At 40.3% G+C, this 288,358-nt stretch overlaps 2 protein-coding genes, 1 long non-coding RNA gene and 1 other non-coding gene across 7 annotated transcripts; 3 read left to right on the top strand and 1 right to left on the bottom strand.

The window, feature by feature from the left end:
- Positions 1-119,167: 119,167 nt before the first annotated feature.
- Positions 119,168-192,991, bottom strand: MFSD14B (major facilitator superfamily domain containing 14B). 2 transcript variants are annotated; one of them, XM_019434298.2, is made up of 12 exons: positions 192,637-192,988; positions 164,278-164,373; positions 150,345-150,407; positions 138,103-138,230; positions 136,426-136,540; positions 131,159-131,377; positions 129,465-129,578; positions 126,571-126,642; positions 125,116-125,228; positions 123,729-123,826; positions 121,610-121,752; positions 119,168-120,914 (listed from the first exon to the last, which is right to left on the bottom strand). In XM_019434298.2, exons 1-12 carry the CDS (start codon positions 192,742-192,744, stop codon positions 120,663-120,665), a joined length of 1,521 nt encoding a protein of 506 aa, XP_019289843.1. In that variant the 5' UTR covers positions 192,745-192,988; the 3' UTR covers positions 119,168-120,662. The 2 variants fall into 2 exon arrangements, with proteins under 2 accessions (XP_019289843.1, XP_019289844.1); XM_019434299.2 differs by lacking the exon at positions 150,345-150,407 and having other exon boundaries at positions 192,637-192,991.
- LOC128778731 (small nucleolar RNA SNORA64/SNORA10 family) lies at positions 154,178-154,306 on the top strand. Its single transcript, XR_008424457.1, has one exon. It is a non-coding gene; the product is annotated as a small nucleolar RNA SNORA64/SNORA10 family (small nucleolar RNA).
- LOC109257895 (uncharacterized) lies at positions 168,374-184,325 on the top strand. The gene is made up of 2 exons (XR_002076131.2): positions 168,374-170,534; positions 183,922-184,325. It is a non-coding gene; the product is annotated as an uncharacterized LOC109257895 (long non-coding RNA).
- Positions 192,992-193,108: 117 nt separating the features above from the next.
- Positions 193,109-239,292, top strand: LOC109257893 (uncharacterized). 3 transcript variants are annotated; one of them, XM_019434301.2, is made up of 5 exons: positions 193,109-193,804; positions 222,796-223,063; positions 226,441-226,535; positions 227,789-227,878; positions 238,914-239,292. In XM_019434301.2, exons 1-4 carry the CDS (start codon positions 193,784-193,786, stop codon positions 227,864-227,866), a joined length of 462 nt encoding a protein of 153 aa, XP_019289846.2. In that variant the 5' UTR covers positions 193,109-193,783; the 3' UTR covers positions 227,867-227,878; positions 238,914-239,292. The 3 variants fall into 3 exon arrangements, 2 of the variants coding, with proteins under 2 accessions (XP_019289846.2, XP_019289845.2); XR_002076130.2 differs by lacking the exon at positions 226,441-226,535; XM_019434300.2 differs by lacking the exons at positions 227,789-227,878; positions 238,914-239,292 and having other exon boundaries at positions 226,441-227,768.
- Positions 239,293-288,358: the final 49,066 nt, after the last annotated feature.

Below are 288,358 nucleotides of genomic sequence, written 5' to 3'. Positions count from 1 at the left end.
AGAGTGTGAGTGGGGGAGGAGCAGAAAGAGAGGGAGACACAGAATCTGAAGCAGGCTCCAGGCTATGAACTGAGAGCCTAGAGCCCGATGCGGGGCTCAAACTCAAAAACCGTGAGATCATGACCTGAGCTGAAGTCGGGTGCTCAAGCGACTGAGCCACCCAGGTGCCCCCAAATACATCATTTTCTTAAAATGCCATAAACTTCATACTGGGAGGATACTAAATTTGTTACAGGAAGAAGAAGTATTCCCATAGAAGCAAATTTCACAAGAAATATAATTCATTTTGTTTATTGGTTAAATTTCATGCCTGTGTCTCAAACCAGTGGGGACAAATAGGCCAGCCCAATAATTGCCTTTTTTAAAACTTTTTAAACTTTTTATGTGGAAATCATTTAAAACATAGAACAGATAGAAGTGTTTCAAGAATAGGAAGACTACAAAAATATATATAGTAACCCTTTACCCAAATTCATCTATTGTTGATCTATACATTTTGCCTCATTTGTTTTATCATTGAAATTTTAATTCTTGGAGTTTTATTAGTAATGTTGGCAAGAAACAACCAGATTGTGTCAGTAGGGTAATTTTCTATCACTAATCATCATAGAAAAAGAAACAGTACAAGTCAAGGGAAATGAGATTTGAAGGCTGCTACCTTTTCTGCCACCACTTTCAAGGCCTTTCTGATGTCCTTATTCTTTCAAGGGCAGATGATGGGGTTTAGCACGGGAATGACAACACCATACAGGACGGAGACCAGCTGGTCTTCCCCCAGTGAGTGAGGGGCCGTACGTATGTGAACATGGTGCTGCCATAGTAAGAAGGACTTTTGCCTCCCCTCTAAGGAGCGGATCCTCAAGGCCGTAGAGATAATATAGAGGTAGGAGAAGACAATACTCAGGAGAGGAGCCCACCAAATGAAGACCCCAATGGAGAACAATGCCAACTCATTGACAGAAGTGTCCCCACCAGACATCAGCCTTTCTTTTAATTAAATATGTTGAAACACATACGTGTGTGTAGACACACATAAAACCATGTAAATGTGACATGTTTTATTTATTGAATTTTGGACTTTGTCCACTCTTCTAGCAACTCCAGCCACTGCAACAGTCTGTCACCATGTGAGCAATGGTTGTCAACTTCATAGTTTTCTTTTTACTTGGTGATGTAGACCATTAATATATGTGCACACGTATGAGTGTGGGTTTTTTTTAATTTTTAAAAAATGTTTATTATTTTTGAAAGACAGTGTGAGGCGGGGAGGAGAAGAGAGACAGGGAGACACAGAATCCAAAGCAGGCTCCAGGCTCTAAGCTGTTAGCACAGAGCCTGAAGCAGGGCTCAAACTCGTGAACTGCAGCAAGATCATGACCTGAGCCAAAGTCGGATGCTCAACCGACTGAGCCACCCAGGCGCCCCATCTGTGTTTTCTTATTTAAAGAAATTGCCAGATCTCTGTGGAGTAAGACTTGCATTTCATATTTCCAACATTAGTGTATAAAACGGTTTCCCCTATACTAAAAATAGTGGTTACTTTTTAACTTGGAGAAGTTTTCTGATTGCAAAGTGATAACTACTTTTAATTTACATATTAATGTACCTCTTTAAGTGTTTCTCGGCCATATACCTTGCTCTTTTGTGAGTTGCCTTTTTATACCATTTATTTATTTATTTATTTTGGATTGTCAATTTGTAACAGCTTTTTGTATGTCAATGGTAATAACTCTTAAGAAAACTATTGCTTGACTCTTGACTTTGTATATATTTTCTCATTCACATAATTTTATTTTTTACATGTTTAAATATGTCTGTCTATTAGAAGAAGTCCAATGCGCTATCCATTGCGCAACAGAGCCGGCTATGTCTGTCTATTATAGTTTCTGAGTTTCTAGTCTTAGTTAAGCTTCACATATTAGAAGATTTTTAAGTGTCTTTTTTGGTATATGTTGTGTATCTTTAGGAAAAGTGATTATTTGTTTCTTGGGCATGGATAGCCACTTTCACAGTTGTAGACAGTGTTGCGTTTGCTAAGCAATTCCAATCCTCTTCCCTTATTGCTTACTTTGTATCCTCTTCCCTTATTGCTTACTTTGTTAGCATCTTTTGAAGCTGTTAGTTTGCCTGGTGACTGACTCAGGCCAGGAAAAGCAAAACACTGATAGGTGTGTTCGGGAAAACCTTTGCTTTCCTAAAAAGGGACAGATTTAGCTGCTGCCATTAATTTACCCACCTTCTGGCCTTGCACGTGATGCCTGGGGCAGTGGCATGGCAACCTTCTCTCAATCCTAGGGGAAAGAATCAGAGACACTGGTCGTGACAATATTTAGTCAACACTAATAGCAAGTTAACTCCAGACTTTTGCTAGGTGATAGAAATAAGCAGATTTTACATAAGCCATTCTATTCTAGGTTTCTCTTGTATCTGAAAGCGTGCCTAAATTTATTCAGGCATCAAGATGTATAAAGTAATCCATCCTTTTTCTTTTAAAGTAGAAAAATATTTTAAAACCCCAGTAGATCCCCCACATAAGTTTAAATAAGGTAAAGAGCAAATTTACATAAGATTTGTAATGAGTAAGAAGAAGCACAATTGATACTGTATCCATTAATAGGATCAAGAGAGAGAATACTACCTAGAGGAAATGAATGATTTCCTGGCAAGAGGAAATTGATCCAAATCAAAAGGGAAATGAAAAAAGTTGATAACCTTACAATAGATGCTAAATATCATTATACAGAGCAACGATTTAAAATATACCAGGACAGGGGCGCCTAGGTGGCTCAGTTGGTTGGGCGTCTGACTTCAGCTCAGGTCATGATCTCGCAGTCTGTGAGTTCGAGCCCCGCATCGGGCTCTGTGCTGACAGCTCAGAGCCTGGAGCCTGTTTCAGATTCTGTGTCTCCTCTCCCTCTGCCCCTCCACAGCTCATGCTCTGTCTCTGTCCCTCAAAAATAAAGAAACATTAAAAATTTTTTTAAAATATACCAGGACATTAGGAAAATATTTCTTAAATAGGACACATAAATAATGAACTATAAAAGAAAAAAAAAAGATAAATTTGACTTTTCAAAATTAATAACTCATCCTTTGAAAAGCACTACTAACAAAATGAAAAGGCAAGGTACAGAATGGGAGAGAATATTTGCAATAGATATCTGACAAAAGATTTGTATCCTGAAAATTTAAGGACATTTACAACCCAATTATAAGAAAGCAAATAATCTAATTAAAAAATTGCAACAAATTCAAAGGTTATTCATGAAAGAAGATGTGATGTGGCCAAGAAGGACAAGAAAGCATTTTCAACATTAGCCATTAAGGAAATACAAATTAAAATCACAATTATACCTCTATACACTCATTACAATGACTAAAATCAAAATGATTGGCAGCATCACATGTTGGAAGTTGTGCAGAAACTGGAACTCATTTGTGGCAAGTGGAAATTTGAGATGACAGAAACACTTTGAAAAATAGTTTTGAAGTTCTTTAGCAGTTAAAACATACAGCTACCATTACAACCTAGTCATTCCACTCCCCATATTTAACCCAAAAGCACCAACAACTTATGTCCCATAGAGACTTATACTTGATTGTGGATAGTTTTATTCATAATAGCCTCAAACTGAAAATAACTCACATGTCCATCATCAAGTGAATAAATATCCAAAATGTTGCATATCCATAAATGACTGCTATAGTGCTATTCAGCAGTAAGGAGCAATGACTACTGACATGTGCAACAGCACAGATAAATTGAAGTCATTTTGAGTAAAAGAAGCCATACATAAAGGTATAACATACTGAATAATTGCATTTATATGAAATTCTGGAAATGCAAACTAACAGAAAGTGACAAAAATCAGATTGGTGGTTGCCTGGGGCCGGGGGTGGAGGGAGGGATGTTCATCAAAGGGGAACAAGGAATGTTTTTAGGATAATGAAAATGTTTTGTATTTTTATTGTGTTGGTGGTTTTGCAAATGTACACAACTGTCAAATGCATTGAACACTAAATTGATGCCGTTTATTGTATGTAAATTATATCAATAAAGCTGATTTTTAAAAAACGACATGAAAAGTTGGATTCATATCTGATTTTGGTATGTTTAGAGACCAGATAATTTTATTAATTCAAATTATTCCAAATCCTAGAGATAGCATTTCCCAATATATTTTTATTTCTTTTCATTGCTTCATTGAAATTTAAAAATACGCCATCACTATAAAGCCATCATAATAAATATAATGCAAAAATAAGGAATTATTATTAACTCTTGTAGCTTATGACCATAGATGCAACACTCGTAACATTTTAGCACATAGAATGAATCTTGCAGTATATAAAATAAAAACTAGTAATGATTTTAATCCTGAAATTCAAAAGTGATGGGATATCAGTGAGAATAACCTAAGTTAAAAGAGAAAGGCAGGGCGCCTGGGTGGCTCAGTCAGTTAAACCTCTGACTTCCGCTCAGGTCATGGTCTCACAGTTCCTGAGCCCCACACAGAGCCTGCTTCCAATCCTGTCTCCCTCTCTTTCTGCCCTTCTCTGCTCTTGCTCTTTCTCAAAAATAAACATTTAAAAAAAGAGAAAGGAGCGGTACCTGGGTGGCTCAGTCGGTTAAGCCTCCAACTCTTGGTTTCAGCTCAGGTCATATCGAGGTTTCATGAGTTCAAGCCCCACATCAAGCTCTGTGTTGACAGTGCAGAGCCTGCTTGAAATTTTCTCTCTCCCTCACTACCTGTCCCTCCCCCATTCATGCTGTCTCTGTCTCTCTCATAAATAAACTTAAAAATTAAAAAATAAATACATAAGACAATAGGTTTAATATCAATATTTACTGAAAAGTATTTGATCAATTCATCATTCTTTACTAATAAAATAGACATGGTTAGAAACTACTCAAATGTAGTTATTTTGCTAATAGCAACAACAAATTATTTTAAGTAGAAATAAATAGTTGAATTAAAATCAGTAGTTAGGGTGCTCCTGGGTGGCTCAGTCAGTTAAGTGTGTCTGACTCTTGATTTTGGTTCATGTCAATGATTTCACAGTTTGGGATTTTGGGCCCTGTGTTGGGCTTCTCTGACAGAGCAGAGCCTGCTTGGGATTCTCTTTCTCCCTTTCTCTGCCCCTCCCACTCACACTCTCTCTCTCTCAAAATAAATAAACTTTTAAAAATCAGCAATTAGGTTTTTCAACTGGTGCCATTATTGTTTAACATAGTATTAGAAAATATGGCATATGAAATAAGACGAGAAAATGCAAATATTGATATCAACATTGGAAAGAAAGAATTAATAGATTTCAGTTGCAGAATTAATAGATTCTGTTAAAACAACAGCTATATCATTTAGTTCTATGAGAAAATATAGTTCATCCATTACTGATAATATATGCACTTGCTTAAAATATTTAAAACATTACAAGAGAATATGCAGTAAATGCAATCCCCACATTCCTCTGCCAATTTTAATCTTTGGAATTTAAGCAGAAAATCAGCATGGCTGGCTAATTACTCTGGATATTAGTACACATATCTGTATCACTTATTTTTAAGTGTTATTGGTATATATTCTATATATACATTGATAATGGATGTACCATTATTATTTACTCCATCACATTTTTTTCATATTAAAAAAAATGATCACCACACCCAATATGGGTCTCAAACTCAGGACCCTGAGATCAAGAGTCATGTGCTCTCCTGACTGAGCCAGCCAGGCGCCCCACCCTATCACATTTTGATGGGCATTTGTTTGTAGCTAATGTTTTTACATGTCAGAAAGTATACAGTATACTTTTTACATAGATTTTTGGGTTGGGGATATTTTAACTTTATAGAAGTTAAAGGATTGTCAAATTTTTTCTGAGTCTGAAATGAGAAAAAGGTAACTATGTACATATTTTTAACCATATTTTAAGTTTATTTATTTTGAGAGAGAGAGAGAGAATAGGCTGGGGAGGGGCAAAGAGAAAGAGAGACAGAATCCCAAGCAGGCACTGTGCTGTTAGCACAGAGCCCAGTGCAGGGCTCGAACTCACAAACTGTGAGATCATGACCTGAGCCAAGATCAAGAGTCTGACAATTAACCAATTGCGCCATCCACGCATCCCTTAACCATATTTTAATATGAACGTGGTGGGGTTCTTGCGTGTGTGTGTGTGTGTGTGTGTGTGTGTGTGTGTGTTTAGAAGCCATTTTTATTTATTTTACTGTGAACTGCCTGCATATTGTCTTTGCCTATTATCTTCTTTTTTTGTTGATTTTATATATTTTGGACAGGATTCCTTTGTTGTATGCCTTGCATGTTTCTTACTAATCTGTCATTTCTCTGTTGATTTTGCTTGTGATAATTCAGCTATACTTTTTTTTCTTTAAAATTTTTATTTTGACATAATTTCAGACTGAAAGAAAATTTGAAAGAACATCTTAAAATTCCCATGTATTCTTCACCTAGATTTCCCAAATGTTAACATTTAACTACATGTACTTCAACCCTCTCCCCACATAAACATATCACTTTTTTTTAAAGTTATTTATTTACTTACTTACTTACTTATCATTTTCTTTAATGTTTATTTATTTTTGAGAGTGAGAGACAGAGTGTGAGCAGAGGAGGAGCAGATAGAGAGACACAGAATCCGAAGCAGGCTCCGGGTTCTGAGCTGTCAGCACAGAGCCCAATGTGGGGCTCAAACTCACAAACTGTGAGATCATGACCTGAGCCCAAGTCAGATGCTTAACCAACTGAGCTACCCAGGTGCCTCTTTAAAAAAAAATTTTTTAATGTTAAAAAAATTTTTGACAGTAAATTGTAGACATGACTCCTCTTTATCCCAAATTCTTCAGTTTGTGTTTCCTTAAAAAAGGACATTCCAAATAACCACAACATAACTACCAAAGCAGGAATTAATATTGATCCAATATTATCCAATCCACAGACCTTATTCAAGTTTTGCCATTTGTTCAAATAGCATACTTTATTGCTAAAGAAAATCTTAGAGTTATCTTGTCTCCTTTTATCTACTACAACTCTTGTCTTTTTATGTGATGTAGTTTTTATGTACTTTATGACATTTTTTGAAGTGGTTATTTATTTTGAGAGAGAGAGAGAGAGAAGCAGGGAAGGGGCAGAGAGAGAGAGGGAGAGAGAATCCCAAGCAGGCTCCATGCTGTCAGCACAGAGCCCAATGTGGGACTTGATCCCACGAACCATGAGATCATGACCTGAGCTGAAACCAAGAGTCAGACCATCAACCTACTGAGTCACCCAGATGCCCCCTGAATGACATTTTTAATGAAGAGTACAGACCAGTTATTTTGTAGAATCTCTCAGACTGTTTTTGTCTGATGTTTATTCATGACTAGATTTGAGTAACTTTTTTCAAGGATGCCATAGAAATGATTCCGTATTCTAAGTTCATCATGTCAGAAGGCATAAGGTATTGATTTACTCCTCAAAGATTCATCCAGTATACTTAGCATTTACTCATGTTTCTTACCTAGCCCAATTGTTCAGTCTGATATCTGCAAGATGATAACTTTCTAATTCCTTTTTTCTTATATAAATTCCTATTTTTATTCACATTTTTTCCAGCTTTATCATGATGAAATTGACATGTAGCATTGTGTAAATTTAAGGTGTGCAATGATGATTTGATGCACATACATTGCTAAATGATTACTACTATAAGGTTAGTTAATATATCAATTATCTCACATAGCTTTTTCGTGTGGTGAGAACATTTAAGATCTAGTCTCTTAGCCAACTTTCAAGTATGTAATGCAGTATTCACTATAGTCACCATGCTCTACATTACATTGCCAGAAATTATTCATCCCCATTTCCCCCACACCCCAGCTGTTAGGAATCATCCTCTCTTGTTTCTATGAGTTTGACTTTATTAGATTCCATATATAAGTGAAATCATACATTATTTGTCTTTCTCTGTCTGGTTTATTTCACTTCAGATAATGCCCTAAATTTCCATCCATGTTGCAAATGGAAGGATTTCCTTTTTTATATGATTAGTATTTCACTGTGTGTTTGTGTGTGTGTATAACATTTTCTTTATCATTGATCTGTTAATGGACACTTAGTTTGTTTCCATGCCCTAGCTATTGTGAATAATGGTGCAGTATATGGGAGTGTAGACATCTCTTCGATATACTGGTTTTATTTCCTTTGATATATACCCAGAAGTGGAATTGCTCCGTCATATCCTAGTTATATTTTTAATTTTTTGAGGAAACTCCATACTGTTTTTTAATAGTGGCGCACCAATTTACATTCCCATCAGCTGTGCATAAGCATTTCCTTTTCTCCACATCCTTACTGACACTTGTTATCTCCCTTAAAAAAAAATAGTCATTAAAACAGATATGAGGTGGTATCTCATTGTGGTTTTGATTTGCATTTCCCTGATGATAAGTGATGTTGAGGATCTTTTCCTGTACCTATTGGACATTTGGACATCTTTGGAAAAAATGTCTTTTCAGATCCCCTCCCCATTTTTAAATCAGATTGTTTGCTTTTCTGCTACTGAGTTGCATATTTTGTCTGTAGGTTTCCATTTTGTTTTGCAACTGTTTCACTTGCTGTGCATAAGCTTTTGAGTTTAATGTAGTCCCACTTGATTATTGCTTTTGGTGTCATGTGTATATAAATTATAAATAGTTGCCAAGATCTATGTCAGGGAGTTTTTCCTCTTTTTTGGGAATTTTATGTTAGTACCTGTTACGTTTAGTCTTTAGTCCCTTTCAAGTTAATTTTTGTGAGGGGTAGCAGGGAGTGGTCCAGTTTCACTTTTCTGCATGGAGTTATCCAGTTTTCCCAGCTCTATTTGATGAAGACCGTCCTTTCCCTATTGAGTATTCTTGGCTCCATGTCAAATATTTTTAACTTAATATGCATGAGGTTGTTTCTGGGATTTTGATTCTGTTCCATTGATTTATGGTATTATGCCGATACCATAGTGTTTGATTACTATAGCTTTGTAATATAGTTTGAAATTAGGGTGTGTGATGCCTCCAGCTTTGTTTTTTTCCCTCAAGACTAATCTGGACATTTGGAGGTCTTTTGAGGTTCCATACAAATTTTGGGATCATTTTATCCAATTCTGTAAAAAATGCCATTGGAATTTTGATAGGGGTTGCATTGAATCTATAGATGGTTTGGGGCAATATGGATATCTTAACAATATTAATTATTCTGATCCTTGAACACAGGATATCTTTCCATTTATTTGTGTCCTCAGCTTCTTTCATCAATGTCTTAATAGTTTTCAGTGTACAGATATTTCACCTCCTTGGTTAAGTATATTCCTAAGTATCATATTGTTTTTGACACTATTGTAAGTGACATTCATTTCTCTATTTCTTTTGCAGATATATTGTTGTTAGTGTACAGAAATGCTACTCATTTCCATATGTTGCTTTTATTTTTTTAATTTAACCATTGCAATTGTTTATTGTAGAAATATTGAATAGTATAATAATCTCCATATATCTATCACCAATACCATTGTTAAAGTTTTTATTTACATTAAAGTTATTTACCATACAGTGTTATATTAGTTTCAAGTGTACAGTATAGTGATTCAACAATTCCTTACAACACTTGGTACTCATCACAACATGTGCACTCCTTAATCCCCATCACCCGTTTCACCCATTCCCCCCACCCACCTCCCTTCTGGCAACCTAACTATCACTGTGTTCTCTATAGTTAAGAATCTGTTTCCTGGTTTGCCTCTCTTTCTCTTTTCTGTCCCTTTGCTTGTTTGTTTTATTTCTTAGATTCCACATATGAGTGAAATCACATTGTATTTGTCTTGCTCTGAGTGACTTTCTCTAGCTCCATCCATACCATTGTAAATGGGAAGATTTCCTTCTTTTTTATGGTATTGTGTATACATACCACCTCTTCTTTATCCATTCATCAACTGATGGACACTTGAGTTGTTTCCATAATTTGGCTATTGTAGATAATGCTGCTATAAACACTGGCATGCATAAATCCCTTTGAATTAGTATTTTTGTACTCTTTGAGTAACCACCTAGTGATGCTGGATTGTATGGTACTTATATTTTTATCTTTTTGAGGAACTTCCATACTATTTTCCACAGTCGCTGCACCAGTTTGCAGTATCATCCTTGCCCACACCTGTTGTTTCTTGTGTTGTTGATTTTAGTCATTTGGATAGGTGTGATGTGACATCACATTATGGTTTTGATTTGTATTTCCCTGATGATGAGTGATGTTGAGCATTTTTTTCATGCGTCTGTTAGCCATCTTGATGTCTTCTTTGGAAAAATGTCTATTCATGTCTTCTTCCCATTTTTTAAAAATAAAATAAAATTTATTGTCAAGTTGGCTAACATACAGTTATATAGTGTGCTCTTGGTTTTGCGGGTAGATTCCTGTGATTCATCACTTACATACAACACCCAGTGCCCATCCCAACAAGTGCCCTCCTCAATGCCCATCACCCATACTCCCCTCTCCCTTGACCCCACCCCCCTGCCATCAATCCTCAGATTATTCTCTGTATTTAAGAGTCTCTTATGGTTTGCTTCCTTCCTTCTGTATTTGTAACTATTTTTTCCCCCTTCTCTTCCCCCATGGTCTTCTGTTAAATTTCTCAAGTTCCACATATGAGTGAAAACATATGATATCTGTCTTTCTCTGCCTGACTTATTTCACTTAGCATAATACCCTCCAGTTCCATCCATGTTGCTGCAAATGGCAGGATTTCATTCTTTCTCATTGCCAAGTAGTATTCCATTGTAGGTATAAACCACATCTTCTTTATCCATTCACCAGTTGGTGGACATTCAGGCTCTTTCCATAATTTGGCTATTGTTGAAAGCGCTGCTATACACATTGTGGTACATATGCCCCTATGAATCAACACTCCTGTCTCCTTTGGATGAATTCCTAGTAGTGCTATTGCTGGGTTGTAGGGTAGTTTATTTTTAATTTTTTGAGGGGCCTCCACACTGTTTTCCAGAGTGGCTGCACAAGTTTGTATTCCCACCAACAGTGCAGGAGGGTTACCATTTCTCCACATCCTTGCCAGAATCTGTTGTTTCCTGAGTTGTTAATTTAGCCACTCTGACTGGTGTGAGGTGTATCTCAGTGTGGCTTTGGTTTGTATTTCCCTGATGATGAGTGATGTTGAGCATCTTTTCATGTTTCTGCTGGCCATCTGGATGTCTTCTTTGGAAAAAATGTCTATTCATATCTTCTGCCCATTTCTTCACTGGATTATTTGTTTTTCAGGTGTTGAGTTTGGTAAGTTCTTTATAGATTTTTGATACTAACCCTTTATATGTCATTTGCAAATATCTTCTTCTATTCTGTCAGTTGCCTTTTAGTTTTGTTGATTGTTTCCTTTGCTGTGCAGAAGCTTTTTATCTTGATGAGGTCCCAATAGTTCATTTTTGCTTTTAATTCCCTTGCCTTTGGAGATGGGTCAAGCAAGAAATTGCTGCCACTGAGGTCAAAGAGGTTGTTGCCTGTTTTCTCCTCTAGGGTTTTGATGGTTTCCTGTCTCACATTTAGGTCTTTCATCCATTTTGAGTTTGTTTTTGTGTATGTGTAAGAAAGTGGCCTAGTTTCATTCTTCTACCTGTTGCTGTCCAGTTCTCCACAGCACCATTTGCTAAAGAGCCTGTATTTTTTTTTCCATTGGATACTCTTTCCTGCTTTGTCAAAGATTAGTCAGCCACACATTTGTGGGTCCATTTCTGGGTTCTCTATACTATTCCAGTGATCTATGTGTCTGTTTTTGTGCCAATACCATGCTGTCTTGATGATTACAGCTTTGTAGTAGAGGCTAAAGTCTGGGATTGTGATGCTTCCTGCTTCGGTTTTCTTTTTCAACATAACTTTGGCTATTTGGGGTCTTTTGTGTTTCCATACAAATTTTAGGATTGTTTGTTCTAGCTTTGAGAAGAATGCTGGTGTCATTTTGGTTGGGATTGCATTGAATGTGTAGATTGCTTTGGGTAGTATTGACATTTTAACAATATTTTTTCTTCCAATCCATGAGCATGGAATGTTTTTCCCTTTCTTTGTGGAATTTCCTTCATAAGTTTTCTATAGTTTTCAGCATACAGGTTTTTTACATCTTTGGTTAGGTTTATTCCTAGGTATGTTATGATTCTTGGTGCAATTGTGAATGGGATCCATTTCTTGAGTTCTTTTCCTGTTGCTTCATTATTGGTGTATAGAAATGCAACCAATTTCTGTACATTGAGTTTGTATCCTGCGACTTTGCTGAATTCATGTATCAATTATAGCAGATTTTTGGTGGAGTCTATCGGGTTTTCCACGTAGAGTATCATGTCATCTGTGAAAAGTGAAAGTCTGACTTCTTCTTTGCCACTTTTGATGCTTTCATTTCATTTTGTTGTCTGATTGCTGAGGCTAGGACTTCCAACACTATGTTAAACAACAGTGGTGAGAGTGGACATCCCTGTCGTGTTCCTGATCTCAGGGGGGAAAGCGCTCAATTTTTCCCCATTGAGGATGATATTAGCTGTGGGCTTTTCATACATGACTTTTATGATGTTTAGATATGTTCCTTCTATCCTGACTTTCTTGAGGGTTTTTATTAAGAAAGGATGCTATATTTTGTCAAATGCTTTTTCTCCATCTATTGACAGGATCTTATCCTTTCTTTTATTAATGTGATTTACATAAGAAATACTTTCCTTTTGCCCTGTTAGGGATTCTGAGCTTTGCTCAGACCTTTTCTGTGGATATGTCTACTCCACACTTCTTGTTCCCTTTTGTGGAGGAAATCTTAAAATTATATGCCTTCTATTGATCCTGCACTGTCAGGTTTGGTACTGACAGACTCCCTTTTGCTGTCCCTGCGTTGCTGCTGAGTGCCTAAGTCTGTGGTTTCTCCTAATTCTGCAGAATCAAGCTGGTTTTCTACGCGTACTCAGTAGCCCTCTTCAGAGTTTCTCTCACCACTTTTTGGGGCATGCTCAAGGAACGGACCACAATGTACTGGTGTGTGTAGGTGAGGCACTTGAATCACTGGGGGTGCCCATGAACCAGTTGAGATCCACAGGCAAGCATCTACCACAGTCGCAGGCGGGATTCCTGATGGAGCCTGCAATGCAGTTAATAGGACCCACATCCCTTTGTGCCCCTGGTTGCTATTCTACCAGCCACTCCCTGTCTCCCCGCCACACTGCATACCTCAATATTCTGGATGGGATGAGAAAAAAATGTGGGTCTGGTTTTCAGCATCCTACATAGGTGGTGAAACTGGGTACTCACATGCTCATGTTCCTGAAAGGGCGGGCCTACGCCGGCCGACTCCATCTTGTTCTGTGTTCTCCACCTTGAGTGACTATGTCCCCGACATGACCCCTTTTCTGGGAAAATCACAGAAACCTCAGACCGCGCCTCCTCCCCTTGAGTAACCTCCCGCTCACCCGTTCAAACTTCCTGATCAAAACACGCCCAGCGACCTGCGTAACAGGACTCCGACCCTTCCCCAGCCAATCGGCCGAGGCCACGACCCTTCCCCAGCCAATCGGCTGAGGCAACAGCCATTACCTCACCAACTGCCCCTAGACCCCTATAAAACCTTTGTGCTTTTGAAACTCGCTCTCTCTCCCTGGTATCTCACCGCTGCGTTGGTGCAGGTAGGGGATTGAGCTCGAGCTAGCTCGAATAAAGGTTCTTTTGCTTTTGCATCGGACTCGGCTCCCTAGTGGTCTTTGGGGATCACGAATTCTGGGCATAACAGTTCCCTCATGGGAGAAATCAGGACAGACAAAATCCATCTTGGCATCGAGCTGTGCTGCTTTGGTGGAAAGGTAATGCAGGGAAAGTGAAACTGTCCCTCTTATTCTCTTCTATGATTCCAGTCTTGGATTTTTTGTGGTTGGTGTTCCAATGGTATGCTAGTTTTTCTGCTGGATTCCTGGGCTTCCACAAATTGAACGCTGTCTTGTCCATTGGTAATTGGCTAAATTGTGTTATTTGGGAGCAAGATAGAAAAGAAAACTCTTACCATGTTAATGACATCACTACCTCTCGATGACTTTCTTGATTTTTTAAATGTTTATTTATTTATTTTGAGAGAGAGAGAGAGAGAGGGAGAGAGAGAGAATATCCCAATCAGACTGCATGCTGTCAGTGCAGAGCCTATTCAGAAGTTACTTGGGAACTCAGCCAGGTGATCAAGGTTAACATCAACAGTGATAAGTCATGTTGATGGTATGTAAAGAGTGGCACTTTACCTTGCGGTCTTCCTCCCCAAAACATAGAACACCAGTATAATCATAAGAAGAACATCAGAAAATCCTAGTTACAGGACATTCTACAAAATTCATCCCCAGTGTTCCTTCAAACTGTCACTGAGAACAAAGTCTAAGAAACTCATACCCAAGAGGAGACATAATAACTAAAAGTATTGTGGTATCCTGGAACACACAAAAAAAGAACGTTATATTAAAAAGTTAAAAAAATGAATATATAAACTTCAGTTACTAATAACACATCAGTATTAATTCATCAGTTGTGACAAGCACACCATACTAATGTAAGATGTAAGTCATAGAGGAGACTAAGTGTGGTACCCCTATAGAAAATATCTCTACTATGTTTTAAAGTTTATTTATTTATTTTGAGAGAGAAAGAGAGAGAGCACTTGTGCGCAAGCAGGGGACCAGCAAAGAGAGGGAGAGAAAGAATCTCAAGCAGGCTCTGCACTGTCAGCGAGGAGCCTGATGTGTGGCTCAAACTCATGAACTGTGAGATTGTGACCTGAGCTGATTCTGATGCTTAACTAACTGAGCCACCCAGGAGCCCTTCTCTCCTATTTTAAAATAAACTTTTGCTAAATCTAAAACTATTCCAAAATAAAGTTTATTTTTAAAATTTTTCTGAGAAAATTAACTACAAGTCTGGGGAGGTCAAAATGGCTAGATTTCCAGGGCACAGAACCAGACAGGAGGGAGCTGTGCATGTGCACACACACACACACACACACACACACTGCACAAGGCTGCACACACACACGCACTGCACAAGTAGTCCCTGTTCAGGCCAACCAGAGTGGAAAGCCTCATAATTTGTGGGGTATTGGGTAAAGTACTTAGGCAAGTTTTGCCTCACTAGAGAGGCAAATTTAGCTCTATACCAAATGATGTTTTGGCCCTAATAAACTTTATTAGAAATGTCATTTGAAAATATCCTCTTCCATTCAGTAGGTTGTCTTTTAGTTTTGTTGATTGTTTTCTTTGCTGTGCAGAAGCTCTTTATTAAAAAGATGTTTTAAAATATATTTTAGTTAGTTAACATGTAGTGCAATATTGGTTTCAGAAGTAGAATTCGGTGACTCATCACTCACATCCAACACCCGGTGCTTTATTTTTTATTTTGTTTCCCTTGCCTCGGGAGAATGTATGTATAAAGAAGTTGCAGTGGCTAATGTCAGAGAAGTTACTGCCAGTTCTTTCTTCTAGGGTTTTTATGGTTTCTGGCCTCACATTGTGGTCTTTATTCCATTTTGAGTTTATTTTTGTGTGTGGTGTAAGAAAGGGTCCAGTTTCATTGATTTGCATGTTGCTGTCCAGTTCTCCCAGCACCATTTGTTGAAGAGACTGTCTTTCCCATTGGAAAATCTTTCCTGCTTTGTTGAAGATTAATTGACCATATAGCTGTGGGTTCATTTCTGGATTTTCTCTTCTTTTCTATTGATATATTTGTCTATTTTATACTGTTTTGATTACTAAAGCTTTGTAGTATAACTTGAAACCTGGTATTGTGATGCCTCCAGCTTTTTCTATTTCTGCTGAAAAGCCTGCTCATAACCGTATTGGGAATCCCTTATATGTAAAGTTTCTTTTGAGATTTTCTTTGATTTGACTTTTGACTATTTATCACGTGTCTCTGTGTGGTTCTCTTCATTTTATCCTACTTGGAATTTATTGAGCTTCTTGGATTTGTGGATCCCTGTTGTTCCTCAAATTTGGGAAGTGTTTTATATTATTTTTTAAAATAATCTCTCTGCCCCATTCTTTCTTTCTTCTTCTGGGACTCCAATAGTAGAACATAAATTGGTCTACTTGATAGAGTCCCAAAAGTCCCTTAGGGTCTATTCATTTTTCCTTAATATTTTTCTATTCCTCCTGAGATTCAATAATTTCAAATGTCTTCAAGTTTCCTAGTTCTTCTGCCTGTTTCAGTCTGCTATTGAATTTCTCAATTCAGCTATCTGTATTTTTCAGCAACAGATATTCTTTTTGGTTGTTCCTGTTATTTTATTTATTTATGTTATTTTATTTATTTAATGGATTTATTTTTTAACTAGGCTCTGTGCCCAACATGGGGCTTGAACTCATGACCCTGAGATCAAGAGTCACAGGCTTTACCACCTAAGCCAGCAGTACCCACCCCCCATGTAATTTAAAATGTCAACTTCCCAATAAAGCTCACCCCAACTTCTCTTTGGAGTGTTAGATATTCTATCATATTCCTCCACTCATAATCTCTTGCCACAGGTATCTGTGTGTCTGCAACTTTCACAAGCAATACTTGCTGTTTTCCAAAGCTTTTTCCAGGCTGAGATTCATGCTATTCCACTTTTGCCCCATCTGAGCTCCTAATCCAAAGAAACAGACCAATCCCTCAGGCAGCCCCCAGACCGGTTAGAATGTCACAAGTAAAATCTGGTTTGCTTCCTTCATTTTGATGGAGGAAATTGGGAACTGGGATTTTGTTTCCTTTAGACCACCCTACACTGCATCACACCATAGAGGTGTTGAGACAAAAGTGAGCAAGAATGCCATGAAATTTCCTATTTTGAATGTGGCTTTTTGTTGATTGGGCATTTGCTTGATTGCTGTAGTCCATTGTTTTCCAGGGCTTCTATAAAATTATTTCAGGGGCACCTGGGTGGCTGCCTGTTGAGTATCTGACTCTTGGTTTAGGCTCAGATCATGATCTCCCAATTCGTGGGTTCAAGCTCCATGTCCGGCTCCGAGCTGACAGCATGGAGCCTGCTTGGTATTCTTTCCCTCTCTCTCTATGCCCCTTCCCCACTCGCTTACTCTCTCTCTCAAAAAAATTGTTTTTTCAAAAATTATTGATTTATTTATTTATTTATTTATTTATTTTTAATTAAAAATGTTTTGTTTATTTTTGAGAGAGAGAGAGCGCAAGTGGGGGAGAGGCACAGAGAGAGGAAGATACAGAATCTGAATAAGGTTCCAGGCTCTGAGCTGTCAGCAAAAAGCTTGATGTGGGGCTTGAACTTGTGAACTGTGAGATCATGGCCTGAGTGGAAGTCAGACGCTTAACCAACTGAGCCATCCAGGATCCCCTCAAAAATTTTTTTAAATGTTTATTCCTTTTTGAGAGAGAGAGAGACAGAGAGAGAATGAGCGGGGGAGGGGCAGAGAAAGAGGGAAACCGAGGATCTGAAACAGGCTCTGTGCAGACGGCAGACAGTCCGTTGTGGGGCTGGAACTCATGAACTGTGAGATCATGACCTGAGTTGAAGTCAGATGCTCAACCAACTGAGCCACTCAGGCACCCCTCTCTCAAAATTAATAAACTAAAAAAAAAATTATTTTAGCCCATGTACAGTTTTAAAAAATGTTTTCATGGGCAAAGAAGGCCTGGGGCTTCCTATTCTGCCATCTTGCAAATCTCCCTTCACTGTGGCCAGTATTATAGTCCCATTTATTTCAATGCTCACTAGTAGTTTGGATATGTGAACAAATTGGATATGTGAACAGAGGCTTCAGGCCTTCCTCATGGTTTCTCAGCAGGAATCAAAATGAGATGTGTTTTAATAGCACAAAATTACATTCAACCTATGTGACCTTGTACTACATCAAAATGGAAGCATTTACATGCTATATTAATGCAATTAAAAGAAATGTAAAGCGATAGTAGATTTTGTTTTGCAAACCCATGGGTTAGCAATTCTGAAACTACTTTCTGTACATTCTGTCTCCCCACAAGATGCTTATTAGTAATTGTGTAGTGGAGAAATCTGAAAGGCACTACCTTAACCAAATGATCAAAGTTGACAGTGCCTTAATGGGACAATGTGCCTCCTGATATAGGTGCATTAGAATTTTTTGTAGTATTCCTGCTAAAAATAATCTAAATTTAACACCAAGAAAACATTAGTGAAATCCAATTTGCCAATATTATGAAAATATAAAGAAATCATCAGGAAAACACTAACAATTTGTTGCCTCCCATTTAAAGTAAGCCCTGTCAGTGTGGTTTCTTTTCTTTCTCTTTTTTTTACAGCCACATTGAGCTGTACAGCAAGGGTACAGATGCACAGTGGGCAAAGGTCGTTATATAACCAGAACTGTATTTAACCAAAGCAAGAGAGCAGCCAGCAAGTTACAGGTGTACACAAGCGAGTATACAGGCTGACCATGTTAAGAAGGGAGAAGAGGGATGGCGAGGTATAGAGCTAAGATCAGTGCATCCGGCGTGGGGCTGGGGAGACTTCCAAAATCTGGGTAGGCGCTTATGAAACTACAAAACTTCCCTGGTCCCGCAGACAGGTGCCTCTCTGGAGACTGCGGCTGCCCGGGGTCAGCCAGGCTCCAAGCCCCACGCACCTCCTGCTGCCCAAGGACTACGCCTCCCGGCGGCCTCTGCTCCCGGCGCCCAGGACTACACTTCCCGGCGGCCCCCCCTTCGGAAGCGGTTTCGTCCAGACCTGCCTTCCCGCCGCTGATTGGCTGCTGCCTTCCCGCCGCTGATTGGCTGCTGCCGGCCGCCGCCCGCGCGGCGACTCTCGGAGGTGGTGTGGGTCCGCTTGTCCTGACGCCAGGTGTGGGGTGCAGGTTCCGGTTACAGTGGGTGTTGGCGGGCGGCTGACGGTGACTGTGCGCGTGTCTGGGAGCGGGAGTGGACGTACGAGGGGGCGATACGGAGAGGGGCGGGGCGCCCGGAGGTCAAGTGGGCACCGGCGGGCGTGCCTTGCTGGTGTGCCCGCCCTCCCGCTCCGTGAGCTGTGCCCGCTCTTTCCTTGCGCGGTGCTGAGGGCGGGGGCGGGGGCGGGGGAGGTCGGAACGTGCGGGAACCTGCGCGTATCTGGGCGTCTGCTGTATTAGCGGCTCTTAGTGTTCCTCGGAGTGCTTCTTCCAACTCATGGTGTTGATTTGTTACTATTGGTGATTTCCTCTACTTGCATTTTTATTGCATTCTTAGTCTTCTTCATTCGAATATACTGTACATACGATTGCACGAGTTGGTGAATTTTTGCAACCCTAATACGCCTTGGCAATCAGCACTGAGACAGGGTGAAAAAAATAAAAGGATATTGCCAGCATTCCAGTTATCATACCCCCCTGCCCCGTTACTGTCAATATCTGATAATGTGAATCCTTTGTAAAGGTTTCCTTTGAGATTGCCTTGGCTATTCACAGATCTTTGCACTTCTATAAGAATATTAGAATTGATTTGCTAATTTCATTAAAAAATTACTTTTTTAAAAATTGGGGTTGCTTTGAATCTACAAAGTTTTTTGAGAGAATTTACATCTACTCATAAGTCCTCTAAACAATGAACATGGGATATATATATCGTTCAATAATATTGTGTCTTTTTTAATCTAGAGGTCTTAAGACTATTTTGATTTGTAACCAGCTATTTGATTTATTCTTATACTGTTGAAAGTTACGTCAGTTAAAATTTTGTGTTTCTGTTTAGTTCTTGATTTATGGAAATTTATGGATTCTTTTTAAGTTGACCTTTTATCAATCTTGATAAAATCACTCAATTCTAGTAGCTTATCTATAGATTCTTTAAGATTTTTTAATGTACACAATCATGTCATTTGTGACTAATGAGTTTAATTTCTTCCTTTTTAGTACTTATGCGTTTTATTTCTTTTTTCTTGCCCTGTTGTACTGGATCAGACCTCTAGTTGAAAGGTCTTTTTCGTAATTTTAAGGGGAATGCATTCAGATTTTTAGCTTTAATTGTGATTTTTGAGGGAGCATTTTAAGATTTGCCTTATCAGGTTAATGATAGTGTTTCCTTTGATTTCTGGTTTACTCAGTTTTTATCGAAATGTTGGATTTTGTCAGAATTTCTGCAAGTATCCAGGGGATCATGTAATTTTCTCTTTTTTCTATTAATGAGGTGAGGTACACTGATTTTTAAGTAATATTATTACTATTTTAAGGCATTATTATTATTATTTAAAGTAAGTTCATGCTCAACATGGGGCTTGAACTCAGGACCTGAGTTCAAGATCAGGAGTCACATGCTCCACTGACTGAACCAGCCTGGCACCCAAAGTACATTGATTTTCAAGTGTCAGACATCTCTTACATTTTTCACATAAGCTCCACTTGGGTATGATATATAGGTATGATTTTTATATATTACTGCTACTTTATTTAAGATTTTGCAGCTTTGTTCATGGGAGAGATTGGTCTGTAGTTGCCATTTCTTCCTTGTTAGGTTTTGGTATTAAGATTACACTTACCACTTAGAAAGAATTTAAGATTGGTGTCACTTCTTTCTTAAATGTTTGGAGGAAGTCATCAGTTAAGTCATCTGGGCCTTAGTTTTCTTTGTGGGAATTTTAAAAGACTGATTTCCTTAATATGTCACCGAATATTCCTATTTTCTACTTGTGGTAGCTTTGATAAGTTGCATTTATTGAGAAACTTACACATTTCATTCAAATACATTTTTTACATGCATTAAGGTTGTTAATAATATATATGTTTTTAAGTATCTGTAGGATTATTATCCCTGCTATCATCGCTGTTTCTCTTATTTTGTTGTTGTTGGTTGGCCTGTTAGGGGCTTATAAATGTTTTTCACTCTTTGTAAAGCAGCAACATTTTGATTTTGTTGCCTTTGCTTTCTGTTTCACTGATGGCCTCCCTTGTCTTTATTATAATTAATTTTTCATTAGGTTTGGTTTGCTCTTCCTTTTCTAGTTTTCTGAGATGAACACTTAAACGCTTCGTTTTTAGCCTTCTTTTCCTTAAGAAGGCTGTAGATTTTCTTTAAGACTTCTTTAGGCTATAACTTTTTCTCTGTGCACTACTTTCAGCACATCACACAAGTTTTGATATGTCATACATCAGTATTTTTCAGTTAATTATACTAATTTGTAGTTTGATTTCTTCTTTGATGCATGGATATTCGTAAATATATTGTTCAACATTCAGGTAGTTGGGGATTTTCTGGTGGCATTTTGTTAGACTTTTAGCTTTGTTCTGTGAGGTCAGTGAGTATCATTTGAATGATTTCCTTGTTGAAAATTATGTAGCCTTTCTTTATAGCACAGGATATAGCCAATTTTGGAAAGATTTCCAGTGTATTTGAAAAGAATGTGAATTCTGTCATTTGATTGTAGAATTCTATATGTCACAATAACTTTGTTAGTTATATCAGTCAGATATTCTTTAACCAATACTGATTTTTTCCTACTTGTTATGTTAACTGTAGAGAGGGATGTGTTAAAGCTCTCACTATCTTTGCATTTTTGTCTTATTGGTTCGCTTGTCTGTTTTTGCCTTCTATATTTTGAAGTTGTGTTATTGAGTAGATAGAGGCGTAGAATTTTGATTTTCCTGTAGCCCCAGCCTGAGTCTCCTCCTTTCTCTGATGACTCTCCATTTCCCTTTCCATGTTGAAAAATTGCCTTTAACTTCATCAGTGATGCATATATTGACTTTTTTCAGGGGTTGGTAGTATTCAAGGACGTGGCGATAGACTTCACCCAGGGAGAGCGGAACTACCTGGGTGCTGCACAAAAGGACTTCTCCAGAGACGTGATGTTGGAAAACTACCACAACCTGGTCTCTGTCGGTAAGGACGTTTACTTGCAGATCATTCGGTATTTGCCTTGTGGAATTTCTGCCCCTTTCCATGTGGATTTCTGGATTGTCTGAATTCTGTTTCCTGCTACTGAGGGAATAATCTGCACTCTATGGTTTTGGGGAAGACGTCTCTGTCACACACTGTTCTTCGGGAGGCCTTCACCCTCCTTGTTATTCTTGTTGTCTTCTTCAGTGACCACAGCTGGACTTGAATTCTGCCATACCTGTAGGTTGATCCTATTTCTTTTCCTTTCTTGAAGTAGGACTTTCCAGATCTAAGCCAGATGTGATCTCCTTATTGGAGCAAGAGAAGCAGCCTTGGATGGTTACAAAGGCCATGACAGGTGGACCTTGCCCAGGTGAGTGAGAGCTCATTGACAGAGAGAGGCCTTGGCAGCCCAGGTGGCCTTGCCCGGCGGCAGTTACCACCTTTGATATTTTTATTGGGAAGTATCCTTCCAAGGACTGAGGCCTGACAAGGGAGAGAAGGCCTGAGTCATAGAAAAGTAGCTTTGTTTCTCTCCCTTCCCCATGACCAGCAATCTTTTCCTTATATGTGCAATCTAATTCTTTCCCAGCTTCCCCTTGTCATTTAAACTTGTGTAAGTATTGTCACTTCTGAACAATATTTCTTAAAAACCCCTATTTTACCTTTTTTTCAATGACTTGATCCCTTTTTGAGAAGTTTCTCCTTTTTTCAGTAATTCATGCTTTATTCATTCACTCTTATCCAAAACGTATTGATGTTTAATTTATGCAAGCCTCATTTCAGAACTTGAGGGAATTAAAGTGAGTAAATTATTATTATTTTTTTATTGATGTGTAGTTGACACACACCATTACGTTAGTTTCAGGTTGTCGCGACCGGCGCGACAAACACCGAGGTCAGGGTCCTGAGGGTAGGGGAATGCAAGAAAAAAAGAGAGAAGAGAAAGTTTGGGAACAGGAGGGTCCCCTGGGCTGATGGCCTAAGTGACGGCTTTATTGTTGCTGTACACAATCTTTTATATCCAGACTCTTATGGGTCAGGCCATTCTAAGAATAAACAGGTTTCACATAATCGCTGCCCACCAAAACATTTAGTTCTGTGTTTCTTGTGCATTTTCTAGACGGGTCACAAGGCCTTGTTGATAAGATTGCTAGCAAAACACAATTCCCATGTTTGTTTCTATCTGACTCGGGGTAGAAAAAGGGAGGTAGCATTACTGCCAACACCTGCAGACCACAGGCTTCAGGAATTAACTTTCTCGGCCTTGACAAGGCTTTCGTATGCCCTTGAAAGTGGGGGAATGGGAGGGGGAACCACCGGGTTGGCTTGAGTCAACAGGGAACGTTGCTCGACCTGGTCTCAGCCTGGCACCGGGGCCTGGCCCCCCACATGAATGGGAGGGGGAACCACCGGGTTAGCTTGAGTCAACAGGGAACATTGCCCGACCGGTCTCAGCCTGGCACCGGGGCCCGGCCCCCCACATCAGGTGTACAATGTAGTGATTTGACACATCTGTCCCTTATGCTGTGCTCACCATAAGTGCAGCTGCTGTCTGTCCCCACATTACTGTGTTCTCTATGTTGTGCCTCTCATCCTGTAACTTACTCATTCCATCACTGGAAGTCTATGCTGCCCATGTTCCCCCCTGCCCCCCAGCAACCACCAGTTCTCTACATTTATGGGTCTGGTCTGCTATGTTTCTATGTTTTGTGTCTTTATTCATTTGTTTCTTACTTTCCATGTATAAGCGATATTATATGGTATTTTTTTTTCCTTCTGACTTATTCTGCTTAGTGTAATACCATCTAGGTTCATCTATGTTGTTGCAGATGGCAAAATTTCACTCTTGGTGTGACTGAGTAATATTCCATTGTATGTTCACCACATCTTCTTTATCCGTTCCTCTATGGATGGACACTTGGGTGGGTTTCATATCTTGGCTATTGTAAATAATGATGCAGTAAACATGAAGGGTGCATGTATCTTTGCGAATTAGTGTGTTCATTTTCTTTGGGTAAATACCCAGCAGTGTAATAACTAGATTGTATGGTAGTTCTGTTTTTAATTTTTGGAGGAATCTTCATACTGTTTTCCACAGTGGCTACACCAATTTACCTTCCCGCCAACAGAGCACAAGGGCTCCTTTCTTCCACATCTTCACTAACACTGTTATTTCTTGTTTTTTTAACACAAGCCATTCTGACAGGGGTAAGGTGATATCTCATTGTGGTTTTGATTTGCATTTTCCTGGTGATTGGTGATGTTGAGCATCTTTTCATGTATCTTTTGGTCGTCTGTATGTCTTTGGAAAAATATCTATTCAGGTCCTTTGCCCATTTTTTAATTTAATTTTTAAATTTAGGTTTGCTTTTGTTTTTTTGGTATTGAGTTGTATATGTTCTTTACATTTTTTTGGATATTAACTCTTATCAGATATACCATTTGCAAATATCTTCTCCCATTCAGTAGGCTGCCTTTTCATTTTGTTGATGGTTTTCTTTGCTGTGTAAAAGCTTTTTGTTAAAAAAAAATTTTTAAAGCATTTATTCATTTTTTTGAGAGACAGAGTGTGAGTGGGGGAGGGGCAGAGAGAGAGAGAGAGAGACAGAGAGAGAGAGACAGAGGGACAGAATCCAAAGCAGGCTCCAGGCTCTGAGCTGTCAGCACAGAGCTCGACGTGGGGCTCGAACTCATGGACTGCGAGATCATGACCTGAGCCAATGTTGGATGCTTAACTGACTGAGCTACCCAGGCGCCCCAAAAGCTTTTTATTTTGGTTTCATTTTGCCTTTGTTTCCCTTGTCTTAGGAGACATAGCTAAAAAAATGTTGCTAAGGCTGATGTCAAACAGATTATACTGCCTATATTTTCTTCTAGGAATTTTATAGTTTCAGGTCTCACACTTAGATCTTTAATCCATTTGAATTTATTTTTGTATATGGTGTATCAAAGTGGTCCAATTTCATTCTTTGGATTGTAGCTGTCCAGTTTTCCCAGCACCATTTATTGAAGAGACTGTCTTTTCCTCATTGTATATTCTTACCTACTTTGTTGTAGATTAATTGACCATAAAAGTGTGGGTTTATTTTTAAGCTTCTGTTCTGTTCTATGTGTCTATTTTTGTGCTAGTACCATACTGTTTTGATTAATATCTCTTTGTAGTGTATCTTGTAATATGTGGTTCTGATACTTCCAATTTTGTTCTTCTTTTTCAGTATTCCTGTGGCTATTTGGGTTTCTTTGGGGGTTCCGTAAAATTTTTGTATTATTTGTTCTATATCTGTGAGTAATACTTTTGGTATTTTGATGGGGTTTTGGTATTTGATTGCTTTGAATCCGTAGATTGCTTTGAGTAGCATGGACATTTTAACAATATTAATTCTTCCAACCCATGAGCATGGAATGTCTTTCCATTTATTGTGATCTTTAGTTTCTTTCATCAGTGTTATTTTAGTTTTCAGAGTACAGGTACCTCACCTCTTTGGTGAAGTTTTGTTCCTAGGTATTTTATTCTTTTTGGTGTAATTGTAAATAGAATTGTTTTCTTAATTTCTGTTTCTTCTACTTCATTATTAATAGAATGTATAGAAATGCAAGCAGTTTCTGAATATTAATTTTGTACCCTGCAGCTTTACTGGATTCATTTGTTATTTCTAATAATTTCTTGATAGAGTCTTCAGGGTTTTCTATATATAGTATTATGTCATCTGCAAATAAGGACAGTTTAACTTCTTCCTTACCAATTTGGATACTTTTAATTTTTCCTTTTCTGATTGCTATGGCTAGGATTTCCAATACTATGTTGAGTAACAGTGGTGGGAGTGGACATCCTTATCTTGTTCCTCACGTTAGAAGAAAAGCTCTCAGTTTTTTTACCACTGAGTATGATGTCAGCTCTGGGTTCATCATATATTGCCTTTATGTTGAGGTATGTTCCCTCTAACCCACTTTGCTGAGAGTTATCATGAACAGATGTTGAATTTTGTCAAATACTTTTTCTGCATTTGTCAACATGGTCATATTATTTTTATTCTTTATTTTGATAACGTGGTATATCATGTTGATTGATTTGTGTTTTATTGAAATGTCTTTGCACCCCTGGATAAAATTCCACTTGATCATGGTGAATGATCCTTTTAATCTATTGTAGAATGCAATCTGCTAATATTTTTTTATTTTGTATCTAAGTTCATCAGGGATATTGGCCTGTAGTTTTCTTTTTTGTGATATCTTTGTCCAGTTTTGGTATCAGGATAATATGGCCTTGTAGAATGGAAGCTTTCCTTCCTTTTCTATTTCTTGGAATAGTTTGAGGAGAATAGGTATTAACTCTTCTTTAAATGTTTGGTAGATTTCACCTGTGGAGTCATCTGATCCTAGACTTTTGTTTGTTGAGAGGTTTTTGTGGTTTGTTTTTTACTAATTTAATTTTGTTACTAGTAATCTGTTCAGATTGTGTATTTTTTCTTGGTTCAGTTTTGGAAGATTGTATGTTTCCAGGACTTTATACATTTCTTCTAGGTTGTCCAATTTGTTGGCTTAGTAGTAGTCTCTTGTAAGTCCTTTGTATTCCTGTGGTGTTATTTTTCCTCTTTCATTTCTAATTTTATTTATTTGGGTCCTCTCTCTTTTTTTCTTGGTAGTCTAGCTAAAGGTTTATCATATTTATTTTCTTTTCAAAGCACTAACTTTTGGTTTCATTGAGCTTTTGTATTGTTATTAGTCTATTTATTTTTGCTCTGGTTTTTATTATTTCCTTCTACTAACTTGAACTTTGTTTTTCTTTTTATGGTTACTGTAAGTGTAAATTTAGATTGTTTTTCAGAGATTTTCTTGTTTATTGGTGTAGGCCTGTATAACTATAAAAGTTCCCTGTTAAAACTGCTTTCGCAAAAAGATTTTGGGCTGTTGTGTTTTCATTTTCACTTGTCTTCATGTCTTTTTTCATCTCCTCTGATTGCTTAGTTGACCCATTGGTTGTTTAGTAGCATGTTATTTAGATTCCATGTGTTTGTGTTTTTTTCCAGTGGGTTTTTTTGTTGTTGTTAATTTATTTCTAGTTTCATACCTTTATGGTTGGAAAACATGCTTGATATGATTTCAGTCTTCTTAAATTTATTTGGACTTGTTTTGTGGCCTAATGTGATCTGTTCTGGAGAATGTTCCATGTGCATTGGGATGTATACATATTTTACAGATCCTTCCCTGTTCCATTGGATCATATATAACTATCCACAGATAATATGCTTTATTGTTTTGGTGTATATACACACACACATACATACTTAGAGAGTATCAAACTGTATACAGTATATTGGTCAGTAGGCAATGTTTTCACTTAACCTTTGTCTTACTTCTATTTCCATATTGTATAAATTATTGTGACTTTATATATTTTATGTATGTATATGTATTATGAATATAATACATATGTATATGTGGGGTATCTTTATTCTTGGTAGAGTAAATCAACTCTGTTATTTTAGCAAAGTTTTCCATTTTCTTTCCCTTATAATTCTTTCTTCCTCTTTATTATATTAACAGTTATCTCTTTAAATTTTGAAAAATTTATTACAGTGAAACTTCAGTGTAGTTTGAGTAATAGTAGTACTAGTGAATATTCTTTTACCATTTTTTAATATGGGATTTTGGTACAGATCTTTATCTCAAAAAGTTTTAAAGATTTTGTGCGTGTGTGTGTGTGTGTGTGTGTGTGTGTGTGTATAGTAAAGTTTTAGTCCATCTGCAGTTTAATCCTATATTTGGCATGAAGTAGTAATTTTTCATCATTTATTTGGTTATTCTACTCTCTTCATCATCTGGAAGTTTATTCTCTAACATGGTAAGATCTCATAAAAAACTTTGTGTCTCCTTCTGGGCTTTCTTCCTTTTGATGCCTTAAATCCTGTGTCACTACTAATTTAAATTACTCAAGGAAATGTAATAAAATAGCCAGTCAGCTCTGAGGCTGCAGTTAAGATTTGTGTTCTTATATTGAAAATGGACTACTTATCTTCATTTTGTGTGCTTCTCCACCTATGTTCAGTGATTTTGGTGCAGGCATAGGATAAGCAGGAGGTTGGATTGAACCAGAGTTGGAGATCGATTCGAAAGTTATAATGATAGGTTAGGGAATCAGAGCTGAGTAAGCAAAAATGAGAACCAAAGTGTTGGATTGGGAAAAAGTATTGCTGCTTACTGAGTGGTAGTTTATATGAGAGAGGAGTTTAAATAATATTCATTTCATAGTTCTCTTAACTGCCAAACTCTTCTTCCATAGTTATAACAATTAATATAGATACTACATATATATTTTTTTAATGTTTATGTTTAAGAGAGAGAGAGACAGAGTGCAAGTTGGGGAGAGGCAGAGAGAGATGGAGACACAGAATCTGAAGCAGGCTCCAGGCTCTGAGCTGTCAGCACAGAGCCCGATGAAGGGCTCGAATTCACAAGTGGTGAGATCATGACCTGAGAAGAAGTCAGATTCTTAACTGACTGAGCAACCCAGGTGCCCCTAATAGATACTTCTTATTGAGGACTTCTATTATGCCAAGGAGCTGTAGTCTTCTTAATCCTCACAGTTCCATGAGAATAGTTATTCTTTATCAAATGAGAGTTTGGGGGCTCAGGTTAGTTAAGTAACAAACTAAGACATAAAAGTAATGGACTTGAAAGTATTTTAATAGTGTGCTGGTCATTTCCACATGGAACTCATCAGTGGTGTATCATTTTCTCTAAATCTACCCATTCTACTTTGTCACTGCTGGAACCTCACTGAATTCTTCCTTACTTCTGTCAGAGACATTATAAAACAAGCATATAGTAGTTGGGAAGTTCCTGTAAATAGACTATATAGTATTCATGGACTTCTATTTATCCTCCATTTTTGTAGACTTACTTAGCATCTTACTTTTTTTTTTTTTTTTAATTCCTCTCCCTGGACTCTTGTCCTCAATATTTGAGAATGTTTTCATCCATTTACTTCTTTAGAACATGATTTTCCCTTATCTAGTTTCTGCCATAGAAGTTTAATTTTTGATGGAAGAGGAATATATTATATGTATACTTTACTGTTATTTTTCAGATTTACAGTGCATGTGTGATACTAAGGAGTTATTTCCAAAAAAGAGCACTTTTGATAAAGAATCATTTCAGTGGTATATAATGGAAAGATTAAAAAACCACCTTGATGGATCCAATTTCAGAGGCCTATCTGAAATAAAACAGAAGTGAGAAGGAATATTTCAGATAAGAGAAATATGAAAAAATGCCTACATTCAGCTAGCACCCAGCAGCACATATTTATAAGGCTTTTCATAAGAATTCTCAAGAGCTGTATCAGAGAATTTATACTAACAAGAGACCTTATGAATGTAAGGAATGTAGGAAAACTTTTAGTTGTGGGTCACAACTTACTCGACATTAGAGAATTCATACTGGAGAGAAACCCTATGAATGTATGGAATGTGGGAAGGCCTTTGGTCATGGCCCACAACTTAATTGACATCAGAAAATTCATACTGGTGAGAAACTCTATAAATGTAGGGAATGTGGGAAGGCCTTTATTCAGCTATCATCCCTTATTCGACATCTAAGAATTCATACCGGCGAGAAGCCATATGAACGTAAGGACTGTGAGAAGGCTTTTAGTTGTGGCTCAGAACTTACTCAACATCAGAGAACTCATGCTGGTGAGAAGCCCTATGAGTGTACGGACTGCGAGAAGTCCTTCAGTCACGGTTCACACCTTGTACAACATAGGAGAATTCATACTGGAGAAAAGCCTTATAAATGTAAGGAATGTGGGGAGACTTTTAGACATATCTCACAACTTGCTCGACATCAGAAAATTCATACTGGTGAGAAAACCTATAAATGTAGGGAATGTGGGAAGGCTTTTATTCAGCTGTCACATCTTGTTTGACATCTAAGAATTCATACTGGTGAGAAACCTTATGAATGTAAGGATTGTGAAAAGACTTTTAGTTGTGGCTCAGAACATACTCAGCGTCAGAGAACTCATACTGGTGAGAAACCTTATGAGTGTAAGGACTGTGGGAAGGCCTTCAGTCATGGTTCACACCTTGTTCAACATCAGAGAATTCATAGTGGTGAAAAACCTTATAAATGTAAGGAATGTGATGAGGCCTTTATTCAGCAATCACATCTTACTCGACATGAGAGAATTCATGCTGGTGAGAAATGCTGTGTATGTGAAGAGTGTGGGAAGGCCTTCATCTGGAGCTCCAAACTTGCTCAACATCAGAGACTTCATATTGGAGAAAAAAAAAAAAAAGATTATGAATGTAAGCAGGGTCAAAAGTCTCCCTTGGTGGCTCACAGGTTTTCAACAGATTATTTATATTTAGAGTAATCCTATGAATATAAGTAATTTAGAAAAGTTTTTATTCAGAGCTCCTACTTTACTCAACATCAGAAAATGCATACTGTGAGAAATACTACGAATGTAAGAAATGTGAAAAGGCCATTAGTCTTAGCTCAAAACTTAAATATTACAGAATTTACATTGGAGAAAAAAAACATCTTATGAATGTAAGCAATGTGGGAACACCTTTAACCAGAGCTCAAACTTTTGCATCAGAGATTGTATACCAGCCAGAACAGACAAGTGAAGAATGTGGGAAGGCTGGTAGTTGTTCACCTACTGGCAAGAATTTTTTTTAAGCTTATTTATTTTTGAGAGAGAGAAAGAGAGCGAGTGGGGGAAGGGCAGAGAGAGAGAGGGAGAGAGAGAGAATCCCAAGCAGGCTCTGTACTGTCAGCACAGAGCCCAACGTGGGGCTCAATCCCATGGACCATTAGATCATGACCTGAGCCAAAACCAAGAGTTGGATGCTTAACCGAATGAGCCACCCAGGTGCCCCAAGAAAGTTTTGTGTAAGCTATGTAGGAAAGTCTTCATAGTTCAGACCTATTAAATATCACATAATTTATAATGGTGAGAAACCTAGGAATGTTAGGAATACAGAAAACCTTTCATTAGGATTCACAGCTAATTGAGTATCAGCAAGTTTATAAGTTGATATAGGGAAACTTGTGTGCAATGCATCAGTTATGTTACAATAAATTTATTAGAAGAGAATCCTATAGATATTAATCTCATTTGCTTCTTATTTATATCTAGGCATCAGAAAATTTATTTTGGGTCAATAATTGAATGTAGAAAATCCATCACAGTTTAGACTGAGAGAACAAGTCTAAATTCAAGATACAAACTTGAGAGAACTCTTCATAGAATATTTTTTTAAAGAGAGAAGCAAACCATAAAATAAAAACTATAGAGAATAAACTGAGGGTTGATGGAGGGAGGTGGGTGAGGGATGGACTAGATAGGTAATGGGTACTAAGGAGAGCACTTGTGAGGAGCACTGGGTGTTGTACATATGTAGTGATGAATCACTAAATTCTACTGAAATCAATATTATACTATATGTTAACTAGAATGTATATAAGAACTTGAAACAAAATTTTTAACCCCACATTACATATTGTAGTTCTACCACTCTTTTACTACTGGGACAATGAGTAGGTAAATTAATATCCCTGTTTCTCTTTACTTGTTTTTAAATTGGAGGGAATTAAATATTTCATCTCATATGTTGTCTGACAATCCCCAGTAAATGTTGACAGTATCACTATCACTGGTAGAATTATTATTAAAATAAATGGAGAATACTTTGTTTAATAACATATGAAAGCTTTGATCTCTTACTGCATGTAAAAAACTTATCTTCAGAATGTAATAAATATGAACAGCCCATTATTCAGATCCTTTTTGCTGTGTCTGCGAGTTCATACTGGGAAAATAATAATCTCATGATGTAGTGAATGTGTAATTAAGAGTACAGCTTTTAAACCAAATGTTTTATGAAGTAACCTCTATAACAAATCCTTAAAAGCAAAAGTTGTATAATTTTTATTTTCTGCAGTAGTTATGGATGTTGAAAATTTTGAAGCTCTTAGAAACTTAGTAACATCTGTATGCTTAATTATTTTAAAAATAAAACCAAAATAGACTCTTAAGGGGAATAACAATGAACCACTGATATATCAAGGTATAGAATGTGGTCAAAGCTGTTTTCAGTAGTTCATGCATCATATTAAAAAGTCAAGGACAGTTATTTAGCATTTTCGTACTGTATCTTAAACACTTTGAATAGGGAATTAATATTTGTTGAGTAAGTAATTATATGTTTAACTCAAGAAAAGGGAAAAAATTAAAGATAACCCTAAAATGATTAGATAGAAGGGTCTAATAAAATTAAAATAGATTAATGAAAAAGAAAGCAATAGGGGTACCTGGATGGCTAAGTCAGTTGCGTGACCAACTCTTGATTTTGGCTCAGGTCATGATCTCAGGGTTGTGGGATTGAGCCCTGTATCTGGCTCCGTGCTCAGCACTTAAGATATTCCCTCTCTCTCTCTCTCTCCCCCTCCTCTGCTTATGCATGTTCTCTCTAAAATTAAAAAAAAAAAAGTAGTTTAAAATAAGGAAAGGAAAAAAAAAGCAATAGGCAAAACCTATTTGGATTTGCTAGACTAGACTTTATGATGTCACATCAGAAAACACTGGTCATAACTCACTCCAACACTATGAGTGAGAAAGGAGCGATCATGATAGATGTCATAAAGATATTTTTTACTGTAATAATAATTTATTACAATAAATTCAAAAATCTAGAGAGAAGGCATAATTTTCTAGATAAATATGTCACTGAAATTGATTCGAGAAGATAAAATATCTGAAGACACTAATTAATGGAAGAATAAATAGTAATGGAACTTTGTTTTTAGATGTTACTAGATAATTTGACAGGTGACACCTTGAGGAAACCTAGCCACTCATTCTACAAGACTCACATCCTGCTAAAAATGCTAGAGCAATGCTTCTCAAACAGATGACCTCTATCCTCAGGGAGGGTTGACAATGTCTAACAATTTTTGGTGCTGCTGGCGTCTAGTGTGTACAGGGCAGGTTGCTGCTAACCCTACAATGCACAGGACAGCACCCCACCCCAGCGCAAAGGATTGCCAGGTTGAGCATGTCAACATTACTGCTATCAAGAAAAGCTGTGTTCTAGGATGGCACCCTAAGAACAAATGCCAGATCAGTATCATTTGCATAGCTTTCATTTCAGCTTCTCACTCTTAGTTTGTAGAAGGTTTTGGAATATTTTGAACATCATTTATTGAAAGTATTTTTTCAGTCTTTGGTATCATTTTGTGTATATTTTTCTGTGTGTACATGCACATGCATCTATATTCCATTTAACCACATACCTTTTTCTTTGTGGTTTCTTATATTCCTGTCTGTCTTAGAAGTATTCCCCACACCAAGGTTGAACAAATGAATATCCTAATAGTTTGTTGTTTTCTGTGTAGATTTTAAAAGACTTTAAGGCTAATATGTCAACCATATAGCTACTACATAGCATTAACATTTTAACAGTTTTATTTCTTAATTTTTAATATTTTTTTTGTTTTTATATTTATTTTTGAGAGAGGAGAGAGGAACAGAGAGAGAGGGAGACAGAGGATCTGAAGCGGGCTCTGTGCTGACAGCAGAGAGCCCAATGAGGGGTTTGAACTCACAAACCATGAGGTCATGACCTGAGCCGAAGTTGTACGCTTAACCGAATGAGCCACCCAGGCGCCCCTCTTATTTTTCTTTTTCTGTTCTTTACTGTCACTTTTCTAATTTCACTCCTACAACTCCTGTTAGAAATAGCCATCACCATTAATTTTACATATTTTCTTCCTGCATATGTACATACATGCCTGTAACCACTGTGCTGCATGTTCTGTGGGGTTGTTGTTTATTGTCTTTTTAAAAGTGTTTATTTATTTTGAGAGAGAGAGAGTGAGTGTGAGTGGGGAAGGGGCAGAAAGAGGGAGAGAGAATCCCAAGCAGGCTCCGCACTGTCAGCACAGAGCCTGCTTTGGGGCTCGATTCCATGAACTGTGAGATCATGACCTGAGCCAAAATCAAGAGTGGACACCCAACCACCTGAGCCACCCAGGTGCCCCTATTCACCCTTATAGCATCATAGTTCCACCATGGCATATTTAGATTTTGTATTATTTTTATTTTCTTATTCAGATTCAGCATAGTTGTGGAATCTATAGGGATTCATATCTTTCAATTCTGTAGAAAACTAAGTCACATATTCCTTTTCCTCTCTCATTTATTTTCTTTGGGAATTCCAGTTAAACATATATTGGGCCTTCTCAGTCTCTCCTCTATGGTTTTTTTCTTCATTTTTAAATCTATTCCTACCCCTTTTATGTATTCTCTATAATTTTTAAGTCTGTTTTGCAGTTTATTAATTCCTTATATAGCTAAGTCTATTTGTGGAATGTAATATTATGAGTTATTTTTATAGAAATTTTTATTTGGTTGTTTTCTAAATGTAAATGTACTTGGTCATTTTGATTCTGTCTTTCTGTTTCTCATGTTTTTAATGAACTCTTCCTTTTTAACATCATTTCACATTAAAAGAATTTTTTTTAATGCTTATTTATTTTTGAGAGAGAGAGAGAGAGAGAGAGAGAGAGAGAGAGAGGGAGACACAGAATCCAAAGCAAGCTCTAAGCTCAGAACTGTCAGCACAGAGCCCAATGTGGGGCTCAACCCCATGAACCGTGAGATCATGACCTGAACTGAAGTCGGACATCCAGCCAACTGAGCCACCCAGGCAGCCCTCATTTTATGTTCTATCTGTTGATACTTCTAATATTGGAAGTCTTCATGGTTCTGCTTCTCATGTATTTTTAGTTTTGGTTTTGTTTACTCTCACTTATGTAATCTTCTTTCCTAGTGTGGTTTTGTTTTGTTTTACCCTATATACCTTAGAATTTGCCTACAGGTTTTTTAAAAAAAATCTAAGTCGACTGTATACTCCAGAAAGGATTTACTTTTTTGTTTCCTGCCATGCCTTGAAGACATTAGCAGTAGACTCTTTTTTTTAAAATATAAAATTCTTTTTTTTTAACGTTTATTTATTTTGAGAGAGACAAAGACTGCACAAGTAAGGGAGGGGCAGAGAGACAGGGGGAGAGAGAGAATCCCAAACAGGCTCCATCCACATTGCTAGCTCAGAGCCCGATGTGGGGTTTGAACTCACAAAGCCATGAGATCATGGCTTGAGCCAAAACCAAGAGTCAGATGCTTAACTGCCTGAGCCACCCAGGTGCTCCAGCAGTGGACTAATTTTTAAGTTAGAAAACATGCCTTACAGTTTTCCAGACCTTGCAAATACTGTTAGGTTCTTAAACCTATGTGAGGGCCTGCATGTGACCACAGATACCCAGGGGAGATTTTCTTCCCTATACTTAGAACCAATGTGAAAGCAAACATTGTTTATTTCTGTCTTAATCCTGCTTCTCTCTTTCCCTAAGGATAAAACCATTTGAGTTTTTTAGTTTTATGTTTTTATTATCTACCAACTCACCATAAGTGTGCCCCAGGCCTTTTCTGTTGTCCCATACAGACAGATATGTGTCTTTTATGATAGAAACTCTAGACCCCCAGGATTGGTAGATGCCCTTTGGGGATTCCAACAGCTATTGTACACATTCATGTTATTCCCATCTTCAAAGGATTTCCCTCAATTCTTACCAGTTCATCATATCTTTTAATGGACTCTTTTATCTGTAGAAATTTTCTATGAGGATCTTTTCAGCTTACATGGTCCTTCATAATGTCAAATGAAAGCTACCCCATTCTTTATCCTATTTTGTGGGTTTTCTTCCTGTAGCACTTGTCACATGTGTGTGTGTATGTATCCCCACATGGGGGTGGAGGTTGCCCTTAATAAGAATGTAAGTTCTAAGAGAGCAGTAACATGCCATTCTTCAAATTGCTATTCCACAACTCTAGTAAAGCTCCTGTCCTGTAGCACAGTAAGCTTTGTCTAGATAGAGATAGGAGATGATGCAGAAAAGCACAATAATTGGTGAGAGAAAAGGGGCTTCACTACCAAATGCACAAATCTATTCATGTTTGCAGTGATGATCCAAAAGAGGCGATAAGTCACAATCTAAATGTTTCCTTGTCACACTTTAAGGGCTTAAAAATTTTTTTTTTAAGTTTATTTTTGAGAGAGAGACAGAGTGTGAGTGGGGAAGGAGCAGAGAGAGAGGGAGACACAGAATCTGAAGCAGGCTCCACGCTCTGAGCTGTCAGCACAGAGCTCAATGTGGGGCTCAAACCCATGAACCGCAAGATCATGACCCTAGCTGAAGTCGGACACCCAGTGACTGAGCCACCCAGGTGCCCCTAAGGACTTTTTTTAAAAATTTATTTTTGAGAGAGAAAGAGTGTGAGCTGGGGGGGGGGGGGTTGGTCCAGAGAGAGAGGGAGACACAGAATCTGAAGCAGCCTCCAGAGCCCGATACGGGGCTTGAACTCCCTAACCATGAATGAGGTCATGACCTGGGCCAAAATTGGATGCTCAACCGAGGCACCCAGGTGCCCCTCCTTGTCGTACTTTAATAAGATCCTGGTTTCTCATTTTAAAAAAGCTGCTAAATTTTTTCTTAAGAAATAAGTCAGAAGGAGCAAATTAGATAAAATGGCTTGAGTTACATACCTCCCAAAGAGCCTATTTACTATCAAAATCTCCATCTCTTGTTCTAGCCCCACTAGTACATCTTTGCCATTTCTAAACTCAACATTTTTAATGTTTTAATGGAGTTTAATCAAATTCTATAATAATTCAGTTGCCCCATTTATGATGCATGTTACTTCTTGAGTTGGTTGTCTTGGTTCACAAAAAAAATGCCTTCCATTTCTCCTTCTAATTCTTTGCCTCATGATCTTCAAGCCTCTGTCCCAGGCCACAGATATTGAAAAGTGGTCTTTTTGTTTTAGTCATCCACTGCACACCCCAACTTTGATTTCCTTTAGTTCCACAGCACAAATGAAATAATTTTCTACCAGACTCTGTGCCTATTACAGAGTCAGACTCTGATGATCTTTTTCATTTCTCTGTATCTTCTCATGTGTGAAGTAGAAGGAGGTATAGATATCCTGCCATCTCACAATCTTTTACATTTAGCAGGTGTCTCTGTAGCACCTACCATATGCACGTTTTCCTTTTGGAGATGAGAAGAGATTGGATATAGACATGAAAACAACGTCAATGATTATAAGAGAGTGCTGTTTATTATGTGTGCCCCTTTCCAAAATATTTAAAAATTGAGTTTCTTTTCCCTCTTATTTTGAGTTGGAATAGTGACGATTGTAGAATGGATTGTTTCCTCTAAAATTCATATGTCGAAGTCCTAACCCCCAGTGTGACAACATTTGGAAATAGGACCTTTAAAGAGGTGATTAATGCTAAATGAAGTAATAAGGGTTGGGACCTAATCCAGCATGACTAGTGTCCTTATAAGATGAAGAGAGAACATGAATATGCACACACAGAAAAAAGGACATGCAAAGACACAGCGAGAGAGTGGCCATTTGGAAGCAAGGAGGGAGGTGTCTAAGCCTATAGACACCTTGATCCTGAATTTTCAGCCTCCATAACCATGAGAACATAAATTTCTGTTGTTGAAGCCACCTGGTCAGTGGTATTAGTTATGGTAGCTCTGGCAGACTGATACAGTGACTTTTCAGGATATCTGTGAAAGGTAAAGGAAACAATTGATCCGGATAGTTGTCAGTTCTTTAAAAAATCTGGTAAAGCTAGGCTGTTTGTCCTCAAGTACACCTAAAGTAGGTTAACACAAAAGAAAACAATTGGAGAAAGATTTCCGAGTTTATTATACCACATCCTATTTCCTGGGGAAATTGGAAAATAAGGATGGGTGATACGAAGTGTAAAACTTGAAGCATAGGTACTTCTGGCTGAGAATATTTCTGTTTTCAGTGGAGGGCATCTTTTTTTAGGCCATGGCTTATACATGTCTGTTCTCTGGTAATGAACACACCATTGCAGGGCATGCTCTTCTGAAAGATCTGTTGTTTGGAACAAGAGTGCACAGTGCTGCACATCTACGAAAGCTTTTTCCAGGACTGGGATCATTTGTTGAACTGCACACAGTGACTTTCCTAGTATAGGAAGCAGAACTATTGAGTTTTGGCAGGACAAGTATTTTTCAAGTTTCTCTCAATTATCTAGGTTACAACATATTCTCTTTGAAGCTTTGTGTTGACATAGTGCCCCTAGTACTCCATAAACCAGGGTTGTTGATAGTTTTTGAATTTGAATTATTTTTTTATCTTCCCTGTGTGCCAGGTCAGAAGTTGATTGCTGGGAGCCCCTTTACTACTTTTATTATAGCATTTTACTGTTCCAAAACAAAGTTAAAATGAACAGTCCTCACAAGATAGTTATGCAGGGCCTAATTTAAGAATAATTACTCAAAATCAACTCAAAATGGATTAAGGAATTGAATGTAAGACCTGAAACTATAAAATTCATAGAAGAAAGCATGGGGTGTAACCTCTTGACGTCAGTATTAGCAATGAGTTTTTAGATTTGTCAGCAAATCAAATTTTGGTAACAAACCAAAATAAACAAGTGGAACATTGAACTAAAAAGGTGCTCAGCAAAGGGAACCATCAACAAAATGAGGTCAACTTGTGGAGTAAGAAAATATTTGCAAACCACATATCTGCATATCCAACAAGGGGTTAATATCAAAATATACAAGGAACTCATACAATTCAATAGCAAACCCCCCCACTGATAACCCAATTAAAAAATGGGCTAATGACCTGAATAGACATATTCCCAAAGAAGACATACAAATGGCCAACAATACATAAAAAGATGCTCAACATCACTAATAATAAAGGAAATGCAAATCAAAACACAATGAGGTATCATACCTGTAAGGTGATTACTATTAGAAAACTCAAGGGATATGGGGCGCCTGGGTGGCGCAGTGGGTTAAGCGTCCGACTTCAGCCAGGTCACAATCTCGCGGTCCGTGAGTTTGAGCGCGCGCGCGGCTCTGGGCTGATGGCTCGGAGCCTGGAGCCTGCTTCCGATTCTGTGTCTCCCTCTCTCTCTGACCCTCCCCCGTTCATGCTCTGTCTCTCTCTATCCCAAAAATAAATAAAAAACGTTGAAAAAAAAATTAAAAAAAAGAAAACTCAAGGGATAAATGCTGCCACGGATGTGGAGAAATAGCAACCCTGTGCACTGTTGGTGGGAATGTAAACTGGTGCAGCCACTATGGAAAATAGTACAGAGGTTTCTCAAAAAATTAAAAGTAGAACTACCGTATGAGCCAGCAATTTCACTATTGGGTATATATTCCAGTGGTTACAGAATCATTATCTTGAACTGATACTTGTATCCCCATGTTCATTGCAGCATTATTCACAATACCCAACGTATGGAAACCACCTGTGTTGATCAGTGGATGAACAGAACGAGAAAATGGGAAAGCCATATATGCAATGGAATATTACTCAGTCTTATAAAAGAAGGAAATCCTGTCATTTGCAGCAACATGAATAAACCTCAAGGGCATTATACTAAGTGAAATAAGCCAGACAGAGAAAGAGAAATGCTGCATGGTATCACTTACATGTAGAATCTTTAGGAAAAAGAAAAAAGCCAAACTCATAGAAAGTAGAAAAGAGATTGTCAGGGGCTGCAAGTAGAGGAAAAAGGCAGGGGAGGGTCAGAGAGGGAGACACAGAATCCAAAGTGGGCTCCAGGCTCTGAGCTGTCCGCTCAGAGCCTGACGTGGGGCTTGAATCCGTGAACTGCAAGACCATGACCTGAGCCAAAGTTGGACACTCAACTGAGCCTCCCAGTCACTCCCCCAAATTTTTTAAATTTATTTTTGAGAGGCAGGTAGGGGCATAGACACACACACACACACACACACACACACACACACACGCACACAGAATCAGAAGCAGGATCCAGGCTCTGAGCTGTCAGTATAGAGCCCAAATAGGGCTCCAACTCCTGAATTGCAAGATTGTGATCTGAGCTGAAGTTGGACATTTAACTGACTGAGCTGCCCAGGCACCCCTAAGGCTTTCATTATTTTTTAAAAAAAATTTTTTTAACGTTTATTTATTTTTGAGACAGAGAGAGACAGAGCATCAACAGGGGAGGGGCAGAGAGAGAGGGAGACACAGAATCTGAAACAGGCTCCAGGCTCTGAGCAGTCAGCACAGAGCCGGACGCGGGGCTCGAACTCACATACCGCGAGATCGTGACCTGAGCCGAAGTCGGCCGCTTAACCGACCAAGCCACCCAGGCGCCCCGACTTTCATTATTTTTGATGCTGTTAATAGATTTTTTTTTTTTTGTAATTTCCTTTTCAGATTATCTGTGTTTGTGTATAGAAATGGCAACTGATTTTTGTGTGCTGTCTTTGTATCCTGGTACAATGCTGAATTCATTAGATCTAACAACTTTGTGTGTGTGTGTGTGTGTGTGTGTGTGTGTGTAGTCTTGAGGACTTTTTTATGTATAAGAATATCTGCTCTTCCTTTCTGATTTGGATGCCTTTTATATCTTTTTCTTGTCTAATTTCTCTGGCGGGAACTACATACTATGTATTCCACTACTATGTTGAGTAGATCTAAGGAGAGTTGGCACCCTTGCCTTATTCTGATCCTTGAAGAAAAGCGTTCAGGGGGCACCTGGGTGGCACAGTTGGTTAAGCATCTGACTCTTGGTTTTGGCTCAGGTCACGATATCATGGTTTTGTGAGACTGAGTCCCATGTCGGGCTCTGTGCTGGCAGTGCAGAGCCTGCTTGGGATTTTCTCTCCCTCTCTTTCTGCCCCTCCTCCACTTGCGCTGTCTCTGTCTCTCTCAAATAATAAACTTAAAAAAATCTTAAAAAAAAAGAAAAGAAGAAAAGCTTTCATACTTTTACCCTTATTATGTTTGCTGTGGTTTTTAAAAAAAATTTTTTTTTAACGTTTATTTATTTTTGAGACAGAGAGAGACAGAGCATGAACGGGGGAGGGCCAGAGAGAGAGGGAGACACAGAATCTGAAACAGGCCCTGGGCTCTGAGCTGTCAGCACAGAGCCCGACGCGGGGCTCGAACTCACAGACTGTGAGATCATGACCCGAGCTGAAGTCGGACGCTCAACCGACTGAGCCACCCAGGCGCCCCTGCTGTGGTTTTTCATGTATGACTTCTATTATGTGGAGGTAGTTTCCTTCTATTCCTATTTTTCTGAGTGCTTTTATCATGAAGGGTATTGAATTTGTCAAATGCTTTTTCTGCAACAATGAGATCATGTGGCTTTTTTATTTTAGTATTTTATTGTTGTGAAGACTTAAAAAAATTTCCAGTATAAGTAACATACACTGTTACATTAGTTTCAGATGTACAAAATACTGATTCAGCAATTCTATACATTACTTAGTGCTCATCATGATAAGTATACTCTTAATCACCTTCGGCTATATCGCCCTTCCCCCCATCACCTCCCCTCTGGTAACCATCACTTATCTATATTTAAGAGTCCGTTTTGGGGGTGCCTAGGTGGCTCAGTTGGTTGGACGTCCGACTTTGGCTCAGGTCATGATCTCACCGTTTGTGACTTCGGGCCCCGCATTGGGCTCTGTGCTGACAGCTCAGAGCCTGGAGCCTGCTTTGGATTCTATGTCTCCCTCTCTCTCTGTACCTCCCCTGCTCACATTCTGTCTCTCTCTCTCTCTCAAAAATAAATAAACATTAAAAAAAAAGTCTGTTTTTCTGTTTGTCTATTTACTTTGTTCATTTTGTTTGTTTCTTAGGTTACACATATGAGTGAAATGTGGTATTTGTCTTTCTCTGACAGACTTATTTCGCTTAGCATTTTACCCTCTAGATCCACCCATGTTGCAAATGGCAAAATTTCATTCTTTTTTTTAATGCATAATATTCCATTGTATATATATATCACATCTTCTTTATCCATTCATCTATGGATAGACACCCGGGTTGCTTCCATAATTTGGCTATTGTAAATAATGCTGCAACAAACATAGGAGTGAATATATCTTTTTGAATTAGCACTTTCATTTTCTCTGGGTAATTCTAATTTTCAAGGAACCTCCATACTGTTTTCCACAGTAGCTGTGCCAGTTTGCGTTCCCACCAACAATGCATCAAGCGTTCCTTTTTCCCCACATCCTTGCCAACGCTTGTTGTTTCTTGTGTTTTTAATTTTAGCCATTCTGACAGAGGTGAAATGATATCTCATTGTGGTTTTGATTTGCATTTCCCTGATTACTGATGCTGATCATCTTTTCAATGTCTGTTGGCCATTTGTATGTCTTTGGAGAAATGTCTGTCCATTCTTTTGCACATTTTCCCCCCATTTTGTAATAAGCTTGTGTGTGTGTGTGTGTGTGTGTGTGTGTGTGTGTGTGTGTGTTTGGTGTTGAGTTATATAATTTCTTTATATATTTTGGATACTAACCATTTAATAGGTCATTTCAGATATCTTCTCCCATTCTGTAGGTTGCCTTTTAGTTTCATTGATTTTTTACTTTGTTGTGTGGAAGCTTTCCTTTCTTTCTTTTTTTATTTTGAGAGAGACAGAGTGCGAGCAGGGGAGGGGCAGAGAGAAGGAGAGAGAGAGAGAATCCCAGGCAGGCTTCATACTGTCTGTGGGGAGCCTGATGTGGGGCTTGAACTCATGAACTGAACCATGAGATCATGACCTGAGTCGAAATCAAGAGTCAAACATTCAACCGACTGAGCCACCCAGGCGCCCTGGAAGCTTTTCATTTTGATGTAATACCAGTGGTTTCTTTTTGCTTTTGTTTCCCGTGCTTCAGGAGACCTATCTAGAAAAATGTTGCTTCAGTCGATGTCAGAGAAATAACTGCCTGTGCTCTCCTCTAGGATTTTTATGGTTTTTGGTTTCACATTTAGGTCCTTACTCCATCTTGATTTTAATAATGTGCATGGTGTAAGAAAATGGTCCAGTTTTATTCTTTTGCGTGTAGCTGTACAGTTTTCCCAGCACCATTTATTGAAGAGACTATCTTTCTCATTGCATATTCTTGCCTCCTTTATTGAAGATTAATTGACCACATGATTGTGGGTTTATTTGTGGGCTTTCTATTGTGTTTCATTGATCTATGTACCTGTGTTTGTGCCAGTATCATACCGTTCTGTTGCCACAGCTTTGTAGCATATCTTGAAATCTGGGATTGTAGTACACCCAGTTTTGTTCTTTTTTAAAGATTGCTTTGGCTATTTGGGGTCTTTTGTGGTTCTATTCAAATTTTAGGATGTTTGTTGTAGTTTTGTGAAAAATGCTGTTGGTATTTTTTTTTTAAACATTTATTTATTATTGAGAGACAGAGAGACACAGAGCATATGCAGGGAAGGGGCAGAGAGAGGGGGAGACACAGAATCCGAAGCAGGCTCCAGGCTCTGAGCTGTCAGCACAGAGCCTGACGTGGGGCTCGAACTCACAAACTGTGAGATCATGACCTGAGCTGAAGTCGGTTGCTCAACCAACTGAGCCACCCAGGCGCCCCAGCTGATGGTATTTTGATAGGAATTGCATCGAATGTGTAGAATGCTTTGGGTGTTATAGACATTTTAACAATATTTGCATTTCCAGTCGATGAGCATGGAATTTCTTCCCATTTTTTGGTGTCATCTTCACTTTCTTTCATCAATGTTTTATGTTTTCAGAGTACAGATCTTTAATCTCCTTTGTTAAGTTTATTCCTAGGTATTTTATTATTTGGGTGCTATTGTAAGTGAGATTATTTTCTTAGTTTTTCTTTCTGCTTCATTTTTAATGTATAGAAATGCAACAGATTTTTGTATATTGATTTTGTATCCTAGGATTTTACTGAATTAATTTGTTCTAGTAGATTTTTGGTGAAGTCTTTCAGGTTTTTTATATATACTGTTATGTCACCAGCAAATAGTGACACTTTTATTTCTTCCTTATCTATTTGGATGACTTTTATTTATTTTTTATTTTTATTTTTTATCTGATTGCTGTGGCTAGGACTTCCAGTACTATATTGAATAAAGGTGGTGAGAGGCACCTGGGTGGCACACTCAGTTAAGCGTCTGACTTCAGCTCAGGCCATGATCTCTTGGTTTGTGGGCTTGAGCCCCATGTAGGGCTCTGTGCTGACAGCTCAGAGCCTGGAGCCTGTTTCAGATTCAGTGTCTCCCTCTCTCTCTGCCCACCCCGCCCCACTCTCTCTCTCTTTCTTTCTCTCTCTCTCTCAAAAATAAGTAAACATTAAAATTTTTTTTTAAAGTGGTGAGAGTGGACATCTTTGTCTCATTCCTGACCTTAGGGGAAAAGCTCTTAATGTTTTGCCATTGAGTATGCTGTTAGCTTTGGGTTTTCCATTTATGGCCTATATCATATTGAGGTATGTTCCCTCTAAACCTACCTTAATGAGAGTTTTTATCCTTTCTCTTATTTACGTGATGTATCATGGTGATTGATTCACAACTATTGAACCACATTTGTATGCCGGGAATAAATCCCACTTGATTATGGTGAATGATTTTTTAAAATGTAGCATTGGATTTGGTTTGCTAATGTTTTGTTGAGGTCTTTTGCATCTATGTTCATCAGCGATATTATCCTGTAGTTCTCTTTTTTTGTGGTGTCTTTATCTGGTTTTGGTAACAGGATAATGTTTTATTCATAGAATGAATTTAGAAGCTTTCCTTCCTCTATTGTTTCTTAGAATATTTTGATATATTTGGATTCTTTCTATTTACTTTTTGGCATGTCTATTGCTGGTTTTTGATTTGTGGTTACCATCAGGTATGTATATTACATCGTATGCATGTCCAGTCTATATAAAGTTGATGGTTGTGTAAGTTTGAACCCATTCTAAAAGCACTATATTTTTCCCCTACCCTCCCCACCTGCCCCATGTTTCAGGTATATGGTACATTCTTTACATCCTTTTATTTTGTGAATCCCTTGACTGATTTTTATAGATATACTTAATTTTACTGCTTTTGTGCTTCTTACTTTTCTTACTTCTGTTTATGGTGTTTCCTTTCCCCTCAAAGAGTCTCTTTTAATATTTCTCATAGGGCTGGTTTTGTGGTAATGAATTCCTTTAACTTTTGTTTGGGGAACTCTTTATCTCTTCTTCTATTCTGATTGATAGCCTTGCTGGATAGAGTATTCTTGGTTATAGGATTTTCTTTCAGCGCTTTGTATCATGCCCCTCTATTCTGGTCTGCAAAGTTTCTGCTGAAAATTCAGCTGATAGCCTTATGGGGTTTCCCTTATTTGTAACTGTTTTTTCTTTTCTCTTGCTACTTTTAAAATTCTCTCTTTATCACTACCTTTTGCCATTAAAAAATTTTTTTTTAATGTTTATTTTTTTTTGAGACAGAGAGAGACAGAGCATGAGTGGGGGAAGGGCAAAGATAGAGGGAGACACAGAATCCGAAGTAGGCTCCAGGCTCTGAGCTGTCAGCACAGACACATGGGGCTCCACCTCACCAACCGCAAGATCATGACCTGAGCCGAAGTCAGATGCTCAACCGACTGCACCACCCAGGCGCCCCTACTTTTTGCCATTTTAATTACTATGTGTCTTGTTATGGGCCTCCCTGTGTTGATTTTGTTGGGGGCTCTGCGACTCCAGGATCTGGATTTCTGTTTTCAGTTCTCCAGATTCGGGATGTTTTCAGCTTTTATTTCTTTAGATAGATTTTTGTACCGTTTTCTCTCTCTCTCTTCTGGGATCCCTACAATGTGAATATTATTACTCTTGAAGGTGTCAGTAAGTTCCCTAAGTCTGTCTTCACTTTTTATTACATTTTTCTTTCTTTCCTGTTCAGCTTGATTGCTTTCCATTACTCTGTCCTCCAGGTCACTAATCTGTTCTTCTGCTTCCTCTAGTCTACTATTCATTCCCTCTAGTATATTTTCAATTTCAGTTATTGAGTTCTTTATCTCTGATTTTTAAAAAATGTTTTCTGGGGCGCCTGGGTGGCTCAGTCAGTTGAGCGTCTGACTTCAGCTCAGGTCGTGATCTCACGGTTGGTGGGTTCAAGTCCCATGTCGGGCTCTGTACTGACAGCTCAGAGCCTGGAGCTGTTTCAGATTCTGTGTCTCCCTCTCTCTCTCTGCCTTCCCCCCGCCCCCCGCCCCCTCAAAAATAAATAAATATTAAGAAATTTTAAATTGTTTTCTGTCTCTTTGTTGAGGATCTCATTGAGATCTTCCATTATTTTCTCAGGTCCAGTAAGTAACTTCATGACCATTACTTTAAATTCTCTATCAGGCATATTACTTATCACCATTTTGTTTAGCTCCCCTGCTGTCAATTTGGGACATATTCCTCAATCTCCTCATTTTATGTAACTCTCTCTGTCAGGAAAGTTAGCTATGACTCCTGATCTTGAAAGTCATGGCTTTATGAAGAAGAGGTCTTGTAGTGTCCTGCAGTACAAAGTCCATTTTTCATCAGAACCTGGCGTTTCAGGGGTGTCTCCTGTGTGTATTGTGTTAATCTTACTGTTGTGGCTGAGCTATGTTTGCCTTCTGTCCAGTCATCTGAAAGGCTGTCTTCGCCTGTTGAGGGCAGGGCTTGGTCCTTGTGTTGTTAGTGGGCCAGTCTGTGGCTGACTTGGGCTTGAGTTGAGTCAGACCAGGTGTTTTCCAGAATTGCAGTAGCACAGAACTGCAGGGTGATGTCTCAGTGTTGTCCTCTGAGAAGTTTTCATCGGTGGGCAGGGCCTGCAGCCAGACCTGATGTCTGTCCCCAGCTCAGTGCTGGGTTTTCAGTCGGACTGGTGTGTGTGGTTATTATCCCTTCTCTTCACAGCAAGCAGCACTCTGGAGTGGTTCTGGCTTCTGTCAGTTCTGCTTGCACAATGCCAGACTCGTGACGTCGCTTTGGATGGACTCCTGTCAACATATATTAGAGGCGGCAGGTCTGCAGGAGAATGTGGGGCAGGGTGTACAGTGCCAGCAAGGCCCATGCAGGCTTGCTTTGGTAGAGGATCTGCAGTTACCTGCAAAAACTCCTGTTGAGGCCAGGATGGAGGTGGAGCACAGGGGCCAGAAGAGCACAGGGCAGGGCTTGTTGTTAGCAAGCTATGTGGATAGTCTTCACACTGTGCTGGTTCCTGTAGCTGTGCCCACAGGTGTCTGTCTCTGCCGGAGGGCAAGGGAGGGAAATGGTGCCCACCAGGTCTTTTATCTTAGAGAAGTCTCCTAAAGATCACTGCCCCTTCAGCACCTGCTCTTATATTAATAAACATCTCCCTCCCACCAGCCTAGGCATTTTTCATACTGATGCCCGTATATTCTGTCTCAGAGGGGCTGTTTGTTGTGCTGTCTCTTTAAGGGTGGCAACTCAGTTTCCTTTCATTCTGTGGCTCTCCTACACCTAAGCCCACTGATTTTTAAAGTTCCAGATACTAAGCCCCATAGATAATAAGAAGTCACAGTTAGGCATCTCTGGTTTCCAAAGCCAGAGGTTATGGGGATGCGTCTTCCCAGTGCAGGTCTCCCATGTCTGTGGTTTCTGGTATGGGGTCTGCTCCTCTCCATTCTCTGTGCCTGCAGTGTCCCTCGTGTGGATAGTCCCACAGGCCGCTTTGTCTCTTGACCACACCTCTGCCTTTCCTACTTTCTTCAATGTGGCTTCTTCTCCACATTTAGCGTGGAGTCTGTTCTGCCAGTCTTTGGGTCATTTTTTGGATTATTTACACTGATGTGTGTGTTATCCAGGTGTATCCATGGGACAGAGTGAGCCTACAATCCTCCTACTTCACCAGCTTGCCTGGAAGTCGAAGACTTGTGTTATTACTAAAATTTTGATCCAAAAGCATGATCTCTATATTGATTTTTACTGTCTGGAACTGATTATAGAGACAAATTTGTACACCTTTCCTCTTTTGATAGATGTGCTGATGTATGGTTTCAGACTGGCATAATTTTTTTCTTTTTCTTTAAATTCCAGTTAGCTAACATAAAGTGTCATATTAGATTCTGGTGTACAGTATAGTGATTCAACACTTCAATACAACACCCGGTGCTCATCACAAGTACACTCCTTAATCCCCATCACCTGTTTAACCCATCCCCTGCCCTCCTCCCCACTGGTAACCATGCTTGTTCTCTATAGTTAAGAGTCTGTTTCTTATTTTGCCTGTCTTTTTTCCCCTCTGCTGATTTGTTTTGTTTCTTAAATTCTGCATATGAATGAAATCATATGGTATTTTTCTTTCTCTGACTGACTTATTTCACTTAGCTTAATACTCTCTAGCTCCATCCGTGTCATTGTAAATGGCAAGATTTCATTCTTTGGTATGGCTAATATTCCATTCTGTATATATACAATGGATCTTCTTTATCTGTTCATCAATTGATGGACGCTTGGGCTGTTTCCATAATTTGGCTATTGGGGATAATGCTGCTATAAACATTGGGATGCATGTATCCCTTAGAATCGGTATTTTTGTATCCTTTGGGTAAATACCTAGTAGTGCAATTTCTGGATCATAGGGTAGTTCTGTTTTACGTTTTGAGAAAACTGCATGCTTTTTCCACAGTAGCTGCTCTGGTTTGTATTCCCACCAACAGTGTAAGAGGGTTCCCCTTTCTCCACATTCTTGCCAACACCTGTTGTTTCTTGTGTTGTTAATTTTAGCCATTCTGGCTGGGGTGAGGTGCTTTCTAATTGTTGATTTGATTTGTATGTCCCTGATGATGAGTGATGGTTTCTGTTAGCCATGTGTAATTCTTTGGAAAAATGTCTATTCATGTCTTCTGCCTATTTTTAAATTGGATTATTCTTTTTTGGGGTGTTGAATTTTATAAGATCTTTATATATTTTGGATACTAACCTTTTATCTGACATGTCATGTGCAAGTATCTTCCCCCATTCAATAGGTTGCCTTTTAGTTTTGTTGATTCTTTCCTTTGCTGTGCCAAAGTGTTTCATTTTGATGAAGTTCCAATAGTTTAATTTTGCTTTTGTTTCCCTTGCCTCAGGAGACATATCTAGAAAGAAATTGCTATAGCTGATGTTTAAGAGGTTACTACCTGTGTTTTCCTCTATTTTTTTGTGGTTTCACATCTCACATTTATGTCTTTAGCCCATTTGGAATTTATTTTTGTGTATGGTGTAAGAAAGTGGTCCAGTTTAATTTTTTTTTTTTTTTTTTGCATGTTGCTGTCCAGTTTTCCCAACACTATTTGTTGAATGGACTTTTTACCATTTTATATTCTTTCTTGCTTTGTCAAAGTTGAATTGACCATACAGTTGTGGATTTATTTCTGGGTTTTCTATTCTGTTCCATTGATGTATATGTGTTTTTGTGCCAGTACCATACTCTTTTGGTCACTACAGCTTTGTAATATGACTTGAAGTCTGGAATTATGATACCTCCAGCTTTGCTTTTCTTTTTCAAGACTGCTTGGCTATTTCAGGGTCTTTTCTGGTTCCACACACATTTTAGGATTGTTTGTTCTAGAGCTGTGAAAAATACTGTTGGTATTTTGATATGGATTGCATTAAGTGTGTACATTGCTTTGGGTAGTATAGACATTTTAACAATATTCTTCCAATCCTTTAGCATGGAATGGAATATATTACATACATTTTATGTAATGTATGAGGTCTGAATAAAGTGTTTCTACAGGTTTGGTTACGATTTTGCTTTTAGGTTTTAATTTTTCAGAATTAGTACATTTCCCATGGTGAAAATTGCTGATAAAAAGACTTCCTAATATCTCATTGATCATATAATAACTACCATAAGAAATATGTAAGATTGAACATGGTACACAACATGTTTCAGTTCCTTTCCACAAATAATAATCATGATGGCTAACACCAAATATTTATTACGCAACAGGTACTATTCTAAGCATTTTAGGTTTATTAACCCATTTGGTATTCATAATCATGGTACAAGGTAGGAGCTCTGTCACTATTTTATGATGCATTCATGTAATATCACAAAATATACTAATATATTTCTACAGAGATAAAAGATTTGGAATAATGAAGACTAAACTAATTATGTGGTTACCTTTGGAGAATGTGCAGGGATTTGGGTAGGCATGAAACAGGAATTTAGGAATCTGTCATGTTTAAACCTTTTTCACAGTACAATATATTTGTACATTTAGAAAAATTAATTTTCTAAAATAAAAAGGTAAGCATACAAAGACATATCTAGAAAAATGTTGATATAATACATTGTTCATGAGCTTGCCAAATTGAGAGCAAATTAGCAAATTTATTTGGTAAATACAATTCTATGGGGAATCCTATGTTGCCATTTAAACACAATGAAAGATTTAAACTACTGACATGAAAATTTCTTTGGCATGCGAATGGCAAGTGATAGTATAGTTATAGCATATTAATATTTCCTAAGAACAAAAGTTGGAACGATTTGATCCAATTATTTGACAGTAGTTTGTTCTGGTTGATAGAATTGTAAGTTACATTTTTTCTTATGTTTCTCTATGTTTCCAGAAGTTTTGTGGTATTACTTTTATATAAGAAAATAAAGCTCTCTTTTAAAACAAAGAGATATAAATCTTTCAGTTATTTAAAAATTTTAAATTCAGGTAATGAAGTAATGAGAGCAAGTACAGATATTTAGGACCAAAGTAATAAAAAAGAGGGTCCCTAGGCATATGACTAATATAAATAAGAATATACATATTAACAAGAGGCCATATAAACATTTGAGATAAATAATAATTACATGGTGCTGAGATAAGAATTTGAGGGAAAATAATTTAGGAACTTATATTTTGGGGTACAATTTGAAATGGTTTCAAATGTTAGATATAAATTAAAATTATAGACATTACTGTGTAGAGATAAATTCCCAGGGTTACCCTGACATATGAACTTTCTAATATTTATAGTAATAATATAAATTTTTAAATGTGGATTTTCTAATGCCAGATAAGTTGGGGCTATTGATGTTTTTCAACATTTATTGGTTCTTAGGATGTTTCCACTGCTTGAATTTTCTTCAGTTGTGTAAATTCTGATCCAAGAAAACATTTTCTACACAGTTCTTCCATTTATTGGGTTAATTAGCATTATGAATTCTCAGATGTTGAATAAAGCTTTAACTCCTAGTGAAGGCCTTCCCACAATTCTTGCAGCCATCCTGTTTCTCACGTGTGTACATTTTCTTATGTACAGTGAAGTTTGAGTGATAACTAAAGGCTTTCCCACATTCTTTACAATCATGGGGCTTCTTACCAGTGTGAAATCTCTGATGTTGAGAAGGGTTTGAGCTACAACTAAAGGTGTTTCCACAATCCTTACATTCATAAGGTTTTTCATCAGTATGAATTCTCTCATGTTGAATAAGGCTTGACCTCCTAGTAAAGGCCTTTCCACACTGTTTACATTCATAAGTTTTTTCACCAGTATGAATTATCTGATGCTGAACAAGTTTTGAGTTCTTATTAAAAGCCTTCCCACATTTATTACATTCATAGGCTTTCTCACTAACATGAGTTCTCTGATGTATGGTAAGATAGAAACTCCAAGAAAATGTCTTTCTACATTCCTCACATTCATATGTTTTCTTACCAGTATGAATTTTCTGATGTTGGGAAAGATATGAGCTAGTTCTAAAAGCCTTTCCACATTCCATAAATTCATAAGGTTTCTCACTAGTATGGATTCTTTGATGTGGAGAAAAGTATGAGATCCAACTAAAAGCCTTGCCACACTGTCTACATTCATAAGGTTTCTCACCAGTATGAATTATCTGATGTCATAAAAGATCAGAGCCAAAGCGAAAAGATTTTCTACATTTCTTACATTCATGAGATTTTTCACCAATGTATATTTTCTGATGTTTATTAAATGCTGAGCTGTAACTTAAAGGTCTTCCCACATTCCTTACATACATAATCAGGAAGGAAGCTTGCTAAATATATATTGTCCTGGGTGATCATCCAAATTGAAGGAAGGAAGGTTAATTATATTTCTATACGTATTCTATCTATATAATCTACACTATATAATTCTACACTATATAATCTAAAAGGGGAGAAATATTGTATCTCATAAGATAATGTGAGAAGTATAATAAGATGATCTTTTTGAGGTAAAAGGAGTACAGAGAGCTTGCTAAGTAATATATTGGAAATTATCTGAAAGTAGGGTAAAAGAAGATAGAAATCTTGATTGGTTATAACCTAAAGAAAAACGTCAAACAAGTCAGGTATGAATTGAGTTAGAGAAGACTTATGTGGCTGTGCTGAAATATGTTGTGGGAATCTCAATGAAAATACTATTTGGGAAGTCCATGAAACATAAACTTACTGGAGGGAATATTGCTCAGCAAAGGTTACAGTGGTGACAGACTGAGGGGTAAAGTCAGCTCTAAGTTCAGATAAATGGAAAAAGAATAGAATGGGTAACAACGTGGTCTTGTGGTAAAAAATAGAAGACTAGGTTACATTTGTACCCCGACAATGAAACACCAGCTTAAATTTTGGGACAAATCACCATATCACTCTAAGCCCTTGTGCAATGAAGGATTAACCTCTTTTAAAGAAAGGTTTGGTCACTGACCAGGTTCTGGTAGGTAACCTCTAAAGCCTTGGCATACACTCTGATAAGATTGTCTTTGTTTACTTAGAGGCCTTCTGTGGGCCACACAAGATAATCTATGCTAATAATATGATTTATGATGCAAGCCTTGGGCCATACACTGTCAACTTGGGTCTGAAGGGGCTGGAGACTGAGGGCAGCCACATGGCAATTAGCAACACCTACATGACCAAAACCGAGTAAAAACCTTGGACACAAAATCTCAGGTGAGCCTGACTGGCAATACTCCATGTGTGCTGTTATTCATTGTTGTTGGGAAATGTAAGTGCTGTCCACATGACTCCACCAAAAGAGGACAATTAGGAGCTCATTCCTGACCTCTCCTGGATCCCCTGCTATGTACCACTTCGCTGATTTAATCTTAAATTGTGATAAATGGTGAATGTGAGTACAATAACTTTTCTGAAATCTGAGTTATTCCAGTGACTCATTGAATCTGAGGTGGTCTTGGGGATCTATGACTGGCGTCAGAAGTGGTGTCAGAATGCTTTTTCAAGCATTGAGTCTAGTTCACTGAAACATGGCAAAAGCACTGTTTGGAAAAAGGAAGGACAAGAGTGTCTATAGGGGCAGGGGGTTAAACTTAGATTCCTGGGTGACCATCTAGTTACTATGGTATAAAACTGCAATTGTGCTGCAATCAGTTACTTAAGGTAAAAGTTACCAGTGGAATTTAGAAATGATAGATTCAACTCCTGAAGCGTTGGCTCACTGGATACATAAGAAAAAACAAAATAAAAATAAACAAGCTCTAGGGATGCCTGGGCAACTCAGTTGGTTAAGCATCTGACTCTTGATTTCAGCTCAGGTCATGATCTCACAGTTCATGAATTTGAGCCTCCACATTGGGCTCTGTGCTGACAGCATGGAGCCTGGTTGGGATTTTCCCTCCCTCCCTCCCTCCCTCCCTCCCTCCCTCTCTCTCTCTCTTTCTCTCTTTCTCTCTCTCTCTCCCTCCCTCTCTCCCTCCCTCCCTCCCTCTCTCTCTCTTTCTCTCTTTCTCTCCCTCCCTCCCTCCCCACTCGGGCTCTCTCTCTCCCTCAAAAATAAATAAACAATAAAAAAGAGAGAAACAAGCTAAATACACAATTCATTGGTTATTGTTATCTGCAATCTGGACTAAGCTTGTATTTCATCCATTCTGATGTACAGTCACAGGGCTGCTACCAAAGGAAAAAATTATGCTGAAATAATAGATAGCTAAGATCATTACAGTGATTTATAGGAGAGTGAGGAAAGGTAAGAATTAAGAGCCAAGGGACTCATATCAGGGTATAAATCTTTAAACAATTTTTAAGAAATAAGAATAAAGCAGAAAAATGACAGAAGCAAAACAAAGGTCTTAATGCAGCAGTATTGTAGGTGGGGTGGATTAGCAGAAGACTGTGCTGTCTCTCAACACTGAAGGACACTTAACAAATCTGCTGCATTTATCCTGTTTCAAAAGAACCTAAAAAACTGCAAGGCAAAGATAACAGTGGGAAACCTGTCTTTGAATTGCCTGGGAACATCAAACTAATCAGTATAAGAATTGACAAAAGGGCTGGGGAGCCTGGGTGGCTCAGTCAGTTGAGCATCGACTTTGGCTTAGGTCATGATCTCTCGGTCTGTGAGTTCGAGCCCCGTGTCGTGCTCTGTGCTGACAGCTCAGAGCCTGGAGCCTGCTTCAGATTCTGTGTCTCCCTCTCTCGCTGCCCCTCCCCCTCTCATGCTCTGTCTGTCTGTCTGTCTCTTTCTCAAAAATAAATAAACATTAAAAAAAATAGAATTGACAAAAGGGCCAAGGAAATGCAAAGACACATGAAAATGTCTGGGTTCAATGACCAATGGATGAAGAAGAAGCTTAGTTCTGAGACTCTGATATGGGAACCCAATGTGCCATTATTGAAAATCTTTACATTAGGTGAAGTCCTATTGGGGATATTTAGATTGAGAAAATATTAGGATGAAATAGTTGATAGAATTAATTTGAAAGTTTGGATGAAAATTTGAATGAACAAAATTTATGCTAAGTGGTTATAACTCCTCTACCTGAATGTATGACAAGAATGGACATTATATTTGTCTAGGAATACTTCCCTTACCTATTGTAAAAGAGAAGGTATATAAGGACTGTTTAGCCAATATTGAGTAGACATTCTAAATGGAAATGAACAGAAGTGCCAAAGCTGAAACAGGTTGTTAATTTGAAATAGGTAACCTGGTGGACAAAAAGAGATTACCACTTTGATGCCCTGTTAGAAGCTGGAGTGGTGGTACTAACAGATTCTTTCTAAAGCTCTGTGTGGATCATAGACTATGCCTTATTTTAAAGCCATTGAGAACCACCCAGTAGCAAGCAGTCAGGTTTTGTATGAGAACATTTCCAGATACTGTAATACAAGACACATCATTTGAGAGACTCTTACTAGCTTGCTGTACTAAAACTTACCCTATGACTAAAGAAAATAAAACTCTTGAATCCTGAAATATTCATAATGCCTTTGAGCAATTTGATTATGACATATACTGATTTTTTAAAAAGTGTTTCTTGTGCTATCAGCTCATGAAGATTGTTGGGTCTATTTTTGTAAATTGTCATTATTCAAAAAAATTTCTGCTTCTACCCTTTTTTTGGGGGGGGGCTCCAAATATTCGTATTTTAGGCTGCTTGAAGTTATCTCATGGCTAACTAATGCTCTTTTTTTTTTAATAGAATTTTTCTCTTTCATATTAGATAAGTTTCCATTTCTTTGCTTTCAGGTTCACTAATGTTTTCATCTACAGTGTCTAATCTGCCATTAACTCCATCAATTGTATTTTTCAACTAAAGTTTACAACTCTGGAAATTGAATTTGAATACCTAAAAATGTATGTCTGTTTCTACTTAAGTTTTGAACATTTGGAATATAGTATCATTTGCTTAATATTTTCTGCTAATACTAATATTGTCATTTCTGGGTTAATTTTGTTTAAAAAAATTCTCGTCATTGTGCTCCCACCCCGCCCCTGCTTCTTTCCATGTGTAGTAATCTTTGAACACTACACATTGTGTTTTACCTTGATCGCTGGATTTTGTATTCCTCTAAATATTCTTGAGCTTTGTTCTGGGATTAATTAAGTTACTTGAAAATAGTTTGATCCTTTCAGGTCTTCTTTTTATGATTTGTTAGGAGAATCCAGAGCATTACTACTGTTTTTACTGACCAGTCCCATCCCCACTATTAAAGCAAGACATTGCTGAATAGCCTAACCAATACATCATGAATTGTGAGCTCTTTCAATCTGACTGGTGGGAGCAGGTATTGTTCCTTGCCTTGTGTGAGTGCTGCACATGGTTCCCTTCAAAACTTTGAATGGTTTTTGTTTTGTTTTGCTAGCGTCCAGTAATTTCCCATGTGTGATTAGTACTCTACTGAATACTCATAGGTGACCTCTGAAGATCTTAGAATTCCCTCATTCTAGGTCTCTTTCTTCTTTAGTACTCCCCTGGACAGTTGTTGCCTTGATTACCCCTGAGTGTCAGTGATATCGCCTCAGCTCAAGGAGTCTGTCAAGCTCTATATCACTTATTTTTGTGCGGTGTACTATAATCTGTCGTAAGGCAGTAAAATGGGGGGGAATAATAGGGTTTTGCTTCCTGCCCCTCACCTCATGAATCACTGTTCTGCATTGCCTGATATGCAGGAATATTCCTGAAAAATCATCTTCCTCCCTCCCTTTTTCTTCCTTTCCTTCTTTTCTTTTCCTTTCTTTCTTCCTTCCCTCCTTTCATTTATTTTGTTTATTTTTTTACTTCCTATAATTTATTTATTTTTTATAATTTACATCCAAGTTAGTCAGCACATGGTGCAGCAATGATTTCAGGAGTAGATTCCTTAAGCCCCTTACTCATTTAGCCCTTCCCACCTCCTACAGACCCTCCAGCAACCCTCTGTTCTCTATATTTAAAAGTCTCTTATGTTTTGTCCCCCTCCCTGTTTTTATATTATTTTTGCTTCACTTCCCTTATGTTCATCTGTTTTGTCTCTTAAAGTTCTCATATGAGTGTAGTCATATGATATTTGTCTTTCTCTGACTAATTTCACTTAGCGTAATACCCTCTAGTTCATCCATGTGTTGCAAATAGCAAGATTTCATTCTTTTTGATTGCCGAGTAATACTCCATTGTATAGATATACCACATCTTCTTTATCCATTCATCCATCAATGGACATTTGGGCTCTTTCCATACTTTGGCTATTATTGATAGTGCTGCTATAAACATTGGGGTGCATGTGCCCCTTTGAAACAGCATACCTGTATCCCTTGGGTAAACACCTAGTAGTACAATTGCTGGGTCATAGGATAGTTTTATTTTTAAATTTTTGAGGAACCTTCATATTATTTCCAGGGTGTCTTTTATTTCTAATTTTTTGAGGAACCTCCATACTGTTTCCAGAGTGGCTGCATCAGTTTGTATTCCCACCAGCAGTGCAAAAGATATCCTCCTCCTCCACATCTTCGCCAACATCTATTGTTGTCTGTTGTCGCCAACATCTGTTAATGTTAGCTAGTCTGACAGGTGTGAGGTGGTATCTCATTGTGGTTTTGATTTGTATTTCCCTGATGATGAGTGGTGTTGAGCATTTTTTCATGTGTCGGTTGGCCATCTGGATGTCTTCTTTGGAGAAGTGTCTATTCATGTCTTTTGCCCATTTATTCATTGGATTATTTACTTTTTGGGTGTTGAGTTTGATAAGTTCTCTATAAATTTTGGATATTAACCCTTTATCTGATGTGTCGTTTGCAATTATCTTCTCCCATTCCGTTGATTGCCTTTTAGTTTTGTTGATTGTTTCCTTTGCTGTGCAAAGCCTTTTATTTTGTTGAGGTCCCAATAGTTCATTTTTGCTTTTGTTTCCCTTGCCTCCAGAGATGTGTTGAGTAAGGGTTGCTGCGGCCAAGATCAAAGAGGTTTTGCCTGTTTTCTCCTCGAGGATTTTGATGGCTTCCTGTCTTACATTTAGGTCTTCCATCCATTTTGAGTTTATTTTTGTGCATGGTATAAGAAAGTGGTCCAGGTTCATTCTTCTGCATGTTGCTGTCCACTTTTCCCGGCACCACTTGCTGAAGAGACTGTCCTTATTCCATTGGATATTCTTTCCTACTTTGTCAAAGATTAGTTGTCCGTACGTCTGTGGGTCCATTTCTGGGTTCTTTATTCTGTTCCATTGATCTGAGTGTCTGTTCTTGTTCCAGTACCGTACTGTCTTGATGATGACAACTTTCTAGTATAGCTTGAAGTCTGGGATTGTGATGCCTCCAGCTTTGGTTTTCTTTTTCAAGATTGCTTTGGCTATTCGGGGTCTTTTCTGGTTCCATACAAGTTTTAGGATTATTTGTTCTAGCTCTGTGAGGAATGCTGGTGTTATTTTGATAGGTATTGCATTGAATATGTAGATTGCTTTGGGTAGGATTGACATTTTAATAATATTTGTTCTTCCAATCCATGAGCATGGGATATTTTCCCACTTTTTTGTGTCTTCTTCAATTTCTTTCATAAGCTTTCTATTGTTTTCAGTGTATAGATTTTTCACCTGTTTGGTTAGGTTTATTCCTAGGTATTTTATGGTTTTTGGTGATCTCATTTCTTAACAACTGTTTAAAGGTTTCTACCCCACCAGGACTAGTTCTCCCCTTTCTCATAAAAATCACCCTTTCACAATTTTCTGTTGTCACCATAACGTTCTCTTTGGTAGCAGCCCTGAGGTAAACAGCTATAGCTTGGACCAGCAGATTTTGAGTTTGGCCCACACTTTTCTTATTTTCATTTTAACTTTTCCCATCAATAGCAGCTCTGAGACTAGAGGATGTAGCTTTGTCCTGCCACAATTTAAGGCTGACCCAGCATCAGGACCTATCTCCACATTCTTCTTTACTTTTGTTTTAACTATTACAGGCCACGATAACCAAGGGCCTGTATATTTGGCTTATTTCTTGTTACTTTGCATTTCTTTATGCATCCAGGGAGCCAACTCCTTAAGAGTTAGATCCATCATTTCTAAATTCCACTGATAATTCGTCTCCTGTAACTGACTGCAGTACAGCTGTAGTTCCATACTATAGGCAAACCTATGGTCACCCAGGAATCAAAAGTTTATCATTTTTCATCCTTTCTTTTCTCAAACAACACATTTCACTTTGTCAGGGTCATCCTAGTAATTCCAACTTCTGACACCAACTGCAGAGTTACAACACAGTCCAAAAGACTCTCTTCACTTCTGACACCATTTGTAAATTTTGTGGGGGTGGTCCTCAAAACCACCCTTAGTTTCAATAATTCACTAGCAGGACTTACAGAACCCACTCAAGGAGAGTTTTAATCTCAGGGCTTCTCTTTGTGGAATCACAAACAGCATTAACTCCTCTTGGCAGTGTTTGTGACAATATGCACATAGTGTTGCCAACCAGGGAGGCCACCAGAGCCTTGCTGTCCAGAGCGTTTATTTGGATTCTATGTTCAACTCTCCATGTGGCTAACCTGTGTACAGCTCTTCTGGAGGTCAAACTGATAATGCATGACTTAAAGTCCCCACAATAAATCACATTGTTAAATTTTTGGGTTAAACTTTTGGGCAGCTCCCAACCCAGAGACAGTCAGGTATGACACTCCAAAGTCTTAGAAATTACCTCCCCCTCTCCCCACCAGAGGCCAATGGCAAAGACACACCTGTCTCTGGGCAAGGTTAAATTCTTTATTACACCACACTATTACCCTTGCTTAAAAAAATCTTCACAGCACTTAACACCATCTGATATGTTATGTATTCAATTGTTTATTATTTATTTCCTCTAATTAAATGTATTCATAGGAACTATGAATATTTTGTTCACTGCCGTGACCTGGAATACAATAGTTACCCAGTAAATACCTGTTGAATAAAAAATGTGCTCTCCTAGGCCTCCCTTTTTTCAATCTTCTCTCCCTTGTACTGGGAATACAAGACTGTATTCCCAATGCCCTCACTGCAGGCAATTACACTCACTTCAACTCTTACTTATTTCCACTTATTTCCTCCAGTCCTGGCCTCCTCTGGGCTCTTAATGTGAAAATTCTCCTGTGGTAAATTCTACCTTGTAGAAGTTAGTTATGTACATATTCTCAGCCATTATTAAACTATGAAATCCTTAACATTTTACACATTCTTGTAAAGTCTTGCACCCAAGAGTTTGCCTTGTGCAATTTACAAGTTTATTATGTATAGGTTAAAACAATAAATTAATGAATGTGCAAACAAGTGAAACTGGTTAAACAGAAGCAAAAATAGGCAGATCATTAAGTGAAGGCCAAAATAGAAATATAATACACACACACACACACCCCACACATACACACAAACACCACATGCACATCACACGCACAATTTTGTGATAAAGAGCATCACTTATACAAGTCTAAATTACAAATAAATAAGCCAAGAAGAATTTAAATACAAAATACACACACAATTACTTTCATGGGTGAGGAAGAAGTGTTAGATGATAAAAAAGGAGGTAAATTGGATTGGGTGTGTCGAGGGAGAGGAAGAACAAAAAGAGACCCAATGCATCACTGTCTCCACAAGGCCTAAAAAAGCCATCTTCCAGACTCATGGGTGTCACTTCCTCACTACAGGTGGATCGCTACCTGATACTCCCCTTCAACATTTCCAATATTCCCTCACTTACTGAGCACTGGCTTGTGGTTGGTGCTCTGTCATCTGTCCAGGCCTCCTGCCCTTGCTCCAGTAAGATTATAGCTGGATTAGAAATGGAAAGTCCTGCTCATGAGAAAAAAAAGTTCTGGGATGTCCCAGAATTCATCCAGTCCTTTGGTCAAGAAAGAAATAGGATTATAAGAAGGACCAACCAGAGAAAAGCATATATCATGAAAAATGAATAAAATTATGTTTCCATCATAATCTATGATGTCACCTATTTCTATCTCACAAAATTCAAACTCTATGAACAGAAAGCCGAAATTCAGCTGGTTATTTGAAAGGTAATTAAATAACTCACAATGTAGGAAGCAGATTCTTAAGAGCAGATTTTGAAATTTAGAGGACAGATGTACTTACCCACAGAGACCAGGTTACTGTAGTTTTCCAACATCGTGTCTCTGTATAAGCTCTCTGCACAGAGTTCAGACACTTCCATTCCTCTTGGGAGAAATCTACAGTCACATCACTGAACACCACCACCCTCTGAAACAGACACATGGAGAGGCAGAAGGAAACAGAGGTGAGCACAGACAAGGAAGTAGTTCTGTATAAAAGGGGAGCTATTGTGTGCCATCAACCTTGGGATGGAGAATTCTAAGGAAATGTGTGATGGAAGCAAATGGTCTTCACATTCTGAAACATTCCATTTTCTCCATGAAGAGTTTCACATATAAAATGGGCATTTCTGTGATTCTGTGATGGGTATGTACAAAAGCAAACTGTGTGGAATCTCATAATTAAAAGAAATAGCATATATGCTCACACTCAACACATTTCCTGGAAGAGCAACTCTTTATTTATTTATTTATTTATTTATTTATTTATTTATTTATTTATTTAAAGTAACCTACACCTAACGTAGGGCTCGAACTCAGGACCTCAAGATCAAGAGTTGCATGCTCTACTGACTGTGCCAGCCAGGTGTCCCTGGAAGAGCAAATCTTAATAAATGTTTCTTTTCCCTTCTCTAAGCCATAGAAAGGAGGAATCCTGAGATTCCTTACAAAATGAGTTATGAACTACATTAAGAGTAACATTTTATAATACCTGATATAAAGACAAAATCCTAAAACTTTCAGTTAGAAAAAGCAGCTCCAATGACAGGTGCAGGGGTAATATGAAAACGAGCTTCCCAACAAGGAGCTTCCTAGAAGGAGGGAGACGCGGGCGGAAGCAGTTCTTCCAGCACCCTAAGAAAAACCAACACTGACCTAAATTCTATGCCCAAACATCAACCTAGTGTGTGTATGAATAAAGACACTTCTAGCTATGACTGAAAAAAAAAAAAAGCATCATTTTCAAATGCATCTGCACTTTTTTTTTTCTAAAGAAAGCTTGTAGAGTACAAGCTGGAGGTAATGAGAACGTATGTGAAAACATAGGGCTCCCTTACTCTCCCCTAAAGGGGTATTGAAGCAAAGTCCTAGTATAATATGCAAAAGTGACATCTAGATTTAAAAAAACTCACAGCAGTCAAACGTCAGTAAATCACTCCATTTTGGATCAGGGCACAAGGCTCTATAGGAAAGGTCTCAGGAGAGAAAAGATAAAACTAATTATGTGGCCATATGGGAAACATTATTGATAGGCATATGACGGCATTGTTGGACTCTTAGTAAAATGAAATGATAAATGCATGGAAGGATTTTTCACAAAACATGGCAATTAAATCCAGGAAAAACTTCTACTTCAAACACTGAATTTCATGTGTCACTTGTCATAGCAGTTTAGCATCATTATTATGTGTATACGGCTGGGTTTAAGCAATAACTTACGGGGGGAAAGAGAAGTGGGGGTGTGGCATGGGAATTCTAAAACCCATACGGAATTCAGCAGGTAATATCTAATATTAAGAAGTACCAGGCTAAGAATGTTAATTAGGAATATAAAGGTAAATATCAGAAGCACCAGGTAAAATAGCTGAGGTGCCACCCTTGGCAGGGAGACTGTGTCATGTAGCAGGGCTCTGTTTTTTTTTTTTTTTTTTTTTTTTAATGTGTATTTCTTTATTTTAAGAGAGAGTGTGTGCATTCAAGTGGGAGAGAGGCAGAGAGAGAAAAGAGAAAGAGTCCCAAGTAGGCTCCACGCTGTCAGCACAGAGCCCTACTTAGGGCTTGATCCCAGGAACTGTGAGATCATGAGCTGAAATCAAGAGTCAGACACTTAGCTGACTGAGTCAGCCAGGTGCCCTGTGTTTTTGTTTTAATAGGCTCTAGTTTAGAAAATAGAATGTGCACATAATAGAGAAAAATTTAACAAATCACAAATTCTTATACCACACTGTCATATAAATAAAAAGTTTTCCTTGTTTTGGTACTTGTTTAGTAAACACCATTTTTACTGGCTGTATAATATTACATCACATGACCAAATCTTAAAACTTTGACACCTATTGCTTTCCATCTCTAGAGTCTCAGGCAAAAAATGAAACAGAGAGTATTCCATTTTAACTATCTGTTATAAAAACTATAACTCATAAATAATTGGAGACTTCAGGAAGATGGCTGATAAAGTTGTCTTATAGCTTTATATTTTAATATATGGTTACATATAAGGAAAAGGGGGGCAGCTAGAGTGAACCTCATGGTGTTAGACTAGAATCAGAGACACCAGTAGTAACTCATGGTTTTTAATACTTAGCGAAATGAATATACAAATGTGAATATGGGTGAATGTGTGTCAATATGCATATGCATGTTTCCTACCTCTATCTGTTAAAAGGAATGACACCCAGATGCAACAATCACACCTGATATCTATATCTTGTTTTCTAAATACTATCTTTAATAAAAAGAAACGGAGTTCTTTAGAAAAATGTTGAATGCAGGGCTAGAAAAATACATGATGGACCTAGAGCATCTTGTGAGTGCCAGAAAATAAAGAAGTGGTCAAAAAATAATAGAGGCATCGAAGGTACACATGACCTAATTTGGGTAGAGCTCCCAATCAACAAAGCTGGGACAATTTGAGCAACAAAATAAATAAATATGAATATGTACTGATGTAAATAAATAAGTTAATAAACAGGGAAAATCATAAGTTGAATTTCAATGAGTAAACAGAAAAAAAATAGGGGAAAATGCCATTAGGCAAATACCACTGCAAAAATTGTTGCCGACAAGCATTGTTTGAAGCTAAAATTAGTGGGCTAACGTATGATGAGAAACAAGGTATTTGGATAGTCTCAAATTCTCTCTTCACAGTATACTTAACAATTACAAAGGGAATGGATAGTAAATTTACCATGAGGAAACCAGGCAGACAGCCAAACCTTAACCAAGTATTGCAGGTTAACATTGCTGTTGCCAGTGATTAGACAGATCATCATATCCATATCACGCACCCTCCTCCCATGAGATGCTTCTCAAATGGCACATCACTTCTGTGGTACACTTGCCAAAATGCAGAGCCTCAACCTAAGACCTGGGCCATTCTATAAGTTCTTGGAAGTTCTCTTCAAAAGTGTCAAGGTCATTAAAACAAAGACTGAGAAACCTGTCACAGATTTGAGGAGACTGAGACAGGACAACTGAATGCAATGTGTGATTGTGGATTAGATTACCAGCAAATTACATTGGCAGAAAAATTGGCGAAATTGGAGTAAGGTTTATAAATTGGGTTTTCATATTCTATCGATGTTATTTTCCGGGTTGTGATAGCATGCATCATATAACATGTGAACATTAGTGCAGCTGGGTGAAGGGTACATGGGAATTCTCATACTGTTTTTTAAAACAATCTTTTATTTATTTTTGTGTGTGAGAGAGAGACTGAGCATGAGCAGGGGAGGGGCAGAGAGAGAGAGAGGGAGACAGAGAATCTAAAGCAGGCTCCAGACTCTGGGCTGAGCACAGAGCCTGACGTGGGGACAGTGAGATCATGACCTGAGCCGAAGTCGGAGGCTTAACTGACTGAGCCACCCAGGTGCCCCCATACTATTTTTTTTTTTTTAATGGTAAGAGCCTGAGATCTGTAAGGGAGGTGAAAATCCCAATAAATGCCTTATAGGAAGCTCAGTATGGTGTATTTTGAAAAGTGAATAAATTCCTTAGTCACTATAAATATGCAGAACTCTGAAGGGTGTAAAGAGTGTCTTGGTGAGGCCTTATCTTGTGGCTTTAGCATGTACAGAGACATGTGTGACCTTCATTTATATTTTGGGTATCTGTGAGGCAAGAGATTCCCAGAATTTATTACCCCAGAGAGGACAACTATGTGTTAAGTATTGTTACTGCATTGACTGGACCAGATGGCCAGACCTTTGTCAATGGCCCAAGAGTCCATAAAAAATGTGCATTTGGGGTCCAATCGTTAGCCAAGCCATTGAATCCTAAAATGACTGCCTGAGGTTTAGCTAATTGTGCTGACACTTGGGTCCGTCTTTGATCATGAACGTTTGGGTTAAGTAACGAAAAGCCTCATCTCTCCAGCAAACTGCACACCTGTGATCACAGTGACATCCATGAAGTGCACAAACTTACTTTGCTGTGTAGTCAGGTAGTCCTAAGCAGGTCCCCAGGTAGTCAGGGGATCTAGACAAGGGGTGACGTCCTCCAGCGCCATATCTGGAAAGAACCTGAGGATGAGGAGGCCACCCCTGCTGCAGGGGGATGCCAGAGGTCCCAAGCCTGGCTCCTATTACAGTAAGGAGGCCTTGATGGTGCCACGTTCCGTAAGTGCTCTTTTCACAGTGCAACCCATTTGGGCAGAAAGGGTCGAAGACTCTCTGTGAGAGCCTCTGTTTCCCAAAGAGCCCGGATGTGAGCAGCAATTGCCACTGCAGTGATATGTGGTGTGGGGCTAAGGAGGGCAGTGTCTTGCATCACAAGCTAATGGGCAACTTACGGTCATTATGGCCGTCCAGAAACCAGAAGGCATGAGAAGACGTTGCTCAAACTCAGCAGTGGAAGACTCTCTCCAGGTACTTAATGGAAGTGCCCTTGTACTGGAATTGTAGCAGATTTTAGAGTCTTTTATTGGTTGGTGCCCCATTCAGTTGCACTGATCAGCAAGTAGCAGTGTAAATGGACTTAAGTAAAATGGGGAATATGTTGCCTCCAGAACACGAGGCGGCGTAAAAGATATTTGGCTTGTTTTAACGTTGTGGGTGCTGAAAATAAATAGCTGTGTCTTCACAGTGTCAGGGATGGAGAAGCATGTGGGTTGCCAAACAATTTTAGGAACTTAATGGAGGTAGCTGGGTCTGCTATTACGTGTAGACAATGGCCCATTCCCTTTCCCTGAGCTCCTTTGTGACTATTTGTGTGTCATGAATGTGTGTCTAATGAGTCTCCTTGGAGGATGGCTTCAATGTGATGCCGCGCTTGTGTTCCTGGAGAAAGCCGGATGCAGTTGATCCTGCCTACAAAGATTGTGCATGAAGTCAAGACTACTGAGTACACCAAGAGTAGCCTGGTTAAGGTGTATCATGTCCCTGGAGGTAAAGGCAAAGTGTACCTCAGAGGCTAATGAAACAGGCACTAAACACAACGTATTAGTCAAATGTATAACAGTGAAATATTGACCAGTTGCTGCCTGGATGGCTGCCATTTCAATTATATTGGGTTTAGGAGCCTTAGCGGATGGGTCCAGAGCTGAAGCTGAGGTATTTCACCATTTTCCTGGTTTGAGAGCAGGCCAAATTAGAAAACAGAGAAGTATGGGGGAGGGGCATTGCCCCTTCTCTAAATAGTTTTTATATAATGAGTTTTAATCCTTGACGGCCCTTTTTAACTTACAGTGGATCATTGTGATGGGTAGAATAATGCCGCCTACAGATGTCCACATCCTAATCCCTGGAAGCTGTGAATATACTATATCACAAAAGGGAGCTTTGCAGCTGTTATTAAATTAGGACTTGAGATGGAAAGATTATCCTGGATTATCTGGATGGACCCAATGTAATCAATCTCTAGGCCTTTATAAGAGAGGGAGGTAAGACAGTCAGGGAGAAGGGAGGGACCGTGAGCAGAACACTATGGACAGCCACCAGAAGACAGAAAAAGAAAGGAAAACGATGTTCTCCTGGAGCCTCCAGAGGTGATGCAGGCCTGTCATTTAGGACTTCTCGTGTCCAGAAGAGATGGTAAACTCGTATTGTTTTTAGCCACTACGTTTGCAGTAACTTGTCACAACAGTAATAGGAAACTAATACAGCTGATTAACTGTCTTAACTGGAGAGAAAAATTATGTGGATTTCCATTATTATAAATGGCAATTTAAATTTACTACTTACTGGGTTAGAACACCTATGCCCATTATGGGATATTTTAGGGTAGTGAAGCAATGACCATGAGGAATTAAAAAGGCAAACTTTTGATGGTTAAGCTGCTGTATACACCTCTTTGTCTTCTATGTTATGTTCAATAACCCCCCTAAACTTATATAAAGTACCCTGTTTTAATTCAGAGGGAGCCCCAAGTGTAATGAACCCTAGCAGTAAGGACATAAGAAATTGCCAGCTGGTGCATTTCGGCAGATGTTAAAGTTGTGAAGGTGTAAAAGTCTATTAACACTCTTCTTTTTCTTGTAGTAAATTTGGATTTCTAACTGGATCAAAATATGGACTTGTTTCAGTGTTTTGCTTCCTCTCCACATAATCCAGGTTTACTTCGTCCTTTTTTTTCCTTTTTTTTTTTTTTTTGCTACTGAATATATACTTTGGTAGGGTGGTGGTGGGGTTCTCCACTCTGCTCCTATTTCTGTTTCTTCCTTTTTAAGAGTCCCAAATACGAATTGTCAGTGTTAGGGCACTCTCCCATGGCAATGGTTGAATTAAGCCCTGGGCTTACTGAGTGTTTTTACCTATGACCCAGGATCAGGATCGTTTTTGATGACACAGGCATATGCAGCAATAGCAAACCTGCTACATAGCCACCTTCTTCTTCCACAGGAGCAATCAGCTATTTCGTTCATATGTTGCACCAGCCATCAGTCTTCCCCCTGAGTAGTCTATCCAACATAAGCCAGAGTCTGCTGGAGACTACAGCCAATGGTAGGTGACAGGGTGAGAGTCTTTCCACTGACCATCAGTCACAGTTAATGCCACAGAAGCAACATAGTTCAAGCTGAGACACACCAGGAGGTCTAGGCTGAGAGACATGTGACCCAGAGTCATTTTAAGGAGGGCCCAGTCCCTTACACAGGTTCCTAAATGCCAGCTATAACTTGTGACTTTGGTAGGTTACATATATGACAGACGTTCATAGGACTTGGCAAATGTAGCAAAGGATTGCACAAGTCAAAGTGCAAGCGAGGTAGCAGGCAGCAGTACAGCTCAAAGAGCATGTGAGCTGGCAAACAACAGTTCAGTGTGCAAGCTTGAGAGTGGGCGGCAAGCCAGAGCAGCAGAAGAAAGATCTCAGTGGTGGTGGCCACCATCTATGCATCCTGGTCAAAGCACCAGTTAATTGTTGTGCTCATTCTAGAGCAGGACAGACCCCCACCCCAGCTTTTATTTGGATGTCAAGACTGATGTTGCCACACACACATAAAGGGAGTGTGAAGAGATTGATTAGTCATATCATCAGGCTTTCTGGGGGGAACAAGGTAGGCTCCAACTAGCTCCAAAGATTGTTTGGGAGTTCAGTGATGGGTGACTGGTTCGGGCTTTTATTGTGGTTGGGGATGGGGCCAGGATGCAGGCTTTTGTGCACGGGCCAGGGTAATGTCTTTGTTATAAATACGTACTGTTATTATTCTGTTTATCCAAAATTCTAATATACAGTGACACAAAACAGGTTAGTGATTGCTTGACGGGAAGGGGAAGGTGGAACAGTAATGGGAAACAGGTATTACAAAGGGGGCCTTCAAAGCTTTTGGGAGTGATATGTTCATTACCTTGCTTGTGGTGATGAGTTCATGGATATATAGATGCGTGTACCACAATTTATTAGCAAAGACCAGAGGCTGGATAGGATACTCTGTTGGTCGGCATAATAGACACTCTGGTACATTGCGGGTGGAAATGGATGAAGGCACAGTACCCCTACAGAGGGCAATTTGGCAGTATCTAGTAAAATGACATATGCATTTACCCTTTGATCCAATAAGTCCTCTTTTCAGAGTCTGTCTCAAAGATGCGCTGGCAAAAGTAAGAAAAGATATACACAGAGCTATTCACTTTAGCACTACCTGCACGTTAACAAAATGTTGAAAACAACTCACATTTTCATGACAGAGGATTTGTTGAATGAATTATGCCAAATCCTCACCATGGAGTACTACGATACTCAAATAGAAGTGAGCTTTATATAGTGCTAAAGGTTTATTTCCTCTGTGTGTGTGTGTGTGTGTGTGTGTGTGAGAGAGAGAGAGAGAGAGAGAGAGAGAGAAAAGCAAGGTGGAGATAAGTATGTATATTACAGTACCATTTTCTAAGAAAAAGGAGAATAAGAGTATACAGACATACATGTGCACATACACACACGTTTGCTTAAATTAAAGGAAAAAATATTAGAAACACAAAATAAGTTTGTCTATGGGAGAGGGAGGAAAGTAAGTATGGGGACAGTAACAGAAACTAGATTTCTCTGTATATACCTTATTTTGTAGACTGGACTTTGGAACTTTGTAGATGTTTCAAATAATTGTAAAATTAAATTAAAATACTAAAAACAAGCCCTAAAACTGAAAAGCAAAATGAAACAAATGAACATACCCACATACTGAGTGGGAACATGCCCTAAAGATGAACAGAACTGGAAAAAATGTATACATATTTAAAATAGCAAAGCAAATAAGTAATTATGACAATGAAATAGCAACCAAATTTCAGTGTAAGAAAAAAAGAGGGATATGTAATCACAAAATTAAGTAAAGCTCCATATTCCAAACCTGAATCAGAAATGTCAGTTTGAACTCAAAGTATTTCTCCTTTAAAGAAATCTATATTGCCTAGTTTTATTCGCAAGAAAAAAAAAAAAGCCAAGAAATTATGACCAACCCCAAAGTACCAAGCACCTACACCATACAGACTGTAATCTGTAAATGCTATTTCCTGCCTAAAGAAAGTAGGGCTCCTTGAATAAATGGAAATGGTGAATTGAGGACAAGAACAGAAACTGTATAAAATAAGCCGCAAGAACATGATATACCAGAAAGTTGGGGCATACTTAAAAGCAATTGTCTTTAATTGACAAAAAGTCTTAGGAACCAATTTAATTTTTTTAATGTTTATTTATTTTTGAGAGAGAGACAGAGAATGAGTGGGGAGTGGTGGGGTGGGGGTGGGGAGGTGCAGAAGGTGCAGAGAGAGAGGGAGACACAGAATCTGCAGCAGGCTCCAGGCTCTGAGCTTTCAGCATAGAGCCTGATGCAGGGCTCGAACCCACGAGCAGTGAGATCATGACCTGAGCTGAAGTTAGACACTGAACCAACTGAGCCATCCAAGCACCCCAGAGCATCTGACTCTTGATTTTGGCTCAGGTTCTGGGATTGAGCCCCTTTTTGGGCTCTGTGCTGAGCATGGAGCCTGCTTAAGATTCTCTCTCTCTCTCTCTCTCTCTCTCTCTCTCTCTCTCTCTCTCTCTGCCCCTCTCCTCTGCTCGTGTGCTTTCTTTAAAATAACAACAAAAAAATTTAAATACTTCAGACTTTAATTAATCTTTAATTAAAGATTTAAAAATAACAAAAATATATGCACCTATCACTATGATTAAGAAATAAAACATTATAAAGAATAGTGGAAGACAAGAATACAAGGAACAGGGAATAAAACAAAGTTGACAAATTTATATTAAAATTCAGAACTTGTATTTATCTGAAGACACCATCTACAGTATTAAGAAAAGAAAGTCATACAACCCAATATTATCTGACTGACTCAAGCAGACACTTTACAAAGGATACATTTTTTCCAATAAACACACGAAAAGGTTCTCATTAGTCATCAGGGAATGTCAATTGAAACCAAAATTAGATACCACTATACATTTGCCAGAATGACAAATTAAAAAGCCCAATTATACCAAATGTTGGTAAGGATGTGAAACAACTAGAATTTTTTTTTAATGTTTATTTATTTTTGAGACAGAGAGAGACAGAGCATGAGTAGGGGAGGGGCAGAGAGGGAGACAGAATCTGAAGCAGGTTCCAGGCTCTGCACTGTCAGCACAGAGCCCGATGCGGGGCTGGAACTCACCAACTGTGAGATCATGATCTGAGCCGAAGTTGGACGCTTAACCGACTGTGTCACCCAGGCGTCCCTGAAACAACTAGAATTATATTTTCAAGCTGATGAAAATATAAATTGGTGCAACCACTTTGGAAAACAGTTGGTCACTACCTACTAAAGGTGACCATATCCATACTCTATGACCAGCAATTCCGCCACAGGCATACATTACACAAGAGAAATGCATACGTAAGTCCACCCAAAGACATCAGTGCTCACAGGAACACTCTTCATAATAATCAAAGGATCGAAACCAAATGCCTGCCAGTATCAGAATATGGTATTTACAAATAACAGAGAACAACACACAGCAATGAAAATGTATTGAGTTTCAAGTAAATGCAGCAACCCTGAGGACACTGAAACAGAATGTTAAGAGAAAGGCACTAGATACAGAAAAAGGATACAGTGTATGATTCCATTTATCCACGAAGTTTGAAAACTATGATGTCAGAACAGGTTAACTCTGAGGGACAGAGGGGTGGGAGGTGACTGGAAGTCAGCATGAGAAAGTACACTGGTAATATTCCATTTGGTTTGGGTGATGGTACCAGAGATCCAGTTTGTGAAAACTCACAAGCTACACACTCATGACGTTTGTATTTACTTCTCCTTATGTTAGTGTTCAATTAAAAAAAAAAAAAACAACAAAACTTAAAGCAAGGCATGGTGAGATGCCAGTACAACCGACAGAATAGAAATAATTATGTGGAACAAAGGAATGAAGAGCCAAGGAAAACTCTCATATATTGCTTATGGGAAGATACAAATTGACACATTTGGTTTGTAACAAAGTATTTGGCATTTTCATAAAGCTGAAACAGGCATGATCCAGTGCCCTAGCAATGTCCTTCCTAAGTCTACACAAGCATACCTCATTTTATTGCGTTCCATTTTATTACGCCTCACTGACATTGACCCTTTCTTTCTCCTCTACAAATGGAAGAATTGTGTCAACACTGCATCGAGCATCTATCAGTGCCAACAGCATCTGCTCACTGTGTGTCCCTGTGTCACATTTTGGTAATCTTTGCTCTGTTTCAAACTTTTTCATAATTATATTTGTTATGGTGATATGTGATCTTTGATGCTACCATGTAAGTTGAGGCACCACGAGCCACGCCCATATAAGACAGTGAATTTAACTGGTAAGTGTGCCAAAGCCTCACCCAGAGCAAGGCCCTGACTCTTCGATTCTGGGAAGGCTGAGGAGGTGAGGAAGCAGCAGAAGAGGTAGGAGCTAGCAGAGGTTGGTTCAGGAGATTTTGGGAAAGAAGCTGTCTCTGTAACATCCAAGTGCAAGGTGAGGCAGCACGTGCTGACACAGAAGCTGCCGGAATTATCCAGAAGATCTGACCGAGAGGACTCATGAAGGTGCTCACACTGAACAGATTTCAATTTGGATGAAACAGTCTTATATTGAAAAATGCTGTCTAGGACTTTCATCCCTAGAAAGAAGTCAATGCCTAACTTCAAAGCTTCAAAGGACAGGCTGACTTTCTCGTTAGAGGCTAAGGTAGCTGGTGACTTTCAGTTGAAGCCAATGCTCATTGACCATCCCCCCAAACCCTAGGGCCCTTAGGAATTATGCTAAATCTACCCTGCCTGTGCTCTATAAATGGAACAAAGCCTGGATGACAGCATATCTGTTACAGTGGGAGTTAGTGAATATTTTAAGCTCAAGATTCAGACATACTTAGGAAAAAAAGATTTCTTTCAAAATATAAAGACAGTGCACCTGGTCACACAAGCGCCCTCATAGAGACATACAAGATTAATATTTTCATGCCTGCTAACACAACATCCATTATGCAACCCATAGATTACCCCTAGGAGTAATTTCAACTTTCAAGACATTATTTAAGAAATTCATTTCGGGGTGCCTGGGTGGCTCAGTCGGTTGAGCGTCCAACTTCAGCTCAGGTCATGATCTCGCAGTTTGTGGGTTCGAGCCCTGCGTTGGGCTCTGTGCAGACAGCTCAGAGCCTGGAGCCTGCTTCGGATTCTGTGTCTCCCTCTCTCTCTCTGCCCTTCCCCCACTCACGCTCTGTCTCTCAAAAATGAATAAACGTTAAAAAATTTTCTTTAAAAGAAATACATTTAATAGGGGCACCTGGGTGGCTCAGTGGTTTGAGTGTCTGGCTCTTGGTCTCAGCTCAGGTCATGATCTCACGATTCATGGGTTCAAGCCCCACATCAGGCTCTCCACACTGAAAGCACGGGGCCTGGGATTCTCTCTCTCTCCCTCTCTCTCTGCCCCTCCCCTGCTTGTGATCCCTCTCTCTCAAAATAAATAAACTTAAAAAAAAAAAAAAAAGAAATACATTTCACGAAGCTATAGCTGCCATACACACTGATTGCTCTGATGGATCTGGGCAGAGTAAACTGAAAACATCCTGGGAAGGAGTCACCATCCTAGATGCCATGAAGAACATTGGGGATTCATGGGAAGAGGTCACGATTCAACATGAACAGGAGTTGGGAAGAAGCTGGTTCCGGCCCCAGGGAGGACTTTGAGGGGTTCAGGACTCCAGGGGAGGAAGTCACCGCAGATGTGTGGCAACAGGAGAACCGGAAGCAGAAGGGGGCCTGAAGACGGCAGGGAGCTGCGCCACCTAGGATAAAGCGGATGAGGATTTGCTTTCCATGGATGAAAAAGAAGTGGTTTCCTGAGATGGAACGTGCTCCTGGCAATGATGCTGTGAAGACTGTTGAAATGTAACACAGCACTGAAAATATATTACATGAACTTAGCTGACAGAGCAGCGGCAGGGTGTGAGAGGACAGACTCCAGTTTTGAAAGAAGTTCTGTGCGTAAAATGCTACCAAACTGCATCACGTGCTACAGAGAAATTGTTCATGAAAGAGTCAATTGATTTGGAAACCTTCATTGTCTTATTTTAAATCACAGCTGTTCCAACTTTCACAACCACCACCCTGATCAGTTGATTAGCCATCATCATTGAGGCAAGACCCTCCAACAACTGGAAGATTACAACTTGCTGAAAGTTCAGATAATGGTTGATGGTTTTTAATCAATCGAATATTTTAAAATTAAGGCATACACATTTTTAAAAAAGTTTACTTGAGAGAGAGAGAGAGAGCAGGGAAGGGGCAGAGAGAGAGAGAGAGAATCCTGAGCAGGCTCTGCACTGTCAGCTCAGAGCCCAATGCGGGGCTCTATCCCCATGAACCATGAAATTGTGAGCCGAAATCAAAAGTTGGATTAACCAACCGAGACACTCAGGCTCCCCTACATTGCTTTTTATAAAAGACATAATGCCATTGCACACCTAGTAGACGATAGTGTAAATGTAACTTTTATATGCACTGGAAACGACAAAATTATTAGCATCACACTCTAACCAACTGAGCTAACCCGCCACTTTGGAAACGACAAAATTAGTTTGACTCGTTTGATTGTGATGTTTGCTTTATGATAGTGGCCTGGAACCAAACCTGCAATATCTTCGAGGTATGCTTGTACCTTAGAGAAATGGGCTAATCTGCACACCAGTAGTTGTGTACAAAAATGCTCCATCCAGCAGCCTTGTCAGAGCCAAAAATTGAAAAGTACCAAAGTAACCATCAATGATATAATGAACATAAGTTAACCTATTTATATAAGGATACACTATCCAACAGTATGAAAAAATACACAATACAGACTAGTTTCATATTACAATGTTCAACAATATAACAAAAGGGCAAAAAGTCATGTAAAGTTAACAAAAAGTAAGTTATCGTTTATTGATGCATACATAGGTAAGACTACAACGAAAACACTGATTATCATAAAAGTCAGCGGTAGATAGGAAGGATGATTTTGATTGGGATGTTACTTAAGTGCTTGCAATGTTCTACGTCTTGATCAGTTATTTCCTTTTTCTTTTCCTTTTTTCCTTTTCTCCTATTTATTTAATGTTTATTTCTGAGAGAGAGACAGAGAGGGAGGGAGGGAAGGAGAGACAGGGCACTTAATGGGCCTAGATCAGGCATCAAAGGAAAAAAAAATCATTCAAAAGGCAAGGAAATCAAGGCTGAGGAAAAAGTCAATTATTACAAAAAGAAAATACAGAAGAAACACCAAGCTACCTCCTAAGTGGCTTTTAGACATGCAGCGGCCATTCCTTCCTCGTCCAGGCGCCTCTCGGAGAAGAGGGCACAACTAGGGACGCGAGAAGATTCGTGAGTCCCGACCGCCCCAGGCGAAAGCACATTCACACCCGTCCACCCCCACCCCGGTGCCAGGCACCCACCCACACACGCGAGGGGGCTCTGGGACCCTGTGGCCGACTCCGCCCAGTGCAGGTGCGGGCTGAGTGAAGGGAGCCGGGGCCGCGGGCACACGCCGCAGGCAAGCGTCCCTCACCACACAGCCTGCCTGGCAGCACGGCGCCCGCCGCGCACACGAGCGCGCACCTGGGTCCCGCCGCCGCCGCCGCCCTGCCCGGGGTTCTGGAAGCCTCTGCTCTCGGCCTCCTCTGGGCGCAGGCAGAGACGACCCACACTGCTTGGGGCACCCGACGCCCAGAGGGGCCGGATTCTGCCGCCAAACCCAGAAGAGCGCGCGGTAACGAGTTGCGCCGCACGGCAGGTGGGCAAAGTGGTGCAGCGCCGACTCAGCGGCTCAGGCCCGGAGGCTGCCACCTGCGGTTCCGCCAGCACCACGCCCACTCCGAGATGCAGCAGCCACGCCTGGCCGCAAAGTCCCGGGCGCCCCTGGAAGAAGCCGGGTCCTTCCCGGCCGCCAGGCGTGGACCGGCTGGCCACACCGCGAGCACCTGGGGAAAGTCGCGCCGGGCCGTAAAAGCGGCGGTTCCCACGAGAGAGACGCCTGGGTGACGACGCGCCGAGCCGTAAAAGCAGCGGTTCCCACGGAGACGCCTGGGTGACGACGCGCCGAGCCGTAAAAGCAGCGGTTCCCACGGAGACGCCTGGGTAACGACGCGCCGAGCCGTAAAAGCAGCGGTTCCCACGGAGACGCCTGGGTAAAGACGCGCAGCGCCGAAAAGCGGCCCGACTGAGGAGCGAAGCTTAGCTCAGGGGGCTGGAACTTGGGAAGTGTCGCGCGAAGTAAGAGCCGCTGGACCCGCAAGGTGGGTGGTCGTCCTACGGCTCAGTCTCTGGCCTGCGGTGGTCTCTTAGGAGTCCTGAGCGTTCTGGCCCCCAGTGGTCCGAGTTCGAACGGAAGCGCACCGGACTTCGGCTTTCTCGGTGTGGCCAATACTGGGTGGAAGGAGGACGTGGGATTTAGGTGGGGAAGGGGCGGTGTCTGCGGGCCCGGGAGAGGGGAACTAGCTGTGTTGTGAGCTTGGGCCCATAGGAATAAGTGTTTGGGGTGGGTTGGGGCTGAGGGAAGCTTCGGGTGTTTTAAAGTGAGTCCGTGTTGGGGTGCGGGGTGAGTAGGAATCTCCGAGGATACTGGACGGGGTGTTTGTGAGTAGGAGGGCCGTTGACCGCTGACGTTCCTCTTTGACCAGGCAAAACATCAGTGCATTTCAGATTTGGAGAGGCAAAAATCATTTAGAATAGATCAAAATAGACGTTTATTTTGATATGCACGCAAGGTCCGAATTTGTTTTTGAACAAGAAAGATTGAAAAAAAAATTTTTTTTAATATCTTTCACTGATTTTTGAGAGAGAGCGAGCGAGCGGAGCGAGCATTAGCAGGGGAGGGGCAGAGAGAGAGGGAGACACAGAATCTGAAGCAGCTGCAGGCTCTGAACTGTCAGCACAGAGTCCCGCTCCGGGCTGGAACCCAGGGAACGGCGAGATCAAGACCTGAGCGGCAGTTGATTGCTCAACGACTGAGTCCCCCAGGAATGTTCAACAGGCAGTGTATACAAAGAGCTCAGAATTGAGGAAGGCGGCAAGTTATGTAGGTCAGGTAGTGTGCTCATTTTCTGAAGAGACAACTTTGACTCAATAGAATTTAAGCTGAACATATGGGATCTGGAGGCTGGACCGGTTTTCTGTGATCACAGGCCACTTAAAAAATGTTTGTATGAAGATTTATTTAACACTTATTTCACCATCGTTTCTTTGCATGATTATAAATAATAGAATCCAGTAGGATCGCTGGGGATAAAATTATACTGATGGCATTATTAAAATAATAGTTTATGGATGTAACGGAAGTAAAGACTCCTTTTCCCATTTTACGATAGACACTAATAAGAACAGAAATAAACTCAACATGAAATAAACAAGACATGTTTTAGAAAAACTTTGAACACTAGAAAAAAGAAAACCTTAAAAGACAACATAATTGTGGATAGGAAGACTAAACATCAACTATCAGTTCACAGGACAAAAAAATAAATAAGGATTTAAAACACCAAATATAAGGTAGATTTTATGCACAAGTCTTGACTTTAACACTTTGGAAGGAAGATAATACCATCTTATCAAGCCCATGTGAAACACTCATAAAACTAATTATAGGTTTCAAAAGAAAAAACAATTTACTTAAAGTAATAAGACAGTATTTATTTTTATTTTTATTTTTATTTTTATTTATTTATTTATTTATTTATTTATTTATTTATTTATTTATTTTTTGAGAGAGAGAGAGAGAGCGTGAGTAGGGGAGGGACAGAAAGGGAGAGAGGCTCCGTGCCATCATTGCAGAGCCCAGTGCAGGTCTCAGTCTCACAAACTGCGAGATCATAACCTGGGCTGAAACCAGGATGGATGCTCAACCGACACCCAAGTGTCCTGACAATATTTTTAAAAATTATTTTATCATGTAGAAAACTAGAAATTTTCTTTTTTTTTTTTTGAGTATTTATTTTGAGAGAGAGTGCCCCATGGAAATTAATTTTTCAAATGACATACAATTCATCCAAAGAAAAACTGCAAAATGACATGGCACATTTTAAAAGAAAATAGATAAAGCACAATATGTCAGAAACTACAGGGGCCCCTGGGCGGCTCAGTCAGTTGAGCATCTGACTTTGGCTCCCGTCATGATCTCATGTTCATGGGTTCAAGCCTTACGTCCAGCTCTGTGCTGACAGCCCAGAGCCTGGAGCCTGCTTCGGATTCTCTGTCTCTCTCTCTGCCCTTCCCCTGCTTGTGCTCTGTCTCTCTCTCTCTCTCTCTCTCAAAAAAAAAAAAAAAAAAAAAGTTGAAAAAATATATAAGAAACTACGATATACACTTAAAGCAGTTAAATGAAATTTTATAGCCTTACATTCTTAAGACAGTAAGAGAATAAAATTTACAACTCAGAAGAAAAAAAATACCCAAAAAACAAAGTAAACCAAAACAAAGCAGAAGGGAATAAATCAAAGTAAATATCAAAATTGGGGCACCTGGGGGACTCAGTTGGGTAAGTGTCCAACTCTTGATTTTGGCCCAGGTCATGATCTCATGGTTTATGGGATCGAGCTCTGCATTGGGCTCAATGCTGACAGCGTGGAGCCTGCTTGGAATTCTCTCACTCCCTCTCTCTCTCTGCCCCTCTTCTAGCTTGCCTGCTCTCACTCTCTCTCAAATATTAAAAAAAAGTAAATGTCAAAATTAATAAGACTTAAAAGAGAGATGAAAACTAAGTGAATAAGTAAATAAATGAAGTGCAATAAAAAAAACCCTATAATAGTCAAGCCACTCACCATAAATCAAAAAAGTGAAAAAATGAAGAAAAATGCAAGAAGTGACCAGGAGAAATAACTGTGAAAGAGAAAATTTTAGCAGTAAATGATTTTCAAAATTCTATGCAAAATAAATAATAATAGAACAAAAATAAATATAAGATTTGATTAATAGACTCCTAGGAAAACACATTTATCAAAATTGGCAGAAGTTATGATAAAAAGCATTAAACAAATTTTATTAGAAGAAATGAAGAAATGTAACTATCTCACAAAATCAGATCAGGCATAGAAAGTTTCACAGAAGAATTCTGTCCAAAAGAGGGAAAGCTTCAAGTTATATAAATGGAACAAGTATAACATTTGGACCAAAACTTGAAGGAAAGTGTACAAGAACTGAAGACAAATCTCTGTAATGAATATTGATGTGAAAATTTAACTATTAGCAGAAACCAACAGCGTATTAAAACCTCATCAGGTTGAATTTATCTAAAAATGTTAGGATGCCTCAATATGTGGAATTCAGTTAGCACAGTTAATCACATAAATAGATCTAAGGACAAAACCATAAAATTTCTCCCTTAATTTTATTATTATTTTTTTAACATTTATTTATTGATGAGAGACAGAGACAGAGTGCGAGCAGGGGAGGGGTAGAGAGAGAGGGAGACAGAATCTAAAGCAGGCCCCAGGCTCAGAGCTGTCAGCACAGAGCCGGTCGTGGGGCTCAAACCCAGGAACCTCGGCCTGAGCGGAAGTCGGATGCTTAACCAACTGAGCCACCCAGGCACCCCTCTCCCCTAAGCTTTTAACTTGAAAAGATCTTTTACAACATCCAACACCCATTTCTAATTAAAAAAAAAATCACTAAAATAAGAATTGATGTATCTTAGACCTAAAACAGGTATCTTCCTTAATATGTAAAACACTGGAAACAGTTTCTTAAGTTCAGAAGCAAAGCAAATATGTTAACTTTGTATTGCTGGTATTAGCCAATGAAATCAATGAGAAAATAATGAGAGTTATGTAAATTTAAAATGAAGTGAAACTATTTGCAGAAGAAATCATCTAAAAAACTCAGCAGTCAATAATAAATTACCGAATATGCATCAGGATTTTAAATTAATACACAAAGTTGATAGCCTTCATTTATTTAAAAAACAGGTTATGACAATAAGGAAAACTCAACATATTTTTTTTAAAAATAAAATACTTAGAACTAAAATGTGAACAGCTATAAGAAGAAAACTTTATACTACAGAAAATCACAAAATAGACTTGGTCAAATGTCATAAAGATATAAATTCTTTCCAATTTGATATAAAACTTTAACATAATTCCCCAAACAAACAGGGTTTCATGCTGGAGATTAAAGCTGAATTCACAAGGGGGCCTAGGTGGCTCAGCCAGTTAAGTATCTGACTGGCTCAGATCATTATCTTATGGTTAGCGAGTTCCCCATCGGTTGAACTTGAGCCCCACTTCCGGTGAGCTCATGCTCCGCATTGGTGAGCCAGTGCACCTCATCGGTTGAGCTCCAGCCCCGCTTCCGGTGAGCCCTGCTTCTCTCTGTCTCTCTCCCCCTCTCTCCCCCTCTTTACCCCTCCCGCAGCCTCGTGGGATTCTTTCTTCCCCTTGCTCATTTTCATTCTCTCTCTCTCTCAAAAAAAAAAAAAAAAGGGGGGGGGGGAGGCTGAATTTACAAAAAAAATTAACAGTTAAAAAGCTGGAAATCTTGAAAACGACAGGCAGTGAAGGAGGTTTTGCTAACATAATCTAGGTCCTTTGTAATTGTAACATTGTAGAGCCAGAAGCATAAATAGACAAGGGGAATAAAGTAAAAGATCCAGAAGTGGACTGAAGTATATTTGGATAATGTGAACCAAGGATGGCATAAGATATCACTGGGGAAAAGATGGATTCTTTAATAAATGGCATTGTGACAGTAGATAACTATTTGGATAAAAGGTAGAATTGAGTCCATACTTGACAACATAAGCCAAAACAAATTCTAAATATGTTAGAAATCTAAATGGAAGAAACAAAACCACACAATTACTAGAAAAAGAGAATTCCTTAATACCTTGGGTATGAGTAAACATTTTCTAGTTATTACTCAAATTGAAAGAAATAAGAGAACTTAATAAATTTGCATTAAAAATATCTGTATGGCAAAAATAAGCATAAGACAGATAATAAATTTGGAATAATTGCAATTTATCTCACAGATAAAGGGCTAACTCACTAATATATAAAAAGCGTCTTAAAATTTTTATTTTTTAATTCAAGTCTAGTTGACACAGTGCTATATGAGTTTCAGTGTATGTTATAGTGATTCAACAATTCTGTACATTATTCAGTGCTCATCATAAATATACTCGTAATTCCCTTCGCCTGTTTCACCCATCCTCCCACCCACCTCCTCTCTGGCAACCAGCAGTTTGTTCTCTGTATTTGAGTCTTTGTCTCTGTTTTTCTTTATTTCTTAAATTCACATAGTGAAGTTAGACAGTTTTTATCTTTCTCTGACTTATTTTACTTAGCTTTATAGTCTCTGGATCCATTCATGTTGTTGCAAATGGCAAGATTTTATTCTTTTTTATGGCTGAGTAATATTCCAGTGTGTGTGTGTGTGTGTGTGTGTGTGTGTGTGTGTGTGTGTGCGCGCCAAATCGTTATCCATTCATCTATAGACACTTGGGTTGGTTCCATATTTTGGCTATTGTAAATATTGCTGCAGTAAACGTAGGGGTGCATATCTTTTAGATTAGTATTTTCATATTTTTGGGTAAATACCCAGTAGTGGGCTTACTGGATCACGGTAGTTGTATTGTTAATTTTCTGAGGAACTTCCATGCTGTTTTCCATAGTGGCTGCACCAATTTGCATTCACATCAACAGTGCATGAGGGTTCCCTCTTCTCCACACTTTGCCAACACTTGTTTCTTGTGTGATTTTAGCCATTTGGAAAAATATGCAGTGATATTGTTTTGATTTGCATTTACCTCATGATAAATGATAATGAGCATCTTTTATGTTCTGTTAGCCATCTGTATGTCTTCTTTGGAGAAATTTCTGTTCATGTGTTCTACCCTTTTTTAATTGGATTATTTGTTGTCTCTTTTGGTTTAAATTGTATAAGTTCTTTATATATTTTGTATATTAATCCCTTGTCAGGTATACTCTTTGCGAATACATTCTCCCATTCAGTGGGTTGTCTCTTAGTTTTGCTGATGGTTTCCTTTGCTGTGCAAAAACTTTATATTTTGGTGTAGTCTAAAAACTTTATTTTTTTTATTTTTATTTTTTTTAAGTTTATTTTTGAGAGAGAGAAAGAGAGAATGTGGGGTAGGGGTGAAGACAGGGAGGGAGGGAGAGAGAATCCCAAGCAAGCTCTGCACTGTTAGTGCACATTTAGGGCTCAAACTCATGAACCGCGAGATCATAACCTGAGCCAAAGTTGGATGCTTAACCAATTGAGCCACTCAGGCGCCACAGTCCAAATACTTTAATTTTGATTTTGTTTCCCTTGACAAAGGAGACATACTAGAAAAATCTTCCTGTGACTGATATCAAAGTGATTACTGCCTCTGTTATCTTCTAGGAATTTTAGGGTTTCAGGTCTTATCATTTAGGTCTCTACTCCATCTTAAGTTTAATTTTGTGTGTAGTGTAAGAAAGTGGTCCAATTTTTTTACACGCAGCTGTCTGGTTTTCCCAGCACCATTTGTTGACTGGACTGTCCATTTCCCATTGTATATTCTTGCTTCCTTTGGTTGAAGATTGACCATATAATCATGGGTTTATTTCTGGGCTCTCTGGTCTGTTCCATTGATCTGTGTGTCTGTTTTAGTGCCAGTACCATACCGTTTTGATTACTAAAGTTTGTAATATAACATCAGGTCCAGAATTGTGATGCTCTCAGGTTTGCTTTTCTTTTTCAAAATTGCTTTGACTGTTCAGCATCTTAAGTGGTTCCATACAAATTTTAGGATTGTTTGTTCTATCTCTGTGAGAAATGCTGTTGGTATTTTGATAGGATTGCATTAAATATGTAGATTGCTTTGGGTAGTATGGACATTTTAACAATATTTGTTTTTCCAGTCCATGAGCATGGAATTTCTTTCCATTTGTTTGTGTCATTTTCAATTTCCTTTATCAATGTTCTATATTTTCAGAGTACAGACAGGTCTTTCACCTCCTTGGTAAGTTTATTTCTAGGTATTTATTATATTTGGTGTAATTATAAATGGGATTATTTTTTTTCTTTCTTTCATTTTTAAGATTTTATTTTTTTAAGTAATCTCTATACCCAACGTAGGGCTTGGACTCACAGTCCTGAAATCAAGAGTGGCATGCTCCACTGACTACAGCCACGTGCCCCAATGTGATTGTTTTAGTTTCTCTTTCAGTACTTCATTATTAAATTGTATAGAAGTGCGTCATTTCTGTCTATCAGTTCTAGTAGTTTTTTGGTGGAGTCATTTGGCTTTTCTAGATATAGTATCATGTCATTTGCTTATAGTGACAGCTTGTACTTGTTCCTTACTGATTTGAATGCCTTTCATTTCTTGTCTGATTATTGTGGTTAGGACTCCCAGTACTATGTTGTAAAAGAGTTGTGAGCGCGGACATCCTTGACTGTTCCCGACCTTAGGGTAAATAAATACTCCCAGTTTTTCACCATTGTTAGTTGTGGGTTTTTAAAATATATATATGTATAAATATTGTTGAAGTATGTTTCCTCTAAACTGACTTTGTTGAGGGTTTTTATCATGAGCAGATATTTTACTTTGTCAAATGCTTTTTTTAAAATTTACTGTAATGATCATGATTTTTATTCTTTGTCTTATTGATGTGATGTATCACATTAGCTGATTTGAAAATATTTAACCATGCTTGCATTCTAGGAATAAATCCCACTTGATTGCGGTGAATGATTTTTTTTAAACGTATTGTTGGTTTGGTTTGCTAATATTTTATTGAGGATTTTTGTATCTGTAGTCAGAGATACAGGCCTGTAGTTCTCTTTTCTGTAATGTCTATGTAGTTGTGGTATCAGGGGAATGCTGGCCTCATTGAATGAATTTGAAAGCTTCCCTTCCTCTTCTGTTTTTTGGAATAGTTTGAGAAGAATAGGTATTCTTTAAATATAGAATTCCCCCATGAAGCCATCTGTTCCTGGACTTTTGTTTGTTGGCAGTTTATTGATTACCGATTTAATTTCATTGCTAGTAATCAGTCTGTTCAAATGTTCTATTTCTTCCTAACTCAGGTTTGGGAGGTTATAGGTTTCTAGGAACTTATGCATTTCTTCTGGGTTGTCTAATTTGTTGGCATATATTTTTTTTTGTAGTAGTCTCTTATAATCCTTTGTATTTCTGTGGTGTTGGTTGTTTTTCCCCTCTCTCATATCCGAGTGTATTTGAGTCTGCCTTTTTCCCCCTTTTAGTCTCACTAAACTTTTATCAATTTTACTGATCTTTTCAAAGAACATGCTCCTGGTTTCATCGATCTGTTCTATTGCTTTTTTTAGTTTCTGTTTTATTTCTGCTCTCATCATCATTATTTCTTTCCTTCTTCTGGGTTTAGGCTGTGTACTTCTTTTTCTAGTTCTTTTCGGTGTAAGGTTAGGTTGTTTATTTGAGTTTTATTTTCTTTTCGCTTTTTTATTTTATATGACTAAATCAGTATTTATTTATGTATTTAATTTTTATTTTTGGTTTTGTTTTTTTCTTTAATTTTATTTTTTACAATTTACATCCAAATTAGTTAGCATATAGTGCAACAATGATTTCAGAAGTAGATTCCTTAATGCCCCTGACCCATTTAGCCCATCCCCTCTACCACACCTCCTCCAGTAACCCTATGTTTGTTCTCCGTATTTATGAGTGTCTTATGTTTTGTCCGCTTCCATGTTTTTATATTATTTTTTTCCCTTCCCTTATGTTCATCTGTTTTGTCTCTTTTTTTATGTATGAAATATTTTTATTCTTTTTTTAAAATATGAAATTTATTTTCAAATTGGTTTCCATACAACACCCAGTGCTCATCCCAACAGGTGCCCTCCTCAATACCCTTCACCCACCCTCCCCTCCCTCCCACCCCCCATCAACCCTCAGTTTGTTCTCAGTTTTTAAGAGTCTCTTATGTTTTGGCTTCCTCCCTCTCTAACCTTTCTTTCTTTCTGTTTTTTTTTTCTTCCCCATCCCCCATGGTCTTCTGGTAAGTTTCTCAGGATCCACATAAGAGTGAAAACATGGTATCTGTCTTTCTCTGTATGACTTATTTCACTTAGCATAACACCCTCCATCCATCCACATTGCTACAAAAGCCCATATTTCGTTCTTTCTCATTACCACGTAGTATTCCATTGTATATATAAACCACAATTTCTTTATCCATTCATTAGTTGATGGACATTTAGGCTCTTTCCATAATTTGGCTATTGTTGAAAGTGCTGCTATAAACATTGGGGTACAAGTGCCCCTATGCATCAGCACTCCTGTATCCCTTGGGTAAATTCCTAGCAGTGCTATTGCTGGCTCATAGGATAGATCTATTTTTAATTCTTTGAGGAAGCTCCACACTGATTTCCAGAGCGGCTGCATCAGTTTGCATCCCCACCAACAGTGCCAGAGGGTTCCCATTTCTCCACATCCTCTCTAGCATCTATAGTCTCCTGATTTGTTCATTTTGGCCACTCTGACTGGCGTGAGGTGGTATCTGAGTGTGGTTTTGATTTGTATTTCCCTGATGAGGAGTGACGTTGAGCATCTTTTCATGTGCTTATTGGCCATCTGGATGTCTTCTTTAGAGAAGTGTCTATTCATGTTTTCTGCCCATTTCTTCACTGGATTATTTGTTTTTCGGGTGTGGACTTTGGTGAGCTCTTTATAGATTTTGGATACCAGCTTTTTGTCTGATATGTCATTTGCAAATATCTTTTCCCATTCCGTTGGTTGCCTTTTAGTTTTGTTGATTGTTTCCTTTGCAGTGCAGAAGCTTTTTATCTTCATGAGGTCCCAATAGTTCATTTTTGCTTTTAATTCCCTTGCCTTTGGAGATGTGTCAAGTAAGAAATTGCTACGGCTGAGGTCAGAGAGGTCTTTTCCTGCTTTCTCCTCTAGGGTTTTGATGGTTTCCTGTCTCACATTCAGGTCCTTTATCCATTTTGAGTTTATTTTTGTGAATGGTGTAAGAAAGTGGTCTAGTTTCATCCTTCTGCATGTTGCTGTCCAGTTCTCCCAGCACCATTTGTTAATGAAGCTGTCTTTTTTTCATTGGATATTCTTTCCTGCTTTGTCAAAGATTAGTTGGCCATACTTTTGTGGGTCTAATTCTGGGGTTTCTATTCTATTCCATTGGTCTATGTGTCCGTTTTTGTGCCAATACCATGCTGTCTTGATGATGACAGCTTTGTAGTAGAGGCTAAAGTCTGGGGGGCGCCTGGGTGGCGCAGTCGGTTAAGCATCCGACTTCAGCCAGGTCACGATCTCGCGGTCTGTGAGTTCGAGCCCCGCGTCAGGCTCTGGGCTGATGGCTCGGAGCCTGGAGCCTGTTTCTGATTCTGTGTCTCCCTCTCTCTCTGCCCCTCCCCCGTTCATGCTCTGTCTCTCTCTGTCCCAAAAATAAATAAAAAAAAATTAAAAAAAAATAATAAAGTCTGGGATTCTGATGCCTCCCGCTTTGTTCTTCTTCTTCAAAATTACTTTGCCTGTTTGGGGTCTTTTGTAGTTCCATACAAATTTTAGGATTGCTTGTTCTAGCTTCAAGAAGAATGCTGGTGCAATTTTGATTGGGATTGCATTGAATGTGTAGACAGCTTTGGGTAGTATTGACATTTTAACAATATTTGTTCTTCCAATCCATGAGCATGGGATGTTTTTCCATTTCTTTGTATCTTCTTCAATTTCCTTCATAAGCTTTCTATAGTTTTCAGCATACAGATCTTTTACATCTTTGGTTAGGTTTATTCCTAGGTATTTTATGCTTCTTGGTGCAATTGTGAATGGGATCAGTTTCTTTATTTCTCTTTCTGTTGCTTCATTATTAGTGTATAAGAATGCAACTGATTTCTGTACATTGATTTTGTATCCTGCGACTTTGCTGAATTCATGTATCAGTTCTAGCAGACTTTTGATGGAGTCTATCGGGTTTTCCATGTATAATATCATGTCATCTGCAAAAAGTGAAAGCTTGACTTCATCTTTGCCAATTTTGATGCCTTAGATTTCATTTTGTTGTCTGATTGCTGATGCTAGCACTTCCAGCACTATGTTAAACAACAGTGGTGAGAGTGGACATCCCTGTTGTGTTCCTGATCTCAGAGGGCAAGCTCTCAGTTTTTCCCCGTTGAGGATGATATTAGCTGTGGGCTTTTCATAAATGGCTTTTATGATGTTTAAGTATGTTCCTTCTATCCCGACTTTCTCGAGGGTTTTTATTAAGAAAGGATGCTGAATTTTGTCAAATGCTTTTTCTGCATCGATTGACAGCATCATATAATTCTTATCTTTTATTAATGTGATGTATCACATTGTTTGATTTGTGAATATTGAACCAGCCCTGTAGCCCAGGAATGAATCCCACTTGTTCATGGTGAATAATTCTTTTTATATGCTGTTGAATTTAATTTGCTAATATCTTATTGAGAATTTTTGTATCCATATTCATCAGGGATATTGGCCTGTAGTTCTCTTTTTTTGCTGGGTCTCTGTCTGGTTTAGGAATCAAAGTAATGCTGGCTTCATAGAGTGAGTCTGGAAGTTTTCCTTCCCTTTCTATTTTTTGGAACAGCTTGAGAAGGATAGGTATTATCTCTGCTTTAAATGTCTGGTAGAATTCCCCTGGGAAGCCATCTGGTCCTGGACTCTTCTTTGTTGAGAGATTTTTGATAACTGATTCAATTTCTTTGCTGGTTATGGGTCTGTTCAAGTTTTCTATTTCTTCCCGTTTGAGTTTTGGAAGTGTGTGGGTGCTTGGGAATTTGTCCATTTCTTCCAGGTTGTCCAGTTTGTTGGCATATAATTTTTCATAGTATTCCCTGATAATTACTTGTATCTCTGAGGGATTGGTTGTAATAATTCCATTTTCATCCATGATTTTATCTGTTTGGGTCATCTCCCTTTTCTTTTTGAGAAGCCTGGCTAGAGGTTTATCAATTTTGTTTATTTTTTCAAAAAAACAACTCTTGGTTTCATTGGTATGCTCTACAGTTTTTTTTTTTAGATTCTATATTGTTTATTTATGCTCTGATCTTTATTATTTCTCTTCTTCTGCTGGGTTTGGGGTGTCTTTGCTGTTCTGCTTCTATTTCCTTTAGGTGTGCTGTTAGATTTTGTATTTGGGATTTTTCTTGTTTCTTGAGATAGGCCTGGATTGCAATGTATTTTCCTCTCAGGACTGCCTTCGCTGCATCCCAAAGCATTTGGATTGTTGTATTTTCATTTTCATTTATTTCCATATATTTTTAAATTTCTTCTCTAATTGCCTGGTTGACCCATTCATTCTTTAGTAGGGTGTTCTTTAACTTCCATGCTTTTGGAGGTTTTCCAGACTTTTTCCTGTGGTTGATTTCAAGCTTCATAGCATTGTGATCTGAAAGTGTGCATGGTATGATCTCAATTCTTTTATACCTATGAAGGGCTGTTTTGTGACCCAGTATGTGATCTATCTTGGAGAATGTTCCATGCGCACTCGAGAAGAAAGTACATTCTGTTGCTTTGGGATGCAGAGTTATAAATATAGCTGTCAAGTCCATCTGATCCAATGTATCATTCAGGGCCCTTGTTTCTTTATTGATCCTGTGTCTAGATGATCTATACATTGTTGTAAGTGGAGTATTAAAGTCCCCTGCAATTACCACATTCTTATCAATAAGGTTGCTTATGTTTGTGATTGTTTTATATATTAGGGGGCTCCCGTATTTGATGCATAGACATTTATAACTGTTAACTCTTCCTGATGGATAGACCCTGTAATTATTATATAATGCCCTTCTTCATCTCCTGTTACAGCCTTTCGTTTAAAGTTTGTCTGATATAAGTACTCCAGCTTTGTTTTGACTTCCAGTAGCATGATAGATAGTTCTCCATCCCCTCACTTTCAATCTGAAGGTGTCCTCAGGTCTAAAATGAATCTCCTATAGAGAGCAAATAGACGGGTCTTGTTTTTTTTATCCATTCTGATACCCTATGCCTTTTGGTTGGAGCATTTAGTCCCTTTACATTCAGTGTTATTATAGAAAGACATGGGTTTAGAGTCATTGTGATGTCTGCAGGTTTCATGCTTGTAGTGATGTCTCTGGTACTTTGTGGTCCTTGCAACATTCACTCACAGAAACCCCCTTAAGATCTCTTGTAGGGCTGGTTTAGTGGTGATGCATTCCTTCAGTTTTTGTTTGTTTGGGAAGACCTTTATCTCTCTTTCTATTCTGAATGACAGACTTGCTGGATAAAGGATTCTCAGCTGCATATTTTTTTTCTGTTCATCACATTGAAGATTTCCTGCCGTTCCTTTCTGGCCTGCCAAGTTTCAGTAGATAGGTCTGTCACTAGTCTTATTGGTCTCCCTTTACTTGTTAGAGCGTGTTTATCCCTAGCTCCTTCAGAATTTTCTCTTTATCCTTGTATTTTGCTAGTTTCACTATGATATGTCGTGCAGAAGATCGATTCAAGTTATGTCTGAAGGGAGCTCTCTGTGCCAAAGGATTTCAATGCCTTTTTCCTTACCCAGATCAGGGAAGTTCTCAGCTATGATTTGTTCAAGTACACCTTCAGCCCCTTTCCCTCTGAATATGCACTGAATATGTAGATTGCTTTGGGTACTATTGACATTTTAACAATATTTGTTCATCCTTTCCAGGGACATAGAATATTTTTCTTTTTGTGTGTGTCATCTTCAATGTCTTTCATAAGCTTTCTATAGCTTTCAGCGTATAGATTTTTCACCTCTTTGGTTAGATTTATTCCTAGGTATTTTATGGTTTTTGGTGCAGTTGTAAATGGGGTTGGTTCCTTGATTTCTCTTTCTGTTGCTTCATTGTTGGTGTATAGGAATGCAACTGATTTCTTTGCGTTTTTATATCCTGCAACTTTGCTGAATTCATGAATCAGTTCTAGCAGTTTTTGGGTGGAATCTTTGGGGGTTTCCATATCATGTCATCTGCCAAGAATGAAAGTTTGACCTCCTCCTGGCCAATTTGGATGTGTTGTCTGACTGCTGAGGCTACGACTTCCAATACTATGTTGAATAACAGTGGTGAGAGTGGACATCCCTGTCTTGTTCCTGACCTTAGGGGGAAAGCTCTTAGTTTTTCCCCATTGAGGATGATATTAGCTTTGGGTCGTTCATATATGGCTTTTATGATATCAAAAAAACCATAGTGGATCATATGGATCCTTCTATCCATACTTTCTTGATGGTTTTTATCAAGAAAGGATGCTGTATTCTGTCAAATGCTTTCTCTGTATCTGAGAGGATCATATGGTTCTTGTCTGTTCTTTTATTGATGTGATGAATCACGTTAATTGTTTTGTGGATATTGAACCAGCCCTGCATCCTAGGTATAAATTCCACTTTGTCTTGGTGAAGAATTTTTTTTAATGTATTGTTGGATGTGGTTGGCTAATAATCATGTTGAGGATTTTTGCATCCATGTTCATCAGGGAAATTGGTCGATAATTTTCCTTTTTAGTGGGGTCTCTGTCTGGTTTTGGAATCAAGGTAATGCTGGCTTCATAGAACACGTTTGGAAGTTTTCCTTCCATTTCTATTTTTTGGAACAGTTTCAAGAGAATAGGTGTTAACTCTTCCTTAAATGTTTGGTAGAATTCCTCTGGAAAGCCATCTGGCTCTGGACTCTTGTTTTTTGGCAGATTTTTGATTATTAATTCGATTTCCTTACTGGCTATGGGTCTGTTCAAATTTTCTATTTCTTCCTGTTTCAGTTTTAGTAGTGTATATATTTCTAGGAGTTTGTACATTTGTTCCAGATTGCTGATTTTATTGGCATATAATTGCTCATAATATTCTCTTATTATTGCTTTTATTTCTTCTGTGTTGGTTGTGATCACTCCTCTTTCATTCTTGATTTTATTTGGGTCCTTTCCTTTTTTTTTTGTTTTTGTTTTTTTGATCAAAGTTGCTAGTGGTTTTTTAGTTTTGTTAATTCTTTCGGAGAACCAGCTTCTGGTTTAATTGATCTGTTCTGTTCTTTTTAGTTTCAATACCATTATTTTCTGCTCTAATCCTTATTATTTCCTGTCTTCTCTTTTGGGGTTTTATTTGCTGTTCTTTTTCTGGCTCTTTAAGGCGTAATGTTAGGTTGTGTATCTGAGACCTTTATTCCTTCTTTAGGAAGGCCTGGATTTTTATATACTTTCCTCTTATGACTGCCTTTGCTGCATCCCAGAGGTTTTGGGTTGTGGTGGTATCATTTTCATTGACTTCCATGTACTTCTTAATTTCCTCTTTAACTGCTTGGTTAGCCCATTCATTCCTTAGTAGGATGTTCTTCAGTCTCCAAGTATTTGTTATCTTTCCAAATTTTTTCTTGTGGTTGATTTCGAGTTTCATAGCATTGTGGTCTGAAAATATGCACGGTATGATCTCGATCTTTTTGTACTTGCTAAGGGCTGATTTGTGTCCCAGTATATGGTCTATTCTGGGGAATATTCCATGTGCACTGGAGAAGAATGTATATTCTGCTGCTTTAGGATGAAGTGTTCTGAATATATCTGTTAAGTCCATCTGGTCCAGTGTGTCATTCAAAGCCATTGCTTTTTTGATGATTTTTTGATTAGATGATCTGTCCATTGCTGTGAGTGAGGTGTTGAAATCTCCTATTATGGTATTACTATCAATGAGTTTCTTTATGTTTGTGATTAATTCATTTATATATTTGGGTGCTGCCACATTTGGTGCATAAATGTTTACAATTGTTAGGTCTTCTTGGTGGATAGACCCCTCGATTATGATATAATGCCCTTCTGCATCTCTTGATATGGTCTTCATTTTTTTTTAATTTTTTTTCAACGTTTTTTATTTATTTTTGGGACAGAGAGAGACAGAGCATGAATGGGGGAGGGTCAGAGAGAGAGGGAGACACAGAATCGGAAACAGGCTCCAGGCTCTGAGCCATCAGCCCAGAGCCTGACGCGGGGCTCGAACTCACAGACCGCGAGATCGTGACCTGGCTGAAGTCGGACGCTTAACCGACTGCGCCACCCAGGTGCCCCGATACGGTCTTCATTTTAAAGTCTAGATTGTCTGATATAAGTATGGCAACTTCGGCTTTATTTGCTGACCATTAGCATGATAGATGGTTCTCCATCCCCTCACTTTCAATCTGAAGGTGTCTTTAGGTCTAATGTGGGTCTCTTGTAAACAGCATATATATGGATCTTGTTTTCTTATCCATTCTGTTACCCTATGTCTGATTGGAGCATTGAGTCCGTTGACATTTAGAGTGAGTACTGAAAGATATGAATTTATTGCCATTATGTTGCTTGTAGAGTTGGAGTTTCTGGTGGTGTTCTCTGGTCCTTTCTAATCGTTGTTGCTTTTGGTATGTATGTATGTATGTATGTATGTATGTATGTATTTACTTATTTATTTATTTGTATTTTCATCTTTTCTTCCCTCAGAGAGTTCCCCTTAAAATTTCTTGCAGGGCTGGTTTAGTGGTCACAATCTCCTTTAACTTTTGTTTGTCTGGGAAACTTTTTATCTCTCCTTCTATTTTGAACGACAGCCTTGCTGGATAAAGAATTCTTGGCTGTATGTTTTTCGGATTCAGCACATTGAATATATCCTGCCACTCTTTTCTGGCCTGCCAGATTTCTGTGGATAGGTCTGCTGCAAACCTGATCTGTCTTCCCTTGTAGGTTAAGGACTTTTTATCCCTTGCTGCTTTCATGATTCTCTTCTTGCCTGAGTATTTTGTGAATTTGACTATGATATGCATTGTTGATGGTCAGTTTTTGTTGAATCTAATGGGAGTCCTCTGTGCTTCATGAATTTTGATGTCTGTGTCTTTCCTCAGGTTAGGAAAGTTTTCCACTATGATTTGTTCACATAACCCTTCTACCCCTATTTCTCTCTCTTCCTCTTCTGGGACCCCTATGATTCTCATGTTGTTCCTTTTTAGTGAGTCACTGATTTCTCTAATTCTTAAATCGTGCTCTTTTGCCTTAATCTCCCTCTTTTTTTTCTGCTTCATTATTCTCTGTAAGTTTGTCTTCTGTATCACTGATTCTTTGTTCTGCTTCATACATCCTTGCCACTGTGGCATGCAACCGTGATTGCAGCTCAGTTATAGCATTTTATTTCACCCTGACAGTTTTTACTTCTTTTATCTCTGCAGAAATGGATTCTAATCTATTTTCAACTCCAGCTAGTATTCTTATTATCGTGATTCTAAATTCTGGTTCAGACATCTTGCATGTATCTGTTTTGGTTAAGTCCCTGGCTGTTGTTTCTTCCTGCTCTTTCTTTTGGTGTGAATTCCTTTGTTTCGTCATTTTGAGGGGAGAAAAGCAATTAATGAGGTAGCAAAAATTAAAATAATAAAGTTAAAAAATTAAAATTACAAAATTAAAAACACAAAAATCGAATAAATGGTGCTAGATCCTAGGTGTGTTTTGGTCTGGGTGTTGAAAGTGGCTTGACAGATTAGAGAACAAAGGGAGAAAAAAAAGAAAAGGAAATTGTTTGAAAAATTGCAAAAATGAATAATACACTGAAGTAGACTAAAATGATATGATGGAAGTAAAATAGAGTTTGAAAAAATTTACACAATAGTAAAGAATATAGTAGAATAAAATAAAAATATTTTTAATAAAAATTAAAGATAAAAATGAATTTTTTCTCTTTCTGTATTCAAAGGCTAGAAAAGAAACTAAAAAGAGAAAAAAGAAAAGAAAAAGGAAATTGTTTGAAAACTTGAAAAAGTGAATACACTGTAGTAGACTAAGTTAAATTATGGAAGTAACATAGAATTTGAAAAATTTTACCCAAAAGTAAAAAACAGTAAAAAAATTAAAAATATTTTCAATAAAAGTTGAAAATAAAAATGAATTTTTTCTCTTTTTGTATTCAAGAAAAAAGAAATGAAAAAAAAGAAAATTGAATAGATGGACCTGCTAACAGACTGAAATATGACTGAAATTACTTCATTTTCCCCTAGAAGTCAGACTATGAAGCACTTTATAGTCCATAAACTAAGCAGGCAGTGAGACTTGTGTTCTTGAAGAGTGAGGTTGGCCCCCCACCCCCAGTTGGGCGGGGCTTAGTGTAACGCCTCCATTCTCCAGTAGATGGTGCTGCTAGCCTACTGGGTGGATTGTTGTGGTGCTTGTAGGTGCGTATGCGCATGCGCGGGAGCGGTGAAAATGGCATCACCCAGCTACCCAGTCTCTAGTATTGGAACTCTGTTTTCCCAAATTAGCAATCATGCACCAGTCCTTTGTCTTCAGTTTTCATCCACTCCCTGCTTTTACACTGTCCGTGACCAAGCCCCAGGTCGTACCTCTGTCCTGAGTTTTGTCTCAGATGCGGCTGTTCTCCCTGGCTCCTTACTTCTGGGGGAATGCGGCTTTGACCCATTCTGCCCCTCTGTGGAGGATCTCACCGAGCAATGGCCAAACGCACCCAGGAATGCTTGCGGGATGTGCTGCCTCTGATGCCCAGAGACTGTGGCCAGCCCGCTCCAGAAAAAGTTCACGAGATAGCGTAGCAATAGCGTTTCAGGGATTACGGAAAATCACAACACACATCTGGCACCAGGCTTCACCCTTAACGACCTCGTTCTAGCATCGGCAAATGTGGCCGTTCTCTGGGGTCTGCCGGGAACGGGTGGCCTCAACAGTGTATACCAAATGTCCTTCAGCAGTGGAACCACGTTTCCCTGTGTGGCCCAAGAACCTCTCGGACCCCACTCTGCTCCCGGGGATTCACCCTTCCCACCAGAGCACCGCCAGGTATCCAGCTGCAGAGTTGCAGTGCCCTCCCCCTTGTTTACAGTCTTAATGGAATTTAAACCCTCTCCTTTCTCCTTTCTCCTTTCTCCTTTCTCCCTTTTTAGCTTAGTCCCTGTGGCTATTTCCAATTTTTCACTTTATCTCCAGCTGCTTTTGGGGAGGGATGCTTTTTCCATAATCTCCCCCCACCCCCATCTCCGTCCTCTCTCCACATGCATAAGTGGCTCCCTGCCCTCCACGGCTTCTCTCTTCCCAAGTTCACCTCTCTGTGCCGCATACCTGCTGAATTCTGTGGTTCAGGTTGTGCAGATTGTTGTGTTAATCCTCAGATCTATTTTCTAGGTGTGCAGGACGGTTTAATGTTGGTCTGGGTGTATTTCATGGATGTTCCATGCTGGATGTTCCATGCCTTCCATGCTGTTCCTCCATCTTGGCTCCCTCTGTTTTTGCTTTTTGATGTAGGCCTGTTTTCCATAATCTTCCCTCTTAGAACAACTTTTGCTGCATCCCAGAGATGTTGGACTTGTGTTTTATTTTCATTTGTCTCCATGTGTTTTTTGTTGTCTTCTTTGATATTTTCATTGATGCATTCTTTGTTTAGTAGCTTGTTATTTAATCTCCATGTGTATTCTTTCCAGATTTTTTCCTGTGGATGATTTCTAGTTTCATAGCATTGAGGTTGGAAAAGATGCATGAGATGATTTTAGTGTTTTTGAATTTGTTGAGACATGTTTTGTGATCTGCTTTAGGGAATGTTTTATGTGCACTTGAAAAGAATGTGTATTCTGTCTTAGGATGGAATGTTCTGAATATATTTTAGATCCATCTAGTCCAATGTGTCATTCAAAGGCATTTTTTCCTTGGGGTGCCTGGATGGCTCGGTCAGTTAAGTGTCTGACTTTGGCTCAGGTCATGATCTCCTGGTCCAAGCCCCGTGCTGGGCTTTGTGGTGACAACTCAGAGCCTGGAGCCTGCTTGGATTCTGTATCTCCCTCTCTCTCTCTCTGCCCCTCCCCTGCTTTCTCTCTCAAAAATAAACATTAAAAAAAATTACCGAGGCATTCTTTCCTTGATAGTTTTCTGTTTACATGGTCTATCCATTCATGAAGTGGGGTGTTATATAATTCACTACTATTATTGTATTACTGTCAATTTTTTCCTTTATGTTTGTTAATATTTGCTTCATTTATTTGGGTGCTATCATGTTGGGTGCATAAATATTTATAATTGTTATAGCTTCTTGTTGGATTGTCCCATTTATGATTGTGTAGCATCCTTTTTTTTTGGTCTCTTGTTAGTCTTTATTCTAAAGTCTGTTTTGTTTAATATAAGTATTGCTAACCTAGCTTTCTTTTAGTTTTTGTTTGCATAATAATTGCTTTTCTATCCCTTCACTTTCAATATGTATGCATATTTAGGTCTGAAATGAGTCTCTTGTAGGCAGCATATAGACGGGTCTTTTTTTATCCGTTCTGTCACCCTAAGTCTTTGAATGGAATGTTTTGTCCACTTTACATTCAAAGTAATTATTGATAGGTATGTACTTGTTGCCATTTTGCTACTTGTTTTATGGTTGTTTTAGTAGTTTCTGTTTCTTCCTTTCTTCTCTTGCTCTTTTCTCCCAGTTTCTTGGCTTTCCTTAGTGATACATGGCTTTCTTTCTCTTAATTTTTTGGATATCTATTACCGGTTTTTGATTTGTGGATACCGTTAGATATATACGTAACATCTTATGCATGTAGCAGTCTATACTAAGTTGATGGTTGGTTGAGTTTGAACCCATTCTAAAAGCACTACATTTTTACTTCTCTTTCTCCCATGTTTCAGGTATATTGTGCCATAACTTACATCCTTTTATTTTGTGAATCCCTTAACTGATTTTTATAGGTATACTGAATTTTACTGCTTTTGTGCTTCCTACACTGCTTACTCCTGCTTATGGTGTTTCCTGTCCACTCAGTCCCTTTTAATATTTCTTGTAAGGCTACTTTGGTGGTGATGAGTTCTTCTAACTTGTTTGTCTGATAAACTCTTTATCTCTCCTATTCTAAGTGGTAGCTTTGCTGGATAGGGCATTCTTGGTTGCATGGTTTTTCTTTCAGTACTTTGAATGTATTACACCACTACCTTCTGGCCTGCAAGTTAATGCTAAGAAGTCAATTCCCGTGCATGTAACTCTTTTCTCTTGCTGCTTTTAGAATTCCGTATCACTACTTTTTGCCATTTCAATTACTATGTTTCAAGGTGACTTCGTGGGATGATTTTGTTGGGGAGTCTTTGTGCCTCTGGATCAGGATTTCTGTTCCTTCTTCAGATTTGGGAATTTTTCAGCTATTATTTCTTGAAATAAACTTTCTGCCCCTTTTCTCTCTCTTCTTCTTCTGGGATCATTGTAACATGAATGCTGTTACACTGCATGGCATTGCTGAATTCCTTAAGTCTATTTTTATTTTTTATTCTTTCTTCTCCCTTTTGTTTGGATCGATTGCTTTCCATTACGGTTTCCTCCAAGTCATTTATCCATACTTATGCTTCCTCTAGACTGCTATTTATTTTCTCTAGTGTATTTTTAATTTCAGTATTGAGTTCTTCATCTCTGATTAGTTCTTGTGTATATTTACTGTCTCTTTTTTTGAGGTTCTCCATGAGGTTCTTCACTATTTTCTCAAGTCCAGTGAGTAACTTTATGGCCATTACTTTATTTATTAGGTATATTATGTCCATTTTGTTTAGCTCTCCTGCTATGATTTTGTCCTGTTCTTTCATTTGGGACATATTTCTCCATCTCCTTACTTTGCCTAACTGTATGTTTCTGTGTATTAGGAAAGTCAGCTTCTATTTCTGCTCTTGAAAGTCATGGCCTTATGAAGAAGAGGGTACTGTAGTGCCCTGCAGATGCAGTGTCTCTTGTTCACCAGTACCTGGTACTTCAGGGGTATCGCTTGTGTGTGTTGCATGTGCCTACTGCTTTGGCTGAGCCGCTTTTGCCTTTAGATAGGTTATCTGCAATGGCTCTTTTTTCCTGTTGTGGGCAGGGTTTGGTCCCTATGTTATTGGGCTTGTCTGGGACTGCCTGGGGCTTGAACTGAGACAGACCAGGCCTTGCCAGAGATGTAGTAGCTCTGAACTTCAGGGCATTCTCCCTGTGTTGTCCCCTTAGAAGCTTTCATTGGTGGGCAGGTCCTGCCATCAGAACAGATGTCTGTCCTCAGTCCACTGCTGGGGTCACACTTGGACTGTTGTATGTGGTTATCTTTCTCTCTACCCAGGACAAGAATCACTTTGGAGTGGTGCTGGCTTGTCGAGGTTGTTTGCACACTGCTACACCTGTGGCACTGCTTTGAATGGACTCTGGTAAGGGTGTGTTGGATTGTGGGGTTCTGCAAGAGAACATGGGGGTGGGGTGCAATGCCAACAAGGTCTGTACCGGTCCGCTGTATAAGGGGAACTGCAGCCACCTGGGAAGATTCCTGCGGAGGCCAAGATGGATGGGGTGAGTCCACAGAAGGACATGGGCCTGGGCTCACTGTTAGGAAGCTAGTTGAATAGTGTTGCACTGTGCTGGTCCCCGCAGGTATCTATCTAGGCTGTGGGTTTGGGGTGGCGGGTGGATGGCATCTGTCAGCTCTTTTGCTCTTGGACATCTTCCAAAGATTCCTGCCTGATTTTTAAATTCTGGATGCTAAGCCCCACTGATGTAAGAACTGGCTAAACCAGCTCTCTCTGGTTTTCAAAGCCAAATGTTATGGGGATTCATCTTTTTTGGGCAGATTCCCCATGCCTGAAGTGCTCTGCTCCTCTCTCCTCCCATGACATCCCCCCCCCCCCCCCCTGCTGTGGACAGTCCCACAGGTCTGTTTGGCTCTAGACCGCATCTGCCCTCTTCCTACCCTATTTGATGTGGCTTCTTCTGTACATTTAGCTGTGGAGAGTCTGTTCTGCCAGTCTTTGGGTCACTTTCAGGGTTATTTAAACTGATGTGGGTGTTATCTAGTCGTATGCGTGGGACAAAGTGAACCCGGGATCCTCCTATTCCACCATCCTCCCCAGAAGTCCTGAAATGCAACTGATGTTTTTATGTTATTTTGCATTCTGCAACTTTAGTAAGTTTGTTTATTAGTTCTAATGGTGTTTTTCAGTGGATTCTTTAGGATTTTCTGTATCAAGATCACATCACCTGCAGACTGGGACAGTTTTACTTCTTGTTTTCTAATTTGGATGCCTTTTATTTTTTTCTTTTTCTTCCCTGATTTCTCTGGCTCAGACTTCCAGCATTATGTTCAATAGGAGTGGCAACAGTGAGCACTCTTATTCTGTTCCTGATCTTAAAAAAAATGTTTTCAACCTTTCACCTTAGGGTATGTTGGCTGTGGGCTTGTCATATATGGTGCTTGTTATGTTGAAGTATGTTCTTTCTTTGCCCTGTTATCTGAGAGGTTGTTTTTTTTTTTTTAAATCATGAAAGGATGTTGAATTTTGTCCAGTGTTCTTTCTGCACCTATTGAAATGATAGGATTTTTATCTTTTGTTCTAATGCAGTGTATCACATTGGTTGATTAGTGTATAATATTGGCTGAATTGCATATGTTGAACCATCCTTGTATACCAGTGATAAATCCCACTTGATCATGTAATTATACTTTTAATGTGCTCTGAATTTACTTTGCTAGTATATTGTTGGCAACTTTTGCATTTTCAGAGATATTGACCTGTAGTTTCCTAGTAGTGTCCTAATCTGGCTTTGTTCAGGATAATGCTGGCCTTGTAAAATGACTTTGGGAGTATTCTCTCCTATTTGATTTTTTGAAAGACTTTGAGGGGAGGAGTGGTGTGAATTTTTCTTTAAATATCTGGTAAAATTTATGAGGGAAGCCATTTGATTCTGGGCTTTTCTTCATTGGTAGACTTTTGATTACCAGTTCAGTCTCCAAACTAGTAATCGATCTATTCAGGTTTTCTATTTTTTTTTTTTTAATTTTTAAAAAAATTTTTTGAGAGAGATCACAAGCGGGGGAGGGGTAGAGAAAGAAGGGGACAGAGGACCCAAAGCAGGCTCTGTGCTGTCAGCAGAGAGCCTGATGTGGGGCTTGAAGTCATGAACTGTGAGATCATGACCTGAGCCAAAGTCAGACTCTCAACCAACTGAGCCACCCACGTGCACCCCCAGATTTTCTATTTCTTCCTGATTCATCTTGGTAGGTTGTATTTTTCTGAGGATTTTTCTGTTTTTGCGTGGTTGTTCAGTTTGTTGGCATACAGTTCATAGTAGCCTCTTATGATCCTTTGTACTTCCATGGTATCAGTTGTAATATCTTCTTTTTCATTTATAATTTTGTTGACTTGGGTCCTCTCTCTTTTCTGTGTCTAGTCTAGCTAAGGCTTTGTCAGTTTTATCTTTTCAAAGAACCAACTCTTAGAGTTTGGTTAATCTTTTCAATTTTTCTATTTCCTATTTCTGTTCTACTCTTTACTTCTTTCTGCTAAACTTAGGGGTTAAGTTATTCTTTTCTTTTTAGGTCTTTTGAATTATGTTAATTTTTTTTGAGATTTTTTTCCTCCTTAATATATGCGTCTATAGCTATAAACTTTCTATCTAGCACTGCTTTGCTGCACCTTTTAAGTTTTTGTATGTGTGTTTATATTTTGTGTGTCTCAAGACATTTTTTGATTTCTTTTTTGATTTCTTCTTTAATCCATTGGTTGTTCAGGAGTGTGTTGAATCAAATATCCTTCAGCTTTGTTTGCCCTAGTAGTACTTCATAGAACTTTTGTGTTGATAAGTGGAATGACTAAATATAAAAAATGCAAATGGAAGCTGTTTTCATAATCGTCAACATCATCATCTCATTATATCCATCAAAATTAAACTGTCTTTGGGTCAGCTTACTGAGAGGCATTTCAGAAAATGCTGAGAAGTAGTCAGGAGTGAGGCCCAAAGATCATCAGGAGTTGTTTTTCTTAGCAGGGACCATGTCTTAGACATCTTGTGCCTGTATTGCCTATGGTAATGCCTAATATGCACTGAACCCTCAATAATGGAGAGTCAAATGATTAACTGAATGAGTTCCTTGGTATGGACCGAGTCTCTCTAGCATTATGGATAGTTTCTTGGGAGCCTATTTATTATGATAAAAGCTTAGTAGTCTAGGGGACATTTATGTTTTTAGCGCTACTTAGTTGGTCTTGCAACCTGTTGCCTCCATGGAACATGGTTATGAAAGTCTTTGTTTCCCTGGGATTGGGAAATTAACCCCCACCCAAAGTTATTTTTGGTGTGTGAACATCATCAGCCCCATCTTCTGCTCTAACTTTTGCTCTGCATCTTTAGGTACACTGGTAGGATGTGCAAGGATTACTCTTTTCTGGGGCAGTGTAGTGGATTGACTAGGAAGCTCCATCTTTCCCTGTTTGTCTTGTTCATTATGGGGGGAATATAGTTTCTTCTTTAAATTGCTGTAGTTGAATTCATTTCCCCCACAAAATTTTGAGAGCTTCTTAGTGCTATGCCAAAACTAAGGATCACCGCAACGTTCTTAGTGCCGACCTGCATTCAACTGACAGTTGAAATATATTCGTTCACTCATTCATTTTTGAAGGAAATAGCATGAACATGTAATTGAAAGCAATTTCTTTTTAAAAAGATTATAATAAGTTAATGGTTGCAATCAGTTGAAAACTTTGCTGCTAAGGATGTTTCTTTTGTTTTTAACTAATAATGGAGAAAAACATATTCTGAACATATTCAGAAAAAAAGGTTTTTTGATTCTTCTATAATTGTAGGGCAATAGCCTTAAACAGGAGATTCATAAGCAGTTTTGGTATGTAATTATCTTTCCTAATATTACTTTTATATCCAGCAATTGGCCAGACTCAGAACTCCCCTGAGTGGACTTTTGGGAGCTCGCCATGCTGGTAGAAAAGATAAGGACAAGGAAGTTTCAAGTACTCTTTCATGACAGAAGAGGACAGTACTTTCGTCTAGAATTACTATGGTTAGAAGAGGAAGTAGGTTAGTGTACTTTCATATGAGGTAGTATCACTTTTCTCTCTTACTCCTCTCTTTATGTGTTATATACATTTAATGTGAAATCATTACTGTCATTAAACAGGAAAGAACAAAAAAACTCAGAAGTGTAGCTGTGACTTATACTGTCTTGATATTACTGCTCAAGAGTGTTTGGTACTAGGAATAAATTGTGAGATAGATTGCCGGGCGCAACATCAAGGAAGGTCAGGCAAACATAGAAAATAAAAAGAAAGGAAAGAAAAAAACTTTCAAGCACAGCAAAGCTTGGGCACCTATGTGGCTCAGTCAGCTCAGTGTCCAACTCTTGGTTTTGGCCCAGGTCATGATCTCAGTTTTGTGAGTTCGAGCCCCGCTTTGGGCTCCGTGCTGGCAACTTGGAGCCTGCGTGGGATTCTCCCTCTTTCCCTGCCCCTCCGCCACTCTCCCTGTCTCTGTCTCTCTCAAACTTAAAAACAAACAAACGAAATAAATACAAGAAATCTAGAAAGCGAGACAGGGGAACCTAGTCCAGATGCTCACTCCATCTATCTTAATCACAGAACTGAAAATGAGAAAGGAAAAACGTAAAAAGAATAAAACCCAAACTCCATTGCCCAAGATTGCCATCTCCCTGGACAAGGGATAGAACGGGAACAGAAACTATTTGAAGAGCCTGAACAGTGCTGTATATCTGAGAAGGGGCAGCACCAGGCACCTGCTCTGGGGAGCCTGGGACTCAGGGTGGGTTCTCCCCATGTGCAGCTGCCTGCTGGGGCTTCTGGCTCAGGAACACCAATGAGCTCTGTGCCTGGACCCACAATGGGACCAGGGAGCTAAAGGCAGCAGACATATTGTCTCCACTAGACAGGGACACAGACAAAAATCAGAAAATACATGAGAAAATTCAATGGTGAATACAGCGGCCGTGAATTCAGTCTAGATGGTATGAAGAAATATGTGGTAAGAGATAGAAGGCGTATGTCTCATTAGAAAAGAACCAGAAGCCCGGAGTTCCAGTTGGCAAAGGATGGTGATCTATAGCTGTTTTGTTGGACATTCAGTCAGGTACAAAGAGCATCCAAGGCTGTCCCAGAACAGAAGCTCTACCCAGTGCTCCTCTGTGTTCCTTGCCCAAACTGTTCTCTTTCCTGAGAAGGTCAGGGAAGGTGCCCAGACAACAATTTCTAGCTGCTCCTGGCTCTCAAACCAGTGCTTAGCCCCTGAGTGAGTGCACTTCCGAGTCCTTCCCAGCAGCTAGCCCCTCCAGGGCAGATCCCAAGGGAGCAGAGTGGGTGCAGAGATCAGAATGTGAGATGTACTCTGAACTTAACAGAGTGAGATTGAAAACAGACTGCCCTTCATAGGATGAATTTTCAGATAGTTTAGTTTCTGCTTTGCAGCTAAGAGAAGGAAAAAACTAACCAACTTCTGGCAGAACAGAGTGCATTTCCACAGCAAACCAGTCTTCTTCAGAATAGTACAGTCCTGTGTTTAGAAAGGCAAACATTCTGACTCTGTTTAGAAAGGCAAAAATTCTGACTCTGAAGGTCAGAATGGTAGAGGCTGTTCTGGGGACTGGATGGTGATTTTCTTTTTTTTTAATTTTTTTAATTTAAAAAAAAAATTTTTTTTAATGTTTATTTATTTTTGAGACAGAGAGAGACAAAGCATGAACGGGGGAGGGTCAGAGAGAGGGAGACACAGAATCCGAAACAGGCTCCAGGCTCCGAGCTGTCAGCACAGAGCCTGACGCGGGGCTCGAACTCACATGACCAAAGCCGAAGTCGGCCGCTCAACTGACTGAGCCACCCAGGCGCCCCTGGATGGTGATTTTCAATAGGACAGTCAGGAAAGGCATCAGGGGGACAACGTGAGAATGCCCGGAGGCAGAAGCGACTTTAGGGGTCTGGGGGTGGTCGGTGTGCAGGGGGCAACAGAATTGGGGGAGGGTATGTGGAGTCTCTGGACCAGTGTGAGGGGGCCAGAGGTGTTGGGCAATTGAGGGACAAGACGTGACAGATTTTTATCATGATCACTCTGGTTACTGTGTGGAAAATATATTGAAAAGTTGTGGAAGAACAGTTAGAAGTCATAAAGCAGCCTCAATGCTACAAAGATATACTGTAGAGCAATTGTAAAGAATTAGATCTACATGGACCACTTTTTTGCTTTTGCACCTTTGTCGGACATCATTTGGCCATTCTTACGTGGGGCTGTTTCTGGGTTCTTTGCCCTGCTATGTGTCTGTCTCTCTTCCAACACCACATGGTCTTGATTACTGTAGCTACAAAGTACTTACTAAAATCAGGTAGCACGATGCCCCCAACTTGTTCTTTTTCAAAATTATCAGAGCTACTACTACACTCTTACCATACAAATTTTAGTATCTTCTTGTGTCTATCTACAAAGATCCTTCTGGGATTTTAAGAATTACATTAAATCTGTAGATCACTTTGGGGGAATTGACATCTTTGCCATGCTGCCTCTCCGTTTAAGTAGGTCTTGTTTGAGTTCCTTCATTAGTGTTTCGTAGTCTGCATACAGATCCTTCATATATTTTGTTAGATTTACTCCTAATTTTGGGGGGAGCTATTGTAAATGAATTTTTTTAAACAAGATTTTTTTGTGTGGCTGAGTAATATTTTAGTGTGTGTGTGTGTGTGTGTGTGTGTGTGTGTGTGTGTGTGTGTGTGTGTATTGCATTACTTTGTCCGTTAATGCATTGAGAGACCCTTAGATTGTTCCTATATCTTGGAACTTGTAAATCATGCTGCAAAGAAAAGGAAGATGCATATCTTTTCAAGTTAGTGTTTTTGTTTTCTTCAATAAATACACAGAAGTGGAGTTGCTAGATTAACGTGGTAGTTCCTGTCTTTTACTTAAGAAAACGACATCTGTTTTCCATAGTGGCTGCATCAATTTATATTTCCACCAACAGTGAACAAATGTTCCCTTTTCTCTGCATTCTTACTAATGTTATTTTTATTTTTTAAAATTTATTTTGAGAGAGAGAGAGAGAGAGAGAGAGAGAAAGAAAGTGTGTGTGTGTGTGGGGGGGAGGCACAGAGAGAGGGAGAGAGAGAATCCTAAGCGGTGGGGCTCGATCTCACAAACTGTGAGATCATGACCAGAGTTGAAATCAAGATTTGGACACTTAACTGATTGAGCTACCCAGGTGCCCCTATTTTTATTTTTTAATAGCCATTCTGACAGGTGTGAGGTGATAGCTCATTGTGCATTGCATTGCATAGCATAGCAAATACATTGATTTGCATTTTCCTGATGATTAGTGACATTGAGAATCATGTGCTGTTGCCCATCTATAAGTCTTTGAAAAAATGTCTCTTCAGGTCTACCACCCTCCTCCCCCCCTTTTTTTTAAATCAGATTTTGTGTTTGTTTTCTCTTGAGTTTTATAAGTTCATAATCTATTTTGGATATTAACCCATTATCAGATATATGATATGCAAAATTTCAAAATTTTTCTCCTATTCTGGTGGTTTGCGTTTCCATTTTGTTAACGGTTTCCTTTGCTGGGAAGAAGCTTTTCAGTTAGATGTAGTTCCACTTGCTGACTTTTGCTTTTATTGCCTTTGCTTTTAGAGTGAGATCCAAAAATTTATTACCAAGACTGACATTGACATTACTGCTTTTAGGTTTGTTATGATTTCAAGTTCTACATTCAAGTCTTTAATCTATTTTGAGTTAATTTTTGTGAATGGTGTGATTCAGTTGTCCAGTTTCATTCTTCCGCATGTTGCTGTTCTTTTTTCCAGTAACGCTGATTTAACAATTCATCTTTCCCCCCAGTTGTATTTTCCTGGCTCCTCTGTCATAAATGAATTGGCTATATATGTGTGGGTTAATTTCTGGGCTCTGTTGGTTCTATATGTGTTCGTTTTTATGCCAACACCATACTGATTACTAAACTTTTACAATATTATTTGAAATAAGGGAGTGTGATACTCCAGATTTGTTGTTCTTTCTCAAGATTCCTTTGAATATTTGGGGTCTTTTGTGGTTCCATGAACGTTTTAGGATTGCTTGTTTTATATCTATGAAAAAATACAGTTGGAGTTTTAATAGGGATTGCATTGAATTTGAAGGTTGCTTTGGATAATATGCATATTTAACAGTATTAATTCTTCCAACCTATGAACATTGAATATCTTTCCATTTTTGGAGGGTTCTCTTCAATTTATTTCATCTGTCATACAGTTTTAAGTATATAGGTCTTTTACCTCCTAAATTTATTTCTAGGTATTATATTCATTTTGGTGCAATTATAAATGGAATTGTTTTCTTAATTTCTTCAATAGTTCATATTTAGGGTAGAGGGAGGGAGAGAATCCTAAACAGGCTGCATGCTCAGTGCAGAGTCTGACATGGGGCTTGGTCCCACAAACCTGGGATCATGACCTGAGCCAAAATCAAGAGTTGGACGCTCGGGGCGCCTGGGTGGTTCAGTTGGTTAAGTTGTCTGACTTGGGCTCAGGTCATGATCTCATAGTTTGTGGGTTTGAGCCCAGCATCAGGCTCTGCGCTGACAGCTCAGAGCCTAGAGCCTGCTTCCAATTCCGTGTCTCCCTCTTCCCCTCCCCCACTTTGCAGTCTGCGTCTCTCTCAAAAATAAACATTAAAAAAAAAAAGTTAGATGCTCAAACGGCAGCCACCCAGACGCCCATGGAGTCTTTCATTTATTTTGTTTAGAGTCTGTATGGTTTTCTACATGTAATATTATGTCATCTGCAAATAGTGACAGTTTTACTTCTTCCATCCCAATTTGGATGCCTATTATTTCTTTTTCTTGCCTAATTGCTCTGCCTAAGACTTTCAATACAATGTTAAATAAAAGTGGTAAGAGTGGGCATTTTATATTGTTCCTTATTTTAAAGAAAAGCTCCGACCTTTTCACTATTGAGTAGTGTGTTATTTGTGGGCTTGTCATGTTTTATTTTGCTGAGATTCATTTCCTCTATACCCACTTTTTGAAGCGTTATCATAAAAGTTGAATTTTTCAAATGTTTTCAAATTCACAGAAATTTATCCTGTGAATAAAATTAATTTTCTAATTGTTTATTGCTAGTATATAGAAATATACTTTTCTCCACTTAAATCCAAGTATCCACGAAACTTAAAAATTTTATTAAATTTTTTATTTTAATCTAATATTGGTAACATATAGGGTTATATTTGTTTCAGTTGTACAATGCAGTGATTCAGCTATTCTGTACGTTACACTGTGCTCATCATAATAAGTGTGTTCTTTAATCCTTATCACCTATTTTACCCATCCTGCCTCTGGTAACTATCAGTTCTCCATAGTTATGAGTCTGTTTCTTGATTTGTCTCTTTTTCTCCTTTGCTCATTTGTTTCTTAAATTCCACGAGTGAAATCACATGGTATTTGTCTTTCTCTGAGTTACTTACTTCACTTAGCATTATACTGTCTAGTTCCATCTATATTATGACAAATGGCAAGATATCATTCTTTTTTTGTGGCTGAATAATGCTCCACTGTATATATACACCACATGTTTAACACTTAATCTATGGATGGACACTTGGACCGCTTCTATTATTTGGCTATTGTAAATAATGCTGCAGTAAACATAGGGGTACCTGTATTGTATCCCTTTGAATTAGTGTTTTTGTGTCTCTTAGGCAAATACCCAGTAGTGCATTTATTGGATTGTATGATAATGCCATTTTTTTAAAACTTTTTGAGGAAGTTCCATACTGTTTTCCACAGTGGCTGTACAAGTTTACATTCCCACAAACAGTGCACAAAGGTTCTTTTTTCTCTACATCCTTGCCAACACTGTGGTTTGTTGTGTTTTTGATTTTAGCTATCGTGACAAGTGTGATGTGATATCTCATTGTGGTTGAGATTTGCATATTTTTGATGGTAAATGATGTTGAGTGTCTTTTCATGTGTCTGTTGGCCACCTCTATGTCTTCTTTGGAGAGATGTCTGTTCATGTCTTCTTGTTTTTTAATTGGATTGTTTTGGGTGTTGAGTTTTAGGAATCCTGTATATATTTTGGATGCTAATCCTTTATCAGGTATGTCATTTTATAGATACCATCTAACATTCAGTAGGTTGCCTTTTAGTTTTGTAGATGGTTTCCTTGCTGTGCAGCTTTTTATTTTGATGTAGTCCCAATAGTTTATTTTTGCTTTTGTTTCCATTGCCTTAGCAGACATAACTAGAAAAATGTTGCTATGGTTGATGTAAGAGAAATTACTGCCTGAGCTCTCTTCTAGGATTTTTATGGTTTCTGGTCCCACATTCAAGTCCTTGATCCATTTTATTTTTGTGTGTGGTATAAGAATGTGGTCCAGTTATATTCTTTTACATGTAGCTGCCCAGTTTCCCCAACACCATTCGTTGAAGAGAGAGTTTTTTCCTCATTGTGTATTTTTCCTGCTTTGGTGAAGATTGGTTGACTTAAAGTGGTGTTTTTTTTTCTGGACTTTCTATTCTGTTCCATTGATCTATGTGTCTGTTTTTGTGCCAGTACCATACTGTTTTGATTACTGCAGCTTTGTATTATGTCTTGAAATCTAGGATTGTGATACCTCCAGTTTTATTCTTTCTCAAGATTGCTTTGGCTATTTGGGGTCTTTTGTGCTTCCATGCAAATTTTAGGGTTGTTGTTCCACTTTTGTGAAAAATAGTTAGTATTTTGATTGGATTGAATTAAATCTGTAAATTGCTTTGGGTAGTACATTTCAACCTTGTTTGTTTTTCCAATTTGTGAGCATGTCTTTCCATTTCTTTGTGTCATCTTCAATTTCTTTCATCATTGTTTTATACTTTTCAGACTACAGATCTTTACCTCTTTGGTTAAGTTCATTCCTAGTTTGTTTCTTTTTTGGTACAATTTTAAATGGGATTATTTTAATTTCTTTTTCTCCTGCTTCATTGTTGGTGTATAGAAATGCAACAGATTTCTGTATGTTGATTTTGTATCTTGCAATCTTACTGAATCCATTGATTAATTTTAGTAGTTTTTTGGTGGTCTTTCGGGTTTCCTATATATAGTATCATGTTATTTGCAAATAGTGAACATTTTACTTCTTATCTGTTTGGATAATAGATTTCATTTCTTTTTGTTGTCTGATTATTGTGGCTAAGACTTCAGTACTATATTGAATAAAAGAGGTGAGAGTGGACATCCTTGTATTGTTCCTGACCTTAGGGGAAAAGCTCTGTTTTTCTCCATTGTATATGATGTTTGCTGTGAGTTTTTCATGTAGGACCTTTATTATGTGGAGGTATGCTTGTTGATTTTTTTTATCACGAATGGACATTGTACTTTCTCAAATGTGTTTTGTATTTATTGTAATGATATGGTTTTTATCCTTTATTTTATTGATGTGATGTATCACATTGATTGATTTACAAATATTGAACTATCCTTGCATCCTGGGAATAAATCCCACATGATTGTGGTGAATTGAGTTTTTAAATGTATTGTTGGAATTGGTTTGCTAGTATTTTGTTGAGGATTTTTACATAGTCATCAGAAATAATGACCTGTAGTTCTCTTTTTTTGCAGTGTATTTATCTGATTTTGGTACCAGGGTAATGCTGGCCTCCTAGAATAATTTTGGAAGTTTTCCTTCCTCTTTTATTTTTTGGAATAGTTTGAGAAGAATAGGTATTAACTCTTTTTTAAAGGCAGAGTTTGCCTGTGAAGTAGTCTGTAAGGCCTTTTGTTTGTTGGGAATTTCTGATTAGTGATTCAGTTTACTTGCTAGTAATTGGTCTGTTCAAATTTTCTGTTTCTTCCTGCTTCAGTTTTGGTAAGTTATATGTTTCTAGGAATTTATCCATTTCTTCTAGGTTGTCCAATTTGTTGGCACGCAATTTTTCATAATCATCTCTTAAAGTTGTTTATATGTTTGTGGTGTTAGTTGGTATTTCTCCTCTCTCATTTTTGATTTTGAGTCCTTTCTCTTTTCCAGAAGTCTGGCTAGAGGTTTATCAATTTTAGCAATTTCCAGCTCCTGGTTTCCTTGATCTGTTCCACTAGTTTGTTTTTGTTTGTTCATTTTTAGTTTCTGTATCTTTTTTTTAGAGTTTACTTACTTATTTTGAGAGAGAGTGGGAAGGGCAGAGAGAGAAGTAGAAAGAGAATACCAAGCAGACTCTGTACTGCCAATGGGGAGCCCAACCTGGGGCTCAAACTCATGAAACATGAGGTCATGGCCTGAGCCAAAAGCAAGTCAGACACTTAACTGATTGAGCCGTCCAGGTGTCTTCCCATCCCCTTTTAAAGGCTTTGCCTGTTCTTTTTCTAGCTCCTTTAGGTTTAAAGTTAGGTTGTTTGAGATTTTTCTAAGTTCTTGAGGTAGGCCTGTATCGCTGTATACTTACTTCTTAGGACCGCTTTTGCTACATCACAAAGGTTTTGGACCATCGTGTTTTCATTTTCATTTGTTTCCATGTTTATATTTTATTTTATTTTATTAATTTTTTTGATTTCCTGGTTGACCCATTCATTGTTTAGCAGCATGTTGTTTAACCTCCATGTATTTGTGGTCTTTCCAGGAACTTCTGGTCTCATAGAATTGTGGTCAGGAAAGGTGCATGGTATGACTTCAACCTTTTGTATTTGTTGAAGCTTGCTTGTGACTAATATGTGATCTATTTTGTAGAATGTCCCATATGCACTTGAAAAGAATGTGTATTCTGCTGCTTTAGGATGGAATGTTCTGAATATATCTGTTAAGTCCATGCCATCTAGTGTGTCATTCACATCCATTGTTTCCTTGTTGATTTTTTGCTTAGATGATCTGTCCATTGATGTAAGTGGAATGTTAAAGTTCCCTACTATTACTGTATTGCTATCAATTCTTTTATGTTTGTTATTAGCTGCTTTATGTAGCTGCTTTTTGGGTGCTTCCATGTTGAGCTCATGAATGTTTACAATTGTATCTTCTTGTTGGATTGTCCTCTTATGATTAATGCTCTTCTTCTCTTTTTACAGTCTTTGTTTTAAAGTCTAATTTGTCTGGGGTGCCTGGGTGGCTCAGTTGGTTAAGCCACCGACTTCGTCTCAGGTCATGATCTTGCAGTTTGTGAGTTCAAGCCCCGCGTTGGGCTCTGTGCTGACAGCTCAGAGCCTGAAGCCTGCTTCAGATTCTGTGTCTCTCCCTTTCTCTTTACCCCTCCCCTGCTAACCCTCTGTGTGTGTCTCTCTCTCAGTATTAAATAAATGTTTAAAAAAAAAATGGAGTCACTTAACTTCTTGAGGCTTCCTGTAGAAAAAGGGATGAATTCCAATTCTTTAAAAGAAAAACACAAAGTCTAATTTGTCTGATATAAGTATTCCTACTGCAGCTTTCTTTTGACATCCATTTGCATGATAAAGTTTTCTCCATCCCCTCATTTCCAATCTTCAGGTATGGTCTAAAATGAGTCTCTTGTCAAGTACAATAGAGAATAGAGATGGGTCTTTTTTTTTTTTTTAAATCCATTCTGACACCCTATGTCTTGATTAGATCATTTAGTCCATTTCCCTTCAAAGTAATTATTGATAGGGATGTATTTATTACCATTTTATTACCTGTTTGTCATTGTTTCTGGAGATTTTCTCTTCCTTTCTTGTCTCTGTCACTTTTGATCTCTCCTTTGCACTCAATCTCCTTTAATATTTCTTTCAGGGCTGGCTTAGTGGTCACAAACTCCTTCACTTTTTGTTTGGTAAACTCTTTATCTCTCCTTCTAATATGAATAACAGCCTTGCTGGATAGAGTATTATTGGCTGCATATTTTTCCCATTCAGCACCCGGTATATATCATGCCACTCCCTTCTGGCTTGCCAGATTTCTTTTTGAGAAAGCTCTAGCTAGTCTTTTGGGTTTTCCTTTTTATGTTAAGGACTTCTTTTGTTACTTTTAAGATTTTTTTCTTTGTCACTATATTTTGCAAGTTTAAGTACAAGATGTCTAGGTGTTGGCTGCTTTTGTTGATTTTGATGGGAGTTCTCTGTGCTTCCTGGATCTTCCCCAGATTAGGGAAGTTTTCAGCTATTATTTCCTCATAAATTTTGTCCCCCTTTGCTCTCTCTTCTTCTGAGACTCTTGCAATATGTATTTTATTACGTTTGAGGAGTCACTGAATTCCCTAAGTTTATTCTTGTGTTGCCTAATTCTTCTTTCTCTTTTTTCAGCTTCATTGCTTTCCATTACTTTGTCTTCTAGGTCATTAATTCATTCCTGTGCTCCATCCATTCCTGCTGCTCATTGCATCCAGTGTGTTTCTAATCCAATTTATTGCTTTCTTCATCTCCAGTTTTTTTTTTTTTTTTGTCTTTTATCTCTGTGGTAAGGGTCTCACTGATGTCTTCTTTACTCAGGCCTAGGGAGTATCCTTATGGTAGTGGGTACTTTTGGCTGCAGATTTTTCCCTTTTGCACTTTGAAACAATTATGCCACACCTCCTGGCCTACAAAGTTTCTGATGAAAAATCCTGATAGTCTTGTGGGGTTTCCCTTGTATGTAACTCTTTTCTCTTGTTTATTTAAAAAAATTATCATTATTTTCTGTTGCTTTAATTACTATATAGACATCTTGGTGTGGACCTCATGTGGTTGATTTTGTTGGGGATATCTGTTTTCTTCCTCTTCTTCCTTCTACCTCTTTCTTCTTCCTTTTTCTATCCTTGTAATGTGAATGTTACTATACTTGGTAGACTCATTGAGTTCCCTAAGTCTATTCTCAATTTGTATAACTTTTGTCTCTCACTTGCTCAGCTTTAATTACTTTCTATTAGTGTCTTCTGGGTCATTAATGTGGTCCCTGCTTTCTCTAGCCTGCCATTTATTCTATCAAGTGTGTTTTTAATTTCATTTATTGTCTTCTTTATTTCTTTAAGGGTCTCACTGAAGTCTTCCACTCTTTTCTCAAGTCCAGTGAATATCTTCATCATCATTACTTTAAATTCTCTATCAGGCATATTACTTATCCCTGTTTTGCTTAGGTCTCTTGCTGTGGTTTGTCCTGTTCTTTGATTTGGGACATACTCCTCTGTCTCATTTTGTTCCCTTCTCTGTTTTTGTGTGTTAGGAAAGTCAGCTATGTGTCCTTGAAGTAATAGCCCTATACAGAGGTCCTATAGTGCCTGGCAGTACAGTGTTCTGTGTTCCCCAGTGTTCGCTTCAGGAAATCTGGGTTGCATGTGCTCTGCTGTTATGTGCTGGTTGCTTTTTCCTTCAGTTGTTTGCAGAGAGAAGCTCTGTTTGCCTATTGTGGGTAGTGTTTGGACCCAGCTGGGGTCTGGCACATTTTAACAAGGTATGTGCTGGTCTCCTTGTGTAATGAGACTTTCCACTGCTGGACCTGAGGCATATATTGCTAGAAAAGTTGTTGGTAGGGTTTGTTCCAGTCTTCTCGAGGAAGGGACTCATAAGCACCTGGACTGAGAAGGGTAGATCTGCTGTAGAGTGAGTGGCTGGGGCTTGGTGTAAGCAAGTTAGGTAGTGAGTGTGGGTGCTGCACTGCTTCCCACCGGTGGCCATGTGTTTATGGTGGGGAACAAGCGAAGGTAATAGCGCCTGCCAGCCCCTTTGTTCCTGGAGGGTCTCCTCGCCTCTCCTGGCCATTCTCTGAGATGAGTAAATCATTCTCCCTCATGTCTGCCCCCATGCTGTATCTCTGCTGGCTGTTGATGGTGCTTTGGCTTTAAGGGTGGGGATCGAGCTTCCTAATCACATCCAGGCTCTCCCATAGCCAAGCCTGCTGATTTTTGAAGTTCCTGACTTTAAGTCCCAACTGTATGTAAGAACTCACGAAATTCGGCCCATCTCACTTTCAAAGCCAAATATCATAGGGTTCCCCGTGTAGGACTGCTGGGGTGATCGTCTGTTTTTTGCCCTTTACATCACTGTGTAAAGCTCCCTCCTGACCATAGATGGCTATAGTCTCTTTTCACCCCAAACCTACGTCTCTGCCCTTCCTACCTTATTCAGTGTGGTCTTCTCTACCTTTAGCTGTGGTGTTTGCTCTGCCAATCTTCAGATCATTTTCTGGGGTATTTATGCTGATATAAGTGTTATCTAGCTGTATCCCTGGGACAAGGTGAACTTTGGGTCCTCTGACTCCACCATCTTCCTGGCTTCCCCCATCCATGAGACTTTTTATTGTCGTTGACATAAAAATTGTGTTTATTTAAGGTGTACCACTTGATGTTCATGATATGTATCTTAATCTAACCATTATCTCATTGTTTTGAATTTTGTAAGCTTGCAAACTTTATTTTGTACAAAAATATATGATTGTGTACAATTTTAATCAAAAGAGTAGTAATAATAAAAACCCAAACCTTAAAGGATGGAGTTCTGACAGGGCAGTCGCGAGAGACAGTATTTGGTGCTCTCAAGAGCCAGAATACAGGGGTTTCGGGCCCAAGGAAGTGGAGGGATTCCTACCATCACACCTACTAACTAACCCATCTGTGCAGTTCTGAGAGCTGCTAATGGGAGGGATGTGGGTAACACTGCCACAAGGTGACACAGCTATGGTTCCACTGCACTGGAGGAAGCAGCTGTCCTTGGCCTCCTCAGGCAAATGGGTCACTGACATCAGTGGGCAAAAGGAGGGCTCTGCCTGGAACTCAGGAGATTCTCTGGGGGCACCTCTTACTACAGCTGGCCCTTGAACAACAAGGATTTGAATTGCACGGGTCCACTCTACATGGACTTCTTATGAAACAATACTGTAAATGTGTGTTCTCAAGATTTTCTTAACATTTGCTTTCCTCTAGCTTACTTTTTTGTAAGAATGCAGTATAAGATACACGTAACATACAAAATATATGTCCATGTCAAGAAGCGCCTATTAGTAGTTCAGTTTTTGGTGAGTCAAGTTATGTGTAGATTTAACTGCACAGGTGTTTGGCACCCTTGCCCCCCACATTGTTCAATTGTACTTCATGCCCAGTAGAGAAGTTAGGAGAAAACTATAGCTACCCAAAAAATGGCAGGACTGTGGAAGATCCAGATACTTTAGAAACGCAGATCTGTGTCACAGGGGAGTTTGTGGCAAGGACCAGAAGCTCACTGTCCCTTAGTTCCACCCTGCCAAAAAGGATGCTGGAGGGACGCTGCAAACTGAAGAAGAGGCGTGACTGACTCCTTCCTGTCTTCTCACTTCATTCTGGTGATGCTTCTGCATGCTGGCAGTGCAGTTCTTTCTAAGAGTGACAGCCAAACCCAGTTTGCTGGCAGAACCAGGTACACTGTGTCAGCCCCCAGCCATCACCCCACAGAACTTACTTCCAAGGCTTGCAATTCCGCCACTGGCCACCTGGCAGCCCCTCTTCAGATGTCTGAAACCCAATCACGTGGGGACCCTTTCCTAAGACTCTAGTTTAATAATTCAGATGTGTATTCTTCCCTTCTCAGCCCAGGGAAACTGCAGTTGTCACCCTCATGATACTTTGGAACAGTAGTTGTTAAACTGTGGTCCCATGATCAGCAGTCACTTTCTCCTGGGAACTTGTTAGAAGCACAGATATTTTCCAGCACCACACGAGGGTCTACTAAGTCAGTAACTCTCATGGTGTGACAAGGGCTCTCTGCTTCACAAGCCCTCCAGCTGACTCTAATGCATGCAGAAGTTTGAAAACAACTGCCTTAGAGTTCTCTGCTCACTCTTTTAGTTGCCTAGTTAATAATTCTTTCCATTAAATTGTTTGAATAACTGGTGTGGGACACCCTAATAGAGTGGCATTCTACCAAAATGTTTAAAGAACTATCAACACCAATCTTTCTTAAACCCTGTGAGAAAACAGAAGAGGGACCTTTTCCCAACTCATTCTACATGGCCAGAATTACCACATATATCACTACAAAAGACTAATATCCCTTAAGATAATAGATACAAAAATCCTAAAAACATCAAAAATAATTAGTGCACTGCATCCCACAGCATATTAAACTGATTATGCACCATGACCAAGTGGGATCTAGCTCAGTAATTAATGCAAGGGTGGATCAACATATGAAGATCAACCAGTGTGATCCATCACATTAAGAGAATGAAGAATAAAACACAGTCATCTTGATGCAGAAAAAGTATTTGACAGAACTAACATCCTTTCATAATTAAAAAAAGAAAACAAGACACCCAACAAACTAGGAATAGAGGGGAACTTCCCACAACACGACAAAGGGAATCTATGAAAAACCTCCAACTAATATCATACTTAGGAAGTATGCCTGCTTTTGACACTGCTCTTCAACACTAAAAATTCTAGCCAGAAAATTAGGCAAAAAACTAAAAGACATCTAAACTGGAAAGGAAGAAACATATCTCTGGAGATGACATGATCTAATACACAAAAAACCCTAACGAATCCACAAAAAAAGAACTCTTAGCACTAATAAATTCAACAAAGTTGTGGGATACACAATCAACACACAAAAATTAGTTGTATTTCTATACACTGGCAGTGAACAATCTAAACATAAAATTAAACAGAAAAACATCCCTTGGTCATATGGGTAGAAAGACTTAAATATTGCTAAGATGGCAATACTACCCAAGGTGATCTACAGGTTCAATGCAATCCCTATCAAAATACCAGCTGCCTTTTTTCCCCCACAGAAGTGGAAAAGCTCATTTTAAATTTTGTATGAAATCGCAGGAGTCACTGAATGGTCAACTTTAAATAATAAAGAGGGAGGATTTACACTTTTTTATTTCAGAACTTACTGTTGTAAACCTAGCTATCAAAACCATGTGGTACTTGTATAAGAACAGGCATAGAGACCAATGGGATAGAATTAAAAGTCCAGAAATATGTACTGGCACAAAAAGACACATAGATCAATGGAATAGAACAGAGAACCCAGAAATAGACCCACAAATGTATGGCCAACAAATCTTTGGCAAAGCAGAGAAGAGTATCCAATGGAAAAAAGTTTCTTTAGCAAATGGTGCTGGGAGAACTGGACAGCAACATGCAGAAGAATGAAACTGGACCACTTTCTTACACCATACACAAACAAACTCAAAACGGATGGAAGACCTAAATGTAAGACAGGAAACCATCAAAATCCTAGAGGAGAAAACAGACAACAACCTCTTTGACCTCAGCTACAACAATTTCTTACTCAACGCATCTCCAGAGGCAAGGGAAACAAAAGCAAAAATAAACTATTGGGGCCTCATCAAGATAAAAAGCTTCTGCAACAGCAAAGGAAACAATCAGCAAACTAAAAGGCAACTGATAGCATGGAGGAAGATATTTGCAAATGACATATTGGATAAAAGGTCAGTATCCAAAGTCTATAAAGAACTTATCAAACTTAACACCCAAAAAACAAATAATTCATTGAAAAAAATGGGCAGAAGACATGAATAGACACTTTTCCAAAGAAGACATCAGATGGCCAAAAGACACACAAAAAGACGCTCAACACTGCTCATCATCAGGGAAATACAAATCAAAACCACACTGAGATACCACCTCACACCAGTCAGAATGGCTAAAATTAACAACTCAGACAACAACAGATGATGGTGAGGATGCAGAGAAAGAGGAACCCTTTTGCAGTGCTGGTGGGAATGCAAACTGGTGCAGCCACTCTAGAAGGCGGTTCTTCAAAAAATTAGAAATAGAACTACCCTATGACCCAGCAATGCACTACTAATCCTCATCCAGAGGATACAGGAGTGCTGATCCAAAGGGGCACATGCACCCCAATGTTTATAGCAGCACTATCGACAATAGCCAAAGAATGAAAAGAGCCCAAATGTCCATTGACAGATGAATGGATAAAGAAAATGTGGTATATATCTAATGGAACCTTACTTGGCAATCAAAAGGAATGGAATCTTGCTATTTGCAACAACATGGATGGAACTAGAGGGTATTATGCTAAGCAAAATTAGAGAAAGACAAATATCAGATGACTTCACTCATGTGGAATTTAAGTTACAAAACAGATGAACACAAGGGAAGCAAAAATAATATAAAAACAGAAAGGGAGACAAACCATAAGAGAACAAGCACAGAACAAACTGAGGGTTATTCTCGTAAACACAGACAACAAACTGCGGGTTGCTGGTGGGGCGTTGGATGGGAGGATGGGCTAAGTGGGCGAGGGGCATTAAAGAGGACACTTGTTGTGATGATCACTGGGTGTTATATATAAGTGATGAATTACTAAATTCTATTCCTGAAATCATTACACTATGTGTTAACTAATTTGGATTTAAATAAAACAAACCAAAACCAATAACAAAATAAAATGCTATTTTCTTGAAAAAATAAAAATTCCAGAAATAGACCCCACACATCATTGTCCATCAAATTTTTGACATGTGTGCTAACACCTTTCAGTGGGGAAAGAATCTCTTCAAACAAGTGGTACTTAGATCACTGAATATTCACATGAGAAAGAATGAGACTGAAATATCTCACATAACATATAAAAATTAACTCAAAATGGGTCAAAGACTAAAACTCTTAGAAAATAAGGGTAATTTTTCATAACCTTGTATTTGGTAATGAATTCTTCGATGGGACACCAAACATAATAAGCAACAAAAGAAAACACGGAGAGGCTGGATGTCATCAAAATTAAAACTCTTCAAAGTACACCATTAAGAAAGGGAAGACAACCCACAGAATGGGAGAAAACATTTGCCAGCCATTTACCTGATAAGAACCTAGTATCCAGAATATGTAAAGAACTCTTACAACTCAACAACAGAACAACATCCCAGTTCAAAATGGGGGCATGAACTTAGACATTTCTCCAGACAAAATACACAAATGGCAAACAACTCATGAAAAGAGACTCAAATCGTTAGTCATTAGGAAAACTGCAAGTGAAAACCACATTGAGGTACCATTTTAAACCAACCATAATTATCTATAAATGATGACAAAACAGAAAACAACAAGTGCTAGACAAGGATATGGAGAAATTCGCACCTTCTACATTACTGATGGGAACGTAAAATGTGCAGCTGCTGTGAAAAAGACGGTGGTGGTTCCTCAAATAAACAGTTGCCATGTAAACCAGCAATTCCAATCCCAGGTATATTCCAAAGAAGAATTGAAAGCATGTTTACATAAGACTTGGATAAGATTGTTCATAGCAGCATTATTCATAATAAGCTAAAAGTGGAAACCCAAATGTCCATTTACATTTGACTGATAAATGAATAAAGGGAATGTGGTATGTTCATATGATGGAATGTATTTCAGCCTTTAAAAAGGAATAAAATTTGACACATGGATGAAACTTCAACATGGATGAACCGTGGAAACATGCTGTATGAAAAGAACTGGACACAAAATGTCACATATTGTAGGGTTGTGTTTATATTAAATGTCCAAAGTAGGCAAATCTCTATAAAGAGAAAGCAGATTACCAGTTGCCAGGTAATGGGGATAAGGAGAACTGGTAGTGACTGGTAAGGGATATGGTGTTTCTTTATCGGGATGATGGAAACGTTCTAGAGACAGTGCTAACAGCTGTACAACCATGTGAGTAAGTTAAAAACCACTGTATGGCACACTTTGGAATGGTTAAAATGGTGAATTTTATCTCAATTTTGACAAGCAGTGGTAAAAATGTCATGGGGGCATTTAAAAACATTGTGGCAGAATTGTGGTACATAGAATTTACCATTTTAACCATTTTCAATAGTTCAGTGGCATTGAGTACATTCACTTTTATGCAACATCTCCAGAACTTTTCTCATCCTGCAAAACTGAAACTCTACCCATCAAACAAGAAGCTCCCGCTTGCCCTTTCCTCTAATTCTGGGAACCCCTATTGCACTTTCTGTCTGAATTTGACTAGATACTTCACAGAAGTGGATAATAGTCCTTTTGTGCCTGGCTTACTTCATTTAGCAGGTCTTGAGTGTTCATCCATGTTGTGGCGTGCGTCAGAACTTCCTTTCTTAGGCTGAGTATTTCATGGTATGTGTGTGCCACAGTACTTTCATCCACGCATCCAACACTGGACGTGCATTGGCCATTGTGAACAATGCTAATAAAACAGGCATACAAATACGTTTGTGTCCCTGGGTTATTTTTTTAATAAAAAAAAGTTATGGTTTGTTTTTGAAGGGAGTCTGTTACAAATCACTTTTTTTGAAAATAAACCTATCTTTTGCATTAGCTTAAGGATTAGCAATTTAGTTGATAGCCACCGAAAAGAGAACCTGAAGACTGATGGTACTATTTGCTTTAAAGAAACACCAAAGACATAAAAGTATCCATTGCAAATTTATTATGCATTAGGAAGCTTAACTTAAAAACCAACAGCATAGTAAAAAGATATGTTATCTGTTCATAGCAGAACAGGTTTCAAAATATATTTTCTTTTAAATGTATTCAGTCAGTACACAATCCTTATAAAAAATGTATATATATTTTTCTGTCAACACCTTCATTACATTTATAAATACAAGATTTACACAGCACCCCATCAAAAAAAAATTTAAAACTCCTTACAAATATCTACATATATTTCATACCTATAAAACTTTCAGAGGAGTGCTCTGTTAAAGGTGGGTGGGCCCTAGTTAATGGTCCATTTACTGGTGCAGCAAAATACATATAAATCTGTAAATTTTTCTGTCCATAAAACATCTCGAAAAATTAGCAAGACACTTATTTCTGAAACTGAGCTTCCTAAACCACCATGTTTTAGAAAAGAATTTAATGTGCATATTCCCATGAGATTCAAAAGTCAGATAAACAGATGGAAATACTGACGAAACAAATGCACACTAACAGAGCAGTTAAGGCAGGAGTGTGATGAGTGAGAAAAACTCAGAAGACAAACACAGAAGATGCAGCAAGGAGCAGATGGTAATAATACGTTCTATGGTCCGAAGTTGGATATAAATTCTGCCGGTATCCAGTCACTAATTCTCATCCTCACTTAGTAATATTTATATTGTCAAAAACTTTCTTAGAGGCTTCCTTCAATTTCTGTGTTGCCACCAGACTAGTCGATGTGTATTTTTCTTCTGTAAAATCACCTTGGATCTGACCCAAACACTAGCAATCTGAGTTGCCAGTTCTTCATAATTTAAATTTTTAAGAAAAATTTCCTTTATCTAGTAAAGGTTATCACTGATCAATATTAATAATGTCCAGAGGTTTATATGCTGAATTTCATTCTAGCCAAGAATAGGAAGTAGAAGGAAAAGGAGAATAAGACTTGGGTTTTTGTTTGACCTTTGAACAAAGGCAAGAGATCCCTGAAACTGAGTGACTCTTGGAGTGGCCACTCACGAACACCTGTGGGCTAAGCGGGCAAGGATCAGAGAAGCAGGAAGGAAGAAAATAAGAAGGGACTTTTCACCTCAACTCCTGTCCACACCCCCTGTACCTTCCACGGAAAGGGAGATGGAAAGACCGCTATCACTCCAGAATTACTCAAGGAAAGCCAGGCTTCCTACCACAGATACGAAATCTTTCTATTTAAGTTTTGAAGTGTGGACTCCAGATGACTTTGAGAGCTGCAATACTCTTTGCAGGAAAGTACTTCAAATCTTGTTCTAATGTACAAACAAAAAGAAGAAAAGAACCAGGAGGAGGAAGGAGGCAGAAGGGTGGAGGGAGTCACTTCTCAAACCTGGCCCTGAAGGATGCCGCTAATATCTTCCCTCCAGCACCATGAAATCTCCTACGTGGTGTGGCTCCCCATGGCTCTTAGAGACGGCATCTGCAGAACCCTCCTTTGTGCCCAGTTTACAGCTCGGTGCACTGATTCCCAGACTCCTCGAAAGAAGAGAGCTCCCAGATGCTGCTGTCTTGCAGCAGTGGCTCAATGTCCTCATCACTGCCCCGCTCTGGCATGTTGGTCAGGCTGCCGCTGATGCTGTTGCTGTGTTTTTGAATTCCACTGCCTTTACTATATTCAGGGATGAATAAGGCAACCAGGAAAGACAAAAGAACTATACATGCCCCAAATAAAAACGGCGGGCCTGGGATGACAGCTCCCTGATGGGCAAGGGAAACAAATGGAGACAAAGAATTAGGTTAGTCTTCAATCCAAAATTAGTCCTAGGTGACTCCCCAAAACCACCAAAAAGTAAATCCTTTTTTCATAAGCAAATGTTGCATTAAGTATCAAGGCAGAATCTAAGAGAGCTTGGTGTCTGGAATAGGACAGAGGGCAACCAGCCACTGCTCTTTGCACTGCTTCTCAACTGCTTAGATGGCAGTTGTGGATCTCCAGTGCTACCCTATAACCTTAGGTCAGCACTCTGTTCATGAACATGAAGAGCAGTTCCATACAGAAATTAATACTGAACACTGCCTTGAAGGAAGGACTGAAGAAATATCAAATAAATAGGAAAAGCACTCTAAAGCACTCTAAAGTTTCTAGCAGGGATTTAGGTCATCTCGCTTTTTATTTGGCCTGGTTGGGCTTCACGGAAGGAAGGCATTCTGACCAGAGTGCTTGAGTAGGTCAAAACGGACTCTGAACAAGATTAAGACAGAGCTTTTGAAGAATATATTAAATCACTGAAATGATCCTTCCCCAATCCCAGGAATGCACGGAACACAGCACTTACTACTACCAAATACAATAGTAACATTATATAAACAAGAACGTTCTCCAAATTTAAGTTCAGAATTTGCTGGAATCAGACACAGTGGTTGTTATACAACTAGACTTATCACCAGTTTACCTGCAAGGCAGTATTATCAGAATTCAATTCCGGTTCCAACTCAGTCAGTTCCACATGGAACATGTAGAATATGAAGCCATACAGTGCTGGCCCCAGGCCATTACACAGTCCTCTTATTCCAGTTATGATCCCCTGGGCAACTCCTGTATCAGAACAAAGAGAAGGGAGCCGGTCTTCTCAGAAAAGCATCTCAAAATTAGGGACTTACATAAAGTAGATAAGGGACTTTTAGCCTCCTGTAGTTTCATTTGGTGCACAAATGTTTTCTTGGTTTTACTGTGTCCTTTTAATACGGTCTTACTCTCTGCCCTAAGATCTATAAGGAGAAATGACAGAGATGATTGTGAAATCTCTTTTGGGGCTGAACCGCCCCCGCCCCCGCCCTCCAATAACAGCTAGATCCTTCCTATAAATGGGGAATAACAAAATGAAAAACTTTAATATTCCTCATTTACAGGTAATTTCCACTTTTCTATGGAATGAAATTTTCCTTCTCTACTCATCTAATGGTGCTTTAAAAATCTCCCCTTTGTCTCCCAGAGTCCTGGTGTAAGTCCACAGCAGCCCCAATGCCGTGTACTCCCATGTTCCTCATGGTGACCTGTACTGAAAAATCCCAGAAGGACCAACTTCTAGATATCTCTGGCTTCTAACATGACAGATAAAATATTAGCCTGAAGCATATGAAATGGATGTTTCCTAAGTTACAAATGTTCAAAACATTAGGTTCAACTTAATACAATGTGTTCTAATAATGTTGTATGCTGACATTTAGAGAAACATCTGTACTAAAACGTATGAGCATAACAGGAGCCAAAGAAGATTCACCTTATGAAAGACCAGATGGTGCCTGTCAGACTTCAGGGCAGTGCCCATCCCCACAGGTGGCTCACATCTTCAGGAACAATTCCTCCCAAGGACACATGGACCAGTGAACTCCCACAGTCACTGTGACACATGGCATTTGTGGTGTTCAAGTGACACTTTAAATTTTTGTTTTTAATGTTTAATTTTTGAGAAAGAAACACGAGACAGAGTGTGAGCGAGGAAGGGGCAGAGACAGACACACGGAATCTGAAGTGGGCTCCAGGCTCCGAGCTGTTAGCACAGAGCCTGACACAGGGCTCAAACTTGCAAACTGTGAGATTATGACCTGAGCCGAAGTCAGACACTTAACCAACTGAGCCACCCAGGTGCCCCTCAAGTGACACCTTAAAACTGGTGAATAAGATGGTTAATTTCTGATGTGGAAAACTAGGTGCAATGAATAAACAATATTTTCCAACCTAGTTTTTTATTAAAACTTTTTAAAAGGCTCTAACACATTAAAAAAATTTTCTTTCTAAAATTCAGTACTTCCTGACAATATAGTAAGCCATTAAGAGAGAAGAAAAGGAACTGCCTGAGAGAGAAGCCAGAAGCACAAGAAGGATGAAGTAAGAGTCTAGATGTAGGGGTGCCTACATGGCTCAGTCGGTTAAGCATCCAACTCTTGACTTCAGCTCAGGTCATAATCTCATGGTTTGTGGGTTTGAGCCTTGCGTTGGGTTCTGTGCTGACAGTGTGGAGTCTGCTTGGGATTCTCTCTCTGCCCCTCCCCTGCTCATGCTTGTGTGCACTCTCTCTCAAAAATAAATAAAAAAGAGTCTAGATGCAGAGTGCTATTCTCCACATGGTTGTCTTCATTTTGTTTCTCACTGTGCATTTAACTACACATATTTATCTTTTATCCTCTCAAAGAATCACTTCCTAAATTAAGCTAATGGCCTTTGATTCCAAACTAAAGAAATTTAAGTGATTACAGTGATTATAAATAAAGAGCTCACTGCTTTGCTAACCAGTTCATCATTCATTATTCGACATACATCTGTTAAAAGGATTATATAGTCTAGGTAATTCTTACGGTAACACAAAAAAGGAGTCAAAACCGAAAAGAGAAAATGAACAGTTCTAACTGCTTAGTCCAGATTTAAAGACTGTAAGATCAACGCAGGAAGTAAAACAGAAAGGCATGGTTGCTGAGAGAGGACCACATGGCTGTCACGTGCTCCATGAGCCTCCCCTACTCCAGGTTTATCTTAGCTGAAAGAGGAAAACAGCGAGGGGACAGTGACCTCACCTTGCTGATCTGACTCTGCGTTCCGAGAGACAAGGGCACTGACTGCAGGAAATGTGATGCTGGACATGGCGGCCACCGTCCCTGCTGCCCACATCATCCTGCAATGACAAGACAGGCTGCAGTCAGGCGGCAGGCCAGCCCCAAGCAGCTTGCTGTTCAGAGTACAATCTGGCAAGATCACAAAGTGCTTTCTGTTTTCTCCTGTTGTATTTATTTTTCCCCTCTTTAAAAATGTTTATTTTATTTTACCTCTTTGGAAATCTGTACTTCCTGCTTGTTTTCCCAGTACCAACTTTAGATGTAATAAGCTTAGTGAAGTTTCAAGGATTTCTTGTTTCTATAAACACATCTTCTTCACTGATTTTCCACTTTTCTCTCTGTACTTCTCACCTTTACACTGCCCTTAAACTGCTCAGTTTGCCACCCCACAAGGAAGTGTCACGTGCCACCAGTGGAAACAACAGAGACCTGATGTTCAGGATCACCATGAAAGGAACGTAAGTGCATGTCAGTATTAGTAGGAGTGTGAGCAACACGCAGCCCTAATGGCCGAAAATCTGCCTGGCCAGACTTCCTTGGGGCTGAACATGCACATCCTTATTGAAAAGAAAAAAAAACCCTGCATTTCAACAAAATCCTTTAAACATACCACGAGTCGGACTGAATCAGCTACTGAACCAAAGTTCACAAGACTGAAATCTTAAAAAACAAGAAGAATCAACCACTGAACCAATGACCACATTTCTAGTTCCTCTAAGTTATGTCATCCATTTACATGCGAAAAATGAGGATCAATTCTAGTATTTAAAATGGAGCTAGAAACTTGGGTATGGGTATTTGGTGACCAGGCACATGTATCTTCTTGTTCTTCAGGGCTTATTTTGACCTTCCTGTTTGTGGGACTCTAATATGCTAGCAGTAATAACTACCTTAGGGCACACATGATTTTGGAGGGGATCTTAGTGTTCATCTAATTCAGATACTTTCTTACAAAGGTTAAATCGTTACCCAAAGTCACTCAGCTAATTATGGCAGTGAACCCTGTCACAACCATTTTTTCTTGTCTTCTTGTGTTGCTCTGGACTGTGTGATGTCATTAAAAATTGACAAGTGTGTATAAAAGTAGACCTAATTGGAGGGGTTGGAAGAGGAGACACACACATTGGATTAAATAAAAACTTCACCGCTGAGGTAAAGGTAATCTGAACAATCTTAGATTATCCAGATCCATCATTCCCTAAATTAGGTCTAAAGACAGATTTTGAAATGCTGAATATACCAAACTCCCAAGTAACCCTTGCTTCCTTCACCTCACACTCACCAACTCAAGTTCCTGTCAAGGGTGCTTTTGTCTGATAGTTTATGAGAATCCAAAGGAGAGGCTTACCAGGCCTGAGATCCAAAACCATACCAGGCTAACTGGAACATCTGGAAGCCCAAGCCAAGGAGGACAGTATTCTTATTCCCCAACGATCTCATCAAGATGGTAAGAAAGACTGTCTGTAAACAAAGGAGATAATCTTGAGAAACCATGTGACCACATAGATTTGATGCAGGCTCTGTGAGGGAAGCCCATTAATGATGGCCAGGGACCTCTACTGGCACATAGCCTGGTCTGAGACCTGGGGCTCAGGGCCTTCAACCTCCTTCCACAAAGCCTGTTCATCTAATCCTTTGCTAGCATTACCCAAAAGGTCATCATAGCTGGTTAATTATCATGATTGAGAAGGACATGGCTCAGACTCTTAACCACCAGCGAACAGCAACCCCCTGCTGAACATTTACAGAATATGTGGGATTTTGCTGGAGGTTAACAGTGTCACAAAGTTGGATTGATATAAATTGGATTTTAACAAAGCTATACTCTGCTGCTAAAAAACAAAACAAAACCAAACCCCACAAAAGTAGCTCAGATAGTCTGTAAAGAGAATAAAAGAGGAGTCTGGGTAATCAACTAACCAGTTACTATAAAAACAAACCAAAACCACAAGCAACTTGAAAGCTCAACATAATTTACATTCACTGATACAGTTCAGTAAGGAGAAATAAAAGGCTTTTGCCTTGATGCCTTCCTTTGAGCCCTGTCAATTCTAATGTGCAGGCAAAACAGTTCCATAGTCTTCTGGTTTCTCCCCGAGAGAATTCTCCCAGAAGAGGGCTCTGCTTGGCACTCTACTATATAAAGCAGCATGAAGCCATCTTAGGGAATTGGCTTCTAGGCAGTTCCATGTGGTATCTGAATTCACCCAGGCATGTCAGTGAGTTAAAGGTCACATGACTTGCCTTTTGTGGTCCTACATTTATAATACATAGGGAATGTTTAATGCTCTTTACTCATTATATATATTCTAATGCACTGATTTACCACATCTCTTCAGTCCTGGGGATTATAGCAGGGTTTGCAACAGTTACTGATTTTCATTTCTGTTTTCCACTTCTGCCAAATCTTCAACATTAAAATACTGAAACATTCTCCTGATTATTTTGCAGTATCTGGAGTTAGACTGTTGTTAGTGGTTATAAAGCAAATTTTTATCTGCTGAATTGACCCAGTAGAGTAACAAGTATCCTAACAAGTACTGAAAAGTTGTCTTAACTTCCTAAATCACAACCTCAACATTCTATTAAAAGTAGAATGGTTCTGTAGACTATCCATGTCTGTTTACTGGGTCTGATACTGTACCATAGATATACAAGATGTTACCATGGATGGGGAGGAGGGGGTACAGACTTATTGTGCAGGGGATCTCAACGAACATTTCTTTGCAGTTTCCTGTAAATCTAGTTACTTCAGAATTAAAATGTAAAAAAAGAAAACAAAAACGGGTAAAATGTCACTTACCTGAGCCACAATAGACAGAATTCCTACCATAGCTATGAATGCTGCAATCTTAACAGATCCAAAACCTATGACCTGTGGAAATGAAAGAAAACACTTTTGTAATAGAGACATTATAAAAATAATCCCCATCTCCAACCCACTAAGAGACAAACATAGTATCACCAAACACTAGAGAGAACATGAGGAAAATGGTTTGACTTTGGTGCTGCCAGCAGAGAATTTGCTCATTACCAAAGTTGGCGGCTCTCAACTTTGGCTGTACACTGAAATCATCGGGGCAACAGGGAAGGGGGGAGCAATGAAATGCTGTAACCCACGGGAGACCAATTAAATCAGACTCTCTGGGCCCAGCCACAGGCATGTTTAAAAAACTTCCATGGTGATTCCAGGAGCAGCCAAAGTGAGCTGGCAAGGATTTCTAAGCCTCTTAACCTCAACTGAAGCTCTGAAAGGCCACTTCAAGTTTTAAATATCAAGTTTTAAAAAAGTTAAATATTTTTGCCCTCTATTGAAACCCTATAAAAATCGGGAAAAGGACTTAAAAACTATTATACATTCCATTCATTTAATAAATGATTGTCTTGCTTCCAGTCACACAACTAGCTGATAAAAGAGCTAGAATCTCAGGTTCCCAAATCAGGGCTGCTGACGAACAACAGCCTATCACTTGCCAATCAAATGCAATTAAAAAAAAATTGGAACCTGAAAATAGAGATTTAGGGACTATTTCTCAGCCTATATTTGTAAACATAAACATATCTATACTTAAAACAGCTTTATTGAGAGAAAGCTGAAATATCCTATAATTCACCCATTAGATATGTAATGAGTTTAGTACATTCACAGAGTTGGGCAACCACCAACACAACTGCAGATGATGTCCTCACTCCTCAAAGAAACATGGTACCACATCAGGAGTCCCACTGCCCTGGCCCATCCCTCCATCCAGCCAGTGATAATACTTCTGTCTCTGGGTCTATTTATTCTGAGCATCTCACATAAATCCAATCAAACAATCTATGGTTGCAGTTTCTTTCACTTGGCACCATGTTCCACAGTTCATCCCCACTGAAGACTTAGCGCTTCACTGCTTTTTCTTGCCAAATGTTAACATCCCATTGTACGGATTTGCCACATTTGTTGATCCATTTCATGAGCTGATGAACATCTGGGTTGTTTCTACTTTTTGGCTATTATCAAAAATTTCTGTAAAGGTTTCTATGTAGATGTGTGTTGTAGGAATAGATTTGTGGGAACCCTATGCTGAACACCTTGAGAAACTGCCTATCCCATTTCACATTCCCACCAGTCATGTCAGAGTTTCCATTTCTTCACACCCTTGTCTTTTGGTTACAGCCATCTTAGCAGGTATGAAGTGGTATCTCATTTTGATTTGCATTTCCTCGATGGCTAATGTTCAGTATCTTCTCATGTGCTTATTGGTCATTTGTGTATCTTCCTTGGGCAAGTATCAATTCAGTCTTTTTTGAATTTTTTTCAGTTGGGTGGTCTTTTCATTTTTGAGTTAAAAACTTATACTGGCTATAAATTCCTTATCAGATGTACAAACACCAAATGCAGTTTGAACATGTGTGTGTGTGTGTGTGTGTGTGTGTGTGAACTGCTCTTAAAAGTGAGCACAAATACAAAATAACGTAAAATGATCCTGATTTACCATTAAGTGTTGGTGGTAGTGACGTAAGCATATGTGCAGGAAAAAAGGGTAGAAAAGAAAATATCCACAGTTGCTTATTCTGAAGGAAGATGATTTTTCACTTCCTTAAGCTTTCCCATTTTTCCTACATTGAATGTACCTTTAATTTAACGCATAATTTAATTACAAAAGCACATACGATTTTCTACATTAAATATGTTACCTCATTGGTCTTCCCTCTAAATCTCCAGCATCTGCTCACAAAAATGAATAAAACTGAAATAGAACTGTTTACAAAAACAGTTTTACTTATATACCCCCATATAAAATATTAGTCTCATACTCTCAGGAAAACTAAAAGAATGGCAAGTTTAACAAGTTTCAATTAAAAATATCTCCCGACGGGCGCCTGGGTGGCGCAGTCGGTTAAGCGTCCGACTTCAGCCAGGTCACGATCTCGCGGTCCGTGAGTTCGAGCCCCGCGTCAGGCTCTGGGCTGATGGCTCGGAGCCTGTTTCCGATTCTGTGTCTCCCTCTCTCTCTGCCCCTCCCCCGTTCATGCTCTGTCTCTCTCTGTCCCAAAAATAAATTTAAAAAAAAAAAAAAAAAAAAAAAATCTCCCGACAGAGAGGAATTTATCTTAGGAGGAGACCGGCTCTGCCACATGGAATAAACCATAGAAGGACTTCCAGTGAAATCGGTAAAAGACTGGGGCAGGATTGCCATGGAAGGCAACATGCGTCTCCGCAATCCCAGAGAAACAACAACAGTTGGAAAGGGAACTTGGTTTTAAATTGCCTTAAGCTAACCGCCTTTTTGGGGGGAACAAGGTAAAGTATACATTTTTAAAGGGAAAAAAGGTTAAGGGAGAGATTATTTAGATGACTGTTTGCAAGCCCCCTTGAAGTCCACAGCAGTGTTGAGCTATGGCCTTCTGAAGATGTCCCAGGTCAGTTCACATCAAATCAACTTGACCTCTCTTTGTGAAATTTAAATGATACATTCTGTTTATGCTCTCAAGGAAATTTTTCTCACAGTCTACATTTTATAGTATTTGAAAATATCATTGTATTAAAGGTTCCTCTGATTGCTACTTATACATCAGCACCTACACTTAAACTATAGCTAGAAGCAGGTCCACACATTTTTTCCGCTATACGGTTTTCCTCAAAATACCTTTAGACAAATCCTAATCTTTGATTTCTTCATGTTCTAAAGCTACTAGGCACCCATTACCCACCTGTCTGAGATAGAGAAAAAAACTTGAATACTGTCCAGCTTCAGGAAGGTATGAAAGAAACACGGTGATGCAAATTAGTAAGACAGTAGAATCTTTTCCAACTTTCTTCAGTGACTAGGAATAAGCAGAAAGAGAAACACATAAAAAGTAGGAGACACTGACTGAATCACTGATATTCTGGGATACTGGTTTCATTGTTTTGATCTATTTGGGTGAATTATAAAAGTTGAACAGATTAGAAAAACAAGTAAATATTAACTCTATGGCTGTAAGTCCTAATTTCATAATTTTATGTTTACAGTTTTACAGCTTAAAAAACAAAACAAAAAACAAACACTTGCTCATCTTTGTTAACCATACTAGTTCACACACCCTGTGAATAGATCCTGAAAAAATACTGCTCCAGAACCTTTTAAGAAAATCTCATCTCTTTCATTCATAATATAACCCCTTTATAAACACTTCAGGGTTTTTATTATATGTAAATTTACTATATTCTTTAAAATGTTAATATTCAATTGGCCTGTAAAACTGGAAGCCAAATAAGTATGTTCTAGTCATGGGGTCAGTGACAAGATTCTCTGACCAGTAACAGCTTTTTCAATCTTCTTACAAAAATTTGAATCTTCCTTTTTTACACAGAATTGTTGAGAAGACCAAAAGGTGAGCTGAGGACTATAAAGTGCTTCTGTCTATGGAGACCTTGCTGCACACCAGACACTAGGTGAGTTAACTTATATACTCACCAAAACTCCCACACTAGCCTGGAAAGAATACACGGTAGTAGTCGTGCTTCACAGATGAATTTCCGTGTGTAACCTGGTCACTACATGACAAGAAAGTAGGAGGCGTGACTGGCTCCCAGGTCCATACCTGGTTTCCTTCTCTAAGCACCTCTTTCTCCATGTCTGACATTAGGGCACACACAAAATGACCGGGGGCTCTAGGTCATGGAGGCTTTTTAGAAAAGAATTTCTCACGAGTTATTTTTCTTATACACATTATTTCCTCACAAGTACACTTGGGTGATTAAAATCAGCAATCAAATCTCTGGTTATTTTTTTCCACATATATTTTTCTTCAAGAACAATGTTATGTCAGACAAGGGAGGGAGAAGGGGAGAGGTAAGATTCTTTGTCTCAGTACTTTTTCTAGTTGTTAATGGGATCCTTCCAAAAAAATTAAAAATGGTAAAAGCTTTTTAAAAGTAAAGAACCCATTCAGTCCACAAAATACAAGTCCAGAGCCTCTGGTCAAAGTGGATGTACATTAACAACTGAGAAAATAGCTACTACAGTCAGGCCAAATCCATTCACCTTTTCTGAATTTAAGTGAATGAACACAACCACTTCGAATGGCCACCTTCATTTTGTTAAAAAAAAAAAAAAAAAAAAAAAAAAAGTGAAAACCACCATGCAGTAAGAAAAAAAAAAACTTCCTTCCCAAACCCTCATCAGGCATTAACTGAACATTTTTTCTTCTCTCTTCCCTCATGATACCACATGCGTGACTTAAACATAAACTCTATATAATCCTTGATTATATTATAGGATTATAATCTATAATCGTATAGACAACTACAGTCCCTTATATGCAATTTTTTTTTTCTATTTTTCCTGGAGAAAGAGAGGGATCAACAACTGATGGGATGCACTAAGCTGCAGAAATATTCAATATTTTCATGTTTTTATTACCGCAAAAGGGTCTGCTTGTTTCCAAGAAATCTTAGCTCCCCAGGAAAGCGGCCTCATTTTCTCTGGCAAAGATTCTGGAACAGCCAATAAGATGAAGCAGATGTCCAGAACAGCCACGACTGTGGCCACCAGCACAACAAGGCTGTCTCCGTAACTGGCTGAAAGGTATGCTCCAATGGCCGGGCTGCTCACCAGACTTGCTGCAAAGGTGGCTGACACCTGTGGAAAAGCACACTCTCATCCACGGTCCTGGCCACTATCACAAACACACACAGAAGGCACACTCTCACTTAGTCCCATCTGCTGCAGGTGCACACCTAATTCTGGTTCTCATGTGGAGTCCCAAAGGGACGGACCATGACTGTCCTTCCCCGGCTTTAAACAAAACAAAAGGGATGTGTTGTACATACATTTTGACAATGGAAGAGTCCTTTCATTTTAAGTACTTGTTCATAAACTATGAACTAACGAGATATCCTAGAAAGCTACAAGAATAAAAAATAATGGTATTAGAAACAAAAATTGAGAAAACCTTCCCCATAAATAAAACACACACACTTTAGGGTGCACCTGGGTGGCTCAGACTCTTGATTTTGGCTCAGGTCATGATTTCACTGCTTGTGAGGTTGGACTCCGTGCTGACAGCGTAGAGCCTGCTTGGGATTCTCTCCCTCTCTCTCTGCCCCTTCCTTGCTCGCGCACGCTTGCTCTCTCTCAAAATAAATAAAAAGTAAAATTAAAAAAACCCACCAACATACACTTTAGTCTTCTTTAATTGGGCAACAGGGATTTGGGGAGAAAAGCATGACAGAAATTTCTGCAGGGCTGATCACAAAACTTACAAATTACTCTGGGACTGTGTTGACTTCATATTCTAAAAACACTGACTGTTTGGGGTGCCTGGATGGCTCAGTCGGTTGACCGTCTGGCTTCGGCTCAAGTCATGATCTCAAGGTTTGTGAGTTCAAGCCCCGCGTCGGGCTCTGTGCTGACAGCTCGGAGCCCAGAGCCTGTTTCAGATTCTGTGTCTCCCTCTCTCTGCTCCTCCCCCACTCGTGTTCTGTCTCTCTGTCTCGGTCTCTCTCTCTCAAAAATAAACAAACATTAAAAAAATAAAATAAATAAAAACATTCACCATTTTATTATTTGGGGACCATTTCATTACCACGGAGAAGGAAAAAAACCCTGATATTCTTAGAGAAAAAGCTGTAAGAACATCAAAGCTTTTTAACTAGAGATCCCTGGGCTGTTGATTTGTGTTACTCCCAACCTGCATCCAATACCAGAGACCACAAAGCCAACTGTCACACTTGCAACCTGAATCCATGTGGAATCTCTGCACACAGCTTCCTTTACTTTGGAATGTAATCTGCATGTGCAGAAGCTTAAATGGGCAGTCTCCAAATTATAACCAGATTGAGTGCCAAAAATATAAATTGGTTATTTAAATTTCTACTAGATTTTAATAGAAACCACTGAAATCATTATCTATTATTAAAATTATGACTCCTGGTTAGCCAAAGACATTTTTCTTCACCCAATACCCTTCCAAATAAATGTAAAAATACAATATATCTGAAATTAATATTACACTAAAGACACTTAAAGCAAGTCCAATAAAAACTTTCTGGGGGAAAAAAGGAGGTGTAGAGAATTCCAATTTGGGGAACAGGAATCTTGGTTCAGTGTTTATTTAATTACCTGCTAGGTACCAGGTGACTAAGAAGACAGAGTTCCTGCCCTTCAGGTTTTTCCATATTATTTGAGAAGATCAAGGCAAACACGTAACTACATTATAAACTACAATGACATGCAAATAGCTACGGCAGCACTGCTGTGGGTTCTCGGGCTAACAACCTCTTATCTGCACAAAATGGGTCAGTAAAGTCATTTATTCATAAGTTTTTCATTATCTTAATCCTCTACCGCATTTTTGTACCTAAACCAAGAAGACACTCTACTCAATGTACAAATAAACAAACAGCAATAGAAAGGTTAAATAGCTGTCTTAAGTTCATATGATGAGCAAGAACTAGAAGTCATTTTCCAATCTCTAAAATTCATCTTTCCCACTAAAATAGAGAGTCAGATTTACATCTGCTAAATTTCAGCTGAAACTGCTTTTTATAATTCCACAGCATTCCAAGTCTAAAGAATCTAACGATAACTTGAGTTTAAAGAAGAAAACAATAATTTATTTATTTGTCAAAATGACATTTATCTACCATCATAACCGTCTTCTAGCCACATGGACATTTTCTTTTCTTTTCAAGTTTATTTTGAGAGAGAGAGAGTGAGTGAGCAGAGTAGGGGCAGAGAGAGAGGGAGGCAGAATCCCAAGCAGGTCCTGTGCTGTCAGTGCACACCCAAAAAGGGGCATGAACTCATGAACCATGAGATAGATCATGACCTGGGCCAAAATCAAGAGTTGGATGCTTAAATCAACTGAGCCACCCAGGCATCCCAAATGGACATTTTCTAAAATAAGCATTGTTCAATAACTCAAGATTTCGTCATTGCGAACAATGGACTTAAATTATTATTATTCTAGAACAACAATTTAAATGACGGCATTCTACTAAGCTCCCCTCAAAATACTTTGGAAAGGACTCAGTGCTACTTCGGATATAATGAAATTAATGCTCATTAATAAAATGGTGCATTCCAAATCATGGTAAACTTTTTTTGGAGAGAGAGAGAGTACTCACGAGCAGGCAGGGGGCAGAGAGAGAGAGTCTCCAGGCCCAGCGCAGAGCCCAACACAGGGCTTAATCTCACAACTGTGAGATCATGACCTGAGCCCAGATCATGACCTGAGCCAAAATCAAGAGCTGGATGCCGAAATCAAGCCCTGGAAATCAAGGGCACTGAGCCACCCACATGCCTCTATGTTGAACTTTTAAATTCATCTTTCTCATCCATGTGCTGCCCCCTACACTGCTCTGAGAAAGAGGTGCTCTATTTTCTGGTATTTCTACAATTTAAATATTTGTAAACTGCCATAGAGAAAACCTGAAATTAGCAAAGGCAGAAATCTTTTTTTGTTTACTTATTTTGAGGGGGGCGGCGGGGAGAGGGGAGAGACAGAGAGAGAATGCAGAGGAGGAGCAGAGAGAGAGGGAAAGAGAGAATCCCAAGCAGGCCTACACTCTCAGCACAGAGCCCAACATGGGGCTTGATCCCATGAACTGTGAGATCAAGACCTGAGATGAAATCAGGAGCCGTACATTCAACCAGCTGAGCTACCCAGGCACCCCTAACAAAGGCAGAAATCTTAATGACAATCTTTAAGCTTTCAAAACAGAGTTTAGGAAACAAGCTTAAGACTTATGAGTCTATGTATCTGAAGAGCTGAAAGCCTCCCAGTGGACTCTAATGGGAAAACAGGGTGGATGCTCTCAGACACAGAGAGGTAGCTCCACCTGTCCTTCTAACACAGCCCAATTCAGTTAGGGCCCTCAGTGCCCAGGATTCTATCCTCCCACCAATTCCTCTACTGTTCTCCACCTGTAATTTTTCCTCCCTAAATGGTACACTGAAATAGGTATTAGTGAGGTTTAGTTTCTTAAAATATGCAAAAAGTAAAACGTAAGAGAGTGCAAGTAGGGTAGGGGCGGGGAGGGGGGCGGGGACAGAGTATCTGAAGTGGGCACAGAGCTGTTAGGGCTTAAACTCATGAACTGAGAGATCATGACCTGAGCCAAAGTTGGTCACTCAACTGACTGACCCATGCAGGCGCCTCCAGGAAGTGAGATTTGAAAGGATGAGCAAGACTTGGGAAAGGAGAGAGATAATGTGGGTTTCCGGCATTCAGTCCTCCTCCAACGTGTTCAACAGCTAGATCACTCCTCTTTTATCCACCTTTTCTCAATGTAAACATTTCAAACAGAGGGAACTTGAGAGAACAAGTGGAGAATGCACCACCCCAACTACACCACTTTGCATGTGGACTGTTTTGAACTGTAGGCAATTAAGACCCAGCAGGCTCAGGGAAAGCTTTTTTGCCTTTCTTTTAATGCCTGAAAGAATTCAGACAGGGGCCTATATCAGGAAGAGAGCTATGCCAGAAATAACTTTTTATATCAGAAAGACTTATCTGCATGGCATGGCACACATTTACTTAACAAACATTTGTTCTTCCCATCTTCCTGTGAACTGTCTTCCTCCCCTCCAAAGCCCAAGACCCCTACCCTCTTTTCCTTAGCTCAGGATGGCATATAAGTCTCAACTGCGTCCCAGTCTCTCGTGTCTTTGGAGCTCTGTACAAAATTAAGTGTTTCCCTCCTATTAATCTGTGTCAGTTTAATCATTAGGCCAAAGAACCTAGAAGAAGGGGTAATTATCCCCCTGCAACAGCACGCACATACCTCAGCAAGTTCACACATTGGACACACGCCGACACATGCTCACATGACATCTTTTCCCCTGAGCCACATGAGTAGTCAAGACACTGAGCTAAAGGGCTTTAGCCTCCATCTTCTACAAGTCTTTCTTCCCTACGGAACTGCAATGCCATCATCACACTTCGGAAAATCAGAAATTATCTAACACTTACCAAGAAGAGATCTGTAGCTTTCATTAAGCACTCCACAATTACACAGTACCATATCCCAAGTAAGTGCCTGAGACATGCAAGCAGCAATAAATATAGTAACAGTGGATTAACATGGTTGAGGCACAACATCTCCCTAACTGTGAATTAGGTGCATGGGGACTTATCTCAGCACCAGTTTACTGTTTATGGTTCCTCAAGACATAAGCCAACAAGAAACAAATCAACTTTTTAAAATATTTTGCAGTCAACAACTCACATTCCTGACAAACTTCCAACCCTATACATTATTATACATTATTAGCAATTTCCATCTGGCTACTTTAAACTTCATCAATTTCCATAGCAGTGCCTGGGTGGCTCAGTGGGTTAAGCATCTGACTTCAGCTCAGGTCATGATCTCACAGTCCATGAGTTCGAGCCCCGCGTCAGGCTCTGTGCTGACAGCTTAGAGCCTGGAGCCTGCTTTGGATTCTGTGTCTCCCTCCCTCTCTGCCCTTCCCTGCTCATGATCTGTCTCCCTCTGTCTCAAAAATAAATAAAAACATTAAAAAAAATTTTTTTTTAAACTTCATAAATCTTTTTTATTTTAATTGCTGTAGATTTTATGTAAGTCAGTATTTACAATTTTTTTTTAATACTTAACACTTTAATACTTTAACACAATTTAATTATAAATACTTCTCTGGTTACAATACATAAACTATAATCTTACCCATCCATAAGCAGTACTTCGCTCGTGTTCCTGAGTGACATCAGCTACATAAGCAAATATCACAGAGAATGTGACCGAGAAGACTCCAGACACAGAAATCATCGCAAAATACCACCTATAAAAAGATTATTTTAATTACCTGGAAGAGAGGTGGCAGTGTGCATACACTTTCATAACCAGAGCTAATGATATTATGTAAAGATTATAAACAAATAAAAACAAATATATGTATGTGTATATTTAAAGATATAATGGACTACTAATAAACTGATAATCAGGATGGGGAAGAAGTAGAAACATACCAATTTTGTAATTGCTCAAAGGATGTCAGTACATGCAGGTGAAAAAATGAAAGAATAAGGGGATTAAGTAAAGATATAATCTTAAAGGTAGCCAACAGAAGAGAAATAAAAACTTAAAATTTCCTAGCTTTAGCTAAGAAAAAGAAACATACAGCATATGACTTTAAGAGAGCTACACAAAGGCAGAAATCATAACAAAAGTATTAATGTATTTAACACTAAAAATTTCAATCATATGCACAGATGCTTTTAAATAAATATTGTTAAGATACCAACAAACAAAATCTCACAGAACAAAAAGTAGGATTTATCCTAGGGCAAAGGATATTTCAAGATTAGAAAATACATTAATATAATTCATCATAGTGATAGATAATATTTTTCAACAAAAGCTACCTTAATACTTAAATGATGAAACACTGTAACATTTCCTTTATATACATGAAAATGTTAGGTCCACAATTATCACTTTTATTTAACATTCTTCATTAGTCAATGTAAGTAGCAAAAGCAACAGCATGAAAACTGGAAGGGAAGAGGCAAAATCATTTAAAGATCTAAAGAAAAATATTTTAAGGTATTGAGAGGACATTAAAAGAAAAAGCCCTCATTTATCAGAAAAGCATGACTTGTTCTTGGACATAAAGACTCAATATCAAAAAGTATTTTATAAGATTCATCATCTGGTAGAAAATAAAATGATCCACCATGGGTACCCAACATATTTACAATGGAACAAATATTGACATAAAATTATGAGATAATCAAATGACATTTACCCAAGCCAATAAATACTGCATTAAAACAACAACAACCCCTTCCATTCTAAGGTGTGTTCTTTACACCTTATGAAGAACATCTCAGCATTTTGGCCAAATACCATCCTCTGCAACTAAGAAAAACAACTAAGGTACAGCTCAGGTACAAATTCCAACCCATCTTTGGTAACTGAAGAGACTTGGTTACTTGTTAATACTCTCTATCATGAAAAATGAGATCAAATTCAAATTCCTATTATGAGTGAGAATAGGCTATTGGTCTAATAACTACAATGTACTCAAAAGTGACTCCTGTCTATTGATATAAACTGTTCATACAGTGCCCTAGAGCAGTGAGCTGACACAAACACATTTGCAGTCACAAGGGTTGAGTACAGAAATGGTACACCCCCTCCCAGGACCCGATCCTTTAATTAACCTCATGGCAACATCTTTAAATGTCTTAAAGCCCAAACTGGCTTTCAGTATTATCAGAGAGATTAAATAAAAACACGGGTACCAACTGCTTTGAAATAGTTAAGAAATGCTCTGCGGATGTATTATTCACATGTGACCCAAAACAGATAGTCATGATGGTGGAAGGTCAAGCCACTCACCACGGGCTGATCCTCATCAGTGGAATTGGGAAGCAGGTGAAGAAGACGGTGCCCAGGAGAAAGGGTTTCCTCCCCCACACATCAGACAGAGCGCCTATGAGGGGGGCACTCAGAAAAGATAGCAGGCCCTGGAGAGGAAAAACAGAAACAAAGGTCAAATGTACAATGTGATCCCCCAATTACTTGTAATTCTTATTTTCTAAATGCTTCAATTTATTTTTTTTTTGCCCCCAAACAGAATAATTTGAAGCATTAAATGCAAATTATCATTTAAAAACATTCTAGGGGCGCCTGGGTGGCTCAGTCAGTTAAGTGTCTGACTTTGGCTCAGGTCATGATCTCACGGTTTGTGGGTTCAAGCCCCACATCAGGCTCTCTGCTGTCAGCACGGCACCTGCTTCAGATCCTGTCTCCCTCTCTCTCTGCCCCTCCCTTGCTCACACTCTCTCAGAAATAAAATGAACTTAAAAATACAACAAAAACCATTCTAACAAATTTCTAAACATGCTTTAGAAAAGGAAAAAAGGGGGGAGAGTTTGTTTTTTAGGAGAAACTGAAGAAGAGGGGATAGGAAATATGTACACCTATTTTACATATCTTTACACCAAGCATACGGGAAGAGGCCAAAACTTATTTCATTTTAATAAATATGCATAGCTCTAAATCAACTGCTCCAATGAAGGTATTTTCTCACTTGCTACCTGGTCCCTGACCCTGGTCCTCCAGACAATATGTGCTCCCTTTGATGAGCTGCAAACCTTGCTCGGATCCCTTCTTTAAAACCCTGCAGCGGTTCCCCCTGTGCACAGTCTAGAAGTCAGCAGGTATACAGGGGTGAAATGAACACCTGCACTTTGCTTTTACAAAAAATTGGGAGGGGAGAAAACAGATGAGACAAGAGTAGGAAAATGTTGGTGAGTAGTGAAACTGGGTGAGTTCATAGGTGTTCATTTCATTGTCTACTTTTGTGTATTGGAAATTGCTCAGCACAGCATACCAACAGGACACTCCAAAATCTGGCTCCTAACACACATCCTATGCTTTGGCTGTATGAAGCACCTCCTAGTTTTCCCAGCATACCGTCCTCCTTTGTGCCTGTGGGCCCTTAATGTGCCTGCATACACTTCCCACAGTTGGGCTGGGTAAACTGCCAGTCGTTCTTTACAACACCGTGGGGAGAAGCACCTCCTCCTCTTAACTTCTCTTAGCTCCTCAAGCAGAATTAATCACACTGGTTTTTGTGGAGTGCAAAACAAATTCCTCCCGCCTGGTACGTTTCTAGCTCTTCCACTGCAATTTTAACACTTGTTATTTATCTTTCTTCTCTTTCAGGACGGTTTCTTCACATCTCTGTACCCTTGGTGCTTATCACAAGGCCTCATAATAAGGGCTTTCAAAGATTTGAATTAAACTTTAAGAGGAAACCAAAGTCACACTGCTGGCAAGAAAAGGAACAGGATTCCGATCTATCAGCCCTAGGTAAACCTAGAACCCACTGGCTGGGAGACACGTGCACTGAAATAAGGGGGTCGGTGAGAGGAAGACTCAACGGAAGGCAGGCAGGGTGAGGAGAAAAGCTTTTTAGCTCCTCTGAAATAAAATATTAATCCAAGGCCACGATCAAATCTTGTAATTTAATTTCTAAGTCACAATGGATTTCCATTTAGCCTGTCCTTGTGTCAAGACAGTAAACATCAAGAATTAAATGGTGTTCCTTTAAGAGCCAAGCAACTGCAGAAAGTGGGGCTTAAATTCAGGACTTGTGACTACCAGTTTCATGAACTTTAGAAAAGAAAATCTTCAAAATTCTCTAAAAATATCAAGTACCTGCATACGTGGGTAGTATAGAACTGGTCAACAAGAGGTCCTTGGGGGGCTCAGATGGTTAAGCATCTGACTCTTGATCTCGGCTCAGGAATTCAAGCCCTGCATCAGGCTCTGTGCGGACAGTGTGGAGCCTGCTTGGGATTCTCTCTTTCCCTCTCTCTTTCTGCCCCTCTGCCCATTGGTGTGCTCTCTCTCAAAAATAAACAAACATTAAAAAAAAAGGGGGGGGGATGCCTAGGTGGCCCAGTTGGTTGAGCATCCGTCAGTCAGGTCATGAACTTATGGCTTGTGTGTTTCAGCCCCGCGTTGGGCTCTGTGCTGATGGCTCAGAGCCTAGAGCCTGCATGTAAAGAAATTTAAGAGGACAAGGCAGTGAAAATCCACTACTATCACAAAACTAGTAACAAAAACTCTTTAAAGAGCTCTGGGAAAGTTTCTGGACAGTTCTGATTCCAGACTTCACACAACGCTTTAAAATATGGAATGTATGCCATTTTTAAACAAAAGACAGGAGAAGGCCAAGTATTAAAGTTATATTTAAAATAATGCATAGCTAGGGTGCCTGGGTGGCTCAGTCGGTTAAGCTTCCGACTTTGGCTCAGGTCATGATCTCAGTTTGTGCGTTCAAGCCCTGCATTGCGCTCTGTGCTGACAGCAGGGACCCTGCTTCGGATTCTCTGTCTCCCTCTCTCTCTCTCTGCCCCTCCTCCACTCATGCTGTCTCTGTCTCAAAAATAAACAAACGTTAAAAAAATTTTTTTGAATAAAATAATAATACATGGTTTTAACAGAAAAAAGGTACTGTCTTCGAGATTATGAATTTAAATGGTAATTTAATCTATCCATTAAAAATATTATTCAAATCAAATTCTTAGTAACAATAATAGATACTGAAAATAACTTTATTAAGATGCTAAAATACAATCTCATACAGTTCACCCCTGAAGAACACAAGGATTGGGGCACCAACACCCACCATCTTATGCAGTCAAAAGTCCATATCTAACTTCTGACTCCCCCAAAAGTGAGCTACTAACAGCCGACTGTTAGCCAGAAGCTTTACTGAGAACATAAACAGTTAACAATATTTTGTATGTTTTATGTATCATGTACCATATTCTTACAATAAAGCTATAGAAAAGGTTAAGAAAACCTTAAGGAAGAGAAAATATATTTACAGTACTGTACTGCATTTGTCAAAAACGAGAAAAGTGCCTGCGTACAAGGGGACCCATGCAATTCAAACCCGGGTTGTTCAAGGGCCAACTTGTACTTGCCTCTTTGGAAAACCTGAATTTCCTAAAAATCAAAGACTTTCTCCTCTCCCAGGTACTTCTTCACTACCCAGTCTGGCCTGAAATTCTATTAGTGCACATTGTCAGAGCAGCAGATTGAGGACATTTGTACCCTGATGGATTGGGCAGGTACTTCTTCAGTACTAATGATGCAGGATACAATTTGCAAATGAGAACAAAATGTTTAAAACTTAACACCAGACAGACCTGAGAGGCAGACCTCAAAGCCCTCATCTTCATCAGAAATACAACTGATTCCCACCATTCACAGTAGTTATGTTCTGTAAGGTTGCCACAGACACTGAATTACAGAATAGGCAACGACTGCTCCTCGAGGAAACAGTGTCAGGTTCCTGCAAGCGTCTGGTCACCTAGTGTCATTTACTGACCAACACACAACCGTGATTTACGTGTGTTTCTGTTTAGACACTTTAATACACATTGTTGACTTATGAACACTGAATTCTCAGTCAACAGCACTACAGCTCATGCCTGAATGAGGCTTATCTGGCAGCATTCTCTCTGTAAGGCACATCACAGACCTCTTGCACTTCAAGATAGTAGTCAGTACTACACACGGGGACATTTTAAACAGCCAAATCACCAATAAAAGGCACAAAGATGCAAAATATGTGGCACTAAGTGGACCACAAGAAAGACAGATGTACGGTTACAAGACCTGAAACAACTAGACGGAAGTTCGAACAAATGGCTGGGCACTCACACTTCTCCCCTCACCCCAGTGCATAAATGACCACAAAAGCACTGTGTTGATCTGGGGGTCACAAACTCAGCGAGTAGGTGGACTGGAAATATGAGATCCAAAAATAATGAGGGTCAGCTGATGCCATGCTTATCATAACCCAACCAGGACTAGATATAACACGATGTGCAGGCGTCCAGGCACAGATGGTGAAATTCACCAACGGTTCAGCACAGCCACGTCAGTAAGTTAGCTTCCCAGTGGACACGGGTGTTTAAGGTGGCATAATTAACTGGCCAATAATTCTGACATGACTTTAGCCTCTAAAGTGACAAAACAGCAATCAGAGTTTATTGTTCAATTAAATACAATTATCCAATAAACATTGTGAAGCATACAAAGAATGATAAATACAACTCATTTGAAGCACCCATGCATAAATTTTACACTTAATATAGCCATCACGGAAGTTTTAAGTGTACGTTTTCCTGTTGGTAAATATTTGACTAAAACAGTTTGTGTGAATATTTTTAAAACTAAAGACGGCTTTTTGTTTTCCTTTACAGTATAATTAACCTCACGAATGCATTTGAGGGAGCACTGGCACCAATGAAGAATAAAATACAAAGTCTTTTAACTACTGCTAAAAACTTTTCCGTGAAAAAGTTCACATTCTATGACAAATTTTCAGTATTCTTTAATAAGCAATGAGGAACTTGCGACATGTACTTGGTTACCCCAAAGTTAGATTCATTTTGATCTTTCATACAGTAATTCACTAATAATGACTTTTATCTTGCATTTCTTAAAAGATGAAAGACAAAAATCCTACTTCAATAGAATTGTGTTATTTATATAATTGACAAGTATTTTCACATAAAGGGACCTATGTGGCTCAGTCGGTTGAACATCCAACTCTTTATTTCGGCTCAGGTCATGATCTCATGGTTCGTGAGTTCGAGCCCCTTGTCAGGCTCTGGGCTGACAGTATGGATCCTGCTTGGGATTCTCTCCCTCCCTTCCTCCCTCTCTCAAAATAAACAAACTTAAAAGAATATTTTCACATAAAAACAATATTAAAACAAGGTCACCTTTCTGACCAAGGACCCACAGAGACCCTGCACAGTACAGAGCCTCCCTTCCCAGGGTACACGTCCATCAGTGCAAGAGGGCAAATGAGAAATGTGATATATAAAGTGCTTTTAATTCAATTAAAGTCTGGAAGAGTGAATGTGCAAAGCAGGAGAAGGATCAAAGAACAGCTGATGCCAGAGACTTCAAGGAAAGAACAATATGGGCAGGAGGGCTAGGGTGTTTTGTCTTGTTCTGAGGTAAAGGGAGAGAAGTAGGGAATATTCAATAAAAGAAACAAAAGCAGATTAAAGTGAAATAAATTGTTGTAAATAAAACATAAGTAAACAGACTTTTCCTTAATTTTAGAAGTAGTAGGGCTACTGATTCTTCAAATTCTGATTCCAAGAAAGTTCAGTATAGGTTTTAAAGTACTAACAACAGTAACAGCTAGCATCCACATTTGCCAAACTCCTCCTGGCCTTTCTCACGTCTTCCCCTGTGAGGTAGATGCTGTTAGGGCCAACAACTGGCCTGAGGCTCATAGCGGCAGAGGCAGCATTCAGCTCAGTGTGCGGTGGCTCCAGGACCGAGTCCTAACCCTAAAGCCCACAGTTCAAACCAGTTATTAAAGTAATCTGTTAATATTTCCAGGTTTCCAACCTAAAGCAAAGAACTAGTCTTACCTACTTGTGAGTACTCTTACATGTTTTCTTCAATGGATAAATTAGCAGTCTGTCATAAAAAGTCTGCACTTAAAATTGATGAGTCATCTCTCAAGTAGGTGGTTTAATAATTTTATTTATAGATAACAGAAAGGACAATCTTTATTCAAGTTCTTGTCCAAATTAAGCAAGAATTATTCTGCACACATGCACACATGTGTGTGTAGGAAAAGCTCTCTGTACTTACTAACACCAAAGAGCAGCTTGAAGAAACTTTAAAGATACCTATCTTGGTTTTTTGTTTTGTAATTCTTAAAAACATCAGCCAAAAGTTTCTGTATGTGCTTATGCTAAGCTATGACTTAATTCATGTAAATGGCAAGATGACAGTTGAGCAGCAGCTCCTGGAATACAGGAACTTGACATTTAATCCCCTGGAAGAGCATCATGGAAGAGGGTCTACATGCCTTCTCCTTCATCAGAGTTGATGGCCAAGTCTAGACTGAGAAGCAGCCCATCTGTAGGTGACCCCCTGTGGCCATGCCCTGAGCTGGCTTCTGTGACGTTAAAGCCAGACAAGATCATGACTGCCTGCTTTAAAGCCACCCTCTTCATAGTGATCACTCCAGGTGTAAACTCGGACATGTGGCCCGCTTAGTCTGGGACACTGCTAAAGATATCTAATTTTGTAGTAAATATAAAACATGCAAAAGAAAGAAGTTTCAAGAAATTTCAAGGCAGACACTGGGCCATCAGACCAACTGGTCTTAATGAAGAAAATTATTACAGTCACTCCACCTGCTCCTATTAACCAGGAGCCGTAACTAGACTTCATCTGCCAAGTGAAACCAAGGCATCTCAGCTTAGTGTTGCATTTTTGACAAAGTGTAGCTAAAACAAATGTGACAGTTAGTTTTAGGAGTCACCTTGGCTAGGCTATGATACCATTATTTAATCAAGTGCTAGTGTGGGTGTTTCTGTAAAGATATTGCGTAGCTCTGGTTAACACCTAAAACAGTGGCTCTAAAATAAAGGGTTCCCTTAATAATATATGGCGGGGGGAGGCTACTCCAATCAGCTGACAGCCTTAAGAAATCTAAAGTTTCCAGAAGAAAGAGTTCTGCCTCAGGACTGGAGCATTAACTCCTTCCTGAGTTAAGTCAGCCCTACATTATTTCAGACTTGTCAGCCCCATAGTCATGTGAATCTATTTGTTAAAATAAGTCTCTTGGGGCACCTGGGTAGCTCAGTCAGTTGAGTGTCCAACTCTTGATTTTGGCTCAGATTATGATCTCACAGTTGTGGGATCGAGCCCTGTGTCGGGGTCTATGATGAGCGTGGAGCCTGCTTGGGACACACACACACACACACACACACACACACACTCTCTCTCTCTCTCTCTCTCTCTCCCTCTCTCTCTCTGCCTCTGCCCCTCCCCCACACTCTCTCTCTGAAAAAAAATTAAAAAACTAAAATCTTTATATATATAATCTCTTAATATTAGCAAAATGAAAATAGCAAAAACTAGTATTTACACTGTAACTTGAAATCTTAAGAAATAAAGTGTTTTATTTCCTTATAAAAACTTACCAAGAGTCATTTGAACAGTGCCTGCCTTCTTCCTAAGCCAAGTAACATGTGATATGCAGTATCTTCTATGCACTGGCAAACTGCCACACAACTTTTCTAAATTCAGATCAACTTTCAACATTCTATGCTTTGTGTTTTCAATGTCACGAAATACCATCTCTGTGAGTCCCTTTAATGTGAAGCATTTTGCGGACATCACCTCCACTGGGACACCTTCATCCTGCTCATCATACCGTTCTTCTCATTTATGCTGACAAGTATATCTTTGCTAAGTCCTTTTGGCTGTGTGCCCCTGTCAGCTTATTTCTTCTAGAATTCTGCAGAGGTTCTATCCAAATACCGCTTCTACCATTATCTGTAATTATTTCTTCACTGCACTTCCATCCTTGTTGGCCAATTCCTTTTCACGGATCTGTTTCTGTAAACTGTCATGTGGGTTTATCACTGGAGACAAGGAGGCAACACAATCACACGCCTTGTTGTCTGTGCACGAACTCAGACCAGTCACTGACATTTTGAAATGCCATGAATGGACACTGATGATGATGTTCATCTGTTACTAGCGTCCTGTGGACTGAGGAGCCAGGAGCAGTTCCTACTGCAAGCAGTTACTCAAAGTTAATACACCACGATAAGGGGCTGGTATTTTTTAACTGAACTTTAGTAACTGGAATTTGTGCATACCAGGATGTGTAAAAAGAGGGGTGCCTAGATTTCATATAGTTTCTAATGTCATGGAGAAATTATTATATCATTAGTGACTGCTGATACAAGAACAAAGATAAATAGTTACAGTCTCCACGTGAGCTGGATCTTGACTATTTAAAAATGCAGAGAAAAAGACTGGAAAGAAATGTTAAGTCAATAATATTTATGAGCACCTATCATTTGCCAAGAACTGTTCTAACCTCTGGGGACAGGAGTAGACAAAAATTCATGCTTTCCAGAAGCTTCCAGTCTAAAAGAGGAAGGGTGAGAAGGACAAACAGTAACAAGATAAAGCAGAATATACAGCATGTCAGAGGTGAGATTATAATGTTTCTGGAGAAAAACAAAGCAGAGAAGGGAGACTGGAAGTGATGAGACTAGGTTACATTATTCAAGACAACAGACAGTAAAGGCTTCACTAAAAAATGACACCTGGGTGAAGAGTTAAAGGTTAGGGAGTGAGGCCAGTATCTGGGAGAAAGAATCAAGCAGAATAAACAGAACCTGCAGAGCACTCAAGCAAGCACAAGCTGAGGAAGCTATGGTCAGTGGGAGTGCAGAGAACAGAGGTGATGCCAGAGAAGAAAGTGGGGTGGGCATGGGACTGGTTAGCGATACCATAAGCTGGCTTATATTGTATCAGGACCTCTACTGAAACCAGGTAGTATTTTCATTACAGACCTACTTTGAAGGTAGAACCACAGAATCTGTTGATGGAATAGATTTGGGAAGAGAAGGAGTCAAGATGACTCCAGGGATTTTGATATGAGCAAGAATGGCATGACCAGTAATTGAAATGAGGAAGGCTTGTGAGCAGGTCAGGCTTGAGGGGAAGACCAGGAACTTAGTTTGGCATGTTAACTTAAAAAAATTTTTTTTTAATTTTTTTTCTAATTTTTGAGAGTGAGAGAGAGAGAGAGACAGTGTGAGCAGGGAAGGAGTAGAAAGAGAGAGAGACACACAGAATCTGAAGCAGGCTCCAGGCTCTGAGCTGTCAGCACAGACTGCGACATGGGGCTGGAACCCATGAACCGTGAGATCATGACCTGAGCCCAAGTTGGACGCTTAACCGACGGAGCCACTCAGGTGCCCCTCCTCTTGTATCCTTTACTGGTAGTCACCCCAAATAAAAGCCTTCTCACCCATGCATCACGATTATAAACTTACGAAGTATAAATTAACTGTAGAAAATCTACAAAGAAAGAATATAAAGAAGAAAACTAAAAATTATCCATTCACATGGTTTCAAACTTCAGGGGACTCCTTTTTAATCAGGTTTTCCCCCTGCTTATACACATGTATTTTGGTAAAAACCAAAGCAAAACCACACTGTAGCTCTATATCCTTTCTGTCTCACACATTATACGGTAGTCTTCAGAAACGTGTTCTTTATGTGCTGCTATTACATCATATGCCTGTGCTGCAAAGTACTTATTCTTCTAATTTTAAGCCATTTTAATGGTTTCCATGTTTACTATTACAAACAGCCCTTTACCTGAATCTTTGAATAACTCTATTGATTAGAACAATTTTCTAGAAATGGAACAGCCTTTGTTAAAATTAGTGAATATTGTGAGGTTACTAAAACGCTGCCTTCTAGGAAAGCTATACCAACTTAACTCTCTCATCAGTCATGTACGGGGACCCCATTTACTACAAACTGAACTAGTTATTGTCAGTTTAAACTTTTCTACCAATGCTTATGTGAAAGTATAATCTCATTCCATTTGGGATCCATTGCTTACTAGTGATAATCTTATTTTTACACTGACATCTTTTGTAAACTGGCAGCCTACATCCCTCCTTGCCCTTCTGGGATATCAGTAACTTTCCTATGGTTTTACCTGGAAGGCACTTCTATGTGGTCCTCCGTCTACTATACATGTTGCAAATAACGTTTTGTCATTTGTCTGTTCATTTTTATGATGGTGGTTTGACTTACCAAAGTTAAAATACTGATATAAATGACTCAATCTTTTCCTTTATATATTTTTTCTAAGAAAAGAAAATCTTTTCCCAAAAATAGTTAAGAAAATGGTCATCAAGATTTCCTTCTAATAGTTTTTGTTTTTACATATTTCTCTTTGCAACATTTATTATTCGGCACTCAGAGGTATTGTGCTAACAGCTTATATACCCGCTCATTTAATCTGTATGATCACCCTGTTAGAAGATCTTTTATCTTTGTCATTTCATGAATAATGAAACTGAGGTCAGAGAAGCTAAATCACAGGTACTAAGTGCAGAACACAGACTTAAAGCTGTAGCAATCTGAAGCCACATTCCTTGCACTGTACTTACACACGCATTAAGCTATCCAATTCGAGCTACTTTGATGTAGGTGCTGTCACACATCCATATCCCTGACACAATAACCAATCATTAAAGTTCCAGTAAAGGTCAATAAGGTCAAGTTCAATATTTACCTAAGTTGCCTAAGTCCTTGTCTAAGCCCCGAATCAATCCAAATACCTTTTATTTTACATATTTTTAGAATAACACTGTTAGTGTCTCTAGGTCAAAGTGCAGCATACTGCTTGGCTTCAGAGTATACATCCAGTTGATTTTACTCTGCAGAACCAGACTAAAACACATTTTAGTAGCTGGTCCACATGACAATAGATTATAGATTAACTTCCCCAAGAATCTGCTGTAAGGATAAATTTATGTTGTATATTTATCAATGCTTTCTCTCATTTAATTTTCCTTTTGATCTATGCTAATCTAAAACTGGTGCTTAAAGGCCCACTTGCCAGATTTCGCTTTTTTTTTTTTTAAAGATTTTTTTTAAGTTTACTTATTACAGAGAGAGAGAGAGAGGGAGGGAGGGAGGGAGAGAGAAAGTGAGCACAAGCAGGGGAGGGGCAGAGAGAAAGGGAGAGAATCCCAAGCAGGCTCCACACTGTCAGTGGAGAGCCCAACATGGGGCTCAAGCTCACAAACTGTGAGATCATGACCTGGGCCGAAATCAACGGTCTGACTGAACCCCCCAGGTGCCACCACATGCCAGGTTCCTGATAACACTCCTCTTCTCAATGAGGACTGAAAACTTGCTTCAACCTTTATTTAAGACGCCATTTTACTTATGCTATTATTGTAAGCATTCTCAAATTCTTTTTGAAAATAGGCAAAGAATAAACAGTATTTATTACAAATAATGCTGCTCAAAGATGTAAATTCAGCAAATTATTAGGGCATAATTTTAAGTGTGTTAGTTCACAGATCAGTACCATCTAAACTGGGAAGGAATCAGACGCTATACCTGTGCACTATACTGTGAAGTGGGAGTAGAATATAACATTACACTTTAACCTCTTATTTATAAGCTTTTCTGATAAATATCACATTAAAATTTAAATAATGAATTGAGGGTCGGGGCACCGGGGGTTTCAGTCAGTTAAGCATCTGACTTCAGCTCAGATGATCTCACAGTTCATGGGTTCGAGCCCTGCGTCGGGCTCTGTGCTGACAGCTCAGAGCCTGGAGCCTGCTTCCGATTCTGTGTCTCCCTCTCTCTGCCCCTCCCCCGCTCATGGTCTGTCTCTCAAAAATGAATAAAAATTAAAAAAAAAATTTTTTAAACAATGTATTAAGGGTGAAGTGGTTGAGAACTCAGTTGTGACTAGAACACCAGCCTTGACAAAAGACTATACAGCCAACTAAATGTTGATGCTGCCTTCTTCCTCAATATCAGAATCTGTCTCAAAAGAAGACAAGAATATTTATCCATTTTATTCTGTTGACAGGCAGGGCAATTAAAAGCTCACAAAATTAAACTCTTTATAAAGTGCTTTTACAAGTAAACCATGCAATGCCTTATGGACTTGGATTGCATTTCACTTTGACATTGATAATCCAGTTAAAAGTTTAGCTTTAGTGTCACAGACTAAGAGTCTGGAGTTTTCTCTTGTCCAACAAGAGAGCAGATGCAGAATTGAATACAAGAGAGGCTAATGTCCAAACTGGAGTTTTGTCTCTGTATTGATTGAGCTCTCAAGATCTTACACATGTGGTGAATGTGAAGAAAATAATCAAGTTGTAATCACTAACTTGTGTAAAGGGTCTGGGAGGCAAGTGGAGTTTGTGATCAAAGTACAATAGTACATTGACATCAGATGGAAAGTAATTGCCTGTAGGTGATAGAACAAATTACTTGTGATCCCATTACAATAGCTTGCTAGCTAACCTCAGGTGCCATGGGGGTGGCTTTCCGCCCTAAACTTTTTCCTAACCCATTTATGTAAGCAGAACCTATTTCCCCACACTTTAGGTCTCCAGAACAAATAGTGATTATTTCCCTACATCCCATTTAAACTTCCAGAGTTAAACTACTAAGGATTCCTGCCTTTGGTTCCTTGTGAACCACACAAAAACCATTCTTACCTTTACACCTTGAATGAGACCATTCATGAGGAATGTGTGTTGAGGAAATGTTTCATGTAGAACCTACAGAAAGCAAACATCAAGACAAATTCAAAAACAAATTAAAGGGAAAGGTTTTTGCCTCTGTTAATGTTAGGTCATGTAAAAAAGACGAACCCTGGAATAAAAACATTTGAAGTATCAGTGAAATATGGAAAATATCCTAAAAATATGAAAATGTAATAAATAATGAGGCAGAAATCTAAATAAGGCAAGAACTTACATCTCAGTGCTCAGGTGCTTTTCTTACAAAACCTTCTGTGGTAAACATAAATTGTTAACTGGCTACATCTTTCACCACCAACACTTTTAAGCATCACACACACACACACACACACACACACACACACACACACACACACAGAGCTGTTTTTCTGTACTTCTACCTAAAATTTCATTGATATAAGACTAAATTTACAGTATTCCTGGGAAGCTAAGAATAGTGAGGCACTTCTGGATGATTACAGCAGATGGGAAAAGGCTGACAACAAACCCTAAAACAGTTGAAGAACAATAATATGTGAAAGTAGAAAAAAAAGATCTTTGAAAAAGTACGCTTTCCAGAAATCAGGTCAGGGGATGGGGGGGGGGGGGGAGGAAGTTAGATCTGGAGGAGGAGGAAAAACATCCATAGTTGAACAGGTTACAAAATAAGCTCCTGGTATCTTGCTCTCAAAGCTACTGACCTCCATATCTGTGCCCAATGTAAGAATCAAAAAGCATAGTTCTGACAGAAACCATCAAAACTCTACAGAAAACAGGTAACAACCTCTTTGACCTCAGCTGCAGCAATTTCTTGCTTGACACATCTCCAAAGGCAAGGAAAAGCAAAAATGAACTACTGGGACTTCATCAAGATAAAAAGTTCTGCACTGCAAAGGAAACAATCAACAAACTAAAAGGCAACCGGCAGAATGGGAGAAGATTATTTGCAAATGACATACTGAATAAAGGGCTAGTATCCAAAATCTATAAAGAACTTACCAAACTCCACACCTGAAAAACAAATAATCCAGTGAAGAAATGAGTAGAAGACATGAATAGACACTTTTCCAAAGAAGACATCCAGATGGTCAACAGACATATGAAACGATGCTCAACGTCACTCCTCTTCAGGGAAATACAAATCAAAGCCACACTGAGATACCACCTCACACTGGTCAGAGTGGCTAAAATGAACAAATCAGGAGACTAGAGATGCTGGTGAGGAACCCTCTTGCACTGCTGCTGGGAGTGCTAACTGGTGCAGCTGCTCTGGAAAACAGTGTGGAGGTCCCTCAAAAAATTAAAAATAGAACTATCCTATGACCCAGCAAGAGCACTGCTAGGAATTTGCCCAAGGGATACAGGAGTGCTGATACACATGGGCACATGTATCCTAATGTTTATAGCAGCATTTTCAACAATAGCCAAATTATGGAAAGAGCCTAAATGTCCATCAACTGATGAACGGATAAAAGAAGATGTGATTTATATATAGAATGGAATACTACGTGGCAATGAGAAAGAATGAAAACATGCCATTTGCAGCAACATCGATGGAACTGGAGGGTATTATGTTAAGTGAAATAAGTCATACAGAGAAAGACAGATACCATATGTTTTCACTCCTATGTGGATCTTGAGAAACTTAACAGAAGACCATGGGGGAGGGGAAGGGGAAAAAATAGTTACAAACAGAGAGGGAGGGAGGCAAACCACAAGAGTCTCTTAAATACAGAGAACAAACTGCGGGTTAATGAGGGGTGGGGAAGAAGGGAAAGTAGGTGATGGGCGTTGAGGAAGGCACTTGTTGAGATGAAGACTGGGTGTTGTATGGAAGTGAATTTGACGATAAATTATATTAAAGAAACAAAGAAAGAAAATTAAAAAAAAAAAAGCATAGTTCACGGGTGCCTGGGGGGCTCAGTGGGTTAAGCCTCTGACTTTGGCTCAGGTCATGATCTCATGGTTCATGAGTTCTAGCCCCACACTGGGCTCTGTGCTGACATTGTGGAGCCTGCTTGGGATTCTCTCTCCCTTTCTCTGCCCCTTCCCTGCTTGCTCTCTCTCAAAATAAGTAAAATTTTTTAAAACGGGGAGGGCGCCTGGGTGGCTCAGTCAGTTAAGCATCTGCTCTTGGTTTCGGCTCAGGTCATGACCTCACAGTTGGTGAGTTTGAGCCCCACATCAGGCTCTGTGCTATCAGGTGGAGCCTGCTTGGGATCCTCTGCCCTCCATCTCCACCCCTCCCTTGCTCGCTCGCTCTCAAATATAACATTTTAAAAAATAAAAATAAATTTAAAAAACACAGAAAACAAAGTTCTCCGGACCGAGACTTCTACACAGGGTACCTGCAGAACCGAATGGGTGAGATTAAACAAGACAGTGCCCAAGGCCTCTTAACGGCTGCCAGGAGTAGCAGAAAGCCTTAAAATCAAATAATAAACCACTTCATCACAATAGACGGATCTCTGAACCACATTGTCAAAAACCAAGAGCTCCTATAAGCAATGCCTGCATTCAATTCTGAGGAATAGGGCTTTCCACCCGGGTTGGGTAACGATACTCCAGCTACCAGAGGAATCTAGGCCACAGTGGCAAACTGGCAAAGTGATGCCCTTTGTGATTTGTATTTGTGTTTTTCAAAGTGATGTAGTTGTCAATGTGTAAATTTCAGGAAATTTCACCATACTCCCTATGATTTTTCTAGCATGTCACAGGAAACCGAAGATTTCAAAACATGGGGCTTGAATTGGCACATCACCAATTAGCTGAGTAAGCAGACAGTGGCCACTGCGGTTGATGGAGCCTATCTTCCAAATGTAATGTTTTTATCCCACTTGACGTTTACATTACCTGCCTAGCCCCAGATGACATTTGTTTCCACAATCTCTGATCTACCCCCTCATTTGTAAATATAAGCATATAAAACATTCAACAAAAATCTGAAAACCTCTGAAAGGCACAAAAAAGAACACAAATAGGAAAAGATAATCCACTTCACTGCTAAATAACCAAATTATGGTAGGAAACAGAAGAAAGTTTTAGAGTAAGTGCAAGTGTCCTCCAAGACATTCAAGAAAATGTTACATACATTAAAAACAATGTGCTGCACAGGGACCTATGCAGACTAAGCAAAACAAGAAAAATCTTGAAGAACTGATTACAGGAGAAAGCACAGAAATCCAGAAAAAGGAAGAGCATCAGAATGGATAAATATCAAGGTAAATATGGACTGTATAAATATTACAATGTACTACAGTCCTTAAAAAATACAGAATGTAGTTGCAAAACAGTAACGCAAAAAGTAGAAGAGAAACACATCTCTCTTGAAAGATGACAGAACAGGTAGACAAAAGACACCAGTGAATACATAAAAGATAGCAAACGTAATGAACACATTTAACATACTTACCATATAGAGAACACTATTCTAGGGAATACTTGTTCTTTTCAGGCCATATGGAAAACTTATAAGACTTAGCCATATACTAGGATACAAAACAAGCACCAGCAAATTTAAAAGAACTAAAATAATTCATAATATGTTCTCTGATAATACAACAATCTAGAAAAGTCCCCAAATGTTTGGAAATTAAGACAATACACTTCCAACAATCCATGAGTCAAAGTAACAGGAAGTATTAGAAAAAGGAAGAAACTAAATGGTAATAAAGATACAACACATTAAACTCATGAGTATAAGCACATCAATGCTTAGAGACCAATTTAAAGTTTTAAATACATTAAAACTGAAAAGCAACAAAAGGCTGAAATCAATGTTCTAAGCTTCCATGTAAAGAACCTAGAAACCTCTCTCAGCTCTGCCCTATCATACTCAGTGTGTGGCTGGCGTATTTTCAGAGAGAGAGGAAGGTCCTCCTAATGCATGATAGACCGGCCCCAAGTGGCCTCTCTCGGTTCCTAGGAGTGCAACAGTTGCTATCTGCACCTGGGGTGTTGTCAGCAGAATCCACCAACCTGCTCCTGTTGTCTTCCCCTTTCTAGCCAAGGCTACTTTTGATGTCATTTCCAAGACCTACAGCTATCTCACCCTTGACCTTTGGAAAGAGACTGTGTTCACCAAGTCTCCCTATCAGGAATTCACTGACCATCTTGTAAAGTCCCACACCAGAGTCTCTGTGCAGAGGACCCAGGCTCCAGCTGTGGCCACCACATAGTTTTGTACAAAAAAATAAAGTGAATTAAAACTTGTTAAAAAAATAAGTAAAATAAAATAAAATAAAATAAAATAAAATAAAATAAAATAAAATAAAATAATCTAGAAAAAGAACAGCAAATCCAACCCAAAGAAATAATGAAATAAGGTAATAAAAGAACAGAAATCAATGAAATGAAATCTAAACATTCAATAATGAAAATCAACAAAACCAAAAGTAACTCCTTTGAAAAGATTAGAAATGATAATTCTTAAACTATTGGAACTACACCAAAATAAAAAGCTTTTGCACAGTGAAGGAAACCACAACTAATGACAAGATAATAAGGAATGTAAGAAGTAACTGCAAAAGACCTATCAGTAAGGGTATGTTAATACTCAAATTATTGAAAGAACTTACACAACTCAATACCAAAAAACAAAAAACAAAACAAAAAAAAACCCCAAATCCACAAATAATCCAATTAAAATGGGCAGAAAACCTGAAGAGACATTTTTTGCAGAGAAGACATAAAAATGGCCAATGGACACATGAACATCACTAATCATTGGGAAACGCAAATCAAAAGCACAATGAGATACCATGTCAGACCTGTAAGATGAATGGCTAGTATCAAAAAGCCAAGAAATAACAAGTGTTGGTAAGGATGAGGAGAAAAAGGAAACCTTCATGCACTGTTGGTGGGATTGTAAATTCGTGGAGCCACTATGGAAAAGGGTATGGAGGATCCTCAAAAATTAAAAATAGAATTACCATATGAACCAGTAATTCCACTCCTGGGTATTTACCTAAAGAAAACAAAAACACTAATTCAAAAAGATACATGTACCCCTATGTTGACTGAAGCATTATTTATAATAGCTAAGACATGGAAGCAATTTAAGTTTCCATTAATATATGAATGGATAAAGAAGATGTGGTATATATATATACACACAATGTAACATTACTTTGCCAGTTATAAAATAAAGAAGTCCCAGGGATGTACAATATAGGGAACTTAGCAAGACTATAACTTTGTATGATGACAGATGGTAACTATCATGGTGGTGAGCGTTTTGCAATGTATAGAATTGTCAAATCACAATGTTGTACACCTGAAACTAATATAATATTATACTGTATTTCAATTAAAAATAAAAATAAAAAAAGTCACACACACACAGGGGAATATTACTCAGCCATTAAAAAAAGGAAGGAGGGGCTCCTGGGTGGCTAAGTGGGTTGAGTGCCCAACTTCGGCTCAAGTCATGGTCTTACAGCTTGTGAGGTCAAGACCCCTCTTTGGGCTCTATGCCGACGGATCAGAGCCTGGAGCCTGCTTCGAGTTCTGTGTCTCCCTCTCTCTCTGCCCCTCCCCCACTCACACTCTGTCTCTCTCTCAAATTCAACATTAAAAAAAAAAAAAGAAAAAAAGGAAGGAAATTCTGCCATTTGAGACAACATCAATGGACCCTGAGGGCATTTTGCTAAGAGAAATAAGTGAAAGACAAATATCAATTTTTTTGTGGAAGCAAATCTCACTTTTATGTGGAAGCAAACAAAACAAACAAGTTTATAGATACAGAGAACAGACAGGTAGTTGACAGAGGCAGGGGATGAAGGGTGAAATGGATGAAGCTTCCAGTTATAAAATAAATTTATATCAAAACTGAGTGGGATTTATGCAAGGGTAGCCTAATATTCAAAAATCAATATAACTAACCACAATACCCAAATAAGGGGGGAAATCTAATTATTATCCGGTTATATGCAGAAAATTCATTTGTTAAAATTTAACACCCATTCAGGGTAACAACACTAAGCAAAATCAGAACAGAGGTGAACTTCCTTTCTCTGATAAAGACTATCTACAAAAACAAATCTACAGCAAATATCACATTTAATGGTAAATTTTAGATCACTTTCCACCAAAGAGCATCAAGGAGATAAGGACGTCCACTACTACGACTGCTTCTATTCAACACTGTACTGGATGTCACAGTAAGGCAGTAAGAAAGAAAAAAAAAAAAGGACTGGAAGGAGTTAACTGTCACTATTCACAAAATATGTGAATATGTATATAAAAATCTACAGATAAACACTTAGGATTAATGAGTGAATTTAGCAAAATCACTAGACACAAGGTGAAAACACAAAAACAAATTGTTTTATATACCAACATAATAGAAAATTAAACCTTTAAAACTATACCATTTATTTATGGTTTTTAAATTTATTTTAATGTTACTTATTTTTGAGACAGAGACAGAGCACAAGCAGGGGAGGGGCAGAGAGAGAGGGAGACACAGAATCCGAAGCAGGCTGCAGGCTCTGAGCTGTCAGCACAGAGCCTGATGCGGGCTCTGTGAGATCATGACCTGAGCTGAAGTGGGACACTCAACTGACTGAGCCAGCCAGGTGCCCCTAAAACTGTACCATTTATAAAAACCATCAAATACCTAGGAATAAATCAGGTGAAAAATCTCTGCACTAAGAGAAAATATTACTCAAATTTTAAAGACTAGATATAAAGATGATATACCATGTAGAAGACTCAATATTATAAAGATCAGTTCTCCAATTAATCCATCCTCAATGTAATCAATCAGAATTCCCATCAAGTTACTGTGTGAATATTGAATAGCTGATTATAAAATGTATATAGATATATAAAAGGCCTACAATAGCCAAGGCAATCTTGAGGAAGAAGAACCAAGCTATAGAAGTTACAAAAGATAGCAAGATATTGCTACAGAAATCAACACAGCCTGGTACTGACACAGGACAATAGAGTAAGATATATAAATAGAATATAAAACTCAGAAACAAATCCATATGTATTTGGTTGACTGGTTTATGACAAAGTTGACACAGTGGGGAAAGGGAGATTTTTTTTCAATAAATGATGCTGGTTCAACTATGCATTATTCATATGGAATCAAAAGGAATCTATACAAAGGACCCCTACAAAACACAGTGACTTATTTCTAGATGGATGGCAGATCTATGTGTGAAAAAGAAACCAATAAAACTTTGGGGAAGAAGGTTTCTTCAACAAGACTTTAAGAAAGCACTAACCTTAAGGGGAAAAATTAATAATCTGAACTGCATAAACTAAAGCCTGGCTAGCTGCAGGGTAAATCGGTAAAATTACTCTGGAAAACTTTTGGCAGTGCATATACACTGAAGTTGAATGAAACCCTCCAATTTTACTCTTAAGTATATATTACAAGAAATGTGTATACACAATCATCAAAAGACTTTTACAAGAGATATCACGACAGCAATATATGTAAGAGGCAAAGACTGGAAACCCAAATGTTCATCAACCGAACAGATTTCAGTGATCTGATAAAAGGATTCACAGGACTCAGGAGTGGTTATATTCACAGTGACAATTGCTCACTCCATTTATTTCTTTGCCTCTCAGTATTTGACACTATTGTTCACTATTTCTTTAACTGTTCTCTTTACTCAGCTGGATTTTCTTTTTACCTCTTTGTACTTTCTTCTTCTTCTTTTTTTAAAGTTTATTTATTTATTTTGAGAAAGAGAGAGCGCACAAGGAGGGGAGGGGCAGAGAGGCAGAGAGGCAGAGAGGCAGAGAGAGAGAGAGAGAGAGAGAGAGAGAGAGAGAGAGAGAGAGGACATTTTAGCAAAAGGATGCAGCTCAGAACTGCAAACTCACTGTTTTTGCCTAAAGTTCAGTAGTTGAATGAATCAATGCTTCTCGGTTTGTTGTATGTGTTTGAATTCCAGAGCACTGAAATGTTGTTTGACTGTTCTGTCCAATTTTATTAGAAGAGAATTTGCTGACCTCCTTATACCATCATGTCAAAAGTCTGACAGTAACTTTTGGAAGAAAAAAAGATAAAACCTGAACACTGCTTCAGAGACCTGTGTGACATTATTAACGTAAAAGTGTGTGATAGAAGTCCCCAAACAAAAGGACAGAGGAGGCAACAACAATACTTGAAGAAATAATGGCCAAAAAATTCCCAAGTTTGATTAAAAATATTAATTTATAGACCCTATCAGCTAAATAAACCCCAAGTAAAAGTAACACAAAGAGATCCACACTTAGACACCTTAATGCACAAATTATTAAAAGACAAAGAGAAAAATCTCTAGGCACAGAAAAGAAAAAAAAATGAAAATGAATTCACCACATACAGTAGGGACCGATAAATTATTCTGTAAAGGGACATATAGTACATAGGAAATATTTCAGGGTACATGGTCTGTGTTGCAACTCAACTCTGCCATTGCAGCACCAAAGCAGCCACATTCAATGGGCACTACTGAGGTCCAACAAATTTTTATTTATGGATACTTCTACCTGAATTTCATATCAATTTCATATTTTCTTTCAACTGTTTCCAAATGTTTACATTTTACATTTAAAAATGTAAAAATTGGGGCACCTGGGGTGGCTCCATCGATAAAACATCATCCAACTCTAGATTTCAGCTCAGTTCATCTTACAGTTGTGAGATGAGGCCCTATGTCGGGCTCTGCCCTGAGTCTGCTTAAGATTCTCCCTCTCCCCAGGGGTGCCTGGGTGGCTTAGTCGGTTGAGTGTCCGACTTCAGTTCAGGTCATGATCTCGCGGTTCATGGGTTCGAGCCCCACGTCGGGCTCTGTGCTGACAGCTTGGAGCCTGGAGCCTACTTCGGATTCTGTGTCTCCCTCTCTCTCTTTGCTCCTGCCCCACTCATGCTGTCTCTCTCTCTCAAAAATAAACATTAAAAAAAAAATTTAGATTCTCCCTCTCCTGTTCCCTGCTCATGCTCACTCTCGCTCTCAAAAAAAAAAAAAAAGGGGCGCCTGGGTGTCGCAGTCGGTTAAGCGTCCGACTTCAGCCAGGTCACGATCTCGCGGTCCGTGAGTTCGAGCCCCGCGTCAGGCTCTGGGCTGATGGCTCAGAGCCTGGAGCCTGTTTCCGATTCTGTGTCTCCCTCTCTCTCTGCCCCTCCCCCGTTCATGCTTTGTCTCTCTCTGTCCCAAAAATAAATAAAAAACGTTGAAAAAAAAAAATTTAAAAAAAAAAAAAAAAAAAAAAAAAAAAAAAAAAGTAAAAACCATCCTTAGCACACAGATCACATAAAAACAGGCAGTAAGCCAGGTTAGGCCTGTAGGCCATACTTTACAGACCCTGATGGAAGGAAAACAACAATACTTAGGAAGAGCTGACTTCCCATCAGATAAAATGGATGCCAGAGGGCAACGTAATGATATAAGCGCTAAAAAACCTATGAAAAAAAATCAGCATGTTTTATATATCAAATTTTAAGAAAGGAGACCTACCAACTGTTATACTTCCATGTCAACTCTTCTTATAATTGTACCAAAGTTGGAAATCAGCACTGCTTTTTTTTTAAGCATTCAAAAGTTTACTGATATAAACAGACTATAACATACACCCAGAGCACACAGGAGAGAAATAAACGCCAAGCAAAAGTCAGTACATCTGCTTAGTTAAGTCTCATTATATCACAACACTCAGCTGTGCAAGAGAAAAGAGAGATTTAACACATTGTGATCATATAAACACTTTTACTGAATGCCACTTATCTCATTTTAATAATTATAAGGAGCACAAGAGGGAAAATTCTGGGGTACTTGGTCAAAAAACCATTAGAAAACTATCAAAACTATAAGATGGACCTGAACCCCCAGATTCCAGGAAGCAAGACAGTCTCCATGTGACTAAAGCTAGAACTTGACTTCCTTTTACGTGGAGAGCAAAGCACCCGTGTACTATGCTCCAAATGCCCCAACAGTCCCATCCCATTCTATCTACCTCAGTTCCCAAAAGGAAATGATTAAGTGAAGGAAAAGAAGGGCTGGACTGAAGAGGAAATAAGGTGGAGACAAGACAGAATATATGGTTTGTTGAATAAATGAGCACATATTTTGACAGCAAGGACAGGAAACCAAATGTGGCAGCAAAGTGTTTAAATGGCACTCTCTGATTATTAGATCACCATATGGAGAGGATGGTGTGGGGGAATACTGTATTCTTGAATCTCTAGCTTGCAAAAGAAAATCTGCAAATTCCAAGAACAGAATTTTCCACTCACAGGGACCAGTATTAAGTGTATCTTTATTGAAATAGTGCTCTATTTAAGTATGTCTGAAGATGTTTATGTTAGTTTAATCAGATAACTTTATTTGCAATAAAATGAGATTAGGCCCTCCAAGAGGATGCACATTTTGAATAGAGGGTACAGTGTAAGTCAGGGACGTAAAGAGTCATTTTTACGTACAAACTACTGCTACTAGAAGGTTAAGCCAATGTGTGAGGTCAACTTCACAAATCTGCTTCAGTGTATTAGGGGCTGAGAACTTTCTGATGGTATTTAATAAACTACGGTTGTACTCTAGGACATGGCTACAAGTGACAGGCAACAAATCTCACATAGAAAATGACTAAGAAAGAGTAAATTGTTCTCTACTACTTCAGACAGAGGGCTCCTACTGGTGCTAAAATGCAAACAGTCAGATTGAACAAAATATTAGTATGTAGGTACTGTTCTGTATCTCCAAATCGTTCCCTCAGACGACTTCTGTTCTAGATCTCCAAATCCTTCCCTCAGATGACTTCTCGCCCAACGGAAACAGGACAGAGTGCTGTCCACTAGTTATAGAATAGAACCAACCCTAGGGGTGCCTGGGTGGCTCAGTCGGTTAAGCATCTGACTTCGGCTCAGGTCATGATCTCACAGTCTGTGAGTTTGAGCCCCGCATCGGACTCTGTGCTGACAGCTCAGAGCCTGGAGCCTGCTTCGGATTCTGTGTCTCCCTCTCTCTCTGCCCCTCCCCTGCTCAAGCTCTGTCTCTCAAAAATGGATAAATGTTGGGGCGCCTGGGTGGCGCAGTCGGTTAAGCGTCCGACTTCAGCCAGGTCACGATCTCGCGGTCCGTGAGTTCGAGCCCCGCGTCAGGCTCTGGGCTGATGGCTCGGAGCCTGGAGCCTGTTTCCGATTCTGTGTCTCCCTCTCTCTCTGCCCCTCCCCCATTCATGCTCTGTCTCTCTCTGTCCCAAAAATAAATTAAAAAAAATGTAAAAAAAAAAAAAAAAAAAAAAAAAAAAAAAATTAAAAATGGATAAATGTTAAAAAAAACACTTTTTTTAGAATGGAACCCACACATGAACCGTCATCCTAACAGTTACATCATGGTGGGTGACAGATGCAAGATGCCAAGAACTAGTTATCTGACAACAGTGAACCCAACGTAAAGATGATAAACAAACTGCTGCAATGAAATAAACCCTAATTTTGTTCCTTCCTCATCAAACAACCTAACATTATCAGTTCTCTGTCCAACCAGAAAAGGCAGAAAGTGGAGGGAAATGCCAGAGAAGAAAAAAACCTTTTTTCCCCCCAAAAGGAAGAGGGAACCAGCCCCGCAACATCAGAACAAAAACAGATGTAGCAAACTATGGTGTAAAGGCTGGGGAAGACAGGACAGTAGAGGACATTTAGCCTTACTTGACTCCAAGAGCTCAGAAAAAGAGAATGAACCCATCTACTAACTCAGCAACACTTCTATGAAGTGTGTCAGAGTGATGCTAGCAACTCTCTATTCCACACACATAAATGTTTATTTTAACCAAATCTTTGCAAGCACCAAAACTGGCTCGAAACTGGAAAGAGGCAGTAAAGCAGCATTTTAGCTGGCTTCGAAGGCTGCATTCCAAGGTCTAACAAGGACAAAGAACCACCAGGAAAATTATCTGCATTGAGCAGTAAGAAGAAAAGCACATCAGTCTTTGGGATAAATTAAAATTAACTAACTAGGGGTGCCTGGGTGGCTCAGCTGGTTAGGCGTCTGACTTCAGCTCAGGTCATGATCTCACGGTTCATGAGTTTGAGCACCACATTAGGCTGTCTGCTGTCAGCATGTCAGCACAGAGCCCACTTCGGATCCTGTCTCCCTCTCTCTCTGCCCCTCCCCTGCTCATGATCTCTCTCTCTCTCAAAAATAAATAAACATTAAAAATAATAAATAAAATAAAATAATTAATTGAAATTAAAACGGATCTTGACAATCTGTTGTAGGACCAAAAAGGTTCCCAAGGATTTGAACTGTCTGGAAGGTGGTCTTAGAATTCTTAACAAGGCCTCAAAAGTATCCCAAGTATTCTTCATTTCACTCTGAAGTCTTACTAGAGAATGATTATAGGATTAACTCTATATTGAGAAACCTGCTGAACCACTACAGATTTCTGGCTGCATCAGAAAAATACTTTTTAAAACTCTTAACAAAGAAGCTGAGGGGGACAGGCAGTCAGAGAGCTAGGACCAAAAATAACATAGTTCAGGGGCACCTGGGCAGCTCAGTCAGTTGAGCACCCAACTTCGGCTCAGGCCATGATCTCATGGCTCGTGGGTTCGAGCCTCATGTCAGGCTCTGTGCTGACAGCTCAGAGCCTGGGCCTGCTTCAGATCCTGTGTGTCTGTCTCTCTGTCTCTGCCCCTGCACACGTTCTGTCTTTCTCTGTCTCTCAAAAATGAACAAACATTGAAAAAAAAATTTTTTTTAAATAACGTAATTCCTTAAAATGAGTGGCCTGGCATGTCTATATTCACACTAAAAACAGGTCTCAAAGAAACAATCCCTTGAGGACACACATGTGTGCCTACAATGCATATATTTATTATTCAAAGAAAACATCTACTAAGCACCGTGTCAAAGGCAGCCCAATGATGAACACAGCAGGCTCATGAAACTTAAAATGGGGGACCCCCATTAACTAATAACCATTACCTTCTGTAATAAAGCATTAGGAAGGAAAAGGCAGTGCAACAAGACAGAATAAAACAAGTTTAAAAAGAGGCAATCTTTTAAGTCGACTGTTCCATCCAAGTAGTAATTTTAATTAATCAAATTTTATTTTAATGCACCAAAAGAATTAAAAATTTAAAAACCACACAGCAAAGTCCTACATAAGGCTAACAGCCACCCTCTAAAGTTAGCTATTTGCCAAACCTATTTTGGGAACAAAGTTTACCTGTATACAAAGGGATTCTTTGGTTAAGGCAAAATGTTAACTGGGAAGAGTTAACCACCAATGAGTTTTAAAGAACAATTTAAGACAAAATGAAATTTCAGGCCAATTTTAAAATATCCTTTTTTCAATTTTAAAATGTATTTATTAAAATTATTAGCGATAAAGCACCTAAAATCTACAAGCCACGTTTTCTTTAGCATCTCCCTTCCCTCTATCCACACTATACATCAAATATCCAGGTTATTGCTAAGAAACTGAATGCAGCCTCTGCAAAGAAATGGCAATAGGTAAGCTAGCTACCAAAAATGAAAATCTGCACATTCTTACAATTATCACTTGTGTTACAAGGGACTCACCAATCTATTTACTATGTTCTTAGTCAAAGGCCATTACATCCAAAGTCAGTTATAAACTTTGACAAAGTTTTGTGATAAGTTCCTCTAGTGCAGCTTAATGATCTTCCTAAATGCAGATAGTTCACTCACAGCACTTCCAAGATTCTGGTTCAGTGGGAATGTCTTGTTACTTAACAATATTTAATGAGGAGCCCAGGTGTTTTGTTGCAGGTAGTTCACAGTCTACACAGTGGAAACAACCCAGCGGAATAAGCAGTCTTAAATCATTGTCAAATCTACTCTCAAACACACAGCTAGACATACAACCCTGAGGATATGTGCTTAAGAACCTCTCTTTTGCTTTCAAAAAAACCAACTTGTTCAGCAATACTTACAGTTAACATTGGAGTTGTCAACAAGCCCCACGCAAAGAATTCTAGGAAGATGACAATAGCAGCATGGTACACACTTGGTCGGCCAAAGCCCTGTAGCTAAAAAAGGAGGAAAGTTATTATGAAAACTAGTAAACATATGTAAGAAATCCATTACCCTAATAGTATCTAACACAAAAAAAGTGCTACACAAAATAAACTTAAAACCTACCTATATTGTGTAAGATAAAACTTCATTCTGCGGTATGCCTGATTCCTTCATCTTGCCTCATCACAGAAGATGCCAAGGTTAAAAAGTTTTTACTTGTCTCATCAATGCAAATAACTGAGTTCTGGTTGAGAACCAATTGGGGCTTTAAGAGACTGAGGTTTCGGGACCTGACTATTCTGTCTCATACTAATTCCTCCGCAACGTGGCTGCTCTAACCTAGTTTCCCTAGCTATGTAATGACATGTGGGTACGTGGGTCTCTTACTCAAGAGCTTCCAGGGCGGCACAGATGATTTAAATGATTTAAATGATGGCGGGCAGAGGAAGAACAATAAGGAAAACACAGTCCATACCACAGTGTCAAAATCCAGCTTTCGGTGTCTATTGCGTTTTAAGACTGTGCCTGTTTTCCTAATTTTCTGCAGTTTGTGACTTCTGCATACAAAAATCTAAATTGTCTTCAATTTAATGTTCTTTGGCTTTGTGACATCCTCACTAGAAGATTAGGTGCCTTGCTACTGTTTGGTAGTAACTAGAAGTGATGCTTGCAAAAGACTCTATAAAATCCACACTATTCCTATGTTTATATCTTTAATTTTTTAAAAGGTAAAAGTATATCCACATGGTTTAAATGCAATCTAATCATAAGGAAATGATCAGACAAATCTAGATCGTGGGACATTATATAAGACAACATTATATAAGACAAAATGTCCATGTCAATGGGCCACCTGGGTGGCTCAGTTGGTTAAGCATCCAACTCTTGATTTCAGCTCAAGTTGTGATCTCTGGGTTCATGAGACTGAGCCCACATCGGGCATTGCACTGATAGCCCGGAAAACCTGCTTGGGATTTTCTCTCCTACCTCTTCTCTCTGCCCCTCCCCCACTGGCTCATGTGTGCATGCATGTGCGTGCACTCTCTCTCAAAAGAATCTAAAAAAAAAAAAAAAAAGTCAATGTCATAAAAGACAAAAAATAAAGGCAGGGAGATTCATACACATTGAAGGAGGTAAGAGCTGCAACAACCAAATGTGGGATCCTGGACTAGATCCTTGATGAAAAGAGAACAAAACAATAAAATGTGAATTTGGACTACATATTAGATAATAATATGGGTGGTTCTTGATGTCTGCACCTTATTATCAAATGGTTTAGCCAAACAAACAAAAAAATGGTACATACATACTTCCTAAAGCAAATGTTACAAAATGTTAACTGCTAAATTTAGACGAAGGGAATAGAATTTCAATGTTTTTGGAGTTTTGGAAATTTTCAGAGCCAAGAACAATTGTTATTAAAAATTCAAACTTAGGGGCGCCTCAGTGGCTCAGCCTCACTCTTGATTTTGGCTCAGGTCATGATCTCATGGTTCACGGGATTGAGCCCTGCATCAGGCTCTGTGTTGTCAGCGCAGAGCCTGCCACAGATCCTCTGTCACCCTCTCCCTGCCCAGCCCCCCGCTCTTGTTCCCTCTCTCAAAAATAAACATTAAAAAAAATTCACACTTGTAAATTTCTCAACTTTTTTTCAATGTCCAAAAGTAAGTACTTTTAAATGTCATTAAATAAGACATTTGCAAAAACAGAAAACATTTTACAAAGTTTAAAAGAAAAAGTATTTCCTCCTCCCCCAAAACCAAAAGGCCTTGAACATAACCATCAAAAAGCACTATTTTGCAACTGTCCTTTACGAACAGAAGAATGAATGGAAATGGAAGCAACTGTTCAGCCTCTACCTGTGGCTAAGCCTTCTGAGACTCTGTGTAAGTTATTCCTGCTGCTGGAGACAGAAACCTTGCCATTACCCTTGGCTCTACCCACACTCTCCTCCATCTAATTCCACCACCTCTAGCACAGATTACAGAGTAGCTTTCCAGCCCTGTTCCCTCACCCACTGCACAGCAGCCAGGGATCCATTCAAATGTAAATCAGATCCTGGGAACTCCTCTGCTCCAGGGCCTTCAGTCCCCCATCCCACTGGTCCAACAAGGTCTCCCACCTTTCTATCCCCTTGTTATGCTCTTGTTTTCTAGAGTATTCCAACAAACGGTAGGATTCATTTTTATCTACCTCCCATGGAATGGTAATTTAAATGCTATGAAGGATGTATCCCAAATAGCCCTCCTCTCACCCCACTACAGTAAATAGTAAGCACTCCACAACATACATGGGAGGGAAGAAGGATTTCTTCTCTGATCTTTTAAACAGCAAAACCCGGGGTGCCTAGGTGGCTCAGTCAGTTAAGCCTTCACTTCGGCTCAGGTCATGATCTTGCAGTTGGTGAGTTTGAGCCCCACATCGGGCTCCTTGTTGACAGCTCGGAGCCTGCTTCGGATGCTGTGCCCCCCCCCCCCCAAGTCCCCCCTTTCTGTCCCTCCCCAACTCGTGCTCTTTCTATCTCAAAAATAAACATTAAAAAAATAAAAATAGGGGCGCCTGTGTGGCGCAGTCGGTTAAGCGTCCGACTTCGGCCAGGTCACGATCTCGCGGTCTGTGAGTTCGAGCCCCGCGTCAGGCATCTGGGCTGATGGCTCGGAGCCTGGAGCCTGTTTCCGATTCTGTGTCTCCCTCTCTCTGCCCCTCCCCCGTTCATGCTCTGTCTCTCTCTGTCCCAAAAATAAATAAAAAAACGTTGAAAAAAAAATTTAAAAAAAATAAAAAAATAAAAAAAAAAATAAAAATAAATAATAAACAGCAAAACCCAAAATGCAGAAAAAGTTTTGAAACAGATGACCCAGTTTCTTCAACAAGGAAATGGTATGGGCAAGAAAAAAAGAAAAAGGAGGGAGAACTATGTTAGCACATAGATTGAAAGAAATTTCAGAAATATTAACCAAAAGCAGTATGTGGGGCTTTGGGTTTTGACTCAAACTAGCTGGAAAAAAGACAATTCTGAGACAATCATGGAAATTCGAAAACAGACTATTAGCTGACAATAAAGAATTATACTCCTTGTAATAATGGTATTGAAGTAAGGCATGTTTTTAAAAGATCTTTCTTTCTTAGAGATACATACTAATGTGTATGTTTGTGAAACGTGAGTATGTTTGGAATCTGTTTTAAAATTTATAGAAAAAATGTGGAACTGGTGGCAAAAATAAATTTTAGAGAAGTAAATTAGATGGTATTTCCCAATAATTTCTAATTATTTGGGTGAAAATTCTGATAGTCACCACCCAACACTACAAAGCAATTGCTTCCAGTGGGTGAGTCTGTCAACAGATAGCCCAAACATTCCTTTTGAATCATTCATTTTAATCATTAAGCATCACACATACAAGAATCTCAAAAAACTCTGAAAACAGTGGAAACTGTTTCCTAAGAAACACAGGAAGGCAACCCTGTTTCTTGTTTGCAGTTTCTGTGGTTTGGTGATTTCACAAGCAATGAAGCTCTATTTGTGGAGACCACTGGGATAGAGATCCATGTGGCTGCAATGCTGACTAAACATAAAGACAGATATACACCTTAATCTGTGTGCTGTATCTTCAGGATATTACGCTATTTTAACAACTTGCAAAAAAACAGACAACCTACCTTTTTGTTTATATATTGTATGTTTAGATGCACCGTTTAGAAATTGTTTAACAAACACCTCTTCTGAAATGCCAACACTTTCTTATTCTCACTTCTACATAAATGAATTGAACCATCATTCATCCCTTAGTCAATGCCAGTGACACATCAGAGAAAGGGAGGGTAACAGGCAGGCCTTGGTACGGCGGGAACTAAGTGTGGGCAACTGGATACAAGAAGGTGACAAAAATAAATCTGCCTTCCTTCCAATTCTTCCTAAGCTCTTGGTGGTCAGTATGCTGATGAAAAACGTATCAGAAGTTTCTTCCTTAAATCGTGTGAGCGAATCAGAAAGATTTTACCAAACTCAACTGCCTGTATCCAGTTGGGCCTGATCTAGTGCGGTCTCCCTGGATCAGTTCAATGTCTACTCTCTCGATGCCCCTTTATACATCAGTATGGAACACGGAGATGTTTAGACGACGAGCATATGGTGATGTCTTTATACACTGGTATTACCATCTTTCCCGCAAATGACTGCAATGGCCTCTTAACCCTATCTGGACTTCTCTTCCCTGCCTTTTCCAAATCTTTCTTGGTACCACACTCACGTCATCCTATTATACCTGTGGAAATAGGTATATACCTCAGCAAAAAGTGAGCCGCAAATTCCTCTCATCCCTGTACACATCATGTTTTGCAATGTGACTGTGCTGCCTCTGCCACCAAAAGGTAGTCTATTTCTTCCCTTCCCTGGGTCTGGGCTGGCTTAACGACTTGCTCTAACCAACAGATGTTAGGTGAAGTGACAACATGGACTTCTGAACCGAGGCCTCCAAGACCACATGGAACTGCCTTCTAGGCACAGGAGGATGAAAGTGTATGAAGCCCTCTCTACTGAGCCACCCAGACCAGCTGGTGAACAGCATCACCACCTGGACGACACAGGAGAAAGGCAATCTTAGTTCACTCAAACCCATCAAGCCTGCAGGTGACTACGAAGCGGGAGTCACTCCAAGCAACTCCAGTGAAGAAGGCCAAGATGACCTAATCCAAAGAATTGTCATTAATGGTTGTGGTTTTAAAGCCACTAAATTTGGGGTTAGTTTCTTATGTAGTGATCATTAACTGATTCAGCACCCCCCTTGACCTCATGATTAAGTTTTAAACTCTTAAGACTTTCTTGGGATCCCTTTTGTAGCTATCCAATCTCATCCCTCAGTCCACCCATAACTGTGAAAATCAATAAACGGAAATCCCTCTAAAATTGAGCCAGTAAGCCCTTGCTCCAGGATGCAAACCTCAGTGGGTTCCTTTTTTACGGTAGTGATGATTTGCCCAGCATACTGAAGTTAGCCTATAAGTGAATAAAAGGCATGGTCCCCAGCATTCTGTTTAAAAGACCGGTCACAGAAACCAGTAAGCAATGAATATATATATTTTCTAACTTGAGGAGTTAACGTTGTATTGCTTGAGACTCAGTCCTGTTAATTAAGCCTACTGTAATTCTCTCCTAAAGAGAGGTAACTAGAGGTTTACAGTCACTCTGGCTACAGAGAAGTTTGTAACTAGTCATCAAAACAAAACACTGCAAAACAAGTATTCCCTGGGATTTCATTCAAAATGGGACACAGAAACCAAGGAATAAATCACTACATACATATCCCTAAAAGTTAGCAACGCGCTTAAATACAAAGAAACAAAATATCAAAGTCATGAAAGCCAGTACTGAAAGAACCACATACTTGGACTTAGCATTTCTCTTCCACCTAATGTGGTCTTTTGGCATCTTTTTTTTATGGAACATACTTTTTTTTAAAGAAAGTACAACTGTTAGTTACACTGACATATGAATGGTGTAAAACCTTACAATAAGGGAATATACATGTTCTAGTCTCCATAGGTATTCACAATGTTAGAAATCTGTCATATATTTATTTACATGTATATTCACGAGTAAAAACATACTTTTACATAACTGGTAACAATATACAGGTTACCTTTTTTACCTTTATTTCTCTCCATGTCACTGCATCCAAATCCTCATTCTTTATAACAGCTACACAGTATTCTACTGCCTGAATGTACCCATCATTTTAACCATTCCACTACTGATGCTTATCTATGGGGTTCCCCCCCCCTTTTTTTTTAAGGCAGGGAGGGAGAGAGGGAGAGAGTTATCGTAAGGAGGCTCTGCACCCAGGTGCCCCGAGAGTTTCCACTTTTTTAATGTTGTTGCAATTATTTTTATTTTTAAATAACTTAAAACCTATCAAAAGGTTGCAAAACCAGCACAAAGTTCTGGTATACCCGTCACTCAACTTTTCCAAATGTTAATGTCTTCTATAACTATGGTACAATTATCCAAACCTAGAAGTTAACATTGCTATACTACTGTAGCTAATTTACATACGTTATTTGAATATCAACCTTTTTCCCACTAACGTTTTATTTTTCCTGATTTAGGATCTAATCCTGGCTTTCACACTGCAGTTCGTTCTCATGTTTCCTTGTGCTCTTCCAATCTGAGATAGTGAGTAAGGCTTTTATTTTTTACTTTTGTATTCTTGACACTGTTGAGGACTACTGCTATCCTCTTTACCAGTAATTTTGTAGAATGTCCTTCAATTTGAATTTGTTTAATGCTCTCATTAGACTCATAATAAGCATTTTTAACTTTTTATTGGGCTATAGTTCACGTCCCATTAAAATCACTGTTTTCAACTGTACAATTCAGCGTTTTTTTGTTATATTCACAAGGTTGTAAAATTATCACCACTATCTTATTCTGAAATTAGATAATTAGGTGACTTTTCATTACCCCAAAAAGAAACCCCGTATCTATTAGCAGTCATTCCCCATTCTCTCCTCACCCCATTTCCTGGCAAGGACTAATACTTTTGTCTCTACAGATTTGCCTGTTCTGGAATAAAAAATAAATGGAATTCATAAATGGAATCATAGAACATGTAGCCTATTGTGCCTTGCTTCCTCTATTTAGCATGTTTTCAGGAATCATCCATGTTCATCATTCAATTTTATGGCTGAATAATATTGCCTTATATGGACATATTGCTACCTGTTTATTCATCAGTTAACAGACACTTAGGTCGTTTCTAAGTTTGGCTATTATGAATAATGCTGATAAAAATGTTGAGGTACAATTTTTTGTATGAACATATGTTTCTAATTTCCTTCGCTATATACCTAGGGATGAAACTGTTGAGACAATATCCTTTTATATATACAACAATGTAGCATTCCGGGATAAATTCCTATGAGTGGAACTGGAGGGCCAAAGTTACACACATTTTAATTTATAATCAGTAAGAACCAAGTGTAATTAAAAAGCTGTGGGTGAACAGATTTCAATTTACTATTGCAGCTCATCAATTGATTTCTTCAACATATAAAATGTTTCTTAAAAAAAAATCAAGATGGGGCACTTGGGTGGCTCAGTCAGTAAAGTGTCCAACTTCGGCTCAGGTCATGATCTCGCAGTTTGTGAGTTCGAGCCCCGCATTGGGCTCTGTGCTGACAGCTCAGAGCCTGGAGTCTGCTTCAGATTCTGTGTCTCCCCCTCTCTCTGCCCCTCCCATGCTCATGCTCTCTCTCTCTCAATAATAAATAAACGTTAAAAAAAAAAAAACAAAACCAAGACGAACAACCCAACAAAAAACAGGCAAGAGATATTAACAGCTCATAGAAATAATATCAAACAGCCCTTCAACAACTTCATTCATGGTAAGAAAAATGCAAAAATCAAGCTATACTCAGATGTAATTCTTATCAGAATCACAGAATTTCAGAAATTTGAGAATATGAGTTTACACTGCTAATGGGGATGAGAAATAGTACAATGTCGCAATATCTAGCCAAATTACTTACATATTTATCCTCTGAAGAAACAACTTCACAAAGACAATATGGCAAAAATATGAAGTGTCACATGCACCAGGCTATGGAAGCACTATCATAACCAAAAAGCAAGGGGGTGGGGGGCGGTGGGAGACTCTGTTCATTCAGTACTGGCAAAACAGACTACTTTAAATCCACACACTAGAGTATCGTACTGTGGCAAAAATATCTCTACATACTACTTCGGAGCAATGCCTAGGATATGCTAAGTAAAACAAAATAAAACAAAAGCAAATACAGAATAATATGTAATTTACAGGCACTTTTTTTTTTTTTTTTGCCAGAGAGGAACAAAGAATATGAATACCTATCACACACATTTATTTGCTTATATTAAACAAAACACAAGATGTTAAGAAAAATAAGCATTCACGCAATTACATACAGGAAGGAGAAAAGGGAGTGAAAGCCACAGGATGAAGTTAGATTTCATACATTGTTTCATGTTTAACTTTGGAACCAGGTAATGCTTTAGCTAATTGTAAAACAAAATTAAATCCGAATTAAATACGTCATCCTACCTATATATCAAGTTGTGGTTTGGTTACTTTAAAACACAGAATTTGAATGAGCACCTTTAGAAGTTATATTCTAAGAGTAAAAAGTAATCATGCTGGTAGTGATGAACTGTTTTTACCTTCTGAAACTTTCAAATGTAAACAGTGGAATACAGTGAATAAGTCACAATGCTACGGTCAATAGGAACCAAGATTATCACCATAAAAGAAAGACACAAGTATCAAATCAGAGAAGTAAAAACCTGAAATTTGAAATTTGGTTTTAAGAAAACAACATACATTATGATACGCATTACCTTAATGAAAAAGTTAGGATTTTCTAGTTCTAGCCACTGAAGACAGAAAAAATGAGCAACCCAATAGGAATGAACACTCCCTAGGCCCAGGATTGTGGTCTTCAACTATCAGTTCCCACTAAAAGAAAACAGGACTTGTTAGACAAACAGCTGATACCAGGTTTGTGGCAAAAAATATCACTGATTCTGGAACATATCTTGCCAAAAGCAAAGATGTTACTAAAGACTACAGTCATATCAAAAGGATTCAGGCACCAACCTGAAGGAACTCCCACTGGGCAAAGACTGAGTAAAAAGAGTAATATCTATCATTGACTGAAACAGATCATATATGTTCAAATTTACAAGTCCATTCATCTTAGGAGGATGCCAGAAAACCAAGCCATCATTCTGAAAACTGGTAAATGAGGAGGGGGGAAAAAAAGGGAAGCATTCCTTCTGCTTTTTGTGTATCTTAGAATAACCAAATATTTGACTAGGAAAAGCTCTTCTTTTTTAAGAATTTTGACAATGGACAAAGGAATGATTAATTTAAAATCCTGCCACTTTCTAAGCCTCACTGAAATAGTCAACTAGATAACAAGCATTAATGCCTGTTAAAACAATTAGGTTAAAAGCTGATAAGGCATTTTATAAGGGAATGATTAAGCTGACAATACCTAAAACCTCATCATTACAACATCACAAAGAGAGTTATTTGCTGCGTGATGTGTTACACAAGAAATAAACCACATATAAAGTATTCTTCCCAAAATGAAATAAAACAAACAGAAAGCTTGGATTCAATTTAGCTGATATGTAAGGACCAGTTTATAGAAAATGCAGGTGAACTAAGCTTGGCCTTGTGTGTTTTTAACTGTTAAGGTTAGGATGATGAATACAGGGGTAGTATTCATAACAAAATATAAGGAAACTAAAAAGCTTCAAAGAGGTTGTCAAAAAAACTTTTTAAAGAGTGACTTGTATCATTACCAGTGTCTGAGAATACCTGTCTCCCCATATCCTAAGACTACAAGTAATTTTTAAATATTTGCTAATTAGAGGGGCGCCTAGGTGGCTCAGTTGGTTGAACGTCTGACTTCAGCTCAGGTCATGATCTCACACTCCATGAGTTCAAGTCCCGCGTTGGGCTCTGTGCTGACAGCTCAAAGCCTGGAGCTTAAAAAAAAATTTTTTTTTAAATATTTTCTAATTAGATATTTTAATGGTTATATCATTTTATTTTGTATTTCCCTGATTACAAGTGAAATACTACTTCTTCCCTATGGTTCTTAGAAAGTTGTATTTCTTTGTCTACAAATTGTTCATTTTGCATACTTTTCATTAGAGAAGGTAATTTTTCATATTGATGTATAGGACTTCTTTATAGAAAATACCAAATATATTTATATTATATAACATTAAATCATTCATTCTCTCTTACCTGCTGGCACCCATACCCTTAAAAACTAAAAGGCACAGACAATTCAACAGTAATAACTGGAGATTTCCATACCTATTTCTAACAAGGATAGAACAATTAGAAGATCAACAATGAAGTAAAAATTTTAGCAACACCACACTAACTAGACCTAACATTTATTGAGAACTCTACCCAACTAGAGCAGTACATTCTTCTCATGTGTACAGAGAAATACCATAAAACAAGTCTAAATAAACTCAAAAGACTGAAATAATACAAACTATGTTATCTTGACCACAATGTAATGAAACTAGAAATTAGTAACATAAAGAAATTTAGAAAATTGACAAATATGTGGATATTAACATACACCTAAATAAACCATAGGTCAAATAAGAAATCATAAGTCACAAAACTTTCATATGAACAAAAATGAAAATATATCAAAGTTTGTTGAATGCAGATGAAGCAATGCTTAGAGGGAAGTTTATGGCCGTAAATGCCCGATTATTAAAAAAAATACATATATATATCTGAAATCAGTAACTTAACTGTTCACTGTAAGGAACTAGAAAAGCAAAAAAAAAGAAAGAAATAAAGGGTTAGAGTGGAAATAAATGCAATACTGAGTAGAAGAGCAAAAAATGTCAAAAATCAATAGAAGTCAATTTATGAAACTATCAAAAAATTAACAAATCTTGGGGCATCTGGGCAGCTCAGTTGGTTAAGCTTCCAGCTTCGGCTCAGGTCATGAACTTGCGGTTTCTGAGTTCCAGCCCCGTGTTGGGCTCTATGCTGATAGCTCGGAGCCTGGAGCCTGCTTCGGATTCTGTGTCTCTGTCACTCTCTGTTCCTCCCCTACTCGTGCTCTATCTCTCTCTCAAAAATAAATAAAGATTAAAAAAAAACTTAAAAAGAAAATTAACAAATCTTTAGTGAAAAAGAGGTTATATTAGTGAAAGAGTACTACGGGCAACTATAAGCCAATGGACTGGATAAACTAGATGAAATGGACAAATTCCTAGAAATACACAATCTACCAAGACTAAGTCATGAAGAAATAGAACATCTGCACATATCCAGAACTAGTATTCAATAAGTGATCAAAAACCTTCTGCCAAAGAAAAGCCCTGGACCTCATGGCTTCATTGGTAAATTCTACCAAACATTTAAAGAAGAATTAACATCATTCACTCTGGAAGTCTTCTCAAAAATGAAGAGGAGGGAACACTTCCTAACACAGTCTATGAATGAAGCATTTACCTGTACCAAAGAAAAAGACACTACAAGAAAAGGCAACTGCAGATTAATTTTTCCTTATGCTTTTGATGCAAATATCCTTAACAAAATACAGTAAAACCTTGGATTGTAACTTGCTCTGCAAGTGTTCCACAAGACAAGCTAACACTTCTAATAAATTTTAACTTGATAAAGGAGTGATGTCTTGCAATAGAAGTATATGACACCGAACATCACATGACCACAACTGAGCCAATAGTTCTCCTGTGTGTGTGTGTGTGTGTGTGTGTGTGTGTGTGTGTGTTGTGTGTGTTTGTCTCTCTCTCTCTCTCTCTCTCTGCAGGATTGTGGGGGAATGTCTCCCATGCTCAGATGCTCATGCTCCATCTCAGGCCGTGGTGTTTGGCAGAGATCAGTGATTTTTCAGAACGCTGGAAGGTGCCCAAACTGGCACTGGTGTATTTTTTTGCCACTTCAAAGCACCTATCGATAGTTCTTTGCTTTTCCATTACAAGAGTGAGCTTAGAAATGCTTTGCTTCATTCTAGGTCAGGCTGCCTGCAGATATAGACCCTTTCCTCTGCTGCCTTATTGCCAGTTACAATAAATACATGACAAGAGTTTATTAATACTGTACTGTCATCAACATCTGTGCGAGTGTATAAAATGGCCCTCATACAGAAAAAGATTCCAATGAGCCAGTGGATAGCAGTGATTCCATTAGTGATAATGAAAGTCGTTCTACACAATAACCCTCCTCTCTTGTCTCCCTCACACCAGCTACTAAGGTCTTCAAAGGTAAGTGCAGATGAATTTATTTTTCTTTATATTTTGTACTTTATTATTCTGTATTATATTACAGCATTGTAACCATTTTTATATGAATATTTTTGGGTTGTGGAACGAATTATCTGCATTCCCATTATTTCTAATGGGGAAATTCGCTTTGATATACATGTGCTTTGAATTATAAGCATGTTTCTGGAACGAATTATGCTTACAAACCAAGGTTTTAGTGTAGTAGCAAACTAAATTCAGCAGCTTGCTAAAGGGGATCTAACACCATGGCCAAGTAAGATTTATTCCTGGACTATAAGAATGTAAGAACAGTTCACAATGAAAATCAATCAGCAGGACACACCACTTTGAAAAGAAGGAGGTTGGGGGATACACGATCATCTCCACTGATGCAGAAAAAGCACTTGACAAAATTAATAGCTTTTCATGATTAAAAAAAATCTTAAAAAGGATAGAAGGAAATTACCTCAATATAATAAATGGCACATATGAAAAATCTACACCTAACATCACAGTCAATAGTGAAAGGCTGAGAAAACTTTTCCTTTAAGATCAGGAACAAGAAAAAGATGCCTGCTTTTAACACTTTTATTTAACATAGTATTGGGAGTTCTAGCCAGAGTAATTACATAAGGAAAAAAAAAATCCAAACTGGAAAAGAAAAAGTAAAATCATTTGTTTGCAGATGCCATCATCTTACATATAGAAAACCCTAAAGGTTCCACAAAAACACTTTAGAGCTAATAAGTGAATTCAGCAAAATTGAAGGACAAAAAATTCAACGTGCAAAAATCAGTTGCATTTGTATACACTAACAATGAAAATTACAAAAACTACTCTTTTGGGATGCCTGGCTGGCTCAGTGGGTTAAGCATCTGATTCTATTTCAGCTCAGGTCATGATCTCACAATTGTGATCATGATCTCACGGTGGTGAAACTAAGCTCCACATTGGGCTCTGCACTTGGCATGGAGCCTTCTTGAGATTTTTCCTCTGCCCCTCTCCTGTTTGCATATGCTCGCCTGCTCTCTTTCTCAAAAAACAAACCCAATTCTTTTTACAACAGCATCAAAAAGAATAAGTTCTCAGGAAAAATGAACCAAGTAGGCAAAAAACTTTAACACTGAAAACTACAAAACACTGCAGATAAGAATTAAGAAGGCAAAAATAAATGGAAAGACCTTCTATGTTCAAGAATCATTCCTGATTCAACGTTGTCTAGATGTCAAAACTGCCCTAAATGATCTGTGGATTAAGTGTCATTCCTACTTAAGTGCCATGACCTTTTTTGCAAAAATAAAAAATCCATTCTAAAATTTATATGGAGGAAGGTGGGTGGGGGATGGGCTAGATAAGTAATGGGTATTAGGAGGGCATTGTTATGATGACCCCTGGGTACTGTATGTAAGTGATGAATACTGGATTCTACTCCTGAAACCAATTTTGTACTTTTTTTTTAAGCTAGAATGTAAATAAAAACTTGAAAAAAAAAATTCATATGGAATCTCAAATGACCCTGACAAGTCAAAACAGTTTAAAAAACAAAAACAAAAACAAAAACAAAAACAAAAACAAAACTGGGGCACCTGGCTGGCTCAGCTGGTTAAGTGTCTGACTATTTCAGGTCAGGTCATGATCTCTCAGTTCGTAGGATTGAGCCCCACGTCAGGCTCTGCACTGGCAGCACAGAGCCTGCTTGGGATTCTCTCCCCGCCCTCTCTCTGTGCTGCTCCCCTGCTCACTCTCTCTCTCTCTCTCTCTCTCTCTCTCAAATAAACATTAAAAAAAACCCCAAAAAACTGCAGTATTCACATTTCCTGCTTTCAAAGCACACTACAAAGCTAATCAAAACAGTATGGCACTCGGGCACCCAAATGGCTCAGTTGAGCACCCAATTCTTTTTTCTTTTTTTAAATTTTGTTTATTTATGAGAGAGAGAGAGAGAGAGAGAGAGAGAGAGATAGCGAACAAGCACAGGCAGGGAAGGGGCAGCGAGGGAGAAAGAGAATCAGAAGCAGGCTCCAGGCTCTAAGCTGTCAGCATGCAGGGCTGAACCCATGAACCACAAGATCATGACCTGAGTTGAAGTCAGATGCTCAACCAACTGAGCCACCCAGGCGCCCCAAGCATCCAACTCTTGATTTCAGCTTAGGTCATGATCCCAGGGTCGTGGGATCAAGCCCCACATCACGTTCCATGCTTAAAATTCTCTTTCCCCCTTGGCTCCTTTCCCCACTCACACTCTCTCACTCTCTAAAATATGAATGAATAAATGTTAAAAAAAAAAAAAAACCAGGGCAGTACTGGCATAAAAACAAAGACCAATGGGATATAATAATAGAGAGTTCAGAAGTAAACACTTGTATAATGGCCAAATGATTTGCAACAAGAGTGCTAAGACCATTCAGTGGAAAAAGAATAGTACCTTCGACGCAGGGTCCTGGGAACACTGGATATTCACATGCAAAATAATGAAGCTGGACCTTTTACCTCACTTCATGTACAAAAAATTAATTCAAAATGAATCAAAGCCCTAAACATAAAAGCTACCAACTATAAAACTCTTAGAAGATAACACAGGAGGAAAGCCTCATGACAATGGACCTGACAATGATTTTCTGAACATGACACCAAAAAAAAAAAAACAGGCAACAAAAGAAAAAATAGATAATCTGACTTGATCAAAAAGAAAAACTTTTGCGCGTCAAAGGGCATTATCAACAGAGTGAAGAGGCAACCCACAGAATGGAAGAAAATATTTGCAAATCACCTATCTGGTAAGGAATTATTATACACACAGAAGCATGCACGCACATACGTATAAACTCCTAAAGTTCAAGCACCAAAAAAACAAACTGATTTAAAAATCTGCAAAGGACAAAAAATTACATGAAAAGATGCTCCATATCACTTATCATTAGGGAAATGCAAAGCTAAACAATACTGAGATATTATCTTGTGCTCAATAGGATGGCTACGATTAAAAAGAAAAAAAAATTAAAAACCTGAAAACAACAAGTGTTGGCAAGGATGTAAACTTGTGCACTTTTGTGGCAATGTAAAATGGTATAGCCAATGTGAAAACACTATGGGAGTTCCTAAAAAAAATTAAAAATACAATTACCAAATATCCAGTAACTCACTTCTGGCTATATACCCAAAAGAAATGAAAGCAGGATCTCAAGGAGATATCTGTACACCCGTTATTCACAATTCCAAATATTCACAATAGCCAAAAGGTGATGGATTATTATACAGCCCTGAAAAGGGAATTCTGACAACTGCTACAACACAGCTAAATGTTGACAGCATTATGCTAAGTGAAATAAGCCAGTCGTACAAGGACAAATACTGTATGATTCTGTTATATGAGATTTAGAGAGAAAGAAAGTACAATGGTGGTTGCCAGGGACTAGGTGGGGAGAGGGAAATGATGAGTTATTTTTTTGGGTACAGAGTTCAGTTTCAATGATGAAAAGTTCTGGAGATGGACAATGGTACTGGCTGTCCAACAATGTTAATATACAAATGCCACTGAACTACATACTTAAAAATGACTAAAATGGTGAATTTTATGTTATGTGTATTTTACAATTAAAAAAAAAAAAAAAAGGAACTCAAAATAGATCACAGACCTAAAACTAAGGTCCCTTAGTTTCATCATGAGTTTGTATATACAGCACTAACCGCACCATCCATGCAAGAAAAACTTGGCACGCTGGACTCCATTAAAACTAAAAACTTGTGCTCTGTGAAAGACACTGCTGAAAGAATGAAAAGACAAGCCACAGAGTGGACGAAAGTATTTACAAACTTGTATCTGATCAGGGACTTGAATCAAGAACTCTTTCAATTCACCTATAAAATGACAAGTCACACAGTTTAAAAATGGGCAAAGGACCTGTATAAACATTTCTCTGAAGAAAATAGAGAATTGGTCAATAAACACATGAAAAGATGTTCAACATCCTTAGCCACTAGGGAAATGCATATCAAAACCATAGTGACATACCACTTCAGACCCACCAGAATGGATGTAATAAAAAAATATTAACAAGTACTGGTGAGGATTTAAATAGGAACCCTCACACACAACTGTTGGGAATATAAAATGGCACCCCACTATGGAAAATAGTTTGGCATTTCCTCAAGATGTTAAACAGAGTTACCATATAACCTAGCAATTGTACTCCAATACCCAAGACAACTGAAAATATGTGTATACAGAAACCTGTAAACAAATGTTCACAGCAACATTATTCATAGTAACCAAATGTAGGAACAACCCAGATGTCTACCAAGTGATGAATGGATAATCAAAAAGTGGTATATCCATACAATGCAATATTAATCAGCTATAAAAAGGAATAAAGTATAAATTTATGCTACAACATGGATAACTTGGAAAACTTTATGCTCAATCAGAGAAGCCAGGCACCAAAGGCAACAACATATAGTATTATTCCATTTATGTGAAATGCCCAGAATAGACATTCCACTGGAACAGAGAGCAGATTAGTGGTCACCAGGGCCAGAAGGTAGGGGAAGATAAGAATGACTGCTAATGGGTACAGGGTTTCATTCTGGGGAGATGAAAATATTCTGACAGTGGTAATGGCTGCACAACCTTGTGAATATACTAAAAATACCTGGATCGTACACTTGAATACAGTGAATTTTATGTGAATATATCTCAATAAAAATGCAATGGTAAAAAAAAAAGAGACACAAAGATGCAGAAAGAGGCTGACTCTGCCTCTTGGCTGTGTGTGCAGCCTGGAACCCTGACAAATACCTTGAGACCATGAGAGCCAGACAAGTCAATACACTGAAATCACCAAGTACCTGGGTCCTTGATTATGCTGCTTAAGTGCTAAATGAACCAATCCTGAAACTGTCTTTCCATCAGATTTCTTGCTAAACGAGTTAATAAATCTCCTAATTATAAAACGGGGTGGGGGGAGGGGCAGATCTTAACAGACACCTAACCAAAAATGATACAGAAATGGCAAATAAGTATACGAAAAGATGCTCAACATATGTCATTTAAAAATGCAAATTAAGGGGCACCTGGGTGGCTCAGTCGGTTAAGCGGCCGACTTCGGCTCGGGTCATGATCTCGTGGTCCGTGAGTTCGAGCCCCGCGTCGGGCTCTGTGCTGACAGCTCAGAGCCTGGAGCCTGTTTCAGATTCTGTGTCTCCCTCTCTCTGACCCTCCCCCGTTCATGCTCTGTCTCTCTCTGTCTCAAAAATAAACATTAAAAAAAAAAAAATAAATGAAAATGCAAATTAAAACAATGCAATTGTTGGATGATAGATCTTAAATGCATATTACTAAGTGAAAAGAAGAAAGTCTGGAAGGCTATATAGTGTATGATTCCATTTAGGTAAAACTGGAGAGGTAAACAGATCAGTGGTTGCTAGGGGTGGAGGGGTAAGGTTAAACAGGTGAAGCACAGGCAGTGAAACTCATGTTTGTTTAATACTGTAATGGTAGAAAACAGCACTATGTGTTTGTCAAAACCCACAGACTTTGAACCCTGGTATAGGTTAATTTTTTAAAAAATGTTTAGGAGGTCAGAGAATCTCAGCATGGACTGCAGAGTGTGATAAAGGTAACTGTATTAGAAATGCATGAATCAACTTCACTGAAGAGGGTGGGGGCAACAGTTAGTGATCTAAGTAACATTAGGGATGAGTAGGGTCTGTAAGACCAAAAGGCAAAAGGTACCACATTTAAGCACTGTATTAATTGATAAATATGTTCCCACAAGGGTACAGATAACCATTCTGAAATCAGTGTACTGGAATTGAACAATTAAGTAAATGGATGGCAAATGGTAGGAGTTACTTTTTTCACTGCTGGAGCGGAAGGTTATCAACAAGGGAAAAAGCTAGAATGATCCCTGTGATAACAGATTAGAGTTGGAGATAACACTATGAACTCATTTTAATTTTACATAGATACAGATGACCATATACAGAACTATTTATAGATAACATGTATACACAGGCTAATATACACATGTATATTTTCCTTGCTCTGTCACCCGAGAGAACCTAAAAGTAATGACATCCCAGCAGCCCAAGAGCAGTCAGTTATGGTGCCCTGATCTTGGTTTCAAATACAATTTTCCAACAAAAGGAGCCAGAGCTCCTTAGAGAAATGGCTGATTCTAGGACTAAGGCAGGAAAAATACAAGAGAAATCTGGCAAATCTTGTAGTACCAGAATATATTGCTAAAAATAAAAAACAAAACACCCCAATGAAACGCCAAAAACATAGGGATATGTCAAAGAGCTCCCAATGGCCAAAGCTGTGGCAATATGAGGCAACAAAACAAAACAGTACTGGATTATAGCTACTATAATAAAATATATATTTCATTATATATGAAAATATATAGCTAATAAAGTTATAAAATATATGTATTATAAAATACATATCTACAAATCTATACTAGTAAGATGACATAGTAAACAAGTGGGGGAGAAAAGACAAATCTGTGCAGAGGAATTCCAAATGCAAGAAATTCCTTCAAGTTTTGCCTTCAAGGAAGTGAGGCAAAACTCCCATTTCTTAAATGTGGGCCGCATGTACTTTCTTCTGAAGAGTACAGCATAGAAAGAGGGGAAGAAGAGTATCTTTCTAGAGAAAGGTGACAAACACTACCTCAGACAAAATGTTAATGTCAACAGTGACGTGTATCCTTGATATGTTATGAAAATGGCACTTCACTTCTGTGGGCTTTCCTCCTCTAAACCCGTAATCCCACCCTAATCATGAGGAAACATCAGATGAATCCCACTTGAGGGACATTCTGCAAAATAACCAGGACTCATGAAAATTGTGAAAGTCATCAAAAACAAGGAAAGTCTGAGAAACTATCATAGCCCAGAAGAACTTACAGAGACATGAAAACTAAATGTAATGAAATACTGAAACAGAAAAAGGGCATTTAGTAAAAACCAGGAAAATGTGAATAAGTATGGACTTTAGATGATGGTAAGGTATGGACATTGGTTCATCAGTTTTAACAAATATACCATACTAATATAAGATGCTAATAACAGAAGGAAATGGATGTGAGGTATATGAAACCTCTCTATACAACCTTTTTTCTGTAAGTCTAAACTATTCTAAAATAAAGTTTCAAAAAATTAATGGGCAAGAATACCAAAAACATCCTGAAGGTGGAAAGAATAGGGGAAATATTTGAGCAGGGGTTGGGAAACTACAGCCCACAGCCTAAATCGATCACCAGTTTTTGTAATATGTTTTACTGAAATTTAGCAATGCTCATTCATTTACATATGTCCAAGGCTGCTTTTGTGCTACACTGACAGCACTGAGTAGCTGCAACAGACTATATGGCAGAAAAGCCTAAAATATTTACCATCAGGTTCTTAACAGAAAAAGTTTGCTGACCCCAAAGTGAATAACTAGAACACAAAGGGGAGATCATAAGTATCAGTAACCCCATATAATATCTGAGAAGCTGCTGACATTCCTTGACCACCCTGAACAGAGGCAGGTGCTTCCCTACCAAATTCCTGTAGCTTCTTTTCCACATACGACTAGTCTCTCTCCTGTACTACACAACACCTCTCAAAGGCAAGGATCTCAATAGTAATTCTCTAAATGCACCCTGAACTCAGCAGATAACTGGCTTTTATGACGTTAGAAGTTGACTTCCTACACCACCAAGACATATTTGCTAACAAATTCCCAACTGTGTTCATGTTTCAGCAACCGTGTGCATAAACAGACTAGTCACCTCCTGAGACTGCAGCCTTGAGAATTCTTCAGGTCCGGAAGTTGAATCTTGACTAGTCAACCTGACCAGGATCATTCAATGACTAAAGATAGGAACGAACTACATGGACCAATTATGGCCAATGAGGTATGAGGGGAAATACGTGGAGGGTTTATGGACTTTCCTTCATTCTTCTAGGGACATATATCAAAACATTACTGTTTCCAGTTTGAGGGCACTGTTGTGTAAGCATGTGATACTTAGCATCATAGCCATCCTGAGACCACACGTGGTCAATCTTATGACCCCAAACTATTACCCTGGGAAGAGCAGAGCATAGAATGTAATGAGCCCACCATGTCTTTGGTGATATTACACTGCTAAAATAAGCACACAATCTCTGTACTACCTATCATGTGCAATAATAAACCACTTACCATCAAGTTATCATTACACCATGTACAATGTTAACCTATTAAAAATGAAATATTTTGATCTTGATTTTTATGGATAAGCTGAGGAACTAAGAACTATAACTGTAAACTGTTGGCTCTATTGTACTTCTAAGCAGAAAAATTATTTTAAAATATATTTTAATTGAAAACGAGTACTCCATAGTTGGGATGTACTGCCATAAGATTCATAGTAATCTCTGCAGTAATGCTGAAGACATATATGAGAAGTATATTTCACTCTAAGCTCTGAGTATTTTAATAACAGAAGTTTACTACTTCTTGCTTATATCCTTTGTATTTATCTGGTTAGTAAAATGCTCCATCAAAAATAAATTCTTTATCAAAAATCTTTTTAAATATAAACACAAAGATGAAGTACATAAAAAGTTTTAAAACAAATAAATGATTACACCTAAAGGCTTTGCTTTTCTTCCTCCTAATACTGAAATGCCAGTAGGAAAAACAATTTTACGGCTTCTTTAGATGAAATAACTTTTCCACAAAAATTATGAAAATTTTCTCAGCACTAAATTAAATAGTTGAATACATGCAATCACTATGGGGTTGGACAGACAAAGCATTGATTAAATATTTGTAAGATAACTGCTTTTAAGTCTTCAAACTCTATAATTTACCAACCACCACCCAACTTAAAGCAAACCAAGATGCCAAGGACTACTTTTGTAAATATTCCTATCTCTATCAACCTTATCTAAGAATGAAAATATTCAAATCCAAGTGGTTAATTCACTCAGCATGTATATGTTGAGCTCTAGTATGTCTGCTAAATGTTGGGAACAACGGTATCAATAGATACTATCCTGTACCCGTTTAATGAAATATAAATCTTTAAATGGAAATGAACACTATAAAGAACAAGGACACAGCTCAGAGACAGTCATTACAAAAGATCTAAGCTGGGGCACCTGGATGGCTCAGTCGGTTGAGTGCCTGACTTCAGCTCAGGTCATGATCTCACGGTTCGTGGATTCAAGCTCCGCGTCAGGCTTTGAGCTGACAGCTCAGAGTCTGGAGCCTGCTTCAGATTCTGTGTCTTCCTCTCTCTCTCTCTCTCTCTCTCTCTGCCCCTCCCCTGCTCACACTCTGTCAATCTCTCTCTCAAAAAATAAATAAACATTAAAAAAAAAAAGATCTAAGCTATACTGCAAAAATTATTCTACAATAGCAGGAGAAGCAGCAACAGACACCATGCCAAGACCTGATCAAAGCACATTACAGATGCTACCATTTTTCTGCACTGTAGTCTTCAAGATAAAAACTATCATCATCCCCATTTTATAGATGACAAAAGTCAGATGCAGAGAATTCATGTAACTTGCCCAAGTCATAGAGTTACTAAGTGCCTCAGCTGGTATTCCATCCAGAGAATCACGTACCTCCAGAGTGTATGCTACTAACCACTGTACTGCTTACACTACCTTTCTTAGCCTACAGTTTTTATAAACAGAATCAGCACATACATGACAGGTAGCCTGGACTGCAGCAACCTGAGTAAGAGGTGACAGGAGCCAAATGTAGGCAGTTCCTCAGGCAAAGTGCAGCCTTTTACTTACCCACCCACCTCTGTTCCCACACTAAGGAGTCTGGCTGGGCTAGTATGTGCCTGGACAAAAAAAAACCAATCTCCATCAACCCCCTCACTTGCTTTCTCAACATGACCTGAAAAGATGAGACTAGCAAGAGCACCTGACTTTTATCAATCAGGTCATCTGCCTTCAATTGGAAAAAGATAAGGGTGAAAACTACTCCCGTTGGTCCCAAACATGATCTCCAACTCACAGATCACGGTACACAGTAAACATCAGTGAGTGACTCCCAACATGGAAGCAGGAGAGAGAAAGAGGCTGTCATATACACAAACTGACTAGAACTGGGTTTCCATAAATAAACTGATACATCTATATCCTGCTGATTTTTGGCAGGAGTGCCAAATCCACTCAAAACAAAAGCACAGTTTCTTCAACAAATGGTGCTGAGACCACTGAATTTCCACATATAAAGAATGAATCTGAAACCCTACCTCACACCATATAGAGAACCCAAACCAGATAAATGATCTAAGCTAAAACCACAAAACTAGGAAGAAAACACAGAGCTAAATCTTGGATTTAATCATGGATTCTTAGACATGACTCCAAAGCAGCAACAGTAACAAGCAACAAAAGAAAAAAGTAGATATTGGGCTTTGTCAAAACCACAAACTTTTAAAATGAACCAAAACCCTAACTAAGTGTATGACATAAAACTCTCACAAAACAACATAGGGGAAAAGCTCTGTAACATTGGATTTGACGAGATCTTGAATAAGACACCAAAAGACAAAGGCAACAAAAGTAAAAACAGATTAAATTGAATGTTACCAAAATTTAAAACTTCCACACGTCAAAGGATACAATCAACAGAGTGAAAAGGCAACCTATGGAGAAGATATTTGTAATGCATGTATCTGAAAAGAAGGTAATATTCAGAATACATCAAGAACCTCTACAACTCAAAGTAACAGTCCAATTTAAAATTGAGCAAAGACTTCTGGTGGGAATTTAAAATGGTGCAACTACGATGGGAAACAGCATGGCAGTGCCTCAAAACTTAAAAATGGAATTACCCAATGATTTAATAATTCCACTTCTGGATAGATATACAAAAGATTTGAAAGCAGGGTCTTAAAGAAATATTTGTACAATCATGTTCACAGAAGCATTATTCACAATAGCCAAAACAACAGAAGCAATGAAATACTCAACAGATAAATGGAGAAACAAAATGTGGCATATACATAAAACAGAGTATTATTCCATCTTGAAGGAAATTCCAAGACATACCACACATGCCTTCAGCAATCCTGAAGACAACATGTTTCGACATGTGTCAACAACAACAACATTGAGGTCATTATGCTGAATGTCACAAAAATACAGTGTAGGATTCCACTTATATGAGGTATCTAGAGTAGTCAGACTTATAGAAACTGAAAGCAGAAAGATGGTTATTAGGGAATGAGGGACAGGGTAAATGCTATTTAATGGATATAGAGGTTTCGTTTTACAAACTGAAAAAGTTCTAGAGATTGGTTTCACAATAACGTAAATACATTTAACACTACTAAGCTGCACAATTAAAAACGGTTGAAATGGTCAATTTTATGATATATGTATTATATTGCAATGTTAAGAATTTCTTTCTTTTTTTTTTTTTTTTTCCAACTTTTTTAATTTATTTTTGGGACAGAGAGAGACAGAGCATGAACGGGGGAGGGGCAGAGAGAGAGGGAGACACAGAATCGGAAACAGGCTCCAGGCTCCGAGCCATCAGCCCAGAGCCCGACGCGGGGCTCGAACTCACGGACCGCGAGATCGTGACCTGGCTGAAGTCGGACACTTAACCGACTGCGCCACCCAGGCGCCCCAAGAATTTCTTGAAGCCACTGTGTTTCTATATATTGGCAACAATTATGAATTTGAATTTTTAAGAATTTACATATTTAATATTTACACTATTGTACAACAGCATCAAAAAATTTGAAATGGGGTATACTCTGACAAATGATGTGAAAGGCCTGTACGCTGAAAACTCCAAAACACAGGTGGGAAATTTTAAAGATCTAAAATAAATGGAGGGATACCTCTTTCATGAATGAGAAGATTCAATGTTTTCAATTCTTCCTAAACTCATTTTCAGAATCAACACAATCCCAATGAAAATATAAGCAGGGTTTGTTTGTAAAAATTGAAAATCTGATTCCAGAATTCTAAAATGCAAAGGACATAGAATAGGCAAACAATTTTAAAAGAGAACAAGTGTGGAAGCCTAACAGTACTTGTTTCAAGTATTAATATATACCTCTAATAATACAGATTAAGCAGTATTGATTTACAGATAAAACAGAATACAGAATAGACTGACATATATGAATAACTGAATTTTGACTAAAGTGCAACTTTAGTGAATAAGAAAGTCTTTTCAACAAATGATGCAACAGTTATCCATACACAAAAAGAGAACTTCCATCCATACTTTGCACCATATTAAAAAATAATTCAAAATGGTCATAAAACTAATTGTAAAATCTAAAAAGCTTCTAAAAACTGAAGGAAATCCTTGTGATATTGAGTTAGGCAAGCATTTCTTAGATATAAACCAAAACCAATCCATAAAAGAACAAATTGATAAATTTCATCAAAATTAAACATTCTGCTCTTCTAAAAATTTTTTTAATGTTAATTTTTGAGAGAGAGAGAGAGAGAGAGAGCGAGCGCGCGCAAGCAGGGGAGGGGCAGAGAGACGAGGGAGACACAGAATCCTAAGCAGGCTCCAGGCCCAAAGCTGTCAACAGAGTGGGACTATGGGCTCAAACTCACAAACCGCGAAATCATGACCTGAGCCAAAGTCGGATGCTTAACTGACTGAGCCACCCAGGCGCCCCAAACACTCTGTTCTTCTAAAAGCACAGCTTAAAAGAAAATATTTGTGGGGCGCCTGGGTGGCTCACTCGATTGGGCATCTGACTTTGGCTCAGGTCATGATCTCATGGTCCGAGAGTTTGGGCCTCGCGTCGGGCTCTGTGCTGACAGCTCGGAGCCTGGAGCCTGCTTCAGATTCTGTGTCTCCCTCTCTCTGATCCTTCCCCGTTCATGCTCTTTCTCTGTCTCAAAAATAAATAAACATTAAAAAAAGAAGTTTTTTTAAAGAAAATATTTGCAAAGCATATATCTGATAAAGGACTTACATCCTAAATCTATGAAGTACTCTCAAAAATCAATTATAAGGTAAACAACCTAACAATAAAAATAGGCAAAAGACTCGAACAGACGCTTCACCAAGAGGATATAAAGATGACAAATAAGTTTATGGAAAGATGTTGAATATCATTAGCCAGAGGGACAAGCAAATTAAAAACAAAATAAAACAATTAAAATACAGATCTATTACAAGGGCTAAAATTGACCAAGTGTTGAGGATGTAGATGAAGTGGAACTGTCATAGTGCTAGTGACAACGTAAAACTGTAAAATAACTTTAGAGAATGGTTTGGCAGTTTTCTTTAAAAGTTAAACAATACACCTACCATATGATTTAGCCACTGCACTCTAAGTATTTACTTAAAAGTATATCCCATACAAAGACTGGTACACAAACGCTCAGAGCAACTTTATTTGTACTGCCAAGCCTTAGTGATGAAGCAAATGTTCATCAACAGCTGAATGGATAAACAAATTGTGGTATGGTATGTCCATACAATGGAATACTACTCAGCAACAAAAAGGAATGCACTGATTTATACAACATGGATAAATCTCAACTCATGCTGAGTTTAAAAAAAAAAAAAAGCCAAAGCAAAAAGAGTATATGCTAGAAAATTAACAGTAATATATACTGACAGTAAGTAGATAAATGTTTGCCTGTGAAGTAGGTGGAGAGAAGATATAAAATGGGCACAAGGAAACTTCTGGGAGTGATGGATATATTCACTGTCTTGATTGTGGTAATGATTCCACAAGTGTATACACATGTCAAAATACAAACCTGTATAAACATATACAGTTGTTACTATGTCAATTATATTTCAATGAAACTATTTTTAAAAGATAAACAAATACAAAACTATTGTATTAAAAAGTCAAGCAGGGGCATCTGGGTGGTTCAGTCTGTTAAGCATCAGACTCAATTTCGGCTCAGGTCATGATCTCACAGTCAGGCTCCAGGCCCAGCTGCAGAACGTAGCATGTGGAAATGATACTAGACAGAAAGGTAAGCAGAAAGATGCATAATTTGTGGTCCCAGCATACAACATGAACATTTAAAGGTATTCACGGGGCGCCTGGGTGGCTCAGTCGGTTGAGCGGCCGACTTCGGCTCAGGTCACGATCTCACACTCCGTGAGTTCGAGCCCCGCGTCGGGCTCTGAGCTGACAGCTCAGAGCCTGTAGCTGCTTCAGATTCTGTGTCTCCCTCTCTCTGTGACCCTCCCCCGTTCATGCTCTGTCTCTCTCTGTCTCAAAAATAAATAAACGTTAAAAAAAAAATAAAAATAAAAATAAAAATTACAAAGGCATTCACTTGCTTTCCCAGCCACCACACATTCCAAACGAGCACCAGTGTCTGAACTCTGCCACCTGCCCATGCTAATCTCACTAAGTACAGTAAGTATCAAGAAAATTCACTGTCAGTATTCACTGCAGTTTATCAATACGGAGTCCATGCACCCTCAGAGACCAGGAAAGACTGGGTAGCAATCTGTCTGTGCCCAAATTAGCAGGTTAGCATCAGGGTCCCACAGGAGAAGGAACCAGGGAATAGAGTCTAGGTTTCCTTGAGTAAACTTCTTTGAGTAAACATCCTTCAAAAGTTCCAGCTCTAAGCATATAAAATTATCAACTTTTTTTTTTTAAGTTTATTTAGAGAGAGAGAGAGAGAGAGAGCAGGGGAGGGACACAGAGAGAGGGAGGGAGAATCCCAAGCAGGCTCTGCACTGTCAGCACGGAACCCCACACAGGGCTCAAACCCACGAACGTAAAAGCATGACCTGAGCCAAAATCAAGAGTCGGACACTCAACCGACTGAGCCACCCAGGCACCCCCAAATCATCAGGTTTAATTTTTAGTAAATGACTTGTCAGGAATCACGTATACATTCTGACCATTCATGCTGAAAATATTGAGGAACAGTAACAGCCAATATTTATTGAGAACTTACTAGGTACAAGGTTGCAGTAACCCTAGCAATCCTCTGAGGTAAATACTATTATTAATTCGGAGATGTTATGTAACTTGTGCAGGTAACAAAAGGTGGGGACTGGGATTCTGAGCATGCTCACTTAATCACTATGCTACAACGCTTCAACCTGCTGGGTTATTTATTTTTATCCAAAAAGCCAAGGAGAACCAATGAAAAAACTTAAGGACAGCAGTAATTATGACACTAATCAACCAAGAACTGATGGTGAGGTTAGCAAGGGTCCCGAGAGAGAAGTCAAACGCTAAGTCAAAAACGCTGAGGAACTGAACCAGAGGGATGCAGAGGAAGCCAACAACCTAAAATCTTCGCCTGGTAAAATTAGCTACACTTGGCAAAGTACTGGGTGTCCTTAAGTACAGCAACGGATGAGGGAAGCTGTTTCCCGTGTTACTAGCTTGGTGGCTGATGAGTAATTATGGTCTGTCCATGCAGACCCAGGAGGACCCGGCGGTTTGGCTCAGTTGAGGGGCAGGAATATGAGGTCTCCTTTTTAAATAATCAGAAACAAAACGAGAAAAACCAATTCTCCGGAATTTCCTCTCACCATGAAATAAACCTCCCTTTCCAGACATCTTGTCTTTGAAATGAGGAACCCTTAACGCTTTTTCAAAAATGAGAACTCACTTGAGCAAGGAGGGCCCTTCAACACTACTACTAAGCCCTCCTCTCCTTTTATGGATGAGGCACCGAGTGGCAGGGCACACCGTTCTCACAGGACCAGTACCAGAACCAGCTCTTCGGGCTCCATTCTACTTCCCCCTCCTCCCAATTCTGTTAATGCAGACTCGTATCACCAAGTAATATTCATCTAGCGTCTCCTAAAAGCAAATATAGGTATGTAAGCTAAAAATCTGTAAAGCAAAATTTGTAAAAAAGAAAAAAAAAAAAAGTCGACCGCATACATTTAACTTTCCTAAAATTTCTGGTTTTCTTTGGCAAAACGTTTCCTTGGTGTTACCCTGTAACGTTTCTGTATTTCCTGTCCTGAATAGAGCAGAAAAACCCAGGGTCTTTAAGGAAGACTGGAGCTCTATGTTTTCTACTCCCCCATAACGAACCGGAGGCGCCTCTGAGCCAGCGGGCTCTGCCGAACCCGGGCCTATGAAATCAGCGCCCCGGCGGCCACCCGAACCCGGCGGGAACCCGGCGGAAACCCGGAGGGAGAGCGGCCCGAGCGTTCCCGGCCGACAGGCCCGCACACGCCCGAGGAGGCCGGGCCGGGAACTGCACCACGGAAGTGGAACCGCCTGCCACACGTCTGGAAGTTCCCGAAAGGACTAAACCACTTCTCCTCGGGGCCCCGCGCACAGTGCTTCCCGAGACAACAAACCACCTGAAGGTTTGTCCCGCGAGGCGCAGGAGTGGCCCCGGAAAGGACGGGCTGCCCGAGAGCCGGGGCCCACGCGGCCTGTCCACGTACACCCCCCCCCCCCCACCCTCATACCCGGGCTCCGCACCCCGGCCCCGCCCAGGCTCCCTGGGCCGCACCCGCGCTCACCGAGAGGCCGCCGGCGGCCTGCGCGCCCGGGCGCTTCTCTGGCATGGCTCCCGCCGCGGGCTCCGACGCCGCCGCGTCCTCCGGCTCCGGCGGCGGCTCCGCGCTCATGCCGCGGCCATGCCCGCGCCGGCTCGGGGTGCTCCGGGACGACGACGACGCCGCGGACGCGGCGGCGGGGCCCGCGCCCTCATGGGCTCCGTGGCCCGCGGCGGCCTGCGGGTCGGGTGGCGGCGCCAGCGGCGACGCCGAGGGCTGTAAGGGCGGCTGAGGCCGGAGCCACCAAGGAGGCGAGGCCGGGAGCGCAACTGCAGAGGCCGCCGGTCGCACCCGCCGCAACGACCGCGACTCTCGCAGCGGCCAGCGGCGTCAGGGGCGGCCCCGGACGGTCACAAGGCCCCGCCCCGCGCCCCAGCTCCCGCCTGGAGCTGGGCGCCCGCGCCGGAGGCCTCCGGCAGCGCCCCGCCCACCTCAGGCCCCACCTCCACGCCTCCGAGGCCGCCGGGGCGTGCTCACGCGGCCGCCCGCCGGAAGTATGTCATCTCCCACGGCCTCGCGGCCGTGCTGTTTCCGGAAACACTGTCCAGTCTGGGGAAGTGACTTAGATGGGCGACTGTTTTGTAATTTCGGCGCTTGTGGAACGGCTCCTGGTGTCCTCTTCAGGCACAGAAATGGACACATCCTGACGCGGAAGGACACCCCTCTCCAGTCTGGAGTCCAGAACTGGGAAAGCGCTATATGTACTGTGACCAGGCAGTCTGTTCCTCTGCGAAATCCGAACAAGCTGAGGGCGAGCCCAGTCAGGCTGTGGGGTGCGGGGAAAGGACGGTGTTAGGAAACGGGAGGGCCCCTGGTCCAGTCTCGGGCCACTGATGGCTCCAGCACGGCGGGTTATGCACGGGTTACTCAGCAGCACAGAACTTAGCGTATGGAATATCTAGGGAAAGTGAACACGAATCCGGGCTTCATAAATGCTAATATCGTCATCACTGGCCACTCAGAGACCTTGTGAGCTGCACAATTTGGAGTACTGATACACGATACACTTTCTCCTGCTTAGATAGTTCAGCATTCATTCAGTGCCTCCTTGAGAGGAGACGAGTACCTTGAAACCCTGAAGGCCTCGTGTCTTCCTCCTCATTAGACCCAGATGGACTTAACCGAGAATGAAGTAAGTGCCATCAGTCCACTACTGATTTACATCTTGTGTTATTACCGTGAGAATTAATAAAAGGAAACCGGAAGGGGGAGCTCTCATGCCCTATCCCTTGGGTCAACTGTAGACCCAACAAGAAGAGACCCAATTGCAAATCCGCGGTGCTTTAGCTACTAGTTATTGTCCCAGCAGGAGGAAGAAAGGTTCTTCTCTCCCAAGCTCCAATGAAAAGCCATTATACTTCAAACTCCTCGTTTACTCAAACGAACTTTTTGTTTGTAATAGCTTTCCCAACTTTCTCTGCAAGAGAACATTCCTCTCCTTTGTTCTTGGGGCTTGTCTATGGTTTTGCCAGTAGCTTGCTTCCTTGCCCTGAATTGCAATTCGTTGATATTTCTGAATAAACCCATCTTTGCTGGTAAAGTAACTGGCAGTTTTATTTTTAAAGTTTATTTTTAAAGTTCCAAACAGTTAATGCACAATCCTAAATATTTTTGTCTGCTCTGACATACTGTATAAACTGGCTTAGGTCCCTCCCAGGCCTTGAGCTAGTATACCCTTGGTGTCTTAGCTCAGGCAGCATAACAAATACCACAGACTGGATGACTTAACAGTCACGTTCTGATGAGAGCTTTTTTCCCCCGGCTTAGAGATGGCCTCCTTACTGTGTCCTCACAAGGACAAGCTCTTTGGTTTCTCTTATAAGGTCATTGATCTCATCATGAACACCCTGCCTTCATGATCTCATCTAAAACTCACCACCTCTCAAAGACCCTATGTCCAAATACCATCACATTGGAGGTTTGGGCTTCAACATTCACATTTTTGGGAGGACACAATTCAGTCTGTAGCACTTGACCTACAGAGACTGTTCAGACTGTGCTTCCCAAAGCACATTGATGTCCAAAATTGGCTTTTCCTGAAAGAACACTGTTGTTTTCTTAATCTCAAGCAATCAACGTGATTGCCCCCTAATGCAGGGACTGTACTGCTACTCGGCCTTGATTAAAGACACTTTAGTTCACAATAGGAGACTGATCGAATTTTAGAAGTCACCAGCATTGAATTGAGACTAAGAAATTTCCCAACAATATCTTAGCCAGGTTGTCATCTAACTTCTACTTAAACATAGCCAGAGAAGAGATGTGTTAAACACACCCAGTTCACTTATGGATAGCTCTCATTATCCTTTCATTGAGCTAAAGACTGCTTGCCTCTTTCAGCCATGCTTTCCTCCTGCCTCTGCCTGCTTTGTGTATATAAAAATGTCTAATTGCAATTGCTTAAAATGTCAAAATAAACCTGTCATCTTTCCTGATTATCCTCCAAATGCATACCAATTTGTTAAAATCCCAGTTGAAATGCATTGGCAGAAATATACCACTGTAAGTAGTATTTGATGAAAGCACTGTGAGGTGGTCCCTTGATCTGGACAGTCATAAAAGTAATTTTTAAGAGGTGAATTGTGTAATTGCATTATGTTAACAGTTATACCATAGGATTTAAATAGACCCTTATCCTTACCTCTTAATTGATTCAGCACTGATCAAGGTCAAAGACCTGGGAATCCAGGGACACCTTGGTGGTTCAGTAGGTTAAGCATCCAATTTTGGCTCAGGTCATGATCTCACTGTTCCCCAGGTTGAGCCCCACGTCAGACTCTGTGCTGACAGCTCAGAGTCTGGAGCCTGTTTCAGATTACTGTGTCTCCCTCTCTCTCTGCCCCTCCCCCACTCACACTCTGTCTCTCTGTCTCTCTGTCTCTCTCTCTCTCTCTCTCTCTCTCTCAAAAATAAATATTTTTAAAAATTAAAAAAAAAAAGACCTGGGAGTCCACATAATTTAATCCAACATCCTAGGCTCTAAGAAAGTAATAGTGCTCATGGAAAGATGCGTGTTACCTTGTTTCATCCAAGAGTGGTTTAGATATCTTCAATTGTTTGAATTCATATTATTAATGAAAAGATGCTTCTCAGGATGTTAATAGGTATGCAAGAGGAAGAGTGTTCCCCTGGTAGGAAATAACTATGTGTTAAATAATTACAAAATTAAAATGTTTTCTTTTTTGTTGCCAGATTTCCTCTAGTTTTATTTATTTTTAAAACATTTTTATGTTTATTTTTTGAGAGAGAGAGAGCTGTGGAGGGGCAGAGAGAGAGAGGGAGAGAGAAATCCCAAGCAGGCTCCATGCTGTCAGCACAGAGTCTGATATGGGGCTCAAACCCACGAACTGTGAGATCATGACCTGAGCCAAAACCAAGAGTTAAATGCTTAACTGACTGAGCCACCTGGGCACCTCTCCTTTTGTTTTTTTGTTTTTTTTTCTTTTTTTCATTTTTTTAAATGTTTATTTTATTTTTGAGACAGAGAGAGGCAGAGCATGAGTGGGGGAGGGGCAGAGAGAGAGAGAGAGAGAGAGAGAGAGAGAGAGAGAACCACAGAATCTGAAGCAGGCTCCAGGCTCTGAGCTGTCAGCACAGAGCCTGATGCAGGGCTTGAACCCACAAACTATGAGATCATGAGCTGAGCCGAAGTCGGACACTCAACTGACTGAGCCACCCAGGCACCCCATATCATGATTTTTCTAATGAGAAAATATAGTAAGAAGTGTTCCTCAAACATTTTTATTCTTGAAACACTGATTAGTATATTGAAGATGTGTAGGACACAGTTTGGGAAGTGCTGCTTTTTTCTTTACTGATTTTTAAAGACGCACATGAACATGAAATATGCATACAATAGTGTAGCATAGAAAGATCGTAAAACAATAATATGTTTGATATTTTTAAAAACATTAATTTAAAAAAGAATGGGGCATCTGGCTGGCTCAGTTGGTTAAGTGTCCAACTCTTTATTTCCACTCAGGTCATGATCTCATGGTTTGTGAGTTCAAGCCCTGCACCAGGCTCTGTGCTGACAAGAGTGCAGGGATTTTCTCTCTCTCTCTCTCTCCCTCTTCCCGCCCCCTCTCCTCCTCGCTCTCTGTCGCGCCCGCTCCTCTCTCTCTCAAAATAAATAAATAAACTTAAAAAAATTAAAGTACTTCTTTAATAATGATTGGCTTTAGAACTAAGAATATTTTTCGTATAAATTTCTGATTTGGGACTATATTTTAGTATACTTTTATAATCAGAAGAAGAAAACTGACCAATTTCCCAATCTAAAAAAATATGAATTATGCACTTTTTTGTTACTTTCCTATAGCTACATAGCAAATTACTACAAATGTAGCAACTTAAGTGAGCACCAATGAATTATCTCAGTGTCTGTGGGTCAAGAATCTGGCAGACTTTAACTGGCTTTGCTGAGGGTCTCACAAGGATAAAATCAAGATGTCATCTGACCACATACTCATATGGAAGCTGAACTACATAAGGATCTGCTTCCAAGCTCTCTCAAGTTATTGCTAGAATTCATTTCCTTGTGGTCCTGTGACTATGGGTCCCATGTTCTTGCTGGCTATTAGCTCCTGCTCTCATCATGTAGAAGCTGCTCTCAGATACTTGCTAAGTGGTCCTATCCACGACAGTTTGCTCCTTCACACTTCTCTGATACTTCATCTTTTAAGGAGCTCACTTGAGTAGGTCAGGGCCATCCAGGACAGCCTTCCTTTTGATTAACTCAAAGTCAACTGATTATTAGTAGCCTAATCACAGAAGTGATATCTCATTAGATTCACTGGTCCTGCCTGGACTCAAGTGGGGGGGTTTGCACACCAGAATACAGGAATCTTGAGGACCATTTTGGAATTCTGCTTACCATACACTTCTTTAGAAAAAGAAACTTCTCTCATTTGTCTTTGTAGTCCCATGGCCTGGCTTGGTGCCCAGAACAGAGGAAATGCTCTATAAATGCTTGTAGAAGAAATTAAAACAGGATAATACTGTTTCAAACAGGGTGTATTTAGGAAAGAAGGCCCCCTAGTATGGATTGGAAGTCTTTCCTACTTAATTTTACTGGACTCATACAGTATATTGTATGTTGCTAATCATGTTTTGGAAGGCAGAATGTTCATAGGGGGCTCCTGGGTGGCTCAGTCAGTTCAGCATCAGACTCTTAATTTCAGCTCAGGTTATGATCTCACTGTTGTGAGATCGAGCCCCATGAGCATGGAGTATCCTTGGGATTCTCTCTCTCTCTCTCTCTCTCTCTCTCTCTCTCTCTCTCTCTTTCAGCTCCTCCCTTGCTCATGCTCTCTCTCTCTCTCTCTCTCTCTCTCACACATAAAAAAAACTTAAAAAAGAAACGTTCATAGGTACAAGCAGAATGGGTATCAACCCAAGGAATTATATACAAGGGTGAGGATGCAATCTCTTGTTCTTACCTGGTATGTCTATGCCAACATTTAGAACTTCAGCTGGAATTTTTAGTTGAGGTGCATGTGGATCAGATATTTAATATTTAAAAAAACCTGTGGTCTTTAATTCACAAATCTTAAGAAATAGATTAAAGGAAATGGTGACAGTAGTAGGTGAAAGACTGACTTGAGCTGGAATCTCTTCACCTCTTATTGCTTGTGCAGCCTTAAGAAAGTTACTTAACCTCCCTAATCCTCATTCTACCCATAAACAAATTTGGGGTATTAATACCTACCTTGTTGGGATTGTTGTGATGATTAATTTCAAAAACCACAGTGTTGCAACCGGTGCAACAAACACCGAGATCAGGGTCCTGAGGGTAGGGGAATGTAAGAAAAAAAAGAGAAGAGAAGCCAGTTTGGGAACAGGAGGGTCCCCTGGGCTGATGGCCCAAGTGACGGCTTTATTGTTGCTGTACACAATCTTTTATATCAAGACTCTTATGGGTCAGGTCATTCTAAGAATAAACAGGTTTCACATGATCGCTGCCAACCAAAACATTTAGTTCTGTGTACCTTGTGAAGTTTCTAAACGGGTCACAGCAAGACCTTGTTGATAGATTGCTAGCAAAACACAGTTCCCATGTTTGTTTCTATTTGACCCGGGGTAGAAAAAGGGGGGTAACATTACTGCCAACACCCACAGACCACAGGCTTCAGGAATTAGATTTCTCAGTCTTCACAAGGCTTTCGTATGCCTTTGCAAGTGGGGGAATGGGAGGGGGAACCACCGGGTTGGCTGAGTCAACAGGGAGCCGTTGCTCGACCCGGTCTCAGCCTGGCACCGGGGTCCGGCCTCCCACACCACAGTATGTAATTATACATAGACATAATTGAGATGATTTGTTGAGATGATTAATGTAAAGCTCTCAATTATTTTCTGTTTCTTTCTGGATATTCTCTTGATGCCTGTGGGAAAAGTTAAGTAACATTTGAAAATAATCACTCACACACACTTAAAGCCTTTACTTTGTTGCTTCTTTTAATGTGCTGTTGATGCTTTTTCACTTGTTGAAACAGTATTGGGTTATCACAACAAGAGCACTCCTTAATCCCCAATCTCCTATTTCTGTCATACTCCCACCGACCTCCCCCTGGTGTCCATCAGCGTGTTCTCTGTAGTCTGTATCTTGGGGATTAACAAATGTACTTGGGATGAACACCAGGTGATGTATGGAAGTGTTGAGTCACTATAAAGTAACCTGAAACTACTATTACACCATATGTTAACTAACTGGGATTTAAATAAAAACAATTAAACTCTTATATTTTAAAGGAATAAAAGAAATAGTAGGTTTTGCTATTTGTTGCATTACTTATGAGTAGGCCACATTTGCTCACATGCTTAAATCTAAGCTAAGACAAGAGGAACTTTTTTTTTTCAGTAGACTTTGTCTAATGGCACATATACAAGTCCCAAGGTTCTATAAAATTGTCCCATTCTTCAAACCTGTGGTCCTCAACCTGGGGTAATTCTGCTTCCCAGGGGGTATTTGGCAATTTCTGGAAAACTTTTTTATTGTCATTTTATTGGCTCCTGGAGAGAAGCAGTTAGTAAGAGGCCAGGGATGCTAATAAACATCCTACAATGCATAGGATAGTCCCTAACAGCAAAGAATTATGAGGTCCAAAATGTCAGTGGTGCTAAGGTTGAGAAACCCTATTTTACATAAAGGAATTTGTACAATGTAATGTAGTCGGTATATTATTTTGAAAAGAAAATACATGCATGATCTCCTAAATCATGGTGGTTTCCACAGTGGAATACCATATAGCAATGGCAAGAATGAATGAATTATAACTTCCTCAGTAGCATTTTGAACCTCACAAGATGATGTTGAACAAAAGAAGCCAGACATAAAAGAATATAGACAATATGATTCCTTTTACATAACTCAAAAATGCAAAAAAAATTAATTTGTTTTTCAAAGTCAGGGTAATCAGTATTGTAGAGGTTTCTATATGGCTGATCATGTTCTCTTTCTGGATCTGGATGCTGGGTACACAGATGTGCACATTTAGTGAAAATTAATCAATTTTATATTCATGATTTGCCTACTTTTCTGGATGAATACTTAATTTAAACAAATAGTTTTCTAAACAAAAAGCAAAATATATGCACGATGCCATGCTATTTGATTATAATGATTATATCATTTATGAGCTAAAGTATCACTTCCTGTTACCTGGGTCCCCAAACCAGAAAATTTTGTAGGACATTTCCTTAAGCTACACTCACAGTAGAGCAATGGAGGTTTTTAAAGTTTATTTTTTATTTACCATAGCATCCACTGAAATTTGCTATAACATTGATAGGATATGTAGAACACGGTGTGATTCCACTAAGACTAATCTTAAAATAAGTACAAGATAAGGATGCCATTATAATGTTGGTAGGAATGCTGACAACATTGACTGCATCTCTGGCCCTACCTCTTGTTTATGTTGGTGTAGTGATATGTATTCCAGGCCCTTTGGAGATTAATATATGCCCTGACCAGAAGGCAGGAAGGCTTGTTCTGATTGTCCCTAAATTTCTTTAGATAATTAGTAGAAATAAAATAGTTTCTTTCTCTCCTTCCCCTCTGGCACACAGATGGCACCACTTTAGATAACCAGTAGAAAGAGATAACCTTGTTTATTCCCCTTTCTTCCCTCTAGTACACATATGGCACCACTTTAACTAGGTCCGCAAAATCTGTGGATTAAGGTCTGGACTTGGCAGAGAATAGCTGCACAACACCTGGATTGTCATCTGCCTGATTCCCAGCCACCCCAAAATTGTTGTCACTACATTACCCTGAATAAAACTGTGTAAATGGTATGGAGTAGCTTGCTTCATTTTTTGGTCTTAAAAGTCTGGAAGATATTTTACTGTTCCTCCTTCACCTTCTAACAATTGTTGATGATCAATATTACCATGTCAGAGCAAAATATACTAATACAGTTCTTTTTCCTAAGAGGAGGAATACAAGGGTTTATTCAGTTTGACTATATATTTTTGTTGGGTTTTTCTCCATTTAAATGAATTAATCATGCTGTCTTAAAGCTGAATTTTAAGATTGAGGTAAGCTTAATATCGCATTACACTAAAATCAAAGATTTAAAATCAAAGATTTTTTTAAGTAACCCTGCTGTGGACAAGGAGTGCAGGAGAACCTCAGCATTCTTTGCCACTGAGGACTGCACCCGTCCTTGCTGTGCCGTGTTCACCTGCAGCCTTGGCTGCCAAGGACCTCTGCAGTGTTGGCTGATGCTAATCTCAGCTGACAGAGTTGCTAGGAGTCCACACTGCTGCACTCTCCCAGAGCTGGAGTTGCCAAATCCCACCTAGCTAGCACCCTCAAAACCAGCTGTAGGTGAAAGTCTTTGCCCAGTAAAGTTTTCTGTAAAGTCTGGAAGAGGGGACTTAATTCAAATGCAGTTGTCAATATAAGGCTATCAGAAACACACACACACACACACACACACACACACACACACACAGGAAATCAAGGAAAAAGAAACAACCAATGAAAGAGAATAATTTTTCAGTTAGAGTCCCCAGTGGAAATCTATGGATTTCCTGACAAAGAATTCAAAATACTGTTTTAAAGAAGTTCCGTGAGCACACAAAAAAACACAGACAACTCAACAAAATCAGGCAAACAATATATGAGTAAAGTGAGTTCCACAAAGAGATGGAACTTATAAAAGAGAACTAAGATAGAAATTCTGATGCTGAAGAATACATTTGAATGAAATGAAAAACACAGTAGCTTCAACAGCAGACTTTAGAAGAAAGAGTCTTCAAACTCAAAGATCATTTAAAAGTATCCAATCAGAGTGGGAAAATGAAAAACAGTGAAGAAAATCTGCAATATTAATGGGGAAACATCAACAAAATCAATGTATGAATAATGGCATAGCGATATATCCTAGAAGAAATAATGGCTGAAAATTTCCCAAATCTTGGGAGAGAAATAGATATCCAGATTAAGGAGGCTGAAAAGTTTCCAAACAGGATAAATACAAAGAAGAAAACACAGGGGTGACTTTGGCTCAGGTCGTGATCTCGCGGTCTGTGAATTCAAGCCCCGCATTGGGCTCTGTGCTGACAGCTCAGAGCCTGGAGCCTGCTTTGGTTCTGTGTCTCCCTCTCTCTCTGTCCCTTCACCGCTCATTCTCTGTCTCTCTATCTCTGTCAAAAATAAATAAACATTAAAAAAAATAAAAAACAAGAAAACACAGAGATACATTAGAACCAAACTTTCAAAAATCAGTGACAAAAATAGTGTTTTGAAAGCAGCAAGAGAAGAGCCAGTTATCACAATTAAAGGAACTTTTTAAATATTATCAGTGGATTTCTCAGCACAAACCTTGCAAGCTGGGAGAGTGGGAAGATATATTCAAAGTACTAAAAGAAAAAACTGCCAGCCAAGAATAACTATATCCAGCAAAATTTTCCTTTGAAAATGAAGGAGTGATAAAGACATTCCTAGACAAGCAAAAACTGAGGAAGTTTAACACCACTAGACCTGTCTTACAAGAAATGCTTAAAGGAGCCTTCAAATTAAAGTGAAAACATTTTCAGGGTGCCTGGGTACTTCAGTTGGTTGAGCAAATCTGACTTTTGATTTTGGCTCAGGTTGTGATCCCAGGGTCATGCAATTGAACCCTGTGTCAAGCTCTGTGCTGAGCGTGGAGCATGCTTAAGATTCTCTCTCTCTCTCCCTAGCCCCTCTCCCCCACTTGCAATTGCTATCTATCTCTCTCAAAAAAGAAAGAAAGAAATGAAAACATGCTCAACAGCAGCATGAAAGCTTAATTCTCACTGGTAAAGGTAAATATACAACAAATGGTTGCACTGTAATGGTTGTTTATAAATTACTTTTAACTCTGACTTAATGGTTAAGAGAAAAATTTGTTCATGGATACACAACATAAAATGAAGTAAACTGAGTACAGGAACACAATGTATGTGGGGGAGGATAAAAGTGTACAGTTTTTGTTATGCAACTGAAATTTAAAACAGGGTTATAACTACAGACTATTCTATGCAAGCCTCAAATTAACTACAAAGAAAAAACCTATAATAAATACACAAAAGATAAAGATAAAGGAATCAAAGAAAATCACTAAAATATAAATCAATAACGAAGGAAGACAGCAAGAGTGGAAGAGAGAGGCAAAAGAACTGCAAAACAAGACAAAATGGCAATAGTTAAGTCCTCATTTATCAATAATTACTTTAAATATATTCGAATTAGCATCACCAGTCAAGAGGCATAGAGTGATTGAATGGTTAAAAAAGCATGATGCAGTAGTATGTTGTCTACAAGACACTCTTTTAGATTTAGGCTGAAAGTGAAAGGATGGGAAAAGATATCTATGTAAATGGCAACCGACAGAAAGTAGGGGTGGTTATAAATTATATCATATAAAATAGACTTTAAATCAAAACCTGACTTTAAAGACAAGGTCATAATATAAGGATGAAATGGTCAATTCAGTAGTAAGATATAACAATTATAACTATGTACACACTCAACATCTGAGCACCTAAATATATAAAAACAAATTTTATATACCTGAAAGGAGAAATAGGCAGCCATAAAATAATAGGGGAGAGGCGCCTGGGTGCCTCAGTTGGTTAAGTGTCTGACTTTGGCTCAGGTCATGAACTTACAATTCATGAGTTCATGGAGCCCCTGTCGGGCTCTGTGCTGATGGCTCAGAGCCTGGAGCTTGCTTTGGATTCTTTGTCTCCCTCTCTCTCTGCCCCTTCTCTGTTCGCACTCTGTCTCTGTCTCTGTCTCTGCCTCTGTCTCTGTCTCTGTCTCTCTCTGTCTCTCTCTCTCAAAAGTGGGAATTAAATACCCCACTTACAATAATGGATAGAATATCCAGACAGAAAAATCAATAAAGAAAGAGATGACTTGAGCAACATTATGTCTAAATGGATCTAACAGAACCCAGCCACCCAGCAGCCCAAGAATACACATTTTCGGACACACAGAACATTCTTTAGGTTAGATCACAAGTTAGATCATAAAACAAATCTTAACAAATTTGAGAATATCAAAATCATTCCAATTATCTTTTCTGACCACAATGGAATGAAACTAGGAACCAAAAAATATCAAGACAATGGGAAATTTTTACAAATACATGGAAACTAAACACCATGTTCTTGAAACCACTGGGTCAAGGAGGAAATCAATAAGGAATTTTAAAAGTATCTCAAGACAAATGAAGATTAAAATACATTATACCAAAACTTATGGAGTAAAGCTAAAGCAGCACTAAGAGGGATGTTTATAACAATAAACACCTCCATTAAAAAAAGAACAAAACCTCAAATAAACAATCTAACTTACACCTTAAGAAACTAGAAAAAGAACAAACTAAGCATAAAGTTAGGAAGGAAATGATAAATATTAGGGCAGAAAAAAATAGAAAAAAATCAACGACTAAGTCAATTAACAAAAGATTAACAAAATTAACAATTTTTTAAGCTAGACAAGAAAAAGAGGAGGCTAAAATAATAAATTCAGAAATGAAAGATGATGCAATATAGTGATGGCTTATAAATAAAAAGAATATTCAACAAAACTAAAAGGCAACTGATGGAATGGAAGAAGATATTTGCAAATGACATATTTGATAAAGAGTTAGTATCAAAAATTTATAGAGAGCTTACCAAAGTCAACCCCCCCCCCAAATAATCCAGTGAAGAAATGGGCAGAATAGACACTTTTCCAAAAAGACATCAAGAGGGCAAACAGACATATGAAAAGATGCTTAACATCACTCATCATCAGGGAAATATAAATCAAAACCACAATGAGATACCACCTCACACCAGTCAGAATGGCTAAAATTAATAACTCAGGCAACAACAGATGTTGGTGAGGATGTGGAGAAAGGGAAACCCTATTGCACTGTTGGTGAGAATGCAAACTGGTCTAGCCGCCCTGGAAAACAGTATGGAGGTTCCTCAAAAAATTAAAAATAAAATTACCCTATGACCCAGCAGTGGCACTACTAGGAAGTTATCCAAAGGATAAAAAAAAAAAAAAAAAATGCTGATTCAAAGGGGCAATGCATCTCAATGTTAATAGCAGCACTATCAACAATAGCCAAATTATGAAAAGAGGCCAAATGTCCATCAACTGATGAATGGATTAAGAAGATGTGGTATATGGGGGTGCCTGGGTGGCTCAGTCAGTTAAAAGTCTGACTTTGGCTTAGGTCGTGATCTTTTGCAGTTCATGAGTTCATGAGCCCATGTTGGGCTCTGTGCTGACAGCTCAGAACCTGGAGCCTGCTTCAGATTCTGTGTCTTCCTCTCTCTCTGCTCCTTCCCTTCTCACACTGTCTCTCTCTCAAAAATAAACATTAGGGGCGCCTGGGTGGCGCAGTCGGTTAAGCGACCGACTTCAGCCAGGTCACGATCTCGCGGTCCGTGAGTTCGAGCCCCGCGTCAGGCTTTGGGCTGATGGCTCGGAGCCTGGAGCCTGTTTCCGAGTCTGTGTCTCCCTCTCCCTCTGCCCCTCCCCCGTTCATGCTCTGTCTCTCTCTGTCCCAAAAATAAATTAAAAACGTTGAAAAAAAAATTAAAAAAAAATAAATAAATAAACATTAAAAAATTTAAAAAAAGATGTGGTATATGTATACAATGGAATACTACTCAGTGCTAAAAAAAATAAAATCTTGCAATTTGCAACAATGTGGATGAAATTGGAGGGTATGATGCTAACTAAGTGAAATAAGTCAGTCAGAGAAAGACAGGTGTCATATGATTTCATTCATATGTGGAATTTGAGAAACTTAACAGATGCTCATAGGGGAGGGGAAAGAAAAATAAGATGAAAACAGAGGGAGGCAAACCACAAGAGACTCTTAAATACGGAAAACAAACTGAGGGTTGATGGGGGTGGGGGTGGGGTAATGGGCGATGGGCATTAAGGAGGGCACTTGTTGGGATGAGCGCTGGGTGTTATATGTAAGTGATGGACCACTGGGTTCTACTCCTGAAGCCAAGGTTACACTGTATGTTAACTAGCTTGAGAATTAAAAAAAAAAAAAAAACAAGTTGCCAATAGATATGACACAAAACTACAAAAAAAATCTCAAGAAAAAAAAAATCTTAACAGACTGTTATAAAAAATTATATGCCACCAAAATTGGTAAGCTAGAAGAAATAGATAGCTTCCTAGAAACATATAACCTATGAAAGCTGAATCAGAAGTAGGAAGTCTGAGCAGATCAATAATAAAAGAGGTTGAATCAGTAATCAAAAGTCTTCCAACAACAAAAAAAATCAGGACAAGGTGGCTTCATAGGTGAATTCTACCAAACATTTGAAGAATAATTAATACCATTCTTTCTTAAACTGTTTAAAAAAATGAAATAGGGAATACTTCAAATCTCATTTTATGAGAACCACACCACCTGAATACCAAACCAGACCAAAGCACCACAAGAAAACTACAGGCCAATATTTCTGATGAACACAGATGAAAATATCCTCAATAAAAATTAGCAAGCCAAATTCAAGAGCACATTAAAAGGACCATACACATGACCAGTGGAATTTATCCCTGGGACACAAGGGTGGTTCAATGTACACAATAAACACAATATACCACATAAACAAAATGAAAGAAAAAACCCACCTAATCACCTAAACAGATACAGAGAAAACATTTGACAAAACGCAATATTGTTCGTCATTAAGACTTAACAAAATAGGCATAGAAGGAACCTAACTCAACACAATAAGGTCATATATGAAAAAGCCCTCATCTAACATCATAACAAATGGGGAAAAAATGAAAACTTCCCACCTAAGATCTGGCACAAGGTAGGGATGCCCACCTAGCCACTCTCTTTAATAATAGAAGTCCTGGCCAGAGAAACTCAACAAGAAAAAGAAATAAAAGACATCTAAATGACAGACGAAGTTATCTTTGTTTGCAGATAACAGTTTAGCCTTTGCAGAGACATTAGTGAACTTGAAAACAGCAATGGAAGCTATACAAAATGAAACAGAATGAAAATAAAAACTGGAAAAGAAGTGGAGTGCCTCAGTGTGTGCCAGATTCACACACTAGCTTAATATATAATTTGAGTCCCCAGAGGAGAATGGGGAGGGGCATAGAAAGTATTTGAAGAAATAATGGCCAAAACTTTATGAATTTGATGAAATCTATAAACCCACAGACCCAAGAGGCTCCATAATCCCTAAGGACAAGAAACATGAGGAAAACTACACCAAAGCACATCAAAACCAAATTGCTTAAAACTAGTTAAAAACAGAAAATCTTAAAAGAAGCCTCCCAAAAGAGACACATCACATACAGAAGAGCAAAAATAAGAATGAGACATATTTTTCTCAGTAACAATGCAAGCTAGAGACAGTGGAGCAGCATTTTTAGAGTAATGAAAGAAGAAAAACAGCCTCAACCTAGAATTCTATCATTATTTTGTTCAGATTGTTCTATCTTTGGCCATTGGGGGCTCTTTCAGGTTTTCTCCTATGTCCTTTACAGAAATTACTTTTCTTTTTTTTAAAAGAACTTTGTTATTTTCTGACTCTACAAGATGCTTCAGATTCATCTTGTACTTTCTCAGACCATCCCTAGAATCAGCTGTTTCCAATTCCTTTTATTAGAGACCGGTACTTAGAAAACAAGTTTGGGGGCACCTGGGTGGCTCAGTCCGTTGAGCATCTGACTCTTGATTTTGGCTCACGTCATGATCTCACATCGGTAAGATCAAGCCTCATGTTGGGCTCTCAGCTGACAGCACAGAGCCTGCTTGGGATTCTCTCTCTCCCCCTCTCTCTGCCCCTCCCCTTTCTCAAAATAAATAGACTTAAACAATTAAAAAAAAAAAACCCAAGATTTGCGTGGTGAGTGTGCTTGTCGCCACTGAGGCATCAATGCATCTAGGCCCTCTCATGTATACACATATCTATGTTTTTATATCTGTCTGTTGTTTGAAAGGTTTCACCTTATTCATTCCCCTCTTATTTATGGAGAACTATCCTTACTCAATCTTCTCAATTCCTTGCATCACAGAGCTATTCTATATAGTAAATTTGGTTTAAAGTCAAATGTAATTTACCTTTTGAAAAAAGTATGTTAGGCTGCCATGCATACACAAATGGTTCAGAACCAGATTGAACAGGCAAACGTTTCATAAGAAAGGATGGAATTTTGAATGAGCCAGGTAGATGAAGAGTTCATTCTGCAATGTGTGTGAACTATGCAAAAGGCGAGGAACTTCAGGACTTTCCTGCTTGCCCTACTTCTCTCACATATTGACATGCTGAATATGTGCGGCTGCCACTTGATACAATCTCTATGCCTAAAGTGGGAATTATTGCTGATGTAGGTCAGCTCCTCCTCCTTGCCACTCCCTCATAATCAATTATCAAATGTTACTTTATAGCCTTTCTAATATCCTACCTCTCTTTCTCTACCCACACATGCAAGCAACCATCATGTCCTATTTATTCTATCTCAAGTCGTTCTCCACCTGCTTACTCACACTGCCTTAATTCATACCTTCTTATCTCTTGGTAATTTAGTGTCTTTATCTTTGGGTTTACTTCCATCTGTGCATGCACTTTTCAAACAAAATGCTGGCTCCAACAGGAAAAGATGTTCACTGCATCTCCTGCAAGAAATTAACTATCCCTGCAGCTCAGCTAATGAGAAACTCCTCACCCTGAATTCTTGCTATTCTTCAATAAACTTTCATTCAAAACAACACCTCCCAACCAACCTACCCCATATTCTCCATGAAACCACATTTCTCTGCTTTGTTTATTGGACTTGCCTTTTGTTTTACTATAGCTTGCATGTTACGATTACAATTCTCTGCTATTCCTAAATAAACCCATTTTGCTAGTAAAGTAACTGACATTTTTACTTTTAGGCTAACATAACAATAAAATTTAAAGTTCCTGGTCTCTTTCTCTGTGGCTGCTGCCTTTTACCTTGTGCACACTACTTATTTATTGTACTCATTATAATTATTTGTAATTTCTATATTTCTTTGCGTATATTCTTTGTATATATATTCTTTCTATATTTCTCACCTTTTTAAGAAAAATACTTTCTATTATCTATTGACAAATAGTTGAATTGAAATAAACTCAACTCACCCAAATAAACTGGACTAGAAGTATTTTGAGGACAAATCTGTGTCTTATTCACAATTGTATACCAGTGTCAACATACAGAAAGAATAAAAGCACATTTACTGAGAGTTAACTGAATGTCAGGCCTGTACTAACCGTTTAATACACAGTCAGTGCATCATGAGAAACCTGCAGGCATTGTCTGCATTTAAAATGCAGGAAAGGGGCGCCTGGGTGGCTAGTTAGTTAGGCAGCTGAGTCTTGCTTGGTCTTAAGCAGCTCAGGTCATGGTCCTGCGTTTCGTAGGTTTGAGCCCCACGTCAGCTCTCTGCTGATAGCATGGAGCCTGCTTGGGATTCTCTCTCTCCTTCTCTCTCTGTCCTTCCCCAGCTTGTGCACACACACTCTCTCTCCAAACAAACAAACATTTATTTAAAAAATAAAAATAAAATTCAGGAAAACAGAAGCAGAGAGATTAGTTATGGCACTCAAGGCCACACCATCAGTAAGTGGTGGTACCAGGATTCAAACATGTAGAATGACTCCAGAGTTCGTGACCACAATTTAATATTATCTTACAAATTGGATATGTCAGATTGAATAAGTAATGAGCAAAACAGCTCCATGTAATTAATATAGTTTCAATAGGCTTTGGGAAGATTGTGGCCCAGATGACCCTCCTTGACCTGGAGTGAAAGAGGAACATTCATCTCATCTGGGAGCTGTCGGGCAACAAGAAAGCTGAACCTCCACCATTGGCCTTGCATCCAGGGCTCAAAGGGCATGAGAACATCACAGTGAAAAGTATCACCACCAGAGAGAAGCCTCAGAATACAGTGGGAAGGCTAGCCTGGAATGCCAGTGTGAGCAGGTGCATCTGGTGGTAAAGTGCTCAGAGCTGTGAGATCATGGCATTTGTGTTCATGTGGTAGCACTGTGCTGCTAACAGGCTGGGAAATCTTGGGATACTCCGTTTTCACTACAATTCTTTAAGAAATTATGAAAGTATTCCACAGTTCTCTTAGTGAATCAAACTTATTAATTCTTATTTTAAATCTTTTGCAAAAAAAAAAAAGAGAAAGTAAATGCTGAATAAAGTTGTCTCTCATTTCCTGTTAGAACATTTTTGCTGTTGAATTTATGAAGTCCTTGCCCTCATACATTGACTTAGCTGCTTGAAACTGGATTACAACACCATTGTGAAGCTCAAACAATGCCCCAATTATTTTCCAATTCTCAAAAGTTCAGCCACTAAAAACAATGTCACTTTGACCAAGTTACTTCATATCCGTGAGACACAGTGTTCTCATCTATTAAATAAGGGTGATCTGTAATCTACTATTCTTTCATAATCTCAAAGACAATGATGGGGAGCATGACACCTTAAATGTTCAAAGTGGATTATTATAGTATCTTTGCCTTTAAGACATTACTTATCAGGTTATAATTTATTTGCTGTTAGTGAGCCTTTGGTCAGAGTGTAATCCCAAGTTCAGCTTTTTGTTTCCATAAAAATACAACTATATACATCTGAAACTAATACAACACTGTATGTTAATTTTACTGGAAATGAACAAGTAACATGATCTGAATTAAAACCAATGGCCAATTGTACACTATGTAGAAACCTAAGGTTTCTTATAATCCAACTTGAAAGCCATTGGCCCTATTAAAACCCATAAAATGGAGAAGATAAAACTCAGAATAAAATACAATCTAAATTGCCAAAACAGATAGATATATAATCCATTGATTAATGAATACACTTCGACCAAACAGATGTGTTGAATGATTATAGATAATAAAATATCGAATGACCAGAGAAATCTAACCCTAACCCTGATAGCATTTTATCTAATTTTCAAAGAGTGATGTAGTTTCATTGACAATGCAATCCATATAAGAAATGGAACAACCAAAAGGTATTGCCTCCCTCCTCCTCCATCCAAAAATTCTCAGTAATGGAATTTCAGAGTAAGTTGTTTGAAATAGTATGTGGAGAATAAAATTCTTCATACAAATGTTTTCATAGGAGTATAAAGCTTTTCAAGACCTAGCAATCCAGTAGTAGAGACATTAACAAAAATTCATTGTGATACTTGGTGTCATTGTATAACAGAAATAAGGTAACCATGCAGACTATATATAGTCCCATTTAATTGCCAAATATGAGCACAACCTATTAATTCAATGTCTGGCTTTCTTGTAGAAACCAAATTTTGTTTATTAAATAGCATCTCATGATATCAGTGTAACAGGAAGAGGAGAGTGATGCTCAAACCCATCTCCTGCCTCAGAGTCTCTAATTAGCTGACCAACTATGGGACATTCAGTGTTAAAACCAGGACAGCCCTGGGAGGACAGAGATGGTTGGTCTTTTACACACCTGTAGTTATTTTAAAATGTTTGGAAGATTCATACATCTTAATCTGGGGACTTTTCTGCTTGCATGTAAGGCTCTCCCAGGCAGTTCCAGTGCTGCATGGTAGAGAGGGCTGAGGAATCGGTCATGCCTCTGGGGCATCCACCTGTTCATTGGGACCATAACTCCAGGTTATCTTGCTTCATGAAAGCTGGCAGAGGCTGCTGGGCAGTTGAGACAGGGCTCTCCTGGGTGACTTTTGTCTTTGATACTCTTTGTCTTCCCTGTTGACACCCTTGGCTTCTACTCCCAGTGGGCCCCATCGTGTATTTCCTGTGACTCATGCCCACAGATACTCCCCTATAGGGACTACTTGCTCTCAGCATGCGATTAACTAGTTGACAATGATGCTGACTACTGAAGTCCAAGGGGTGTTGAGGTTTACATTGATCACCCCAGACTGCCTTCAGTGGGAATCCTGTTAGGACTCAGCAGGATCCTATTTGGTCAGAATTGTCTCTAACCCCTGATGCTTCCTCTCAGTTTTCTATCCACTGACCTACTTGGCTATAAATTCCCATTTTTCTTTGTTGTGTTATGAGTTGAACCCTTTCTCTCTCCCCAACTACAAAATCCCATTGTAGTGTTCCCTTTAAAGTTTCCTTACTATCTTTAACAAGAGTCATAAGTAATTTTTTCATTAATAACACAAACATATTCACACATGTTCAGTTTTATGCATGTATAAAACATGTATCACTATACATTCATTCTTATCATGGTCGTTTTTAAAAATTTTACAGTCTTGCTTTTTTCTCAACTCACTTGCCTTCCGCATGCTCACAGAAACCAATGTGAACAAATTGGTACGTTTTTTCTCTTCCTCCGTGTTTTGATTCCCTATTGTGAGATGGGCATTGTTCTTTTTTTTTTTTGAGACAGAAAGATGGGGGCGGAGAATACAAGTGTGAGCAGGGGAGGGACAGAAAGAAAGAGGGGGAGAGAGAATCTCAAGTAGGCTCCACACTCAGCACAGAGCCCAGCATGGAGCTTGATATCAAGACTGTGAGATCATGACCTGAGCTGAAATCAAGAGTCAGATGCTTAACTGACTGAGCCACCTACGTGCCCAAGCTGGGCATTGTTCTAATCACAAGCCAGAGTCCCATAGCAGCTTATATTCTTCTGAAAAGAGAGGGAATAAACATTTAAAGAAATGAATAAGATCATGTCAGGTACTATTAATTACCATGGAAAAGATAAGAATTTGTGAAAGTGTTTTTATTTGGTGTTTGAGATGGCATCTCTGAAAAGCAGACACTTTAATTAAGACCTGAATGACAATGAGGAAGCAGTTATGAGGTGATCTGAAAGGTGAGTGTTCAAAACAGAAGGCCCTGTGTAAGGCCCAGAAAGGGGATAAGTTTGGGGTGGCTGAGAGAGGGACAAAGGACAGTGTGGCTAGAGCACTATAAGTGAGAGAAGCAGAGAGGAAGATGAAGCCAAGAGATGTGGCCTCTATGGGGCCATGTCAACTTCTCTCCAGATGTGGTAGAGTCCATCAGAGGTTTCAAGAATGACACAGTCAGTGATTTGCCTTGTGCAATGATCTCTTCCATTCTAGTGTAGCACATAGGATGTATGGGCCAGAGTGGAGACAAGGAGACTGTCAGGAGGCTGTGGTCAGGGCCTAGGTGAGAAGTGACAGTGGGAATGGTGAATGGCTGAATTCTAAAGTGTTTCAGAAGGAAAACTAAAAACTGAAGTGATGGATGGACTGTGAGGCCAAGTCTGATCGAAGCAGACAACGTGAGCAGAGTATGTGGACGTACACTAGATGGGGCTGCTGGGATCCTCTGGTGTGACAAAGGGGAGCAGGACAGGAGGGACAGTGTGGAGGTCAGAGCTTGCTGTAAGGAAGCAAGTGCCACGTCATATGATGCCCTAGTGAAGTTGTTATGCCTTAGGGAATGAACACTGGGCAGGCAACATGGCCCCAACCCATTCTTGTGAGTGTCCACATACATCAGTATGCAAAGATCATGACTTTCATCTTTCTCCTATGTGCAAAATAGGGCTAATCATGTGGGGTCTTGGTGAGCACTTAGCACCTACAGAGTGCATTCTATCACATTTCGGCCTTTGCGGTGTGTGGCCAGTAAGGCATTTAGAAGTCCATTCCCACAGCTGCTACTTTTCCAATATTAAAAGTGAAACTTGGTGGAGTATACAAGATCCAGAAGGGGACCCAGGAAACTCTTTAGGCTGTATTTTTCTGATTCCTTTAAATTTTTTTGTGAAGGCATTTTTTACAAATAATTGACAAGCTACTATCTGAAAATAGAAGGATGAAAACCAAAACAAAACAACTTGAATGAGTTGTAATGAAGGAATTGCAATGATGCTCCCCACTCTGGGTTTAGTGATGGTTGGGGTCTTTCAGCTTTCTTTTTACTGTATTCTAGTGACGTGAACTTGCAGGTTCAATGAGGTCTCCTAATTTGCACCTGGGATCAAGCTTCTCTATGGCTCAGTCATTCAGATACATATTTTTTTGGTCACCTACTATGTGCCTAATAATGGTCTTGGCATTAGGAAGTCTGCTGTGAACAAAGCCAACATACTGTCAACATACAGCCATGGTCCATTGGTTTTCCAAGCTGTGCTCTGATGTCATCATCAACAACCCTGGAAAACCAGAAAGTTCATGTGCTTGGTGCTAGGGCAGACTGCCACCAGCCAGAACCAACCACAGTTTCTACCAAGCCCCAGGCTCCCCAGGAAACTACTAGTGTGGTACTTTTCATATGATCTCCCCTGCAGCTTTTGGGATTTCAAAGGCAAGGGTTGTGAGCCAGATTTTGAGATGCTGGTCTGACCTTTGTGTGAATTCCTCTCCCTGAATGTTGTGGTAGAATGGCTGCCCAGATAGAGATTTGTCACTCTTCTCAGAGTTGGCAGGTGCTGTGCCTGGAGGCACGCCCTGTGTTCTGGGTCATGAGCCTTTCCAGAATTCCACTGTACAGGCCAACATCTGCTCTGTGTGCGTGTGTGCGTGTGTGTGTGTGTGTGCTTCTCAGTATAGACCAGGTGTCCCCAAGTTCTCCAGATTTCCATTTAACAAGAGGTTATCAGCCCAGCTGAGTGAATGCTGGGAGTCTAGACTTTTATTGGGCTTCTGAGTGAGTGCTTGCCCCACAGGTTTTCCTGAAGGCTATGATCTCAACTTTTGTTCCATTTTCTGCATATCACCTCTTCTCCAGGCCAAAGCTGTTTGCAGTTCTTTATCTTGGTTTTCCAAGCAGCTTGGTTTTCCAAGACAAGATATTGGTTGCAACAATTAAGAAAGCATTAGTATAGATTTGGGAAATAACACTAGGTACTTATGATAAGAAAAGCACAAAATAAAGCCTCAGTTTCAGATAAGGATGACAATGGTCAATGCCTGCTCAGTAATGAAGGCTGGCTGGCTGAGTGACCTCTTCTCAGCTCCTAGCCTACACACCTACACTATGCCAAAGGTCTTTTTCTATTTTCATTTCTTTTTTAAAAAAGGTTTATTTAATTTTGAGAGAGAGAGAGAGAACACAAACAGGGGAGGGGCAGAGAGAGAGGGAGATGGGATACGAAGTGGGTGCTGCACTGACAGCAGTGAGCTGGATATGGGGCTCAACTCAGGAATCACAAGGTCATGACCTGAGCCAAAGTTGGACACTCAACCGACTAAGCCAACCAGGCACCCTTTCTTTTTTTTTCTTGATCTGCACACTTGTCTCCAGGCCTTTGCTCACCATAAAGGAGGCCTTCCTGCACTTTTTTTTTAAGTTGAGGTGCAATTTATGTAACACAAAATTAGCCATTAAAATTTTTTTAATGTTTATTTTTGAGAGAGAGAGAGAGAGAGAGAGAGAGAGAGAGAGAGAGAGAGAGAAACAGAGTGGGAGTAGGGGAGGGACAGAGAGAGAGGGAGACACAGAATCTGAAACAGGCTCCAGGCTCTGAGCTGCCAGCACAGAGCCCAACGCGGGGCTCAAACCCATGAACCGTGATCATGACCTGAGCCAAAGTCAGATGCTTAACTGACTGAGCCACCCAGGCACCCCAAAATTAACTATTTTAAAGTATGTAGTACATTCACAAGGTTGTGCAACCATCACCTTCACCTAGTTCCACATCATTTTTATTCCACCAAAGGAGACTGGGCCCCCAGCAAGCAATCACTCCCAGCAATCACTCCCCAGTGACTCCTCACCCCCCGCCTCCCGCCAGCCGCTGATGATCAGCATTCTTTTTTCCATTTCTATGAATCTGACTACTTTAGGAATCTCACAAGGTGGAATTATGTAGTATTGTATGTGTGTGTGTATGAATGGCTTATTTCACTTAGTACAAATGTCTTCACGTTTTATTCATGCTGTAACATACCACAGAATTTTCTTCGTTTTTAAAACTAAATAACATTTTATTGTATTTATATGCCACATTTGTTTATTTGTGCATCATGTGATGGGTGTTTGGGCTCTTTCTACCTTTTGAATGTCATTAATAGTGCTGCCATGGACATTTCTGTACAAGGTTTTCTTGAACTCCATTTTCAGTTCTTTTGGGTATATATCCAGAGGTGCAAGTGCTGGTTTGTAATTCTATGTTTAGCTTTTGGAGAAACCTCCAAGCTGTTTCCCACACTGGTACACTGTTTTACATTTCTACAGAAATGTAAGAGGGTTCCAGTTTCTCCACATTCTCTCCAATACTTATTTTCTCTTTTTCTTATTTTTGTTACAGTTATGTGAAAATAAATAAAGAAAGCCTCAGTTAAGAATGGGTTGGGAGGGTGGCTCGGTTGGTTAAGCATCTGATTTTGGCTCAGAGGGTCATGATCTCATGGTTCACAAGTTTGAGCCCTGCATTGAGCTCTGCGCTGACAGCGTGGAGCCCACTTTGGATATCTGTTCCCCCTTCTCTCTGCCCCTCCCTTGCTTGTGCTCTCTCTTTCTCTCTCTCTCTCTGTCAAAAATAAATAAACATTAAAAAGAAGAAGAGGAAAAAAATAGCTTAAAAAAAAAGAATGGAGTTGGGAAGTCCTGCACGGGGGCTAACATGCACACCCCACTTGCTGCAGCCTGCACAATCAGCAGGAAGAAGGAAGATAATTTTTATTTCAATAAGGAAGGACACAGGTAGGAATTTTAAGAAAAGGAAGGATCTCTCTTTGCTCCAGCAACAACACATTAACCACTGCTTGCAGATGAGAAATCACCACAACCTCAGAGTCTTTTTCTTCTCAGATATACTTTTGTTCAAAACAGCCTTTCCCAGTTTCCTCTTAAAACCTCATAAAAGGGATGCCTGAGTGGCTCAGTCTGGTTATGTATCCAACTCTTGATATAAGCTCAGGTCATGATCTCGAGGTCGTGAGATCAAGTCCCAAATCCGTCTTTGTGCTAGCAGTGTGTAGGATGCTTGGGATTATCTCCATTTCTCTCGCTGCTTCCCCCCTCCTCCCTCAAAAACAAAAAACTACAAAACAAAAAAAAAATCATGAAAATTGACCTTCACTTTGTTCTCCCAACTTGGCTATGGTTTGTCCTGAATTGCAATTCTTCTGCAATCCCTGAATAAACTCATTTTGCTAGTATGGTAATTGGCTTTTTCTAAAAGTTTATTTATGTATTTTGAGAGAGAGGGAAGGGTGGAGAGAGAGAGGGAGACAGAGAATCCCAAGCAGGGTCCGGCTGTCAGCACAGATCCCAATGTGGGGCTCAAACCCACAAACTGTGATTTATTCTGAGAGTGGGTGGAAATACAGTTGAATAATCCATAAATGTTAGTTCGATGGTAAGCTTCCAACTCTGGATAATGAGCCTGGCCACTGGGGAAACACAGCTAACTGCAAATATAGTCTAGACTATGTCAAATTATCCTCTGTTACAGTCTTTGTCACCTGAGATAGTGGTGAACTTTCAGAGCTGGGACCTGGCAAACCTGCTGAGTCAGAGCCCCAGGACATCAGCACCTGCTCCAACTTTGCATTGCCCAACTCTCTTCCTGATGCTGCAATCAGTCCCAGATGTAATGTAATTTCAGAATAATATATGTATATTCATATGCAGATTATCTAATGCCATATCTTCAAATAAACTGCTTATTGACTTCATGTTTTCTGAGGAAGTAAAGCTTTCTGAGTTACAGACTGTAAGTGGGTTCTAAGCAAAACAGTTTTGCTTATGTAACATTGCAGTTATGACCTACATTGTGTTATGGAAACATCTTTTCTTTTTTTTTTAGTTTTATTTATTTTTGAGAGAGAGAGAGACAAAGCGTGAGTTGGGGAGGGGCAGAGAGAGAGGGAGACACAGAATCCGAAGCAGGTTCCAGGCTCTGAGCTATCAGCACAGAGCCTGACATGGGGCTCCAACTCATGAACTTTGATATCATGACCTGAGCTGAAAGCCAGAGTTGCATACTTAATCAACTGAGCAACTCAGGCACCCCTACAATGCCACTTTTAAAAGGTCATTAAACTGGGGTGCCTGGGTGGCTCAGTCGGCTGATCATCTGACTTTGGCTTAGATCATGATCTCACAATTTGTGAGTTCGAGCCCCCATCAGGCTCTGTGCTGACAGCTCAGAGCCTGGAGCCTGCTTTGGATTCTGTGTCTTCTTCTCTCTCTCTCCTCTGCCCGCTCACTCTCTGTCTCTCCCTCAAAAATAAATAAACATTAAAAAAATAAAAGGTAATTAAACTAAAGTTAAGTAGACAATAAAATAAGGAGAAATTTCTTTAAAAACAGAAGGAAAGCCCCAAATACCACCTTCTATAGAGAACCCATGGTTCAGCTTTATTCAGAGCAAAGAAAAAAAGAAACTTTTGATCAGGCTGGAAGAAACTCAGTAGTACGTTTGGAATGTGTACTCAAACTACACACGCAAGGAGGCCAATATTCTGGGAAAACAACTGATTTGCTGCTGCATTTGTCTACTGTTTGTCTAGTATTAACCATTATGAACAGAGCAGTGCAACCAGTATACGGAGCACTCCTTACAGTGTTACAGTGTCAGGCGTAACATTTCACTTCTTTTCACACAACTGCTTCTCAGTGTACCTGGGCTTCCTCTTCTTGAGGAAAATCATTTTTGTTTTTTGTTCTGTTTTCAAATTTTTATTTAAATTCTAGTTAGTTAACATACAGTGCACTATTGGTTTCAGGTGTAGAATTCCATGGTTCATCACTATATATAACACCTAGCCCCCATCACAAGTACCCTCCATAGTACCCATCACCCATCTAGCCCATCCCTCACCCACCTCCCTCCATCAATCCTCAGTTTGTTCTCTGGGAAACTTGGAAAGGAAAGGATAGTGAGTGTTAGGGGTTTATAGTGGAAAGGGGTCCAGGGTAAGTGTTCCTTCAGGAATCCAGGGTAAGGTCTGACCAAAGGTGAATGATAGGTGAATAATAGGTGTTATTTCATAAATCATGGAAGGTAGGGGGTATTAATGCCAGTGTCTGCAGAAGTTTGTTAAAAGCTAATGTCTTGGAATATGTTTGGGATCTGGTTCTTTTTAGATGTTATCAGGTATTTGGGGGCCTAGGACAAAACTCAGAGAATGATTAACTTTCTTGTTTCTCCCTTGGGGTAGAAACATAGCTTCTTTGGTTTACTCAGATGCAAGGTGAAATATAGAGAATGTGTGAATGGGGCTTTGCAGAGAAACAGCAGAGATGGAGACTTTCTTCCATTTCTCTGTCTCAGTTATATTGATAGGAGCTATCTAGAATAGCAAAAATCATGGAGACAAAAGGTAGAATGGTGGTTGCCAGGCCCTAGTGGGGAGAGGGAGGTGGGAAGTTGTTGAATGGGTGTAGATTTTTCAGTTTTACAAGATGAAAAAGTTCTGGAGGTTGGTTGCAGAACAATACTGTTAAAAAGGAAACCACAGGCCCAAGGTGGAGACACTTGCACCCAGGATGAGAAACTAAGACTTAATTGTAGTTTTAAGGAATTGAATTTTAAGCCAATCAATCTGGGATTTGCTGGTCACGGTGAGGTACTTTGTACCATGGGCCCTTTCCAGCCCCCAAAGAAGTTGAGGTCATCTGCCTAATAGGAACCCCTTGCTTCCCGCTAAGGGAAGGTGGCTTGAAGCAATTCTTTCTTTTCTTGTGCTAATAACTTCTTGCTGCACCTTCCATCCTCTAAAAACTTTCCATTTTGTATAACTCCTGGGAGTAACTTTCTGTTTGCTAGAAGAGATGCTGCCCAACTTACGTATTGCTTAATAAAGCCAATCAAATCTTCAAATTTACTCAGTTGAATTGTTTTTTTTTAAATGTTTATTTTTGACACAGAGAAACAGCACGAGTGGGGGAAAGACAGGGAGAGAGGAGGGGGGAGGCATAGAATCCAAAGCAGGCTCCAGGCTCTGAGTTGTCAGCACAGAGCCCAAGGTGGGGCTCCAATCCATGAGCCAAAGTCGGACACTCAATCGACTGATCACCCCGGTGCTGCAGTTGAATTGTTTTTTTAACATAGTAAATCTTAAATTTGAACAGTGCTTATTTTTTTTATCTGGGGAAGGGATAAGGTAGGATGGATAGCTGTAAACAGAATGGCTAGTGTTGTAAATATATTAAATAAACACAGTGGACTGAATCTTACAGGCCTTACGTTGAGGAAGATAGACCATGCTATATTCATCTGCTTCCCAGTGCTCAGACCAGTGCCTGCCATGGAATAAGCAGTCAATACATTTTTGATGAAGGAATGGAGATACTGCTTTACGTTTGCAGCCTAAAATGTAAAAGAAGCTTTGTAATATAAAGCTAGAAACAGTTTTGCAAATAAATTGTGTACTCAAATGTGTACTCAATGTGTAAAACTTGGGCTCCATCATGACCTGAGCCGAAATCATGACCTGAGCTGAAATCAAGAGATGCACGTTGAAATGACCAAGCCCCCAGGCTCCCCTGCATATTCTAATTCTAATCTCTGATCCCCTGTGAACCTATTTCTATCACTTGTTCTTTCTGCTTGTTCTTGTTAATGTTACCTGGTCTCCTCTTGTGTCAGTATAAATTTGAATATTGTAGACAATGCATTGAAAATTCCTTCTAGAAATAATATGAGGCCCACAGGTCCTCCTGAGTCTCCTCCTGACTAGCAATCCAGATCACCTAATTACATTATCAGAAACTTCAAACTCCTAAGCCCCCAGATGTCTCAGCACCGGCTACAGTCTGCTTGCATTATCTTTGCTTTTTTTTTTTTTTTTTTTTTTTTACACCTTTACCTGTAATTCAGTGTTGCTCCCAGGGTTCCAATCCAAGTGCAGGAGATCACCACGGGTGCCCCTGGGAGCTGGCATCCCATGTTCTCCCTCCCACCTCCCCCAGGATGTCACAAGCACTGCTAATTCATTCAGCCCCGACCTGGGCAAAAATGCCCGAATCCAGGCCTACGTCCCTACAAGTATGGCTTTTCTTGAATCTGTCTCCTAATTGCTCCCTTCTTGGCTGGCTCTCTGATGCCTTCAGACCTTTAAAAATAATTGGGAGCCTGGGATCCTGAGGGTGTGGAGGAACATCAGGTGTCTTCTTCCCCGGGGCTTCGGGTCTGAGAAAGAGGAGGCAGTGCCCAGCGGAGCGAGTAAGCAGCAGACAGCACGTGCCTCACAGCCCAGATGGTCGGGCACCGTCTCTCAGATGTCCTGCCTCCCAGGGGCTTGCGGCAGCTGCAGGGACCATCCCTGCTGCTGGGGACCCGCAGCTCAGGCTCATGGCCCCGGGTGTCTCAGCGCTCACTGCTGGCCGAATTTAACAAGAGAAGCCCCTCTTGTTCCAAAGGGTCCCACCCCTCTAATGACAATACCAATTACTGTGGAATTGATGGTTAGAGGGGAAAACCGGGTGTCCATGTGGGCACTCTCCACATGTGGCAGTCAGTTTTGTTGGAGACATGACCCACTGCAGGTTCTAGGTATCAGGGAAAAACACGGTTAGGGTTAGAGTTAGGGGTTAGGGCTAGGGGTTAGGGTTAGGGTTAGGGCTAGGGTAAGGGGTAGGTCATGCTTGCGTCCCCACTCTAAGCCAGAGGGTGTTCACACGTGGACACTGCCCCCCATTCGGTGAGGGAGGGCATTCAGGCAATAGCCCTACCCTCTCTGTGCGAGAGATTTTTCACACCATCGTCCTGCCCCCTCTTAGCCTGGTAGGGTTTCCCGTACCGGCCTGCCTCCCCTGCATGCAGGAGGGGGTTCTTGCATGCGACCTGCCAGTCCCTCTGCATGTGAAGGTGTCACCCATGCGCTGGGCCTCCCCTCAGCGAGGAGGTAGTGATGCCACTATTAAATCTGATGTTTCACAAATGGCTCCTTTCTCTTCCACAGCTGAAGAAGCAGGCATTCCTTAAGGTAAGGGTTATGGTTAGGATTAACGTTAGGGGTCAGGGTAAGTCTTAAGTCATGGTCGCACACCCACTTGGTCCTGGTGGGCTTCACGCAGGTGCTCCATCTGCGCCCCTTCATCAGTGATGTAATGGTGGTTTTCCTTTTACGTCAGATGTTTTCTGGGAGCCTGGGTGGCTCATTGGGTTAAGAGTCCCACTTCGGCTCAGGTCATGGTCTCTCAGTTTGTGGTTTTGAGCCTTGGGTCGGCCTCTATGCTGATGGCTCTGAATGTGGAGCCTGCTTCAGAAACTGTCTCTCTCTCTCTCTGTCTTGCCCCTTCCCCATTTGTGTTCTGTCTCTCCCTCTCTCTCTCTCTGTCTCTCTTTCTCTCCCAAAAAATGTACCTAAAAACATTTTCAATCAGACATTTCCTGGATGGATCTTTTCACTTTCATTCCTGAAGAAGCAGGCATCTGTCTCGTCCATTGTTCTTTTGTTATCTTTGATATAGGTGACGACATATACCACATTTCCCCAGCCAGCATTGGGGTCGTGCAGCGTTTCTTCTACTGTCCAGAGACCTCTCAAGTACTGTGACACTGCATTCCTCTAGCGCATCCCACATGCTCCAGGAAACTGGACTGTAACTGTGGACAGCAGCACTGTCCCATTGTCTTCTGGTGGTACTTCAGTAGGCTCTTCATTCACATCTTCGGTTACCTGAGTGTGTTCTGTCATCTTCTCTTATTTTTTTTTCTGCTAGGCCACTGCTAGGACACCCAACAGGGAACCCGAAGCAGCAAGGGATCCAGGAGCAGCCCAGCTACCGCTTGGCTCCCACATAATTGTCGCCTTGGAACTCTTTATGGAAAAGGAGAAAACACCACCACCACCACCGTTTCATAACCCTGCACTGAACGTGAAGACAACAACCACCCACCCCCAAAGGAAACTCTGCCAGGGTACATGTATAGTACCTACAGCATTGATCAAGTATTTTGGATCAATAAGTGAGGTTGTACTGTTGACTGGTAAGTATAAATCTAAATCCCTCAGAGGGGATTTTATTCTCCGAGGTCACCCCAACCTAAATTTTTGGTCCATGGGGAGATCTGTTGTCCCTATTGGTTGTATTGATGTAGTCTCTTTGGGCCAGTGAATTAAAGCTCCATAGGGTCTTGTCCTATTCCCGTCTCCTCACGGGAAGGTCCATTTCACGAATTGGAAGAGACAGTAAAACCCTCGTGTGGCCGTTCATATGAGTCACTATTTAGGGAACAAGTGATTATGCTACCTTTGCATGGTCAGGATACCACAGCCTTTTCACGAATGTCCTTGGGTAGTCAGGGCCTCCAATACTAGAAATGTTAGAGGTGATGTGATTGGTAAACAGGTGGGGTTTGTGTTCCCTGAGTTCCTTTTACTTCTTTTCATCTTTCCTGATTGCCTATCTGTGTTGGGTTAACAATTGGTTTGATGTTGACTTTATAGTTAGGTTATTTTTATCTTATTGTTAACTATCCGTGGTTATGCGCTCTGATAGAAGCTTATGCAAGGACAGATATTTCTTGTTGCACATACTAGCATTATTGTTCTATTGTGAAATTCACCCAGTCTTAAGTTAGGAGTTGGTTGTCTATTTTTGGTATTTAGATCTTAAGATCATATACCAATGCCTGAGCCCTAGTACAAATGCTCATCACCACATCCCTAACAGCTGCCTACAGTATGCGAATCATATTTTTTGCCCTTCTAGGACAGGCTCCATACACCTACATCAGTGATGGGGAGGTGTGATGCTTGCACCCCTCATCCGTGATGGAGGATTGTTATGGTTGCACCCCTTCTGTGCCCTTTCACCAGCCATGTAGATATATCATGCCTGCGCCTCTTCATGGGCCATGTAGGGGTGAACCGACAACACCCCTTTAGGGGCCAAGTGGGTGTGAACCATCTGCACCCCCACATCGGCATCCTGGACCCTTTCATTGGCATTGTGGGGGTGTGCCGCCAGCACCCCTTCATGGCCACTATAGTATTTGTACTGTCTGTGGTTTCAGGGATCCACCTGGGGTCTCCAGACATATCCTCATGGATAACGGGGGGCTTCTGTAGTCGTGTTCCTCTGTATCACATCTCCCCACACGACCCTCATCTCCAGATAAATCTCACGGGATCAGGAACCACTTTTCCTTGCACTTTCTTCTTCGTGGAAACATCTTGCCTTTGCTTAGCATGGTCACTTTGTCCTCTCCACCATCTCCTGGAGGTTCCCTTACCCTTACAGTGCTCTTCACTCACTGCTTTTGGGTGTGCGGTCTATCTCCTGTCGCAGTCCTGCACAAGTGGTAGTTTGTACTGCGAGTGGCCGCAGGAAACTGCCTGGAACTGGCACTCTGGGACTGGACTGCTCTTCTCTCTGGTGCACATACAAGTAGCTTCCTTGTTGGCAGAAGTGGATACTGGTCATTGGTGGCAAGAGGTGATTTCACATTTGCTCACATTACCACTAGTGCTGGTGCGGAGTGATGGAGGACAGCATGCTGGAGGATCGTGGGTGGAGTCATCACTGTAGCCATGGGGGCAGTTACAGAGCCTGTCTGGGGTCAGTTTTGGGTGTCTGGGGTATATGCAGGAAATAGGATACAAAGCAAGGGAGAAACATCAGAAAATGTATGGCCTCATGAGGTGAGTATCTTGTGTTTTGTTGCCAAGAGAAGCAGCTCCCCCTCGTCTGAGGAAAATTGTCTTACCCCACCCCAAGAACCCCTAGAGAAAAGGTTTCAATGGTTTCACCTAAGACAATACTGTCATGACAGAGAGCAGTGATCTTCAGGCTCCACGTCTATCATCTGTGTTTACTTCCTGGAAAATAACGGGATGCCAGTGTACTCCAAACGGAGGTATGGGATCAGGTTATTCAGGATCAGGTGCCCATGCAAGGGAGTGGCAGGGTATTACCACTTCGCACTGGTAGGAGACTGGGGAACAAGTATGGGAGTGGATTCAAAGAGTATTAAACCAAAAGGGTGACATAGGATTGGCCGGACATGGATACACAGTTCCTCCCACAGGAAATATAATTTAATGTGTTGCCTTGAGAAGTGGGAACGGTCATAATAATGACTCAATGGCTGCCTGCAGTCAACTAGGTTGTAATATCAGAGCATCCCTGACTTTCTCAGGGAAGGAAGACTCCAAAGTCCGAGGGAGATGGGAATGGGGACCTGTTCTGCACACACCTGCTCTTTTACCACAAACTTGGTGGCCTATGAGAACAAAATTGTGTTCTCTCACAGTTCTGGAGAAATTTGCATCATTAAGACTAAGTTGTCAGCAGGGCTATACTCCCTCTGGAGACCCCAGGGCTCCAGGGGACAGTGGATCTCTTCCCTCTGGTAGCTCCCAGTGCCCAGTGGCCACCAACCTCCCTTGGCTTGTGTCCACATCACCCCAGTCTGTCTCCCTGGACACAGTGCTCCTCGTTTGTCAAGTCTCTCTAAGGATGCTCGTGATTCCATCTAGGGCTCACTCAGACAAACCAGGACTCAAGATCCTTAACTAGGTCCCATCGTTGGGAGTTAGATTCCAGGTATTAGGACTTGGAGGCTATTGAGGGCTATTGTCCAGCCTAGTACAACGTGTCCTTCCATAGGGAGATAGCCAAACCATGTTAGCCCCGTGAGGTGGGTTGCTCACCGGTGAGCAGTGCCAGGGCACGCACTGCTGATAGACACTGCAGCAGGACCAAATCTCTGGAGAATTATGCCCAGAGGGGAAAAAGCTAATCCTAAAAAGGTCATGTGCTTTTCGATTCCACTTGTATAATATTCTTGAGGTGACAAAATCATAGAAATGGAGAGCAGATGAGGGATTGCCAGGCATCACGGAGGTGATGGGGGCAGGAAGAAGGTGGGAATGTCTGCTGTAAGAGGACAACATGGGGGTCCCTGTGGAGGGCTCAATGCTCTGTTTCTCGTGTGCATCACTTTCGATATCCTGGCCGTGATCCCATTCTACAGGCAGAGAGAACATAGGGCATCTTCACCGTGTTTCCCAATCACACACAGTCCCAGCAACCTCACAGCCACCCACCTTGCTACATCTGTCCCCATGGCTCTGGCTGGTGCCCCATTGCCACAGTTGAGCCCTGTTCCTAAGGGAGGAAGCCATCTCGCTAACGCGGCCCTTGCACGGCTTCACTCTCTCCTGCACACCGGGGGTTTCCTTGGGACCCTGTCATCCTGTGCACCTGCACCTGTTTCTCCTGGCCCATGGGGAGCAATCACTTCCCATCCACCACCACCTGTTTTGTCTTCCTACATCCTAGCATTGCACGTGCTGGCACCTGCAGACCTTCTCTCTGTCAGCTGAGTCTGAGAGGGCTTCCTCTCCCACTTGTTCCTAGTTGTCATCTCATTAATGAACGACACATCGCTGAAGCTCACGGTGAAGTCTCAACCTCCAGTTTGCAGACTACGTGGCACCATTTTACAGACACACGTAATTACTTTAAAAATTCCTTCCTTCCTCCACCCGCACCCGGGCTGCTGCTCACCAGTGTCTGTGTTGATCTGTCCTCATCTTCTTCCCACCTCCCAACAACTTTCTGCCCGTCCTTACTCTGGGGTGATCTCAGCCAGCCTCAGGCTTCTATCTACCAGCAGCTGGGGCCTGCAAGGCTTTATGCCCTGCCCCCAGCCCTTCATGTCTCCATACACCTGACTCCAATTGTGCACCACACAGGTGCTACCCTCCCCAGCCTCTGCTACCTCCCTGAAGGCATCTCCTCTCTCCCTCCCCTTGTTTACTGGGCTGTGGCCACACCCGCCCCCTCCCTGCTCCCTGAACATGTCAGGCACACACTCCTGCTTTAGGTCTTTGCACTCACTTTGCCTCTCTCTCTCTGGAATGTTCTCCCACATGCCCACATGACATACTCCCTCATTTCTGTCATATCTTTGCTCTGACGTCACCTGCTCAGTGGGGTCTCTGCTAGCTCTCTGTCTAAAACGGAAAACTGCTCCTTCTCCGACCGGAACACCCTATCTGCCTTCCCCGCATTCTTTTTCTTCCCGGCCCTTGGCATCATCTGTTTTTCTTGCTTGCTGTCTGTCGCCTGCTGCAGTCCCTGCCAGAATGTCGTCTCCATGGGGTCCAAAGACCAAACTAGCTTTGTTTAGGACTGTTTCCTTAAGGCCCTAGAACAGTGCCTAACCCCTACAAAGGCTCAAACACCATTCTCTGAATAAGTGTTGGGATTTCTTATTAGTTTCCTGGGTCCGCCATCACAAAGTACCACAGACTGGGTGGCTTAGGCAACAGAAATTGATTTATTTATTTTCTCACACTTTAGATCAGGGTGTGGGCAGGGTGGGTCTCCTCTCTCCATGGCTGGTGGATGACGTCCTTCCCAGTGTCTTCACGTGGTCTTCCTTCTGTGTGTGTAGATGCCCACTCTCTTCTTATAGGACACGTTATCAGATTAGGGTCCCTCCCCCCAAATGAGCTCATTCACCTTGGCTTTACCTTTCAAGATCTGGTATCCAAATACAGTCACATGGGTAGTTAGTACTTCAACGTATAGATTTTGGAGGCAAATCCATTCCATAACAGGTTTCTGTCTGTAGTACCTAGTCACTACTCACATGCGTTTTTTTTTTTCCATATTCCCTTGCCCCCATTATTTGCTCACACAGTGCTAATCCCAGTGTTCCCTTAGCCCAAGTTATAACTCTATTTATTTATTTGTATAGGCTTGCACTTTCCCTCTACCACTATACTCTAAGTTCCTGGCTGGCACTGGAGTTACATCCTTAGCATGTACACCATAACCTCCAGGTGAGGTAAGTATGATTACTCTCATTTTGAAAAAATCTACAATCTGAGGCTCGAAAGAGAGTAGGTTATGTTTCTGAGATCACAGTACTAGTAAGTGCTGTCATTTTGATAACTTTGTTCTCATGGGCTCCAAAGCCCAGTTTCTTTCATCTACCACACTGTCCCCAAGATGAATGGGGAAAAGTCATACTTCAGCCTGACCTGGTACCTGTAAAGTACCAGGTACAAGCAATGGTACCTGTAAAGCTGGTTTTACATTTCAGAAATGGGATTAAGTTTCGAATCTGAGTAATTATACCCACAGGTTGAAGTTGAATCTCATATCCTTTTTTTTTTTTTTTAACTGCTGCAATTTCTGTTATCCTTAATGATTATCTAAATGTATTCTTCCCTTGGGGCGCCTGGGTGGCTCAGTCGGTTGAGCGTCCGACTTCGGCTCAGGTCATGATCTCGTGGTCCGTGGGTTCGAGCCCCACGTCGGGCTCTGTGCTGACAGCTCGGAGCCTGGAGCCTGTTTCAGATTCTGTGTGTCTCCCTCTTTCTCTGACCCTCCCCTGTTCATGCTCTCTCTCTGTCTCAAAAATAAATAAATGTTAAAAAAATTAAAAAAAATAAATGTATTCTTCCCTTGACAGAATTTAGCCACTAAGAATACTAAGAGAGTTTTTTCCTTTTTAGGAGGTCAGAATTATACAATGAATTCATAATGTCAAGGCAATAGCTGTTATTTTATCCTAAAATATAAAGGAAAAGGTCACTGCCTTTGTTGTAAGAGTTTACCATGTGTTCTTGGTAACATGCCTAAGCTCTATTGGTGAAAAACCATCGTAGACTTTGAAAGTCAGTTATTTATAGTTAGGAGACTATTGTTCTTTCTTTGGGTGCAGCTGATTTCTTAAAATAGAACTTAGGATTTTTCTCCATAGATTTTATATTTTAGAGTGAGCTTTGCTTTAAAAAGTATGTTATATTTGCATGCATGCAAGTTGTGTAATCATTGAATTGTCAGGAAAGCAGCTGTTAATAGCTGTCATTTGGACATGTAGATGGAAATAGTATAGGTCATGGTGTGACTCCTCACACCTGTTGAGCTCTGGTTTCATTTGGCATTTCCAAATCATTGCCCTGAGCTTATGGATGTTGATCAAGTGGCCATGTAATGGTTGTTTTCAATTGGTATCAGGGGGGTAGAGAAGGCTGTTAAGTTGTGTGTAAGGAAGCTGTTGGTTCTCTGCTTCTATGTGTAGCTCCTAAAAATAGAAGACTAGAGCATCTTATTAAAATAAATTTTGTTCAAAGTAAATGCACCTTGTGAATGAGTAAAGGCTTAGATAATAATCAATGCATTTGGAGTCTGATATTAATTTGCGAATTTAATATAGGTCTAGGGGCATCTGGGTCACTCAGTTGGTTAAGCGTCTGACTTCGGCTTAGGTCATGATCTCACTGCTCATGACTTTGAGCCCCATGTCGGGCTCTGTGCTGACAGGTGGGAGCCTGGAGCCTGCTTCAAATTCTGTGTCTCCCTCTCTCTGCCCCTCCCCCACTTGCTCTATCTCACTCTCTCTCTCTCTCAAATATAAACTAAAACATAGAAAAAAGGCCTAGAATAAATCTGTAGACAGTAACATACTTACAATGACTGATGATTAAAACAAAGAAATAGCCTGAATCTCCAAGCATAAATAACTGTTCTTTCCCTAGGAACCCATCATATATCAGGTTGACCATTAAGCTGAGTGAAAGCATTAATCTTTTAATAACTTGGAAGAGCTAAGCATACTATCTTAGCTAGTAAGGTTTGGTATATATTATTGTTGTAGACCTATTTTTTTATTGATCAAAGAATTAATTTGAGGTCTCTTTTATTTGCTTTTTTAAAAAAATTATTTATTTATTTATTTATTTTTCTTCTCTTTTTAAAAGTTTTTTTATTTTTTAAAAATTTACATCCAAATTAGCATATAATGAAACAATGATTTCAGGAGTAGATTCCTTAGTTCCCCTTACTCATTTAGCCCATCCCCCCCTCCCACAACCCCTCCAGTAATCCTCAGTTCTCCATATTTATGAGTCCCTTCTGTTTTGTCCCCATCCCTGTTTTTATATTATTTTTGTTTCCCTTTCCTTACGTTCATGTGTTTTGTCTCTTAAAGTCCTCATATGAGTGAAGTCATATGATTTTTGTCTTTCTCTGATTAATTTCACTTAGCATAATACCCTCCAGTTCCATCCACGTAGTTGCAAATGGCAAGATTTCATTCTTTTTGATTGCTGAGTAATACTCCATTGTACACAGATACCACCTCTTCTTTATCCATTCATTCATCGATGGACATTTGGGTTCTTTCCATACTTTGGCTATTGTTGATAGTGCTGCTATAAATATAGGGGTGCATGTGTCCCTTTGAAACAGCACACCTGTATCCCGTGGATAAATGCCTAGTAGTGCAATTGCTGGGTTGTAGGGTAGTTCTATTTTTAGTTTTTTGAGGAACCTCCATACTGTTTTCCAGAGTGACTGCACCAGCTTGCATTCCCAACAACAATGCAAGAGAGATCCTCTTTCTCCACATCCTCGCCAATATCTGTTGTTGCCAGAGTTGTTCATGTTAGCCATTCTGACAGGTGTAAGGTCGTATCTCTTTGTGGTTTTAATTTGTATTTCCCTGATGAGGAGTGATGAGCATTTTTTCATGTGTCGGTTGGCCATCTGGATGTCTTCCTTGGAGAAGTGTCTATTCACATCTTTCACCCATTTCTTCACTGGATTCTTTGTTTTTTTGGGTGTTGAGTTTGGTAAATTCTTTATAGATTTTGGATACTAACCCTTTATCTGATATGTCACTTGCAAATATCTTCTCTCATTTTGTCGGTTGCCTTTTAGTTTTGCTGATTGTTTCCTTCACTGTGCAGAAGCTTTTTATTTTGATGAGGTCCCAGTAGTTCGTTTCTGCTTTTGTTTCCCTTGCCTCCAGAGACGTGTGGAGTAAGAAGTTGCTGCGGCCAAGATCAAAGAGGTTTTTGCCTGCTTTCTCCTCGAGGATTTTGATGGCTTCCTGTCTTACACTGAGGTCTTTTATCAATTTTGAGTTTATTTTTGTGTATGGTCTAAGAAAGTGGTCCAGGTTCATTCTTCTGCATGTCGCTGTCCAGTTTTCCCAGCACCACTTGCTGAAGAGACTGTCTTTATTCCATTGGATAGTCTTTCCTGCTGTGTCAAAGTTAGTTGGCCATACGTTTGTGGGTCCATTTCTGGGTTCTCTATTCTGTTCCATTGATCTGAGTGTCTGTTCTTGTGCCACTACCATACTGTCTTCATGATTACAGCTTTGTAATACAGCTTGAAGTCTGGGCTTGTGATGCCTCCTGCTTTGGTTTTCTTTTTCAAGATTGCTTTGGCTATTCGGGGTCTTTTCTGGTTCCATTCAAATTGTGGTATGGTTTGTTGTGGCTCTGTGAAGAATGCTGGTGTTATTTTGATAGGTATTGCATTGAATATGTAGATCGCTTTGGGTAGTATCGACATTTTAACAATATTTGTTCTTCCTATCCAGGAACATGGAATCTTTTTCTTTTTGTGTGTGTCATCTTCAGTGTCTTTCATAAGCTTTCTATAGTTTTCAGCATATAGATTTTTCATCTCTTTGGTTAGATTTATTCCTAGGTATTTTATGGTTTTTTGTGCAACTGTAAATGGGATCGATTCCTTGATTTCTCTTTCTGTTGCTTCATTGTTGGTGTATAGGAATGCAACCGATTCCTGTGCATTGATTTTATATCCTGCCACTTTGCTGAATTCATGGATCAGTTCTAGCAGTTTTTTTGGTGGAATCTTTTGGGTTTTCCATATAGAGTATCGTGTCATCTGCGAAGAGTGAAAGTTTGACCTCCTCCTGGCCAATTTGGATGCCTTTTATTTCTTTGTGTTGTCTGATTGCAGAGGCTAAGACTTCCAATACTATGTTGAATAATGGTGGTGAGAGTGGGCATCCTTGTCTTGTTCCTGACAAGGAACAAGGGGGAAAGCTCTCAATTTTTTCCCATTGAGGATGATATTAGCGTTGGGTCATTCATATATGGCTTTTATGATATCTAGGTATGATCCTTCCATCTGTACTTACTTGAGGGTTTTATCAAGAAAAGATGCTGTGTTTTGACAAATGCTTTCTCTGCATCTATTGAGAGGATCATGTGATTCTTGTCCTTTCTTTTATTGATATGATGAATCACATTGATTATTTTGTGGATATTGTACGAACCCTGCATCCCAGGTATAAATCCCACTTGATTGTGTGGACTAATTTTTTAAATGGGTTGTTGGATCCGTTTGGCTAATATCTTGTGGAACATTTTTGTGTCCATATTCATCAGGGAAATTGGTGTTTAGTTCTCCTTTTTAGTGGGGTCTTTGGTTTTGGAATCAAGGTAAATCTGGCTTCATAGAAAGAGTTTGGAAATTTTCCTTCCATTTCTATGTTTTGGAAGAGCTTCAAGAGAATAGCTATTAACTCTTCCTGAAATGTTTTGTAGAATTCCCCCCCGAAAGCTATCTGGCCCTGGGCTCTTGTTTGGAGATTAAAAAAAATTTTTTTTCCCTTAATGTTTATTTATTTTTGACAGAGAGAGAGAGAGAGAGAGAGAGCGAGCATGAGCAGGGGAGGGGCAGAGAGAGAAAGAGAGAGAGAGAGAGGGAGACACAGAATCCAAAGCAGGCTCTAGGCTCTGAGCTGTCAGCACAGAGCCCAATGCGGGGCTCAAACTGACGGACCGCGAGATCATGACCTGAGCCGAAGTCAGACGCTCAACCGACTGAGCCACACAGGCGCCCCATGTTTTTGGAGATTTTTGATTAGTAATTCGATTTCTTTACTGGTTATGGGTCTGTTCAAACTTTCTATTTCTTTTTTTTCAGTTTTTATAGTTTATATATTTCTAGGAATTTGTCCATTTCTTTCATATTTCCCATTTATTGGGGGTATAATTGTTCGTAATATTCTCTTATTATTGGTTTTATTTCTGCTGTGTTGGTTGTGATCTCTCCTCTTTCATTCTTGAATTTATTCATTTGGGTCTTTTCCTTTCTCTTTTTGATTTAACTGGCTAGTGGCTTATCAATTTTGTTAACTCTTTCAGACAACCAGCTTCTGGTTTCATTGATCTGTTCTACTGTTTTTTTCTTCTTTAGCATTGATTTCAACAACATTGATTTTTGCTCTAATCTTTATCATTTCTTGTCTTCTAATGGTTTTGGGTTTTATTTGCTGTTCTTTTTCCAGCTCTTTAAGGTGTAAGTTTAGATTGTGTATCTGAGACCTTTATTCCTTCTTTAGGAAGGCCTGGATTGCTATATACTTCCCTCTTATGACTACCTTTGCTGCTTCACAGAGGTTTTGGGCTGTAGTGTTATCATTTTCATTGGCTTCCATGTATTTCTTAATTTCCTCTTTAACTTCTTGGTTAGCTCATTCATTCTTTAGTAGGATTTTCTTTAGTCTCCAAGTATTTGTTTTCTTTCCAAATTTTTTCTCATGGTTGATTTTGAGTTTCATAGCGTTGTGGTCTGAAAATATGCATGGTATGATCTTGATCTTTTTGTACTTGTTGAGGGCTGATTTGTGTCCCCAGTATGTGATCTATTCTGCAGAATGTTCCATGTGCACTGGAGAACAATATATATTCTGGTGCTTTGATATAAAATGTTTTGAATATATATGTTAAGTCCATCTGGTCCAGTGTGTCATTCAAAACCATTGTTTCCTTGTTGACTTTCTGTTTAGATGATCTGTCCATTGCTATTGTTATGGAACCAGGCTGGAATGCTGGCAGAAAAACCAAGTGGCACTCGGAGATCTTGGTGGGTTGGAGATTTATTTTACACTGGAGGGCTGAGTGGAGACTGTTTCTCCAAAAGTGTTAGTCTGGAATGCAAGTGTGTGTGTGTGGGGGGATAATTTATAGCCGACAGCTTCCATATCTGCCGGGGTTTTCACGCGCATGGCAAACAAAGGAAGAAGAACCGGATGAGGGGTCTCTAAGCTGGAGACCAGAGTTTGTTTTAGCCCCGTCGGCCATCTTTGGCATACTTTACTTTTTCGACATTCCCCCTTTTTGATGCCTTAAAAAAAAACTTTAATAGGCATCACCTTTCAGTTTTATAGGTTGATACTCTCAGAGGGCTAAGATACGTGCAGTAGTTTGGCAAGCAACAGTGTTTTCAGCAAAACGTACCACAGCATTCAGTATACAAGGACTGATGGATACAAGTAAAATTATGGAGAGGAGAGGACCCACCAGGGCGGGAAGCCAGGATGCCCAGTCTCTGAGATCTCATCCTTCCCATTGATTGATACTTTTCTGTTGTCTACCTTGAATTATTTCCTTGAGTTCCTTAACCTTAGTTGTAACTATTCCAGACTGGTTTACAAAATACCAACATTCTTCCCCCAGAAAGATTCAAGTTTCTCCTTTTTCTGAAGTGAGGAGGTTGAGAGCTTGCCTATTTTGGAGGGTCACTGCCGCCAGAGAGTTCATTTGGTTTTGTAAGGTTACCAGAGAATCTGCCACCCGTTCCATGTCTTCATTTATCTCTTGAGATAGTCTATGGTATAGTCCAACAGTTGAACTTTTGCCTCCTATTCTGGTTCCTATTCCTATCACAATTCCTGCTCCTATCAGAATGGGTAGCAGGACAGCCTGTTTAGCCTGGGACTTGGGGCTAAAGGCTGTTAAGAGCTGATCTTCAGTGTATATGGATATCTCTGGGGTTAGGAAGATGGAATAAAATATTTGAGTCCAGTTGGCCTCTAAGCATCAGTAGGCTGAATTAGAACACAGATAGAACACCCCACGGGTTGAACACAGGGTTGCATTCCTCTTTAAAGTTACATTTCTTCTACATAGAGAGGTACAATTCATACCTTCAGGGACTGTGCAGATTAGATTGTCGGCATTTGTGAGATGGATCCCAGTGGCCAGGGGTCCAGTTAAAACACAGGTGTTGGTTTTGAGATTTTCAGGAGCTTTTCAGGACAAAGGTATGGGAGTGGCTAAGTAAACCCTCTGACTGAGGGGCAAGCACATCCAGCAGGTTTGGGTGTGATTATCTATTTTATGGAGGACTTGTAGAGTAGTGTTGGCCCAATGCTGGAGTGGGGAATTGGTAAGCATCTGATTGAGGGCTGAAAGTTTCAAACCTTGCTAGGCTGCCAGGGGAGTGGTCGCCTTTATGGCTTGTATTATCCTATCCTGGGTATCCTTTATAACTTTTTGAAGGGCCCTGTCTTGCACCCCTCCTCCATCTGAGATCCCCCATTGAGGAAGGTAAGTGTAGCAAGCAAGCTTCCCTCTCTGGAGGCCCTTGTTATGACATGGGTTCCTGACATTTTGGGTTATCTCTATGGTCCAATACTTAGCCCTTGGGGCACTGGGTAACTGACAGAGAGTGGGTGTTTTTCTCTTGTAGCAATCTTTGTGGAGGTAGGTGAAGGCCCTGAACACTCTTGATCCCCTTATTATCATATAGCAATCCTGGGGGCAAAGTGGGTAAACGGCAGTTTGAGGGTGAGAGAGGTTATCATAATACACTGGCAATACTTAATAATCCCCCCATCCAAAGGAAGTATGTGGGACCCAACATGCATCTTTTGTCCCATGTCCAGCTTGTTGGTGTAGTCTCTATCAGCCCAACAATAAGAAGATCAGGGCTATGGCATCAGTAAGGGGCAAGGGCCAGCAGAGTTTCATCCAAACCCCTGGGCTAGGTTCATGCATTGATTCCTCAGACTTCTGCCATGCGCAAGCCAGCCAGCTTCTGGGGTGTGGCTGGAGCAGGGCTGGAGGTCTCAGGGGCCAGTTTCCCTTTGGAGGGTCAGTTTAAGTGGGTTGACTGGATCTGGATCACTTCGCCAGGTTGTGGGTTCTTCTGAGTTGGCCTTGTTAACTCTGGAGTGATGGACCCATGGGATGATACCTGAAACTTTAAGGGTTGCTGGAGTTGTTAGAATAGCAGTATGTGGCACAGTCCACCATGGTCTAAGAGGTTCTCTCTTCCAATCTTTGACCCACACAGAGTCTCCTGGCTGAAAGGGGTGAACAGGGGTCCCTAAGGAAATTGGGGCCCTCTCTATGGTGTATCTCTGTAACTTATTTAGGAGTGCCCCAAGGTCTGGAGCTGTTCTCTTATTCCTTTGTCTCCAATCTGGTGTAGGTCTCCTGGGAGTTTTCCTAAACATGGTGGGGGGGGGGTTCACCCATATAATAACTCAAAAGGGGAGAATCCCAGTGCCTCAGGCATGCATCAGGCATGCAGGAGGGCCAGCAGTAGTAAATCTGGCCATGGGAGATTAGTCTCTTGGTGGAAACTTAGCCAGGGTTTCCTTGAGGGTGCAATTCATCCGCTTTACTTTTCCTGAGCTCTGGGATCAGTAAGCAGTGTGCAGTTTCCAGGTAATGTTGAGGGACTTTGTCAGAGTTTGTATAATGTCTGCCACAAATGCAGGTCCATTATCACTGTGTATGGTTAAGGGTAGACCAAACCAAGGCACAATCTCCCATAGAAGGGCTTTGGCCACCTTGCAACTTCATTCCTTTCTGGTCGGGAATGCTTTGACCCATCCCGAATATGTGCAGATTATTACAAGAAGGTACCTGAACCCTTTATTTGGTTGTATGAGTCTTCAAAAGGAGTGGCCCCCATCCTTTGCGTGCCAGGTGGGGGCCATGGGGCAGACCAAGCATTATTTTTGGCACACTTTGCACATTGTTCACTGACAGCTTGGCATAATGCCAGCAGCTGGCTGATATAGTAGTTCTTTTTGAGGAGGGCTTCCAGTGCAGTTTTCCTTAGGTGCATGAGTTGGTGATATTCCTTCACTAGGTATTTTCCCATAGATGGCGGGACAAAGATGTGCCCATTTGGCATGACCCCCCCCCCATCCCTCTTTGCTTAGTGTGCTCCCTTCTGTCAAGGCCCAACTTCTTTCTTCATTTGTGTACAGGGATGGGGAGGCTTCCCTCTGGGGCGCAAGAGTCATAGTGTAGGTAGAAGCTTCACCTGGGTCATCACAGGCGGCCACTCTGGCTGTTTTGTCAGCCAGGAGATTTCCTTGAGTTATGGGGTCATCTCCTTTCTGATGTCCCTTACAGTGTAGGATAGCTACCTTGTCTGGCAGCCATACGGCCTCAAGAAGCTTTAGTATTTCTTCCTTGTTTTTGATAGTTTTCCCTGCAGCAGTAAGGAGGCCTCTTTCTTTATAGGTGGCCTGTGTACATGCACAGTAGTGAAGGCATACCAGGAATCAGTGTAGATGTTAACTCATTTACATTTGCTAAGGATGAGGGCTTGGGTTAAGGCATACAGTTCAGCCCATTGTGCCAACTATCCTTCTGTCAAGACCTTGGCCTCCAGAACTTCAGTGGTTGTGGTTACCGCATATCCTGCTCTTCGGCTGCCCTCTTGTAAATAGCTGCCCCCATCACTGAACAGGGTGATCTCCAGGCTTGTTATAGCCTGGTCTTGGAGGTCCGGGTGGCTGGCATAGACTTCATCCACTACTTTGGAACAGTCATGGTCAGGTTCTCCCTCCTCTGTGGGAAGGAAGGTGGCTGGGTTTAGTGTTCTTACTGTTTCGAGAGTGACCCTTGGGTTTTCATAGAGAAGGCCTTGGTATTGTGTCAGTTGAGAATTGGAGAGGAAAAGATATCCTTGGGTGTTCATGAGGGACATGACCACATGTGGGACCTTAACATTAAGCATTTGTCCCAGTGTGAGTTTGTCTGCCTCCTTGTTGAGCAGGACTGTGGCTGCCAGTGCTCTGAGGCACGGTGGCCATCCTGCAGCCACAGGGTCAAGTTTTTTTGACAGGTAGGCCACTGGCCATTGCCAAGGCCCCATGGTCTGAGTGAGCACTCCAAGGGCTATTTTGTCCTTTTCATGTATGAAGAGATTAAAAGGCCTCTCTATGTCGGGCAAACCCAGGTCTGGGGCTTGTCCCAGAGCCAACTTTATTTCTGTGAAAGTGGCCCTTGCCTCCTGAGTCCATGTGAGGGGCTCCCGGTCTGGCCCTCCCAACAGGTCACAGAGGGGCCTCACTATGGCTGAGAATCCAGGAATCCAAATGCAACAGAATCCTGTGGCCCCTAAAATTCACACAAGCCTCATTTTGTTTGGGGCTGTGGCAGTGTGGTGATAACTTTCTTCCTTCCTGGTCCTAGTTCTCTTTTTCCTTTTGTGAGGAGGAAGCCTAAGTATCGGACCTACTGCTGACAAATCTGTGCCTTCTTCCAAGAGGCTTGGTACCCCAAGTAGGACAGGAGCTGCAGGAAGGCCTTGGTACCTTTCATACAGTCTTCTTGGGTGTTGCTGGCATGGAGGAGGTCATCTACATATTGAAGGAGAACACACCCTGTGGTTTCCCTTGGGAAGTCAGCAAGGTCTGTAGCTAGTGCTTCCCCAGAAAGAGTGGGTGAGTTCTTGAAACCTTGGAGAAATTGTGTCCAGATCAGCTGCCTCTGGGGCCTTGTAACGGGCTCAGTCTATTCAAAGGCAAACAATGGCTGACTTTGAGGAGCCAGGCGGAGGCAGAAGAAAGCATCCTTTAGGTTGAGGCATGTAAACCATTTGGCTGACCCCAGAATGTGTCTGGGGAGAGTATATGGGTTCAGAACCACTGGGTGTAAGGAAACAGTCACTTTGCTAATGGACCTCAAATCCTGTACTGGTCAGTATCCTCCTCCTGGCTTCTTGACAGGCAAGAGCGGGGTATTCCAAGCCGATTGGCACTCAACTAGAATACCCGCTTCTCTGAGCTTAGTCAGGTGCTCTTGTATACCCATTCTAGCCTCGAGTGGAAGAGAGTACTGCCTTTGTCTCTGAGGTTGGGCTCCAGGGATCAGGTCAACAATGGTGGGGCCCCAACTGTAAGCTAGTCCAGGTGGGTTATCTTCAGCCCATACAGAGGGGAGTGTAAGCCTGAATTCTGAGGGGCTACAGGGTAGGGCCTGAGCACAAAATAGTCTCCATTCTTCTTCCCTTGGCAGGGTAATCACCAAGACCAGGGTTTCCTTCTGCCTTGGGTTTAATTGGAGGCTACTATGTCCAGTGGGTTCAAAAGTTATCTGGGCCCCAAGTTTGGAGAGCAGACCCTGGCCTAGGAGAGGAATCGCACAGTCAGGTAAGTAGAGGAACTCATGCTGGACCTTGTGACTCCCAAGTTCACATTGTCAAGCTCGACAAAGGGCTTCTGCATCGCCCGTATCCCAGTAGCCCCAAGTATGGTTGCCGTCTTTTGGCTGAAGGGCACCACCTAGGAAATAACAACCGAGTGTTCAGCCCCAGTGTCAACCATGAAAGTTACTGTTCGGCCCCCTACCTTCATTTCCACCATGGGCTCATGGAGGCCAAGAGAGAAAGAGTCCGGTCCCCCTCAGTCCAATTCTATCCCCGCCAGACCAACAAAGTTCTCATCTTGAGGTTCCTCCTGATATTGGCTGGGTTTTGAGGGCCCCTTTCGATTTGGACATTTATTCTTCCAAAGTCCTTTTTCTTTGCAGTATGCACATTCGTCCTTGCTAAGGGGGCTGTGGGCTTCCTCCTTTTTGGTGGTTGGGGTCTTACCATCTTTGCAGTGTCTGTTTCCTTTAGTGCTGCTTTAAGAAGGGTGGCCTTCTTTTTTAGTCTTCTCTCCACTTCTCTTTTGGCTGTGACTTCTCTGTGTATGAAAACTGTACTGGCAACCTCTATCAGCTGAGTGATATTCATCCTGGCAAAGCCCTCCAGCTTCTGGAGTTTTCTTCTGATATCTGGGGCGGCCTGTGCCACAAAAGAGGTATTTACAGTTTGTTGACTTTCTGGTGCCTCGGGGTCAAACGGAGCACATACACGGTATGTTTCACATAATTTTTCATAGTAGTCTCCGGGAAACTCCCCAGGCTGTTGTGTGACTGGGTATATTTTAGTCATGTTTATGGGCTTTTTGGCTCCAGCTTGGATTCCCTGAAGGAGCGCTTCCTGGTATCATCAGATGTGGCCTTGTCCTTCTTCTGTGGTAAAATCCCATGTTGGGCATTCTTCAGGTGTGGCACCTTGAGGCCAAACAGCAGGGTTATTAATTCCCGGAGGTGCGTGATCTTCTAGGTACTGTTGTGTTTCTCTCATTATTTATTTTTTTCCTTCTGTATTAAACAGAGTACAGAGTAACTGTTGACAATCTTCCCAAGTTGGTTGGTGGGTCTGGAAGAGGGACTCCATCAAGTCAACCATTGCTTGTGGCTTTTCAGAGTATGATGGAGTGTTGTGTTTCCAATTGAGGGGGTTGGTTGTAGAGAAAGGTTGATAATATATCATGGAATGGCTGGGCTGGACTGTTACATCCTCATTCTGTCTTTCAGGTTCTCTAATCTCCCTTACAGACATTTTGAGAGCATTAGGTCTGGGTCTGGGGCACAATCTGGCTGCTGGCCCTTGTGGGGGAATATTCTCTGGGTCCAAGAGGGCTGGGGAGATGGGCATGGGAAACAGATGACTCTGGCAGTGGCCGAGGATAGACAGATGGGGGAGGAGTTTCAATCTCAGGGGCAGTGGGGAGGGAGCTTGACGAGTCATAAGGAGGTGGGAAGATGATATCTTCCCTCGCATCTCCTTTAAATATTAGAGGAGCGGTGGGTCACTTCTTTGGCTCCCTGGGTGAGTCTCCGGATAAAGTGGCTAAAACCTTTGCCTGGCTCTGTTTCCTAATGATGAATCACACCCAAGTTGGGGGGTTTTGGGCAATTTCAAGCCAGGAGTCGATGTATGGAAATTGATCAGGGTGGCCTGGGTTCCCTGTGACTATTAGCCAAACCTGCTGCACTATTTGAGCATCTAATGTCCCTTCTGAGGGCCATCCTACATTGAATATGGGCCATTCTAGTTCACAAAAGGTCCTTAACTTCCCGGGTGCCATTTTCACCCCTTAATTGCCTGAAAATCCCTTTAAACTTTTTTTGAGCATGACCTCTAAAATCGTAGGCTTACTCTGTTTTGATCCCATTATTAATTTCTTTCTTGTGTTCGGTGTTGCAAAGACAGACAAAGGAAGGGTATCCCCTCGGATGAGATGACCAATCAGATACTCCTCTGGTCGCATTCCCGAGTGAAACTTTAGGTGAGGTTTGGCCATAGCAGACTCAGCTTTGTGATTTGCGATCGGAATCTGATCTGATACTGCCCTAGACCTTATATGCTCACCACAACACAGGAGAGCCCATTCAGACTTCATAGACTTTTGGGGACCCTAAGGGTGCCTGTCCGTGGAGCCACAAACTCTAACTCGACTGGCAAGCCTGGTCAAGTCGCACATTCATTCTCTCTCTCTCTCTCTCTCTCTCTCTCTCTCTCTCTCTCTCTCACACACACACACACACACACACACACACACACACACACACACGAGTCAGAGTCTATTACATTACTTCCTGCAAAATTCTCTACCTGTGAGACCTGTTAAGGCCTCCAAGGATTGATCAGGTCCCTCCTTCCACCCTTTTGGGTGGGCCTGACTTCTTTGGGGCCCTGGCCTTACTGGTTCCAACGTCAGGTCCAGGTCCTCGCCTACCAGGTCTCTTTGAGTCCAGCGGGAACAACAGAGGAGGGCTGGCCCAAGGCGACCAAGTAGGAGACTGCCACAATTCAGGCAGGTACACCTTCTCCTTTGCGATCCTTCGCTCTGTCACCACCTTGCCATTCTTCCAAACTGGTGGCAACACTGGGCCAGCACAGTTGGGTTTCCTGGTCAGGGAACCAGATATGTTAAGGAACCAGGCTGGAATGCCAGCGGAAAAACCAAGTGGCACTCGGAGATCTTGATGGATCAGAGATTTATTTAAAACCAGCGGCCTCAGAGGAGACCATTTCTCCAAAGATCTGAGTGCCAAATGCAAGTGGGGAGGGCAATTTATAGTTGTCAGCTTGCATATCTGTGGGGGTTTTCCCACACGCAGAAAACAAAGGAAGAAGAACCCAGAGGAGGGGTCTCTAAGCTAGAGACCAAACCTTGTTTTAGTCCCATCAGCCATCTTTGGCACAGTATTTTATTTATTTTTCCAACAAATGAACTGGCACCAAATGCTGTCCCTCCTTAATTCTTCCCAAGTCCCATCGGAGAAGACTCTAGGGCCAGATTCTCCCTCCTGGTTCCAAGGGCCCTGGGTGACTCCTTCTGCCTGTTCAACAACTAGGACTCAAAGGTCATGGGGGACACTCCTGTGGGCCCAGGTGTCCATCTCTGCCTGTCTTTCCCATGCCCTGCTGGAGGGTAAAGTGAGGGCCAGAGCTAGTGAGGTGGCTGGGAAAGGGTAAAAGGACCGAAGGCAGCCTAGGGGGGTGATTCCACTTGTTTGCAAGACTGTGGCTCATTGCTCCATTCACGATCCCATGGATCTGCTGCCTCTTAATGTTGGAGAAGTGGATAAAGTACACCAAAGATGGCTGATTGGACTAAAACGAACTCTGGTCTCTAGCTTAGAGACCCTCCTCCGGGTTCTTCTTCCTTTGCTTTGCGCATGAAACCCCCCACAGATATGGAGGCTCTCGGCTATGAATTACCCTCCCCACTTGCATTCCGGGCTAAGACCTTTGGAGAAAGTCTCCTCTGAGCCCGCTTGTGTAAAATAAATCTTCAATCCACCAAGATCTCCGAGTGCCACTTGGTTTTTCCGCCAGCGTTCCAGCCTGGTTCCGTCACAGTTCCAGAAGGAGAATACGAACCTTATTCTCAAATACTTTTGGATGAGATTAATAATCCATCTTTGCAAATTCCAGGCTGCAGGCTCTGGGGGCAGCCCAATTCAGCAAATTCACACATACAACCAGTACACACACAGACACGAAATACAGATACACACAGATACTCCCACAGGGACACATGTACCTGAGAGATGCATATAGTAGTCACAGACACAGAGATTTGCACAGCAGATATATGCTTATTCAAAGACACAGACACAGATACACATGCATACAGATAAACACAAGAGGAAAATGATGAGGGAGCATAAGACAAGCTTCCAGGCCTCAAAACCCCACTCCCACCCCCAGGTGGGATGTGTGTGATATCCCTTGGGTACTCCCAAGCTGCCCAAAAACAAAGCAAAAGGAAAAAAACAAATGGTTAACTGATAGAGATTATAGTCCTTCAGGGCCTGTCTCCACCTATTTACAAACAACAGTAAATCATTTGAAAAAGGCAATCTTATCAATAGACTAATCTCCAGAAACCTATGGACTTGGTTTCCTAGATCCCCAACATCATCCCTCCGTAGGGATGTAGGAAACTAAGGCAGAAGGAAATGGCAGATAGAACTAAATTTCCTTATAACCTGCAGCCTATTGACAGATACTTGAGGCCAGCAGAGTGAAATATTTCTCCAGGAACTCCCTATGTCTTAATGTTAATGCTTTGCTAGAGGGCAAACAACCCTAGTTTGACAATAGCTAGGTCGCCAGTATCCTGGGAGTCTTCTTTAGCATATGAAAGTCTCATTGGAAACTTCCTTTGGACTTGACCTCCCCCCAGCTCCATAGTATATAACTAGTCTCTCCTCATGGTGCCTGGGCAGCTCTTCAGCCAGGGCCACTGGTCCTGTCCCCGTGCTTTAATAAAATCACGTTTTTGCACCAAAAACTACTTCAAAAATTCTCTCCCCACGAATCCCACTGACACCCCAAAATCTCATCAGAAAACATGAAAACAACCAAATAACAGGAAATTTATGTCCACAGTCAATACACCCACAGACACAGAACTCCGACTCACAGGTGCATGATGTAGATTGCGCACAGCGCGCGCACACACACACACACACACACACACACACACACACTTCAGGACAGCTCTGGCACTCCAGTGGAGGTCACTGCAAGAAGAAGGTGTGCACAGACCCTGGCATGACCTGTCCCATCTAAGTTGTCATGGAAGGAGTTGTTTTCCTGGTTCCAACCCTGTGCTGGGCATGTGCCCCATGTCAGTGCCTTATGGAAGGTTGTGCCCAGGCCTGGATTCCAGAGAGTGGCCAGGGTAGGGTGGCCACAGGGACGGAGGCACAGGGTAGAGACAGGGTACACTTAGAGTGGGGGTGTTGCATGAGGCCAGGTCAAGTGAGGGAGACAGGCGAGACTTTCCAGAGTCCTTGGGTGTGTCAAAGTGGGCTGCGCCCTCTCCCACAACAATAATAGCACTAATGGCATCATCAGGACTAGTATATGATAGCATTATCACCACAGAGATGAATGACCATCATCCTGAGGTGCATGAGCTGGGCTGTGACCTTGCTGTCTGGTTTGGCCTCAGCTTTTGTACAGGCTGACCTGGAGCAAAGCTAGACGATGGGGCCAAGCATCTTTGTGGCCCCTGCTCCCTCTGGAGTCCCCAGGCCCCAGCTTCCCACTCTCCCAACATCCCCTCCCAGACCCAAGTCAGCAGTGAGCCTTTTTGCAGCCTGGGTCCAGCCTTCCTCTTGAGGGCTCTGAGCCTGGTTCCCCATCTGTGCAAGGGGTTAGAGACGGTACTGCCGCTGGGTCCTGAGAGGTGATGTCTGCAAAGGCAAAGGCTTGGCACAGGCCTGAAACTGGAGGGAACTGTGGTTTTCACCTTTGTTGCCTTTAACAGCTGTGCAAATTTTAACGCACCAGACTGGGAAGACACATGCCCCAGGGAGGTGATGATGCTGATATCCACTAGTAGTCAGCACGTGGCTTCCTCTTGTCCTCAGCACAGTTCTGGACACAGGCATGGACACTCCCATTTTACTGAGGGAAACCAGCCCAGGCTCACACAGCTGGTAAGCAACACACTGGATCTCAAACTCTAGGCTCCTGGCCCTGCTACCAGGAGCAATGAAAAGCTCCCCAGATGGGAGGCTGACATTGGCTTTGGGGACAATTCCTCACCTCCATGAATGATCTCACTTGTTCAAGGCCCCCCAGACTCTGTTCACTGCCTCTTCTTTCCCTGGTCCCTGCTCCAGTTATAATCAGGGTGACCCTGGCCACCCTTCTTGGAATTCCCTAGGCCCCCTTATAGACAGGGCCTCTCTCCCATTCACTTTTGGGCCAGTCGGACTCCACCATCTCTGGAGCTAGCCTCTCCTTGTATGACCAGGACAACCCAACACTGGGGCTCTTTAGGCAGGCAGCAGGATCTAAAGGGAATGTAACACTATTGGTTTTTCACTCCTGCTTTGTTTTGGTTTTGGTTGTTTTGTATGGTTTCTTTATATTTAGGTTGGAACCTTTGCTTTGCTATTTTAGCAGTGCCAGAGTGGTTCCTGTTACAGTAAATTTACATAAAATAAAAGTGAGGGGATTTAGAGCAGTGATTTTCAGTTGGGGAATCATTGAGTCAATCACGTAGAGAAACTATTTAGGAAGCTCAGCTCAGGACAGAGCTCAGGAGAGATGATCACAGGAGGTTTGTCTAGTCACCTGGGTCCCTGGCCCCTGCCCACCTGCTTGGCTTTCCCTGCCCCGCACACCTGGCGCTGCCAACAGTCTGGGTGTTGTCTTGGGTCCCCCAGGGGAAAAGCTGAGGAACTATATCTCTTACAATGCTCTCATTCCTGGAGATTGCAGGAGATCCCTTGTGAGTTAGCTGGATCTCCCCCTACCCCCCACCTCCTGTAAAGTTCATTATGTACAGCCCACGCCAGTAGGTAGGAGGGTCACACAGATAAGTGACAGAGCTACCGCTGTTTGTGGAATTAAAATGTCTAGGTCAATTAGAGACGATGTGGGGACCAGACAATCTTCTCACACCAATATTCCAGGACATTCCAGGCGAGGAGACATTTTTTATTACAATTTTATTGTGCTCCTATCATTCAGTTCAAATATAGCTCTTTTTCTTTGGGATTTCTTGACTCATATTCTACTTCTAGAGGAACTTCTCAATTTCTGAACGTTTGGGAATTTCTAGTTACCTCCTTATTAGTGATTTCTAGCACATTCTATTACCAAAACATGCTTTATATGATTTCCTTCCTCTGAAGTCATTTCATTCCTTTGAAATTTCCCTTATGGCCATAATGAATAGGGTGAATTTTTATAACTGTGCCTGACATGAGTGTGTCCTCTACAGTGTTATGTCCATGTGGACACATGTATAGATATAGCTGTGGGATTCAGATGGTTTACTATCAAGATCTCTATCTTATGGATGTTCTATCTGCCTTGACTTACTGAGAGAGGGTTAAACCTTCCTGTCTGCTTATGTATTTGATTGTTTTTGCAGTTCTGTCCTCCTTTGCTTTCTCGGTTGTTCAGCTATTGCCCATGGAAGTTGGGAGTTCAGAAAGGAAGGAGAGAGCACTCAGAGGAGGTGACAGGGAGCTGGGTTGGGAGGGCCCAGAAACCAGAAGGTCGGCCAAGTTTCCAGAGAGGAACTGTCGTTGGGATGGCACGTGGTGGTGCACCAGGCAGGAAGCGGCTTTTTTTCCCCAATATATGAAGTTTATTGTCAAATTGGTTTCCATACAACACCCAGTGCTCACCCCAAAAGGTGCCCTCCACAACACCCATCACCCACCCTCCCCTCCCTCCCACCCCCCATCAACCCTCAGTTTGTTCTCAGTTTTTAACAGTCTCTTATGCTTTGGCTCTCTTCCACTCTAACCTCTTTTTATTTTTTTCCTTCCCCTCCCCCATGGGTTTCTGTTAAGTTTCTCAGGATCCACATAAGAGTGAAACCATATGGTATCTGTCTTTCTCTGTATGGCTTATTTCACTTAGCATAACACTCTCCAGTTCCATCCATATTGCTACAAAGGGCCATATTTCATTCTTTCTCATTGCCACGTAGTACTCCATTGTGTATAGAAACCACAATTTCTTTATCCATTCATCAGTTGATGGACATTAAGGCTCTTTCCATAATTTGGCTATTGTTGAGAGTGCTGCTATAAACATTGGGGTACAAGTGCCCCTATGCATCAGTACTCCTGTATCCCTTGGGTAAATTCCTAGCAGTGCTATTGCTGGGTTATAGGGTAGGTCTATTTTTAATTTTCTGAGGAACCTCCACACTGTTTTCCAGAGTGGCTGCACCAATTTGCATTCCCACCAACAGTGCAAGAGGGTTCCCATTTCTCCACATCCTCTCCAGCATCTATAGTCTCCTGATTTGTTCATTTTGGCCACTCTGACTGGCGTGAGGTGGTATCTGAGTGTGGTTTTGATTTGTATTTCCCTGATGAGGAGTGACGTTGAGCATCTTTTCATGTGCCTATTGGCCATCTGGATGTCTTCTTTAGAGAAGTGTCTATTCATGTTTTCTGCCCATTTCTTCACTGGATTATTTGTTTTTCGGGTGTGGACTTTGGTGAGCTCTTTATAGATTTTGGATACCAGCTTTTTGTCTGATATGTCATTTGCAAATATCTTTTCCCATTCCGTTGGTTGCCTTTTAGTTTTGTTGGTTGTTTCCTTTGCTGTGCAGAAGCTTTTTATCTTCATAAGGTCCCAGTAGTTCATTTTTGCTTTTAATTCCCTTGCCTTTGGGGATGTGTCAAGTAAGAAATTGCTACGGCTGAGGTCAGAGAGGTCTTTTCCTGCTTTCTCCTCTAGGGTTTTGATGGTTTCCTGTCTCACATTCAGGTCCTTTATCCATTTTGAGTTTATTTTTGTGAATGGTGTAAGAAAGTGGTCTAGTTTCTATCTTCTGTATGTTGCTGTCCAGTTCTCCCAGCACCATTTGTTAAAGAGACTGTCTTTTTTCCATTGGATGTTCTTTCCTGCTTTGTCAAAGATTAGTTGGCCATACGTTTGTGGGTCTAGTTCTGGGGTTTCTATTCTATTCCATTGGTCTATGTGTCTGTTTTTGTGCCAATACCATGCTGTCTTGATGATTACAGCTTTGTAGTAGAGGCTAAACTCTGGAATTGTGATGCCTCCGGCTTGGTCTTCTTAGGAAGCGGCTTTTTACAAATGAGGTCACACAGGGTGTCCATATTGCTCTACCAGGGGTGAGGGCAGCTGATTGGTCAAGAGAGAGTATAAAGGCTCTGGGTTGCTAAGGCAACACCCAGACAGGTGAGGGCTTGGAAGAAGGATCTTCCTCTGCTCCACCTGCTCCTGAGAGTCCCCTTAACCTGCTGCTTGTGTCCTGCTCACCTAGTGATTTACTGACCTGCTGACCTACTAACCTGTCTGACCCTCCCCCCTCCCCTCTTGTACTTGATCTGATCCTGATACTGTCCCTGACCCCCTTCTTCTCCTGACACACCCCTTCCCTAACCCCACCCCCCTTTTATACTCCTACCCCATCCCCAATTACCACCCCTCCCCTCTTTCCTGCCCCTCCCCACTCCTCCATTGCTCACCTACACCCCATCTCCCATGTCCACCTCCTGCCTGGAACCTTAGAGTCCCCATAAAGGACCAGGACAGGAAGGTGCAGAGGTTGTTTTTCTGGCTCCTTGTGCTTGGGTGTCCTGGCTGCCCAAACACAAATGTGAGTAAACATGGGACATTGGTGGATTCTTCCTTCTTATTGGGTTCTTTCATACTGTGGTTAAACAATAGCTTTTCCATGGGGCTTTTGATGGGAACTTCAGAAGAACTGCATTTCTTCCTGAAGACTGAGAACCACAGGGCAGGTTTCTCCACCAGTCTGAAGTGGTTGTGGCCACAGCTGTCCATATCAAGTTCTGGGTTCTGTCTGTGCTGCTTGGTCCAGAAAGAGCAATGTTGACAGGATGTAAACCCGAACATAGTGGGTTCATAGTGTCAAGAAGGAAGGATTTGTGAAGATACTAAAAGCTATTGAGCTGACTGACTTAAATAGGTGTTTCTATGATGTGTGAATTATTTCACTAAAGTTGTTTTTAAAAATGTCAAGAACTCTTATTTAATAGGACCTGTGGGTCTTAGACTGACTCCTGGAAGCCCTGTTAAGATCCTGCTTCAAGCTTTGTGAGCTTATATGTAGTCCATCTTATATATAGTTTCTTTTTCCTATCAGCACGTTGTTCATATTTTTGAAGTTTGGTAGCCCTGGGAACAGTGGTAACTGGAGCACTAGTGTTGGTACAAGAGTGTTAAAAAGTGAAATGTCTTTGGACTCTGTGCTTCCTGGTTTGTTGAATTTTAGCAACATCTGAGTCATCCCTTTGCCTCTGGTCTTGGAGGCCGTCCCCAGGACTCTGTGTCCAACTGTGTTGATGGGAGCCTCATAAGCCCAGCAGAAACTAAGTGGCTGCATGTTGCTTGGACATTTATGATAGGAAAGTCATGAGGACCAACACGATTGGGAAGTGAATGAATTGTTGTCCTTTCTTTAGCTAAGTATGTGCAGAGTGTTGATTTACTCAAAGCAAGAAGGGTTCTGAACGTCCTTAGGATTGTCCAAATATAATGAAATACCTGGTTCCCAGTGTGACTATTTTACTCTATAATTGAAAAGCAAAATTTGAGGGAGGAGCCAAGATGGCGGAACAGCATGAAAGCTTTTTGTGTGTCTCATGTCCATGAAATACAGCCAGACCAACACTAAACCATCCTAGAAAACTGATTGGAGGATTAAAACAATAATCTGCACAACCTGAACCACACAATTCATCAGGTATGCAGTGCAGAGAGCTGAACTTGGGGAGTGAGAAGCCGCGAAACATAGGGGAACCCCTTTTGCAGATAGAGAGAGGATGGAGACTGGGGGGGGGGGGGGAGCATACGGGAAAAGCACCCCTCCCCAAAAGCAGCTGGAGAGAAAGTGAAAAATTGGAAACAGCCGCAGGGACTAAACTAAAAAGGGAGAAAGGAGAAAGGAGAGAGTTTAAATTCCATTAACACTGTAAACAAGGGGAGCGCAAAGGCTGCAACTCTGCAGCTGGATACCTGGCGGTGCTCTGGTGGGAAAGATGAATCCCCAGGAACAGAATGGGGCCCAGAAGTTCTCGGGCCACATGGAGAAAAGTGGTTCCACTGCTGGAAGGACATTTGATGGAGACTGTTGAAGCCACTTGGTTCCAGCAGACCCCAGAAGGCGGCCACATTCACTGGTGCTGGGGCAAGGTCATTAAGGGTGAAGCCTGGTGCCAGATGTGTGTTGTGATTTTCCATAATCCCTGAAACACTACTGCTACACTGTCTCACGAACTTTTTCTGGGGTGGGCTGGCACCTGGCCGCAGTCTCAGGGCACGGGCAACAGCAGGGTCTAGCGGGCATTCCTGGGTGTAGCTGACATTGGGCCATTGCTCATTCGGCCATTGCTCAGTGAGACCCTCCCACAGAGGGGCGGAATGGGTCAAAGCTGCAGTCCTTTGGAAGTAAGGGGCTAGGTAAAACAGCTGCATCTGAGACAAAACTCAGGAGAGAGGTACTGCTTGTACCTCTTTCACAGAGAGTGAAAAAGTGGGGAGTGGATGAGAGCTGAAGATGGAGGACCAGTGCGCGATTGCTGATCCAGGAGAACAGACTGGGTTGCTGGGTGGCACCATTTTCACAGCTCCCACGCAAGCGCATACACACCTACGAGCACCGCAACAATTCACCCCAGTAGGTTAGCAGCACAATCTAGTGGAGAGCGGAACTGTTACACTGAGCCCTGACCAACTGGGCCAACTTCACTCTTCAAGAGCACAAGCCTGGCTTAATTTATGAACTATAAAGAGCTACATAGACTGACTTCTAGGGGAAAATGAAACAATTTCAGTCCTACTTCAATCTGTTAACAGGTTCATCTATTCAATTTTTTTCTTTTTTTCTTTTTCCTTTTTCTCTTTTATGATTTTTTCTTGAATACAGAAAGAGAAAAAATTCATTTTTATTTTCAATTTTTATTAAAAATATCTGTCTTTAATTTTTATTGCTATATTTTTAAATTTTGTGTAAATTTTTTCAAATTCTACTTTATTTCCATCATTTTATTTTAGTCTACTTCAGTGTAATCACCTTTTCAAATTTTCAAACAATTTCCTTTCCTTTCTTTCTTTTTATTTTTTTCTCTTTTTCATTTCTTTTTCTTGAATTCAGAAAGAGAAAAACTTCATTTTTACTTTCAATCTCTTTTAAAAATATTTTTATTTAATTTTTATTACTATATTTTTGCTTTTATGTAAATTTTTTCAAATTCTATCTTACTCCCATCATTTTATTTTAGTCTACTACAGCATATTCACTTTTTCAAATTTTCAAATGATTTCTTTTTCTTTTCTTTTTTCCTTTTTAAAATCTTTTTTCTTTTTCATTTCTTTTCTTTTTTCTTAAATACAGAAAATGAAAAATTTCATATTTGTAAAATTTTTATTGAAAATATTTTTCTTTAATTTTTTATACTATATTATTTACTTTTGTGTATACTTTTTCAAATTCTATATTACCCCCATCATCTCATTTTAGTCTACTTCAGGGTATTCCATTTTTTCAAATTCTCAAACGATTTCCTTTTTTTTCCCCTCCCCCCTTTATTTTTCTCTAATATGTCAAACCACTTTCAACACCCAGACCAAAACACACCTAGGATCTAGCTTCATCTATTTGATTTGTGTGTGTGTGTTTAATTTTTTATTTTAATGCTTTTTTAATTTTAATTTTTTTAATTTCAATTTTTCTACCTCATTAATTCCTTTTCTCCCTTCAAAATGACAAAAAGAAGGAATTCACCCCAAAAGAAAGAGCACGAAGGAATGACAGCCAGGGATTTAACCAACACAGATACAAGCAAGATGTCTGAACCATAATTTAGAATCATGATAATAAGAATACTAGCTGGAGTCAAAAATAGATTAGAATCCCTTTCTGCAGAGATAAAAGAAATAAAAAATAGCCAGAATGAAATTACAAATGGTATAAATGAGCTGCAAACATGGATGGATGCTGCAGTGGCAAGGATGGATGAGGCAGAACAGAGAAGCAGCGATATAGAGGACAAACTTATACAGAATAATGAGGCAGAAAAAAAGAGGGAGATTAAGGCAAAAGAGCACAATTTAAGAACTAGAGAAATCAGTGACTCATTAAAAAGGAACAACATCAAAATCATAGGGGTCCCAGAAGAGGAAGAGAAAGAAATAGGGGTAAAAAGGTTATGTGAACAAATCATAGTGGAAAACTTTCCTATCCTGGGGAAAGACACAGACATCAAAATCCAGGAAGCACAGAGGACCTCCATTAGATTCAATAAAAACCGACCATCAACAAGGTATATCACAAAATATTCAGGCAAGGAGAGAATCATGAAAGCAGCAAGGGAAAAAAAATTCCTAACCTATAAGGGAAGATAGTTTATGTTTGCAGCAGACCTATCCACAGAAACTTGGCAGGACAGAAAGGAGTGGTGGGATATATTCAGTGTGCTGATTCAGAAAAATATGCAGCCAAGAATTCTTTATTCAGCAAGGCTGTCATTCAAAATAGAAGGAGAAATAAAAAGTTTCCCAGACAAACAAAAATTAAAGGAGTTTGTGATTAGTAAACCAGCCCTGCAAGAAATTTTAAGGGTAACTTTCTGAAGGGAGAAAAGATGAAAACAATATATATATATAAATAAATAAATACCAAAAATAGGAAAACATTAGAAAGGACCAGAGAACACCACCAGGAACTCCAACTCTACAAGCATCATAAGGGCAATAAATTCATATCTTTCAGTACCCACTCTAAATGTCAATGGACTCAATGCTCCAATCAAAAGACATAGGGTAACAGAATGGATAAGAAAACAAGATCCATGTATATGCTGTTTACAAGAGACACACATTAGACCTAAAGACACCTTCAGATTGAAAGTAAGGGGATGGAGAACCATCTATCATGCTAATGGTTAACAAAAGAAAGCTGGAGTAGCCATATTTATATCAGACAATTTATACTTTACAATAAAGACTGTATCAAGAGATGCAGAAGAGCATTATATCATAATCAAGGAGTGTATCCACCAAGAAGACCTCACAATTGTAAACACTTATGTGCCAAATGTGTCAGCACCCAAATATATAAATCAATTAATCGCAAACATAAAGAAACTCATTGATAGTAATACCATAATAGTAGGAGACTTAACACCCCACTCACAGAATGGACAGATCATCTAATCAAAAATCAACAAGGAAACAATGGCTTTGAATGACACACTGGACCAGATGGACTTAACAGGTATATTCAGAACATTTCATCCTAAAGCAGCAGAATGTACATTCTTCTCCAGTGCACATGGAACGTTCTCCAGAATAGACCATATACTGGGACACAAATCAGCCCTAGGTAAGTACAAAAAGATCGAGATCATACCGTGCATATTTTCAGACCACAATGCTATGAAACTTGAAATCAACCACAAGAAAAAATTTGGAAAGGTAACAAATATTTGGAGACTGAAGAACATCCTACTAAGGAATGAATGGACTAACCAAGCAGTTAAAGAGTAAATTAAAAAGTATATGGAAGTCAATGAAAATGATAACACCACAACCCAAAACCTCTGGGATGCAGCAAACGTGGTCATAAGAAGAAAGTATATAGCAACCCAGGCCTTCCTACAGAAGGAAGAAAGATCTCAGGTACACAACCTAACTTTATGCCTTAAGGAGCTGGAAAAAGAACAGCAAATAAAACCCCAAACCAGGAGAAGACAGAAAATAATAAAGATTAGAGCAGAAATTCATGCCATTGAAACCAAAAAAACACCAGTAGAACAGATCAATGAAACCAGAAGCTGGTTCTTTGAAAGAATTAACAAAATTGATAAACCACCAGCCAGTTTGATGAAGAAAAAGGAAAGGACCCAAATAAATAAAATCAAGAATGAAAGAGATCACAACCAACACAGCAGAAATACCAAAGATAATAAGAAAATATTATGAGCAATTATTCGCCAATAAAATGGGTAATCTGGAAGAAATGGACAAATTCCTAGAAACATATACACTACCAAAACTTAAACAAGAAGAAACAGAAAAGTTGAACAGATCCGTAACCAGTAATGGAATCAAATTTGTACCTGAAAATCTCCCCTAAAAAAACAAGAGTCCAGCGCCAGATGGCTTTCTAGGGGAATTCTACCAAATATTTAAAGAAGGGTTAATACCTATTTTCTTGAAGCTGTTCCAAAAAATAGAAATGGAAGGAAACTTCCAGACTCATTCTATGAAGTCAGCATTACCTTGATTCCAAAACCAAAGACCCCACTAAAAAGGAGAACTAAACACCAATTTCCCTGATGAATATGGACACAAAAATGTTCCACAAGATATTAGCCAAACGGATCCAACAACCCATTTAAAAAATTAGTCCACACAATCAAGTGGGATTTATACCTGGGATGCAGGGTTCGTACAATATCCACAAAATAATCAATGTGATTCATCATATCAATAAAAGAAAGGACAAGAATCACATGATCCTCTCAATAGATGCAGAGAAAGCATTTGTCAAAACACAGCATCTTTTCTTGATAAAACCCTCAAGTAAGTACAGATGGAAGGATCATACCTAGATATCATAAAAGCCATATATGAATGACCCAACGCTAATATCATCCTCAATGGGAAAAAATTGAGAGCTTTCCCCCTTGTTCCTTGTCAGGAACAAGACAAGGATGCCCACTCTCACCACCATTATTCAACATAGTATTGGAAGTCTTAGCCTCTGCAATCAGACAACACAAAGAAATAAAAGGCATCCAAATTGGCCAGGAGGAGGTCAAACTTTCACTCTTCGCAGATGACACGATACTCTATATGGAAAACCCAAAAGATTCCACCAAAAAAACTGCTAGAACTGATCCATGAATTCAGCAAAGTGGCAGGATATAAAATCAATGCACAGGAATCGGTTGCATTCCTATACACCAACAATGAAGCAACAGAAAGAGAAATCAAGGAATCGATCCCATTTACAGTTGCACAAAAAACCATAAAATACCTAGGAATAAATCTAACCAAAGAGATGAAAAATCTATATGCTGAAAACTATAGAAAGCTTATGAAAGACACTGAAGATGACACACACAAAAAGAAAAAGATTCCATGTTCCTGGATAGGAAGAACAAATATTGTTAAAATGTCGATACTACCCAAAGCGATCTACATATTCAATGCAATACCTATCAAAATAACACCAGCATTCTTCACAGAGCCACAACAAACCATACCACAATTTGAATGGAACCAGAAAAGACCCCGAATAGCCAAAGCAATCTTGAAAAAGAAAACCAAAGCAGGAGGCATCACAAGCCCAGACTTCAAGCTGTATTACAAAGCTGTAATCATGAAGACAGTATGGTAGTGGCACAAGAACAGACACTCAGATCAATGGAACAGAATAGAGAACCCAGAAATGGACCCACAAACGTATGGCCAACTAACTTTGACACAGCAGGAAAGACTATCCAATGGAATAAAGACAGTCTCTTCAGCAAGTGGTGCTGGGAAAACTGGACAGCGACATGCAGAAGAATGAACCTGGACCACTTTCTTAGACCATACACAAAAATAAACTCAAAATTGATAAAAGACCTCAGTGTAAGACAGGAAGCCATCAAAATCCTCGAGGAGAAAGCAGGCAAAAACCTCTTTGATCTTGGCCGCAGCAACTTCTTACTCCACACGTCTCTGGAGGCAAGGGAAACAAAAGCAGAAACGAACTACTGGGACCTCATCAAAATAAAAAGCTTCTGCACAGTGAAGGAAACAATCAGCAAAACTAAAAGGCAACCGACAAAATGAGAGAAGATATTTGCAAGTGACATATCAGATAAAGGGTTAGTATCCAAAATCTATAAAGAATTTACCAAACTCAACACCCAAAAAAACAAAGAATCCAGTGAAGAAATGGGTGAAAGATGTGAATAGACACTTCTCCAAGGAAGACATCCAGATGGCCAACCGACACATGAAAAAATGCTCATCACTCCTCATCAGGGAAATACAAATTAAAACCACAAAGAGATACGACCTTACACCTGTCAGAATGGCTAACATGAACAACTCTGGCAACAACAGATATTGGCGAGGATGTGGAGAAAGAGGATCTCTCTTGCATTGTTGTTGGGAATGCAAGCTGGTGCAGCCACTCTGGAAAACAGTATGGAGGTTCCTCAAAAAACTAAAAATAGAACTACCCTACAACCCAGCAATTGCACTACTAGGCATTTATCCATGGGATACATGTATGCTGTTTCGAAGGAACACATGCACCCCTATGTTTATAACAGCACTATCGACAATAGTCAAAGTATGGAAAGAGCCAAAATGTCCATTGATGGATGAATGGATAAAGAAGATGTGGTATATATACACAGTGGAGTATTACTTGGCAATCAAAAAGAATGAAATGTAGCTGCCATTGGCAACTACATGGATGGAACTGGAGGGTATTATGCTAAGTGAAATTAGTCAGAGAAAGACAAAAGTCATATGACTTCACTCATATGAGGACTTTAAGAGACAACACAGATGAACGTAAGGAAAGGGAAACAAAAATAATATAAAAGAATGGAGGGGGACAAAACAGAAGAGACTTATAAATATGGAGAACAAACTGAGGATTTCTGGAGGGGTTGTGAGAGTGAGGATGGGCCAAATAGGTAAGCGGCACTATGGAATCTACTCCTGAAATCATTGTTTCACTATATGCTAACTAATTTGGATGTAAATTAAAAAAAATAAGTAATAAAAAAAAAAACCCATAACCACCAATGAAAAAAAGAAAAGAAAAGAAAAACTTGTACCCCTATGAGAGTGAGAGAGGCTGACAGACAGACAGGGAACACATAGAGATAAGTAGATTTCTTTAGATTGGCATGTACCAGATCCTTAGAGCAGGATCTGGAAAGTCTCAGTAGTCAGGAATAACCCTTGCATTAAGGCAGAATCATTCCACACGAATGCCTCCCATCTAGATAGAATCGATTCTATTTGTTTTGAGACCATGAAGGAGGAAAATTCTTGATCGTCTTTATGAGAATTTCCCCGCTGTACCTAGGCTGCTTCTCACAGATTGGTTCAGCTCTCTCTCCCTACCTCATCTCTGAATTCTTCCATTAACTAACTTGTCTTGCATTTTCCACCTCCACCTACTCATGGTCATTGACTATGAGAACCTAGTGTTATTGGCCCCATTGGATCTAATCGAGTTCAGCGTCACCTAATGATATCAGCAGCCAGACAGCTGCCAGATGCACCAAGAGTGCCCACAGCCGAAGATTTTTTACCTTCGTGACAAGATGGCCTCTGTCTTTGGTGCATTTGAGCCCCATGACCAACCATTGTGCTGACAGCTACTTCTTTCTTTCAGACAGTGGCTAGTCAAAGACAGTGGGTGTCTACTTTCCACCATTATACATTTTTGTGACCTCATCTCTGAGAGCTGAAGATGAAAATGTTATAGATTTCAGAGGCTACTTTCTAGACAGGTTCCTGTGCACAAAATTAAGCGTGGTATGTGAATTAGTGTGAGTTGCATTGTGAGTGTTTTGCTCCTAAAATGCTTCTAAGTCTGGTTTTTGTAGAATGAGATGTATTCTGTTGTTTTGGTGACCATAGCCAAGAATTTTATATTCTTTGAGAGATCATTTTTCAGAGTTGCTATTGATTGATTTTGGCACAATACCATGAAATAGAAACATGAATTCCTTTCATTGGCTATTTGGAGATGTGTGTTCCAGTAACTTAAAATCCCACAGACATTATCAAAATATACACGATCACCTGATTGTGCAAATCTTTGTGTACCTCAGAAATCTGACATTTTGAACTGTGGTTCAGAATCAAAGTGAATATTGAAAGACAACATCAAAATGTGAACCATAATATGTAATTTATTTTTTTGGAAAAATAATCCCATATTATTATAATAGCAGTTGCCCATCTATCTCAGATATATCCGTATTGGTAAACTTTGTGTTTTACTTCCTTCCATTCTTCCATGAATTTTGGGCATAGTTTGGAGATATTCCGAAGGATTTTATCCAGGTATTTTGTGAAAATACAATAGAAGTCATTGACTTCTTATCTACTATAAATTTGCATTTTCTTAATTTTTCTATTTTACTTTGGCTTACAAATTCCTACTATTAAAACACAGTTGCAATATGTTTGTCAGCGAAATAAAATTTCTCAGTGTTGCCTATTACATCTTTCCTACAGCTTCAGTGTCCTATAATTTGTATAGAATAACAACACCTTTTTAAAGAATACAGTTTGTCGATATTTGACATATGTAAGCAGCAATGAAACCATGGCCACAGTAAGATAGCAAACACAGTCATCACCCCACAAGTTTGTTCCTGCTCCTTTGTAAGCCATCTGTCCTCTTGCTCTTACATGAGGAGACATTTGAGAGGTGTGCCTATAACCTCCTGGAGGCCGGTAGAGGGTTTATAAAGATGATTCTTTGTGACAGATATATTGTAAACATCTTTAAGATTCCTCATCATCTCCGATATTATTTCAGCCTGTCCATATTTTGCCTGACCATTTCTCTCTTGGCTCTGATGTGTTTGAAATTCTGTGGAAACATAACATTATTACTGCATCCATGGGAACTTGTGCTTGTCTAATTTACCTCTGGAGAGCTGTTTTTGCTGCGAGTATACTAAAGTACCTTATACATAGACTTGTAATCATAAGTAAGCAGAAAATTTTATAGTCACTGGACCTTTTATATGCACTCAGTATTACAGATTTCCCTCTAATATGTTCAATTTCCATTATCATTTAGATCAAAATATGTTAAAATTTCTGTAGAAATGTCTTCTTTGACCTATATGGACTTTTTAAAAAATTCAACTATAATTAACATACAGTGTAATATCAGTTTCAGGTGTTCCACATGATTCAGTGATTTCATGCATTTCTCAGTGCTCATCACAAGTGTATTCTTGATCTACTTGACCTCTTTCACCCATCCCCCCACCCAACTCCACTCTAATCCATGTCTTTTTGAGAAACTTGTTGTTTAATCTCATGTTTTTTTGTCATTCTCCAACTAAGAACTTTTTGTTCTTGATGTCTAGTTTGAGTCATTTGTGGTCTGAGAACCGACTTCCTATGATTTTATTTACTTTGTTCAGATCTTGCTGTGACATCTCAAGTACCTGCCATAATTTTATAATGTCTTCAGGGAATGACTCTGTTCAAGAAAGCACTTTCTGCACTTTCTGAAAATGTTTGTTTTCATTTCTGTTGTTGCTTGTGTGTTTTCTCTAGCCATCTCCCCCTTCCTTTCTGATTTGAAAACCTTTGTTGTTGGTGATGTGGGAAAAGTCATAGGACCTGATTTGATAGAATTGTTTGTCAGTTCAGGAAATAGCCAAATGAAGGAAACATTTCTCCCGTGTGTCTCATGGGTCAGAGGCATCTTGTAGTCCAAAGATTTTGCCTTTACTTTTGTTTTGTCTGATACTCTGAAACAATTTGTGGTTCTGGAGTTTATTGTGGCTATTGGACTTGACAAAAAATAATTGGAAGTAAATAGTGCATTGGTTATTAAATTAAAATAAGTCTGCCATTTCCATTATTGAAGATTAGTAGTTTGGTATCTGTTTAATAGAATGGAAACATAGCTTTTGGTCAAAAATAAGATATCTACTTTAATTCTCTTCCTTAGAAATGGTTGTTGAAATATCAGCAAGTAGAAAGGAAATTCTTTCTATAGCTTATTCTACTTCTAAGGTTTTAGTATGCTAGGCCTTGGCTACATTTTTCTAGAGTGTTTCCTGAGACAGAGGAAATAAAAACAAAATTAAACTATTGGGGCTATATCAAAATAAATCGCTCCTGCTCAGCAATGGAAACAATCAACAAAACTGAAAAGCAACTTACTAAATGGGAGAAGTTATTTGCAAATGACATCGCTGATAAAGGGTTAGTACCCAAAATATATGAAGAAATTATACAACTCAACAGCCAGAAAACAAATAGTACAATTTACAAATGGGCCAAAGTCACAAACAGACATTTCCACGAAGGAGACATTCAGATGGCCAACAGATACACGAAAAGATGTTCAAGATCATTCATGGTCAGGGAAAGGCAAATCAAAACTACCACGTGATATCACATTACACCTATCAGAATGGCTAAAATCAATAAGACAGGAAAAAAAAACTAGTGTTGGAGAGAATGTGGAGAAAAAGGAACCCTCATGCACTTTTGCTGGGAATGCAAATTGCTATTGCCATTTTGAAAAACAGTATGGAATTTCCTCAGATAATTGAAAATAGAATTAATTTGTGATGCAGTAACTGCACTACTGGGTATCTACCCAAAGAATAATAAAAAAAAAAAAAAACTACTTATAAAAGATAGATGCATCCCTGTGGCGGATAAGCTTAGGAATCCCCCGGGCTTACACCAATGGATTAACAAGTCACAAAGAAATACAAAGTCAATATAATGCTTGCACCCAAGTTTGGGTAAAGCAGATTGGCATTCCAAGAATAGGGGGGTGCAAAGACAGCCCACAATAGGGAGGGGGTGCTGAGCCCCCCAAAATAGAGGCAAAGGCCTGAAATAGAAATGGCGCAAAGGTGCCTAATTCACAGGAATAACAAGTTTAGATATTCAGGGTGAAACCACCTCAAATTTAGTACCATAGCAGAAAGCTGCTTTTATAGGAGAATAGGGCCAGGGGAGGCAAATTGGTGAATTGGACTTCAGACCACTGCGCTGCAGGCAAAGCAGCCCAGAATGGAGATGGTTAACAAAAGAAAAGATGGCTTATTAACCCTGAGGTTATTCCCCCTATCTGTGTCATCCCCTAGGCTGGCAAAGATAAATAGGCACGGCGCCTCCTGTCTGCTGTTAACAGCCATCTACCCATCTGCCCGGTGCCTGGATTTTGTTTTATATTGACCCAAACCCCAAACACTGTATATCTTCAAAATTCCCTTTTCCCTGTCATATCCACAAGTTAATGTTCCTAGTTTCTTTGTCTCTTTGTACACACCCATCACGTTTGCAAGCCTTCTGATCTGAATAAATACGAGGCAAGGACCCTTATTCAGCGCTCTTGTCTTTTTCCTGGACATTAGCTGTGTCTTGTTTGAATCCTGCATCCGCTCTTTTGCTGGCCAAAAGAGAACTTTAGACTTAGAGTCTATGACACACCCCTATGTTTACTGCAGCGTTATTTATGATAGCTAAATTGTGGCAGCAGCCCAAGTGTCCATCCATAGATAAGTGGATGAAGAAGAGGTGATATATCCATTAACACACACACACACACACACACACACACACACACACACTAGAATATTACTCAGCCATAAAAAGGAAGGAAATCTTGCCATGTGCAACAACATGGATTGATATAGAGGATATAATGCTAAGTTAAAGATAAATACCATATGATTTCACTCATATGTGGAATTTAAGAAACAGAACAAATGAGTAAAGCGGGGAAAAAGAGAGAGATGAACCAAGAAAGAGATTCCTAACTTTAGAGAACAAAGTGATGGTTACCAGAGGGGAGAAGAGTGGGTGGGATGGGAGAAATAGGTGATGAGGATTAAAGAGTACACTTACCATGATGAGCCCTGAGTAATGTACAGCATTGTTGAATCCCAATATGTGTACCCGAATCGAACATAACACTGTATATTAACTATACTAGAATTGCAACACTTAAAAAATAATTTATTTTGCTGAACCACACCTTTATTATAACACCACATTGGATTATGATTTTGACTTTTTTGTCACGAACTATACTTTTATAAAAAATATCGTTTTTACATCAAACTTAGTTTTCTTTATCCCTCTTCTAGGTAAAGAGTCGAATATATGAAGGTAAGATTTCAGGCTTCTATTTTCCTTGTAATCTATTCTTTTTAAATCTCTTTTTAAAAGATTCAAAATCCTGACGTGGGGCTTGATGTCACAAACCATGAGATCATGACCTGAGCCAAAATCAAGGGTTGGATGCTCAACCGACTGAGCCACCCAGGTGCTCTGTAATCTTTTCTTAATACAGCTGTTCACTGTGGTTTCTAATTCCGCTAGAAGTAAAGACATTGACTTATCAGGTATAGTTAGCCCCTTAACTAGTTAGCCCCTTAGCCTTCTTGTTTGCATCCTAAGTGACAACACAGATTGAGTAGCCACTAACTGAGACAGGTGACCAAGTAGAGGAAAAAATTGGACAATTAGAAGCAGATGAGTTTACCTCTGGTCAGAAATGTTTAAGAATCCAGTGGCAGGAGTATATTGGTGTGACCTGCCTACTGGGGGAAATGCACAGATTAAGGCACTCTCTGAGCCTGTCAAGAAGCTCAAGGCTTAGAGAAGAAGTCAGATATTGCCAGGCCACGTGTGTGTCACTAGAGAGGTTTAAAACATGTGTTACAAGTCCTGGGTGGAGAGAGCCTCTAATGCCAGTGGAGAGCGAGTGGAAGTGAACAAGATGCAAAATGGGGCTAATGGATTGTGTATAGGCTTCACGGACTGTGCTGATTAAGGGATTTGGCACATAGTGGGTCCTCAAATGCTGGCGTTGCTATGGGGAATATAGCACTGCTAGTATAGAGAATGGCGACCTCAGGGCATCAGAGCTCTCCCATTGTACAAATAGCAGGTAAGTTTGCATTTTGGGACCAAACAATAGAATTCAATGCCTGTCAGAAGATTATGGAGTGCTGGGCCCTGTTCTAGGTGCTGTCCATGTGCTATCCACCTGTAAGGTGAGTGTTTCCTGCATGGTGTTTACCAGTGATGCAGGTGGTAACCTTTGCATCTTGGGCTTTCACCATCTTGTGATTTGGGGAGTTATCCAGGGTTCTAGCTACTAAGTAGTAAAGCTGACATTTTACCCAAGTGTGTTTGATTCCAAGGCCATATCCATCTGAGTGAGCATCCCGCCCTGGTTCTCATGGATGGGACCCTGTGGAGCAGCAGAAAGATATTGGAGGCCTCTGAGGGCCAAAAAGTGACACTTAGAATACTTTGTCTCTCAGTATTTGTTTAAATGTTTATTTACTTATTTTGAGAGAGAGAGAGTGTGTGCATGAGTGGTTGAGGGGCAGAGAGAGAGGGAGAGAGAGAGAATCCCAAGCAGCCTCCATGCTTTCAGTACAGAGCCTCACATGGGGCTCAATCTCACCAACCGTGAGATCATGACCTGAGCCAAAATTAACTGATTAGGCGCCCAGGTGCACGCTCTCTTGTTATTGTTATTTTTATTGTTATTGTTGTTTATTTATTTATCTATATATCTATTTAAAGGATTTATTTAATTTTGAGAGAGAGTGAGAGTGCAAGTGAGGAGGGGGCAGAGGGAGAGGAGGAAAGAAGATCTGAAACAGGCTCTGTGTTGACAGCAGCGAGCCTGATATGGGGTTTGAACTCATGAGTGGTAAGATGATGACCTGTGCTAAAGCTGGATCTCAACTGACTGAGTCACCCAGGTGCCCCTTTCATTATTTTTAAAGGGTGGGTGAAAGTGGGGGAAAACGTGGAAGAAATTAGGCAGGTTATTTTTTCTTTTTGACTTTTTTTTTTAAAGTAATTGCACTGACTTGTTTATTTGATCATGAAGGACAGAATATAAGTATGTAGGATACTTGATTTTTCTCCATTTCTCCTCTGGTGATGTCAGAGCAATTTGAGCTGTTCATATATTCTAAGAAGAATGTTGCTTAATGATGGGATATTAGGGAACACCTGGGTGGCTCAGTCGGTTGTGTATCTGACTTTTGATTTTGGCTCAGGAAATGATCGCAGGGTCATGGGATCGAACCCTGCCTCGGACTCCACACTGAGCCTGGAATATGCTTAAGATTCTCTCTCTCTCTCCATACCTTTCACCCGCTCATATGTTCTTTCTCTCTAAAAGAAAAAGAAAGAGGAGAGATATATAGAGAGAAACAGAGAGAGGGAGAGAGAGAGGAAGAAGGAAAGAATGAGAGAAGGAAAAATAAAGTGCCACTAACTAAAACTTGCTTTCTTCAGGGACCACAGTAATGCCAAAATGTTATATGTGACCACAGTGCCAGATCATATGCCTTTGCTGTTGACACAATGGGTGGTTTGATTTTCCTGGTTTTGGTACTAATCTTGAGAGATTGCTCTTTTATCTTTTTGGTTAATTTAGATCAAATTTCTGAGAAGATTAAGTACTACATGAAGGAAAATGCAAAACATGCAGAAAAAATGTCCATTTGTGAATAGAAGGTATAACCATCCTCCCCCCTTTTTTCATTTTCATGATTTCACCTGGAATTGTGTTCACTTCTGGTTCACTGATTTTGCCATCTCCTCTTTCATCCTGATGTCCCATTTCATTCCATTGTCTACCAGGCTAAATTCAAAGCAATCATCACACATGTAAAATACCATTCTTTATTTCTGTAATGACTTACCCACCAAAGATAAGTTTTTATGTCAACGTAGTTAATAGTTTTGAATTCTGAATCCTTTATTACATATTTGTGTAGATCAGTGGAGCGAAGAAATGTGCTCAAGAAACCATGTGGCAAAATAAGCTTCCCTCTTACAAAGCACATAGATGTAAGATAAAAATCCCTTCTTTGTCCTGGGGCACCTGGGTGGCTCAGTTGGTTAAACATCCAACTCTTGGTTTCAGCTCAGGTCATGTTCTCATGATTTGTGAGTTTGAGTCCTGCATCGGGCTTCGTGCTGATGGTGGGGACCTGCTTGGGATTCTCTCCCTCTGTCTCTCTTTGCCCTTCCCCTGCTCACTCTCCCTTTCAAAAAATAAATAAAAAATATTAAAATACCTTCTTTGTCCTTTAAAAATGGAAGTAAAAGTAATGAGTAAGTGTTCCTGATGACTATGTGTTTTGTTGAAGAATAACAGTGAGACACTTGAGTGCACTAATGAATTTTTTAATAACATCATTCCAAGTGCACATGCTTCATTGCAATCTGAGAGAAATCAGAATGTCAAGAATTGGGGCTTCCCGAGTGATCATAATTTGACGTTTGCGCCCTTTTGGTCATTGGGTGAATTGAGCCCCTCAACCCTCCATGCTGTTCACTACTGTTTCAAGCAGTAACACTATAGTACCTCTTTTATTTAGGAGTTAGGCAGCATTTGTTTTCATAACCCTGGCTTAATTTTTATATCATTTAGTGCTGGTGGGAGAGAGCACTAGAGGTTTCTTGCCATGTTGAATGGTTCTGTTCCTCTTAATGCAGAGCAGAGAATTTTGAGAGAATCTGGTGACAATATTTCTCTTCCATAAAGAAAAGTCATTCATTGGAGCTGTTTGGTTTGAAATATTTTACACTTTCTTCGCTTTTTCATTGTCATCCAGTCACAGTTCCATTGACTGGAAACCAAGATAGTTGCGTGAAACATTTACATCTTCCACTGTTCTCTTCATCCTTCATTTCTTTATGTGTCTGTCCTTTCTCTTTGGCCCAAACTGGATTGACTGTTTTTAATGATACAGGGACTAACTGTGGGGTATGTTCTATTGACAGTGTTTCTTTGTACACTTTTGGTTTCTATCCTAATTGCAAATGGGGGAAAGGAAAAATCTACAAAGAACTTGAAAGGTGCTATTTTAGTAAACACTTCAGAAGTTTCAGAAGTAAATTCCCTCTATTTCCTGCAGGATCTCCATTGTACACTTTAGCTTTGAAGAAAAACAAATCTTTCATGTCTTAGAATATTCGATTTATATGTTATCTACTGAGTGATCTTCTTCTTGGGAAGAAGTCACTAGAAAGAATGTTTTGTTCAGGTTCACCTCTCCCTTTACGAAGTTCATACCAGAGAAGTGAAATTGAAGTGTGAAGAACAGGAAGTGAAATCGAAGTCTGAAGAAACAGGCTGTCCAGAAAGAAAATGCTCAGGTTAAGATCCACAAGAATCAGGTAAAAAAAATTTACTATCAAATGTTATATAAATCAGAAATGAACATCATTACTTTCTTTTTGAGTTTCTCTTCTTTAACTGGTAAAATACATGCATTAGAAAGTTTCCCATCATAAATATTTAAGTGTACATTTTAGTAGTGGTAAGTACATTCACGTTCTTCTATAGTCACTCCACCTTTCTCAAACCTGTCTTAAAGTCAGGAGATACTGGTGCATGCATCAAGGGTTCAATGTAGGGAGTCTTGACGTCTCATAAATGTAACCTGGAAGAGGTGTTGCTTGGAGGGAAGAAAACTGCACTTGATAGAATGAGTTTGGTCTTGGAAGGTAAAAAGTGGCTTCCTGCCTTGGGAGTCCTGTCCTTTCTCCTCTCCCCCTTCATGGCCACACTCGTGGTAACAGGTGCACACACTCAAGTACGCTGTTGGGTTTTTTTTTTTTGTTGTTAATTTTTAATGTTTATTTATTTTTGAGAGAGAGACAGAATGCAAGTGGGTTAGGGGCAGAGAGAGAGAGGGAGATACAGAATCCGAAGCAGGCTCCAGGCTCTGAGCTGTCAGCACTGAGCCCGATGCAGGGTTCAAACTCACGAGCCATGAGATCATGACCTGAGCTGAAGTCGGACACTCAGCCGATTGAGCCACCAAGGCGCCCCTCAGGTACACTGTTTTATGCTTGACAGACAGCAAAAGGGAACTGGGGGACAACTGTGATGCACTTAAGTGTGGGAAAGGGTCAAAGGATGCCAAGTGGGACACGCTGCAGAAGAATGTAGACGTTTGTGTTGGAATGTGTGGACAAAGACAGAAGATCACAGGAGAGTAAGACTTTCAGGAATTAATTGTTACAAACACTGTTGTAAGAACAAATGTGTCAGGCAGTGGGGATAATTTTCTTTCTCTGAGGACATTTAACACCAACAATACTTTTATTGTAGTAATCATTAAAAATTGTGTTTCTCCCTTCTGCCTTGATTTCTGTGATCTGCACCTTCCTTCACTTTGTGGAAATCTCAGGGTTTATTTTCATTGTCCTTTACATTTCAGTCCCATCGTAGCGACATGACTGCTAAATGTATATATTTTGTTGTTAAAACTCTAGATATTGGGTAGGAAATATTGGGAGGAGAATTCAGGTGTAGTGTGATGGTATCCTGCTGCAAATAAGATGGGAGTTTATGTCTAGCAGGAGATCAGGGGTGCCGGCATTACTGCATCCTATGAACTCAGTTTTCCTTCCTTTCACTCTTTTCCCTTCCCAACCTTTCCCCGCATTCCTTTTTTCTTTTTCTTTTTATTTTTTTTAACGTTTATTTATTCTTGAGACAGGGAGAGACAGAGCATGAACAGGGGAGGGTCAGAGAGAGGGAGACACAGAATATGAAGCAGGCTCCAGGCTCTGAGCTGTCAGCACAGAGCCCGACGCAGGGCTAGAGCTCACGGACTGCAAGATCATGACCTGAGCCGAAGTCGGCCGCCCAACCGACTGAGCCACCCAGGCGCCCCAACCCGCATTCCTTTTCAAGGAGACAATATTCTGAAGGTGGACAATTCACATCACTTTCTTTTCGTCAGTGTATTTTGCATTCTTCTCAACTGGTGTCTTTGAGGCAGGTGGCAAGAGTTCCCTCGTGAACTGTAGAAATGTCCAGTAGGTCATTGTACAGTGTGAATAACACCATGTCCAAGAGAGATGTCTCTATGGCCTTGATTGTGCTTCCAGGTTCCATACCGAGGGAGCCTGAACCACTTCCGGACCCCAGGCGTGTGGTGTTGTCAGACTTTGGTATTGGGTCCCCATGGGGAGAGAGCCTTAGCTAGGGTTAGGGTTCGATCCCTGGACGTCACCAGGGCCAAAGTGACTCCAGTCTCATGATCTCCCTAGAGGACTGAAGTGAGGGCCATGTGATGGTGAGGGTCAAGTGTAGGGTTAGGGTTGGAGATAGGCTTAGGTTTCGGTTGAGGGTCCTGGTTAGGGGTAGGGTTAGGTCCCAGGAGGCTCGAGGCGCTGAACCAACAGCAGTGCAGTGGTCTCCCCGAAGGGCTCAGTTGAGTGAACAAGGGAGGGTGCCAGTCAGGATAGGTCTTTGGCTTCCAAGGCCACAGAACTCTATGGGCCACTGGTCGGGTAGGCCTCAGGAATTCTCTGGCGCAGCTGTGGCTGGGCCTGGGAAACGACATAGTGAGCCTCCGGGTTCCATGCTGAGTGACCCTGCACCGCTTCTGCACCCCAGGTGCATGGTGTTGTCAGACTTTGGTATTGGGTCCCCATGCGGAGAGAGACTTAGCTAGGGTTAGGTTTCGGTCCGGGGACGTTGCCAGGGCTGAAGCGACTCCAGTCTCGTGAAATCCCTGGAGGGCTGAAGGGAGGGCTCATGCGACGGTGCGCTTCAAGTGTAGGATTAGGGTTCGAGGCTGGCTTAGGTTTCGGTGGAGGGTCCCAGTTAGGACTAGGGTTAGGGTTAGGGTTAGGTCCCAGGAGTCTCCACGTGCTGAACCCACAGCAGTGCAGTGGTCTCCCCGAAGGGCTCAGTTGAGGACACAAGGGAGGGTGCCGATGAGGATAAGTCTTTGGCTTCCAAGGCCACACAACTCTATGGGCCCCTGGTTGAGGAGGCCCCAGGAATCCTCTTGGGCAGCTGCAGCCGGGTTGGGAAATGACATGGTCAGCCTCCAGGTTCCATGCCGAGTGACTCTGCATCTCTTCTGGACCCCTGGCGCGTGGTGTTGTCAGAGTTTGGTATTGGGTTCTCATGGGAGAGAGCCTTAGCTAGGGTTAGGGTTCGGTCCAGGGACTTTGCCAGGGCGGAAGCCACTCCAGTCTCGAGATCTCCCTCGAGGGCTGAAGTGAGGGCCCATGCGACGGTTCGGCTCAAGTGTAGGGTTAGGGTTCGAGGCCGGCTTAGGTTTAGGTGGAGGGTTCAGGTTAGGGGTAGGGTTAGGGTTAAGTTTAGGACCCAGGAGGCTCCATGTGTTGAACCCACAGCAGTGCAGTGGTCTCCCCGAAGGGCTGAGTTGAGGGCACAAGGGAGGCTGCCGGTCAGGATCCGTCTTTGGCTGCCAAGTCCACACACGTGATTGGGCCCCTGGGCCAGGAGGCCTCCGGAATCCCCTCGGGCCGCTGCAGCTGGGCCTGGGAAACGACATGGTGAGCTTCCAGGTTCCATGCCGAGTCAGCCTGCACCGCTTCTGGACCCCAGGCGCCTGGTGTTCTCACACGTTGGACTTGGGTCCCCATGGGGAGGCAGCCTTAGCTAGGGTTAGGGTTTGGTCCAGGGCTGAAGTGAGGGCCCATGCCAGCAGGGGGCTCCATTGCAGGGTTAGGGTTCGAGGCAGGCTTAGGTTGCGGTGGAGGGTCCGGTTCAGGGTACAGTTAGGGTTAGGGTTAGGCAGCTGTAGCCAGGCCTGGGAAACCACATGGTGAGCTTCCAGGTTCCATGCCGAGTGTGTCTGTCCCGTTTCTGCACCCCGGCTCGTGGTGTTGACACTTTGGTATTGGGTCCCCATGGTAACAGAGCCTTAGCTAGGGTTAGGGTTCCATCCAGGGTCGTCGCCATGGCTGAAGCGACTCTGCATCTCTCCTGACCCCTGGCGCGTGGTGTTGTCAGAGTTTGGTATTGGGTCCCCATGGTAAGAGAGCCTTAGCTAGGGTTAGGGTTCCATCCAGGGTCGTCGCCATGGCCGAAGCGACTCCAGTCTCAAGATCTCCCTCGAGGGCTGAAGTGAGGGCCCATGTGACAGTGCGGCTCAAGTGTAGGGTTAGCGTTCAAGGCCGGCTTAGGTTTTGGTGGAGGGTTGCGGTTAGGGGTAGGGTTAGCTTTAGGGTTAGGTCCCAGGAGTCTCCAGGCGCTGAACCCACAGCAGTGCAGTGGTCTCCCTGAAAGACTGAGTAGAGGGCACAAGGAAGGTTGCAGGTCAGGATCAGACGTTGGCTTCCAAGGCCACACAACTCTATGGGCCCCTGGTCGGGGAGGCCACAGGCATCCTCTCGGGCAGCTGCAGCTGGGCCTGGGATTTGACAAGGTGAGCTTCCAGGTTCCATGCAGAGTGACCCTGCATCGCTTCTGGACCCCAGGCACGTCACGTTGTCAGACTTTGGTATTGGGATCTCATGGGGAGAGAGCCTTAGCTAGGGTTATATTTCGGTCGGGGACGTTGCCAGGCCGAAGTGACTCCAGTCTCGTGATCTCCCTCGAGGGCTAAGTAGGGCCCATGCGATGGTGCGGCTCAAGTGTAGGGTTAGGTTTCGAGGCCAGCTTAGGTTACAGTGGAGGTTCTGAATAGGGGTAGGGTTAGGGTTAGGGTTAGGTCCCAGGAGGCTTCAGGCGCTGAACCCACAGGAGTGAATTGGTCTCCCCGAAGGGCTGAGTTGAGGGCACAAGGGAGGTCTTCGGGCAGGATCAGTCTTTGGCTTCCTAGGCCACACAAGTCAATGGGCCCCTGGTCGGGGAGGATTCAGGAATCATCTGGGGAGCTGCAGCCCGGCCTGGGAAAGGACATGGTGAGCTTCCAGGTTCCATGCCGTGTGACCCTGCCCTGATTCTGCACCCCTGGCACGTGGTGTTGTCAGACTTTGGTATTGGATCCCCATGGGGAGAGAGCCTTAGCTAGGTTTACGGTTTGGTCCAGAGAAGTCGCCAGGGCGAAAGCGACTCCGGTCTTGTGATCTCCCTCGAGTGATGAAAGGAGGGCCCATACGACAGTGCGGCTCAAGTTTAGGGTTAGGGTTCAAGTCAGCTTAGGTTTCGGTGGAGGGTTCCAGTTAGGGGTAGGTTCAGGATTCGGGTTAGGTCCCAGGCGGCTCCAGGAGGTGAACCCACAACAGTACAGTGGTCTCCCCAAAAGACTGAGTAGAGGGCACAAGGGAGGTTGCCATTCAGGATCAGTCTTTGGCTTCCAAGTTCACACAAATCTTTGGGCCCCTGGTCAGGGAGGCCTCAGGCATCCTCTGTGTCACCTGCAGTAGGGCTTGGGAAATGACATGGTTAGCTTCCAGGTTCCATGCCAAGTGATCCTGCCCTGATTCTGCACCCTAGGCGCGTGGTGTTGTCAGACTTTGGTATTGGGTCCCCATGGGGAGAGAGCCTTAGCTAGGGTTAGGGTTCGGTCCAGGGATGTCGCCAGGGCCGAAGCGACTCTAGTCTCGTGATCTCACTCGAGGGCTGAAGTGAGGGCCCCTGCGATGGTGCCGCCCACGTGTAGGTTTAGGGTTCGAGGCAACTTAGTTTTTGGTGGAGGGTTCCGGTTAGGGGTAGGGTTAGGTACCAGGAGGCCCCAGGCGCTGAACCCCCAGCAGTGCAGTGAACTCCCAGAAAGACTGAGTTGAGGGTACAAGGGAGGGTGCCGGTCAGGATCAGTCTTTGGCTTCAAAGTCACACAAATCTGTGGGCCCCTGGCCGGGAAGGCCTCAGGAATCCTATCGGGCAGCCACAGCTGGGACTGGGAAACTACATGTTGAGCTTCCAAGTTCAATGCCGAGTGATCCTGCACCGCTTCTGGACCCCAGGCACGAGGTGTTGTCAGAATTTGGTATTCCATCCACATGGGGAGAGAGCCTTAGCTAGGGTCACGGTTTGGTCCAGGCATGTCACCAGGGCCCAAGCGACTCCAGTCTCGTGATCACCCTCGAGGGCTGAAGTGAGGGTCCATGCGACGGTGCGGCTCAAGGGTAGGGTTAGGGTTCGAGGCCGGCTTAGTTTTCAATGGAGGGTTCAGGTTAGGGGTAGGGTCAGGGTTTGGGTTAGGTCCCAGGAGGCTCCATGCACTGAACCCACAGTCGTGTAGTGTTCTCCCCGAGGGCTGGTTTGAGGGCACCAGGGAGGGTGCCAGTCAGGATCAGATGTTGGCTTCCAAGGCCACACAACTCTATGGGCCTCTGGTTGGGGAGGCCTCAGGTATCCTCTCGGGCAGCTGCAGCTGGGCCTGGGAAACCACATGGTGAGCTTCCAGGTTTCATGCCGCGTGTCCCTGCCTCGATTTTGCACCCCAGGCGCGTGGTGTTGTCAGACTTTGGTATTGGGTCCCCGTGGGAAGAGAGCCTTAGCTAGGGTTAGGGTTCGGTCCAGGGACGTCGCCAGGGCAAAAGCGACTACAGTCTTGTGATCTCCCTCGAGGGCTGAAGTGAGGGCCCATGAGAAGGTGTCGCCCAAGTGTAGGGTTATGGTTGGAGGCAGCTTAGCGTTCGGTGGAGGGTTCCGGTTATGGGTAGGTCAGGGTTAGGGTTAGGTCCCAGAAGTCTCCAAGCGCTGAACCCACAGCAGTGCAGTGGTCTTCCCAGAGGGCTGAGGTGAGGGCACAAAGGAGGGTGCCGTTCAGGATCAGAGTTTGGCTTTCAAGGCCACACAGCTCTATGGGCCCCTGGTCGGGTAGACCTCAGGAATCCTCTCTGGCAGCTGCAGCCATGCCTGGGAAACGACATGGTGAGGTTCCAGGTTCCATGTAGGGTGACCCTGTACTGCTTCTCAACCCCAGGCACGTGGTGTCATAGGTTTATGGTTCGGTCTTCAGAAATTGCCAGGGTTGAAGTGACATCAGTGTTTTGAATTCCATGGAAGGCTGATATGAGGACACATGCTCCGATGTGGATCTGTTGTAGAGTTAGTGTGATATATAGGGTTAGGTGTAGGGTGAGGATTCTGGTTAGGTTTACCATTATGTTTAGGGTTAGGTCCCTTGGGGCTCCAGGCATTTACCCCAGATCAGAATAGGTGTCTCCCCAAAGGCCTGAGTGGAGTACACAAGGGTGTGTGCCCGTCAGGATTATTCTCTGTGTTCCAAGGCTAGACAAATGTATGTGCCACCTTTAGGGTGTGCTTTAGAAATCATCTCGTGTAGGTGCAGTCACGCTTTGGAAATGACATGGTGATATTCCACGTTCCATGTCGAGTATTTCTTCACCGATTCTGGAACCCATGTGCATGGTGTTATTAGAAAATATACAAATGTATATATTCTGATGGAATGATATCTCCCTTGAGGTCTTTGTGGTTTTTAAGTGCCCTACTATGATTGTATGAGTATCAATTCTTTACTTTAGGTTTTGACTGTTTTGTGTATTGGATGTCTCAGGTTGAGCACATATATGTTTACAATTGTTGTATCTTTTGTTGGATTATACCTTTTGTCATTATAGTGTCCTTCTTTCTCTCTTATTAGAGTTTTATTTTTAAATCTATTTGTCTGATATAGGTATGACTACTGCTGTTTTCTTTTGTTACTTTAGTTCTATAATTACTCTCTTGTAGGTAGAGGTTAGATAGGTCCTATATTTCATTCATTCTCTCACCTAGTGCCTTTTATTATGAGGAGAGAGAGCACGGGGATGGGAGGGCAGGGTGGGGGGAATGGGGGAAGATAGAGAGAAAGAGAGAGAATGAGAGTGAGGATGTATCTTAAGCAAGTTCCATGCTCAGTGCAGAGCCCAATTGGGGCTCAATCCGATGATCCTGGAATCATAGCCTGAGCCAAAATCAAGAGTCAAAATCTCAAGTGATTGAGCCATCCAGGTGCCCCTATCTGTCACCCAGTGCCTTTGATTTGAGCATTTATTCTGTTTCCTTTCAAAGTAATTGATAGACATGTACTTGTCCTTTTATTACTTGGTGATGGTTGTTTCTGAATCTTTTTGATCCTTTCTTCTCTTTCTCTTTTTTATGGTTTGATGGGTTTCTTTAGTACCACAGTTGAAATTGCTTGTCTTTATAGTCTACATATGTATTGGTGGTGTTTGATTTGTGGTTATTATTAGGATTGTACCTAACCACTTGTGCATATAGAAGTCTATATTAAGTTGATAGTTGTTTAAGTTTGAACCAGTTCTTTACTCCTCTCCTCCCCGTGTTGTAGATATGTAGTGTCATATTTCAAAACCTTTCATATCGCGAATACTTTGGCTGATGTTTTACAGATATACTCATTTTTATTGCTTTTGCGTTTCGCACTTTAATATTGTCACTTTAGGTGTTTCTTTTCCACTTAAAGAGTCCCCTTTAACATTTCTTGCAGGGGTGGTTTGTTGGTTGTGAACTCGCTGAGTATTTATTCTGGAACCTCTTGATCTCTCCTTCCATCTGAATGATAGTGTTGTGGATAGACTCTCTTTGGCTGCAGATGTTATCCATTCAGCACCTTTACCATACCGTGCTGCTCACTTACAGTTTCAAAGTTTCTTCTGAAAAACATCCAGTGATAACCTTATGGGGTTTCTCTTGTAGGTAATTGTCATCTTTTGTTTTCCTGCTGTTAAATTTTTTCTTTATCACATTTTGCATTTTAATTACTAGGACTTGATGTGGATCTGCTTCTGTTGAATATTTTGGGGGTTCTTTGTGCCTCCTGCTTCTGGGTATGTTTCATTCCCCGCATTAAGGAAGTTTTCATCTATTGTGTCTTCAAATAAATTTTCTGGTTCCATTTCTCAGAGTTCTGAGAATGAGAAATAGGACAGGAGAGACCTATGAAGTTTCTCTGATGAGTCACTGGATTTGCATGCGTGGAGGATAGATTTGGGACTCAAATGAACAATCTACCTTTAACTTAAAAGAACTAGAAAAAAACAACAATCTACCAATGTCCAATGTTCTCAAAAGGGAGAAATTAATCCATATGAGAGTGGAAACGAATGAATTTGAGACCATGAGATCAATAGAAAATATGAAGAAGACCAAAAGTGGGTTTTCTGAAGAGTGAAACAAAATTTTCAAGATTATACATCGACTATGCTAAGACAGAGAGAGGACCCAACTCAAAATAATTATAAATAAAAGTGTAGACATTACACCTGATACCAAAGAAACATAAAGGAGACAAAGAGGCGACCATGGCTAAATTAGATGCCAGCAAACCGCCTACCCAGAGGAAATGGATAGGTTCTTAGAAACACACAATATACCAAGACTGTATCAGGAAGAAATAGAAGGTTTGCACAGACCCATTAAAGGAAGACTGCATCAATACAAGAAGATAACCAAAGTAAGTAAATTGAATCAGTAATCGAAATTCTCTCAGGGAAGAAAAGCCCAGGACCAGGTAGATTCACTGGTGAATGTGACCAAACGTTTGTTGAAGAAATAACAGCAGTCCTCTCACTGATTCAAAAGGAATGAACACCATAAACTCATTTAATGAGACTGGAATTACCCTGGTAGGAAGCCAGAAAAGGATACTACCTGAACAGAAAACTATAGGCCAGTATTCCCGTGATGAATATAGATGAATAATTCCCAGTGACATACAGGCAAACCAAATTCAGGATCACATGAAAAGGATCATTGACCGTGATGTAGGTTTTTTTTTTTCCCTGTAGAGGAAGGGTGTTTCAGAAATGCAAATCAATAAATATGACCCCTCACATAATTGAATGAAAGAAAAACCAACCAGAAACCAGACTCTTAACTATAAATAGAAAACGGAGGATTACTAGAAGGGAGGTGGGCAGGGGGATGGGTTAAATGGGTGATGGGCTAAGGAGGGCGCTAGTAGTGAGGAACACTGGGTGTTGTATGTAAGTGATGGATGACTACATTGTATACCTGAAACTAACATTACACTGTATGTTAACCAACTGGAATTTAAATAAAAACTTGAAAAAATAAATACTAAAGAAATACATAAATAAATTTAAACTAAAATAAATACATTTTTAAATTTTTTCTTAATGTTTATTTATTTTTGACAGAGAGAGAGAGAGAGAGAGAGAGAGATTGGGCATGATCAGGGGAAGGACAGAGAGAGAGTGAGACACAGAATCCGAAGCAGGCTTCAGGCTCTGAGCTGTCAGCACAGAGTCTGATACGGGGTTCGAACCCATAGACTGTGAGATCATGACGTGAATCAAAGTCGGACGCTCAACCAACTGAACCACCCAGGTGCCCCATACATTTTAAAAATTAAAAAGAAAAATCCTGTGATGATATCAATAGACACAGAAAAAAAAGTTCTGAGAAAATTTGGTATCTATTTGTGCTAAAAAACTCTTTAAAAATTCCCTGTAGAGGGAACATATCTCAACATAAGAAAGGCCATGTATGTGAAGCACATATCTAACATCATACTCAATAGTGAAATTGTGAAAGATTTTCCTCTAAGATCAGGTAAAAGACAAGGATGCCCTAGATATGTGAAGGGGATTGGGTGATGCAGGCTTCTGGTTATGGAATAATAAATTACAGATAGAAGATATAGCATAGGGAACATTGAGAATGGTACTGGAATAGTGATGCATGGTGACAGATTGTAGCTGCACCTGTGTTAGCGTATCAGAATGTATACACTTGTCCAATCACTATGTTGTTCATCTGAAACTAATGTAACATATTGTATCAGCTATTCCCAAATAACATGACTTTTTTTAATAAGGTAAAAGAATGAAATAAAGTTCAGTGTAAAAGAACTTGTTAATGTCTAATCAAGAAATGCATTAAAGTTCCAAACTAGAAAGTCACCATGTCAAATTCTGTAGCTTTCCTATACACTAACCAAATTATCTAAGAAGAAAAGAAAACAATCCATTTACAATAGCATCAAAAACAATAAACTGTATAGGAATAAATTTAGCCAAGGAAGTGAAAGATCTCTCTACAAAAAACTATAACACCCGTGTACAGAAATGGGAGAAATTCAATTTGGATGAAATAAACAGGAGAACGCACAAGTCAGTGAAAAGCCATCCCACGTCCATCTTTCAGAGGAATTAATATAGATACAATGTCCATACTACTCAAAGCCATCTAGAGATTCAGTGCAATCTTTATCAAGACTCCAATGCAATTTTTATGCAATTAGAAAAACATATCCTAAAATGTATTTGGAATCACAAAAAGACCCCAAGTAGCCAATGCAAGAAAGGACAAAATAGGAGGCACCACACTTCTTGATTTCAAGCTGCATTCTAACACAAAGAAATCAGGTATGTCACTGGCATAAGCACACACACAAGACAATGGAACGGAAATTGAGAGCCCAAACTAAACCCTTGCATGCACAGTAAACTAGTATTTGACAAGGGAGTCAAGAATACACAGTGGAGAAGGGTAGTCTCTTGAATAACTGGGGCTGGGGAAATTGGATATTCACATGTATAAGAATAAAGCTTAGCACCTTATGTTATACCACTCCAAGAATTAACTTGAAATGGATTAAAGATGTAAATGAATAGTATGGAAACAAAATTCTTCCTCATCGTTTCAGCTCTTACTATGCCAACACGGAGCTGTTGAGGTGGTGAAGGGTTGGGTGGAGAGTAGTCCTGGACATAGAAGCCTGTGTGTGTGGAACAGACTTTCTTTAGTAGTCTGGAATTATCCCTCTGATCCTTTAAGACTAGCTACTTCCTTCCCTACATTTGCAGGCACAGCTAGTACCATGCTGCCAGCAACGCACTGCTTTGTCTCCTCCAACTCTTAGAAATTCTAGGTGGGACCCAGTGGGAAGGGTGGAGTTTAGAAGCACTGATGCTGCCCTATTGAAACCAGGTGAGAGGAAGGAGACAGGTGCCATTCGGCTTCATTGGGTTTAGGTATGTTAGTGTTGGTGTTGGTGTTGGATTTTTCACCTTTTACCCTAACACATCTCAAAAGTTTAATTTCTGTCCTGCAGGTCCACGTGGTTTCCAGGATATTTCCTCCTTTCCCAGAAGTGCCCTCCATGTCATACCCCGTAGGCTGACATTTATCACCACCCATGGGCTTTGGACCACCCCCACCTTCTCCAAACTGGGGTCCTCTGGGACCTCATCTTCCTCCTCCACCATGTGGAAAGATGATATGATCAGTATGAGTTGACTTATAAAACACGTTTTGTCTATTACTTGTTATGTGTTTGGAGAAGATGCAGTGATGGCACCACAGGGCTTTCAGGTCAGCCTGAGTGAGGACAGTGTAATGTGCTTCAATTTCTCAGGAAATGCATGAAATGGGCAGTCATTTACACCTAGTGAGCTGGGCAACACGTGTCTCTGAGAAGGAAAGAGGCCTTATACATGCTGACAGACATAACACTCCCTAGTATGTAGCTTGTACAGAGACCATGTGCTGGGCTCTCTGAGGGATGAAACACACCCCTAACATACTTTCTAGCAAGTTGACACCTGAGCTGTTCACAGCTGCTTGATTAGTTATAAAAACACCTGAACCAGGGCCCTGTAAACCTTCCTCAAGAGACAGGATCAGATCTCCCTCTTGTCCTCAAGGGTCACCCGAGGCACATGAAAAACGCTCTGTCCCTGGTAAGGGACCTGAGAGTGTGAATGAGTTGAATATAATGAAACATGTTGCGAATGGCTTGTTTTTCTTCCACACAGTCTATGCAAGTCAGAATCAACCTCCATCCACCTCCATCCTTTATGAGACCTAAGACGTGATGCAGCTCCCATGGGAAATATCAGTTTTGTCTCTACCAAGGATGCAGAGAAAGACAAGGTAAATTCTGTTGCCCGTTTCATTTGCAATGCTTTCTGGGAACTTTTATCTGGCCTTGTCTGGTTTTCTTTGTCCTCTGGTGTCTTTACTGTTTGATTTACGTGGTCACAAGCCTCCAGGCTTCTCCAATGTAACATCATCATGTTAGCTAGTGCCTCTGGGCGCCACAAGTACATGGAGGCTGAAGACCACGTGGCTCTCACTTAGCGTTTGTGGAAATAACTTGAGGAGGATGACACTTCACTGCACCCTCAAGTCTTCTGGAGCGTCTGACTCCTTCCGCACCTTCTTTACACGGGATTATCCTAATTATTTTCATTTTTTCCTATTTCAGTGTAGGCCATGAATTTGTTCAGAATGTCTGCTATAAGCCTCATGACTGGAATAGATAAAAACTCTTTCCAACATTATATTGTGTGCTTTGTGCAGTGCTGAGGGTTCTTAGAATAATTTCAGAATTCATTACTGGTCCTTCTGTGTTGGTAAATGTACAATAGAGAATTTCTCCAGTTGTCCCCTAGGTGGAAATACTCTGAATTTTAAGAAGTGGCACATGTAATAAAAAATGTACGTGGAACTGCAGTGAAGGGAGAGAATCAGTGATTACCTGCAGGGCCAATACCTCACAGAGTTCTTCAGTTGTGTTTATATGAGTAGGTTCTCTTGTGTCCTGGGAGCAGTTGTAATTGGTACTTTGTCTCATGATACCTTATGGGAGTTTTGCCCCTGAAATTGAGACATGTTTCTGTTCATTCTTTTATGTAGAATTTCTACCTCCCTTTTACAATGGCACAAAATAGCTCTGCAACTCATATTGTATTTAAAAGCTGAATTACCTGTGAATTAAGATAAACATACTTGAGACCAATGAATATGCACAGGTAATGTGTTTCCTCAGAAAACACATTTCCAGGCCCCATGCAGGACTCCAGGAATCCCCATCTCCTCAGATGTCCCTGTGGCCTTGCACAGAAGATGTCTTTGTTAGGGAGGGAAGCAGAGTGAGGACAGGCGTGGGATGGCAGGTAGAGCTTTGACCTTGGGGTGGCCCTGGATCTCTGTGTGGTTCTGGTCATTTCTTTCATTCCTTCATGTTCTGTCTGTTCTCAATGTGCAAAGAAAAAGTCTTCAGATCTGGTGGAAGAGGACACCAGAGGGGTCCTGGACACAGAAGCCTGCCTCTCTGGAATACGTTCCTTTATTAGACTGGCATTACTGCCATCAATCTTCTAGAATAGGACTCCTTGGCTTTCTGCATTTGTAAACATGGGCAGTGATGTGTGGCGACAGTAGTTTTTACTTGTGGCATCTGGTACTTTCAGGCTATAGGTGGGACCTCATGGAAGGGTAGAGTTTTCTGACACTGATGCTCTGTTCTACTAGAACCCATGAATGAACAAGGGGCCAGGTGCTGACACCTGCTTCATTGTGTCTCAGCTCCTGTGGGCGTTCTGCTTCTGTCTGTCATACCAACACACCTGTCACTTCTGTAGGTCCCTATGGGTGCAAGAGGACCTCCTTCTTTCCCAGGTCCATCCCCCACAGATACCCTTTATCACTGTTCATGGGCTCTATGGGCTGCCTCCAGCTCCTTGATGTTCTCAGGGACAGGACCCACCACCTCCACCTCGACTATTTGTGAGATGAACTGAGCTGTATGAGTTGACATGTTCAGCACGTTCAGCTCTTGTGTTGTTGAGTCTTTGAGAAGACGTAGAGATGGCCTCACATGCTTTGTAATGCAAGGGTGCTGCTGGATGAGGACACTGTTAAGATTCCTCAAGTTTCGCAGGACATACATATGTTGGGCTGTGTCATTTCCATTACTGAGCTGGGCTGCATATATACTTTGTGGAGAAGGAAAGAGTCTTTTTTTTTTTTTTTTAAAATATATGAAATTTACTGTCAAATTGGTTTCCATACAACACCCAGTGCTCATCCCAAAAGGTGCCCTCCTCAATACCCATCACCCACCCTGCCCTCCCTCCCACCCCCCATCAACCCTCAGTTTGTTCTCAGTTTTTAACAGTCTCTTATGCTTTGGCTCTCTCCCACTCTAACCTCTTTTTTTTTTTTTTTTTCCTTCCCCTCCCCCATGGGTTTCTGTTATGTTTCTCAGGATCCACATAAGAGTGAAACCATATGGTATCTGTCTTTCTCTGTATGGCTTATTTCACTTAGCATCACACTCTCCAGTTCCATCCATGTTGCTACAAAAGGCCATATTTCATTTTTTCTCATTGCCACGTAGTATTCCATTGTGTATATAAACCACAATTTCTTTATCCATTCATCAGTTGATGGACATTTAGGCTCTTTCCATAATTTGGCTATTGTTGAGAGTGCCGCTATAAACATTGGGGTACAGGTGCCCCTATGCATCAGTACTCCTGTATCCCTTGGATAAATTCCTAGCAGTGCTATTGCTGGGTCATAGGGTAGGTCTGTTTTTAATTTTCTGAGGAAGCTCCACACTGCTTTCCAGAGCGGCTGCACCAATTTGCATTCCCACCAACAGTGCAAGAGGGTTCCCGTTTCTCCACATCCTCTCCAGCATCTATAGTCTCCTGATTTGTTCATTTTGGCCACTCTGACTGGCGTGAGGTGGTATCTGAGTGTGGTTTTGATTTGTATTTCCCTGATAAGGAGCGACGTTGAACATCTTTTCATGTGCCTGTTGGCCATCCGGATGTCTTCTTTAGAGAAGTGTCTATTCATGTTTTCTGCCCATTTCTTCACTGGGTTATTTGTTTTTCGGGTGTGGAGTTTGATGAGCTCTTTATAGATTTTGGATACTAGCCCTTTGTCCGATGTGTCATTTGCAAATATCTTTTCCCATTCCGTTGGTTGCCTTTTAGTTTTGTTGGTTGTCTCCCTTGCTGTGCAGAAGCTTTTTATCTTCATAAGGTCCCAGTAATTCACTTTTGCTTTTAATTCCCTTGCCTTTGGGGATGTGCCGAGTAAGAGATTGCTACGGCTGAGGTCAGAGAGGTCTTTTCCTGCTTTCTCCTCTAAGGTTTTGATGGTTTCCTGTCTCACATTCAGGTCCTTTATCCATTTTGAGTTTATTTTTGTGAATGGTGTGAGAAAGTGGTCTAGTTTCAACCTTCTGCATGTTGCTGTCCAGTTCTCCCAGCACCATTTGTTAAAGAGACTGTCTTTTTTCCATTGGATGTTCTTTCCTGCTTTGTCAAAGATGAGTTGGTCATACGTTTGTGGGTCTAGTTCTGGGGTTTCTATTCTATTCCATTGGTCTATGTGTCTGTTTTTATGCCAATACCATGCTGTCTTGATGATGACAGCTTTGTAGTAGAGGCTAAAGTCTGGGATTGTGATGCCTCCTGCTTTGGTCTTCTTCTTCAAAATTACTTTGGCTATTCGGGGCCTTTTGTGGTTCCATATGAATTTTAGGATTGTTTGTTCTAGTTTCGAGAAGAATGCTGGTGCCATTTTGATTGGGATTGCATTGAATGTGTAGATAGCTTTGGGTAGTATTGACATTTTGACAATATTTATTCTTCCAATCCATGAGCAGGGAATGTCTTTCCATTTCTTTATATCTTCTTCAATTACCTGCATAAGCTTTCTATAGTTTGCAGCATACAGATCTTTTACATCTTTGGTTAGATTTATTCCTAGGTATTTTATGCTTCTTGGTGCAATTGTGAATGGGATCAGTTTCTTCATTTGTCTTTCTGTTGCTTCATTGTTAGTGTATAAGAATGCAACTGATTTCTGCACATTGATTTTGTATCCTGCAACTTTGCTGAATTCATGTATCAGTTCTAGCAGACTTTTGGTGGAGTCTATCGAATTTTCCATGTATAATATCATGTCATCTGCAAAAAGCGAAAGCTTGACTTCATCTCTGCCAATTTGGATGCCTTTGATTTCCTTTTGTTGTCTGATTGCTGATGCTAGAACTTCCAGCACTATATTAAACAACAGCGGTGACAGTGGGCATCCCTGTCGTGTTCCTGATCTCAGGGAAAAAGCTCTCAGTTTTTCCCCGTTGAGGATGATGTTAGCTGTGGGCTTTTCATAAATGGCCTTTATGATCTTTAAGTATGTTCCTTCTATCCCGACTTTCTCAAGGGTTTTTATTAAGAAACGGTGCTGGATTTTGTCAAAGGCCTTTTCTGCATCGATTGACAGGATCATATGGTTCTTCTCTTTTTTTTTGTTAATGTGATGTATCACGTTGATCGATTTGCGAATGTTGAACCAGCCCTGCATCCCAGGAATGAATCCCACTTGATCATGGTGAATAATTCTTTTTATATGCTGTTGAATTCGATTTGCTAGTATCTTATTAAGAATTTTTGCATCCATATTCATCAGGGATATTGGCCTGTAGTTCTCTTTTTTTACTGGGTCTCTGTCTGGTTTAGGAATCAAAGTAATACTGGCTTCATAGAATGAGTCTGGAAGTTTTCCTTCCCTTTCTATTTCTTGGAATAGCTTGAGAAGGATAGGTATTATCTCTGCTTTAAATGTCTGGTAGAACTCCCCTGGGAAGCCATCTGGTCCTGGACTCTTATTTGTTGGGAGATTTTTGATAACCGATTCAATTTCTTCTCTGGTTATGGGTCTGTTCAAGCTTTCTATTTCCTCCTGATTGAGTTTTGGAAGAGTGTGGGTGTTTAGAAATTTGTCCATTTCTTCCAGGTTGTCCAATTTGTTGGCATATAATTTTTCATAGTATTCCCTGATAATTGTTTGTATCTCTGAGGGATTGGTTGTAATCATTCCATTTTCATTCATGATTTTATCTATTTGGGTCATCTCCCTTTTCTTTTTGAGAAGCTTGGCTAGAGGTTTGTCAATTTTGTTTATTTTTTCAAAAAACCAACTCATGGTTTCGTTGATCTGCTCTACCGTTTTTTTAGATTCTATATTGTTTATTTCTGCTCTGATCTTTATTATTTCTCTTCTTCTGCTGGGTTTAGGCTGTCTTTGCTGTTCTGCTTCTATTTCCTTTAGGTGTGCTGTTAGATTTTGTATTTGGGATTTTTCTTGTTTCTTGAGATAGGCCTGGATTGCAATGTATTTTCCTCTCAGGACTGCCTTCGCTGCATCCCAAAGCGTTTGGATTGTTGTATTTTCATTTTCGTTTGTTTCCATATATATTTTAATTTCTTCTCTAATTGCCTGGTTGACCCACTCATTCGTTAGTAGGGTGTTCTTTAACCTCCATGCTTTTGGAGGTTTTCCAGACTTTTTCCTGTGGTTGATTTCAAGCTTCATAGCATTGTGGTCTGAAAGTATGCATGGTATAATTTCAATTCTTGTAAACTTATGACGGGCTGTTTTGTGACCCAGTATATGATCTATCTTGGAGAATGTTCCATGTGCACTCGAGAAGAAAGTATATTCTGTTGCTTTGGGATGCAGAGTTCTAAATATATCTGTCAAGTCCATCTGATCCAATGTATCATTCAGGGCCCTTGTTTCTTTATTGACTGTGTGTCTAGATGATCTATCCATTTCTGTAAGTGGGGTGTTAAAGTCCCCTGCAATTACCACATTCTTATCAATAAGGTTGCTTATGTTTATGAGTAATTGTTTTATATATCTGGGGGCTCGGGTATTTGGCGCATAGACATTTATAATAGTTAGCTCTTCCTGGTGGATAGACCCTGTGATTATTATATAATGCCCTTCTTCATCTCTTGTTACAGCCTTTAATTTAAAGTGTAGTTTGTCTGATATAAGTATGGCTACTCCAGCTTTCTTTTGGCTTCCAGTAGCATGATAAATAGTTCTCCATCCCCTCACTCTCAATCTAAAGGTGTCCTCAGATCTAAAATGAGTCTCTTGTAGACAGCAAATAGATGGGTCTTGTTTTTTTATCCATTCTGATACCCTATGTCTTTTAGTTGGCGCATTTAATCCATTTACATTCAGTGTTATTATAGAAAGATATGGGTTTAGAGTCATTGTGATGTCTGTATGTTTTATGCTTGTAGTGATGTCTCTGGTACTTTGTCTCACAGGATCCCCCTTAGGATCTCTTGTAGGGCTGGTTTCGTGGTGACAAATTCCTTCAGTTTTTGTTTGTTTGGGAAGACCTTTATCTCTCCTTCTATTCTAAATGACAGACTTGCTGGATAAAGGATTCTCGGCTGCATATTTTTTCTGTTTAGCACACTGTAGATATCGTGCCAAGCCTTTCTGGCCTGCCAAGTTTCAAAGGAGAGATCAGTCACGAGTCTTATAGGTCTCCCTTTATATGTGAGGGCACGTTTATCCCTTGCTGCTTTCAGAATTTTCTCTTTATCCTTGTATTTTGCCAGTTTCGCTATGATATGTCGTGCAGAAGATCGATTCAAGTTACGTCTGAAGGGAGTTCTCTGTGCCTCTTGGATTTCAATGCCTTTTTCCTTCCCCAGTTCAGGGAAGTTCTCAGCTATAATTTGTTCAAGTACCCCTTCAGCACCTTTCCCTCTCTCTTCCTCCTCTGGGATACCAATTATGCGTATATTATTTTTTTTTAGTGTATCACTTAGTTCTCTAATTTTCCCCTCATACTCCTGGATTTTTTTATCTCTCTTTCTTTCAGCTTCCTCTTTCTCCATAACTTTATCTTCTAGTTCACCTATTCTCTCCTCTGCCTCTTCAAGCCGAGCCATCGTGGTTTCCATTTTGTTTTGCATTTCGTTTAAAGCGTTTTTCAGCTCCTCGTGACTGTTCCTTAGTCCCTCGATCTTTGTGGCAAGAGATTCTCTGCTGTCCTGTATACTGTTTTCAAGCCCAGCGATTAATTTTATGACTATTATTCTAAATTCACTTTCTGTTATATTATTTAAATCCTTTTTGATCAGTTCATTAGCTGTTGTTATTTCCTGGAGATTCTTCTGAGGGGAATTCTTCCGTTTGGTCATTTTGGAGAGTCCCTGACGTGGTGAGGACCTGCAGGGCACTTCCCCTGTGCTGTGGTGTATAACTGGAGTTAGTGGGCGGGGCCGCAGTCCGACCCGATGTCTGCCCCCAGCCCACTGCTGGGGCCACAGTCAGACTGGTGTGTGCCTTCTCTTCCCCTCTCCTAGGGGCGGGATTCACTGTGGGGTGGCATGGCCCGTCTGGGCTACTTGCACACTGCCAGGCTTGTGTTGCTGGGGATCTGGCGTATTAGCTGGGGTGGGTAGGCAAGGTGCACGGGGGCTGGAGGGGCAGGCTTAGGTCGCTTCTCCTTAGGTGATCCACTTCAGGAGGAGCCCTGTGGCAGCGGGAGGGAGTCAGATCCGCTGCCGGAGGTTTGGCTCCGCAGAAGCACAGAGTTGGGTGTTTGCGCGGAGCGAGCAAGTTCCCTGGCAGGAACTGGTTCCCTTTGGGATTTTGGCTGGGGGATGGGCGGGGGAGATGGCGCTGGCGCCTTTGTTCCCCGCCAAGCTGAGCTCTGCCGTCCGGGGGCTCAGCAGCTCTCCCTCCCTTTGTCCTCCAGCCTTCCCGCTTTCCGAGCAGAGCTGTTAACTTATGACCTCCCAGACGCTAAGTCGCGCTTGCTGTCGGAACACAGTCTGTCCGGCCCCTCCGCTTTTGCCAGCCAGACTCGGGGGCTCTGCTTGGCCGGCGAGCCGCCCCTCCGCCCCGGCTCCCTCCCGCCAGTCCGTGGAGCGCGCACCGCCTCGCCGCCCTTCCTACCCTCTTCCTTGGGCCTCTAGTCTGCGCTTGACTCCGGAGACTCCCTTCTGCTAATCCTCTGGTGGTTTTCTGGGTTCTTTAGGCAGGGGTAGGTGGAATCTAAGTGATCGGCAGGACGCGCTGTGAGCCCCGCGTCCTCCTACGCCGCCATCTTCCGGAACCAAGGAAAGAGTCTTTTAATAGAAAAGCAGGCATATTAGTTCTGCAGATGTGCCCAGTACACAGTCCATATCCCTGGCTCTGTGAGAGATGAGGCAAACCCTTTTCCATCAGGGGCTTCAACTGTCCTAATGGGGAGAGAGTCACATGCGTTAAATTACATGGAACTTCTGGTCTGTTGCATCCACACGACTCCTGAAACAGAATGCTACAGGCACCAGTGACAGTCACAACAAAGTTTATTACAATGAGAGGCAAGGCCGACCGATCGGGACCAACACTCTTGATAAGAGTGCGGCCCCGAACAGCCGGGGTACAGAGTTTTTATAACCGATCACATCGTTTTATCATCACCTGGGAACAGAACAAAGAAACAATTTCCAGATGAGTTAGAAACAGTTGCCTAATGAGGTGTTTACTTTAGACTTTCTGCCTCTAAGTTGCAACCAGTGGATCTCCTTGACCCTGCCTCTGATGCTCTTTTCTTTGAACTTTTGCTTCCTTAATTGGTGAAGCCTAATTTACAAGAGTATGAGGCGTAATTTATAAGAGTAAAGCAAGGCTGTTATCTCTTAACCTTCAATGTCAACACAAAGCTGTTATTTTTCAAGCTAAGCATTAGCCCTACACTACAATTTAACCCTTACAGGTCTACAATAATGGCAGCTCCAATAATGGGTCCTCAAGTACAAGAGACGGAGACATGAATCTCATGGGAATGAATTGGAGACTGTTCATGAGAAGGGAGAGCTGAGATGGTGCAGAGGGGACGGTGTTGGACTCAGTGAGATGGAATTGGAGGCCATTTGTGGCAGGGCCCACAACCTGGGCAGGGAGAGTGAGCGACGAGTAACATCCACCCAGAGCTGCTGTATGGGTTCAAGGATAGTTCATGCAGGTATCCTCTCTGAAATGTCATTGTGGCCAAAGTGCACCTAGTTCATTATCTAAATAAAGACTGTTGTTTCCCTTGGAGGTTCTCCTGAAGGTTCTGGATCCTTGTGAAAGAATTCCCTGGAGAATTGTGGTTTAACTTGGTTCTTATGGGATGCTTGTCTGCCTAAGTTTGTGTGCCTCTGTGAGACTAAATGTGATGAAGGGTTGTAGATTAGCTGTGTGGCTACCTTGGCCTTCAGCCTGAATCAGACTCTTAGCAGGAATTCAGGGTTGACCAGGAAACGCCCCTGCTGGAATCTTGTTACCACACCCCTGAACCTACTGTCATGACCCTGCATGAAGATTTGTATCTCTGAAACTTCCCTCACAATTTCTAGAGGCACTGCCTGAGATCCTGCTGTCTCAGCCCTAATGCCATCTCTCAGTGGGGCCATCTCAGAGCCTCAGCATTGTAATCTGAGAAGCAGGAACAATGTTGGTCTCTGAGGTCAGTGCGATGAAGAGGTGGTTAAGCACATAAGGAATTTGTAAAATGTATGGGATGAGTGGGCATTCACCCTTCTCAGGGTGGAAATGAATGTATCTGCACACAGAAGATCATCAACAGATGTTCATTCAGTTTCATGAAACTAAGTGTATAATGCCTGAGGTTGGGAGATTGGCAATTTCTGTTTCAAAAGATACAACAAAGACACCTGTGTTTTTTCTATTGAAATTCAGGTCCTACTTTACAAAGAAGGAAAAGATAAGTATGAGAATGTGTATATTCAGGCATCTACATCTAAGATCTGGGGTAGACACACAAATGCAGCCACACAAATATGTGCTCATCCAAGGCCACAGATGTATTGTAGAAGACAAAATGCATAGAGGAGAACAGAAGATCCCTTTGCAATAACTCAAAATCACTTTGATGTAGAGGGCAATCCGTTTGAAATTTGAAGAGGACACTGAACCATTACAAACCAGCTATGGTTATTATATATTTAGAGATGGTGTCTAATCTGCCCCTTGGTCTGAATGCTTTCCCTGCCCACCCTGTCCACTCCACTTTGTCCTTCCTAATGTCCCCTAATACACTTGTCACAGTTGTGTTTCTGTGTCAGCGTCTGCTTCCAGGAAAATCAACACTCATTCCCCATCAAGTGTACACTTTGGGGTTCCTGTATATGCAGTTAGCCAACACATAGTATGTACACGATTGGTGGAAGAATACAGATCATTCTTTGGGGTTGTAATGCCTGGAAGGGACCTATGGTTCCATCTGAGGAGTTGGATACATCCTTTAGGGAGATCTGGTGGTGGTTGTTATATCTGTAGATAGATACTCATGAGCACACGGCGTGCGTGCTAGTTGATGTGGTTTGTGCTGATGAGGAGGGCAGGTATCTGTCTCCAGGAAAGGGTCTCTTCCGATGGTGAGGAATGGATTCAGGAGACCAGTAAGGAGGCCTTGCATTAACTCAGTTCTTGTGCCCTTGTGCACCTTACCAGCTGCCCCCAATAGCACCAATCCAGGTGGCCTCCAAGGGGGTAAATGGCACAGCTTTTGTGGTG

Source organism: Panthera pardus, unplaced genomic scaffold (assembly GCF_024362965.1).
Source record: "Panthera pardus isolate Hobbes unplaced genomic scaffold, ASM2436296v1 HiC_scaffold_20, whole genome shotgun sequence".
In the NCBI taxonomy this organism is placed as follows: Eukaryota; Metazoa; Chordata; class Mammalia; order Carnivora; family Felidae; genus Panthera; species Panthera pardus.
This window is presented reverse-complemented; position numbering and strand designations above follow the sequence as displayed.

Excerpts from the sequence above, each read along its gene's own strand:
- MFSD14B (XM_019434298.2), bottom strand. The coding sequence starts at position 192,744 with ATGAGCGCGGAGCCGCCGCCGGAGCCGGAGGACGCGGCGGCGTCGGAG. Across the intron at positions 150,408-164,277 it reads TGACAACTCCAATGTTAACT|GTTCTACATGAAACATTTCC; the intron begins GTAAGTATTGCT and ends TGCTTTCTGTAG. Across the intron at positions 138,231-150,344 it reads GTCTCATTCAAGGTGTAAAG|GGCCTGCTATCTTTTCTGAG; the intron begins GTAAGAATGGTT and ends TTTCCTCTCCAG.
- LOC109257893 (XM_019434300.2), top strand. The coding sequence starts at position 193,784 with ATGGACTTAACCGAGAATGAA. Across the intron at positions 193,805-222,795 it reads TGGACTTAACCGAGAATGAA|GCCACTGCTAGGACACCCAA; the intron begins GTAAGTGCCATC and ends TTTTTCTGCTAG. Across the intron at positions 223,064-226,440 it reads TGAGGTTGTACTGTTGACTG|TTGTCATCTCATTAATGAAC; the intron begins GTAAGTATAAAT and ends ACTTGTTCCTAG.